The sequence below is a fragment of the Equus przewalskii genome, chromosome 16, assembly GCF_037783145.1.
Source record: "Equus przewalskii isolate Varuska chromosome 16, EquPr2, whole genome shotgun sequence".
NCBI classification, from domain to species: domain Eukaryota; kingdom Metazoa; phylum Chordata; class Mammalia; order Perissodactyla; family Equidae; genus Equus; species Equus przewalskii.
In genome coordinates, this window is record NC_091846.1 from 22,493,570 (window position 1) to 22,780,136 (window position 286,567).

The 286,567-nt window shown below is 37.5% G+C and overlaps 3 protein-coding genes and 1 long non-coding RNA gene across 58 annotated transcripts; 2 read left to right on the plus strand and 2 right to left on the minus strand.

Annotated features, from left to right (window-relative positions):
* Positions 1-14,518: 14,518 nt before the first annotated feature.
* LOC139076444 (uncharacterized) lies at positions 14,519-22,675 on the minus strand. The gene is made up of 2 exons (XR_011528063.1): positions 22,517-22,675; positions 14,519-17,631 (listed from the first exon to the last, which is right to left on the minus strand). It is a non-coding gene; the product is annotated as an uncharacterized lncRNA (long non-coding RNA).
* Positions 22,676-36,785: 14,110 nt separating this feature from the next.
* Positions 36,786-80,094, plus strand: RCBTB2 (RCC1 and BTB domain containing protein 2). 50 transcript variants are annotated; one of them, XM_070578255.1, is made up of 17 exons: positions 36,845-37,077; positions 40,786-40,875; positions 45,109-45,207; positions 47,831-47,927; positions 48,273-48,337; positions 51,176-51,243; positions 53,235-53,390; positions 53,616-53,766; positions 56,209-56,375; positions 56,929-57,087; positions 57,225-57,332; positions 58,601-58,743; positions 65,335-65,525; positions 66,054-66,180; positions 67,874-68,013; positions 72,790-72,920; positions 78,799-80,094. In XM_070578255.1, exons 7-17 carry the CDS (start codon positions 53,265-53,267, stop codon positions 78,937-78,939), a joined length of 1,584 nt encoding a protein of 527 aa, XP_070434356.1. In that variant the 5' UTR covers positions 36,845-37,077; positions 40,786-40,875; positions 45,109-45,207; positions 47,831-47,927; positions 48,273-48,337; positions 51,176-51,243; positions 53,235-53,264; the 3' UTR covers positions 78,940-80,094. The 50 variants fall into 50 exon arrangements, 43 of the variants coding, with proteins under 43 accessions (XP_070434351.1, XP_008515979.1, XP_008515985.1 ...); XM_070578254.1 differs by lacking the exon at positions 36,845-37,077 and adding an exon at positions 37,504-38,020 and having other exon boundaries at positions 40,839-40,875; XR_011527840.1 differs by lacking the exon at positions 36,845-37,077 and adding an exon at positions 37,518-38,020 and having other exon boundaries at positions 65,335-65,598.
* Positions 80,095-84,366: 4,272 nt separating this feature from the next.
* Positions 84,367-239,625, minus strand: RB1 (RB transcriptional corepressor 1). Of its 6 annotated transcripts, none has more exons than XM_070578233.1 (27): positions 239,076-239,625; positions 236,157-236,283; positions 210,179-210,294; positions 206,247-206,366; positions 197,552-197,590; positions 196,723-196,790; positions 193,110-193,220; positions 190,169-190,311; positions 187,906-187,983; positions 185,303-185,412; positions 174,005-174,082; positions 170,656-170,743; positions 167,126-167,242; positions 165,288-165,344; positions 165,175-165,206; positions 165,016-165,092; positions 163,814-164,010; positions 103,580-103,698; positions 100,708-100,853; positions 99,041-99,186; positions 95,398-95,502; positions 94,829-94,942; positions 94,569-94,732; positions 92,069-92,099; positions 89,163-89,305; positions 88,592-88,635; positions 84,367-86,276 (listed from the first exon to the last, which is right to left on the minus strand). In XM_070578233.1, the coding sequence occupies exons 1-27, from the start codon at positions 239,207-239,209 to the stop codon at positions 86,203-86,205; spliced, it is 2,778 nt and encodes a 925-aa protein (XP_070434334.1). In that variant the 5' UTR covers positions 239,210-239,625; the 3' UTR covers positions 84,367-86,202. The 6 variants fall into 6 exon arrangements, with proteins under 6 accessions (XP_070434334.1, XP_070434333.1, XP_070434336.1 ...); XM_070578232.1 differs by having other exon boundaries at positions 236,157-236,286; positions 239,076-239,536; XM_070578237.1 differs by having other exon boundaries at positions 84,374-86,295.
* On the plus strand, positions 133,303-138,082 carry LPAR6 (lysophosphatidic acid receptor 6). The gene has a single exon (XM_008517765.2). The coding sequence runs from the start codon at positions 136,781-136,783 to the stop codon at positions 137,813-137,815; it is 1,035 nt and encodes a 344-aa protein (XP_008515987.1). The 5' UTR covers positions 133,303-136,780; the 3' UTR covers positions 137,816-138,082.
* Positions 239,626-286,567: the final 46,942 nt, after the last annotated feature.

A 286,567-nucleotide genomic window follows, 5' to 3' on the forward strand; every position in this document is an offset into this window, starting at 1 on the left:
ATGGAATTATAGAGGACCCCTAAAAGAGAAAGACAAGATGGAATCGGTGTGGCTAACTGGGGCCTAAAACAAAAGAGTCAAGTGGCCAGGCCAGGGTGGAGGTGCAGTCACGTACTCTGTTCTCAGAAAAACCACAGCTCATCTCTGAAACCTAGCCTTCCTTCCTGACAGATGTCCAGACACCTAATAGAGCTGATGTGAGAACACCAGTATCCTCAGGGGGACCAACGAGTAGAGGGCTTTCAAAGCAACGCCTGTGGTCTATGGTTTTCGCCTTTATAAGCTCTGCTCTCCCACGTCTTCTCCAAGCGAACTTTCAGTTTGTTCTGTAGGCTGAGTCTCCCCGGTTTGCAAACTGTATGTGCAATAAAGTTGTCTTAACTAAATTCTTGTATTCCAGATATTTTTATTGACAACTAGTTCATACTTGCATCTAACTCCGGGTTCTCTGTTCTGTTTCATTGATCTATGTGCCTACCCCTCTGACAATATGACACTGTTTTTTTATTACTATAGCTATATAGCAAGGCTTAACTTTGAGTAGAGTGATTCCTCCCACTTTACTCTTCTTTGTCAGGATTGTTTTACTTATTCTAGGCCTTATATCTTTGCATGTAAATTTTAGAATACATTTGTTGATGTTTACAAACAACCTTGCTGGGTTTTTGATAGGAATTGCATTGTTGAGTCTTCTAATCCAGGAACACGTTATGTTTCTCCGCTTACTTAGATCTTTGATTTCTTTCATCAACATCTTGTGATTTTCAGCATACAGATCCTGTATATGTTTTGTTAGGTATATTCCTACAGGATTTCATTTTCTTTGGGGTGATTATAAATAGTATTGTGTTTTTAATTTCACTTTCTACATGTTCAGTGTCAGTATACAGAAACACAATCATGTTGTATGTTTACCTATATCCTGAGACTCACTTAACTCATTTATTAGCTCTAGGATTTTTCCTGGTGGATTCCTTGTGAGTTTTTATGAAGACGATTACGTCATCTGCAAACAGGGCCTGTTTCTATTTCTTAATTTCTTTTATTTCTTTTTCTTGCTTTATTGCAGTGGCTAGAAATACTAGTACTATATTAAATAAAGGTGATGAGAAAGACATCCTTGCCTTTTTCCCAATCTTAGGGGAAAAATATTCAGTCTTTCAACTTCAGTGTGATGTGAGCTGTAGTTTTTAATAGAAGCTCTTTAACAAGTTGGGCTTATTCCCCTTTAATCCTGACTTGCTGAGAGGTTTGTTTGTTTGTTTAGCATTAATGAGTGTTGGATTTTGTTAAATGATTTTTCCATGTGAATTAATATGATTGCACAATTTTTTTTCTTTAGTCTGTTGATATACCATTGATTGATTTTGAATATTGAAACAACCTTCCGTTCCTGGAATCAGTCCCAATTGATCATAGTGTAGAATCCTTTTATACACTATTGGATTCAGTGTGCTTATATTTTGTTGAGAATTTTTATGTCTAAATTTATGAGAGAGATTGCCCTGCAGATTTCTTTCTTTCTTTCCTTCTTCTTTTTTTTTTTTTTATTAATGTTATGATAGATTACAACCTTGTGAGATTTCAGTTGTACATTTTTGTTAGTCATGTTGTGGGTACACCACTTCCCCCTTTGTGCCCTCCCCCCACCCCCCCTTTTCCCTGGTAACCACTGATCTGATCTCCTTATCAATATACTAACTTCCACCTATGAGTGGAGTCATATAGAGTTTGTCTTTCTCTGACTGGCTTATTTCGCTTAACATAATACCCTCGAGGTCCATCCACGTTGTTGTGAATGGGCCAATTTTGTCTTTTTTTACGGCTGAGTAGTATTCCATTGTGTATATGTACCACATCTTCTTTATCCAATCATCAGTTTCTGGGCATGTAGGCTGGTTCCACGTCTTGGCTATTGTAAATAATGCAGCAATGAACATAGGGGTGCAACGGACTCTTGAGATTTCTGATATCAGGTTCTTAGGATAGATACCCAGTAATGGGATGGCTGGGTCATAGGGTATTTCTATTTTTAACTTTTTGAGAAATCTCCATACTGTTTTCCATAGTGGCTGTACCAGTTTGCATTCCCACCAACAGTGTATGAGGGTTCCTTTTTATCCACAACCTCTCCAACATTTGTCGCTCTTGGTTTTGGATGTTTTTGCCAATCTAACGGGTGTAAGGTGATATCTTAGTGTAGTTTTGATTTGCATTTCCCTGATGATTAGCGATGACGAACATCTTTTCATGTGTCTATTGGCCATATTCATATCTTCTTTTGAGAAATGTCTGTTCATGTCCTCTGCCCATTTTTTGATCGGGTTGTTTGTTTTTTTGTTGTTAAGCAGTGTGAGTTCTTTGTATATTATGGAGATTAACCCTTTGTCGGATAAGTGGCTTGTAAATATTTTTTCCCAATTTGTGAGCTGTTTTTCCTTGCCTTGAAGAAGCTCTTTAGTCTGATGAAGTCCCATTTGTTTATTCTTTCTATTGTTTCCCTCAACTGAGGAGTTACAGTGTCCGAAAAGATTCTTTTGAAACTGATGTCAAAGAGTGTACTGCCTATATTCTCTTCCAAAAGACTTATTGTCTCAGGCCTAATCTTTAGGTCTTTGATCCATTTTGAGTTTATTTTGGTGTGTGGTGAAAAAGAATGGTCAATTTTCAGTCTTTTGCATGTGGCTGTCCAGTTTTCCCGGCACCATTTGTTGAAGAGACTTTCTTTTCTCCATTGGAGGCCCTCTGCTCCTTTGTCGAAGATTAGCTGTCCATAGTCCTTCTTTTTTTTTAATTATTATCTTTATCAGGTTTCAATTTCAGAGTAATACTGGTCTCATAAAATGAGTGGGGAAGTATTTCCATTTCTCCTATTTTCTGGAAGAAATTGTATAAAATTTGCATTAATTCTCCTTTAGATGTTTGTTAGGATTCTCCTATGAAAACATCTGGGCCTGAGATTTATTTTGGAGGAGCTTTTAAATTATGAATTCAATTTCTCTAATGGCTATAGCTATTCAGATTATCTATTTCATCTTGGTTAAGATTTGATAGTTTGTAGTTTTCAAGAAATTCATCCATTTCTTTAAATTGTCAAATTTATAAGCATAGAGTTATTCATAGTATTCCTTTTTTAACTTTTTAATACCTATAAGATCTGTAGTGGTATCTCCTATTTAATTTCTAATTTTGCTAATTTGTTTCTTTTTTATTTTGGTCAGCTTGCTAGAGATTTATCAATTTTATTGATTTTTTTCAAAGAATTGGCTTTTGGTTTCATTCATTTTCTCCATTATTTTCCTATTTCATTGACTTCTGCTCTTATTTTAATTATTTCTTTCCTTCTGCCTGCTTTGGGTTTATTTTCATTTTCTTCTTCTAGTTTCTTAAGGCAAGAACCTAAATTTTTGATTTGAAATCTTTTCTCATTTCTAATGAAAGCAATTAGTGCTATAAATTTCCTTCACAGGACTGCTTTAGCTGCATCCCACATACACTGATATGTTACATTTTCATTTTACTCAGTTCTATGTATTTGTCTTCCTTTGAGAATTCCTCTTTGACCTGTGAATTACTTAGGAGTGTATTATTTAATTTCCATGTGTTTAGGGATTTTTTTGTTGTTGTTTTTCTATTACTGAATTTTAGTTTGATTCTATTACAGTCAGAAAATATAGTCTGCATGATTGCAGTTGCTTTAAATTTGTTGAGGCATTATTATTATTATTATTATTATCATTGCCTAGAATATGGTCTATCTTGGGAATGTTCCATGTTGCCTGAAAAAAAAAAATGTGTATTCTGCTGTTGTTTGGTGGAATGTTCTACATGTGTCAGTTAGATCCTGCTGTTTGGTGGAATGTTCTACATGTGTCAGTTAGATCCTGCTGTTTGGTGGAATGTTCTACATGTGTCAGTTAGATCCTTCTGTTTGGTGGAATGTTCTACATGTGTCAGTTAGATCCTGCTGTTTGGTGGAGCGTTCTACATGTGTCAGTTACATCCTGCTGTTTGGTGGAATGTTCTACATGTGTCAGTTAGATCCTGCTGTTTGGTGGAACTGTTCGTATCTTCTACATCCTTCCTGAGTTCAGTCTAGTAGCTCTACCAGATCCTGCGAGGGGGGAGTAAACCATTTTGAATCAGAAAACCTAGACTAGTGGTTAATTTGTTCACATATTAGTTATGAATTCAATCAGCATAGAAATTTGAGAAAAATATTTAGCATTTTATGAGAAACAAGCATTAACAATTACTAACATAGACTCCACTTTCTTTTCAATTTTAAAGAAATCTAAAGGTCAATGACATGAATCAAAACCTAGAAACTATTTTCCAACTTGAAAAAGATTTCTTTCTTCATTAAATCTTAAACTAAAGACATCATTCATATTTTGCTAAATACATAACAGTTTCACATCTGACAGTCAAACATTTCTCCTTACCTGGATTCACTTTTAAAAGAATTTACATTGTTATTTTCTACTATTTCTAAGATCTGTCTATGTTGTAGCAAGGATTAGTCTTGACTCATGCAAATTTTGAATAATGCAAAATCTTTGCAGTTGCATACCTCTCATAAAGTGTGGGTGCTGTGTATTAAAAGCCTCGTTAGGTGAAGAGTATCACTTTAGGATTAAAAGGAACTCAGTTGATGAAAGAATCCTCAGATTGCAAAAGTATGAGTTCTAAGGAAGAAAAAAACGTAAACCACTTGTAGATACCTCATACTGAATTTTCATAATAAGAAAAGTAGTGAGAAAAAAAACTTCTAAGCAACCTGAAAGGAAACACATATTATTAAGAAGAAATAAAATTTATACTCACAGCACATGACTCATTAGCAACAATAGAAATCAGATAGCAATAGTGTATTATTTTCAAAGTGCTAAGAGAAAAATGGTAACCTACAATTTTATATCAAGCTAAACTATCATTTAAAGGTAAGGACAAAATGAAGAACTTTTGAAAGTAATAAAAACTGAGCTTACTACTCTCAAGTTTTTACTAAGTGATCAATTAAGGTATGTAATTAAGTCAGAAGGAAATTGGACTCAAAATGGATATGAGGATGCAAGAAACAAAGAAACTGGATAACATGCTGGTATATCCAATAAATTATTAACTAAAAAAATGATTAAAATGACTAATTTTGATGGGTTTAAAGGGAATAGAGAACCACAAAAAGATCACAACATGGAAGATTAGCAAGCAGGGAGAAAATTGGAGTTAGAGCATAAGAATGGTATGTAATTCAGTATAAGGATTAAGATTTCATTAGCATTTCAGTTATCTATTGTTATGTAGCAACATACCCCAAATATCAGAGGCTTAAAACAATCATTTTATTTGCTCACAATTCTGTGGGCAAATGTTTTTTCACTCACTTGTCCAGTAGCTGTACAAGTATGATTCAAATACCTGGTGCTGGCTGAAACAGTCAGGGGTCATATGCTGGGACCTCAATTCTCATGGTCAGCTTTGTTCCTCAGTTCTCTCCCGTGTAGTCTCTAGTCTTCTCCTCTCCATGTGGCTTTCCAACAAGGCAGCAAGACTCCTTATACATAAGCTGAAGGCTCCCAAGAGTGTAAAAGCAGAAGCCAGCAGGCCTTTTAAAGTCTTAGATCAAGATCTAACATAGCATCACTTCTGCCATGTCCTATTGGTTAAAACCAAGACCAGATGCAAGGGATGGGGACTGCACAAGGGCATAAATACCAAGAGGCACAGTTCAATGTAACAGATTGTTACAGCTAACTTTAGTTTGTTAGGTCAATTGCGTGTGCTAAAAATGTGAGGTAACCAATAAAAGAACTAAAATAAAATGTTGAGGGGCCAAGAAAACTCAATGAATCCAACACAACAGAGGAAAGGGATAGTAACAGGGGAAAGCAAAAACAAAGCTGGGGAAATAGGAAACACAAAATAAGATAGCAGAAATAAAACCAATGCATACAAATGGGTTAAATTAACTGTTTTTTAAAAAAAGACTCACAGAGAAATATTTAAAATCCAATTCTATGCTTTTTATAAGAAACACTCAAGGGGCCGGCCCGGTGGCACAGCGGTTAAGTGCACACATTCCGCTTCTTGGCAGCCCGCAGTTCGCCAGTTCAGATCCCTGCTGGGGACATGGCACCACTTGGCAAAAGCCATACTGTGGTAGGTGTTCAAGGCATAAAGTAGAGGAAGATGGGCACGGATGTTAGCTAAGGGCCAGTCTTCCTCAGCAAAAAGAGGAGGATTGGCAGTAGTTAGCTCAGGGCTAATCTTCCTCAAAAAGAAAAAAAAGAGAAACACACTCAAATCATAATGACAGAGAAAGGCTGAAAGTAAAAGGAAGAAACCAAAGACATAACAGGCAAATACTAAGCAAAACAAAGGTGATGTATTTATAGCAACGGCAGACAAAAGAGACTTTAAGGCAAACTTTAGTTTTAGTGATAAAGAGGATTGGTACTCAATGACAGAAAGAAACAATTCATCAGGGAAACATAGCAATCTTGACTCTGTATACAGTGAACAACATAGGTTTAAATATCTATTTTTTCTTAATTTTTTTACAAGAATTTTAGACACTTTATTTGTATTAGCCCCAGAGTGGTTTCCTAGGACTGCTGCAACAAACGATGACGAACTTGGTGGCTTTAAACAACACAAATGCTTTCTCTAACAGCTCTGGAGGCTAGAAATCTGAAATCAAGGTGTCAGCCGGGCACACTGCCTGTACAGGCTCTAGGGGAGAATTGTTTCAGGTCTCTTCCAGCTTCTGGTGGCTCCTGGCATTCCCTGGCTTGTGGCTGCATCACTCCGTTCTCTCCTTCCATCTCCACATGCCCTTCTTCCCTGTATTCTGTAAGTGTCAAATCTCTTTTCTCTTATAAAGACACCAGTCATTGGATTTAGGATCCACTCTAAATTCAGGATGATTACATCCTGAAATCTTTAGCTTAATTACATCTGCAAAGACCTTATTTCCAAATAAGGTCATGTTCACATGTACTGGGTGTTGGCACCTGGGGGTTACAATCACATATCTTTTTGGGAGACATGATTTAATCCACCACAGCCCTAAACTAGGACCAACCCAAATTTCCATCAATAGGGAATGGAGAAACAAATAGCAGGACACCCTCGATGGAATAACACGTAGTAATAAAAAGGAATGGACTATTGATACACACCATTATATGGATGAATTTCAAAATAATTATGCTGAGTGAAAGAAGCCAAACAGAACAGAAGACCTGCTGTATGATTCAACTTATTTAAAGTTTAGAAATTGGAAACTTCTCAAAAAATACCTTGAGGGTATTATGCTAAGCAAAATAAATTGACAGAGAAGGTCAAATATCCTGTGATTTCACTCATAAGTGGAAGATAAAAACAGCAACAATAGCAAACGAACACATAGATTTAAATACCTATTTTTAAAACAGGGAAATTTGATAAAATTTCAGCATGGGTGAAAAAGAAGACAAAGAAAAGATAGAAGACAGAAAAAATGTTAGAAAATTTAAAAAATAATATTAAAAAGCTTAATATAAGGATATATGAGAAACTATGCCCAACAACTAAAGTTGTGAACACACATACAGAATTTGTAAAAACAGTGCATTCAGCTAAGCCATAAAGAAAGTCTCAAAAAGTACAAACATTCAATGGCATATAAAACACAATGACCGCAGCGCAATAAAATTAGAAAACAAAATTTACAAGTAGCCTGAAAAGAAAAAAAAAATCATAATTAAATTTAAGATGTGTTTAGACCTGAATGATGTTATATGAACATTGCATTTTGAGACCTGTGAGATATAGCTAGTGATCCTTAAGGAAACTTTATAGTCTTAAATGTCTACTTTTTTAAAAAAAGATTGAAAATAAATGAGCTAAGTGTTCAATCAAAAGTTAGGAAAAAACAACACAGTAAACCCCTCCAAATTAGAACTATGTAAAGATTAATAAAGTCTGAGTACACCTCTGGCAAGATTGATCAAGAGAAACAGAAGACACAAACAAACCATATTAGAAATTAAAGAATTTACTGTAAAGATTTTAAAAATTTAACTAAATACATTGAAGAACTTCATAATAATACATTTGAAAATTTAGATCAAATAGATATTTTTTGCTTAATAAATGTAAGTCATCTAAATTGACTCAAGAAGAAGTAAAAAATTTGAGTATATCTATATCCGGGAGTAATATTTTAAAATATTCAACAGCTGATATAGGACAGGCAATGATAGAACCAAAGGACAACTAAGAAGTCCAGACAGATAATTACTGAAAATGACTGGCATAGACTTGCTATGCATCCTAAATGACTATAAATCCCATCCATATCTGTTGGAGAAATTAAATCTGAGGCAAAAATCTGCCACTCCCAGAAGATTTTACAGACAAGTTTTACCAAAACTTTAAGGAGCAAGTAACTCTTTTCTTATACAAACAGAAATGGAAATAATACAAAATAGAAATAGAAAAAGAAATAGAAATGGATAATAGAAAAAGAAGAATCACTTCCCAAGTCAGAATTGGACAAGAAAGTATGAGAAGGAAAATTTGTATGCAAACTAGGTATGAACATGGATGAAAATATTAGCCAACTGAATTCAGCAATGTGTGTAAAAAATTATCACGACTAACTAGGATTTATTCCAGGAATATAAGGATGGCTTAAGACAGGAAATCATATTAATGTAACTTGCCACATTAATAAATTTGTAAATATATATACGATAATCTCAATACATGCTCCCCCAATTCAATAAAATTCAAGATTTATTCATGAGTTTTAAATAACCAAAAGAACACTTTAGAAATTAGGGAATGTTTTTTCAACTGATAAAGGGTATTTAGGAAAAATTTACCACAAATATCATACTTGATGGTGAAACATTAGAAGCATTCTGCTTAAAGTCAGGAACACGACAAGGATGTCACCATTACTCTTTCCATTCAACTTAGTTCTAGAGGTCTTAGCCAGACATAGAAATTAGAAAAATAAATGAAACAGAAGGGAAAAAAAATCCTTTCCAGGGAATTGGATTGTCTACACAGAACATCCAAGAGTATCTACAAACTATTCAAGTTCATGAAAGAGTTCAGCAAGGTGGTGTGTTACCAGAGCAATATTGAAAATTCAATGGCAGTCCAGTACACTAGGAACAACCAGTTAGAACATAATTTTAAAGAATTATTCCATTTACAAAAGCAACCTAGGAATACAACTAACAGGAAAGATAGGAAAGACGTTTATGGAAAACTTTATAGTGTTATTACTTGGCAATACAAAATACCTAAATAAATGAGGAGATAGACTATTCTCATGGTTGGAAAGGCTTGGTATCATAAGGATGTCAGTTCTCCACCCAAATTAATCTACAAATTCAGTGCAAATCCCAACAAATTTTCAGGAGGTTTTATCTTGAGCTTTGATAAGTTGAGCCTAAACTTCAAGCAAATAGTAAACAGCCAAGAATAACAAGGAAAATTTTGAAGGAAAAAATTTAAGAAAGGAGAAAAAATATGTATAAAGATATCACGTTTCCAGATATCAATACTTATAATAAAACTATAGAAAGTAAAACAATGCAGCATGGGCAGAGAGACAGAAAAATAGACCAATTAACTGGGGAAAAGTCCAGAAAAAGAGCTTGCAAGTGTGGAAATTTGTTTTATAACATAAGTGGTACTACAACTCAGTATAGACAAGATGACTTTTCAATAAATGACGTGAGAACAGTATGTTACCATATGGAGGGAAAAGGCTAGACTTTCATCTTGTACCATATACATGCTCAATTCTAGCTGGGTTAAAGGCTCCAATGTGAAGAGGAAAACTTCAAAACTTGTAGGAGATAATGTAAGAGAACATCTTTATGATCACAGGGTAGAATGAATTCCTATACAAGATTCAAAAAGCACAAATCGTAAAAGAATAATTAAATTATAATAATTAAATTAAAATTTCAAATTTAAAACCTCTGTAAAACAAAAGCTATTGAAAGACAGGCTGGAGATCTGGAGAAGATACTTGCAATACATACGTCTAACAATGATTCAGTAGTCTATACAAAGAGCTACAAATCAAGAGGAAAAAGTCAAATAACTATTAGATAACTAGGAGTGATATAAAGAGTAAATGCTAAGAAATGTAGCGCTGAATGACCAATTAATACAAATACGAAAAGATGTTCAAATTTTCAGTAATCAAGGAAATGCAAATTAAAACAAGGAAATGTCTTTCCAGGCCCATCAGATTGGCAGGATTTCTGATAATACCAAGCGTTGGTCAGGATGAAGAAATTCTCATATAAGCTGGCAAGTGGAAATTGATGTAAACTCTTGGAGGAATAATGTGGCATTATCTGATAAAATAGAAGTTGTGCATACCCCAAGACCCAGCAATTCTACTTTTCAGTATATACACTAGAGAAACTTCTTGCACTTGTACTTAAGGACATACATCGTTGGTTTTTCATTACATCGTTGCTTGAGATGATGAAGTACTGAAAATAACTGAAACATTCATCAATTGGAAAACAGATAATTGTGATATTTGGGTGAACCATGTAAGTTTGCTTCTATTCAACCACTTTCACACTGTTCAACCTAATAAATTTGTAAAACTGAATATAATATGGGAGTCAAAATGAATGCACTAGATCAAAATGATTTATCATGAACAAATCTCAAAAACAAAATATTGAGAGAAAAACCCACGCTGTAATATATATGGTATGATCACAAGCACACTCAGGCAAAAGTCAGCCTCTTTAAGATAGAGAATCTACACATAGCAATAGCTAGAAGGGTTTTAAAAGTTCAGAACTTTTTGAAGATAATGGAAGGATTTATTGAGAAATCATATGCTTTTTGTTACATATATACATATAAAATATTTTTAAAAACCAATTTTCTCCTGATCATTGCCAAGAGAAGATATAAATGAACTCCAATTAATGTTTCCATCATTTGGTCCCTGCTCAAGACTCAGTGTCCCAGAATGAGAAGTCTGATTGAGAGAGCTAAGGTTCAGTGTCTGCTCCTTGAGAGTAACCAGCTTGGGAGGAGGCGGGTGGGAGTCCCCAGCGATTCTTTTCCTTCAGTGAGGCAAGGCCGGAGTACCTTGATTTACTTCTCACACCAAAGGTGGTGATTCCTCAAAAGGAAACCACAGTACTATTAGGATAGGAGAATGGACCTTAGGCAGGTAAAAATTACTAATGTCCACTATACTATCCTAGTCCTTTACATTTATTTCAACCTCTTTTTTATTTACTAGATGATCCATACTAGCTATTAATCAAAAGAAGACAGTCAATAATTTATTCAGAAGACCAATAAATCTCTAGAACTAGAAAAAAATAGATGTTATTAATTGAAAAATTATTCCCTTCTCCATTGACTTCTTAGAAATTCCTATGTATTTTATATCAATACTAAACTTATTTTAAATAAAGATTAATATTGGTGAATTCACTTTATTGTTTCCTTTCTGTTCTTTGCTCATATGGTTAGTGATCTATGCATGGATTTTTAAAAATTGTGCTCTGTTGGGGGCTGGCCCCGTGGCCGAGTGGTTGAGTTCGCGCGCTCTGCTGCAGGCGGCCCAGTGTTTCGTTGGTTCGAATCCTGGGTGCGGACATGGCACTGCTCATCTGACCACGCTGAGGCAGCGTCCCACATGCCACAACTAGAAGAACCCACAACGAAGAATATACAACTATGTAGCGGGGGGCTTTGGGAAGAAAAAGGAAATAATAAAATCTTTAAAAAAAAAAAAATTCTTATATAAAAAAAAAATTGTGCTCTGTTTCTTAGTGATTTAAAGGGAAAATGCAACAGTATCACAAATGTGAATGAATTTTATTTCATTTCTCTTCATATGTAAAATCCATTATTTGTTCCCTACCATGTATTTAAAAAAAACAACCTCAGCTTCTTAGCATAGAGTTCAAGGACTTCTTGACATTACTTCAACATAGTAGATAATATCTCCACTGGTATCAGTTAAAATAGGTTTAGCTACAACATGCAGAGGACGCAAGTAATCAGAAGCTGGTATGACAACTCTACAATCATCAGAGACCCAGGTTCCTTCTAACTTGTTGTTCTACCATCCCTAACATGTAACTTCGATTTTATGGTCCAAGAGGATATTCTAGATCCTGCCATCATGTCCACATTCTGGCCAATGAGAACAAGGAAAAGTGAAGGAGAAGGCACACCCACCACCTCTAAGGACACTTTCAGGAAGATATCCACGTCATTTTATGCTTACATTCCACTGTCCAGAACTTAGCCATATGCCACATCTAGCTTGAAGGGCAGCTGATAAGTGTAGTTTTTATTCTGGCTGGCTAGTACCCATCTAAATCTGGAGGTTTCTATTACTGAGGAAAAAGAGAATTCATATTATGGGGACAACCAGTAGCTTCTGCCACACCATCTTCTTCCCTTCCATTTCTCCTCCTAATAAGGGAATACTAATTTGATTCCAGAACATTGAATGAGTCCTATTCACTCTTGGGAAGAGCCACTGCACAGTAAAAGGCCTCATGCATAGACACATGGAAGACTTTCTTGGATGCTCTGCTCCATTTTTCCTTCCATGCAGCTGAATTGGTAAACTGATAAACTGGTGAATTGGCTTGGCCTAAAGAATGACTCAAGCATCTTTGTCTCCGGTCTCTTTCTCTTCATTTACAAGTATTTGAGTACTTTCATTGCTCTCAAGGCTGGTGGCTTGCTTTGGGTACATATATGGTGTGAATCACATGCTCCATTCCCCTTTCCCAGAAAGTTATGCCTTAAGAGTTACAGGCTTGAGACCAGCTAATACTTAAAATGGATACATTGGTTTTAGTTTTAAAGAAAAAGTACTTACACTAGAAGTCAGAACCTCAAGGGGATGCTCAAGTGATAATAGACGGTAGCTAAATTGTTCCACATAATAGAAGGAATCAAAGGGTCTAGAGTCTGTGAGATGGAAGAATCAGAAGGAAACCACCTCCAGCAGGACAGAAATTGAGAGACGAGAAATCCTGACAGGGATTTGTGGGCTGTGTGCTGTGGATATACCTTGTCAATCTTCTCTTTTATTTTTTATTTGAAATGTTCAGTAAATTTTACACTGTTCAGTAAAGGTTAATACGAGTAGATTCTTGATGGGGCTCAGTGAGGGGGAGATGATAGGTGACAGCTTGTATTCCGTTACTTGCAAGTTCAGAAACCCAAGGCAAACTAACTTAAGGAAAAGAGAGACAAGAAGAGTGAAGGAGAAAGTAAATTGGCTTATACAACGTGGAAGTCTAGGGATGAATTTGGATTTAGATGTAGTAAGTAATATTGTTTTCTCTCTCACTTTCTTCTCTCTTGTCTCTCTCCTCTCCATTCCTCACCCTCATCTCTTTCTCTCTCTCTTTCTTTACATGTCTGCCTCTGCTTTCCTTAGTATGTTGGTCTCACTCTTTTGCTTTCCACTAAAGACAGGCTTCCTCCATGAAACTAAGGAAGGCACCCACTGGCAGCCTCAGATTCCTTTTCCCAGCCCAGCAACCCCAGCAGAAAAGCAACTGGCTCCTCACATTTGTATATCAATCCAGAGGAAGACTCAGTTCCTGCTGAATCATGTGCCCATTTCTAGTCAGTGTACCAAACCTATAATGAACCATGAGTGGCCCAGTCTGGTTTATAAATGTGACCATCCCATGGCCAGAGAGTGCTGGGCGGTATGATTGACAGTCCCATCCAGACTATATGGAGTTTGGAAAGAGTTCCCCAAGGGAAATGAGGGACTGCAATCAAATGTTCTAGGCAGGGGGGAAAGAAAGGCTTACTCGATCCACTACACTGTGTTGTGTGTTGCATCTTTAAATTTAGATATCTAGTTGCATTTTAGATTAAATCACCGCCACAGACCTCAACAATTCATACAATCACTGTAACCGCTGTCGAGTGTTGAATGCATGGTGTGGAGAACTAGAAATCGATCAGCAAGAAAGTGTGAGAAAGTCTCTTCTGACTCAGAGGGAAATTATGGAAAGAACTGCGTTTAGCCCGACAGCTTTTGTGGAGATGCTCAGTTCATGACAGGATAGATTTCTGGAAATAAGACTGATATGTCAAAACTTGTTCAAAATTCAAATTGCAATACAAAAAAGGTTTCAATGCATAGTCCCACCAAAAGCACATAAAAGAACCTGTTCCCCACACTCTCACCATTAGTCAGTGGGAAATGCAAATTAAAACCACAACGAGATACTAGGAAACATCTATTAGAATGTCTGAAATTAAAGAGACTGACCATATCAGGTGTTGTGAGGATGTGGGGAAACTTGAACTCTCATACACTGCTGATGGGAATGTAACTGTTTGACCACTTTGGAAGAGATTTTAGCAACTCTTAACATGTTAAACATACACCTACCGTGAGATGTGGCCATTCCACTCCTAGCAATTTACTTAAGAGAAAAAGTGCTATATGTCCATACAAAAACTTACACACAAATGTTCATAGCAGCTTTATTTGTAAGAGCCCCAAACTGGAAACAACCCAAACATCCATTAACAGGTAAATGAATAAACAAATTGTGGTGTATTCATACAGCAGAAGACTACTCAGCAATAAAAAGGAATGAACTATCGATACACACAACAACGTGGATGAATCTCATAGTGCTGAAACGAAAGAAGCCAGACAAAAAAGAGGACATACTGTATAATATCACTTATACAAAAATCTATAAAATACAAACAAACAGAAAGCAGATCAGCAGATTTTTGGAAAGGGAACAGTGGGGAGTGGGAGGGTGAGATTGCAAATAGGCAGAAGAAAACTTTTGGGAGTAACGCATATGTTCGTTATCTTGATTATGGTGATAGTTTCAAGGGTGTGTACATATTTCATAACTTATCCAATTGTACATTTTAAATACATGCAGATTATTGTTTGTCAATTATACCTCAATAAAGCTGTATATAAATATTTCCTTCTAGCAGAAAGACATTACCTCTCCCCCCAAAAGTAAATAGCTATATAAACAATATAAAAATGGACAACCAAATATTTTTCTTTATGGATTTTCTCCTGCAATAAAGAGCAACATAAGTGAAAATGGCAGAATTCAGTGTAGCTATGAGATACTCATGTTTTCCATAATATCAGAAACAGATTGCTATTTTAATTGTTAAGGTACTCGAGTAGAAACTATTAACCAAAGGTTAAGTACTCCTTTCCTCAAATAAATCTATTTATCTAAACTTATTTCTAAATATCTTCTGGGCGAAACAAATAATCAGAATTGAAATCATACACTTCAGAAATAATAAAAATGAGAACATCCTATGGCATGTAGTCAAAATCACACTCAGAAGAGAATACATAGCCTTGAATGCATGTATTAGAACAGGCACAGTAGAACATAAATGATCTAAGCCATTGACCCAATAAGCTAGAAAAAAAAAACAGTATAAATTCAAGGAAAGCTGAAGGAAAAGATCAATAAAAATAAAAGCAGAAAATAATAAAACAGTGAGAAAAGTAGAATTGATCAGCAATACCAAAAGCTGATTCTTTGAAAAGGGCAGTAAAACAAAGAAATCTATGAGAAGTCTAATAAAAAAACGTTGAGAGAGAGAGAAAACTTGTTGGATGTTAGATTCAGACAGCTCTTGACTTGAAACTCTATTCATCTTGAGCAAGTTACTTAATCTCTTTAAGCTTAAGTTTCTCATTCATAAAATGAGGACCATAATACAATGCCTATCTCACAGGGTTGTTGTGAGGATTAAATTGGGTTATGTGTAAGGGCTTAGCACAATGCCTTACACATAATATTCATACAGTAAATATTATCATTATGACTAATTGTGCCTGGTACATCGTAGGCACTCAATAAATGTTCGTTCCTTTTCACCTTGTTGCCGTGGTTCCACACATCAGACCATGTTCCCTGTTCACGTCTTATCACTAATTTGTATTCTAAAGTCAAACCAGCTCAGGGCAAAGGAGATGCACTGAGACAGTAGTTTGGGGGACAATGCTGAAAAGATCAACACTGTGTCTAAAAATAGTTTTGACCTGAGATGACATACTCTGTGTGTAAACAGAAGAGATCTGCACAACTCAGTGGTGTTGGCTTTCTGGCATTATCGCCAAAACACAATTCTCCATTCCAGGATGTGCGCAGTGAGGGATGCACAGGCCTGGATCCTCTGATGAGGGCTTGGAAGAGTATCTCTGGCATCAGAATAATCATCATCTTCAAGTCCCAAGCACGAAAAACAAAATATGGAACCAGTGGGCTTTCTGAGGATTGCCTACTTGGGGCAGGGATTTCTCTCAGCTTTTAGGGAGACATACCTGAGCCATGAGCTTGTTTGAGCAGCCCCGCTGGGGAAAGGGAAGGGAAGGAGGATTTGAGGCCACGGGAACCAGGCAGACTGGTTAAACTAAGGCCTAGACACTCTGATGGATTAAACAGGTGGAAGTGCTGGTTCACAGGGGGCGATCCGGAGAAGCGGAACTCCTGTCTGAAACAAGAGTTTGTGGAGAGACAGCTAGGACATTGAAGCCCAGAGCTGACCCAGAGAAGAACTTCTGTGAAGTCATAATTATAGAGAAGTCCAAAAGAAAGCCCTGTCAAATCCCGTGGAAAGAGCCTGGAATTAGAAGTGAATGGAGGTGAGAAGTGAGTATGAGAGAGTATGGCGCACAGCCACAGTCAGGCAGCGTTTCGTCACATCTTCCTGGTTTCTTGACGATATATGGATGGCCAATTTTGCAGCCTTGTTGTAAACCATTGACTGACATTAGATTCCTAATTTGCCTAAACTCTGATTCTTCATTTTTCCTTCCATATGCTGCTTGGGAAGTCCTCTGGGAATAGGATCGATAGCCCTTTGGGTGATGATGTTGGGATAAGAGTTCAGTACATGGTCCATACCCCAGGCAAGGTAGTTTCAGGAAACGGGGCCAAAACTTTTCTACAGACCTTTCTTTTAATTTTAATTTTGCAAATGCTAAAGCTGGCCTTACCTCAACCCATTACATGGGCAATTATTTCTATGTACAAAAAGAAATTTCATTTCACTCCTCATTTCACTGTGATATATATGAGATCATCAGTTCAGACTATACTATTGGGCTTTAGAAACATTACACCAGGCCTTGCAAAATGAGATGATGGGTTGATTTACAAGTTTCTCTAGTGACTTGGGTCTGAGGCACTGAACCCTAGCTAGGAATGAGCACACCAGATAGGATGTGGATTAAATAGAAGGAGAGAGGATTAAATAGACACCAGTGCTAAAGAATAGACTCTCAACAAAGTTTCTTCCAGGTGGGGCTCTTAAACTTCTTCTCTGACCCATGCCTTATATTTTCACCAGTTGGGATGGCATTCCTGACCCAAAGCAGACCTGAGATCTTGAATCTTGAACACCTTGGCAGGGAGACAGTCCCAGCCTTTCCTCCCGGTTGTGGATTTGCTACAGTATCTTCACCAGACGCACATTGGCTCAGGCTGGAGTGACAACGTCAGTTTTGAGTTTCTACTGTTGCAGAAGAGCTTTAGGGAGGACTTGTCTGACTTCTGAGTAGGCTTCAGGACAGTCTGTCCCCTAAAAAGCAATTTGGATAAAGAGCAAATTGTGTAGTAAGGCTGCAAATGACCAGGCCCACTCCAGAAGTTATGAGAACGTTCCCAGGTGAGGGTATGAGGAACACCGCCTCACTGAAGACTCTGAGGGCAGAGCAGAGAGAAGATATCAAAGCTGTAATATGGCCCTCGGACTGATGGCCTACTGTATTTGTACTGGGTCAGGGCCACATTCCTATCTGTATGGGGAGGTGAGTCCTACTGTCAGTCATCAGGTGAAGAGGCGGCCCTATTGGACCAAAAACAAACCTGCAGATGACCTGGCTCAGAGTTTCACCACTTCCATGCTCGCTGCCAGGAACAAGATGTTCCTCTTTCGGAGCTCTGACCCAAGGGTGCACAGAAAAAGGCTTGTTCTCAGTTTCCCTTACCCTAGCTGAGATAAGTTAAGTCCCACTGAAGACTCCCTTGATGTTAAGAGAGAACAAGAGAGAAACAACCCCAGGAGATTATATAAAGCCAATAATTCTTTAATCCCTCCTTTCTCCTCTTCATCCCCAAACCACTGCTCGACTCAAGCTTGCCTTGTCTCTCATCTGGACTCCTGCAGCCACTTCTCAATGTGTCTCCCCACATCATCTGTTCCCTTCATGCCATCCTCCAGACCGTATCTGATCTCTGCTTAAAATTCATCAAGGAATTGCCTTTCTAGACTCATTTTCAGCCTCATCTCCCTGCATGTCTTCATGGCATTTCCCCACTTTAGATCATGAGGTCCAAGAGAGCAAAGTTATCTCCTTCATTGAATTTGCCACAGCAACCATGGTAATACAAGGCACATAGCTTGTGGGCCATAATTATTTGTTGATTCTATTTCTTTTGTCCACTGTGATTGTCGGCTTAGCCCTGGCTCCCTGTGCTGACAGCTTGGCAGAACCAGCTAGCCAAAAAGTAATTAACTAAAGGAAGACAGGCCCTTTTTTAATTTTACTCTGGAGGCCTAGAATTTTTTTTTACTATCTTATTGGTTTTAAGAATACACAGTTTCTTAGCAGAATTAAATGTACCAAAGAAATTAAAATTTCTTAAATGTGAGCTAAAGGGAGACTACTTCTTATTTTTACTGCTTAGTGAAAATTGTGCCAATTTTATTTTCTTGGTGACTGGAAAATGTGTCTCTAATAAAACTCATGTTTTTCTGAAGGTTCTTTCTCCGACAGGATGATTATGTCCCACTGGGCTAGAGAGTATTGTTAATTATAACAATAAGACACACAAAGAAAAAAATCACAAAAATTTGCAGATCAGGAAATGCTTAAATGTTTCTGAAAATTGTTTATCAGGAAATGTTATTCCAGAATCAAAACATTTCCTACCTGATGATTATGCCACGGAGAAAAATCACGTGACACCAGTTCTGGGGTCTCATAAAAAGAATTTTCATGATAGGATATATTCATTTGAAGAAAATCCATTATAAGTAACATGAGGTAAATGAGAATAGCCCATAATCATACTTTTTAAAAAAGTTTTATTATTCACATAAAAATTTAAAATACAGAAAAATACAAAGAATAAAGTGGAAATTCACTAATATCTCACCACTCAGAGATGGCCACTCTTAGTGTTTAAGTGAACATAATTCCAGGCAAGTCTTGGTGTAAATATATACACTTGTGTTCAATTTTGTATAAACGGTTTTAGTGACATGTATTATATCAGTGACATATCGCAGACATCTTTCTCTGTCAATAAATCCAGAGCTGCAGTATTAGTGGTCATAATTGTGTATATGGATCACATGTATCCATTGGGATGGTCCAAGCTTCAGCAGCAGCTCTCCAAACATCAAGTCCTCATGCGACAACGTGAAAAAAGCCAGAAGGGAAGAATGGGGCAGCTGAGTGGGTGGAGGGGTCTTTTTTAGAAATAGACTTTTTCATACTTGTCTACAGCCAGAATCTCATGCCCACCCCAGACACTGCCAAATGAGAATGGATTGATACAACAGCCTCAGCCAAGCCAGGATGTCTTCTCTGTGACTGATTGCATTACTACCTAAACAACATCAGGATTCTCTGAGCAATAAATAAAAGATGAGACACATGCAACAAATTTAAATCCATGAATTCACAATGATACAAAAAAAAACAGTCATTTAGTCACCATTGGAGAATGCTAGTGAGATAACTTATTATCTTGAAAACGGGCAAATGAAGAGAAAGAATCAAATGCTTATCCTGCTCTTCCTATATCACTGGGAAACCAAATCATTGAGGAAGGTAGTTTCTCTTTATGGAAGTATTCCAGCTAATAAACGAAGAAGAAATGATAGAGATAGGATATCACCATTTATGACATCTTCCGAATTAGATTAGATTAGTATCTAATTCAGTATACCATATTCAGCATAGTACGGATATAGGCATTGAGCATCAACAACTACTAACATCACCGAAAGAAACAACCCAACATTATACTCTTCCTGATGAAAGACACAACACTGTCTAAGAAGTCATCTTGCCAGAAATCTAACCAAGTCTCTAGATTACTAATTTATGGGAAATAAGGACACAACCATCTAAAAAGTCATCTTGCCAAAAAAAAAAAAAAAAGAAACTGAATCTAACCAAGTTTCTAGGTTACCAATTTATGGGAAATATGGAGTGTGCACTCAGGAAAATCCATATTTGGGAAAATCTAGAGGACAAATAACCTTATTTCTTCAACAAATAAATTGCAAGGAAACAAAAGGAGCTGGAGAGGGAAGCTATGAATTAAAAGAGACTTAAAAGACATCTCAACCAATTGCAATGTTTAGACTTTGTGTGAATTCCATCACTCAAACTGTTAAAATATGTATATATATATATATATATATATATATATATATATAGTACTTGCGAGGTAATTAAAAATTTGTACTCTGAAAGGGTGTGTCATCATCCAGAAATTAGTGTTGGTTTTTGAAACTACAATAATAGTATTTTCATACATTTTTTAAAAAAGAGTCCATATCTCTGGGAAACGTCTACTGAAATATTTACAGATGAACTGATAAGATGCTTCAAAATAACATAGTGTTGGAGAGAAGTACTGATAAAACAAGGTCGGCTGTGAATTGCTAACTGATGAAGCTGAGTGATGAGTACATGGGGGCTTATTAATCATTCTGCCTATTTTTGCGTATGTCTGAAATTTTCCCTAAGAAAAAGTAAAAGCAAACAAAAAAAACCCGGAGAGGGTGACTTTGAGGTAGGCAACCAATAGCACTTGCCATACTTTAACTAACCGGTTTGCCATAGAATATGTAGGTTGCTTTCCATTGTTCACAATTATAAAAATGCTGCGTTATACATCCTTCCACACATGCCTTTTCATACTAGTAAATTCCTAAAGGTGGGATTGTTGAGTCAAAGGACAAATTTAATACGTAAAGTCAAACAGCCTTCCAAAGGGCTCTACCAAATTACACTTTGAAATGGATTTTAGAATTATTTGAATAAAATCATGGAGATTTGTGTTAGGGTAATGTTAGACTAATAACTTAAATTTGAGGAAAACTGACGTCTTTACGTCATTGAGTCTACGTCTAAAACCAGTATGCTTCTCTGTTTTGTCTTCCTTTGTCTCAGCAGTTTTACAGTTTCCTTCATATTGACGTTTGTATATTGATTTTGTAACTGGCCACACCACTAAACTCTATTATTTCTTAAAGTTTTTTAGTTTATTTTCTTGGGTTTTCAAGGTATATTTTGCTCATGCCGAAAGCGAGAGCAACTAAGGTGGTATTTGACAGGAAATCCAGGAAAAGCCAAATCCTGCTCTTGATCTGATTTTCTCTAACATCTCCCAAAAAAGTACACAAACACAAAAAAAAAAACAAAGCAAGGCAAATGATCACTGTTCTTATGTGATGATTTGTCGTGGAATCTAATGTTGAATTCAGGCAAATTAGGCTATGCTGCTGCACTCTGTATGCCTATATGACTTAGAAGTAAAGTAGGCCATGAAACCTGCCCTGCTTATATCTACCCTAGGATTCTATCCTCAGTCTTGGCTCTTGCCCATGCAATGCAGGGAAAGGCCAATCCAGAGTACCTCACTTGGCCAAGAGAGGCCTGTGCTAGATCAAAAGAACGTTTGCTCCAATGCCCGGGGCAATTGGACAATCACTGGACTTGTCTTGCCTTTTAAGCACAAGGAACGAAGAGCCACAAATGGAGTTAATATATCGCTGTCTCCCAGGAGGGGGCTCTGACATTTTTCCCTCATGCTTTATAAAAAAGGAGTCATAAGAGACACTCCCAGTGCCTCCCATTAGACAGTGTGCTACCACAGCACAGTCACTGGGGTAGGCAGCCATAAAATGCCTTTGAACTTGGGGGACTAATCCAAAATTGGATTGGAGCAAGGGGTAGGGAAAATGAGCTGTGTACATCCCTTAGCCAACAATCTAATTGCATAGTCTATAAATGACAAATTTCCTGCCTGCTGTTCAGTCTTCATATTCTTTACTTTATTTTCTTACCTAATGCATTAACTGGTACTTCCAGAATAGCATTAGAGCACTAAGTAATTAGAGACAAGTAGCACCATTGTTTTATTTCTATATTTAATGGATATGCTGTTAGAATTTCACCATTAAACATGAGCTAGCTTTCAGTGTGTGTATGTAGCTATTTACTAGAGATTTCTTTTGTCAAAAATGACTATTGACTATTGAATTTTATCAAACAGTTCTCAGCATTAATCAAAACATTCCCATTCCTTTGACCTATTATTATTTAGCAATATATTAATCAATATCTTCTCGAAATTAATAGAAATCTTCTCAAATCCATCTTCTCTTCTCTCTCTAAGCCCACCCACTGTCACAGCAAGTTCAAGGACACCTGGTGTCCTACCTGGGCTGATGCAATAGAGCCTTCGCACGGCCCCCTTGGCTGCAGGCTCACCATCCTCCCCACCACACAACAGTGGGCCCCTTCAACACAAAAGGTGTTACGTCATCCTCCTGCTTAAAATCCTTCATTGGATCCTGTGATGTGTCCTGCTGTTACAGTGCCAACGGCTTTTATTACTTTCCAACTCATTTGGAAAGAGGCCACATGGTCGAGTGGAAAGAACTTCAGGTTGGAATCAGAGATGGAGTCACAACTCTGCCTTTTACTAGTTATGTGACCCTAGGCAAGTTGCTTAAGACTCCATTGTCTCATCTGTAAAAACAGGGCCAAAGTTATTGAAGTTGTAGGTTATTGTAAGGATTCATTGAGACAATGTACTATACAAAAAGCCCAGTCCAAGAAAGCACTCAAGAAATTATTGCTGCTTTAATCTTCTACTAAGCCCTTCCCCTCCAGCCTTGCTGAGCAACTTGCAATTGTCAAACACATCATGCTTTTTCTTACTCTATTTAGAATGCCTCCCTTCCCTAACACCCTGATCCCTAACATTTATTCTCTTAGCTAACTCACACACATCCTTAAAACTTAACGCTACAGTTCTGTCTTTTGGGAAGCCGCCTTTGACCTCCTCCTGGTAGTTTGTTGTTCTCCCAGTGTTGCCACAGTAACATGCGCATGTATCTATTAACAACTTCATCTCTTTGTATTCTAACAGCATGATGGGATACACAATACTATATACATAGCATGGTACAGAGCAAGTGTCAGTAAAAGCACAATATGACTGACATCTCTCTAAAACACAGAGAGCTGGACAGTGCTGCTCTTGTGTCTTCTGCATCACGGCAACGTGGGCCCTCATTCTCTCCCACATATCTGAGAGAAGCTGAGACCCAGGAGAGTCACCTATACTTACTCAGGAGCTGCAAAGGAGGAGGATGCCACATGGTGTCTGCAGAATTATACTAGAACACCCCAACTGCCCAGCCCCCAGGGGATTTAAGGAGGGCTAATATTCGCACAAGTTTGTCCTTAGATGCTGAGTCTGAAAGCTGTTCTTTTTTATTGTGACCTAGCTGTATTTCCAAACTACGACCTACAGAAATGTAGGTTACAATAGCAATGACATTATCTGAAATAATGTTTGAGAAGAAATTATAAATGATGAAATAATAGACAAAAAAAGTAGAAGCATAAAAGAAAAATGCCTTTCTGGTATAGAGGCCATCACTTGTCTTCTGTCCAAGGAATGTATTCTGTTTAGTGGTCTTCCTCCTCCTCCTTCCCCTCTTCCTCTTCCCTGGAACTGCCCCCCTTAGTCAGACTTCTTGCCCCAAAACAGGCCTTTTCAATCTTGAGCTTCTGGCCAGTCAGCTTTCCCAGAGTTTGGTCAGCTGATTCAATCTAAGTCTTCGCTTTATCTTAGGATTTGCAACATATTATTATCTTAAACATAGGAGAGGAAACTTAGAAATGTGATACAAATCATCAATTTCATAAGGCCTCAAGGAATTTAAGTTCTAGAAAACTAATCTGCTTCTCAAGGTCCTTTACCCAATCAATGGTGCCCTGGGCATCAAGGTGCAGACCTCATTCATTCATTCAATCTGTAATAAAGTGAGCTATGAAGAAATTAATTTGTGTTTCATTTTTGCTGCTGGAGACTCAATAAAGAGGAAAGAAAGAAAAATTTTCCCCTCCCTGGAGGATAATTAGATTTTTCTGAATTCCCAAGAAAAAATCAAAAGAACTTTATGTGTGTGTGTGTGTGTGTGTGTGAGTGTGTGGTAACTGCGGCCTTGGTGCCTGGCTATCTGGAAAGAAAAAGGCAGGATGAACTCTCTTTGCCTTGGGGCCTTAAAAAGGGAAGACTGTCCCACATGGCTGGGTCACCACTGTGGACAAAGGACAAGGGCTCCAAGTTTCACTGGAGTGGAGTCATGAATCTGTTAGGACCAGAGAGGTGGGAGACTATTGGAGGGAAATGGCCACAGGAGTGGCTGGAGGAGCTGAACACTAAAAATTGTATCTTGAGGACAGATGAAATCACCAAGAGAATGAGAAAATACAGCAGTCCAAGGACTGAACTCTAGTCATGCCAATGACTGGAGATGTGGGGCATGAGAGGTAAGAGCCAGTGAGGTGGAAGAACCAAGAGAGAGGGGCCCCTGAAGGCCAAGTGGGGAAAGTAGAACTTCAAGATGGCAGGGGTGAGCAACTCTTTCAAGCCTTGCTGATAGTTCAAGAAAGATGACTGAGAATTAACCTCTGATTTAGCGATGCAGAGGTCATTGACGACTTTGCCAAGAGCAATTTCAGTGGAGGGGTGGGGGCAAAAGCCTGACTGGAGTGGATTCAAGAATGAATAAGTGGGGGCCGGCCTTTTGGCATTAGTGGTTAAGTTTGCACACTCCACTTGGAGGCCTGGGGTTCGTAGGTTTGGATCCCAGGTGCAGACCTACACACTACTCATCAAGCCATGCTGTGCGGCATCCTATGTATAAAAATAGCGGAAGATTGGTACCGATGTTAGTTCAGGGACAGTCTTCCTCAACCAAAAAGAGGAAGATTAGCAACAGATGTCAGCTCAGGGACTATCTTCTTCACCAAAAAAAAAAAAAAAAAGGAATGAATGAACAGGTGGAGGAGATGAGGCTATAGTTAGTATAAATGACTCTTTCAAGGAGTTTTGGGACAGATCAAAGAAATCAGATGGTAGCTTGAGAGAGATGTATTGTCAGGAAGTCTTGTAGGAGATGGGAAAATGGTGCACAATGTTAATATGCTTATGGGAATGATCCATAATGAGATAAAAATTAATAATGTAGGATTGAGAGGTGACAAGTGACAGAGTAACAACCTTAAGGATGTAAGAGAAGACAGAACTAGTCCAAAAGTGGAAGACTGGACTTAGATAGGAGCAACGCCAGTGCATTCTCCGTAACAGAAGGAATATAGGGTGCACAGGTCCGGACGTAGGTACAATACACTGAATGTTTTTCTCTCCGAAATTCATATGTTGAAATCCTAACCCCCAATGTGATGGTATTAGAGGCTGGGGCCTTTGGGAGGTGATTAGGGAACAAAGGTGGAGCCCTCTTGAATGGGATTACTGCCCTTATCAAAGGGCTCCCAGAGAGCTCTCTTGCCTTCTTTCCACTATGTGAAGACACAAGAAGATGACAGTCTGCAACCTGGAGGAAGGACCTCACCAGAACCCAACCATTCTGATACCCTGATTTCAGACTTTTGGCCTCCAGAGCTGTGAGAAATAAATTTTCATTGCTTGTAAGTCACTCAGACTATGGTACTTTGTTGATGCAGCCAGAACTGGCTAAGATAGTAGGTGAACTTGACAGATGTGGTGACAGGAATTTTAACCTCTAAAATACTGACCTATTCTGTCTCCGAGTACGACTCTTCAGTCTAATGAATTTAGCAACAGTGTGAAGTCAATAGACTAAATTATCCAAAGCTTTTGAAGGGATTTTGTAAGTGATCTAGTCATCTTTCCCGCCTGCTTTGAATTTTGAACTCCCTGGGAAAAATTGTTGGTTCCAAATGAAATAAAAGTATTTAACAAAGCACCTTCTTTTATATGTAGATTTTTTAAAAGAAATAGTTTTAACTTCTGAGAAAATATTCACAATTTTCAAAACAATGATAATAATAAGTAAAACGTTTTTATTGTTAGAGAATTGTGAGGATTCAGCTGAAACATAGTGTAAGGAAAGTATGAAATTCAGCTGTCCATAATGTGGAAAAGATGAAATGTGCAAGGCAGACAGATCTGGCCTCTGGAGCTGACAGACGTGACTTAATCTCTTGAAACCTGAGTTGCCTTAGCTGTAAACTGAGGATAACCCCTGGCCTTTCAGGATTGTTGTGAGTCCCAGATAAAATCATGTAGTTACAGCTCCTGGTATACAATAGGTGCTCAAAAATGGCAGCTATCATTATTAAATCTCTCAGTTTGAGTTTGTTCTGAGTGCAAACACAGCTTTTTTTTTTTTTCCTTCCATTTATAAAATAAAACTAGTGGAGGAAACTAGGGGCAGGTACATGGGACCTCTCTGTACTATCTTTGCAACTCCATGTGAATCTATAATTATTTTTAAGGAAATGGTTGGCACTCACAACAAGAATACACAACTATGTACTAGGGGCCTTTGGAAGAAGCAGAAGGAAAAAAAAAGATTGGCAACGGACGTTAGCTCAGGTGCCAATCTTTAAAAATAAATAAATAAGGTTAAAAGTTAAAAAGGACTTCATCCGCTTAGCGTTCTATGAGAAATACCTGTACCTTTCCATCTCGTGCAGTGGCATTGTTATCATCCATTTAATGGATAATGAAATCCTATTATTTATCCTGCGAGTGGGATGATGCGTTGGAAAAAGCATTGAAACTATGAGCCCAAAGACTTGAGACCAGTTACTTGACAATCTGGGTGTTTATAAAATGAGGATGTACATTTAATCTCTCTCAGCTCCATGATTTCCTAAATCTGATGGTACAAAGCAGCAGTTAATGCAAAGAAACATACAAATCACCAAGATTTGCTAAATGAATATCGCATGTTAAAAGTGATTGAAGAACAAACATTTACTAACTGCACAGTATAACAAAACTCATTTTAAATATTATATACATTTCAAGATTATACTTAAAATGTTATATAAGTCCAAATTATTGTATTTAAAATATTATGTAGATTTGAAATGTGGTGACGTCAGATGCCTGGCTGCAGAGCTGATGGTACTCTAAGGAAGTGGTCTCTAAACATTTTTGATCATGTACTCTGATCACAAAAAATAGACACTGTTGTCAATCTACATGTTAAAAATTAGAAAAATTTGATTTCTTAATTTAGATAAAAATAGAGATATTCTAACAGTTTCTTCCCACATTCCATCTGTTCTAGAGGTCAGATTTGTTACAGAAAGTTTCCCATTCTATATTCTGGGACTACACCTGTTGAATCCTCTGTTCTGATCGTTCTAGCTGTAATCACATCTTGACATTAAGTTCCCCACTAGGAATATGTTTCAGTGGTAGAAATCAGGGAGAATCTATGCTATAAAATGTCTTATCATTTTTCATATTTAGGAATAATCTCAGGACTAAGAACTCTAGGACTTTTAAAAAGTATCTATTTTATTTTTAAAATACGTAAATCTTAAAAAAAAAAACTAATTTGTAAACAGATTCCTGCAGGGAAAGAATTATTATATAGGTCTATTTATAAATCGTGCATTACATTCTGTATGAAAGTGGTTTTCTGCAATTTTGCTGTCTAAATGGTGACTCAAGTCCCTTAAAATTCCTTAAATACAAAGTAGTCTGAATAAAGGGAAAGGGTGGCAGGAGATCTTAAGTGTTTGAATTAGAAACAATTCCTGTTTAATAAATCAACTCTAAACTCATTTAATGATGAACTTTAGTTTTGGTGTTGATCAGAGGAAAAGATTTTTCCTGAACAGAAAAATAAGTCAGTGGGTTTTTTATACAGACTCAGTGTTATGCTGCTTTGCCACAAGGAAAGAAGGAAGGAGAAAGCTGATGAGGATATGAGAAGAAGCGGCTTAAAGCCTTTTTGGATTAGATATCAATCACTCTTAAGAGGTTGGTTTATCTAGGCAGTCAGGCCTGATTTGGCAGAAATCATCCAAAATGAGAGCAGAACATGGATCTATGTTCATATAGGTCTCAGTGCAGTATGGAAGCAAATGTGAAGAACCGAAGGCAGGTAATCAATGTAATTTGATTCTACTAACATTTGTTAAGCATTTTGTGGTACAGAAATTAATAAGGCATGGTCTGTGCCCTCAAAAGTTTCACAATCTGGTAAGATATAAACGTCATATATAAGGAAGTCATGTTTAGTGATAATCCTACCACATCTGACCACTTTCCTTAATCTGGCCACCCTCTCCCTTAGATAAATACCACTGAAGGAGTTCCTTCTGATTATCTTTTCAAATCAAAACTTCAAGCTGTCCTTTCGGTCATGGTTATGTCAAAGTTTATATTAAAAGGACAAAGAGGAACTGATTGTTTCAGAAGAAAAGTTTGTCTTAGATAATGACACGCATGTAAGAATTCTGCTCTGCTCATATTCTATAAAATAAATGCAAACCTCCTTTAAGGGATCAATGGATTATGCTCTTATAATAGACATGCTAACCTAAAATAAATAAACAGCCCGTTATTTCACCAGCAGAATAGGTTTATTCAGGAACAGGAAAGAATTGCAATTTGGGACACGTGGTCTATGGTGAATCACACACAAATCTGAAGAAATAAAGGAGAGAAATGTTCTTTTATGAAGTTGGGAGGGGCTGTGTAAATGAAGGGTCCACTGGAGGAGGCTGAGAGCTAGAAGACCGGGACTGGCTTTTCGTTGGTGAGTTATGGCAGTTTCCACCAGCTGAGCTCTTACCGGGCCAGGAGGCATTTCTTCCTTCTTTCTGCAGGGGTAGTAAATAGTGTCACTTTCTGTGGGAGATGCAAGGTGCCGTCTCTTCCTGTTGGGATCCGTAGTGTGCGTTGAGTGGCATGTGCATGAGAGTTCTCTTCTCTCTTCTGGCCTCCTGACTTTATTTTAAGTGAAGTTTCCATTTATTTACTTTCACATTTCCCCTTTAGATCAGACTCTTTCTCTGAAAGCATCCCTGATCAAGAGTCAGGTTTTTCCAGGTTTAGTGGGCTTTTGTCCCTTGCCCTAGAAGGACCTTTCCTGTTGTCATGTCCCATGTTGGAGGGAGAGTGAACAGATTGGAAACCTATTGAGGTCACGTTCAAGTAATAAGAAGGGATAGGAGCGAGATCCCTCAGCCATTTCTCATCTAAGTCTGTATCCTCCTAGTAGACCTGGTCCAGACATCCTGGGAAAGCTGTCTCATTAGATGGCATCTGCTTTAATTCCAGGAAATCTTTACCTTGAGGTTACCAAACAGTGTGCAGGTCCAGTCAGGATTTGGTGCTTTCTGTAGACGTGTCACAGGAATTCAAAAGACTATTTCATGGAGTTTGGCTGCACAAGGTTTAGTCAGCATTACCTGAAGGGGCCTTTCCAGCGAGGCTGATAAGGGTCTCTCTGGAGGTGTCTTTCGCAATAGAAGAAATCTCCAGGTTGCAAGGTGTGATGCTCAAGATCTTCGTCTCCCTGGAGCACGCTGTGATAAGATCGTTCTACCAGAACACGGTTATTTTTTTTTTCCAATTTTTTTTTATTAAGATTATGATAGATTACAACCTTGTGAGATTCCAGTTGTACATTATTGTTAGTCATGTTGTGGGTACACCACTTCACCCTTTGTGCCCTCCCCCTACCCCACCTTTTCCCTGGTAACCACCGATCAGTTCTCCTTGTCTATATGTTAACTTCCACCTATGAGTGGAGTCATATAGAGTTCGTCTTTCTCTGTCTGGCTTATTTCGCTTAACGTAACACCCTCAAGGTCCATCCACAGAACATGGTTATTTTTGATAGAAGCAATTAGTCCTTTACAGTGTTAAAGTGTATCTCCTTTTGTCAGCCGCAGATCAAAAGAGGCAGGGGCCAGGTGCTTTGGGCATCCTGTGACCATCTAAAGGATGAGAGCTTCTGATTCCAAAGGGGGTAGGTCTGAGATTTAGAAGGACCAACAGCAGTGCTTTTGGCCAAGGTATTTGGAGAGTCTCTACAAACTTTGCCCACTGGGTCTTAATGATGCCAGTGGGACATTCAGTTAAACCAGAGGACTGAGGGTGGTAGGCGCAGTGAAAGTGATGTAAAACTGGCCAAACGGCAAGGCCTCTCAGAGCACCTGACTGGTGAAATGGGTTCCTCTGTCACCGTGAAGTTCAAGAGGGGTTCCCCAGGAAGGGGTCATCTTTTCCAAAGGGACTTTAGCCGCAGATGAGGCAGCAGCCTGTCTATAAGGGAAGGCTTTAATTCAGTGAGAAAACATACAGGCCATGACTAAAACATATTTAGCATATTTGTATCCATGAGATGGAAGCAACAGTATAACATCCATTTGCCAACCTCGAATGGGCCATTAGGCAATTAAAATGTTCAGAAGCAGTGTGAACAGGCTTTGCTGGATTGTATTTTAGACAGGTGTGACAGGTGAGTTAGGCACTTTTTGTAGCCCTATTAGTATTTCCCTAATATTGATTCATGAATGCTATTATTTTGTCAGTAGCCCAGTGGTTTAATGCATGTACAGTGATCAGGAGTGGGAGTTCAAAGTCTCCAGTAGGACTGGCTTGTTATTTGGTCTGAACCAGAGCTTTCTCTTTTTATCAAACCAAGAACTGTTGGACTTCCAACCTTGTTTTTCCTTTTCTGAGGCCAATTGTTGGAGGAATATCCCTTTGGACCATGACAGAGGTTTGGCTGCCATTGGTTCCTTTAATAGCAGCATTCCTTGCATAAGTGTCTGCAAGGTGATTCATTTTAGCTTTCAGAGAGTCAAGTTTGGAATGTCCCAGGATCTGAACAATAGCTAAAGCAGCAGGTAAAACTATAGCATTCAATAATTCCTTTAATTTCATTCCCATTGGAATTAAGAAACCATGTTGCTTCCACAACATTCCAAAATCAAGAGCCACTCCAAAAGTGTGTCTACCATCAGTATAAATGTTGGCAGTTTTGCTCTTGGCTAGGGCGCAGTCCCATGTGAGTACATATAATTCGGCTTGTTGGGCTGTGGTAGCCAAGGGGCAAAGGTGCTGTTTCAGTTACATGAAAGGGTGATAATATTGCAGATCCAGCACAATATTTACCATCATCACCTTTTAAATAAGAACCACCAGTGAACCATGAGAAGTCAGCGTTACTCAAAGGAGTTTCCTGTAAATCACATGAGGGTCAGGAGGTGATCTGCCAGTGTTAAGTAGTTGGGCCGGACTTCGTCGGTAGCAGAGGGGAAGAGAGCAGGGGTCGAGGTGATCACAGCGTGAAGGAGTTACGTGAGAGGCGGTTAGCAGAAGGATACACAGGAGGTGAGGCAGCCGACTGCAGAATGCTGAGTGTGGTGAGAATTCAGGAGGGCTTCCGCTGCATGAGGCATGAAAATGGTTAAAGGGGATCCCACACTATTTCCTCGGCGGCCTTAACCAAAGGGGCAGTGGCAGTGACGGCTCTAAGGGAAGGGGGGTCTCCTCATGCCATTGGTCCAGTTGCCGGCTGTAATACCCTGTGGGTCAACGGGGGTCCCCTGTGTTTCTGGGTGAGCAGCCCCTTCCTTTTCATACACAAAAAGGAAAAAGGGAAGCTGATGGTTGGGATGCCCAAGGTCAGGTGGGCTCATTAAACTCTCCTCTAAGGCTTTACAGACTTATGTCCTCCTGTTCTTCCATGAAATTGCTTCAGGGTTGCTGTTCTTGAGTAAAACATACAGAAGTTTGGCCACAAGAGAGCAATTTGGAATCCAATTTTGACAGTAATTAATGTGAGAAAACCTCACAGTTGGTGCTTAGTTTGGGTTTGGAGAAACTTAGGACGCCATGAGGCTTCTCCAGACCTGGGTGCAGCCCTCGTTCTGATATCAGATGCCTTAAATGTTGAATCTGGGTTTGGACAAACTGCACTTTCTCCTTGGCAACTTTGTGTCCCTTTCAGGCTAAAAGCTTTAGCAAGTGGATGCTGTCATCCTGGGAGGAGGCTTGAGAGGGAGAGGAAAGAAGCAGGTCATCCACACATTGTAATAAAGTAGAGCCCCCAGGGAACTTTACATCATCCAGATCAGCACTGAGGGTTTGTGAGAAATGAGAAGGACCCAGTAAAACCCTGAGGCATTACTGTCCAGGTGAATTGCTTTCCTTCCCAAGTGAAGGCAAAAAGGTATTGGCTAACTTCATCACCTGGAATACTAAAGAACACACTGCATAAATGCATAAAGAACTTGTTTTCAGTTGGGACAGATGTTGGTAGTGTTTGAGGGTTAGGAACAACAGGGTGTTGAGGAATAACTATGTTGTTTATTGCTCAGAGTTCCTGGACAAAGCTCTACCCTCAGCCCTCGGTTTTCTCACAGGTGAAATAGGAGTATTACAGGGATTAGTACAAGGGGTAATGAGGCCCTGAGCCTTGTAATCTTCTATTACGAGCTTTATACCTTGAAGGCCTTCTTTACTTATATGGTGTTGATTAATTCTGGGGAGAGGTTTAGAGGGATCTGTTTGATTTTTTTTTTTTTTTGAGGAAGATTAGCCCTGAGCTAACAGCTGCCAATCCTCCTCTTTTTTTGCTGAGGAAGACTGGCCCTGAGCTAAAATCCGTGCCCATCTTCCTCTACTTTATATGTGGGACGCCTGCCACAGCATGGCTTGATAAACAGTGCCATGTCCGCACCCGGGATCCGAACCGGCAAACCCTGGGCCGCCAAAGCAGAATGTGCGCACTTAACCGCTGTGCCACCAGGCCGCCCCAGATCTGTTCAGTCTTGATGGGAGGTGCACTGTGAGTTTTGCCAGTATCAGTTGGAGGTTCTGCCCACAAGCAGAGTGGTAGCTGATTCAGGAGGGACAAATGACCAGTGTCTCCAGAATCAGCTTTAGTACATATGAGACAGAGCAAATAAAAGATGTCAAGGGGTCACTTCATTCACTTGGTTGGCTATTTTGATTGTTACTGCCAAATTCTAGAATTATTTCCGCATTTTGGGAGAAACAGATACCAGCATGATATTTTTCTAAGAAGTCTCCACCTAATAAATGAATAGGGGCAGAGGAGCTAAGGAGAAAAGGGTGGGGATCTCTCAAAAGGCCTAAACTAAAGAGACTAGGATCAGAGACAGAAACCTGTTGAGGTTTATTAGAGACCCCCACTATTTGAACTGCGTTAGCCCTGAGGCGGGGGCTGCTTTGTACTAGTGGGGTTGAGCACCAAGACCACGGCTCCAGGGTTAATAAAGACAAAGAGAGATTTCTTCCCAGTCCGGAGAGTTGTTGTCCGAGCCAATTAAGAGGGAGGGTTGGGAAGAGCTCCTGTGGTTCCTTGGAGCCCCATTCTCGGGAATTAGGAGGACACTGGAAAGGCTGGTTAGAAGGCTGAAGGCTGAAGCACCTGAAGTGCTCAAGTTTGTAGCAATCTCTTGTCCAATGTCCTGGCTCTTTGCAATAATAGCAGAAACTAGGTTTTTGGTTTTGTGTGGGGACCTTCATTGGCTAGAGTCGAGGATTAAGAATTTCAGCTGTCTTTCTTTTAGGTGACTCATCCAGGGTGGGAGCAAGCTGATTTGCCAAATTAACAAAGCTGGAACAGATATAGTTTCCCATTCCATCCTGGTCCTTTTAACTAAAATGGTTCAGCCCGTTAATAAACAGAGTCAAAAGCTACCCAAGTGGACACAACAGCTGAAGGAAGATCAGAATTTGCTTTGAAAACAATCTGAAGTTGATTATAATAGCTATGAACAGGTTCATCAGGTTTTTGTGTGCAATCCTGAATTTTGCTCCAATCAATAGGCTTAGGAAAGGCTACTGTAATTGCTCAGCCAAGTTTCACAGTGAGTGTTTTAGCCTCTTGCCAAAAGTTAGGGGTTTGTCTTTTGAAATCCCTTTTAGGATTTTCCCAAGGCTCAAGTTTCATCCAATGCTTGGCTTGACCCTCATCAACCAGCATGTGGACTAACTGACATAGGTCTGAAAAACCAGGTTCGTAAATTTGAATAACTACATTAAATTCTTCTGCAAACCTATGGGGCTCTGCAGTTATGTTAGGAAACTCTTTAACTGTGGCTTGTAATTCAGCCTTAGTCCAGGAAACAAGAGATTTAAAGCTTGTTTGGATGCTCAAAACACTTAGCATTAAAGGGGCAGGTTCTTATAGGTTCAGATGATGGAGCAGGGAGAGGCTTAGGGAAAAAGGGAAGTTTGGTGAACGAATCAGAATGGGGAAACTGAGGGTACAGAGGAGGTGTAGGCAGTATAGAAGGGAAGGAGGAGGATGGCACAGAGGTGGGGCCTGAGCACAAGCTGGCTGCTCAGAGCCTCTGGAGACAAAGGAGATAGGGAAGGGGAAAGATAAGCTTTGGAAGGCATTTTACCTTTCTTTAATTGTTTGTTTGCCTCCACTAATCTTAAAATTTTATTTTGCAGAGAGGAAATTTTGGACTCCTGGTAACATTTAGAAGCCTCAAAATACCAATTGAAATAGGCATTCCATTCACTTTTGGCAATTTCAGAGCTATGACTGTCCAATTTGGTGTTAAGAAAATTAAGTTTGTGGAGTTCAAAAGTTCCCCATAGTGGTCCTTGGTGTTCTAAACTAGTTTTGGTTAAGTTGGCCCACTTAGTTAGAAATGCACATGGGGAGGGACTGCAGTTTTTAAACAAAAATACTGGCTGGGATCTCTGAAGTGTGGGGGGTTCCCCTTAAAACATTTAGATGACGGAAACCTCACTTCAAGGTTTTTCTCTAGAGAAAAAGAAATTCCTAAACGGCCTACAGGCCAAATACCAGCACAGTTCCAGTAGAACAGCCTGATTCTGAGGAAGTCAGGCCAAAGGCTGAACAGCACAGTTCCAGTAGAGCAGCTCAGTTCTAAAAGGAATCAGACCAAGGGCCAAACAAGTACTCATAGAAAGGGCAAAAGCCTTTAACAGAGAGGACAGGTCCTCAATAAAGCCCGGAGAGCTTCAAAATGCAAAGAGAAAGGTGTTTGACATCCAGAAGAAAATTTAATCCTCAAACTCTGGGGCCAGCGAGAAAGCAGTGAGCTGCATGGGCTCTGTGGGCACTGCACCTGTTTGCCCTCCAGCCTTGGAGTTGTTGGGGTCTTCTCTGGATCCCTATATGGGCCACCAAATAATGTTGACCTAAAACAAATAAACAGCCAGTAATGACACCAGCAGAATCGGTTTATACTGGTACAGTAAACAATTGCAATTCAAGACATGCTGTCTAGGGATTGGCCAAGTGGTGCAGCAGTTAAGCGCACACGTTTCGATTCGGTGGCCCAGGGTTCACCGGTTTGGATCCTGGGTGTGGACATGGCACCGCTTGTCAAGCCATGCTGTAGCAGGTGTGCCACATATAAAGTGGAGGAAGATGGGCATGGATGTTAGCTCAGGGCCAGTCTTCCTCAGCAAAAAAGAGGAGGATTGGCAGCAGATGTTGGCTAAGGGCTAATCTTCCTCAAAAGAAAAAAAAAAAGACATGCTCCTCTAAGGCAATCCACAAACAGTCTGGAGAAACAAAGGAGGGAAACTGTTCTTTAATGAAGTTGGGAGGGGTTGTTGCAAATGAAGAGATCATTGGAGGAGACTGGGAGTTGGAAGTGTGGTGGCTTTTCATTGGTGAGTTATGGCGGTCTCTCACTGGCTGAGCTCTTACTGGACAAGGAGGCATTTCTTCCTTCCTTCTGCTGGGGTTAAGTAGGGTCACTTCCTGTAGGCGATGGAAGGTACCAGTCTCTTCTTCAGTAGTGTGTGTTGAGTGGCACATGCATGAGAGTTCTCTCTTCTGGCTTCTGACTCCATTTTAAATGAGGCTTCCATTTATTAATTTTCACAGACATAAATGTCTGTCAACTATACCAGCTGCAATGAAGGCAGCTAGATAGTCTGGAAAGATGCTTTTCCAACAAAATGTCAAAAGCCAGACCAAACAAAAGACTGACATGGTCACTCTGGGTTGAAATCTCAGTTATTCTATCTGGCTGATACTTTGGGCAAATCATTTAAACGTTGAACCTGTGTCCTGATTTAAAAGTCAGTATAAATGCAATCAGCTTACGTCATAGGAACAACTAATAACATTAGTTGTGGGGCATTTTACCAAAACCCACTCAGGTCAATGCAAGCTAGTAAAGTGGAAGAAAATATTGCACATTGTAAGGCTATGGTGCATTTTACTAAAATCTATGGAAGGCCGCCAGAAGTGCAGCTTAAGACAAGACATTACTGCAAATTACTAGAGTGGTTGTTCCAGAAGACCTTGGTCTCGAGGTACCTCAGGTCACCCCCTCAGCACACATCAATCATTATTTCAGCATTTACATTAGAAGCGTTCAGGACTCAGCCCCACAGCAGTGAGGTGAAACAGGGGGAGACCGTGCGAAGAAGCGATGTGAGATCCCTGAGGGAGGGATCCCCCACTGGAAAAGCTGGGACCGGCTGTGGGAGAGGGACCGTAGAAAAGGTTGCCCACAGCATCGCATGCAGGCCTTATCCTTCCGGATCAGGCAGCTGCAAATTCCCAAGACTTCGCAGACCAGAACCCTGCAGAAGGTGGAGGTGTTTCCCACTGGCATTTCCAGGAAAAGGGCGGAGATGGACCCAGCGTGGGAGGCGCTGTCCAGTCCCACGGGTCCGCTCCGAGAGGAGGGGGAGGCAGCCGGGCGGGGGCGGCCGCGGCCGCGGGAGGGGAGAGGAGTGGCGAGGCGCCGTCGCCGGCCCCCTCCCCTCGGGTGCGCTCCCCTCCTCTCCCTCCCGGCCGGGCACCCGAGCGCAGCCAGGGCCAGGCCGCTTCAGGGGGAGGTGCCAACTAGTAGCTGCGCCGGGCCCCCGACCGAACAGTAACGGCATCCCAGGAGGCGGAGCGGACGCGGCTCGGTCCTGCGCTGAGGTAATGGGCAAGGGGATGCCGGAGGAAGTCAAGAGGGGCCGCCGGGCTCGGAGCGGGCAGCTCTCAGTTCCTCCTCCCCCAGCCCCCGCTACCCAAGCTCCGGGTCTGGGCGACCGCAGAGGAGCAGCCCCTGGGGCTACAGCCCCGCCCGAGCCGAGGGCCCAGGCGTCCCCGCGCGTGCGCAAACCCGGTGGCGGGGCCTAGACTTGCGACTCTGTTGCTGCACCCCGGCCCAGGCCCAGGGCTGAGGCGTCTCCGCGCGTGCGCACAGCTGCTGGCTGGGCCTAAGCGTGCGGCTCTGTTGCTGCACCCCGCACCAGGCCCAGGACCGAGGCGTCTCTGCGCGTGCGCAAAGCCCCTGGCCGGGGTGGGCGCGCGGCTCAGGGATTGTAGCCCTACTCGGCCCGCGGGTCGAAGCGGCGGTGCGCATGCGCAGGTACGCTGGCAAAGGAGGCGCGACTCGGACAAGGTCGCGTTTGGCGTCGCCCCAGGCGTGTCGTCTGCCTGGAGGCTTCCCCACCTTGGGCCACCGAGGCTTGGAGTCTTCCCGGATCCTGGGGAGGCACCTGCCCCGGAATTTCGCCTTCCCTCCGCCCCGCTTGGGATGTGATGATTTCATTTTTGTCGCCACGACCCTCGGTTGCTGTCCCTTAAAGCTAGTCACTTATTCCTCTAGGTCCCGGGACCCGAACCGGCTCGCTAACTCGTTGTTGTGTCTTCGACGTTTGGTCCTGAGGTCGAGGGATAGCTCAGAAAGTTTGACTAAGCTAGGCGAAGCTGCTTGGGAACTGCTGTGGAGGGATGGGGAGAAATCGCCATAAATCTTTATTTTAAGCCGGAAGATACTGCTCTGCTCAGCCCCGGAAATAGAGATTTCCAGACGCTGGAAACTTTCCAAGTGCTCCACCTTAGCCGAGAAAGAACTTCCTGCTTGAGTTGGAAGGCGAGTTCAGAGTGAACATTTTTGCTTTTGTTCTTTGGGAAATTGCATAAGATGTCGGAACGGTTCGAGTCCAGCACTGTTAACAAAATGCATGTCTTAGAGCTGCCTTAATCCTTGTCAGAGCTGAATAAAAGTGGTAGAGTTCACAAACGGTGCTTGGGAATGACGATCTTTCCCCCAGACTTGGTAGTGACAGTCACTGTTTAATGTTTATTGAGCCTCCTGGCTTTGCACTCTTCTAGTACTGAGTTCTTGCTTGGCTTTACACCTTCCTGGCCAGTGGTACTTAAGTCAGTTTCGTGACTCCTGGGGCTACTTGGAACGGTTTTTAACAATGTCATTACTGTGTGCCTTGTAATTTTATATGATGTGCTGGTACAGACATCCGGGGGCTGGAGTAGAAGCAGCACTTACTATCAGAGAATCTGAGTACCTAGGTGAAACGTAATCTTTATTTCTCACGGCCCTAGGCAGTATATACATGTTACTAAGTAAAGGCAATTGGAATGATACATTCTTGCACACCCCACTCCCACCACCCAGGGCCTCATCGCTGTCGCTTGGTTTACCAAGCTGGCCTCCGCCCTGGGGCCTATGCATTTGCTGTTTCCTCCACGTTCAAAGCTCGCTTTCCCCTTCCATCCAAATCTGCTTGGCACCCAGCTTCATTCAAGTCTGAAAACAGTTGCTGTCACTTCAGAGAGGTGACTACCTCATCTGAAATAGCCACTGCTCACCCTCTTACCCTGCTGTATTTGGCTTTGTAGCACTTATCACTATCTGATATTATGTATTTGTATGTGTAGATCTGTCTCCCCCATAATCAGAGCTCAGTAGGTATTTGTTAACTGTGTGAATGAAACTGAGATCTGACTGACTCCCAGAGATATTTTGTACTGAACTTTCAAGTGGATTCATTCATTCATTCAACAAACATTTATTGAGTGACTACTTTGTATCAGGGCCTGTCTAGATGGTTAGGATGTGTTAGTGAACAAAGTAGACAAAGATCCCTTCTCTCTGAAGCTTACACTGTAGCAAAGAATGATTAACAATAAACATATTTATTAACATTTATTTATGATTGAAAATTATAAGTGCAATGAAAAAATAAAAAAGGAGAGCAGACAAAGGGGACAGGTTGTGCAGGTGTGGAGTACAGTTTTAAACAGCATGGTTATGGTGGGTCTGAAGGATAAACCAAAGGTGATATTCAAGATGGAGAACTGGTTTTGAGAGTTCAGTGTGTTTCTTGGAGAAAATGTTCCTTACCCTTCTCTACTGTATTTTTCACAGGGGTCCATAGCATGACCATGTTTTGTAGTATATAGGTGAAAAAGTTTTTTTACAAATTGAATTCAAGTTGTTCAGGATTTTACAGTTTAACTCAGTGCATCAAATGAAGAGACTGGGCCCCTGAAAGGAAGAGATTAGACAAACGAATACTACAGATGTGTTGAGAAAAATTATATACTTTCTTCACATTTTACTGCACTTTGTAATTGCTTCTTAATGTCCCTCTGACTATGGATGACTAGTGAAGTTGTTTCTAAGAGTGGTCATTGCTTGTCTGTATTTGCAACTGTGTTGAAGATTCATCTGGTATGATGTCATGCTTTAAGGTATTAAATTATTGCTCTTAGAGATTTCTGAATGAACCAGACAAGCCTAACCAAATTTCAGTCCATAAGGAAAGGATGGTTAGAGAAAGAGGCAGATGGAGAGAAATTATTTTAGAAAGTAAAGTCTGTTTCCCTTTGGGTCCTTTACTTAAGTTGATTACATACACTATGTTTAAATATCACAAACTATTTATCTAGACCTATAAATGTAGGGTACTCAGGAGATTTGCTTATGCCTTTAGGAGTTTGTTATATGTAATTTGGTTTTTATTGTTACCACATACAATCACAAGTTCTTTACCTGCCACACAAGAGGGGCCAAATAAAAACTGAAACGCCAGGAATATGGCAAGGAAAGGGTTTTATGTTGGGTAATGTCAGCCAGGAGATGAGAGAGAGCCCTCAAATTTGTCTCATCCCCCCGAAAGATGGAAGGCAAGGGGTTTTAAAGGTTGTAAGGAAAGTGGCTGTTGGGGGTGGGTGTGCGGCACCGTGACCTTGTTTGTTGGCGTTTTCCCACCAGCCTGTGTTTGGCCTTGTGAGACTCTTTGCAGGTAGGAGGATGGTGAGATAAGGGAATCCGCAGGTGGATGTCCTTGGTTGTCTGCCTCTATGGTGGATAGTGGATTCTGGTGCCTGAAGCCGAGGAGTAAGCAGGCAAAGGGGATGAGTGCTTTGATTGTAACCCCATATATGCTGGGTTTAATGTAGGGGAACTGCTATGAGGGCCAGTATCATCATCACTTGGCTGAAGTGAGATTAAAAGACCCTTAAGATACTGCCACTTTTGAGTTGAATTACTATAAATCAAAATTGACCTGTCTAGAGACATTTGAGAGCAGGAATGGAATTATCAGGGTCACAGAGTGACATCAAGGACTCTTGTTCAAGCCTGAAAGTAGGGGGCTGCATGGGGCTATTTACTTCAAGGGAACAGATAGCTTGCCTCCCTAAAATAGATGGTCATAGTGTCCTTCAGAGGAAGGCTGATATGATCCTTCTCTCCTTCATTATCCAGAAGGAACATGTGTCTAGTTCACATGGGGATCCCATCTTCACAATGTGAAATTCTCCAGGAAATTTAAGACAATTTTTTCCAGCATTAATCTGACATTGGAGTGTATGTCTTTTATGTGTCCTCAGCCTTGCTAAACTAACTTGAGCTAATATCTATTATGTATCTCTCTCCATGGAAGACGTTGCGAGCTGACAAGTGCCAGAGGATGATAGTATGTGAGTAATTCATAAATAGTGACCACATTATAATATGTCCTATATTATGCTGAGTGTATTTGATACTGAACAAAATGAATCCCAAATGGAAATGAGCCAAAGCCAAGAGGGCCTACCATGCTGAAGGAATATTTACATTGTGGGGCAAAGGTCTTTAACAATTAGGACTCTCTTTAATAGGCATGTTAGAATTTTTTTCATCGTATTAGGTCTATAAGGACCTAAATTTCAAATGAATTTACACGTGTCTGAAGTATCAATTCATTTTAGCTAGTATAACAATCTAAAAATGTTTGTAAGTTGTATTGATTATTTTTTATATTTGCAAGTGACACTTTTGCTGTATGCAGCTGAAAAGACCAGCATTGGTGAGCTCAGTAATCTCTTCAAACTAAACGCAGCTTTGCTTTGGACTGAAGAGCAGCTTAATCACTTGTGAAATTTGGAAAACTTTTTACAAAGAAATAATGAAAATAGCAGTGATGTTTCTGTGTTCTACAAGTCAGTTTGCTGTTTGTCATAAATATATGGCAATACCATTTCCTTTGAAGTTGTACTTTAGTTTCAGTTGTGCTCTTAGTTTTTAGTTTTGTCCATCCTGTTTATAACTGTCCCACATTAGTTAGTGGCTGAGTAGGTATCTTACTGTTGTCATTGACTTATGACATCTCATTCAAGTGGAGCTAACTTATAGCTATCATCCTTTTTTGCAAGTGACAATTGGGATTGTGTTTATTTTTTATTATATTTATACATATTTATATTATTTCTAACTTAACTACAGATGACATACCATTTAATGACTCAGCTAAGCATATAGTTGGGAACCATCGTTACCCCATTGACTTTTACTTGGTTTGGAGTTCATTTAACACACTGATGCTGTAAACTGTGTGCTGGTGTCCTAAAGACATTGGTTTTCTTTAATGTTCAGTTTCTTTGATTACAAAAGCATCGTCAACTGTGTTGCCCAGATGGGAGAATTTGCTAAAAGCATTGAATTCTATATTGTAAGAAAACTTTTTTATATATTATGTTTCTCAAGCATAGCTTTAGAGTTGACCTCATGTTATTAAGTTGAATAAAAAAAAAATAGCCCATAGCATTGGACTTTCTCTGCAGAAATTCCTATTTTTTTCACTTTTTCTTCTGGGATCACTTCTAGAGAACAGTTATCAGCATTTAGAAGCTCCTGATTAATTGTAAAATATTGATATCTGTGGAAAAGGCTTTGCTCTTATAAATACAGTGTTCTAGCTTATAAGTTCATAAGGCCCACAAATACCATTGGGTTGGGGTGATGTTGATACAACACCTACAAACTGGGTGTCATTTGCTCCACATTCTTTTTTTTCTTTTATGTATTTTGCTTCTTTGTCTGTGTTATTTATTATTTTCCTATGTTATTGATAGAATTTTATTTTACTGATGGCAAAAGAAACTGTAGTTCTGTTACTGCGCAAGGAGGGGTTGTCTGCCTGCCGCAGGACATGCCAATCAATAATCAAGAGGCAAGGTGGTAGGAGAGAAAGGATTTTTATTACAGATTGCTAGCAAGGGGGAAGATGGCCAACTAATGTCCAAAAAATCCATCTTACAGAACAAAGACTACAGGCCAGTTATATAGGGGGCTGGTCTCCAGGTGGAGGAGGTTTCTGGTCTTTGGCAGACATCTGATCTTAGTTGGTGTTAGTCTTTTGTTTTACTGGCTGTGCATCGGAGACGGGAGCAACGGCCAATACCCTGATCTTTCAGTTGTCATTGATAATTGCTGTCAGCATAGACTGTCTGCCTGAGGGTAATCACATTCCTAAGGAACTCAAAAAAGGACAAAGTTATCAACTTACAGCAGCTGGGAGGGGCCATAAAATCTACAGAGCCTGTCTGGGTTAGTTAATCAGAGGTCATTCAAAGTTACAATATGGTTTTCTTTCTACAATATGGCTTCCCTTATGTCAACCTTGTGTTGAGCCAGTATCGGTTCATGAGTTGTCATTATCAAACCTTTATTGAATTCCTGTATCCATGGTAAAGGCAATATTAGAAGGTGGTATTCTGATTCTAAAATTTTGTTTTCCTTAACATTGAGTAGCCTTACCTTTGTAGGGGAGGAAGACATTTCCTCTGCCCACTCTAGGTCCTTCTGGTTGGGCTATGAATTAAATTGACATGAGACAGAATAACAGGAGAAAATTAAACAAAGCTTTATAACGTGTATACATGGGAGAGACTCAGGAAAACTGAGTAACTCACCAAAATGGCACAGGTTCTCATCTTAAATACCCTCCTTAGCTAAAGGCAAAGGAGGATGTTGGGGGTGGGAGGAGTCACTTATGGGAGGTTACCAGAAAAGCACAGTAAACAAGAGTAAGGTTATTATGTAGATTTAAGTCCTTGCTTTCTGCATTGATAAGAGTTTTTAGAGATAAGATCATCTTCCCTTCTTCCTGGTATAGAGAGGGAGACACCTTTACAGATGGAGATTTCCCTTACAAATGTAAATGTCTCTTATAAAGGGTAAGTAAATTCTACTTTCCAGAGTTTCTGTCATGTCTGCAGTTTTTAAAAGTAACCAGCCCAAAATAATCCTCATGCCAAAGTGACACATTTTGGGGTGGCCAGTTCTAATCCCCCACACCTTCCATATTCAGATGATTAATTTAAGCTTAAAATCTTGACAACTGTCTTGTTAGATGAAAAAACCAAATCATACCAATTCATTGATAGAATTACATGGCAAATTTTATCTTTGGCGTTACCTCCATCAAAACTTTCCTGTGAAAAAATTCCCATCAAAGTTCAGCCATGTGTATGTTAGTATCCTAACACGTTAAAACAGTATTGTTTTCTGCATGTTTTAAAACTTTATCAAATAGTGTACCATATGTATCATTCTGTGACTTAGTGATTTTTGGTCAAAATTGTTTTGGAGATTTATCTAGGTTGATTCTAGATAATTTATTTTATTTGCTGTATGGTATGCACATGCCGCAGTTTATAAATATTGTTGATGTAGCCTGTTGATCAATTCTGTCTGCTCTTTCTAGATTCTTGCTATTGCAAACAATTGTTTATATGCTGTAGGGTTCATCGAAGCCAGTGTTTTCTGTGCTACAAGGTGTGACTTGTTAGCAATCTTAAAGTTATTTTAGTGGGCTGAGACCAGCATTTTCTTCTTAAAATGAAATAGAAAAGGATAAATAGTATAGGATAGGATAGACTAGAATGGAGTAAATAGCAAAAATAGAAAAGGAGATACCCCTAAGCATCTCATGTAGTAAGGGTAAAAATTATTTTGTGAAACTTTTGGTTCAAGTACATATGTATATCAAAAAAGATTGAAAGACACTGCTGTGGCCTAGAGGTTGTTGGGTTGCTCTCTAAAGCGATTGTACCAGTTTACATTCCTTCTAGCAATAGGAGTGTGCCTTTCGATCTGCATCCTCACCAACACTAAGTATTGCCCCCCTTTAATTTCGCAGATCTGATGGATAAGATTTATCTCATTGTGATTGCATTTCCATGATAAATTCCATGGTGAATTTGAGCACCTTTTAATATGATTATCAATTCCTTCTTCTGTCAATTGCCTGTACCCCTTGCCCATTTCTAAATTTTATTGTTTGTCTTTTTCTTGCTGATTTTTACGTATTCTTTATGTATTCTGGATAATGATCCTTTGCCAGCTAGTTATAGGTGTTGAAAATATCTTCTCCCATTCTGTGCCATGTTTCCCTTTGTTCATTTTGTCTTTTATTATGCCAAAGTTTTAAGCTTTAATGTAGTAAAATTTACCAGTCTTTTCTTTGTGCTTTATCTTGTGTCTTATTTAAGAAATCTTTCCTTGCCCTGAGGTCATAAAAGTATTTTCTATACTTTCTTCCAAAAGTTTGAAATTTTGCTTTGTTCACATTCCAGATAGTTTCCCTTGTATTTTTTATGTTGAGATACTGTAGATTAAACTTTCTTTAGTATTTTTTCATATGTTTCAGCGTCCAAATAGTTGAGGCCCTTTCCCAAAACTTATAAAGTATAATATCTGAAAGTTAGATTTTACAATATTAATATATTTTATAATTGAGCACTTCTGCTGATGTTTTAATAATAAATAGAGCTGATAAAATTTTTAAACTGCATTTTTCTCAGATAAATAATGACTTGTTAGAGTTGCAAGATGGTATATACTCCTTCTCTGTTTTTTCTCTAATAGAATTTGTGTATTTATATTTTCAGTCACATTAACCTTGGTGTAGAAGACAACTTTACCAGGATCTCGAAGGAAGAGGATTCAAGATGACTGAATACTGGGCTACAAAAAGTTAAAACAATCAGGTACAAACATTTTTTGGGGGATTGTTCCCAACCAATCAGTACAAAATAAAACTGTTTGGAATGTACACAGGAAAACTTAAAATACCCCTGTACTACGGGGTTGGTGGGTGGGGGTCCAGGAACAAAGGGCTTTGGAATTAGTCCTGGGTTCAGATGCTGGCTCTGACCTTGGTGACTGTTGGTCAAGTTATTGAAATGTGTCCATAAAAAGGAGGCACTGATTATACCTGTTTCTTTTGGCTGTTTATTATAAAGATTAAGTGAGATGATGTAAGGCACTGAGTGCCTGGTGCAGGGTAACTATTTGTTTTAACTATTATTGTTGCTGTTATTTAGAATTCATGTTTATCACATCATGATGTGGTATTCTGTATGTATATTGTGGATTTTTAAGAAGTATATATTGATATACTACTGTAACAGTGATATTAATAATAGCCAGGTGAGATCATGTAGATAACAGGATAAGAGAAGTATAATCCTCCCATATATTCCACCAACTATATTCCTCACGTAGTGCCAATTGGGGAAGCCGGTTTTGTCTGTTATGTTTATATCACATGGGAATAATGTTAAAAAAAAAACCAAAAAGCCAACCATTTTCCACAATGCTAGAGAAGTCAACATTTTTTTCATAGTACTGTATAATAGTAATTAATCTTGAGTCTTTTTTAATCTTCAAGGACATTCTGAACAACAAAAATGAAACTATGTTAATCTTATATTTAGTGTTAATTGAATCTTAATGTTATTTCTTTGATTATGGTAATTTTCATATGCCATATATGCAATTATGTCTTAACCCAATTAGTACAAATAAACAGGTCTGTTTTTCACCATTCTAATTTTTGAAGAGTTACTGTACTTGAAATTGACTGAAAACACTGAAAAGAACTATTTATTTTCCTCCTTAAAAACCCAGGATATGCAGCTGTTAAAAAAATCTCTATTAACTGATATGGAGTGATTTCCAGGACATACTGTTAAGTGAAATAAAAGCAAATTGCAAAAGGGTATATAAAGTGTGCTATTTTTTGTATCACAAGGAATTGGGAATTAAAAACACATACATCTATTTGCTTAGTTTTGCAAAAAGAAACAGAAACTAGTGAAATTGGTTACCTACAATGGTAGAGGGATAAGGTGGGGAAAAAAACCCCAAACAAACCCAGGATTACTGTTCAATGATTTTAGCATATTAGCAAGATTTCCCTTCTGCTAAGAACAAGGGTGGCCTAAACTACGGTGAGGTGCAGTCACATCTCTGCTTTGGCCCCTTTTCCTTCTCTTGTTTATTTCCCTTTTTTCTTTTTGAGGAAGATCAGCCCTAAGCTAACATCTGCCACTGATCCTCCTCTTTTTTGCTGAGGAAGACTGGCCCTGAGCTAACATCCATGCCCATCTTCCTCTACTTTATATGTGGGACTCCTGCCACAGCATGGCTTGGTAAGTGGTGTGTAGGTCCACACCAGGATCGGAACCAGCAATTCCCAGGCTGCTGAAGCAGGACGTGCAAACTTAACCACTGCACTGCCAGGCCGGCCCTGTTTTTGGCCTTTGAATTCCCTTCCTCTGTTCTTCTTTCTCTTCTCTTCCTTTTTCTTCTTTTCCCTCTCTCTTTTTATTTTTTATTCCAGTAAACTTGGGGCAGATATGGAAAAGGTATTTCCAATTAGGATGAGGCAAAAAGAGAAGAATACCCAATATAGGCAGTTTCCAATATACAAAGAGCTATGTTCAAAGGATACTTTCAGTGAGTATATTGTGTTCTGTTCTGAGCCATGGGCTGTGGTGGTTATAGCAACGAATGAGTCATGGTCCCCTCTTTTAAAGAGCTCGCAAATTAGTAGAGAAGACATACTGTAGGAAAAACTGTCACATGAAATGATCTTTCCATATTGGCAACCCGATCAAGCTTTATAAATTTGTACATGAGAAAATTCCAAGTGATCCTTTTAAAAACAAGCTTACCTTTTCCAAACATTAGAAATAATGATTTGTCTTAATTGCCATAGTTTGATGAATTATTATTGCTTATATTCTGAGAGACCTTTTTATAGCTGAGAAAAACAAAACTTTACCAGTATCCTCAAGGGCATATAAAACAGTGATAAGGAACACTGTTAAGACTTGACCTCTTTTTGATTATGGTTTTTTATCTGTCTATTATAAGGCTCTACCTGCTTGGAGTTTTAATATCAGATAAAATGTTCTGATGTTAGTACTTGAAATATGGATTATATTTGAGTAAATAGAACCCAACCTAATAAATCAGAAAAATCAACATTATTAAATATAATTTCATGAAATTGCTTTTTAGGGGAGAGAGAGTACTTATTGATATTTATTTTTAGTGGTGAATAGTTAGCTGTGTAACGATTGAACCACAGTCCAGGCATCTTGCGTATCTTCTGACAGGGCTGCTTCTGCTGTTACTTCTATGTGGTAGAAAGTAGTCTTTGTGGAGGTGGTTAATTAAAGTAAGAACGTTCAGTGCTCTTGCTACGTACTTGATGACTGTTGTTTCAGATGTTTTGTTAAAGTCTAGGATAACAAAGCCACATTCATTCATTCATTCATCCTTTCGTCCTTTTCATTCATTCTTCCTTTTTTTTTTTTCCAGCTTAGCAAATAATATACTCTTCACTGGAGCTGAGAATTGATAAGTCTGCTCTTCACAGTGATTTGGAACTTTCCAATCCCAGGGGAAATTTGATAAGGTCTAAAATTTATTTTTCCTTATCTATAGGAAGTCAACTCTGAAATGAAAAATTTCTACTTGTTTCCTTATAGATTTTAGAATCTGCGTTTATCCTGGGATTACTTTTCCAGACCTCAGCAAGAGGATTCCCATAAGAGGCCACGTAGTAGTTCCTGAACAGTTAAAACACCTTTTGGGTTTTATAGCTGTTAACTCCCATGCCTAAAACTTAATCCCCTTATCTTCCATTCACCATATTTGAGCTTGGCTTATTTTCTCTGTTAATTGGACATAAAGTAATTTTAACCTGCCTACTTTCATTCAACATATGGGATCCTGATTTTACCACATACTTTTTCCTCAGGGACTGCACAGGACTGAGTCCATATGGAAGAAGAACTTCCCCTTTTCTGTGGAGAAAGTGGCAAGGTTAGAAAAAATCATGCCCTTGGAGCATGTATTTTCTCTCGCATGAAACGTACTTGATCAAACATCTGTTGGTCATTTGATAGGGAATGAGATAGTGTCTGTCACTGAGGGGCTCACAGTGTAGTGACCAAGATGCCAACAGATAATTATTGTGGGTAAATAGAATGCTAAAAGGCAAAGGGGCCGGCAGGGAATATGGATGTCGTCTGAAGGTGGAGAGAGGGTTCTCAGAGACAGTATGTTTGACCTGGATGAGGAGGACAGGCCATCCTTTTCTTTCACAGATAACGCTGTCTTGCTCAGGGGTCTGAGTTGAACAGTGTTTGCTCCATTCCTAGAGATTTAAAACAATTATAAGATAGCTAATCTTAAATGACATATTCTTAATTCATCACAGGTATTCTTTACTTTATTTTTTTTCCATCACATCTCAATATTATGGTCAACCAGCTTCAGTCCAGTTATTGTCCAATTGATGTTAAAAGTTTCAAACTTCTAGCGTGTGCATTGATTTCCATCTTCTGTTAATTATATGAATTTATAAAATATCTACTCTTCCCTGTTAACAGCTTAATATTAACTGCCACTATTAACTTTCCTTTTTCTGTTTTCCATTCTTTTTTTAATAAAGTGTAGTCACAGTGCAGTAAAAGATGAAAATAATTTTACATCTTTAATTAAAGATGTAATGCAAAGCCAGCATGGTGTACAAAGATAGCAAAGCTTCTGAAACGGAACCACAGCATTACCACATGCCGACTTGAAGTGCTTCTTTGTGAGCCTTTGTGGGAAAGCCCAAAAGTGGTTTACAAAAGTAATGTATAGAACTTGAGAGTCTACAAAATGTTAATAGAAAAATTCCTAACATTTTTCTGGGAACAGATTTTGTAAAATAAAAAAACACACTCACAGAATTAGCAATGGAATTACTTTATTACATACAAAGTGTTACACTGCCAGGAAATCCTCAAAGGGCGAGCTGTTGGTGAATTTTTTTTTTCAGAAATGTTTTTGCTAGGCATGCCCAACATGTAATTTTAATTCTGTTTCCATATGCTGTATTTTAAGTTGAATTGTGACAACTTAATAACTATGTGTAGTTAAGTACCCACTTGGTTCTTCATACTGGTGGAGAAGCAGGGTTATACAGGTAGCACATACTCAAAGGAATAACAAAAATGCATTTTGATTTCTAAATTTGTGGAGCTGTATTTCCTTAATTATGTTTCCCTTGAGCTAGTATTAAAATTTCACTACTTTGCATTTCCCAAACAGATGCCAGCAGAAGATGGGGGAGGTAGCCTAGACGTGAGCAAAATAGTGAAGGAAAGCTGGCCTGTGATGAATTCTCACCGGTGGTAGTGTTATGTGTAGGAAGGAGGGTTACCTGGGCCACACTAGGATGTGAATTCTGGGAAGGGATCTTGATGATGTATATTACCAAGCTCTCATTCCCTTAGTACTTTCTTCCCCATGCAGATTTTTCCTATTGCCCACTCTTGGCTCTTGCTCAGCCAGTCCCTTACTTAGCAGTTGGGGACAGAGGTAGTTGGGTGCCTTCTGCAGAGACCACTGCCATCATGCAGTGAGGCTGTGGTGTGATTTAGGCTCCTAAGGGTGCTGTGTGTGAATCCTTATACTATATAGACTCATTGTATACACAATGTATATATACAAGGTATACATATATATAGATACACACACACACACACACACACACACACACACACACACACACACGTGTGTAATATATACAATGTATACAACTATATACACTCATGATTCTGCTGGATAAAAGAATGTATTTTTCTTCTGTTAACAAAGATACTTCAATTCCTTGAGACTGATGTTAAATATTTACTTCAAAAAAGTATAAACATACGCATTTCATAAATTAAGTCATTAGTTCCCTATGAGATAGTCCCCCACAGACTTAGAAAAATGGATTTTGATGACTAACCTCCAGCACCCAGCCTTCTGACAGAGGTTTTAAACAGCAATGTATTCACCCCTCTGTTGTACTTTGGTTATATTGTAATTACTCCTTTTCTATTGTGAGCTCCTTGAAGGGAGTAATTATGTCTCATTTTTGTATCTTTAGTATCTGACACTCAATAAAGTTTCAGTGATAGCGTCAGACCCAGCATTCTCTCGACCAGTAGCATCATTTAACAGATGTGCGACTGCAGGTGACCTTGCAAACGCAGACACTGGAATCCCAGTGGTCAGTGGGGTCATGGGCTGGGTACTGTAGGTTTTGTACAGGTGGGCCAGGAAGAAAGTTCAGAACTAGCGATTTGTAGACGAGTGTTTAGGAGCTGGTTGTGTTTACAACCTGATTCTAGGCTTCCAAGGGCAGGGCAGGTTGAAATCCAGAAATCTGCTTGCAAGGAAAAAATGAAGTAGCAATCAATCATTGTATTGCTGCTTGTTTTCTCATTGTATATTGCCATCTGCCCTGTTGGTGGAAGACAACCCACAGTGGGTATTACTGCCTGTTCATTAAGCACTTTCTGGGAACACAGCCCAAGCTCTGCAAATGCCAGCAAACACAAGGTCTACCAGTAGTATAACTTTATGTGAACTTTTTACTCAGCAACAGATGATGTGTGGAAAGACATCTGGGTTCATGACCTTAGAAGCTAATCATCTTGGAGGATTACTTAGTCTATCCGTGCCTCAGTTTCCTCATATGTGAAATGAGGATAGCAAAATCTATGCCCTACAATTGTGAAGATTAGAAATCATATGTAGGAACTCGTTTAACTAGCACATTAGCACATCTACATTAAATATTTGATGCCATATCCCAAACATTGTTCTTTGTGAAATTTATAGACTTAAATAGGAAAAAGGATTAAACTGAAGACCTCATGGAAAATAAGGCTCCTTTATGATATAAGCAGGTGAGTAATTTAAAGTAGAAGCATGGACTAAAAGCTAACATTGTGAGATTCTGTCCTTCGCTCTATAGTGGCTGTGGGTCCAGCCCAAAAGATAGTAGACAAGATCATTCTTGGGACAGGGTCTTAGAATTTGAGTGACATCAGGGAACCTTGCCCTGATTCAGGCTCTGCCACTAACTCAGGGTGATGCTGTTAGCAATGACAAACTGCTTACCCTCTCCAGTAGTTTTCTAGGGCTGCGCTAACAAAGTACCACAAACTGGGTGGCTTAAAACGACAGAAATTTGTCCCCTCTCAGTTCGGGAGGCCAGAAGTCTGAAACGAAGGCCTCCTCCGGGCCGTGCTCTCTGAAGGCTCTCGGAAAGAAGCCTTCCTTCCCTCTTGCCAGCTTCTGGTGGCTCCCGGCAACCCTTGGTGTTCCTGGACTCGTAGCTGGATCACTCCAGTCTCTGCTTCCACTATCACATGGCCTTCTTCACTGTGTGTCTTCACGTGGTGTGATAGTTAATTTTACGTGTCAACTTGAGTGGGCCACTGATGCCCAGATTAGACGTTGAATTTTTGAAAGTTGATAAGTACGTAAGTAAAAATGTCTCCAGTATAGCAAATAAATGAAAGCTCTCTTTAAAACAGCTTTATAATGTCCATATTGAATGCTTTTATGGGAGTGCAGATGCTTATGATCTTAATGTATGCTGTTATGGGTTTAGTTGTGTCCCCCCAAAATTCTTATGTTGAAATCCTAAACCCCAAAGGTGATGGTATTAGAAGGTGGGGCCTTTGGGAGGTGCTTAAGTCATGGAGGTGGAGCCCTCATGAATGGGATTTATAAAAGGCTTTATAAAAGGGGCTTCAGAGAGCTCCCCAGCCCCTTCCACCATGTGAAGACACAGTGAGAAGGTGCTGGCTATAAACCAGGAAGGGTTCTCTCACCAGCACATGGCCATGCTGGCACCTTCATCTTGGACTTCCAGCCTCCAGAAGTGTGAGACATAAACTTGTTTATAAGCCACCCAGTCTGTTGTATTTTGTTATAGCAGCCTGACGGACTAAGACACCCCCTTACTTCAGGTGACCTTATTTGGAAGTGGGGTCATTACAGATGTAATTAGTTTAACTAAGATTAGGTCCTTAGGGTGAGCCCTAATTTAGTATGACTAGTGTCCTTATAAAAAGGAGAAATTTGGAAGAAGACAGACAGGCATAGAGGGAAGACGATGTGAACACGCGGGGAGAAGACAGCCTTCTACAAGCTGAGGAGAGAGACCTGAAACAGATCTTTTTGTCACAACCCTCAGAAGGAACCAAACTGGCTGATACCTTGATTTTGAACTTCCAGCCTCAGAACTGTGGGAAAATAAATTTCTGTTGTTGAAGCCACTTGGTCTGTGGTACTTTGTTATTGCAGCTCCAGCAAACGAATACTTTCTGGGTGTTTCTTCCTACCGATCCCCAAACCTGAGTGGGAGGATGAGGGAACCCACCAGCTGCTCAAACTGAAGGCCAGAACTGACCCATGAGCAGAAGCTTCTGCACCATTTCCTTGATGTCACCTTCAGCAATTTTATTTTCCAGAGACTTGTTTTAAGATGTAGGCAGCAGGTGAAATAGTAGGCCTCTCTATTATTTTTCCCTACCTTTACAACCAGCCTAGTTTCCAGAGCTACATTTAAAACATAGCCCACACTTCAAGTGCTTTCTCGACCTTCAGCTCCCCAAAGTTCAGCCTTGGATGATTCCTGTGTCCTTGAGGAAAATTAATAGGCGAGCTCTGATTCCATCCGGGGCCTCTGGCTCTTAGTTGCCGTAAGAGCAGTACTGACGCAGTGGAGCCTGCAAAGGCGATTTCCACGGCTCTGAGAGGCCTCTCAGAAGTAGATAGAGCTTGTTCCTCCTTAATCCAGGGCCAACTCCTTCAGAAGTGAGAGGGGCAAAGAAAATTTAGTTTTTTAATTAACAGTCTCAATATGTATTCATTTTTTCCTTCTCAGCCGGTACAGGCTACTCTGTCATCTTTGAAGATGTTAGATGTGGGAAAGTGGCCAATTTTCTCCCTTTGTTCTGAGGAAGAGCTGCAGTTAATACGTCAGGCTTGTGTCTTTGGCAGTGCTGGCAATGAAGTTTTATACACCACAGTAAATGATGAGGTAATTTTGAAGAAAAAATTCAGCCACTCATATTTTCAGTAATGGATTTGCTATATTGAAGATTTGGGGGGAACTGAAAAATTATGTTAAAAAAAACTTGGAGAGTAGATTCTTACTTATTATGTAATGTAGCAGTTTGCTTTAGGAGGACTCTGACTGTTTGAATGTAATTATGGGTTTGTCAGAAACAGAATTTCTTGAACTAACAGTGGGTTTTTCCCACAGATTTTTGTGCTCGGCACCAACTGCTGTGGCTGTTTGGGATTAGGTGACGTCCAGAGCACCATTGAACCTCGGAGACTGGACTCTTTAACTGGCAAAAAAGTAGCCTGTCTCAGCTATGGGAGTGGTCCACATGTTGTCCTTGCCACATCAGGTAACTAGGAACACAGTGTCGAATTTTGGCCCTTGCGTCGTTATTTGTTGAGAAACGACACTAGGACCACCCCTTAAATCAAGAACATCCTCTTTGATTGGGCAAGAACTTCTGGCTCTGCCCTGTGAACTTGACTGTGCTTTGGACGACATGCAATATGAACATATCTAAATATCAGGCTAAGATAGTGTGGCAGATGGACTCTAGCAATTATTGGCACTTTAGATGTCAGAGTGACAGTGCTGTAAGCCCAGTAAACCCCTTTTGTTTATACTTTATAGGACTCATTATTTTGCATTAGAACACTGAACTTACTCTGGACTTTTTGAATTTGAGATTTCTGATCTATGAACTGAGAAACTAAAGCCAGATTCCAAGATGCCCTCCACCTCAGCAGTCTGTGATTCTTGTGTTAAACAGCGACTAATGGCTGTAGTTGGTACTAGTAATGTCAGAAGTTATTCTCATTGCTATTCATGAATTCAGACTAAGACATTATCATTAAAACATACTTCAGAGTTATTCTTCAGCTGGGTATTCATTTCATTAATAGTCTTTAAACTAAAAATAAATTTTATAAATACTCTTTTGTATATTTATTTTGCATTTAAAAAATAAGTTTTAGGGATTTTTGGTTTCCAGTAATAGGCTAGATTATTCAGACCACTTCTTTGCTGAAAACAACTAAAAATTCTGAATAAAATGTTTAAAAAATTTTTCGTAAATGCATCAAAGCACTGACAAGGCAGAAAGGAATGATCAGACCATATTTAAGAGAAAGTGAGAACTAAGAGGTTAGAGGGGAACTTGAAGCTAAAATTGCCTTTGAGGCATCTGCGTATCCACTTGAACAGAGTTGTGGTTTGATGTACTCATGACGTGAGGGCCTCACACGTTGAGCTACGACCACAGAGGGCTCCACTCTCAGGACAAGGATGAACCAGTTCTTCCATCACTAAGGGACTGAAAAGAAGAATTCCTTACCTCTGAGCAAAGCAGGGAGAAAAACAGAAAGCAAACCTCTCCCTAAGAGGTCATAACTGTAGATTTGTGTTCCAATTCACATCACACTGTGTGGTCCAAGAACCTAAAGCCTTGGATTTATTAAAGGGACACCTTTAAGTGCTTTAAGAGCATGACAGAAGTTAATACAAATCCTTTCTAGAGGAAGGGATCTTCATCCTAGGCCCGAGGGAGTATAATACTATTGAAAAATAATTTTCCAAAGGTAGTTAGCAGCACAGAATCATAGATAATCAGATACACAAGGAGACAAGACACTAGCAAAAAAACCCAAAAACTGACTAACTATCAGATATTAGAATTGTCAGACACCAGTTATAAGATGGCTGTATTTATTGTGTTTGAAGAAAAAAAATGAGCTTGAAGGTACCTGCAGAGATTGTAGAAGTCTTGAAAAAGAACCAAATAAACAATATAATTATCAAAATGGAAAACTTAATGGACAAGTTTTGCAGCAGTTTGGTTACAGCAAAAGAGAAAATTAACAAACTGGAAGATAGATCAGAAGAAATTATCGAGAATGTAGCACAAAGAGAGAAGATGGTAGCAAATACAGGTGAAAGCAGTGTTTCTGTATTAGTCCACTTATTTAAAGTTCAGAAACAGGAAAAACTAAATTGTCTAATTCAGGTTGTAAGTGTGGGGGGCTTTTGGGGTGATGATAAGATTATATTTCTTGACCTGCATGGTAGCTGTACGTGAGTGTGTGCTTTATAATTACTTATAAAACTGTGCATATATGTTTTATGAACTTTTCTGAATGTGTGTTATACTGCATGATAAATAATATGATAAAGATTTTAAAAATTAACTTGGTGATCATTTTATAGTTCAAGAAATTAAGGCCCAGAGAAGTCAAGTGACCTTACAATCTTTGACTTTCAACCTAATGTTTTTTTCTATTACTTTTAGCAGCGTTTTCTCTACTGTTTATCAAAAACCTAACTTACAGCTATTATAAGTGCATCCACTTCAATTTCATCTTGATGCCTTGAAGTAGAATGTAGTTTGTACTTTTCAAATATATTCTTTTATAGAATGAGTTTGGTGGAATAGGGAAGTTGATTTGCTTTTCTTTTTTTTTTTTAAAGATTTTATTTTTTTCCTTTTTCTCCCCAAAGCCCCCAGGTACATAGTTGCATATTCTTAGTTGTGGGTCCTTCTAGTTGTGGCATGTGGGACGCTGCCTCAGCGTGGTTTGATGAGCAGTGCCATGTCCGCGCCCAGGATTCGAACTGACGAAACACTGGGCCGCCTGCAGCGGAGCGCGCGAACTTAACCACTCGGCCACGGGGCCAGCCCCTTGATTTGCTTTTGCATGTGAATTTTTAGTTCTCGTTTGTGGGAGTGTGCAATATATATTTTTACATAATGAAGTAAATGTCTTGAAAGCTGGTTATGTTTCTTTTTATTTTTCAGAAGGAGAAGTCTTTACATGGGGTCATAATGCATATAGCCAGCTGGGCAATGGGACGACTAATCATGGTTTAGTGCCCTGTCATATCTCTACTAATTTGTCAAACAAACGAGTCATTGAAGTTGCCTGTGGGTCTTATCATTCTTTGGTGCTAACATCTGATGGAGAGGTGAGAATAGTCAGCATAAGTCTCATTGATCTTTTCAATAAGATTATGTAGATTCCTATAGCAGTCTTGGAAATATGATCATTTGGTTAAAATAGCCACCTCTCTCAGATTCAGTCTTATCCTTGTTAGCAACTCATAGTCGTGGTGTTTATATTATGAGTGTACCTTTATGTAGTAAGGATTTATATAACTGCAAATTTAAAAAGCTTTATTGTTCCTTCTATATTGCTACACTGAAGGGGGTTATTTGCAAAAAGAAAAATTCCAAAATGCTAGAAAATATGGCTGAGGCAAAGTAGATATTTTTATAAGTATTATATGATATTTGATAATAATTATTGCTGTTTGTGTAGATAACGCCAATAACAATTTTATATATTAATCATTTTGTAAGAATGAATTTTACAAAAACTTCTCTGCCTGTGTTGTGAGAATTTATGGATATCAAGCACTTTGAGGAGTAAAGAGGAGGTACCATAAGAACATGTTAGTGTCCAGTTGAGACACTTTGTAAATTAACGTGTTTCATTTATTGATCTTTTCTTTCAAAAAGGTGTTTGCCTGGGGTTATAATAACTCTGGGCAGGTAGGATCTGGATCAACAGCTAATCAGCCGATCCCTCGAAGAGTCACTGGCTGCTTACAGAATAAAGTAGTTGTGAACATAGCTTGTGGGCAGATGTGCTCAATGGCGGTAGTGGACACTGGGGAGGTAAGAAAGTTATTTCTTAAGTTGCTTTAAAAAACCTGTTTGCCTTAACCACCTTACCAACATGGCATGTTTCTCATAAAAGAGAATGTGATTGCTCTTCATCCTTCATGGGCATTGCCTCTCTCATTATCTCTCAGGTCTATGTTTGGGGTTACAGTGGAAATGGGCAGCTCGGACTTGGCGGCAGTGGCAACCAGCCAACCCCCTGTAGAGTGGCAGCTTTGCAAGGCATCCGTGTCCAGCGGGTACGTCTACTGTTGGTTTATGTGTGCCTGCAATGAAGTCTTCAGTGGCAAAGATACCAATGTATTAAAAACACAGTGTTCTTAGCAGGGTGAAAGGTTTAGCTGCTTGAATGTCGTCATTGATGTAGAGGTTAAAGCCCCCTTTCCCTGAATTAAGTTGTAGCTGATTATTAGAAAATTTCTGTTTCCAGGGCACTCTCATACAGAGCTGTTGGAATGTAAATTGTTGTAATCTTTCCCAAGGAAACTTTGGCCGTGCATCTCAAGAGCCTTAAAAATATTCATACCCTTTGATCTGCAATTCTACTCCCAGGAAATTATCCTAAGGAACCAAAGAGAAAGTTACTTACAGAATTGATGGAGGAGATATAGCAAAAAAAGAAAAGAAAAGAAAAGAAAAAATTGATGACTTTAATAAAAAGTAGATTAGCATAATTTAATCAAACAATAAATTAATGGTTAAATAAATTATACTAAATCTATATGAATGAAAATGATGTCTAGTAAGGATTTCTAATGATCTGGGGAATAGTGCTATATGTAATATTAAGTTAAAAAGAAAGATTCAGAGGGGCTTGCTGAGTGGCACAGCGGTTAAGTTCACATGTTCCACTTCGGCGGCCTGTCGTTCACTGGTTTGGATCCCGGGTGTGGCAGGCATCCCACATATAAAGTAGAGGAAGATGGGCACGGATGTTCGCTCAGGGCCAGTCTTCCTCTGCAAAAAAGAGGAGGATTGGTGGCAGATGTTAGCTCAGGGCTAATCTTCCTCCAAAAAAAAAAAAAAATTAAAAAGAAAGATTCAGAACTGCTTATGCAAAATTATCATTAAAAAAGCTATCAGTGCCTATCTCTATATTTATATATAAATGGGCAAAAAACCCCTGATCTTGACATTACTTTCATGTTTCTACTTTCTATATTTTTTCACATCGAACATGCTTTACTTTTATAATAAAAAAAGAACATTATTAAAAAATAAGTGTCTATTTCTTCTTCACTTTCTACCCCTTGATCTCCGTGAGCCTAATGAATGCCATATTAAAGCCGAATAAACTGGACTCGTGTCACTAAAGGACTCATGTTGATCTTCCTGAGGTTTTGGCCACACACAGGGCTAAGCTAGTCCTGGAGGGGTATTGGTTCCCTTAATGCTTACTTCTCTGTGCCGGCTGCCTCTTCCTTTTTTTCATTTTTGATTCTTATCTTGTGAAAGCATATTCCCTTTTATTTGCAGACCTGCGTAGATTTGGTTTTTCTCTTTCCAGGCTGCCTGTGGCTACGCACACACATTAGTATTAACAGATGAAGGCCAAGTGTATGTCTGGGGTGCAAATTCTTATGGCCAGTTGGGCACCGGCAATAAAAGTAACCAGCCCTATCCTACTCCTATCATTGTGGAAAAGGACAGGTAATATGTGTTTCTTCCAAATAACTTCAGTGTTCTCTAGTGATTGAACAAAACTTAGACATGGTATGGAATTGCGGGGAACTTATTGGTAGTGTTAGAATATTCCTTAACGAGAGCATTCATTGCTTTCTAAAACTGGCTTCTGAGTTGTTGGGGAGGTTGACGGTCTGTCTGTTAAATATTCTATTTTCACTTACCCCTGTTTGATCTGTACCTCCAGTAGCTACTCTGCACAGACTACAATGACTAAACCCCCAACAGCTACTCTACATTATTCTTCTCCCTCCCAAATGACCTTTTCTCCCCCTTCTCATTCTTTTCTGCTTTACGTTTTTAAGGGGAAGTTGATAACATTTGAGGTCTATCTTCTGTGGCTTAGAAAGATGAAAGTAACTCAAATGAGATGTAAGTCCATTCACTTGGCTACTTATAAAATTTGCCAGTTGAGAAGGATAAGATGGTTTCATTACTTCCACTCCCAAGCTATCACTGTGAAGGAGGGTAAAATGGTTGGAAAATTAAGACTCAGTTTTGTGCACTTGTTCGAAAGGTTGTTTTAAGTAATTAGCATAGCTAGAATTTTTTCTCAAGTTATCCTACTGGTTTTGAAGGCCTTTTGAATTTCTCAAACACAGCCATATCACTGCCTTTTCACTCTTCATTTCTTGACACGGTAGTATAGAACAAAAACATTTCACTATCTTTTCTTTTAAACCAGAGTTATAATCATTGTAGAAATTAATACTGCTGTTTTCATTTTTATTTTACATATTAATTTTTCTTATATCTGATTTAAAAATAAATACATGGATAAATAGGTAAAGGGAGATTCAACTCCCCTTATGTTCATTTGAGTATTGTAAACCTGGCTGATCTTATTAAGCTATGTTAAATGGGTTAAACAGATTTTGTTTTTTCCCCAAAATCTTAGAATAAGACCCTGGACCCCTTAGGAACTGGGGAAGAGGAGAGAGAATGGAGATCAGGCCCTGGGGGGCAGGCACTGGATGCTGGTAGCCATGTCATTTGCATTAAAAGGTAGTTCAGAACTACCCAGTCAAAAGAGAAGGGATGGTCTTGAGGCCTTGAATAATCACAAAAATGCCTCAGTTTAGCAAATCCAGCCAGTAGGGACATTTAGTATTTAGACAAAACAATAAAGTGTTAAAGGATCAAATAAAGGTAACATGGAAATAAAAACAACATATTTGTACAGCACTTTACCATTTTTATGTGCTGCCATACTTGACATACACTTTAACTCATCTGTTCCCGGACTCACAGAATCCGCTGCCATCTGCTCACCAGTGACTTGTGGCCCACGAGGGACCACGTTGTGCTGCTGGTCCCTGATAGTCCCAGAGTGAGGCCCAGGTCTTCTGCCTCTAGTGGTGCTGGGACAGCGGACCGCAGGGCAGCTTGTTGGGAGAAAGAAAAGGAGGCAGAGAAGCAGGGCGTGGAAGTTATGTTAGTGCCAAGTTCCTTACCTGGTACTGGAGAGTTACCTGTTGCTTTTCCATCTTTTTAAAACACTTCTAATTTTTTAAAAAAGTTTCAAAACTTTTAATTTTTTTTGAACAAATTTCTTAACTTTCTTAAATTTTTGAATTCTACATGTAAACAAAGTGGAAGTAGCCACAGTTTTGCATACTTGCTGTTGTCCACGTACACTTTATTTTGGCTACAGAAATCGTGGGTGGATGTTTTGAATGAGATATTTTTGCTTTTCTCCGTTTCCCATGCTTGAGTTTCACCTGGCACTTTCTGAAAATGCGGGCTCGCGATCACACGAGTGTGCCGAGGGAGGAATTTATAAGTCTGCTGGGGCTTGTCCAGCACCTGCCCACCCTTTTCAATGACTGAAACTTTGCAGATACGTTGTGACTTATCTCTCAGGAACTTCTGACTCTTTTGGGGCCCATTATGGGGAAGCTTGACTAATTAGAAACAACAGATTGCATTTAGGGTGGGGTGGATCATCAAGTCTTACTTCGCTGTTCACAGAAGTGGAAAGGAAAAAATCTGTCTACATTGGATCCTTTGCTCCAACAACAAACCAAGCAAAATCTTTTAAGATTTTTTCCCACAGAGGTCTATGTATGATGAAGAATGTTAACATTAATTAGCAGTTTATGTTCACATAAAAGTGATTTTAATAATTAAATGATTCTCTTTCTACTCCAGTCATTCCCACTCTTTCTGAAGTTTCAATACTTTGATAACATTTGTGTCTTTGTTCTTAAAGTTCCATGAAAGCGCATTTTAAATTAAGTTGATTTAAAACTAACTTTGCCTTGAATTTTTGTGACTTTTTGAGATAATTGGTAATATTTTGGCCTCTTACAAAACCGGGATTGGGAATCACTGCTCTTGATCTTTTTATCACTATTTCTTCATTATTCTTCTCCCTCACAAATGACCTTTTTCCTCTCCTCGTTTTCTGTTTTCTATTCTTTCTGAGTCTCTGCTTTTTCCTTTCTAGTACTTCAGTCATTAAGCTATGTGGTTGCTGTAGATCATTCGTTGAGGTGACATAAAACTTATTTATTATGAGTGTATAGTAATTGTTTTCCATTACAAATGGCTGCAAAATAAAGTGAAATATGCCAGACATCCTGACAGTAAAGGTTAGCTGTTTAAAGTCATTGTCCGTTGCATATAAGACTGAAAAATCTGAGCTTCCAACTTTGCTTCTTGGTATGAATCAGATTTAAGAACAGATGACCTTAGGCAAAGGCAGGGTGCCTTGGCAGTTGCTTGGGTCCCAAGCCCAGACCTGAAAGTTCCCTCTAAACTTTCTCCACTCTCCTTCCTGTAGCAGCTGCTGTGGTCAGCCCAGCCCGTGCCCCACCCCTGACTTCCCATGTGGCGCTGGGTGTTCCAGGCAAATGTCACAAGGCCGTGCTTAGGGAAGACCAGCGTTCCACAGCATTCTGCATCCTAACCCCTTGGCTGTATCTGTTCCACCATTCTCCAGGAAGCAATGTTTCTACCTCCTGTAATGGCAAAGCCTGCTCCCTTTTCATGGAGGCGAATAATACACATTTCAGAAGTGAATGTAGGAATTAAATTTATTTTGATTTTCTGATGGTGAGTAGTTTAACGTAGAAGGACACTGTTGTGTTCCAGTCAATTACATTTTTCATAGAACATTATCAGAGAAAAGGGAAGCTATCTTATCATTTTAAGTGGTTTCCCAAAGTGCACAGAAGTTATTAAAAAAATCTAAAAGTCTTTGCCTAGTAGATCATTGTGAAGGTGATTAAATATGATAAGAGCAAGAGCTGTTAATGTTTATCTAAACGGTGTTGAGCTGTTCTAACCTCTTCTCCCCCCAGATAATGCCAGATGTTTTATAACTGAAGTGGTTAAAATGTAGAAGGCCTTGTTCTTAACTGCTTAGATACCTGTCTGTCGAACTCCCATCCTGCAGTCAGACCAGCACTGCGTCCCCCTCCCTCTGCACTGCCAGGCTGGTGTTTGCCTCGGCTCGTAGTCCTGGGCCATTTTTGACGCCTCTCCTTCCTCTCGTTGGGGTGAAGGATTACCCTGATTCTTCCTTGGCAGTGTGGCTTGGACGTGATATCTGCACACTCCTCAGCCTTCCGCAGCCTGCCTCCTGGGCTGTTCTTTCTCTCTGTCAGTCTGTCTTGAGCGCTTTTGCCGGGTTAATCTCTCTAAGAACACCTTTTTCGTCACATCACGGCCCTGTTTACGCAGCAATTTCCCATTTGTCTGCGCATCAGATCCCATCTAAACTCTTCTGTCTTGGATTTAAGACAAACGCCTCTGTTCCTAACAAACCTCATTGCTCTCCGCTCCCCAGAGCTGCCTGTCTGTTCCAGTCAGGTCCTCTCAATAGTGGGCCCTCTCCAGTCTTGCTCTTTCCGCCCTCTGCCTACACATTGGCACATGTATTTCTCTCTGCCTCCTTTTTCTTATGCCATTTCTTTGACAAATCCAAGGCCCCTGCGGCCCAGCTGACCTCCCTTTGCTTTAAATGCTCCCTGTGGAGTCCCGGCATTTTCCCTTCTCACCGGAGCGCGTGTGGTCCATGCCGCACTACGATGTTATTTGGGAATTGTGTGCAGTTTCACAGATACACGACTTCTGTCTTTGGGTAAATTGTGAGCTCCTCGGGGGGCCCCACGGTTCCTGCAGCAGCTGTTAAACACTGCTGGTCATGGGAAGGGGCCCATTTTGAGTGTGCACTGAGCTGTGTAGCCTGTTTCATTTGTTCTTCACCACAAGCCTGTGAGGTGACTGCTCGCTTGTATTCTGCTCCCTCCACCTTTTTTCTTTTTTTTTAGATGATAAAGTGGATTATTAGAGTTTCAGTAACTCGGCCTCTACAGGCTATTCTCTGACTCCCAGCCCAAGTCCTGCCCACTGCACCAACCATCTGCACTGAATTGTCTCTCCACCTTCATGTTTGGGTGTAACATGGTAACCGTAGATGCGCTTTTCTTTGAATAAATATATTTATTCTGTTTCCTTCCCCCTTTTTCTCTGTTTGTTGAAAAGAATATGCTTGTTGAGAAGCCAAATAGTATTGGTCATTTCGCCATGTGAGTGAGGTTCTTTTGTCAAGCGCTATATTAGAGGTTTGAGCCAATTTGACTGACCTGATCACGTAAATAGGACAGGCCTTACTCACCTGACTGCATCATTAGAAATATGCAGTCTCTACATCTGAGAAGCTTTGTCACTTAAAATGCTGAGTAGTAGGAGTAATAATAAGAAACCTCTGTTGTTACAGTACTATTTGTATGCCAGACCTTGTGCTTGGTGTTTCACAGTTTATCATTTGATATTTGATTCTCACATATTAGCCTTGCAGTGTGATGAAACCGAGACTCCCAGAGGTTCCCACAATCACACAGCCTGGTGTGTAGATTCGAACTTAGCTCCATCGTCCAGGCTCTCCAGTAGGGAACATCATAGGCTTTTTTCCTCTAACTCTCTTGGATTGTTTTCAAGAGCTGAGAGCTGTCCTCTAATAAATGAGTGAAATTACTTGGACTGCACATGAAAACAGTATGTCTCAGCCTTCTCAGGCAAGCCACCATGGCAATCTCCAAGTTTTATGATGACCATCCTCCCTCCTTGATTGGGAACCAGCTAATTAATATGGCAGTGGAGGAATGTCTCTACCCTTCAGTTGCTAGCCTTGGTCAATGAGGTCTTACCCAACCCTCAGTTGCTCTTTGTTGTTCAATCTTTCCCAACTAGTCAATAAAATGATCTATAACTTTCATTTAGTAAGACACCGTATTGAGTGCTTAGGGAGAGAGAACTAAGAAATTTGGCTTGCCAGGAACTTGTAATCTAGCTGAATAGGTAAGACATGTGCACCTGAAAAGAAAACAAAGCGAGGCTGGAGTGGTATGGACAGGAATTGCTGCAAGAGCTCAGATGAGCAAGAGACCTCTTACCTTGGGACTGTTTGAACTGGGCCTTCAAAGGTGGGTAGGATTTCTAACGCAGAGAAAAAGGAAAGAACACTCCTGAACAAGGACTGTGTGACTAAATACATTGGGGGGCAGTGGGTGCTTCTTTTTGTTGGAACAAAGGGTGTGTGGGCAATAGTGATTTGAAAGATGGCCAGACATAGGTGGAGGTGAAATTATGAAAGACCTTAATGTCATGTGTCTGGATTTTATCTTGTGGGAAGTCACTGAACGTTTGAAAGTAGTGATGAGAATGGTGTTTCTAGAGGATTCTTAACCTGCCAACATTGTGCGATTTTGTTCAGCGGAGAGAGTCTAAGGCAGTGAGACCCAGGAGCCTGTTAGATTGATCCAGATATGGGGTGTGCCTGACCTAAGGTTGTGGCAGATGGGAGAAATTACAAAGAATCTATTATTTGTATGATACCATTGCTAATCCAGATGACGACCTCACTTGGGGTAAAATAGTTTACTGTCTTCTTTGAATCTGTATGGTGACTTATTGGCTTGTTCTTTGAGCAAAGTAAATATTTCCAAATCGACAAAAACAATGTTTTCCATTAGGAGGTATTCTGAGAACTATTTCTCTGGCAATCATGAACCTACTGCACTAGCGTCTAACATATGTTGATCCCAGAAAACGCGCTTGGGCTCCAGAGGACGCAGTCCAGTGAGTCAGAACTATTGAATTGACTGTTTGCGGTATGAGTTGGGGTGACCCACAGCATGCACCACTTAACCCTAAAATTGATGACGTTTTGGTGAGAATATTTATTGACCTTGGGTCAAGATGGCCCAAGTCTTTATTATTTACTCAATAAGTAGTGTTTTAAGAAAAGAATTAAGTCGCCTTTTGTTTTGTTTTGTTTTTACTCCTTTGGATTGTACTTGAATTTCAAAACGAGATGGTGTGTATTTTTGTAGGCCTGCTGGCTAGAAGTGGTAACAAGAAGATCTTCATGAGTTCTAAGTGCCATTGAAGTATAGCTTAAATGTAAATAACTGTTAGGTGCCTGGAAATTTAGGAGATTGGGTGTATAAGTCATGTTTTTTTAAATCAGTTAAATCTAAGGGAAGGAAAATATCAACTGATTTCTTCTTTCGTTTACCGTGTGTACGTGGTACTTGTTTGTGAACTTAGAATTATAGAGATCGCAGCCTGCCACTCTACGCACACGTCTGCTGCCAAGACCCAGGGAGGGCACGTGTACATGTGGGGCCAGTGCCGGGGCCAGTCGGTGGTGCTGCCGCACCTCACGCACTTCTCCTGCACGGACGACGTGTTCGCCTGCTTCGCCTCTCCCGCCGTCTCGTGGCGCCTCCTCACCGTGGGTGAGCTGACTGCTGTCCATCTGCGTGATGGACTGAAAACTAGGAAGAAAACTCTGGTGCTTTTGTTTTGATAGTAAGGACATTGTTAAGTGCAGTATCATATAATTTATTTCCATCTAATGGGCTCCCATGAAAGGGAACTAGTTGATTAATTTTTCTCGAAAGTATCAGAAACTGACACAACATACTAAAGGAAAAGTAATTTTATTTGACTGTTTTTTAATTTGACTGGGAAACTGTATCTTTTATTTTTAGCTCATATGTTTACTCAGACATTTAAAAATTTCATTTAGTGAGCTGGTTTGGGACTTTTCCTTGTTGTTTTGCCAGAGTTACGAGCAGGCGTGTATGAGACTCTCATCCTTGATGATTACAGAGGTGCGACCCTATATTTAGGGGAAAAAAGCATTGCTCAGTTATTTCAGGGGATTGGGTTTTCCTGAGTGTCAACAGAGCGATGCTGTCCTCCAGCCTGCCTTTTCGTTGTGTCTGTAGTTAACTCTAGACACATCGGTGTTTCTCTCTTAGAACCTGATGACCACCTCACAGTGGCTGAGTCACTGAAGAGGGAATTCGACAACCCCAACACCGCAGACCTGAAATTTCTGGTGGATGGAAAGTACATTTATGCACATAAAGTCCTTCTCAAAATTAGGTAAGGAATCATTTATTTTGAGACTTGAAATAAATACATTTGCTGTTTTCTTAGTGCTAGGCACTTCAGTAATTGTGAAAAACAGTAAGGCTGTTATGGCCGTCACAAGGATACTGTGCAGTGGGGGCAACACATTTGGCATGAAACAAGAATTCAGGGAGGCCGTATGCGATGGGTGCTGGGGGTGTGGTTCAGGCTGTACGTGCTCTAGGCGTCCGCAGAGACGGCACAGATGGTATGTCACCCTGGAGTTAGACAGCCGCCAGCTAACACTTGGCGAGCATGCACTGTGTGTGGAGCACCACGTGGAGTGAACTCCCTCCCTAGGAACTGAGCTCCGCCCAGGACAGTCACTCTCCTTAACCAGCTGTGGGATACTGAACTTTTAGCTGCTTGAAAAAGAGCACATAAGGCTTTTCTAGAGCAACAAGGTCTGGGGTGAAGTTAACACAGGGATTTTAAAAATCAAATTTATTGATGTATAATTTTTGAGCGATGAGCTGCATCCATTTAAAGTGTGCACTTTGAGGAGCTTTGTCCTATGCATATGCCTCTGAAACCACTGTCCAAATCAAGATAGAGAATGTTTCCATCACCCCTCACAGGTCCTTCATTCCTCAGCTCTGGGGCAACCACTAATCATCTTTCTGTCCCTACAGATTAGTTAGCATTTTCTAGAAGTTTATGTAAATGGAATTATTCAGTATGTACGCTTTCATGCCTCACTTCTTTCTCTTAGCATGATGATTTTGAAAATCATTATGTTGTTGTGTAACAGATGTTTAAATCCTACTGCATCGAAGCACAAACTCCTTATGGCATCTTAGTCTCCAGTTGACCTCTTAGTAAGGTCAGGCTATGCAGCATTTGTTCACTTTTCCGATAGCCCGTAAACCTTCATCAAAGCGGGGAGAGGTGTATTGGTTTGTGGGGCTGCTATAGCAGGGCACTACAGACTAGGTGGCCTCAACAGCAGAAACTTACTCTCTCAGTTCTGGAAGCCAGAAGTCCAAGATTAAGGTGATGGCTGGGTGGGTCCTTCTGAGGGCTGCAAGGGAGAATCTGTTCGATGCCTCTCTCTTAGCTCCTGGTGCTGTGCTGGCAGTCTTTGATGTTCCTTGGCTTGTGGCAGCGTAACTCTAATCTTCACGTGGTGTTCTGTGTGTGTGTGTGAGTCTCTCTCCAAATTCCCCTTTTTATAAGGACCCCAATCATATTGCATTAGGGCCCACCCCAATCACTTCATTTTAACTTGGTGACCTCTGTAAAGACCCTTTCTCCAAACACTGTTTTGAGGTTAGGGCTTCAGCATATGAATTTTGGGGGACACGATTCAACCCATAACAGGAGGTGAAGAAACGAAATCACTCAGAGTTTATAAAAATAAACCCACCTGCTTTCTATAAATGCTGCTTGGCCCACATGGTGTGGGGACGAGGCCCGGAGTCCGGCACTGTCTCCACCCAGCAGGTTTGCAGGCTTGTTGAATAAATGGTGATTTGAAAACGTAGAGGAAGCCAGGGGCCAGGGCGAGGGCATGAAGGTGTGCAGTTCGGAGGGAATTGTGTGGAGCTCGGTTTTTCTTCCTTCTTGCTGATTTTTTCCCCTTTGAGCCCCGTGAGGACATCTCCTCGGGAAAGTCATCTGCCCTTGCCCAGAAGCTAGGACCTGATCTGCTTCTTTCTTCCTTCAGGTGTGAGCATTTTCGTTCTTCATTGGAAGACCATGAGGATGATATTGTAGAAATGAGTGAATTTTCCTATCCTGTCTACCGGGCCTTCCTGGAATACCTGTACACAGACAGCATCAGCCTTTCCCCTGAGGAGGCAGTAGGTAATTGCCGCCAGACTTCACCCTGAGACTGGCATGTGCTGGGGAACTGCCAGGGTGGTTTCTGTAGAGCCTGAAAGGAGGTGGCTCTGAGGGTAATCACTGAAGTAGTTCTCTTTTTGTGTGTTGACCCCAAACCTTTTTCCTTATTGTTATGCAGAGGTTGACTGGATGGGTAAAATGACAGATGGATGAATTAGCAAACTGTCACCACTGTGGAGTGGGTGACATTCTTCCTTAATTGCTACATGTAGCTACTGCACGTGACTTTTTATTTGCAAGATGTTTGTGTTGTAAAAAAGATAAAATGCACATAATAATAGGCCCTGCTGGTCTCCAAAAGCATTCGTCTCCCTCCCAGTTGGCTTTGGACAGCCCACTGCGGTCTGGTGCCTTCTGTCTTGAAGCGAGTGAGGGGCGTTCCCTGCACCACAGGCTTAGTGACAGCAGAAGAGCAACCCTGGGCGTCCAATGGGCCCAGAGTCAGAAACATACTAAATTTCAGTTCACAGCTGTCAGCAATGTTGTTGGCTGATGGTACAGAAGAAGTAAGGAATTACTTCTATAAGGAACTAGAGAAAGAGTTCAACCCCCAAATTTTTAAATTAAACATTTATTTGACATGTATAAATCCAGTTACACTTTTACCAAATCAGCATTTAATTTTCCCCAGGTGAACAAAAATCTGATTTCGGAAGTTTTGTAGTTTCCTTCCACAAATGTTTTAGTGTCCTCGCCCACCGTGTGCTGCAGCTCGTCTCAGTGTCTGTGAATGAGACAGATCGAGTCCCAGGCCCTGGGGAGCTTGTGTTCAGATGAGGGAGAGCAACTTGAAATGAATAAGCACAGGGGTCATTTGGGAGGGTCACGGGAGGCCGCTGTCTGGAAGTGCATTGAGCAGAGACCCCGGGGGAGGCCCGAGGGAGCAACCAGGCCGATACCCAGGGGAAGAGCATTCTCAGAGGGGAAACAGTAAGTGCGAGGGTCTGAGAAGAGACACAATGAGCATGTGGCGGAAGAGGAAGAAGGCCAGAGCGGTTGGAATGGACTGAGCGAGACTGATAGTGGCAGGAATTGAGGTCAGACAGTTGGAGCTGGGCAAGATCATGCATAACCTTGGGGGCCGTGGGGAAGAGCTTGAGTTTTATTCTTGGTGTGATGGAAAGCCTTGGAAGGCTGTAAGCGTGGTTGTGCTATTTAGGATTTGCTTTAACTCTAATAGTAAAATGAAAACGAAAGTAGCTTAAATAAGATAGTTGCTTTCCCTCTCCCACAGAGATACAGTGCAGGGCATTCCTACATGTGGCCCCTGCACTCATGGTCCAGGAGTGGATTTGCATTACAGGCAGCAGGATGGAGGAAAGGACAATGACAAAGGGGCAAAGGGCAAATCCCAATGTCTCTTAAGGAAAAGTCCTGAAAGTTCCATTTATTTCGAACCATGGACCAGAGCTGACCAAGGCCATGACCCAGCTGCATGGGAGGCTGGGTAAAGTGCACTCATTTCCAGATGGCCAGGGCTCAGCCAAATAGTCTGCGATTTTGAAAGAAAGGGAGAATGGATGTGTGTGTATATGGGAGAGAGGGGGAGGCAACTGGCAGCTTCTACGGGAGTGATGTGATTTGTTTTTCAAAGATCAGTAATTGTAACTGTTCAGGTGTAAGGTGATGGTACCCAGGTTAGGGTGGTGTGGCAGTGGAGGTGTTGAAAAGAGACCAGGCTCTGGCTGTACTTTAAAGATGGAACTGATGGGATTGGTCCATGGATGGAATGTGGGTGTGAGAGAGCGAGAAGGACGACTTCTCTGAGGTGTTTGGCCTGAGTAGCAGGGTTAATGGAAGCACCATTCACTGAGATGAGGAGGACGGAGAGCAACAGGTTTTGCTCTTGAGTTTGAAAAGTCAGAGGCGTTTGAGCTGCTTATTAGACATGGCATAGCGGTTTTTTTATAGGCCCACCCCTAACCTTTGCAGGGCCCTGGACAAGCGTCCAACTGGAGGTCTATGTACCATATGTCTAAAATTAAAAGTTACAGCAGTCCCCCTCACTCCCAAGGGATACGTTCCAAGACCCCCTAGTGGATGCCTGAAATCGCAGATGCATCACACCCTATGTATACGATGTTTTTTCCTATATTTCCATACCTCTGATAAAGTTGAATTTATAAACTAGGCACAGTAAGAGATTAACAACAAGAACTAATAATAAAGTAGAACAATTATAATTATAATAATGTACTGTTATAAAGGTTATGTGAAGGTGGTCTCTCTCTCAAAATAGCTTGTACTGCACTCACCCTTCTTGTGCTGATGTGAGGTGATGCAATGCCTCCGTGATGAGAGGAAGTGAGAGGAGTGATGTGGGCCCCATGATGTAGCGTTATCTTTGGAACAAGGTTGACTGTGGGTAACTGAAACCCTGGATGAGGGGAGACTACTGTTTATGTCAAGCTAACAAACTTCAGATAATATATGTTCAATCCTCATACCTTGAAAAATACACCTTCATTGAGAACTGAAAGGCCAGGTTTGAGTTTTAGTGGGAATTTAGAGTTTAGGACTCCTGGGGCCAGCCCGGTGGTGCAGCGGTTCAGTTCCCACGTTCTGCTTCAGCGGCCCAGGGTTCACTGGTTTGGATCCCAGGTGTGGACATGGCACCACTTGGTAAGCCATGCTGTGGCAGGCGTCCCACATGTAAAGTAGAGGAAGATGGGCACAGATATTAGCTCAGGGCCAGCCTTCCTCAGCAAAAAAGAGGAGGATTGGCAGTAGATGTTAGCTCAGGGCTAATCTTCTTCAAAAAAATAAGAAAATAATAGAGTTTAGGACTCCTTGGAGTTCTGTGCTGGAGCAGTGGCACAGGAAGGACAGGCCCCTGGCCCCCAGCTTCCTACATGGCATCTTTCTTTACCCACCACCAGCTACATCCTGCATCACAAGGGGTGTGTGGGCCTGCCAGCCTGCATGTCCAAGCCCCACCCAGCCCAGCCATGGCCACCACTTGGGACTGGGCATCTGCACATTGGTGGTGTGGTCTGTAGGGGAGGAAATGCCCACATATGTGGCCTCAGTGTCCCAGGTACCTAAATTGTGGTCTAGGAGTGGCACATGGCTCCTTGGCCACCTTGTGGTCAGGGCTGTGCCTGGAGGAGGCTCAGAGCTGGGCTCTCTTGAGCAGGGGCTCAGGGCAGGGGCCTCTCTTAGGACAGCACGTGGGGTCTATGGAGACATGATTCTGAAGGCTGGGAGTGTGTGGGACTGTTGATGTGAATTTGGGAGTGTTGAGAACCAACCGGAAACAATCAAGCCATTCACAACTCTCAAGATTTCAGAAGATTTCAATATCTTCCGATGGGCCATAGGCCTGTCTTCTGTAATTTTGATATTTGTCACATTACAGTGAAAGCAATTTTCCAACCACATTCTACCGCATATAAAAAACTTATTAGCAGATAGGTGCAGAAACAGTTAATGTTGTCAGACTGATGAAATGCGGCCCTCTGTGAAGTTCCTTGCATCAAAGGTTGGCTTGAAGTGGATGTGACAGTTTTCTGGGGGCAGGATTCAGCTAACCTTTTGGTCAGGTGGCACCCCAGGACTGAATGTAGCCCTGGCGAATGTCCTGCTCTGACTGTGTGGTGTAGGACCGCTGGGCTCACAATGCTGGAACCCCTTCGCACAAGGGCAAGAGGGCCCTCACCGTATTTCTAGCCAAGCCATGTATCCCGAACACCACTCATATCGCAGTGACAGAGTATTTCTAGCATTCTCTATGCTAATTAGCAAATCCTCTAGTGAAAATTTAGGTAGCCATACCTAAAGCCCCTGACCAGGGCCTTTCAAATGCTGACCGACCCTTCCTGGTTAGAGCACTTCATAGTATTTCTTAGTGTTTCACAGTACTTCGTAGGGGTAGGTTAAAATTCACTTACACATGTATGTCACTCTATGTGGAATTATTTGACAGTAGATGACAGATAATATAACGGAAATCATCAGTATTTATAGATAGTATTTAAAGCCATGGGGCTGGAGATTAGTGAGGGGAATAAGTGAAATAAGAATCTGAGGATTGAACCCTGGGGCACTCAGACGTTTGGAAATCACGGAAAAGGATCCAGCCAGGGGAACTGAAGAGTAACTAATTATAAGACGAAAACACAAGCAAGGAACACAGTGTGTCAAGAAGGGCGTGTCATCAGCCACATCAGATGCTGTGTAAACGTCGGGTAAGCTGGACCCAGAGACCAGCCCCTGAGATTTGGCACCGTGGAACCATTCGTGACGATCACTTGTGATGTCAGGGAGTGGAGGGGATGGGTTTCTGCTCGGAATGGCTTGAGGTGAGAAAGTAGAGGTAGCAAATAGAGACTACTCTCCCCAGGAGGTTTGCTCTCGAGAGAAGCAGAGAAATGGGTGTCCAGGAAAGGTCTGAGTAGGTGCAATGTGTGCAAATGCTGATGGAAATGACCCAGGGGAGGATATTGATGATGCGGGGAGAGAGAGAATTCGAGGAGCGTTTCTAGGAAAAACATTAAAGCTATTTTTACCGTGCTCCTGTTTGTCCGCTGCTGCTTGTTTGTGTCTTGTATCTGCTCACTTCAGCTATGTCCTCAGGTAGAGCCACACACTCAGAGTGTAAGCAGCGTACGTCTTCGTGTGCACAGCCCTTCACTAAGGATTACCTTCAGAATAACGTCAGTCATCTCTGGAGGGTTGAGTGAGTTTAAACAAGGATGCTTCCAGTCACTCCCCCTAATAAACACCTCTTTCCACCAGGATTGCTAGATTTGGCTACATTTTATAGAGAAAATCGTTTGAAAAAGCTCTGCCAACAAACTATCAAGCAAGGAATCTGTGAGGAGAATGCCATCGCTCTGCTTTCAGCTGCTGTGAAGTATGACGCTCAGGTAAGAAAAGCACTCGCTCAACTAGCTGGCCTTCTGGGAAAAGTCAAGTTGGCTGTGTCCTGTGTATTTTAAACGAAAATAAACTCCAGGGAGATTAAAGATTTAATGCAAACAAAGTAACTAAAATACCAGAAAAAATATAAGTGAATATTTATATCATGTTAGGGTGGACCCCAAAGGCAGAAACTGTAAAGGAAAGGAGTGATAGATCTGATTTCAAAAAGATAAGAAACGTTTATACATCAAAAATAGCACAGAAAAAATTAGAAAGTAAATGATACACTGGGAAAATATTTGCAACATATAATGAAGCAAGTTTACCATTGTTAATGTATGGTTCTTAAAAAACAAAAAAATATGAGCAGTTTGGTTTTGAAGGAAGTGGACCAAAGAACAAATGGATTTATGGACAAATGAAAACAAGGTGTAATTTTCCCCCATCCATCTGAGGAATGTATTTTTAGAAATAATACAGGCTCAGAATAACGGGTGTTCTCCCGAGCTGCGGATGAGAGGGCAAATTCAAATTGGTGCAGTCATTCTGGGGAGCAATTTGGTATAATATGTATTGAAAGCTTTAAAGAGATAATTCTGTAAGGAATTCACTTACAGGAATTTATCTCAAGGAAGTAATCATGGATTTGGACGAAGATTTCACTTCAAAGACGTTTCCTGCAGCATGGTTTATCATTTTGAAAAATTAGAAAAAGTCAACGTGACAGTAGAGCATTGTTTCAACTACAAAATGTTAATACTATGAAATTATGCAGCTATTCAAGATATATCTCTAATTGAAAAACTATGGTCCTATTTTTATTTTTTAAGAACATATAAATAGCTGAATTTAAAAAGACTGAAGTTCATTATCTACATAGAGAAAAAGACAAAAATGGAGCCAGTGGTCATCTTTGAATGGTGGGATTACGGATGATTTTTATTTCCTTATCTTTGCTTGTTTTTTCTGGACTTTCTACAGCGACCATGTATTGTTTTGATAAAAAAGAAAGGAAAGAAAACCTGTCTCAGGGCTAAATCTTTAGGAAACAGGCCATACTTCTTGCAGTCGGCTTCCTTTTGGTATAAGGATATCCTCTCCTTTGGTAAAAAAACAGGGACATTTTGGTGGTGGGCGGAAAAGGGGTTATAACTTCTTTTCTGCTTATATAAATAATAATATGCTTATTAAAGAGAATGTGGAACATACAAGAAGTGAGAGGAAGGAAATGACTCACAACCAAAGAAACTGCTCCTTTTGATTTTTTCTTAGGTTACATTATGTATATTTCTCTAAATGTTAGATTTTTTTCCACTTAACATTTTCAAAAGTCTTACCCACCATGAAACATTGGCATTTAAAAGCATAGTGAATGTCTTTCATTGAGGTGATAATGACACTTATGACATGCAAAATGCTTCACGGCCAAGCAAGATCTGTGTGCTTTTCCCGGAGTTTGTTAAAGTCATGGTGATGACTCTGGACTCTGCTGGGCTCCCTCAGATGACGAGATAGGGAGCAAATGGTGTTCCCCTCTGACCTGGGCTTAATTATTTCCAAGACTTTCATATTCCTTATTATGTGAATTATTTGTATGGCTACCCTCCAGCCCTCTCTTTTCTAGATAGTAAGCTCCTTCAGGAATGGCAGGGACTTTGTTTTGCTCACAGCCATGTCCCGAGCGCCCTGGATGGTGCTGACACATAGTGGGTGCTCACAAAATATTTGTGTAATGAATGTATGACTTTGCCTGTGTAGGCACTGTGTGTTCCCACAGCCTGTCAACTGATTGTTGTTTCCCAAATTAGTATAGTAGGCTACAAGTAAAATACACCGTATGTATTCTTAATATAAAATAAACATTTTTATAAAGAAAGGACACTGAATTTGGTTTGGCCAGTATTTTTTACTTGCTGACTCTAATAATCAAACAAGAAATGGGCTTTTTCAGCAAATTATTATTCCTCATGCTAGGCTGCCACTTAACACATAATTAATAGGAACCAGGGATTATTCAAAGCACAGTTTATATCTTGTTTAATCCTCAAAAGAACCTCATAAGATACAGGCATTATTATTATTAGTCCCAATTTACTAATGAGAAAACTGAAGGTCAAAGAGACTAAGTAAATCCTTTATAAGCTAGTAAATGATAAAGCTGGAATGCAATCAAACATTGGACAGATTTCAAAACCACACATTTAACAACAATTCTCTATTGCCCCCTTCCACCCCATTTTTCAAATTGACAGTATTTGTTCCTTGATTCAGCAAATTTTCACTGAGGGCGTAGTATATGCCTGGCATGTTTCTGGGCACTGAGAGTATAGCATGTGAACAGAACAGACCAAAATCTCTGCCCCCGTGGAACTTCCTGGTGAGGGGAGATGGGCAGGAAATAGACGAACACAGTATATACTATGTAGGATGGTGATGAGTGATATCGAAAAAAGGTCGGGAAGCATGGGGAGTGCCAGGCTGAGATGAAAGTTAACGTTTGAAATACAGGGAAGGAAGGTAGCACTGCGAAGGCAACGAGCAAAAGGCCTTGAAGGGGCTGGAAGGAGCTCTGAAGCCAAGTGGGGGAGAACACTGCAGCTAAGGGAGGAGCAAGGGAAAGGCGCTGATGTGGGACAGCAAGGTGGGCATGCGTGGAGTAGAGGGCGGCAGGAGCGCAGTAGGTGAGGTCAGAGATGGTGCGTGAGGATGAGGACGGGTGTGTGTGGAGGGAGGCCGGGCCTGCAGAGCCCAAGGGGCAAGTGGAAGGCATCTGAGTTCTAAGATGAGTGAGTCATTAGAGGGTGCGGAGAGGAGCAGGCACGATGTGACTGACATTTGGAGATAATCTGCCTGCTGTGTTGAGACCAGTGTGAGGGTGAGGGGGTTGCTAGGTAGGCTGTATCATCCAGTAAGTGATCATGGTGGATTGGTCCAAGTTACTAGCTGTGGGGATAGTGAAAAGTGGCTGGATTTTGAATACATTTTGAAGGTAGAGCCAACAGGATTTGCTAATGGGTTGGATGTGGGATAAGGGAAAAAAAGATGACAATTTAGGATGACTCCACAGTTTTTGGCCTGACCAGCTGAAAGGATGAAATGATCATTCATTGAAATAGGGAAGATCGAGAGGAGCAGCAGTTTTTAGGAAACACAGAAATTTGATTTTGAATATGTTAAGTTTGTGATGTCTATGAAACATCCAAATGAAAATGCTTAATAAGCAAGTTAGATAAACAAGCCTGGAGTTCAGGGGAAGGTCACCAGTGTAGGCGAGAAGTGCATTTAAAGCTGTGAGCCTGACAGGAGACAGGCAGATGTGAGGAGTAAGTCTGCACACTCACTGTTTAGAGGTTAAGGAGATAAAGAGACACCAGCAAAGGAGCCAGCAGGGAAGGAAGAGAAAAGCCAGGAGAGTGTGTCCTAGAAGCTGGTGAGGAGAGTGTGTCAGAAGGAAGAGGTCATGCACCACGCCAGATGCTGCTGCTCGGTCAGGGTGCACACTGAGGACTAACCGTGGGATTGGCGGTGAGGACGCCATGGGTGACCCGGGCAGCAGTGTCAACAGAGTGATGGGGGTAACAGCCTGACTGGAGAATGGAAGCAGAGGGATTGGAGACAGGGAATATAGACAACAACTTCTGGTAATTTCACTGTAAAGATAGAAAGAGAAACAGAACTGGTGATGATTGAAGGGGCATATGAGGTAAAAATATATTTACTTTGTTAAGATGAAGGAGCTTGAAGCATGTTTGTAGGCTGAGCAGATGATCCAGTCACGGGGAATAAGCTGCTGATGCAGGGACAGTTGCTAGAGTGGTGTCCTTGAGGAGGTGGGAGCCACTGGGATCTAGTGAAAAAGCGGGGCCTGGCCTTAGATCAGGTCCTGGCCTGCTCATGCAGAGCTACAGGAAAGAAGATGGAGTCTCCAGGCATCTGTGTGGGCAGGCGGGGCCTATGGTGTCAGAGCTTGGGGGGGTCTCTTCTGAGTGCTCTTTTCTCAGTGAAGGGGGGGGGTAAACTTAGCGTAGCGTGAGGATGAGGGAGGAGGTGTTGGAGTTTAACGGGAGAAGGTACGAGAATCACGTGGGAGAAGAGAAGGAATCAACTAGGGAAATGTAGTTGGATTGCAGGACAGAACTAAGGGCCCAACTTTAAACAGGAAGCTCTAAAGTAGTAGCATTTAAAGGAGAAGTACAACTCTTCTGAAAAATCATGGTGGCCTTGTTTTATATGGAGAGAATTCCATTGTAACCAAATATCACTCTACGCCCAGATTTATTGAATTCTTAGAATCACAGGAACTGTTTCCAGTTCTTGTCTGTCTTTAATTATTATGGGAGTTCCCATTCTAGAAAAGTAAAGGAGGGGGGATCCAAGTGATGACTTCTCCTGGTCCTTTTGTTCTCCCACTGGTGAACAGTTTTACTGAAGCTGTCCAGATCTGTAAGGCTTCCTCCTGCCTAACCACCTAACTGCAGACATTCATGCTTTAATGTGGGTGGCGTGGGTGTGAATGTCTCCATTCCTCTGGCAAATTCAGGCAGAGAGGCTGTATCTCTGTCTTGTTTCACTTCTATGTGCTGTAGGCAAACGTGTGATTTCTGTAAATTTAAGCAAGAGCCCATACTTTTAAATGGCTGATGGTATATTCAGCATGTGTTAGTGAAACACATTTTTATGTATGTCACATGCTACGATAGCAGGTGGGGGTGTGGACTTTTGCCTGTTCTGTCACTTAGGGCTGACCTGGGACTGAGTTGTCATACTGCCCCAGCAGCCCGCCCAAGCTGTGTTCAGGGATGAAATAAATAGGTTTTCCTCATGTAGTTTGTTTCTTTACTTAAAATGTACTGTGGATTTGTGTGTACGTTGGCATAGCAATCAGTATTGCTAATTTTTCTGTCTTTTCATCTTCAGCATTTGCTATAATTTGTAAGTGTCTAAAGAAGAAAAGATTACAGTGTGCAATGGGCATATATAATTGCTTGGAGATTATTTTGGGCATCATTTTTATAAGTTACCTTCAGTGACATAGAGAGGGAGCTTTATAACCACCACCTGGCAGCACCCTGTCCTGGGTCAGGATGGCAGCGTGGCCCCGGGTCTGAGGCACAGCAGAGTCTCCCCAGGCTGGCCTCACTTTAGCTGTCATTTCCCTGGGGCCAAAAAAGCATCCGCCCACCTTCATTCTGATTCTCAGATTTACATATCGAGTCAAGAGAACCACTACAGGATTCCTCTGTGGCCCAGAGTACGTTACAGGAAGCCAGAAAATGTGGGTCTTTGCAGTTCTTAGCAGAGAGAAAGTCATGATTCCCTCAAAGCGCTTTCCCAGTTAAGGTTCTTGAAGGTGTGCGTGGGTTGTGACATCCGCCCATCCCATCCTCTGTCATCTTGTCAAGGACAAAGAGCGGCGGCCTGTGAGTGACTTCAGAGAAGCAGTTTCCCAGTGTCAGTACTGTTTATGGCTGAATCTTCTCACAAACTCTTTACAGGTAGGAAGATTCAAGCCTCCAGGGGAATATAAAAGAGGAGTATAGTACTTTTAACCAGTACTGAAAGTGGAACGAACAATACAAATCCGGTCACTAGAAAAAGATAATTCATACACATAGGTGCCTTTTGCTGGGACAAAAAAGTCAGATTCTTCGCATTGGTCGGTGTGGAGGAACTTGGATGTTTTCCTCTGAGTTAAATTTTTACCAGCATACATTCATATTAGCTGTATAGTTTTATAACTATTTAAGTATTGCCGTACCAATGTTTCTTCCTCGTGACTATCAAATCCTTTTGCCTTGCCTGCGTGTTTTAGGACTTTTCATGCTATGTTGCCTTGCATTGGGATATACAAATTTGTTAAAACATTTTTTTTGTTGTTCTTAGGATTTAGAAGAATTCTGCTTCAGGTTTTGCATAAACCATTTGACTATGGTAACACAGACTGCAGGCTTTGCGGAGATGGACCATGATCTCATGAAGAACTTCATCAGCAAAGCAAGCAGAGTGGGAGCCTTTAAAAATTGATCCTCACCTGCAGGAAAGAAGTTTTAGCCTGTATCCACTTTCTCTGCAAAAGTCAGAGAATAACTTCTCTTTAATTAGTAGTATTTACGATGAGCTTCATTTGGCTGAATACTTCCGTTCTGTCAAGAGGAGGATGGCGGTCAGTCTTCCCCATTTGCCAAAATGCAGTTTACATAGAAGGCATTCAGCACTCTGATCAGATGGGACTAAGCTTAAAGGAAAAAAATTAAAACGTCTTTATTATATTTACCTTTTCCTCTTTCAAGTCACTTAAGCTGGATACTGTTGGCACATTGGTCTAAGTATATGCTCTTCTGGCCAAGCCTTCCATTATTCAGCAGGCTGATAGCACGTGGACAGCCTGGACAGCCAGGAATGGTCACTCCCGCCTCATCAGCATCTAGCACCGTGCCTTGCATACAGTAGGCACTCAGTTAATTGATTGATTATAAATCGTAAGTACGCCCCCAGAACAGCTTTATCTGTGGGATACTGGATGAAGGAATAACTTGAACAAAAACACATTTAAAACAGCCTATAACTCTTGGGGTTTGTATTCCTCTGGTCCATCACTCTGAGAAATAGTGGCTAATTTAGAGCATTCGTTAGAATTCACAAAAGGCTTTGGCAGTTAAATTGTCAAAGGTCCAAGGGCTAATTTTAATTTTCTGTTTACTCTGAGTCATTAATTTCTCCTATGGGATTATCGACTATGAAGTACTGTCTTTGAAGGAGTGTTATTTCTGGGCTCGTCTGCCTTACATAATTGCATAATGTCCTTTGCTTTTGTGTTGAGAGATTTTGCCTATGTGAGTAAAAATGATTGTGTTTTTCTTGTAGTTGCCTTTTATGTCACTAAAAACAGGTCTGTATACCTGGCACAGTATACTTGTAAAATAGTAGCTGAAAAGGAATTAATACTTGTATTTCATGGACACCATCAACAAGAATGAGATAAATTTGTACTTTTGAAATCAAAACAAGTTACCCAACTGCAAAGGAGAAACTGGAACGGGATGTAGGATGTAGAGTCTGATGCTTCTGTGTATTTCACAATAGGGTATTATCGAAAGAAAACACTTTTGGAATTAGAAACCTTGTTCTGATGCTGAACTATTTGATAATAAAGTGCTTCTTTGTAGATAATAGAACAAATGTGTGCTTTTTTAATCCCTATGAAGCAGTAAAACTTTGTCAACCTTATGTCTCTCACATATGCATAAATCCATTTGATAGAAGCTTGTTTTTTAAAGCAGTTACTCAGATAAGGTATCACAGCAAAGCCCACCTAAAACCTAAATGGTTCATAAACAGCTTAATTCCTGTTCGCATTGCTGCTTCATTGGTGAGGTCAGCTCGAATCCTTTGTCTCTGTGTGTCTGGGTTTGCGGACCTCATCTGGCAGGCACAGGAGTCTGGATGCTCTAGGGCTAAGTCAGAAGCCTATTTTTGGAACTATGTAGTCTTTCAGTTGTTATTTTAAAAGTTAGCCTTATACCACCGTTTGTTTTCATTTTTTGGTAGATCTGCTATTTTATCCAGCAAAGAAACATTCAGGCCTGGGGATTAGCTACCGATTCTCACAGTTAGACAAGGACCGTTTTTATTTCTGACTTTTCCTCCTCACCCGCCTCTGCTGGCTGTAACCAACCAAAGCCTTTACGTCTTCACAGAGTCTTCTAAAACCTTCTCTTCCTCTTTCTTGCCTATTTCTGACCGGTCTTTTGAAGCTCCTCGATGCTTTCTTCTTATATGAACTCATTTTGTGTAAACATTGGAACATTCAAAGGGAACAGATAAGTTTATTTAGGGATGAAAATGGACTACCCTTTACCAAACTCCACAACGGATCAAGAGCCACACTGCCAGAGTCCCAGTTACGGAGAAGGCCGGGTGCATTTTCTCCAGATTTCCTCTCTAAGCTTTGTTATGTGTCGGCCTGCACTGCTATGTAGCTCAATGCTGCTTATCTCTGGGTACAACAGAATAATCTATGAAACTTTTACAAAATAGAGACTCAAAGATTCTAATTCAGCATTTGTAAAAGCTCCACAAGTAATTTTGATGTTGAGCCAAGGAGGAGAATCACTGGTTTATCAACCCTTAAAACCTGAGACTCCAAACAATGAGGAAGGGCTAATTTTAGACCCGGCGAGACGATGGACGAGCCAAGTGGAAACATCTCTGAAAAAACACGCTTTCTCTCTGGTCTTGGAGGACAGGTTTGCCATCGACACGGGTGTGAAGGAGAGCAACACTTTATTCCCTTCATTTCTTTCTAACAGATGAGTGTGTGTAGAGTCTCAGAAACCCTGCTGTTCAGTTAGGGACATGTGGGAGAAAACATATGTGTTCATAACGACACTACAGCAGAAATGAATGGATCCTTTCCTTTACGTAAGTTCATCTCAGATTTTCTATCCTTTTATTTCCTCTCTGCTCACACAGAGAACCTGTGTTTTAGTGCTTCCAATATAATTTTATCCTTACTTACACAGAGAAAGGTTAAGATTTTACAGGAATAAAGTAGCATCCTCATCTGCTGATAGAGGTTTGTGAAGATACTGCTTAAAGCTTTTTTAAAACTAAAGGTTAACGTTCTTTAGCTGAGACCTGAAGAAATTGCCAGTCATTCTGGACCATAAGTTGGTGCATTTTATTGAGAGAGAGAATTCTTGACCAGTGATAATGAAAAGGAGGCAACTACAAACTACATGCTCTTGTCTATCTTGTCAGCCCTCACCCATGCGATCATTATAACAAATGTGTTCGGAGAACTGTCAAGAGAAACGAAACATACCTTACTGTTATTTTGAATTCACTCTTTGCAAAAGCATAAAAACATAAACTATACTGATTTTTCTCTCACTAAATTCAGTTAAAATCATAACGTTTTCTATTCAGAAAGTAACTGATGCTGATCTGTGGAATAAATTTAACTTTCATATTAAATTGTCATTATCATATATGTCAATAAGTATAGTCCCAAAATAATGCACACAAAAAAGGATTTATGAAAATAAAATAGATGACTATCCCAGTTTCATATTAAAAGAGCTTGTTTTAATCCCATTCACACATTACACAGCGTTACCACAACGTATTTCCATATAAGAAGCTCTATTATATGTGGTAGAAATTTACTGTTTCTAGAGGCCAGATTTTAGGTGGTTGTGTAAAATATCTATTTAGACTGAAGGAAAATTCTACTGAATGAATCCTTCCCAACGTTGTGTACACTGGCCCAAAAATGAGGAACAAGAATATGCTTCTACAGGCAAGTTTCTATGAAATCATCCAGATGGTAATAGAACTAGTATGTAGGTCCCTGCCCACCCCCTCCGAACCACCATTTGCACCAGCAAGCTGTAATGAAAAAGAAATAAAAATATGAATTTGAACTTGTCCCTTTTATTATAAAGAACATTAAGTACTGGAATACTAAATTAATCTCCAGAAGTGAACAGTTTTCTACCATCCAAACTAAAAAACTGTAGTGTCTTAAAAGCTGCTTGATTTTGCCTTGACCCAAGAGACTACATTTCATGTAAGATCCTCATCCGACATGAACACAGTCCCCTGAGGTCTGCCTGCTGCTTTTCCTGCTCTCACCTCTTCATTTGCCTTTCTTCCTTCAGGAACAGACATGCTGCTGTTCCAGAAGAAGAGAATTTCACTGTCCACCCTGTTTTGAGAAATCATATTACTTCAACTTAATCCCCTATCTGAATCCCTTATCTGAAACCCTTAGTACCAGATGTGCCTCCACTTTTTTGGAGTTTAGTATGATAATATGGTACATATACCACATAACACATCATACTCAAGCAGGGCTAGGTTGGAGCCCCAAAACCAATGTATTAATATTTTTGTAGTGAATCCAGAATATTCCCACTGAGTGGGATAAAGGCTCTAAATAGCTCTATGCCATATGACTTTGGCACCAAACACACACAACCACTTGGTTTTTAAAGCTTTTTGGATTTCAGAATAGCAGATAAAGGATTGTGGACTTATAATATATATAAAGTCTACTGAGAGGAAAGGCCTTTAACATAAACTTTGTATTAGATGAAGAGAGAGACTTGCTCCCCAGTCCTCCTCTTACAACTCTCCATTTTACTATGACTGCTCATTGTTCCTCACACACACCAGGCATAGCCCCCCTCCGAGCATGGCTTTTCCTGATGTTTTGCCCCTGTGGATGTTTGGCTCACCCCCTCACCTCCTTCAGGGCTTTGCTCAAATAGCACCTCAGGAACTCTTTCCCTGACCACCTGTTTTAAATTCGACAACTCCTCTCCCTGCCAGCATTCCTATCCTCCCTGCTCTGTTTTTCTCCACAGTACTTCAGACAATTGGACATACTATAGATTCATTTATTTATTCGCTTGCTCTCTTTCCCCAAAACTAGAATTAGAATGTAAGTTCCACAGAGATGGGGATCTCAGTTTTATTTATTCATTGATGTATCGCTCACATTTAGAACTCTGCCTGGAATATCATAGGTACTCAGTACATCGTTTTTTAAAACAGGAAGAGAATATTACCTGTTTCCACATACTTGGAAATACATGGGTTTTAGAGCTATAGTAGTAAAGAAGACCAGTCAGGCTGATGCAGGGGTGGGTAGATAGGCAATAGACAAGTCAAATAAGGCAATTTTGTCTGGTGATAAATGCTGTTACACTTCTGAAGGAGACTGACACAGTACAGAGTAAGGATTTTAGTAAGGTGGTCAAGAAAGGCCTCTGAGCTAAGCCCTGAAAGACAGGAAGGAACCAGCCATGCAAAATTCTGGGGGAAGAGCACTGAGAGAAGGAACAGCAAATATAAAAGCCCAAGGTAGGGATAGGCTTTGTACTATAAGAGAACAGGTCACTGTGGCTAAAGCGTAGTGAGTAAGAGAAAGGAGCACGAGATGAGGATGAAGAAGTAGGTAGGGGCTGATGAACAGGCCATGAGGAGTGTAAATACTGCAAGAAGAGTCACACTGGGAATCAGGTTACATTTTAAAGGGATCACTTTTGCTCTTTATGGAATTGAAAGGTAAAGAGGAAAGAGAAGGAACATGGAGACCAGTTAGAAGACTTTAACAGTGGTCCAGACAAGAGTTAATAGACGAGGTTTTTGGCTTAAGCAACTGTTTAATAAAATGGGGAAATACTAGGGTAGAAACAAGGTATTTTTGTTTGTTGGATTCTGGTTTGTATTTTGAGAAGCTGGGAAGGGGGAGGAGTAAGAAGCAAGAGTTTTATTGGCTATGAAAGCTTTGACCTCCATGAAGAGGTCAGGGCTGGAGAAATACATTTGGGAATCATCAGCATATTAAGCCCATTAAAGACTAAGAAGGGATGAGATACTGGGAGAGAATGTAGACACAGCAGGGCACATTAGTACACTTAATACAAAGACCACATCAGACCATTAAGACTCTTAATAACTAATTTATTTTAAAATAGACAAACTATTAATTGTAAAAAATAGTAACATAGCAATTTCAAATGTACAGTTTTAACCAATATAAAAAAGCAATGAAGCAATATCTGAAGCCTTATTTGAGAAATCTCAATACACGATCTCTGAAGTTCCTAAAATTCTGGCACTAATTCTAATGTGAACTTGCTGGCAAAAGACCCAGAAATATGGCAAGCCCTTGATCTAAAAGCTAACTGATTTGTATGATATTCATGCAAAAATTAATGAGGAAATGGGGTAAAGCTTTCTAGTGCCTTTGTTATCAAGATAACTGTCAAAAAAATAAGTTTGAAACTTAATTGAGCACAATATAAACTTTCGTTTTCTAACAAATAATACCAGATTTCTTTTTAAAAAGAACTCTGAGTTTAGACAAAGTGATTTTCCTAAAAGCTGGTTGATGCTACCTTAAATACCACCTATTTTAAATTATACCATCTCTAAATAAGTTAATCACACAACACAGTTTAAATACACCTTTAGGTGCCGGGGTGGGTGGGGGGGGGGAGTGCCTGTTTTTTCTAATGTAGCTATTCTAAATTTGAAGCTTCTGCACAAAATCAGATAGAAACATTAACGCCTAACCCAAAGACCTTTGATTACTTGCAATTTTGGACTAGAAACAATGTGGCTTTGAAGGTGCCAGTGTTAGACCATACTGACTTAAAAAAAATAAAAGACAGACAATTGCCAGTTCAAAAGATACATGGAAGACATGCACCATTCCAGAGAAAACACCCCTTCCCAAATTTAGGAGGGCAGAATAATTGCTGAGATGCAATTAAACAAATCGTGAAGAAAAAAAAATTAAGGCTCCTATAGTTAACAGTCTGTTTATGGAGTAAAATTACTTTGTGTCTTGATTCTTCAGGACCCAGAAACATTAGAAAGTGCACTTGGGATATACTGTGTTAGGGTCCTCTACAGCAAAGCACTAGCCAAATACTTTTTTTTCCAAGGACTAGATGGGTACTTTATGAACTCAGTGATTTAAATGGTACAAAAACCAAGAGTACTATTAATAACCCTCATTTTAAAGCATGAGTTGGATGAAAAAAAGAATCAATAAATTCTTACAAGTCCTGAGGTATGAAATCTGTATCAGTAGTATGACAATATCATGTTTATACTTTGCTTTCTGCTTGTATTTAAAAGCTAAAGTTTATAAAACAAGCACACAGTACATCAGATTCCATTAGTAAACTAAAATCTAATATGTAAAAATTAGTAATTTTTTTCTAGTTTCTAATATCTGTTTTAGCAGAAGAGTTCAGGGTCATCTGGGTAAATAGGGGACGGTGAGCCAAATTGCCTTTGGAAGACAAGACACATTTTCTAAGGGTGTTCATGTTAAATTAAAAAAATATATAAATATAAATTAATAAAAATAATAGCAAACATCACACATATGCCACAAGAGAAGACAAAGTACTCAGACAGGCATGGGTTGTTAGGACCCCCACTCCCGGGGCATCCTCACCATTTGTAAAGCAGAGCAATTACACTTTGGAAATGGAAACATCTGTTACAATTTTTTAAATGGAAGGATTTATACAAGATTTTCAATCTCGTATAATAACAATGTATATTCTATTGACTACAACATTGCAAGTGGCTTAGGAATTGCCTGTACAAATACTCAACGTGCATCTGCACACTTCACATCCACAAAAAAGAGCTAAAGAAATGTGGCCATAAACAGAACCTGGACAAGTTCTAGAGTCAGATCTGTGAGAAATGGCGAGGCCAGAGGTGAACACAGTGCCCAGCAAGGTCATGAGATCCTCACTTTTCTTCCCTGTTTGAGGTATCCATGCTATCATTCATCTTCTGCTTTTGCATTCGTGTTCGGGTAGAAGCTGGAAGAAGGATAAAGAACTTTTAATGGCACTGATGGTACTAGGTAAGTTGGCAAAAGGCTGCCATATAGGTTATGCTCATGGCAAAACTGATAGAGCTCAGTGGTTTCCAAATTTTTTATCATATATCCCTATCACTAAATTTTTTTCCAGGCATGTACCTCCCAAATATGCACATATGTACATTTGTGTATAAATTATAAAACACACATACCTCAGACATTAAAAATAGATGAGGTAAAAATAAATAGACATTTTAATATTTTCTTCATGTACCCCAAAAGGTGGTCTTACACCCTTCCAGGTATACCCAACTTTGTAGATCCTGTTCTAGAGATGAAGAGGTTGAGTTTGGCACTTGAGCAGAGCAGAGTTCTGGGCTGGCTCAGAAGGATCTGGTGAAGTGAGTGGTACTCTTCATAAAGCTAGGGATTCCTCTGCGCTCAGAGATGCCTTGTAGGTACTGCAAAGGCATCAGCTCATAGCTCATTTAATTTGGACATGGACTTTTAAAAGTACATAATTATAACACAGACAAAAACAGAACTCTTAATTATTTAAAAATTCTTAACTTGACTTTAGTGGATGGGGCTCTTCGTAAAGAGGCACAAAGAATTTACACTTGGAAAAGAAAGAAAAGAGTAATTCTAAGTCTCCCCCTCTGGTCCTTCACTCTAAGAAAGCTAGCACCGTGTGATGATCTTTTCTGAATGCAATCCTTCGAGGAAAGCTGTTAAGAGCAGCCTGGAGAACTCCTTAGCCTTACAGGTTAAAACTTCTGCTGCTTCCCAATCTTCCAGCTGCACAAAGGCCCTGAACTTCAGTCTGGCAGAGGGAATTCACGGGCACAGGTAAGTGCTAATGGGAAATGTACCAACTACATCAATTAAACTCTTCTCCAAGAAAATATACATGATTTTACGGCTTTCTTCTCCTTTTAAAATGCATATTTGTGGGTTCCCAAATGCTTCCACGTGTTTTCAAGGTCTGATTTTCGTTACAAGCTATTTTCATGTACCGGGAGGAAAAGCCACAACTATTTGAAAGTTAAAATAGGAGTCTAAGAGGTGATGTAGCTCCAAAGGAGATTCGTTTATAACCCCAAAATTTAAACTTTTGGTATATTTAATTTTAACTGTATTCTGCAAAATAATACACATAGAAAAAATGATTTAAAAAATCAAAAGCATTCTTTTAAATACTTGATATTTCAAAGTTAGTATCTACAGAGATGAGTTGAGAGAAAGCCAGAAAGTCACATTATAATTGGTATTGTTTTAATTGATATGTCCTATGACCCAGCAATGTTAGTTTTAATACTTACAGTATGCTAAATATTTGTCTTCTTTCTAAGTACCAGCTCTTGTTCTTGTTGATGGATCTGGGACCAGATTATCAAGAAATGTCACGCTCACTGTCATGGCTCCCTCTCTAAGACAACCCAGCAGCAGTTAGTACGTTTATCTTTTTCTTACTGTGCTTTCCTCTACCATACATGGGTTAATCTTTTACAGTCTCAAGGCAGCGTAGGATAGAATTCCATTTGCTTTAACATCCCAAATTTATGTCCTCTATATAACTTGGAAAATGATCTGGTGTTCACCAAAATTCTGATTTCTAGTAACAGAAAACTTTTGTTTGAAATTAAGTTTGAAAACTTCCAAATTAGGAAAGTTCCATAATAGCAGAAGGGTGATGATGTTCATATATGCTAAGTCTATAAAACCCTTCCCTACATCCAACACTCTTTAAAGAGTTCCTCATTATAGTTCTGCTATCCTAAAATATTTTCTAACCACAGCCCATTGCTGTTGAAGATGTGGTTTCACTTCTTAGTCTTCCTGCGCAAAAGATTTTAGAAACGGTAAAGATGATCTTCACTTTGTATCATACATTTAAACCACAAATGTTGGTAGGAAAATAATACATTCTTTTTTTTGTGGTGGGGGGAGGAAGATTGGCCTTGAGCTAACATCCGTTGCCAATCTTCCTCTCTTTGCTTGAGGAAGCTAACATCTGCACCCATCCTCCTCTATTTTGTATGTGGGACGCGGCCATAGCACGGCCTGATGAACGGTGTGCAGGTCCGAACCCACACACCCCAGGCCACTGAAGCAGAGCGTGCAAACTTAACCACTACGCTACTGGGCCAACCCCAAATATATAATGCATTCTTGATTGAACTATATTTTAAATGCATAAGCAAGTCCACTAATTGAAGGAATTATATGTATTTATTCTTTGATAACATGAAAAGGCTTTTTGCAATGTAAACAACTGTTTCATTTACATAAAGTGAACTGATAAGTACTTACTCATTTCTGCCAGTTTCTGTTTAAACTCCCCTGGGAGATGTTTACTGCAGATTAAAAAAATACAAAATATTTCATACATATAGGTATAAATGGAAAACTCAAATTTCCAATAATTATGGTGCTTTCAATGACTTATTTTATGCTCTTATTTTAATAAGTAGCTTTTAATTTCAAAGGTTTATAAACAAACCATTTAAAATATAAATGTGACAAATTTATGATCCTATATATTTTTTCAGTGGTTCTTATAAAACATAGTAGTTAATATTTTTCAAGAGTAAGCATTTTAAAATCTAATGTTAATCAAAACTAGTAACTTTTGTCAATAGCTTTGTAAAAAAGTAATCAGCTTTTAAACATCTGATATTTTCAATTATTTTCAGTAGACAGTACATGAATGTATATGATGCTTTTAACTTTGGGATGCATCACATACCTTATTTTGAGCAATCCTCACAATTTCCAAATAAAATTGGCAGGAAAGGGATTGGTGGAAGTCAGGAGCAGACTGGCACCCTGGATGCTCTGATGACCAGCTAGGCTACTGAGAAACACTCTAAACTGCTCCTACCTTCCATCTGCTTCGTCAGACCCTTCGATATCAAAGCGCAGTTTCTTCAGTGGTTTAGGAGGGTTGCTTCCTTCAGCACTTCTTTTGAGCACACGTTCGCTGTTACACACCATCTGATTTATTTTCTGGAACTTCTCAGAAGTCTACAAATTACAGAATTCTTTATTTTACATCATTACATGCCAGCATTTTGTAGTTAGCATCCCTTAGCTGCAGTTTGGAGTGTGTCAAAAATCAGGCAGAGGTAATACCTGCAATTTAATTTTCTGCTTTATTGGACCAAATAAGAGATATGAAAAATCTCAAAATCATAGTGACTGTACTCTGAGTAGCTCTACCTCAATTAAATACTCACTCTTTTTAAATCATCTTGTCTCTTCCCATGAGGCTCTTCCTCCAACAACTCTGACTACTACTCTGAAAGTCCTGGTTCCTCATTTTTGGAAGTCACTCCCACACAAACCAGGGCTACTTCTCAGAAGCATGTAGAGCTCGAACAGCTTTCTGGAACCTTGTTTTTGACCTTTTCTTTTTTTTGAGGGCATTATATAACCAGCAAGAATGCCACAAGAATTTATAAAGAGGTGAAATGTCCACTGAATAATAATTTTGGACTCACTTTATGGGTATTATGTTGACAAGTCATATAGTTAATATATTTTAAACCATCATTGATATAATATTTGTCAAAATGCTAATTCATAGTTTTTTAAATAAAAAATCAAATATTGAAAAGATGTAAGAATTTGAATCCATTCAGTATTACTGGAGATGATTTGAAACATGTATCTCCTGAGGGAGAATCCTGTCGTAGCAAAGTAAAGGAAGCTTTACTTTGAGAAATACCAAAGAGGGCATGCCACCTTATTTTATCCAAGGGACACCACATGCAAAAATTCTATTTCTTATCTATTTTAGAACCAGAGTGAGGTGATTATCTTGGGGATGTACAGGAACACGTTCGTTTGAACTAAAAGATAAAGTCAGACTTTCTCATAGAAATTAAGTCTGATTTGACTGATTGATATGACAGTGAGGATTAGCTTGGCTAATTATGCTTTATTTTCCAAAAATTAAATGAGCTAGTTTTTTAAAAATAAAATGCAAAAACAGGTTTGATGGAAAATATATTTGGAGCACATATATAATATGATAGAAACTAAATCCTGTGCACCTGTTAAATGTATAAGATTATTAGTTATCAGCTTTAAAATGCAGAAGTACGTATAACATTTTGTCAATTCTTTTTAAAGTATGGCAAGCAGAAAAGTTTAAAGAGCACTACTCTATACCTATCCAGGTCCAAGCTTACTTATGTGGTCCCACATCTACTTTGGGAAGCCTGACAGCTGCAGCCTATCTTGAGCTCCACGTCACAGCATTTACTATTTAAGGTATTTTAACAGTTGGTCTTTTAGCATACAAACTATTATGTCTCTGTAGTTATTTCATTTGGGGAAGTGGTAGGCAGACTTTAGAATGGTTCTCACTAATCCCCACTTCCTACTATTTACATCCTTGTGTAATCCCCTTCTCCTTGAGTGCGGGTTGGACCTAGTGCTGTCTTGTTTCTGAGAAAAATGGTATGGCAAAAGTGATGGAACGTCACGTCTAGTATTAGTTACAAGAAGACCATGACTTTCATATTGCTCATTATCTCCCTCTTTCCCACCTCCCCTCTCTCAGAGTCCTCGTTCTGGGGGAAGCAAGCTGCTGTGTTGAGTAGTGAATAGCCAGATGAAGAGGCCCAAGTGGCAAGGAACTGACAGCCTGAGCTGCTAGCCATCAAGGATCAGGCAACAGTCACAGGAATGAGTTTGCAAGAGATCCTCCTCCAACTGAGTCTTGAGATAACTGCAGCCCCAGCTGACACGTTGATGGCAGCCTTGGGAGGGGAGGCCCTGGACCCAGCTAAGCCGTGCCTGGATTACTGACCCACAGAAACTGAGATTTTACAATGTTTGTTTTAAGTTACTAAGCTTGGGGGTGATTTGTTATGCAGCAGTAAATAACTAATGTAGGCAGGAGGGGTGGGGGTGGTGAACATGATTAACAATAATGCACACTGGTACAGGACTGTTGAATTAGTTCTGTTAGTGGAAGGCCCAGTGGAGCAGTAGGTTCCCAGCCGAGAACACCTATTTCAAAGCTGAGATTTCCCTCAGAGCCCTCTGGAACAAAGACATCCACGTGCCCTGCCACTTACCCTGGGGCAGAGTCTCATGTAACCAATTCCTAATCAATTTGCCAGAGAAAGAATGTCCAAGAAGTCTCAGAGGAAGGACAAGCAAAAGTATGTACATGTACAGAAGGAGAAGACCAGTAGGTAGGGACTGGCTGCTGACATTCAGATGGTGGTGGTTATATTTTGGAGTATCTTATTTCAAATCATATTCATAATTAGTGAATACATACATATTTTTGTATGTATATACATGAATGTATATATATACACACACATATATATGTACAGTCACATGGCTTAACGACAGGGATATGTTCTGAGAAATGCATCGTTAGGCAATTTCGTCACTGGGCGAAGATCAAAGGGTGTACTTACACAAACCTGGATAGTATGGCCTACAACACACCCAGATATGGTACTAATCTTATGGGCCCACCATCATATATGCAGTCCATATGCACTTCTCAGAACATATCCCTGTCGTTAAGGCATGCATGACTGTACAGCTTTGATATTCACCAATTATGAGTACGACCTGAAATTAAATCTGATTTGAAAATAAATCTTAATGTATATATCTGTCTTCTAAATTCTATGCAATGTACCTGGATGAGGTATTTGAATAATAATAGCATTTATAAATTCAAATTATAGAAATCTTCAATTTCTTTTATAGTTATAGTACATGCCATTGTATTTCATAGAAAGAAAATATACTCACCCCAAATGATTCACCAATTGATACTAAGATTCTGTCAAGTTAAGATAAAATACAAATTAGTAATGACTATCAAATACAACTGTGCAGAGATAAACATGCACACATCACTCTCAACTATCAGAAATACCAAATCAAAGGTCTCCTCTACCCCCAGAATCACTGACAAATTATACTCATTGGGGGCTTATTCTAACAGTGCCAGACTAATCATACACTCAGCTGGACTCTTAGATTTTTAAAGCCAAGAACTACATATCTGCAAGAACCTATTTTGCCAATGTCCACATTTAAAGAGGATAAAAGAACATTTTAAATTTACCCCTACTTAATTCTTCATAAATCAATGGGTAAATCAATTAAAATTTCTTTTACATTTTCTCTTTAAAAATTCAAGTTACATTTGGCAAAAACTTACTGTATTAAGTAACAATAAGAATATATATATATATATTTTTTGGTGAGGAAGATTAGCCCTGAGCGAACATCTGTTGCCAATCTTCCTCTTCTTTTTTTCTCCCCAAAGCCCCAGCACATAGTTGTATACCCCAACCATAGGGGGGTTCTTTTATGTGGGATGCCACCACAGCATGGTTTGATGAGCGGTGCCATGTCCGTGCCAGGATCTGAACTGGCGAACCCGAGGATGCCAAAGCGGAACATGCAAACTTAACTACTTGGCCATGGGGCCAGCTCCAATAATGAGAATTCTAATTAGGATCTATATGGATATACAGTAAAGGCTGTTTATCATATACCCTAGAATCAGACACCTCTATTGATTTGTTTGAACCATGTAACTTATGTATATGACAATCAGCTAAAGAGCAGCATTAGCCTGACATAACAAAGATTTGATCATATCTGCATGGAATTAGTAGATATATAGATTTTATTCTCCTCCAATTCCTTGATAAGTGGCCATCATCTTATAGATATCTGATTAATCAAAATACCTAAATATGCTGGGTAAGTAGTGTGTTAAGGTTCTCTTAATGCCTGATCAATGATTTATTAGGATTTTCAGAATATGAGTTTTTTGCTAAATAACCCCAACCCGGAAGTGATTTCACTAAGACCAGCAAAAGCCATCATTATGAACATAATATGGATTAATTATCATCATTAAAAATTACCTAAGTACACACTTTCATGTGGTGGTGTAGAACTGCGTAAATTAAACAGACATGGTGCGGAATCTTAGCAGCTTACAATATAAGTTGTAGATATCAGTATAGATACTCAACCATAAGAACACCAAATAAACAAAGGATGGTACAGGGGCACACAAGAGCATTTATATCATTTGACAATTATTTTCTACTTTATCTTTTCTCGTAGAGTTTGAAATTTTTATCATGAGTGTACATTACTTATATAATTAAAGACATCTCACAAACGTTTTCCAAGGGGTTAATACATCTCCTTCTCCTTGTTTTTTTGGTCCATTAAGTACAAAGGTATGGGCTGACAATTTCTAAGATGAGACTACATTAACTATAGTAGCTAATTTGCCTCCCACTTTATACAAATAAAGTCAGTTTCAAATAGCCCATGATAATATATAATAAGTCAATTGAAGTATACTTCAAAGCCAGAGAGCACTTGAGGTTCGATGTGGAAGATAATATAATGATTTGTTGCACAGAACCTTTCATCTGAGAGTTTAAAACAGGTTCACACTCATCATTTCCCTGATCCACAGCACTGTTCTAAAGTAGACATAGAGACCTGCCCAAAGTAATATGCGGAAGCCACAAGCAGAATTAGGGATGGACTTCTAAAGACTTAATTTACAATCATCAACATTTAATCAGTCATCTAGATTTTCACAACAAAGCAGGATGAACAGGTCCACAGAAAGAGTTTACAGGGCAGTCAATAAACTACAGAATAAAAATTCTTAACCAAAAAGAATCTACTTTATTTACCAGAACGGCAACTTACAAAAATATGAAAGTGACTTGAAACCTATTACCAAACTGGTTCTCTTTACAAAAGAACAGACCCCAGCAGCCAGAAAAGTTGATGACACTTTTTGTAAATCCATTTAAAGTAAACAGATTATCTTTCTTTCCTCCCAAATAAGAATTTAATATAAATTACTTATATCACTTAATATAAATAAGCAACTCAAGAGTCTAGCTTATTTTTTTTGTTTTTTTGAGGAAGATTAGCCCTGAGCTAACATCTGCTGCCAATCCTCCTCTTTTTGCTGAGGAAGACTGGCCCTGACCCAACATCCATGCCCATCTTCCTCTGCTTTATACGTGGGATGCCTACCACAGCATGGCTTTTGCCAAGCGGTGCCATGTCCACACCTGGGATCCAAACCAGCGAACCCCAGGCCGCCGAGAAGCGGAACGTGTGAATGTAACTGCTGCGCCACCAGGCCAGCCCCGAGTCTAGCTTATTTTAAAGGAAGAAGGCTTGATATTTTTATGTTTGGATCAAAATAATCCCCTCTTATTCTTTACCACTTCCCTAAAGAGAAAACACAAACCTTGATCTTGGAGTCATTTTTGTTGGAGTTGGCAGACCTTCTGAAATTTTATATGGATTCTTCAGGGGTGATATATAGATGTTCCCCCCAGGAATCCGTAAAGGAGAACTAGAAAACTTGTAAGGGCTTCGAGGAATGTGAGGTATTGGTGACAAGGCAGGGGGCTAGAGCAAAAACAAAAAAGTAGATTATTTAATGTTTTAGTAAGATTCATTGCTTTATAATTAGATTTTCCCAATCAAAGGATACTTTCAACATACTCTGGTGGAAGCATACTGCAAAATATTTGTTTTCAGTCTCTGCATGAAGACCGAGTTATAGAATACTATAATGGAATCATATTCCTCTTCTCTGATCAAAACACGTTTGAATGTCTGAGGAAGAAGAGCAAAAACAGTTGTTAAATGAATTTGGGAATTTCTCTCTTTATATTTTCTTTTTTAATAGTTCATAAAACTTTTTAACAGTAAGAAGCACATATTATATAGGGAAAAAATAATCTGAAAAAGCCTTGCTAGGCTTGGATTATAGATGCTCTACCAGAAGTGAAATGTCACAGATCATATATACATATTTTAATACACATGTAAAAGTGTATTACAGATATCCTCCTTAGTGCAGGGATATAGTATTCCTTATTAACTTATAAAGTGCGTTAACTTTCCAATTTCATTTTAGTTACAAATAATTAACCAATAATATAAAAGTAAAAAATTGATATGTGAATTTATATAGTAAGGTCAGAATATATGATCTAATTAATGACTGAAGTTATTCTATTGTAGATATGGGTATATACAAAAAAATCTTACCATGGAAGATTGCCTACCTCCTGAACAGCATGAGGAAGATCCTTGTATGCTGTTACAATGATTTTGAATTTAAGGTCTATATTCTTCACTTTGCATATGCCATACATAGAACACATCATAATCTAGTAAATAAATGTAATGTAAAAATAGTCAGAATTTTGTTACATAGTTGTGTTCTAAAAAGTACTGTTACCTTTTTTTTTAGCTTCAAAAAATGGAAATTTAATTTCCTGTAGGAAAGACTGAATGCTTTCCCCTAAGACTGTCACCAACTAAATGCCCTGAGGAACTCAGGGCAGGGTTTGGAAGCATTAACTGTTTCTCTCAATTTTTCTTTTTGTTATGTTACGAGATGCAACCACCAACCACCTGAACTAGACCAAACCCCATTACAGGAGCGAAGCATATGACCTTTGCCTCATTTTTAATGCTAAGATCTCTCCAGGAGGAGCTTAGGCCTTATTACCATACCCTGCAGTGTATGTGGAAGGACTTTTCCAGCTGAGCCTGGGCAAGCGAATACCCACCTCTCCCTTTTGACTATTCATTCCCCATCCAAAATAAAAGGCCCCCGCTGTCTCGTGCTCAGGGATAGCCATGACTTTGGAAATGATTCCTGTGGCCTCCCATTTGCTACAAACAAGCTATTTCTGGTCCAGAGTCTGATTTTAACCTGCCAGGAAGCAAACCCATTTTCGGTTCAGTAACAAGATCAGGAACAAGACAAAGAAGTGCCCTCTCACCAGTTCCATTCAACATTGTATTGGAGGTTCTAGCCAGGGCAATTAGGCAAGTAAATGAAATAAAATTCATCTAGACTGAAAAAGAAGTAAAACTATATCTATTCACAGATGACATGATCTTATATATTGAAAATCTTAAGGAATCCACTAAAAAACTATTAGAACTGATAAACAACTTCAGCAAGGTTGTCAAATACAAGATCAATACACAAAAATTAACTGTATTTCTATATACTCGTAATGAACCATCCAAAAAAGGAATTAAGAAAATAATTCCATTTATAAGAGTGTTAAAAAGAATAAAGTACTGGGGCCGGCCCCGTGGCCAAGTGATTAAGTTCGCACGCTCCGCTTCAGCAGCCCAGGGTTTCACCAGTTCAGATCCTGGGCACGGACATGGCACTGCTCATCAAGCCACGCTGAGGTGGCATCCCACATGCCACAACTAGAAGGACCCACAACTAAAAATACACAACTATGTACTGGGAGGCTTTGGGGAGAAAAAGGGAAAAAAAAAAGAATAAAGTACTTAGGAATGAATTTAACAAAACAAGTGCAAGACTTGTATGCTGAAAACTCCAAAACATTATTGAAAGAAATTTAAAAAGATCTAAATAAATGTAAAGACATCACATGTTCATGGATTGGAGGACTTAGTGTTGTTAAGATGAGAGTACTCAAATTGATGTATGATTCACTGTAATCTCTACCAAAATCCCACTTGGCTTCTTTGCAGAAATTGACAAGCTGATCCTAAAATTAATATGGAAATTCAAGTTTCAGAATAGTTAGAACAACCTTGAAAAAGAAGAGCAAGAATGGAGCACTAATGCTTCCCTATTTCAAAACTTACTACAAAGCTACAGTAATCAAGACAGTGTGGGACTGGCATAAGAAGAGACATACACATCAATGGAATAGATTTAAGAGATCAGAAGTAAACATTTGCAAATTTACAGTTAGTTGATTTTCAACAACTGTCAATAGAGAAAGAAAAGACTTTTCAAGAAATGATGCTAGAACAATAGCAGTGATATACAAAAGAATGAAGTTGGACCCCTACCTCATACCACATACAAAAACGAGCTCAAAATGGATCAAAACCTAAATGTGAGAGCTAAAACTATAAAACTCTGGGAGGAAAACAGGAATAAATCTTTACGACCTCTGATTTGGCAATTGTTTCTTAGATATGACACCAAAAGCACCAGTAATAACAGGAAAAAGATAAATTGAACATCATCAAAATTAAAACCTTTTGTGCTTCAAAGGACACCATCAAGAAAGTGAAAAGACAACTCACAAATGGGAGAAAATATCTGCAAATCATGTATCTGATAAGGGACTTGTATGTAGAATATGTAAAGAACTCTTATAACTCAATACTAAAAAAAGACAATCCAATTGAAAAATAGGCAGGACCAGCCCTGGCAGCCTAGTGGTTAAGTTCAGCACACACCACTTGGGCAGCTCAGGTTCAGTTCCCAGGCGCAGACCAACACTGCTCTTAGCAGCCATGTTGTGCTGGCAGCCCACGTACTAAAAAATAAAGGAAGACAGGTATGGATATTAGCTCAGGGTGAATCTTCCTCAGCAAAAAAAAAAAAAAAAAGGCAAAAGATCTGAATAGATATTTCTCCAAAGAAGATATACAAATGGCCAATAAGCATATGACAAGATGCTCAATCAACATCATTAGCCATCAGGGAAATGCAAATCAAAACTATAAAGAGATACTACTTCATACTCACTAGTATGGCTATAATCAAAAAGGCAAATAACAAGTTGGTGAGGATGTGCAGAAAGTGGAACCTCATACACTGCTGGTAACAACATAAAATGGTGTAGCCATGTTGGAAAATAATCTGGCCACTTCTCAAAAGGTTAAACAGAGAGTTACAATATGACCCACCAATTCCACTTGCAGGTAAATACCCAAGAAAAATGAAAAGACATGTCCACACAAAAACTTGTATATGAATGTTCATAGTAACATTATTCATAGTAGCCCAAAATTTCAAACAATTCAAATGTATATCAATTGATGAATAAACATGAAGTGGTATATCCATACAATGGAATATTATTTGGTATTAAAAAGGAATGAAGTACTTATACAAGCTATAACACAGTTGAACAATGAAAACATTTTACTAGGTGGAAGAAGCTAGACACACAAAGATAACATATTATATGATTCCATTTATATGAAATGACCAGAATAGGAAAATCCATAGAGACAGTAAGTAGATTAGTGTTTGTTGCCCGGGGCTGGAGTGGGTGGGAGAATAGGAGGGTGAGTGCTATAGAGTACAGGGTTTCTTTTTGGCATGATAAAAATGTTTTAAAATTGATTTTGGAGATGGTCGCACAACTCTGTGAATATACTACAAGCCACTGAATTATACAGTTTAAATGTGTAATTTGTATGGTATGTCAATCATATTTCAATAAAGCTGTTACCAAAAAATATTCTTATTATCCTGTTTACAGAGAAGAAAAAGGAAGATATGAGGGATCATTCTCTGTAAATCAATTAATTAATTAACTCATTCCTTAGTTTGTTCGTTCATTCATTCATTCATTTGGCACTGGTTAGATAAACTGGTTCTTAAGTCTCAAGTTTTTTTTCACACTAAAATGAAATCTAGCTTACCACAACACAGAAAAAGCCTACAGTACAGTTTCTTCAGTGATTTTGCCAATAAGATCCTTCATGTCATCGTAGAAGTCAAGTTACTGAAATACTCTCAAGCTCTAATTTTTAAGAATTACAGCAAAAATATAAAAAGTTGCCAACAAGTGAATATATATTAAGTCTACTAAATTGATCTAAGCTTCTCATTTGAATCTAACCTTTTCTTAAGAAATCAGCACATAGTTAACAAATAAGTAGGTGAATTGCATGTTTTCTTACTTGGTCCAAATGCCTGTCTCTCATGAGTTCATACTCATTTTGCAGGGTGTGCTGGAAAAGGGTCCAAATGATGTGTTCTAGCTCTCTGTGGTCAGACAGAAGGCGTGTACACAAGGTATTTAGTCGAAGATATGCTAGTCGATACACTGGAGAGAGAAGGGAATTAGTCGTGCTTACTGTTCATTTTGACTTAGAAGTGGATTTTTTCAAAAGATTAAATTGCTATAACCATAATACTATTAAGTAGCATTTTAACAGTAACCTCACCTCTACCACTATTTTCCTTATGAATAAATGATTCCTAGTTTTAGCATAGTGCTAGGTACATAAAAAGCAAAATACTACTTCCTGAATTAACTATTACAGCATGAAACTGAGGCAGAGATGGAAGGTAGAAGAAGAAAGATCATAAGATATTGTGAATTTTGACAAACCAAAAAAGGTTTGTTTCACTTCTGTTGGTAATCACTCATTACAGATGTTGGAAATTCTTATTAATATTCAGGAGGGATAATTATTTTTAAAAATAATGGAATTGTCAGTGTCTATTAATTTTTCCAATTCTAAAAACAAAAAACAGTGTTTTTGTCTATAAAATACCAATGAAGCATACTCTGTTGAAAAATGATAGACCTGTAGATTACCTAAGTGGTAAGATGACTGTGATCTGAAACTTAATTACTCTCAAAAAAATGCTATTGGAATACAGATTAGGAGAAAAGGAATCCACAAAATTGAATTTTCCTCCATCTACTTTAAATATAATGACCTTTGGTTTAAATGTACTTTTCAAAGACTTGCATAAGACAATCACAATTTTTTAGTTAATTTATCGCAGTGGTTCTCAAACTTTAGCATGCATTAGACTTGTGTGGAGGGTTTGAGATAAGTATTTTTATGCCTCATCTTAGAGTTTCTGATTGAGTACTTCTAGGGTGGGGCCCAAGCAAAGATTCTTCTTTCTCCAACGTTTCAGGTGAGGTGGACTCTGCTCACTGGGGACCACACTTTGGAGCCACTACTCACTTAAGGGCTATCTAAATATGCCTATAGAGCTTAGTATATTTCTGACTTGAATAAAATCAGAAAAAAGATTTATTGTAGAGGATCTGGCCTTTCACTTTCCTTCAAAGAGCTCCAAATGAGTGTGCACTTGTAATGTATTACACATGCACAGACACACAAACCAACCTCCCTGCCCAACCACATACACACAGAATCAGAGAATGCTATACAACCTGGTTGCCAGGAAATACGCCTGCACTAGGCCACAGCACACTGTATAATCTCAACTCTACATACAGACCTGAACAGCAAAAGTAATGTCAGAAGCAAATATTTCCAAACATTAATTTGAATGCATAACAACAGCAGCAATAGCAGAAACAATAACAACATCTAACACTTTCTCAGCGCTTACTATGTGCTAGGCACTGTTGGAAGCATTTTATGTATTAATTCATTCAATTATCTTAGAAACCTATAAGGTAGATTATTATTATTATAAAGTAGGTTATTATCATTTCCATTTGACAGATGAGGAAACTGAGGCATAGAAATATTAAGTGACTTACCTAAGGTCACACCTAGTATGCAGAAGAGCCATGATTTGAACCCAGTCAGCCTGGTTTCAGAGTCCATGCTCTTCAAAGTAATCATCTACTAACCTTTTTTGTAAAAGAGTGAAAGGGAGGTAGATTTCACTGGCTTCTGAGTCTGGAAGGCTGAGGTTGCTTGTGCTTCTGCATTTGCAGTAGAATTTACACGTGTAGTTGACCCTTTTTTCTTTGGGGATCTTACAGGAGAAAGATACCTAGATATATTCAAAGGAAAAGTCTTCATTTGAAGTTTCCTAAGAATATCTCTCTCTCTCACACACACACACACACACACACACATGCACACACGGCTGTACACATGCATCCAAACACATCTCATCTACTTAGTCTGTTATTCTAAGCCAAATTCCTTGCGCAGGCTATTTAAATAGACACTGGAAAAGATAGCTTAATAGGAAAACTAAGCTTGTCATTATCATTTCCAACTCTATTTTAATAAGTGGCTTTACCTGGGAATCACTGCCTTACTGATTAAAAAAGCTGTATATGTATAGATGTTTCATTTTAATAATTTTATAGTGGGATTGAGATTATAAGATAACTCCATCTTAAAAGAACAAGTTATTGATACCAAAACAGTGTTGTAATATTCCTCTTAAAAATGTTTTATTGATAACTATGGTTCATATATATAAGAGTTAAGTTACACACACATACACTCATCAAAATTATATAGTACAGAATTCTATGAATTAATACTTCAGATAAAGTTATCAAAGCAGATTTACACTTGTATACTAAATCTGTCAGACATAAATCAAGGCAGAGATATTAGTAAATACTTCCTCTCAATTTCTGATGTTCCACTGCTCTGTGTTGCCCTTTATTTTACAAGATAATCAAGGTCTACTTTCCAATTTTGTTTTAGTATATGAGAAATAATTCTGAGCAGGAAGTAGGATCTGTACCTTACTATGGATGTTTCTACCACATGTAGTATATTAAGTAGTACATGAGGAAAAGGAAATCGCCATCATAATGATTTTATAAGTTCCAGGGCCTAGTCTACTATCAATCTTGGATTTCTCTTCAATTCACTAACTGACAATTATGGTAGACAGACTTAACTTGGGTAGAAGTTAGTGTTTCTTGATCTACTATCAAATATTCAATTACCTACTGGGTACCACTATTTGAATCTCAAACTTAAGAAGCCCAAAGCAGAACTCTTGATTTCTTCCCCCTGTACTTCCCATCTCAATAAATGGCTCCACATTACATCCAGTCTTAAGTCAAAAACCTAGGAGTTACTTTTAATTTCCCCTTTTTCCAGATCCTCAAATTCAATGCAAAACCAAGTTCTATTAAATCTTCCTCTAAGATACATCCCAGATCTTTCCATTTCTTTCTATCTCTGCTGACATATCTTAGCCCAAGTCATCTATATTTCTCACTTGGACTACTGAATATAGCAAGCTCACGCCTCGTTAAACCCTTAATGCTTTCCCACTGCCCTTCTAAAATGCAAACTCTTTTCTATGGCCTATGGGAACCTACAAGGTCTAGCCCCAGTTTGCCTCTCCGACCTCGTCCTGTATGTCTCCTCTTGCTCACTCTTCTCCAGCCACACTGGGATTTCTTTCTGTTCCTCAGACCAGCTAAGTTTGATCTCCTCTAGGGCCACTGCACTTGCCATCTGCTCTGCCTGGAATGCACATCAAGCAGACTTTTGCCTAGCCAGCATCCACTTGTCCTTGAGGTCACAGATCAAATATCACTTCATCAGAGAAAGCTTCCCTAAACATTCTATCACTCTCTCAGTTTCTCTCTTTCACATCACTCTGTTTATTTCAATTAAAGAACTTATTATACAGTAAAATCACTTTATGCATTAGTTTATTTGTCCACTGTCTATTTCCTTCCTCCAGAATGTTAGGCTCTTATGATGGGAAGGACCTAGCCCATCTTATTCTCCTTTGTAGTCTCAGTGCCTAAAACACTTCCTGGCATTTAACAGATAACTGCTTATTGAATTAAAGAAAAAGATAAGGCTTAACTTATTTATATTAATGTATTGCCTAACAAACAAATTTATATGTGAAGGCAGAGGCTCTACATGCTAGAAATACTTTGGGTACAAGTTAGCATGAAAATGACATCTCTGGAAAATAGTCACTGCACTAACCACAGAACACTGTAACGTCAATTCCTACATAAAACATAACATTCGACACACTGCCAAGAAAGGCAGTGTAGCTAGAACGGTTAAAAGTATGGGCTTTGGGGTCAGGTTGCTTGGGTTTAGTTTCTGTTGACTTTTGGCAAGTTAGCTTCTTCCTGTAATTCCTATTTTATAGATAACTGAGGCTGATAGCAGTATCTACTACCCTACAGGGCTGTTATGAAGATTAAATTTAAAAAAAAAATCTGAAGTACTTAGGTAACTGTTCAGCACATAGTGAACCCTCAATAAATGTTAGCTATTGCTTGCTTCTTCCATTATCATCGCCATCCATTAATCAACCATTTTGGTCTCATATCCCCCACTACTCCCTATGCCTATCCTATGCTTTACTCCAAATGCACTGACCTGCACTCCCTGAAAAATGTTTCCTGCTTTCCTGGCTGTTATGCTTTGGGTTCATGCCACGTCTGACTCGTGGAACACTTTTCTGTCTCCTTCCTCCTCTCCAGTTTCCATGTTGAAATCCTATTCCACCTTCAAGGCCTATCTAAATTGCCATCTCTGCCATGAAAACTGCCCACATTACAGCAAACCCGAGTGATTTCAGTAGCACTTTGTACTACTTTATATGACCTTTACTTGGGTCATATATCTTATACTCCTGCTTCTTGAAAGCAGGAACAATGTCTTACTCAAAATTCTATTCCCTACAGCTTCTATATAGTCTCTCCCATTACACCATGCTCAAAATCCATGTGCAGGCTGAGTGGATAACATAAGATACACTCTACTTACATGTCTGCTGCAGTATGATTATTCTGGAGAGGAAGGTTGAGAGTACAAGCAGATTCAAGGTGATCAGCTGGGCCTTCTCGGTCCTTTGCTTGTTTAATAAGATCAAATAAAGGTGAATCCTGTATGGAAACAAGATAACATTAAAACAACATTGGTAAGTATGATTTTTCCATGTATATATCAAAATCATATTGTCTGACAGGGTGAGCACTATGAATTTAGTTACAATTGATAGTAGCAATTTAGACATCAGAAGGAGATACTTTTCTCCACTTTGAAAATACTGATTGCTAATTTTTCTACTATACACAAAATAAAGGACAAGAAAAATGTATAACTTTAAATGCTTATATCAGAAAAGAAATGAAAAGTTAGGGGAAAAAGACCACAGAAAAGACCCAAAGAAGGTAGAAAGAAGGAAATACTAAAGATATGAGCAGAATTTAATGAAAGTGAAAATAAAGATAAAATACAGTCTGATCAACAAAGCTAATAATTGGTTCTTTGAAATACCTAATAAAATAAACCAACTTCCAGCAGATTGAGAAAAAGAAAAGAGACAGATAAAACAGTATTAGGAACAAGAAGTGGGACCATCATCACAAAGATTAAAAAGATAACAGGCGGCTGTTAGGCATAATTTTATGTCAATAAATTGGGGAAAATTAGACTAAGTGGAAAGTTCTATAAAAATATAAATGAAAATAAGAAATAAAATAATCTCAATAGTCCTATAAATTATTAAAGAATTTGAATCAGTTATTAAAAATCTCTCCACAAAGAAAACATCAATCACCTTTGGTTTTATCAGAGAATTCTACCAAAAATTCAAGCAACAGATCATTCCACTTTTACTCAAACTTTTCCAAGAATGGAAGAAGTAGAAATATTGTCCAACTCATTTTATGAGGCAAGTAAAACACTGATACTAAAACCTGTCAAGGAGATTAGAAAAAGGTAAATTATAGCCCATTCTCACTCACGAACAGAGATATGAAAATCTTACATAAAATATATTAGCAACCCAAATCAGCAGTGTTAAAAAGAGAACATATCATTACTAAGTTGAGTTTATCCAGGTTGCAAGAGTAGTTCAACATCAGAAAATCTGTAATGCAATTCACCTTGCTAATAAATCTACGGTGAAAAATCTCAACAAAATCAAAGCAGAAAAGTTCTCATTCAAAAACCCACTTGTAGGGGCTGGCCCCGTGGCTGAGTGGTTAAGTTCAAGCACTCTGCTTCAGCCCAGGGTTTTGCCAGTTTAGATCCTGGGCGTGGACATGGCACTGCTGATCAGGCCATGCTGAGGTGGTGTCCCACATGCCACAACTAGAAGGTCCCACAACTAAAATATACAACTACGTACTGGGGGGATTGGGGGAGAAAAAGCAGGAAAAAAAAAAGGAAGATTCTCAACAGTTGTTAGCTCAGGTGTCAATCTTTAAAAAAAACAAAAAACCCACTTGTAATAAAATAAAAAAGAAACAAAACTCTTAGTAAACCAGGAACAGAAGGGTACTTCCTAATTTGATAAATGGCATATATAAACAAACAAAAAACCCACAGCAAACATTATATGTAATGGTGAAACATTAAAAGCATTCCCCTTAAAAAGTCAGAGACAAGAGAAGAATGCCCATGATTGTGCATTCTATTCAGCATTGTACTTGAGGTTCCAACCAGCTCAATAAGATAAGGAAAAGAAATAAAAGACGAAAGGATTGGAAATGAAGAAACAACAAAAATAACATTATTCACAGATAATTTGATTATCAATAAAGAAAACTCAAAAGGATCTACAGAGGAATTATTAGAATAAGAGAGATTAGCAAGGTTACCATTATGACATCAATATGAAAAATAATTACATTTCTACATTCCAAGCAAAAGTCTAAAAGTATAATTTAAAAAATATCATTTACAAAAAGTAAGACCAGCAGTAAGAACCATTAAAAACAGTGATTCAAAAATTTTAATTTTTTGGAGGTTGCAAGTTCAAAACAGGAGGGCCATATGTATTCTATTCTTTTAGTGCCTGAACTAAGAAGGATAAGACAACAGACAGACTGTCAAGATGCCGGGTTTATATCAAAAGGGGAAGTGATACATCAGTAAGTAAATATACAAAACTGTAGACTAAAGTAGACTTTGTGAAAATATGAAGAATAGTCTATCCAATAAAAAGTGTTGGAAAAATTAGTCAGCAATTTTTTAAAAAGTTAGATCATTACACCTTCACAGTATATAGAAAGTCAATTACTTATATTAAAAAACAAAATTGAAAAAGTACTAGAAGTAAATACAAGAGAATATCTTTATTACTTGATAAAAAAAGGACTTTGTACCTTTGATCAAAACCCAAAATCATAAAGAAAACAGATAAACTGATCTGACTACAGAGAAAACTGAAAACTTCTGTATGACTAAAACCATAATAAACTAAGTAAAACTAAATCTTTAAAAAATAAACAATACTGGTTTATTCTGCAACCCCCAGAAAGTAATTTTTATGTCATGTCATTCTTTGCTACATTCATTAGGGGAACTCTGAAGTGCAATCTGAGTAATGGCTTTCATCTGAGTAAAGTAATGTTAACACCACCAGCTAATGCATGTACGGCATACTTAATGTTTTACATCTTGTAGCCATTGACAAACCAAGTATCTTTATTTAACTGAAATGGAATGGGTGGAAATCCACATATATTCACCAGGAGTGGCCTAATCACATTTTTCTCTCAAAGACATTTTAGGATACCCTGAGACTAACAAAAATATGCAAATAAACTGAGCCTTTTAATAGGACTTAGGTATGCTACTAATCAGGCATTTTGCTTTCTCTTCAGATATGGTTTACCTGGTTGTGCTTCAGATTAGCACAGTGGGATTATAATAAGTGAATTCTTCCTCCAAGGGTTAGGTGGCATTTTTTTCACCAACAGTCTCCATGTTTCACTCAAGTATCCCTTTTATTATTCCATCTCCCCCAACCCAAGTGGTCACAAAGATATAGAGATATAGGTTTACAATAATGAGTATGTCATGATAATGGGAAGAAGTATAGTGCAGTGGATAGGAGCACAGACTCTGGAGCCATGCCACATGGGTTCAAATCCCGGCCACTTACTGACTGCATGACCTTGGACAAGTTGCTTAACTTTGTTATGACTCTCTTTTCTCACCTGTAGAGATACTAATGATAATAATACTAACTTAAATCACAGTATTGTGAGAATTAAGTGAGTTAATACATGTTAAGCATTCACAACAGTGCCTGGCACAGAGTAGGTGCTATGTAAGTATTTGATATTATTAGGGTTGTTATTCTGTTATAAATGCCTTTATACAAAGGACAACGTGTTTGTTCAAATGTATGAATGTATGCCTAGTTATCCTTCCATCCATCCATCCATCCAATATCCGCTGTATGTCTATTTTGTAACAGGCCCTAGGCTAAGAAGTAGGGACATAAAGGGAAACAATCGTGTAATTTTCAGATACTGATATACTTGAAGGATCATCTTAGAAGCATCTGTCCCCTTCCACCTTAACTCAACATGTTCGCTTGATGTCTATGCGTAAAATAAACTTTATTGATACTTTACCACCAAAAGTCTCCTGTTCCTCCCCAGTTTTTCCCATATCATTATCACTCCTTGTACCTAGTTGCCCAAAGCAAAAAAGGAGTCACTGTTAATTATTCTTTTCTTCGTTTTCCATTATCCAAACCAGGCAAGTCATGTTGGCTCTAACTTCAAAATATATCCCAAGTCTAACTTCTTCTGATCATCTCTAACATCACTACAGTCCAAGCCACTATTATTTCTTGACTATACCACCACAAAAGCATCCTATCAACTATTTTTCATACTTCTAGTCTTGCTGCCTCTCAGTTCTCCCCAACAGAGCTAATAAGCTATTCCCCACACCTTCCCCTATCAAAGCCCTCCAATGGCTTCCCAATAGAAATACAAACTCCTTACCTTGGCTTACAAAGCACTACATGAAGTCTGCCCCCTGCTTACCTCTCAGGCCTCACTTTCTATCAGTTTCCTCCTTACTTACTCCAACCATACTGGTCATCTTTCTATTCCTTAAATGTGGTATGATTCTTCCTGTCTCAGAATTTCTAGATTTGCTGTTTCCTTTGCCTGCAATGTTCTTTGCCAGAGCTTCCCATGACTCAACTCACTCCATTATTCATGCTGTCTCACAAACAGCACCTCCTCAGCAAAGCCTTCTTTGAACATCTCGTGTAAGACACTCCTAATTCCAACTTATCTGCTGCTCTCAATTGTGCTCTGCTTTCTTCATACTATTGATCACTACTTGAAATTATGTTAAGTATTCATTTGCTTACCTGTGCATTGACTGTCTCCCCCACTATAATGCAAGATGAAGGAAGGCCTGTGCTTTATTTATCTTGTTCACAACAGTATCCCCAATGTCTAAAATTGCCTGGCACACAGTAGGAACTCAATAAACATTTGTTGAATAAATGAATGAAGTGAGTAGGTTAAAGGTTCAAAGTTCTCTGAGTTTAAACTAGGGAGCAAAATGGCAGGGTGAGCTGACCCGGGATTCTCTCCCCTCCAAAACACAACAAAAGATTGGAAGAACTGAATTTCAGAGAATAAACATAATGCCAGCTCGTTAGAGACCTACTATACCAAGAAGGAGGAGATCATAAACCTAGCTTTACACCTTCGGAGGCGCCGGAACGTGGCGACAGGCTGTAACTGCAACTGAATTCTACCACCATGAGAAAAAACCGCTCCTCTACCATCCAGCAATTTATAAAAGCCCCAGACCAGAAGGAAAACAATAAAAACACAGAATTAAGTCCTGAGGACTTGGAATTAGGTAAACTAAGTGATAATGAATTCAGAGCAGCTATAATCAAAAAACTCAATGAGGTAGAGAGAAAGATAGAGAAACAAGCCGAGTTCTGGAGTTACTTCACAAAAGAGATTGAAATCATAAAGAAGAATCAAACAGAATTACTTGAGATGAAAAACACAATGGACCAGATAAAACAGAATACGGATTCCCTGAATGCCCGTGTAGACAACCTAGAGGAGCAAATCAGCATAATCGAGGACAGACAGGCTAAATGGCGCCAGACAGAGGAAGAAAGAGAACTAAGAATTAAAAAAAATGAGGAAAATCTCCGAGAGATAATGGATTCAATGAAGAGTAAGAACATAACGATCATAGGAATTCCCGAGAATATGGAAAAGGAAAATGGAGCAGAAAGTGTGCTTAACGAAATTATTGAAGAGAACTTCCCAAATCTAGGGATCAATGGAGAAATGTGTGTAGAGGAGGGTTTTAGATCTCCTAGATTTGTCAATGTAAAAAGACCCACTGCAAGGCACATAATAGTAAAGATGGCAAATAGGAATGATAAGGAGAGAATACTCAGGGAAGTAAGAAAAAAAAAAGAGAATAACCTATAAAGGAGCCCCTATCAGACTGTCAGCGGATTTCTCTACAGAAACCCTACAAGCTAGGAGAGAATGGAGTGATATATTCAAAGCTTTAAAGGATAAAAACCTTCAGCCAAGAATACTCTATCCAGCAAGAATTTCCTTCAGATATGAGGGAGAAATTAAATCTTTTCCAGACAAACAAAAGTTAAGGGAATTTGTAACTAAAAGCCCTCCATTATAAGAAATCCTCAAGAAGGCTCTCATACTTGAAAAAAGAAAAAAGGGAGAAAGGGGACACAATCCACAGACTAGGGAGACCGATGGATGGAACCAGAACAGGATAGCAAATATTCAACTATAGCATTAGGGTAAAAATAAGGAAACTATCAAAACAAGGACGATCTTAGCACTCTCACTACAAATTAATAAGACGAGTTGGAATCAAAAATGAAAATAATTATTTAGGAGGGGAAGAGCAAAGGGTCTAAATCAGTATTGGTCGAGTAAGTAAGAGACCACCAGAGAAAAGACTATATTATACACGAGATTCTAAATACAAACTTCAAGGTAGACACTAAAATAAAGTACAGAACACAGTCACAAATCATAGATAAGGAAAAATCTAAGAAACCCAGCATAAGAAATTGCAGTATTAAATGGGTAGTCTAAAGCACACAGGAAAAGAAACACAGGAAAACAAGATAATGAGCGACAGATTGACAGCATTAAGTCCACATGCATCAATAATCACTCTCAATGTGAACGGATTGAACTCTCCAATAAAAAGACACAGAGTGGCAAAATGGATTAAAGAACAAGATCCAACAATTTGTTGCCTCCAGGAAACACACCTCAGCCCCAAGGACAAACACAGACTCAGGGTGAAGGGGTGGAGGACAATACTTCAAGCAAATAGCAAGGAAAAAAAGGCAGGTGTTGCAATTCTCATATCAGACCAAGTGGATTTCAAAATAAGACAGGTAAAGAGAGACACAGAGGGACAATATATAATGATCAAAGGGACACTTCATCAAGAAGAAATAACGCTTATAAATATCTATGCACCCAACACAGGAGCACCAAGATTCATAAAGCAACTATTAACAGACCTAAAGGAAGATGTTAAAAACAATACAATAATAGTAGGGGACCGCAACACCCCACTCACATCAATGGACAGATCATCCAGACAGAAAATCAACAAGGAAATAGTGGAGCTGAATGAAAAACTAAAACAATTGGACTTAATAGACATATATAGATCACTCCACCCTGAAGGAGCTGAATACACATTCTTCTCAAGCGCACATGGAACATTTTCTAGGATAGACCATATGTTGGGAAACAAGGCAAGCCTCTACAAATTTAAAAAAATTGAAATAATAACAAGCATCTTCTCAGACCATAGTGCTATAAGGCTAGAAATTAATTACAAGAAAAAAGCTGAGAAAGGCACAAAGATGTGGAGACTAAACAACACACTACTGAACAAGCAATGGATCATTGAAGAAATTAAAGAAGAAATAAAAAAATACCTGGAAACAAATGAAAATGATAGCATGCCATACCAACTCATATGGGATACAGCAAAAGCTGTATTAAGAGGAAAATTCATCGCAATACAGGCACATCTTAACAAACAAGAAAAATCCCAAATAGGCAACCTTAAAGCACACCTAACTGAACTAGAGAAAAAAGAACAAATGAAGCCCAAAGTCAGCAGAAGGAGAGAAATACTAAAAATCAGAGCAGAAATAAATACTATTGAAACGAAAAAGGCAGTAGAAAGGATCAATGAGACAAAGAGCTGGTTTTTTAAGAAGATAGATAAAATCGACAAACCACTAGCCAGACTTACAAAGAAAAAAAGGGAGAAAGCTCAAATAAACAAAATCAGAAATGAGCGAGGAGAAACAACAACAGACTCTGCAGAAATACAACAGATTATAAGAGAATACTACAAAAAACTATATGCCAACAGAATGGATAACCTAGAGGAAATGGATAAATTCCTGGACTCCTACAATCTTCCAAATCTCACTCAAGAAGAGGCAGACAATTTGAACAGACCAATCACAAGGAAAGAGATTGAAACAGCAATCAAAAACATCCCAAAGAATAAAACCCCAGGACCAGATGGCTTTCCTGGGGAATTCTACCAAGCTTTCAGAGAGGATTTAATACCTATCCTTTTCAAGCTATTCCAAAAAATTAGGGAAGATGGAACACTTCCTAACACATTCTATGAGGCCAACATCACGCTGATACCAAAACCTGACAAGGACACCAAGAAAAAAGAGAACTACAGGCCAATATCACTGATGAACATAGATGCAAAAATTCTAAACAAAATTTTGGCAACCAGAATTCGGCAATTCATCAAAAGAATCATACATCAGGATCAGGTGGGATTCATACCAGGGACACAGGGATGGTTCAACATCCGCAAAGCAATCAACGTGATACACCACATCAACAAACTGAGGAATAAAAACCACATGATCATCTCAATAGATGCAGAGAAGGCATTTGACAAGATCCAACAGCCATTTATGATAAAAACTCTGAACAAAATGGGCATAGAAGGAAACTACCTCAACATAATAAAGGCCATATACGACAAACCCATAGCCAACATCATACTCAATGGGCAAAAACTGAACCCCATCCCCCTGAAAAGAGGAACGAGACAAGGATGCCCTCTATCACCACTCTTATTTAACATAGTACTGGAGGTCCTGGCCAGAGCAATCAGGCAAGAAAAAGGAATAAAAGGAATCCAAATAGAGAGGGAAGAAGTGAAACTCTCGCTGTTTGCAGATGACATGATCTTATATATAGAAAACCCCAAAGAATCCATTGGAAAACTGTTAGAAGTAATCAACAACTACAGCAACGTTGCAGGGTATAAAATCAATTTGCATAAATCAGTAGCATTTCTATACTCCAGTAACGAACCAACAGAAAAAGAACTCAAGAATACAATACCATTCACAATTGCAACAAAAACAATAAAATACCTTGGGGTAAATTTAACTAAGGAAGTGAAGGACCTATATAATGAAAATTACAAGGCCTTTCTGAGAGAGTTGGATGACGACATAAGGAGATGGAAAGACATTCCATGTACATGGATTGGAAGAATAAACATAGTTAAAATGTCCATTCTACCTAAAGCAATCTACAGATTCAACGCCATCCCAATCAGAATCCCAATGACATTCTTTACAGAATTAGAACAAAGAATCCTAAAATTCATACGGGGCAACAAAAGACCCCGAATTGCTAAAGCAATCCTGAGAAAGAACAAAACGGGAGGCATCACAATCCTTGACTTCAAAACAAACTACAAAGCTACAGTAATCAAAACAGCATGGTACTGGTACAAAAACAGGTGCACAGATCAATGGAACAGAAGTGAAAGCCCAGAAATAAAACCACACATCTATGGACAGCTTATCTTTGACAAAGGAGCTGAGGGCATACAATGGAGAAAAGAAAGTCTTTTCAACAAATGGTGCTGGGAAAACTGGAAAGCCACATGTAAAAGAATGAAAATTGACCATTCTTTTTCACCATTCACCAAAATAAACTCAAAATGGATTAAAGACCTAAAGGTGAGACCTGAAACCATAAGGCTTCTGGAAGAAAACGTAGGCAGTACACTCTTTGACATCGGTATTAAAAGGATCTTTTCGGACACCATGCCTTCTCAGAGAAGGGAAACAATAGAAAGAATAAACAAATGGGACTTCATCAGATTAAAGAGCTTCTTCAAGGCAAATGAAAACAGGATTGAAACAAAAAAACAACCCACTAACTGGGAAAAAATATTTGCAAGTCATATATCTGACAAAGGCTTAATATCCTTAATATATAAAGAACTCTCGCAACTCAACCACAAAACATCAAACAACCCAATCAAAAAATGGGCTGGAGACATGAACAGACATTTCTCCAAAGAAGATATACTGATGGCCAATAGGCACATGAAAAGATGCTCATCATCGCTGATCATCAGGGAAATGCAAATCAAAACTACACTAAGATATCACCTTACACCCGTTAGAATGACAAAAATATCTAAAACTAATAGCAACAAATGTTGGAGAGGTTGCGGAGAAAAAGGAACCCTCATACACTGCTGGTGGGGATGCAAACTGGTGCAGCCACTATGGAAAACAGTATGGAGATTCCTCAAAAAACTAAAAATAGAACTACCATACGATCCAGCCATCCCACTACTGGGTATTTATCCAAAGAGCCTGAAGTCAGCAATCCCAAAAGTCCTGTGCACCCCAATGTTTATTGCAGCACTGTTTACAATAGCCAAGATGTGGAAGCAACCTAAGTGCCCATCAACAGACGAATGGATAAAGAAGATGTGGTACATATATACAATGGAATACTACTCAGCTGCAAAACAGAACAAAATCATTCCATTTGCAATAACATGGATGGACCTTGAGAGAATTATGTTAAGTGAAATAAGCCAGCAAGAGAAAGATAATCTGTGTATGACTCCACTCATATGAGGAATTTAAAACTATGGACCAAGAACAGTTTAGTGGATACCAGGGGAAAGGTGGGGTTGGGGGTGGGCACAAAGGGTGAAGTGGTGCACCTACAACATGACTGACAAACATTAATGTACAATTGAAATTTCACAAGATTGTAACCTATCAATAACTCAATAAAAAAAAAAAACCTGAAAAAAAAAAGTTCTCTGAGTTTAATTCTGCCTTATAGTTAGAATAAGATTAAAAATAGAAGTTTCTTAGTTACATATACCCTAAATCCTTTAAAAATAAAATACTCCTTTCCTTTTTCCCCCATGTTATTTTCCTGAAGCATGAGTCAAACACAGAATGTATACTTTAGCCATAAAGAAAGTAAAAACATGCAAATTGTTTCAGAATGTCTATTATTTAGAAGACTTTCAAAGTGAAGTGCAGTGGAGTATTTAGGCAACTTGGAGTAAAACTGGAAATCATGTTTATCTGTGAAATATTATCCACTAAACATCAAACATTTATTGAATACTTACTATGGACCAGGGACTGAGTACAGTGGTGAGCAAAGAGATATGGTTCCTACCCACATGGTGCTTATAGTGTGATAGGAAGAGGCAGACAATGAACAAGCAGGGAGATAAGTAGGTAATGACAAATTCAGAAAAATGCTATGAAACGAGAGTTCTCTCATGAAGAATAAAAGGGGAGACCCAGCTAGATGGGCTGGTTCAGGGAAGACTCATCTGAGAAGAAAACATGGATGCTGAGACTTGAAGGGTGTGAAGGAGGCTGTGCTTTGAGAGAAGCAGGGGGCAGAGGTCTCCCAAAAGATGAAACATGTGCTAAGAAACTGGTGTTCTTTTAGGAAATGAAAAGAGGCCACTGATGCTAAAGTAAAGTGGTGGTGCAGTGGTGAGAGATTGTTAGAGAAAATGGTAGGCAGATGCCTGATTATGCAGAATCTTAAAGACCATGCTGAGAAGTTTGAATATTCTTAGAGAAATGGGACATCTATTACAATAGAAACTATATTTTAGGATAGAGCTTTTTCTTGTCATAAATCACTCTTGTTCTCTAGTATATTCCTAGCACAGAACTGGGGTTCTAAAAATATTTGCTGAATAACTGAATGATCTACTGTGTTGCCTCCAGGAATGTATTCCAGGTGACAGAGCTCACCATAATCCATATTGTCTTAGCTCTGTTACAAGTGACACAATTTCCAACTTCCTAGCTCCATTGAGAGTGAAGAACATGCCAGGCAGGGGTAGTAGCAGGTCCAGTGATAGCAAACAACTTTGGAGTTGCACACATAAACTCAGGAATTAACTCTATTAATCTGAAATTAAAAGAAGAAAAATCTACTACTTATTTACTTAAATCTTTAACTTCCCTGTAAGTAGAACTGAAAACATGAAACTGCCAGTATATTCTGGGTTATTTCTATTTCAGTTGTAGTATGTCATCAATAGAAATGTCTTTCATGTCTATAAGCAGTATAAAACAGGGCCAGGACTAGGACAAAGCAAGAGAGGTGTCCAGGATGCAAAATTTAAGGTGGCATTCACTCATATTTGCATGACCCTAGTAGGAAATTTACCCTTTGGGGCACTGAACACTAAACTGATGATTAAAGTTAGTTAATTTAAGATACACTTGGCAAAACAGAATGATGTGTCTCTTACTTTCATGGTTTGCTTAGACAAGAATTAAAGCACTTTCAGTTTACAAAGATTTTTTCAAATGTATCATCTCATGTACTCTTCAAAATAAATACATGAGTTAAGTGTTATCATTATTCATTTTATGCATCAGAAAAAATAGCTATTTTAGTAAATTATGACTGAATACTATATTATACACTGAAAGTATTTTCTGAGTGTGGGATAATAAGATTTGAGGTTTATAAATATAAAAACCAAAACTCTTTTAAGCTGTTTAAAAAAAATAAAGAACAAATGAACAGAATAGCTTCCTAGAACTAGTTATGTATTAGAATATTAATGACTTTTTATTAAAAATATTTTATTAATTTACCTATTATTTTCCATCTTTATCCAAAGGATTTACTGAAAAAGAAATCTATATTAACATCTATTAACGATAATAGCTACTATTTAGTAAATGCTTATTATGTGTGTGCATTTAATTTTCACAAAAACCCTATGATGTAGGTACACTATCCCCACTTAATAGATAGGGAAAATGAGGCTAAGAGATGGCAAAACACGGATTTGAACTTAGGTAGCCAGGCTCCAGAGTCTGAGCTCTTACTCTTACTAAAATTTTTCATTAATTTCTTAGTATAATAAACAGCAGCAACAAAGTGAGTACATAAATTAATTTGACCAAGGCTAATCATGGTATTATACAGTATTTAATAAATGCCAAATGTTCTTGATAATCATTATTCTAGCAGAAAACACAAAGTAATACTTATTTAATCAGACATGACTATGACTTCAACAATATGTGCCTAACATAACTACATAATTTTCCAAATAAAGAGAGTGTACATAAAATATTATTTTCCCTTCCAGGGTAACCATCTGGTATAGAAAATACCAGAAAAATATAGTGATAAACTATGAATCTTTTGACAGTGCTAGACTATTTTTATTATAACCAGACTGAACAGTATTTAAAAGTTTGAGGCACTGCTTTGAAAGTAAACTAGTTACATTTTACAAATCAAGCAAAAGAGGCCCAAAATTCTAACTAGATTTTCATTAAAAGTGATCATTTTAAAGCAATTTTTTAAGAGTCTCTCAAAACTGTGATCCTTTTGTTAAATTATAGACTAAAAGCAGATATTTTAAAGAACTTGAAAACTGTAAAGGAGCAGTAATGTTATTTTGGCAATTATATACAATTTTATACAGATAAACATTTCAAACAGCTTTGTACCTTAAAATATATTTTAAAAAGTATTTTCTAAATTTGTATCTTTGTCAAAATTTTCAAAAAGAATGAGGTACCCCAATTTAGGGAGATATTGTTTTCTTTATTTCAAATTAAGTTACTTGGTAGTATTACTGGGTTTTTAAAGTATTTTTTTAAAGATGTTAACTCACACAATACGTTATATTTTGTGTTTGTTGTGTTAATTTTAAAATATTGTTTAAAGAAAGAATTCCTAATTCAAAATTAGCCAAGATTTCTAACACTGGGTCAGGGTTTACTTAGGATGTTTGACATACTCGCTCTGGGAAGGCAGCTCCAAAGGAGATGACAAAATTCACGCACTGAATGAAGAACTACAGGAGTCAAAAGTCCACTCCCATCAGTGCGCTGTTCAGTGGCCAGAGCACGTACCTCCAGTGAGGGCTCCCTCCTTTCTAACAGTCATGATAACACCGTGTGGGAGACTCAGTATTTGCAGAACTTACCCTAAGGACTGTGGGAAGGTTACTGTTCCTAATCCAAAGAAAAGATCTTATTCTAACCAAAAGAATGAGACACGAACATCTATAATGAATATTTGCAAAATGAATAAAAATTCCTAAGTAGGAGGAATTAATACTTTACAGGGAACTAATATAGTGTGAGAAGCAGACATTAAAAGAGGAATTGAGTATGAGAGCTTGTCAAAGGAAGTTAGCATATCTGAATATGACAAAAGTCAAGGATGTCTTGCCAAATTTTGAAGGGAGAGAGGGTTATGACTGAACAGAAGGCAAGAGAAATGTAGACTGGAGTTCAAAGGTGATGAATAAACATTCCTGCCTTGCTGAAGTGAGGAATCATCAAATTGTCTACTAATAATGCTGATGACTAGGATTTGTACAGCAGTAAAAAAAAAAAATCCTATGATTAAATGATTACAATTAAAGTCATTTTCTTCAAATAATTTCCACCTCTTAACCAAGGCCGGAATCAAAATCACCAGATTTTTGCCTGTGGGACTCTAACTAGTACCCTTTACCCATATATATTATTCCATGAGAGCAAATATTATGGCATATTCATGGTGCCAAAGTTTTGTGTCAAAAATTGTTTAATGATTGAACATAATATCATTTTTAAGAAAAGAAAACAAACTCATGCCAGGTTTCTCCTCAACCTCCAAGATTCTGATACACCCTGGAAGGGAGAACATCCACATTTTAGAAAAGCTCCTCTGAAGATCCTAATGCGATCCTACCATTCTAGCTTCCTCCTACCTGATCTCTGCCACCTCTCCCTATACATCTTTCCCCTCCTCCTCCAACACCTTAAGAACTGTCAAATGCATTTTTCTAATTCTGATATAAATTTCTAAAAGTGACTCAGTATCCTTTCTTAATAGCAAAATTGTTGTAACAACTCCATGACGTGCCTTACTAGGTTTCAAGAGGCATCCTTTCAACCAGTCCTCAAATTCTATTTTGTAGACTACTAATAACCCAGGCAAATCGGAGGTCAGTCAGATGTAAAAAGTACAGTCTTTATTGTGACACTGAGAAATTCCCTAAGTCACAACATAGTCTATCATCGGCAGAAGACTTTTGGTTCTCATTTTCCAAGCATTTGGGCTAAAGTGATGATAGGGTAAAGAAGACAATATTAGAAATGTTTCATTAACTTTAGTTTACAAGAACTAATTTTTAACTTTATGTGAGACCCACAGCAAAAATTTGGTGTTGACCAGTGAGGGTTCTGTACTATAAGGAAGAATAACAACTGTGATCTATCATGCCTAATTTTGATAACTAAGATTAATGATTAAAAGTCAACGCCACATACTTCATAATCCCATTTTAATTCCTTCACTACCAAAATTCTGTCTTGACTCTCTCAATTTAATAACAGTACTAGTTAATGCTTACTGAGTATCGACTGTATGCCAGTTTCTAGGCTAAATATTTTGTATACATTATTTCATTCAATCCTCATAATAAATCTATAAAATAGATACTATTATTATCCCCATTTTAGAGATAAAGAACCCGAAGCACAGAAGTTAAGAAATTTGCCCCATATGATATGGCTAATAAATGGTGGAGCAGGGTCAAACCCAAGTCTATCTGTTTCTAGAACATGTAGCATAGCTACTATACTACAATGATTCGTTTTTCTCATTTTCTCCTTCATTCCTTTTTGTCTACTGTCATGCTTTTAACCATGTTTTCATATTGTTGTCTTCCCCTACAATTGACTCCACTCCCCACAATTCTATCTATCATTTAGTCACTCATCCATTCAACAAATACTCACATTCTGTGATGGGCACTAGAGACACCAAGGAGAATATAACATCAATGATAGTACCTACCACATCAGTTTGTTGTGAGAATTAAATAAAATAGTCTCCACAAAGGGTCTGGTACAGTACATGGCATATAACAAGCATTCAATAATTCTACCCTTGGAGAGTTTATCAATAACATTTATTGAATGCTAGGTATAGCATCAAGTACTTTGTTTATATTTTTTCATTCTCACAGCAAACTCTAGGAGGAAGATACTTTTTACACCATTTTACAAGAAAGGTAGGCTAAAAGTAAATTGCTCAAAGTCACAGTTAGTAAGTGGTGGATCCAGGATCTGGCCCTAAGTTTTCTGACGCCAGAGGACTTGTTTTTAACCCCTATGCTTCAGTTTCTAGTCTAATGAAGGAAACAGATTAGTAAATAAAAAACAGCAATAAAGGTAAGTTCCATAATAAAAGGATGCACAGGGTGCCATAGAAGTTAAGAGCGTAACTCTCTTTTCCCTAATCCAGATCAGGGAGAACTTCCTGGAAGAGGTTATGCCTGCTTGAGTCCTTAAGAAAGAACAGAAGTTATTTTAAGCAAAAAGTAGAACAGGTGCCTCAGAAGCAAGTGAAGGGAAATTACGGCCTTAGAGAAATTTCACTCAGCTCAAAATAATGAGAAATGACAATCAGAAATACTTATAAAATAAGAAAAATAATACTTCCTCATGGAGTTGTTTTGACAAATAACTAAGTGTAAAGTGCTCAGAATGGCACTTGAGACGTAAACACTTAAGTTTGAACTCTTAATTCAAGAAATGATTAGTTCCACAAAGCTACAACATAGATTGCATAGAAAGGAAATAGCAAGAGATACACTCTTCAACAGTTTGAAGCAGGTGACTAAGAGGGTCCAGATGAGACTTTTAGAGAGTTCTTAAAGTCTCAGTGCCTAGCATATAATGAACACTAAATAAATATTTCTAGAATGTTGTATGACACAGCCATACCATGAGTTGAATTAAACACAGCAAAGTACAAAGAAGAAAACATGATATGATTTGCTTTCTAATTGACACTAGATATCAACTGTGGAGCTGGCCTCTAAGATCACCCCAATAATCCCTGCCACTGGGTATTTACACCCTTGTGTAGACCCCTCCTATACTGTGCCAGGGTTAGTCTGTGTGGTCAAGGGCATACGGCAGAAGTGATAGCATGTCACTTCTGAGATTAGCTTATTAAAAACCTGCAGTTTCCATCTTAGGCTTTTTCACTTTCTGGGATCTTTTGCTCTAGGGGAAAGCAGCTGCCATGCAGTGAACAGCCTTGTGGAGAGGTTCACGGAGCAAACAAATGAAACCTCTGGCCAAGAGCCAGTGAAGAAGTGAGGGATGCCAACAACCATATGAATGAACTTGATGCAGATTCTCCAACCCCAGTAAAGCTTTAAACTGACTGCAGCCTTGGTTGACAACTTGAGGATGTCTCCTGAGAGAATCGCAGCCACAACCAAACAGCTAAGCCACTCCCAGATTCCTGACCTTCAGAAATTGTGTGTGATGATAAATATTAGTTGTTTTAAGTTGCTAAGTTTTAGGGTAATTTTCTTACACAATAATAGATAACTAATACAGTAACTAATTTTTTAAAAAACTGTGAAGAAGAGATTTAATGGAATATTTAACCTTTGAAAATTTACGTATTTATATCTTTAGCATTGTTTCCATCCAGGACCCAAACAGCAGATTCCTCTTAGACTCAGGCAAGCTGGCTCATGTCATTACTTATGTACTTAAATTAACTGTCAAGATAATCACTCTTTGGACAACACTTCACTCTGTTTTGCCACTTAATCTTGTGAAGGAAACCAGACTCTCTCTGTCAGCAAAACTAGTATAAACTCCACCGAATATGTAATATGGATAGAAAAAGTAGAAGCGATAAGTCTACTCTACATGATCTTTCATAATTAACAAACAAGAGATTCTGACTATCCAAATAAGCACAAGGTCTCCAGTGCTAGTAGAAAAATTAACAATAGGGGAAGTGGAAGACAGGAACTGTTATTGTTTTCTGGATATTTTCAGGGATATTATTGGACCTACATTACAGGAAATGTTTTTGTACTATCCTAAGCCAAATCATTATAAGACTATTTAGTCTTGCAGAAGAAAACTGGAATAGAAAATAGAAAGTTTTGGGTAGGCCTTGACCTTTCTGACAGTTCTTTTCCATTTTACTTCACTACTTTAATATCGATATTCCTCAGGATTCTCTTGCCAATATACACGCTGGTTGAGCCACTATCAAGACTTTAATTAGATCTATATTACTCTCAAATCTGCATTTCTTACTAAAATTACTCTTTCAAGTTTCAGATCCCTTATCTCCAACTAGATATCTCAGATCTCCACATGGATATGTGGTAAACATCTCAAATATTAACATATTCAAACATTAACATGAACTCATTGCTCTCATCACCAATCAGCTATGACTCCTTCAATATGCTCTTTGGTTAACTGTGTTATCAACCACCTAATCACCCACAGTACAAATCTTACAATTATCCTCAGTTCTATCCAGGCACCTAATCTTTTGATTCATGCTTTTACATTTAACATACTTATGTCTTTATATCTAAAATTGGTGTCATGTAGATAGCACAGAGTTGGGTCTTGCTTTTCTTTCCTTTTTTTTTTTTTTAAAGATTGACACCTGAGCTAACATCTGTTGCCAATCTCTTTTTTTCTTCTTCTCCTCCTCCTCCTCCCCAAAGCCCCTCTAGTACATAGTTGTATATTTTACTTGTAGGTCCTTCTAGTTCTGCTATGCGGGATGCTGCCTCAGCCTGGCCTGATGAGCAGTGCTAGGTCCACACCCAGGATCCAAACCAGCAACACCCTGGGCCACTGAAGTGGAGCATGTGAACTTAACCACTTGGCCACAGGGCCAGCTCCTGGGTCTTGCTTTTTTATCCACTCTGACACCTCTGCTTTTTAATTGGGGTGCTTAGACCATTTACATTTAATGCAGTTATTGATATGATTAGTTTAAATCCTACATTTATTTGTCCCATCTATGCTGTGTTCTCTTTTTGACAAAAGTGCAAAAGTAAATCAATGGAAAAAGGACAGGCTTTACAACAAATGGTGCTGGAACAAGTGAATATTAATAGGCCAAAAAAAAAAAAAATTACCTTGACCTAAATCTCAAACCTTGTACAAAAATAAACTAAAAACGGATCATGGACTTAAATATAAAATGGGAAGCTATAACTTAAAAAACGAAAATAGGGGAAAACCTTTAGGATCTAGAGTTGTTAGACTTGACACACAAGCATGAGCCATAAAAGGAAAAACTGATAAATTAGACTTCATCAAAATGAAAAACTTTTGCTATGAGAAGGACCATGTAAAGAGGATGACAAAAGAAGCTACAGACATGGAGAAATTATTTGCAAACCATGTACCCAACAGAAGACTAGGATATAAAATATAAAAAGAGGGGCTGGCCTGGCGGTGCAGGAGTTAAGTGTGCACATTCTGCTTCGGTGGCCTGGGGTTCTCCGGTTCTGATCCCAGGGTTTGCAGGTTTGGATCCTGGGTGCGGACATGGCACAGCTTGGCAAACCATGCTGTGGTAGGCATCCCATGTATAAAGTAGAGGAAGATGGGCACAGATGTGAGCTCAGGGCCAGTCTTCCTCAGCAAAAAGAGTAGGATTGGCAGCAGATGTTACCGCAGGGCTAATCTTCCTCAAAAAAAAAATACATATATATATAGAAAGAACACCCAAAACATAATAGTGAAAAAACAAATAATCCAATTAGAAAATGGGCAAAGACATAAAGAGACATTTCACCAGAGAGGATGTACAGATTACAAATAAGCACAGGAAAAAATATTCAATATCATTAGCCATCATCCTAATGGGAAACGTAAATTATAATCTCAATGAGCTATTCCTACACTATCAGAATGGCTAAAACAAAAAATAGTGACAATACTAAATGATGGCAGGAATGCAGAGAAACTGAATCACTCATATATTGCTGGTGGGAATTTACAATGGTACAATCACTCTGGAAAATACTTTGGCAGTCTCATAAAACAAAACACACAACAACCATCTGACTCTGCAATTGTACTCTTTGGGTATTTATCACAGAGTAATGAAAACTCATGTTCATATAAAACCTATACATAAATGTTCATAGCAGCTTTATTTGTGATAGCCAAAAACTGGAATCAGCCCAGATATTCTTCAATATGTGTATGGTTAAAGAAACTGTAGTATATTCATACTATGAAATACTAGTCAGCAATAAGAAGGTATGACTATCAATATGTACATTATCTTAAATGAATATCCAGAGAATTAAGCTGAGAAAAAAGATAATCCTAAAAAGATAATCCTAGTTGATTTCATTCATATAACATTTTGAAATAACAAAATTGTAGAAACAGAGAGCAGATTAATAGTGACAACAGGTTAGGGAGAGGCCTAGAGGGGCTGGAAGGATGTGGGTGTAGATCCTTGTATGATGGAACTGTCAGTATCTTGACTGTGGTGGTAGATACATGAAACTACACACTGTCCCCAGGTCAGGCTGCCAGGTATCTCTTAGTTGGAGGAGAATATGGTAGAATTTCCCAGTTGGCATCCCTCTACAGTCCTGCTGTCTCTGGGCAGGGAATGGGAGTATTGAGCCAGGCTGCCTATTGCTTCCGGGTTCCAAGCCTTCTGGCGGGGAAAGGAAATCTCAGGAGTCTTGGGCTTGTGGGGTAAAAACACCTAAAGTGAAACAATTCATGTTATTTCCAGACATTGCTGGCAGAGCAATAGTGAAATAAACTGTCTATAAAAAGAAAAAAACTCCCTTGTCATTATCAAGACTGAATCCCAAAACAATTTCACTGAAGTAGAGTTCTAAACTTTTAAAGTTTCAATTTATAATATGATCAAATGCAAAGCATTACTGAAGAGATTATTTCTTCTAATTATCAATATTTTAAGAACATATTTTAATGTAACCTTTAAATAAATATTAAGGTAATAAAGGCAAATGTTTTAAGATATGCTCCTCCTCAAGAAGAAACTAATTCAAAGATGATGAATGGAACAAATCTGAATAAATTAAACTATCCATTTCTCCAGTTCAGCTGAAAATTTTCCAAAAGATATTGGTTTTATGCAGAGCATATCTACTAAAGGGAAAAAGTGTATTTTTGTTAACAGTGAAACAGTTTTAACAAATAAGAATTGTGCTCTTGTCACAGGACTTGATAGTGTTTCTGACTAGTAATTTTAAATGGTTTAGTTTAAATAAAATCTATCTTCTGTAGCATACTTATTTAATGCTCATTTAGCGTCAGAAATTCTCTGAAAAATTTTTTTTGCCAGATTCATCTCCAGCAGGTATACTACTTTGGGGAAGTCCCTGAAAAACCCTTCTCTATATTACAAAGCAAGGCAGCAGAATTTCAACTCTCTTTCAGACAGTATAAATCTTAGACAAGAATTTTATTGCTTCTGGCCAAAGACTCTTTTTAAATTTACAGAATAGTAGACAAAACTACTTTTTCGATGGTTTAAAACATCAAAGTACATTTTCCTATTTTCTAATTAACCTAAGCGTACTTTTATAAACAGAAAAAAACACATGTATCTTTTCAAAAAAGATTAAAGTCTAAAAAGTTAATCTTCTCCTAACAAGTTACATTTTAGATGTCATAATAGAAGGTACTAAGGCTTTGGTAGTTTACATGTATATTCATGTCAGAAATTAACTTATTTACTGGCCGGTCCGGTGGCACAGCAGTTAAGTGCACATGTTCCACTTTGGTGGCCCAGGGTTTGCTGGTTAGGATCCCGGGTGCAGACAGGGCACCGCTAGGCAAGCCATGCTGTGGTAGGCATCCCACATATCAAGTAGAGGAAGATGGGCATGGATGTCAACTCAGGGCCAGTCTTCCTCAGCAAAAAGAGGAGGACTGTTAACTGGGATGTTAACTAGATTTCTTGTGGTGATCATTTTGCAATATACACAAATACTGAATCATTATATTACACACTTGAAACTAATATAATGTTATATGTCAATTATATCTCAATAAAAGATGTATTTTAAAAACCTGGAAAATCATAAACAGCTGATTTATTAGAGTAACAGAGTTATCTTCTTTCCCTCTTTTTCTATTTCTCTTATTATTGCTTTTTAAGAGTCTTAATAATATCCTCCCTACATTATAAATAAAAAATGTATTCCTAGGAAAAATTTTTTAAAAACAAACCTCATGGAACAATGTCATATGCACTCAGAAAGTGGTGGAGTTGAGTCAGAGAAAAGTAAAGTCACACTTTCAGGTACCAGTAGGGCTGGGTAACAGTCATATTTCCAAACATGAGAGTAAGGCCAAGAGTTGTCTCTTTGAAGGACACAGTAACAAGAATCTGATGGTAGATCCAAAATTAGGACGCTACGCGATAATGGAGAAAAGACAAGTAGGGTTTAAGTACCTTTAAGATCCTACGCTCATTCAAGCATATGTAGGATAGATAACTAACAGAAATCAAGAGAGTCAGGTAGTTGATATAGGCTGTCTGATGTCACTGTTATGAGGGGAAACTGAACTCAGGAGAAAGAAATTCAGTCCCTTGAGGTAACAGGGTGCTAGTCAAAGCATCAAAGATTAAAAAACAAACGTATAACGGCATAGGGAGACAAAAGTCAGGGTGGGATCTTAAAATGACTTGAAATGGAACTACTGACCTGGGGCTCCTTTTAACGAAAGATAGGTACAGCACACTCCTAGCAATATTTAGCTTAAAGAATACTATCAAGTAGCCAAAAACAAAACAAACATTCCCAGTTTATGAGGTGTCATGCAAAACAAAAATCAGAAGATGATGTAGAAATTTATTAATTGCAACGTTACTTAGAAATCTCCAATTGCCATAAAAATCTTGGGGATATGAACCTGGTGAGTGAAGTTATAGAAGATGAGGCTGGAAACACAGATTGGGGAGGGCCTTTTTAAGACTTTTATCAATTAAAGGTTAATTTCCTGAGATATCCACATAATTCATTCCTTCACTTCTTTCAAGTCTCTGTTCAAATGTCCCGTTATCAGCAAGCCCTTCCTAGAACTCCCTATATAGAACATCTCCCTTTTCCTCCTAAACGTATTTTTCTTCAAAGAACTTATCACCGTATGACCAACTATACAACTGCTTATTTACTGATTGCCTGTCTCCCCCAAATAAAGTATAAGCTCAGGGATTTTGTTTTCTTCGCTGTTTTCATAGCATCTAGAGAGCACTTAGCACACAGTTGTCCCTCAGTAAATATTTGCTATTGAATAAACAAAGAAATAACAGCATTCCCAGAAATAAAGATAACATAAGCAAGGAAAAAAAGTTACATGTGCCTATCTTATTTCCCTACCTATATAACCAGGACAATAATCCAGCAACCTCTTTTTTTGGTCAGGCTGACACAGTCCACTTTTGTTTAAAAACAATGACAAAAGCCTGGGCTTTAAAAGGGGTCTGTAAAGTCAGTCCTTTTGGTCTTTTGTTTCTAACCTTTCTGAAGCACTACTGGTAACATCTGGTATTGATAGGAAACCCTCAAATTTTCCAAGAATGTGAAATCCATTGAATAAAATGATCCCATTTGCAAGCCAATAAAATAAGTGATCATGGAAATTTTGTTCCGGGAATGGATTACTAGTGGCTCAGAATCTCAGTGACTGATTAATATTCCTTTGAGTATCACTATCTGTTAAAAAGCCAGTATCTTTCTTTGAATTCTAGTTGGGTTAAAAGCAAAACATCTGCATAAAAGCTTACAGTCAAATATGTTTCTGCTTTTAAGTATATTTGCAATAGTGTTCATACAACCAGATCTTAAACCTCTCATTTGTAAAAAGGGGGAGATAAATCTAATCAAATGTGTACTCGTTTTTATTTTGAAGCCCAAAACTTTAAAAAAATAAAAACATTAATTTGGGTATCTAAAACTGAGAACCAGTTTTAAGTTAAGGAAAAAAACGATATGCTTGTTAAGATCCTCTTCCTATTTTTTGGAATGTGTTAATTCTCGTTAGTTTTATTCTAAAAGATTCCTGTAAAGAAATTTGCCATTTAACTATTATAATAAAGTGTAATAATATAGACTGACATTTTCCTCCTACTTTGTTTGCGTTCCTTGCAACAAAACTAAATTATTTAGTCAAATGGATCTTTTTCTTCAAACCTGCAGACTTCATATAATACTCAGAAAACCTTTAGTACTCTACTGTTATTTTTAAGTGCACTCAATTTTTTTCCCAGAAATTTTATGCAGTCTTTTTTTTTTTAATGGAGTCATTTTTTACATTTAAATTCTTGATCTAGCTGGAATTTATTTTGTTATAAAGACTACTTTAAAGTCCACTTTTTTCCCCCAAATACTACCCCAATGACCCATTTAATTATCCACATTTTTCTCCACTGATTTGAAGTGTTAACATTATCATATATTATATTCCTGTAGGTTTGGGGTCTGTTTCTGAGCTCAACTTCACTCATAACTAAAGAAATACAAATTAAGTAAGATACCACTTTTGACCTATTAATTTAAGAAACATTTAAAAGTCTGAAAATAATCTGGTTTAGGTGACGGTGTGGGGAAATAGGTTCTACTGATAGGAATACAAATGGGAAGGGAAGACAAATTTTCTTAGAAATAAAATTGCTAGGTTATACAACATATATATATGTTGAAAATAATATATATCTACACTCCTCCAGGTGAACAAAGTTATAAGGACATCCACTGAAAATCTACTGTGATTTTTACCGGAATAGCATTAAATTTATAGATTTGCCCCAGGAAAACAGCATGGCACCTATTCAAGTGTTCTTTTACAGCCTTCATTAAAGTTTTGGGTCTTTTGTTTTCATCTAGATCCTGCACTTTTCCTATTATGTTTATTTGTAAGGTATTGTATATTATTTGCCATTTTTCTAAATTGTATCTTTTTCCATTACATTTCCAAGTTGATTATTGCTGATAACAGAAATTGTCTTATTTAATGAGGCTGGCACCAGTTAATCAAAAAAGCTAAGCAAGAAATAATTTTAAAATAATACATATATTTTTTAAAACATTTTACTTGAATTTTTAAAAATATAAAATGTAGGGGCTGGCCTGATGGCTTGGCAGTTAAGTGCACACGTTCTGCTTTGGCAGCCCGGGGTTCACTGGTTCAGATTCTGGGTGCGGACATGGCACCACTTGGCAAGCCTGAGCTTGCAAGCTTGGCAAGACTGGCCCTGAGCTAACATCTGTGCCCATCCTCCTCTATTTTATATGTGGGATGTCTGCCACAGCATGGCTTGATAAGTGGTACACAGGTCCGCACTTGGGATTTGGACTGGTAAACCCTGGGCTGCCGAAGTGGAGCAGGCAAACTTAACCACTAAGCAACCAGGCAGGCCCCCATAACATTACTTTAACATGTACAACCAGCAAATATAAATTTGGGAACAAACACGTTTAAGTTTTAATATGCATACAATTTCAATATTGGGAACAAAAGAACTCAGATGTCTCAAAGAGTAACTTTCTAGCTATAAGCATTTAGCTTTCCAGGAGCATCCTGAAAGAGCAATCCTTCCCTATCTCCACCCCACAGTAATGAGTAAAAAAGCAAGACAATAAACGCTTATTGAAATAAACTGAAGAGTACCTGGATTTCTGATAATAAAGGCTGCCGGAAAATGTTAAATTTACTATTCACGGAAAACCCTTGTTCTAATTATTTGAAAGAAGTAGAAATATTTCCTTCCTCTGTATTAAACTTGGCACAGTACTTTTCCCAATTGCAACCATTTTTTAAAAAATCAATAAAGATGAAGCATGGTTGCAGTACAATTTTAATCTATACAAGAATGGAAACTTCTAAGAGATTAAGTTATGTCACAATTTTAGAATTTAATGTTTCGAAAAAATGTCGATATAGTTTACACGTAAAAACACAAAGTTCTTCCTTGCTTAACAGTCATCTAACCTATAAAATAAAAACCAAAATTCCGATGTCAATAAGGAAAAAAAGATTAGAAGCTACTGTTACAGTGGGAAAACTTGACTAGACGTCAAGAAACTAGGATTCTAGTTCTAGCTCTCCATGCACTCATTGAGTTGTATCCTTCAATTTGAAAAATATGTACAAGGAATTAGGCTGGGTACTTAATATTGAGGACCTGGTTTCTAGTCTTGGCTTCAACATTCTCCAACATTTAATCACTCTGTAATCCTAGGTAAGTCACAACTTCTCTGAATTTCAGTTTCTTGATCTATAAAATGGAGACAATAATATATGCTCTTTCTGTCATTCAAAATTAGTGGGAAAAGTAGAGAGAAACATAAGGTCTGAAAAGGATTCTAGAGATCTAAAGTTCAATACTCTCCTTTTACAAATATATAATAGAGAAGGTAAATTATTTGCTCAAGGTCACATTAATTTTTAGTAGCACAGCTAGGATTAGAATCTAGGTCATTTAACACCTAGTCAAATTGTTTGTTTCACTACACCTTGCTGCTTCTAAACGAGGTGAAAGATTTTTGAAAACTACAACCCAGCTAGCCTTCCTAACTGGATTTTATAACCAAATTAAGCCGTTACGCTCCAAAGCATACATTGTATGTGAGGAATTGACTCTCTTCTCAGAATTTAGAGTGGAATTAGTTAAGTAGCATCCTTGAGAGAACTGAGAAAACAGTCATTAAACCATCTTCTGTGTTTTGGGTTCAGAAAGACTACATGACTACCCTAATGGTAATATATACAAAGACATTATTACTAGGCATAGCCCTAGCTTTCAAGACTCAAAATTTGAAACTTTTATTCAACTTTAAAGGCCAGCCTTCTTTAGACATTATCTCCTCTGGATGCCCTTTAACTGACTTGGGTTGACTCTCATCTCCATTCTGTGCAAATGTCTATTGTTATCCTCTGTATTGCAATTACTTCTTTGTGGTTTAATCTTAATTGAATTGAATGTCTTAAAGGGAAGACAAACTGAGTACTGTGGAAGTACAGAAGGAACTGATGAGATTGAGAAGTCTCCAGAGAAAAATGTCGTAGGATTTTAAGAGGTGGAGATGAAGGAGGAAGCAGGAAGAGACAGAAAGGAAGGAAGAGGGGACAACTAAGTGCTGGCAGTGATAAATATGTTTGTTCAAGTTTTCAGTCATATACCACAACAACATTCCTGCTCCTCTTAATCTCCTTTACCTTCTTGCTTGAACCTGCCTCAACTGTCATTCCCATCCACTTTTACTTTGTTATAAATCACAGTTCACCATCCTTTAAATCTTTCTTCTTCCACTCGCACCCAACCCTACAAGCTGGTTCAACCCTTTGAACTTGGGTAGATGACTCATGTCCCAGTAAAAAGTAAGAAAAAGTGTTAAATGTTTGCAACAGTGACAGAAAGGTAAATAACTTTTAAATGATATCGATATACTTATAGTAATACTAAATTTGTCTAGAATTTAATAAATTTTCCTGTTAGGCTAGAAGGTCTTTTTATATAAAATAAATATATTGTATCAACATAAATTACAAATGTTCATTTCTAAAAATGAAAAAGTTTTGTTCATTTCCTAAATAGAAAATTGATCATAACAGGCTTTAGAAGAATCAAAAAAGAGAAAACCGGCTTTTTTCATAAGTGTAAATTTTGGATGAAAAAGAACCTTGAAAAGTCACATATCATGGCAAACATTTGCCACATTCAAAATGAATAAAGTAAGTTTAAAATATTTTTCTTGCATTTTAAAATTTCACGGTTTCATACTTTCTTTTGAACTTGAACAAATTTATTTCAGTTTAAGTTTCACATACTCTCTTACCAGATTTTTCTGGATAGCGCATATTCTCAATATCTCATATTTCACTATCTCAGTGTTATTCTCCCATCTCATCTCATATTCTCAATGCTATTTTAGCAACAACTGGACTTATGCTCATCAAAACTTTTAATGAGAGAATACTTTAAAGTTTTGATCAATTCTTCTTTGATCAATTTTATAGTAAAAGAACACGGCATCTTATTTGTGTTTTGGAAAGGAAAGGTCTTTTAAAGAAGACTGCTACAGAAATAAAAAGGAAAGGCTTTTAAAAATGTTTAATCTTTACAATATAACAAAACATTAACAAAATTCTTCTTATGAGACTCTTGGCTTAAGCAAAGAAAATTTCTTGTACAACCTGGTTTCAAAATTAAAAATCCTTAAACATAAAGAATGAAAACTGACTCTTCATTTGTTATGCCTAAGACTGAAAAAACCCAATCTAGCAGCTTAAGTATTCAAAGTATTTAAAGAATCAGAATCAGATAGAGAAGCAGGAAGGGATCTTTGAGCAGTTCAACTCCCTCATTTTACAGCTAAGGAGCCAGAATCTTAGGTCAAGTGATTGCATATCAAGCTTCTCTGATTCTCTGCCTGTGCTCTTTACACAACACTTACACTTCCCTATTTAAAATAAAAAGTTACAGATTTACACTTTATTGCCTACACACACAATTCTTCATTCATAAAGAATCTGCACTAACACAACTAATAGTCTAGATTCCTTCTAGCCTATCCATAGAGAAAAATCTTCAAAAGATTTCAGAGATTTCCAGATATTTCAGAGAGAGAGACTGTAGGACTTGCTAATCCTTTGTTTCTTTAGATCTGTGGTTTCTTACCTGATTTTGGTCATAGCTTTGTTTGAGAACTCATCAAAGCTATGGACCCAGTCCTCAGGGGAATGTATACAACAGAGGTTTCAGAGATTTCAAGGCCCTCAGGTGGAAAGTCTTTGCACTAGACTATCAAACTTGCCCCAGCATTAAACCAAATTACCACATATAATTGAACAATACTTATCTACCAACAAATAATATGTTTTCCCAGAAACACAATTTTGATATTGAATACTTTTCTCAAATTCAGGGCCAACAAGAAATGGTATATGTTCTGTCATTAGAAAACAATAGCAGTGTGGTCATTTAATGGTTCATCTGTAAAGATGCACGATATATTTCTAAGATAAAGCAAAGCAAAGTTTTTCCCTTGACAATCTGGAATGTCTTCTTTCATTAAATGAAAACTACATAATCCACCATGTTTTCTTTTTCTGCTTTGTATCAAATGCAGCACCTTTCCTTAGGTTAGATTTTCTATCATTATTATTTCACACACTGCCCTTCTTTCTCCTCGCTAGCACTTTGCTTTTATTCTTTTACTAATGTTATGAATTTGTATTTTAAGATTTTTTCTTGCCTTTTGCAAATATTTATTACATTCAAAATGAATAAATTTTAGAATAACGAATATGACTAATGTTTAGAATAATTTCTCTCATTTCCCACATTTTAAATTTTTAACTCTTCTACACTTTTATTTAAAATTTTTAAACTTTAGGTATAATTTACATATAATAAAAAGCTAAAATCTTAAATGTTTAGTTCCATTAGTTTTGACACTTCTAAAATTATAATTTGCATTAAATTCTTTTTGGAAGCAAGAAGGGTATAAATGAATAAATAACTAGTTGATTCATTCATGAGCTGATCTGTGACAATCTGGCAGGGGGAAACTGGAAGAGGTAGGACTAGAAACGATAAGACATTATAGCACCATATAGATAAGAATGACAGGGTTAGTCCAAAATGGTGGCGGTGAGAATAAAGGGGGACAAGATAAAACTGACATTATTATCAAGGCTGGAAATATAACCAGTATGAAAAAGAAGAGAAAGGAATAATGGCTGAGGAGCCCACCTTACATATTATTTATTTATAATGGACGTTCAAGAAAGACTTATTTATTCATTCAACAAACATTATTATGAGCCTATTTTGAATCAGGCATGAAAAAGTCAGATTTCTTGCCTCCTCAAACCCACAGTTGTAGCAGAAATGTAGTCAAGAACTCAGAAGTTACCCAAATCCTTAAACTTCTAATTGTTAACTAACAGGATACTCTCTCTCAAACTGATAAAAAACATCAGTTACACAACTAAATGATTTATAATACTGTTACTGTAGTGATGAATAAAACATCTACTTTATAGGCTACCTGATTATTTACCTGGCTTCTTGATGTAATTAAAATTTGAGAAGTGATGAGTTGCATAATGAGATTCACTAAATTTCAAATTGGTTGTATCTGTTATTTCACCCCCTAAAAAATCCCTGCAAGAAACAAGCTGATTCACCGACTTAACTCTCAGAAGTGTACAAACCTCACATTAAAATAAGTTTGGTCTGAGTCTATCAAATACAAAAGCACCTATTAAACATACTTGATTTCCTGAATTCATTTAACTCCCTTTGTAAGTAGTTACACTATATTTTTCAAATCTTAACCTAAGGAATTTCCAAGGTATCTAATTTCACGTTGGTTCCTTAATTAGAAGTCAAATTAAAGATCTCATAAAATCCAGCTTTCAATGATCTTCTTCCCTGTTAAAACACACAGCCCCTATGCTATTGCTCTTCCTCAAAAGAAGCAACTTTCAATAAAATTCAAGTTTATTAATATGATTCTTTCCTCAGCAAACGTGAGTATCTATCAAGGGTCAAAGTATTGTATAAGAATTAGAAATACAAATATATACTAATATACTGATAACAACAAAAAGTTTAATTCAACAAATAGTGATCTATCCATTTTTAAGCACCAATGAGTGAAATATGAAAAAACTACAAATATACAGTTAAGTGAATAACAAGTCAAGTGAATAACAATATCAACATGTGGAAGGATATTCTGATGTAGAACTAATATATTTTAATTCTCTGTCCAAAATGAAAGTAGAAGTAAACAAGCTCAGAGCATATAACTGCTTATATTCCATTGTTTAGTGATGACTAAAGAGATTACCAATTTGAAAGTAGATTACTAAGAAACTGTAACAGAAAATTTTTCTCCAATGAGAACACAAGCTTAACGACTACTCCTTTTTTTATTACTGTTCATTCAAAGTTTCTGCCTGTCTTCTAATATGAACACAAATACTATCTGTTTTCCACACCAATGCAATACAAAGAAATTCAGCCCTTTAAAGTTTTAAGTTCACTGATTATAAGTAAGGCTCACATTTTTTGGTGTCACTTGATTCTAGATAAATTTCCTAGTCAAAACAATAAAAATAAGTTACAATTCGGGCGGACTCATCAACAAACCAACAAAAGATGCTGAGCATGAGTGTAGCTCAAATTAAAAAGGTGTAAAATCAGCATAAAACAAGCTACTGCAACGTACTACTTTTAAACTAAGTAATTTCTGAAAGAAAAATAAATTGCTCTTAAATTACCTATATTGATACCCAAAAGGAAAAGTTTCAGCCCAAACTGAATCTAACTAGAAAATAACAGCAACAGTAAAATACAAAAGGGTAATTCAGAATTAAAAAAAAAAAAATTTAGGGGCCAGCTATGGGGCCGAGTGGTTAAGTTTGCGTGCTCCACTTCAGCGGCCCAGGGTTTTGCCAGTTCAGGTCCTGGGTGCACACATGGCACTGCTCATCAAGTCATAGTGAGGCGGCATCCCACACAGCAGAACTAGAAGCACCTACAACTGGAATACAACTATGGGGCCGGCCCGGTGGCTTAGCGGTTAAGTGCAAACGTTCTGCTTCAGCGGCCCAGGGTGAGCCAGTTGGGATCTGGGGTGCAGACACAGCACTGCTTGGCAAGCCATACTGTGGTAGGCATCCCACATATAGAGTGGAGGAAGATGGGCATGTATGTTAGCTCAGCGCCAGTCTTCCTCAGCAAAAAAAGGAGGATTGGAAGATGTTAGCTCAGGGCTGACTTCCTCAAAAAAAAAAAAAAAAAAAAAAAAGATTACAACTATGTACTGGGGGGCTTTGGGGAGAAGAAGAAGAAGAAAAAAAGAAGAGTGGCAACAGATGTTAGCTCAGGTGCCAATCTTTTTAAAAAAACAACAAAACACATTTATGTGGGGCTGGCCCCGTGGCCTAGCGGTTAAGTTTGGCACATTCTGCTTCAGTGGCCTGGGTTCATGGGTTCGGATCCTGAGCACGGACCTACACCATTCACCAAGCCATGCTATAGCTGTGAACCACATACAAAATAGAGGAAGACTGGTAAAGATGTTAGCTCACAGTGAATCTTCCTCAAGCAAAAAGAGGAAGATTGGCAACAGATGTTAGCTCAGAGCCAATCTTTCTCAGCAAAAAGAAAACCCATTTAAAAAACATTTATGTGTCTAGAGGCTGTGCTATCTTCAATCCTTGAGAAGTAACCTCTACATTCAACTACCCCCATTCCACACATACTTTCTTCTTCCAATTCCTTTGGGCTTTAAAAAATGAGTAAACTTTAAATATAAATATATAAAGAAACCACTCATATGAGCTTTTAAAATGAAGACATGTCTGAACTATGTTCTAATATACAGCTAATGTCATATTAAGAGGGATAAGGGGAGGATTGGGGGAACAAAAATAAATTATGAACCTAAAATTTAGCCAAGTAATGTAACTTCTATTCTCCAAAACTTATTTTAATCAATTTAGGAAAAAAAATTAGTTTAAAAAGATGTAATTTCATTCTGTGCATAAGATTAATACCACACCAAACATAAACATTCTTAAACATTATTCTTTGGTGAAACTGGTAATTTAAAAGTCAAAAGTGCTCTAAAATATTAATTCAATTTTATAGGAAACAAGAAAGAATGTTAGAAAATTTACCCAAAACAAGAGACCCAGGATTTGGAACCACTCACAATCATACCAATTCAATTAAACTAAATCTTGAGGAGCAATCCTGGAAAACAGAAGCCAAGAACGGCAACACTACCATCTGTCTCTCAGCCAAACCCTTTTTACACTTAAAGATTAAATTCTTCTCTTTCACAGTTACTAAACAATTTTTAATGCTATATTAAGAAATCACTAACAATTTAAATGCATAAATACACACTCATATACATTTTATTTTTTTAAAAAAAGGCATATCCCAAACATGAAAGCAATCAAAGAAGAGAGAAACAGGCTTAATACTGATTTTTTTTTTCCTCTCTCAATCAGTACTACCAAAAGGAAAGAAAGAAAGGAAGGGAAAAAAACTCGAGAGGTGGCCAGCATCCCAGAAGGCGTTTCCGCATAAAAAGAGTTAATGGGCTGAGGCTCAGCTAAAGAGTCAGTGACCATTTGCAAGCCTCCTGGGTATATTCCCAGCAGACACATTATCAGATTAAAGCACTGCAAACAAACTGGGCTGAAACCTTTCTTTGTCCAAGCCCAGCCTCTTCTTCCTGTGATGTCATATTACAAACCTAGCAAGCCTTTCTTTTTCACTTCAGAGAAAGCCCATCTCACAATACAGCTGGCAAAGAGAAAAAGGCCTCGATTCAGCAAGAGCTAACACGCGTAGGAATTTATTTCGGAACCCTTAAAAGACTCTTCTGGCTACCATCATCTGGGATCCACTGCAGGAATAGCAAAAAGGAAGACTTCATTTAAAAGGAGCAAGAAGTAAATGAGACCAAATTGGGAATGTTTAAGTCTCTGAAACTCTGCATCGAAGAGCAAAATAAGATTGTTGACTGTGGCTTAAACATTCTGGAGCATAAAGAAACTCTAATTTTGGAATATTCATCTTGACTACTGAAATACACATTTAACAGATGAGTTGTTTTATTCCATCGTGGAACAGACCATTACTTTAAAAATTATAATCCAATGGGTTGGCTTCAATGACTACCGTTTCTAAAGGTTGCTCGTCAGCTAACCAAGCCTTGGATTCACGGATTTTCTGTAGACTAGCAAATGAGAATATTTTCCTGTTGAAGAAATAAGTGGAAACTTTACAGCAACAAATTTCATGTTTCTTTTGGAGATTTCAGAGAAAGAGGAAATATTTATAAAACCTCCCAAAGATCCAAAGAATTTGCAAATACGCTGGAGGTTATAAAGTAGTCACAATCTGAATAGCAAAGGAGACTGCAGCTGACCAAAGGGCTTCATCACTGTGAACTGGACGTGCCTTTATAATGGTAAGCAGTAACAGCTCCGGCTGTGTCTACGATGACTCCTTTAAATACACTTTGTACGGCTGCATGTTTAGTATGGTGTTTGTACTTGGGTTAATATCCAACTGTGTTGCCATATATATTTTCATCTGCACCCTCAAAGTCCGAAATGAAACCACAACATACATGATTAACTTGGCAATGTCAGACTTGCTTTTTGTCTTTACTTTACCCTTCAGGATTTTTTACTTTGCAACACGGAATTGGCCATTTGGAGATTTACTTTGTAAAATTTCGGTGATGCTGTTTTATACCAACATGTATGGAAGCATTCTGTTCTTAACTTGTATTAGTGTAGATCGATTTCTGGCAATCCTCTACCCATTTAAGTCAAAGACTCTAAGAACCAAACGAAATGCAAAAATCGTTTGCATTGCTGTATGGTTAACCGTGATGGGAGGAAGCGCACCAGCAGTTTTTTTTCCGTCTACACACTCTCAGGGGAACAATACCTCAGAAGCCTGCTTTGAAAATTTTCCAGAAGCCACATGGAAAACATATCTCTCAAGGATTGTAATTTTCATTGAAATAGTGGGATTTTTTATTCCTCTAATTTTAAATGTAACTTGTTCTAGTATGGTGCTAAGAACTTTAAACAAACCTGTTACATTAAGTAGAAGCAAAATAAACAAAACTAAAGTTTTAAAAATGATTTTTGTACATTTGGTCATATTCTGCTTCTGTTTCGTGCCTTACAATATCAACCTTATTTTATATTCTCTTATGAGAACACAGACATTTGTTAATTGCTCAGCAGTGACAGCCGTAAGAACCATGTACCCAATCACTCTCTGCATTGCTGTTTCAAACTGTTGCTTTGACCCTATAGTTTACTACTTCACGTCGGACACAATTCAGAATTCAATAAAAATGAAAAACTGGTCTGCTAGGAGAATTGATTCCAGATTCTCTGAAGTTCAAGGCACAGAGAACTTTATTCAACATAACTTACAGAACTTAAAAAGTAAGATATTTGACAACGAATCTACAATATAAGCTGCCTGAAATAAAACCACTGGGACTTCACTGGGACAGAATTTCCAAGTTCCTTCAACTGTGAAAAGCATTTTTTTGGACAACTATTTCTCCACCTCTGAAAGAAAATAAACACGTGGAAAATTTTAAAGTTTTTAGTAAAAAAAAAAATTGTATTCAATGTGTTAGGCATTAAAATGTACTCTATTCTTGTACAAACTCCATTTTATTTGTCTGAGCCATTTTGATTTGTACCTTCCTCTTCATTAAAAAATCCCTTAAAAAGTTGTCCAAAGTCTAAAAGTGAACATGATTTGAATCATGTGGTGACCATTTGTACTGTCTTTGAATTTCTCAGTTATTTTATACTAATGATTTACAAATGCTAAAAGTTTTAAGTATTTAATATTTTTATTCAACATACCTCTAATTTCTAGTTCAATCTGAATTGAAACTACTAATTGTGTTTCTTAAACTATAACAACATAAACGAGAAGCAGTAATTTGAAGTAATAAGCATTTTTGAAGTATTTCTCAAAAAATAGCTAGAAATGTAGTCTTCTGTAGAATAATGACATACTAACACTATTTGAGGATCTTGAGCAGTTAACACTTACAGTATTTAGGATTTTGTCTTTGTATGCAATTTACAAAAAGCAAATGCTATCTAACTATATAGTGAAGTAGGCTTTAAAATTACTATTTTGATCCGTTTTCTGGATATAACAGCACCCAATTTCAAAATGATAAACGCCACAAAAATTGAGAAGGAGGAAACTAACAAAATGTTATTTTAATAAGTAAATTTTTTAAAAATAAAATACTACTAAAGGTACATTTTAAAGGTACATTTATCACAATAAATAACTTGCATTTTAAGTATTTTAGGTCAGAGAAACACCATAGCTAGTGAGATAGTGAAATACAATACTTTGCACTTAGAAAGTGATCAGTATATATACTACCTCCCTTCCTTCTTTGGACCATCTAAAGCCAAATATTGAATAGTTGAAAATACTATTTTAAGTAGGCAAAATATTATTGTATGTCAAAATTATCTATGAAATAAGAACATAGTTCCTTACATAAAAAATAGCAAAACTACAAGGCCAAATAACTAAGTACAACTACATTTTCATTTCACTAAACATAAAAAAGGTATGGCTTTGAGCTATCAAGTACACTAAAACATTTTCATTTTTCAACAGATTTTTTTTTTAATTCAAGTAATTCTCCAAAGTTAACTGAAAAAGAATGCTTTTTATTTGAGAAAAAGGACACATAATAAAATTCAGCATTCAACTTATCTGATTTTTACATCTTAATCTTTCAAGTCCTGAATACAACTTTGGACAAATACTCTTAAGATTTAAATTTGATGTTTGCTGTTCTCTGGGTTTGGGCTTCAACGATTTCAGACAAATCACAGTCATTTGCTACATAAGTAAATGCATTTTCAATAAAATAACAACGGGGCATTTTCTTTAGGGAGTCATGTCCTCTTTACATAAACCTAAAATAAAATAAATCTTTTAAAAAAAAAAGCTAGTAAAGAAATTAAGCGTGGTACTTTATATCCCAAGAGAAGTACACATGCTGTAAACATGTTTTCTTCAACCGATCCAGAAGTTCCCTTATTTGATATCACTCTTCAGAAAACAAATACATTTAGCACTCTAAAACATATATTTTTGAGCTGAAAAGCAAGTAACAACTTACTGATGTGGAGGAAAGGGGAGTTTGTAACAGATTTCTCAGAACTTTTCTCAGCTTAAATATCTATGAGTAAGATCTCAAAGAATAGATATCAATTTAAAATACAAACAAAATAGTCATCAGATAGTTGTTATTTACTATATTTACGGGAGAAATTACTATTACCCTCTTGTCAACAGGAAGATGAATCAAAAGTTTGTAAGATTCTTCACAAAGTATACATAACAGATGACAAACATCGGTTTTCTCATCTTTAAAACTTCAAATCCCAGGTAAATCTTACCTTCACAACAGAAAGAGTATTAAAGTTCTTTTCCTTTGTTACTGTTGCACTTTAAGGTAAATTATATATTCCGAGGGCTTTCTCCTTCCCCAGAAAATCTAAATCAATAGAACTCCAAGGATTTTACTTTCTGTTACCTTAAAATGACAACAGCTAATCCTCCCTCCCAAAAAACTATGCCCACTGTTTTTAATATCTTTCCTTTCCAGATTAACTCTCTTCAAAGGAACAGAAGTAAAATGAGAATTTTTTTTTTTTTTGAGGAAGATTAGCCCTGAGCTAACATCTGCCACCAATCCTCCTCTTTTTGCTGAGGAAGACGGGTACTGAACTGACATCTGTGCCCATCTTCCTCTGCCTTATATGTGGGAGGCCTGCCACAGAATGGCTTGACAAGCAGTGCGTAGGTCCATAGCCGGGATCTGAACAGGCAAACCCCAGGCTACCAAATTTTTCGAGGTGTGGAGAAAAGCTTTACAGCATCCTAATGATTGATTATGAACTTTGAAATGATCTTTTCTGAGAAAATATCAAGCAAGTAACTAGTTTACCAAAAGAATGTATGAAAATATATGTATTATATATAATACATTCACAGAAAATTCAAAGAAACTGAAAGCATTACTTTATCCAGGAGTTTTGACTTTATATTCTACATTCAAAATACTAAAAGTAAATCTCAGATATCAATCTTAATTATATAGTATTTAAAGAAATTAGTCACTCAATTGAGGAATATAAAATAGAAAATGAAACATCAGCCAACTTCATATACCAACTGAGAAACATTTAATTACGAATTATATGTAGCAGCAAGAGTCTGAAGCAATTGCTTTTTGGTCCTGCAATTTTGGACTCCTGATGAACCAGGTATCTGGTCTTTTGTCAATATATTAAGTTACTATTACCTAGTAAAATCTTTATTACCTCCCAACTATTTTACTACCCAAACTTTTTTAGTGTCTGCATGCCAATCCAACTCCAAATGTCACAAATGAGGAAAGATGTTACCTGGTGCTCTTATTTGTGAATGAATTTTTATACAGAAAATTTTGTAAACAGTGCTCACTAGTGGATGAATCTTAAGGTAGTTCTAAGGTAAATTTTTTTTTTTGAGGAAGATTAGCCCTGAGCTAACATCTGCCACCAATCCTCCTCTTTTTGCTGAGGAAGACCGGCCATGAGCTAACATCCATGCCCATCTTCCTCTACTTTATATGTGGGATGCCTACCACAGCATGGTGTGCCAAGCAGTGCCATGTCCGCACCCGGGATCCAAACTGGCAAACCCCAGGCCGCTGAAGTGGAACGTGCGCACTTAACTGCTGTGCCACTGGGCCAGCCCTGTAAGGTAAATGTTTTCAAAAAGCTTCTTTGGGCTGGCCTAGAAACCAAATTATCCATTTAAAACATGATTTCTAAGAGGGGCTGGCCCCGTGGCCGAGTGGTTAAGTCTGCGCGCTCCGCTGCAGGCAGCCCAGTGTTTCGTTGGTTTGAATCCTGGATGCGGACATGGCACTGCTCATCAAACCACGCTTGAGGCAGCGTCCCACATGCTACAACTAGAAGGACCCACAAGGAAGAATATACAACTATGTACTGGGGGGCTTTGGGGAGAAAAGGGAAGAAACAATAAAACCTTTAAAAAAAAAACATGATTTCTAAGAAATAAATTCCTAACTAAACAGGACTAATGGACAAACTTAGGGACACAGAACATATGTAAACCAACCAGAGTATTTAATGATCAACAATATTATTTAATTAAAAAAATTTTCCAGAGATCAACATAAACATAATTCTAAAATCACTAATTCTCCAATTTCTATTTTATCTCTTTCTCCATCTTTTTTACCTAATGTCTGCTATTTTCTGACCGTCAATTTTATGAAAGTACAAAGAATATAATTAAACAGGGCAATAGACCAGCACAATAAAAGAATAAGAAACTAACTTCAGGCAAACTTCTCTACTAAGTCTTTCCCCTTCTTCCCTCTCTCAAAAAAGATTTACTCTAGTAACTCCTTAACAGAGTACAAAATTACCTCTTTCATCACTTTATGAAAGTGCTGAAAAGCAGTGGAAAAAACAGAATCCAAGAGGACCCCAGAAGTAGAGATAATCATGAATTTAATAGCTACCAAACAAAACTTGCTTTACTCATATAGATTCAATCAAGTAATTCTTGAAAATAAAGTTTAAGTAAATATTAAGAATGAGAAACAAATATATGTTACATACTTACAGCCAAGTTGTAGTTAATAGTCATAGGGTGAACGTACTGAATTCTAGTACCTTCCTATCAAAATGGCTTCTGGTAAATTCACAATTTAGAGCTGAAAGAGCCTGGAGATATCTGACACAACTACTTCACCTTAGATTGAGGAAACGGAAGAACTAAAAGGCTAAGTAAGTTGCAGAGGGTCACATAACAAATTAAGGTAGAGCCAGGATAAGTGACATGCCTATTTCTTCAAAAGCAGCAAGGGAAGGAGCACATGCAAAGGCCCTGTGGGAGAGAAGTTGGTATGCTGAAAAGATTAAAAGAAAGCCATAGTGGCTCGAGGTGTAGTGCTGAGATCTTTGATGTACTTATAGGGCATGAAAAAGCCCTGTTAAGATCTGAGGAGATGTGGAAAGCACTGAAGGACTGATTTGAAGTAGAGGGAGAGACATGATCAGAGTTGCATTTCAAAAAGATTCTTCTAATTACAGGGTAGAGATGCATTTGTCTTCAGCAAAAAGAGAAAAAGAATCATAATAAGAGCTATATTTATTCAATTTAAATTTAAAAAGCTGTTCTCATCCTTTATTTTGACTATGTCCTTTCTCTCTTATTAAAATTGCCTCTCTTTTTTGAAATGATGGTGATGATGGATGGGAAGAATACCTTAATGTTGTTACTTGGCATATTTAGTTAGCAGCCCTTGTGGAAAAAATGGTACATTCCTACACCGCTGGTGGGAACATAAAACGTTACAATCGTTACAGATGGGAATTTGGCAATATTTAACATACACACATTTATCCTTTGACCTAGCATTCTCACTTTTAGGTATTTACCTGAAGACACACTTCCAGTAATATAAAAATACATATGTACATGGCGTAGCATTATTTGAAATTGCAAAATATTGGAAACTACCTAGATGTCCAAGCACAGAAGATTGATTGAATAAACTGCAGCACATATACACAATGTAGCAGTATGTAGATATCCAGTTTTATATACATATGGATATCATTGGTATCCAGTTTTAAAAGCTGTCAGATTCTCCATTGCCTGAAAGGAAAAGTTCAGTTTCAAAGTTCTCCAAAATACGGTCCTGACCACTCGAGATTTTGGCTTCTTTTCTGTCTCCCAAACAAGATACCTCCACTCCACTTTGGTCTATTACTTGGTCCTGTGTTCACAACTCTTACTTTCTTGACTCTAGAGATTTAGGCACATGACACACTACTTGCCCCTCTCCACATCCCTGTCAATAAAGCTCACTCTGCTCCTCTTCTCCGATAAAATCCTTTCAATCCTACAAGGCCCAGGTCAACTCTAAACAAAATCTTCTTTGATGATGCTTACTGCCTGTATCACTTACTTGGTATTTATTTGTGTCTTTGTTGGTTGTCTTTTTATGTGGGCTATGTCTTATCTTCCTAACTAGACACCTCAAGCTTCTTGAGGAAAGGGATTATGTTTTGTATGTCTTTGTATTCTCTATAGTGCCTAACACAGGATTGAAATAGACCCAAAAGAGCTTGGAAGGAATGGCTTAGAGTGAAGAACAAATTAGATGTTATTTGCCTACTAGACTGAAGATTAATTTTTAATAACCATTATCTATTTACTTATACAGTATCTACTCTGGGTATTTATCAACGTAGTTCTAATAAATGTCCTATACTTGCACACAAAAATGTAAAGAGACTAAAGATTTTCTTTTGTTTCACCAAAACTATGGTTCATTTAATTCTTCAAAAACCTAAGGAAAACAATGCAAATTTTCCTTTATTGATACTACTTTGATACAAGAATTCAGCTCTTGCAGTTATCACCATAACGCTTATTATGATTTACAATAACATGGATTCATCAACCTTAAATTATGTCCATTAAAATCCTCACCCTTTAGATATGATTATAGAGTTGTTAAAATAAACCACTTTGTTCTTGAAGACATTCTTTATACAACTATCTGACTTCTCTCTTGGAACAACTATTTTCTAGGCCTGCTGTATCCTAGGATTTTTCCCATTTTTTTGCTCTCTAGACTCCTGTGACAGTTTCCTCCTTTCTTGGATTTCTTTTTCATTCTGCTAAGGCAGATTCTCTAGTAATTTTATTTCAAAAACGATAGCCAAGAGATAAACTTTCTGAATCCCTGCACGACTGAAAACTGTTTCACTTTACCCTCGTGTTTGACAGTGTAGGTCAGATAGAGAATTCTTGGTTATCAAACATCCAGTATTCCTGATAAGAACTGCGATGTTGACCTGGATCTTATTCCCTTGTAAATAACTTACTTCTCTCTGGAAGCTTTTATAATTTCCTGATTACCTTTGGAATTCTGAATTTTCACCAAGATGTATACACATTCATTCATCTTTAGTCTCTTTAGATTCTCTTTATATTCATTCAATCTTTAGTCTCTTTCCATCTGCAGCCTCCTGGCTTTCATCACCTTTGGAAATATTTCTTGTTTTTAATTATTATTTTCTGTCCTCCACTTTCTCTAGTATTTCTTTTGGGGATGGACAGATAGATATTGAACTGAAGTGCCTCCAAATACCAAAATACAGGCAATAAACCATCAGCACAGCAGTCTGTTGTATTTTCCTCTTAGGCAGAATTATCTTTCCTATTTCTTTTTTTCCTTGAAGTCTGTCATAGCATTCTGATTACCTCAATTTCTACTCTGTTCTTTTGTAGGCACCAGCAGGAAGCTGCAGCCCTGTGTGTGTACATGTACACAAAAGATGGGGTGGGGCCAGGCATGTATTTGTATAGTTTGTACACTACAAAAGCAGAGCTTCATCCTAAACTCTGCATACCAAGCCTAGGGCGGCTGTGTCCAGAGGGGCATCTTTTTCAAATTCATTAGTACAAAGGGACATACATTTTTCTGATTCTTATAGGCTGGCAAGGCCTTAGATGGAGCATTGGTTGAGGTGTTTCATGGACCGGTAGTTCTCAAAATGTGGTTGTCAAAATGTAGAGGCCAGACTAGCAACATCAGCATGATCTGGGAACATGTTAGGAACACAAATTCTCAGACCCTATTCCAGAAACGTTAGGGTTGGGCCCAAAGATCTGTAAGTTGTGCTTTAACAAGCCCTCCAGGTGATTCTGAAGCATGCTAAAGTTTGAGAGCCACTGGCAGAGAGCACATTAGAAAATTCTCCTGATTACTGCCCCACCTGCTGCTATGGGCTTCGAAACTGAGATTCCCACTTGGACCAGAGCCCTTTCTGGTGTGTATTCAGAGCTGTGGTTTTCTCTGTTTTGTTGTAGCCATCAATACACACCTCATTTACTTTTCATCCTCAAAAATGAATCAATTTCTCTCCATAGTTTTTCTACTTGATAGTCTCAGTACTGGTGAATTTCACCCCCAGGTGTTTCTTTTCTTTTCTTTTCTGTCACTTCCCTTGGATTTTGGGGGAGAAAGGAGATGTAAGTGTGTAGTCAGTGTGCTATTTTGAATGAGAAAATACTCTAATTTTAAAAGCAACTGTCCAAGTCACACAAGCAACAGGCTAAATTACACAAGAAAAAGTTATACTACTTAAACTCTTTTGCTATTGCTAAAAAATAATATGCAAAGGCTTTTTCATCAAAACAAAGCAAATCCGTATGCTATGAACACCACAACCTTCAATTTAATTTTCTTTAAAAAAGGATAATTTTTCAACTATTTAACCAATTACTGTTGGCTCATATTTTATTTTATTTTTCTGGTGAGGAAGATTGGATCTGAGCTAACATCTGTTGCCAATCTTCCTCTTTTTGCTTGAGGAAGAGTGCCCCTGACCTAAGATCTGTGCCAATCTTCCTCTATTTTGTATATGGGTTGCCACCACAGCATGGCTTGATGAGGGGTGTAGGTCATGCCTGGGATCCAAACATGTGAACCTGGGCTATTAAAGCAGAGCACACCAAACTTAACCACTATGCCAGGGGGCTGGCCTCAGTTCATATTTTAATAGGACATAAAAACCTACAAATCATTTTATTACAATGCTTTATTTTAAAATAAAGAACTTTAATTACATGAGTGTAAAATATTCACATTGGACTAAAATTTAGGCTTTTCAGGGAAAAACATTTTATGTATAGTACTTGATGAACAGAAGAAGCAGTTTATTTAAATAAAAATGAATATTACTTACAACAGAGCACTAACAAATTACACCACTTGGCTTATATGTCACACATGTAACTTTTGCTCATGTCCAAAATAACTGGTTTCAAAACTGTTGGGCAAAAATTGCTATACTTTGTGTCGTGGTCTCCTAAGATTTCTTTACATCAAAACACATGTAATTCAACATAATCTTAGCTATTTAAGAGAAGGAAAAAAATATGGACACGTATTAAAAACCAGAATAGGACATGTATAAATAGTATGTCCACAAGAGATTATAGAGTTGTTCCTAGAGAAATAATCACAAAGGTCAGGGATATCATTTCTGTATCATCATAGCAACTTTTACCCAAATCCATTCACCCAGGCCATTTATTCATTTCAAATTGTACTGTGGAAAAGTTTATTTTCAGAAGACCTGTTGAAATATGCAAGTTACGGGGCGAGCCCCGTGGCTGAGTGGTTAAGTTCGCGCGTTCTGCTTTGGCGGCCCAGGATTTCACCAGTTCGAATCCTAGGCACAGACATGACACCACTCATCAAGCGATGCTGAAGGAGCATCCCACATGCCACAACTAGAAGGACCCACAACTGAGAAAATACACAACTATGTACTGGGTGGCTTTGGGGAGAAAAAGGAAAAATAAAATATGCAAGTTAGATCCTGTTCTAAAAGCACATAATATTAAAAGTGTCTAGTATGCCTAATTGCAAAGATGATGTAAAGTTTCTATTTTCAAGAGTTCAGTATCAGATTAGTGAATCCCATGTTCATTTTTGTTTATGACGCATGTATGAGTAAAAGATAAGTCATTTTACTTCTCTACTTTTCTCATTTTAATGTTTAAAAGAAAAAAATCAAAATGACAAAAATAAGTTATAAAAACCAGCATTACTTAATACTATAAATGAAAAAACTTTTAGACAAATTACCTTAAAACATGGAAAGGGTAAGTATAATGACCAGCTATTAATAAAAATAATAATTTTATTAATCTATTAATAAAGATAAAAATGACCAGATATTAAACTCCAAAAAGGAAATGAACTTAAACAAAAGATAGCAAGAGAGATTTGTTAGTCTTTGAAGAATTCTTAAAGAGTATAATGAAAATTTTAAAGGGAAATCATGTGTTTTATTTTAATGGTAGCGAGAAACACTGAAACTTAGCAAGAATAAAAAAAAGGTTTTCTGAAAGAGTGAGAAACAAATCCAGCTATTTCATAGTCTATATTTCCTTATCATGTTCTAAATCTAGCATTTAAGGAAGACACCAAAAATGCTTTTGATACTTGGCCATTTCTGACAATAGTGGAAAATATTAAGAACCAATAAGTAAATTAATAAAACCACATACGCAAGGGCTACTAACGTGTGTTTTGAAACAAACTAGGTTGTGACAGTTCGGAGTTTTGAAAACATGCCATAAATATCTGGAAAAGATAAATGTCAAAAAGTTGGTTCTATTTTTTTAATTAAAGGTAACTGAACTTCAACAATTTAAGAACAATTGCCCTACACTGGTTCTAAAATTTTACTAAACTCATTAATTAATAATAGCCTCTTACTTAGCTGGAGAAATTCAGAAACTCCATTAATTAGAACAGCTATCTCATAAGATACTTCTACTCTTGTTTCTTGCATATCTAGGTTCGAGGGCCCTTCCTCACTATTACAGCTAGGCTATGATTATGCATGTAGAGACTGAAACTTTTAAGACTATATTCAAGGAATTTTCTCACATCATGACCTTGTAGAAGATCCTCTGAACAAGAATACAAGTGCTGCAATTTCCACAGGTTAAGTACAAAGGATATTTCCAAGCTATTCTTCTACATTTGCTATCTCCCTTCTTGTTTGTACTTGAATAATGAACTAACACTGCCCTCAGGGTAAGTACTGATATGATTCATAACTAAAGCAATATAACAAATTCCAACTGTAGTCTAACAGCAAACCCTGCCCACATTTAACAATGCTGGAGTTCAGTTTTTCCCTGAACTTTTTCCATTTTGAGAAGGCAATGGGGTGGGGGTGCCTCGGGAGAAGAGAAAAGTTCCACATACTTATAGTAAGCCAGGATAAACAGATCCACTACTGTTTAATTGTGTTCTCAGTTCTTAAGAAATCATTGTACAGTAGAGGAAAGGGGGTGAAGTGAAGGGAACTAACAATTGTGATGTTTCTAAAATATACCATTCTGATAAATGTTCACTTATTCCTCACGATAACTCTTAAAGTATTATTATCCCCATTTTACAGACAAGGAAACCTGAGATAGAGACATAACTTGCTCAGAATCACACCAAAACAAGTTACATCTCTGAACCTCACCTTTCCTTATCTGTAAAATAGGAATAGCAATGTTTACCTTCTGTGAAGATTAAACGAGATCAGGTGACTCCAAATCCCAGGCTCCTGCTCCAGCACAGTGACACTCACAAAGAGAAAGATACAAACAGAGATAAAACACGAATAAAGAAACTAATCACAACAATGCACATACCCAACAGTAAACTAATAAACATGGAGAGGCAGCACAGAGGTTAAGAGTGCACTCTGTAACTTGATAGCCGGAGTTAAAATTCTGCCTCTGCCATACACTTAGCTTTGTGGACAAGAGAAACTCTCTCAATTCCTGGGTGCCTCAGCTTCTTGATCTGGGAAATGGTGATAAGGATAGAATCTATGTCACAGAGTTGTGCAAAGTAAATGAGTTAATACATTTCAGCTCTTTTAACAGTGCCTGTAATAGCACATGTGCAAAAATATTACTTATTATGATTTCCACACTGAAATGTCAAATGCATAAATGAGGGTCATTTTGATGCAGGTCTGTATAATGATCTGGAAAGATTGCAAATAAGTAAGCCAGTGATGAACTTTTTACAAGCTCTGATTCCTATAGGAAGTTTCTATGAGCCAAGGGACATTTCTGAATGGTTGGATTTTTTTTTTTTTAACATCTCTGAATTTCTTTAGTCTCTGTGCCAATTCATGAACAAGGAGAATGCATAGCATGGACAATGAGGGAGGGGCAAGGGAGACACGAATGGGCAAGTCACAAATACTTCTTCACAGGGAACTCCGGCAATTTCTCATGTGTGTCAGTGTTCTATGGACTAAAGAAGGAAGCAAATGCATAGAGAAAAGAATAGATTGAGGGCTCAAACACAGGGTTCAAGAGGAGAAGGCACCTGAGCAAAGGTTTAGACACAGAAAAGATTTTATGTTTAAAACCATAAACGGATCTGGATCCAGAACTCAGCCTCACATAAGCATTTAAAACAAAAGAAGACTTGCATTAATTTATAACACTTATCTCAGTGTCTCTGAATTTTCTGTTTTTTTTAACCTATGAGGAACCACATACAAAGCCACTTAAGGCTTCACTGATCCTTAACAATTATGAAGAAATAGTTATTAAATTGAGCTTATATTCTTACATCTTTCTTAAGCACTCATCTATTCACATTTCAGTGGATAAATATTCACGTGCACTAAGTTACTATCCTTATTTTAATTGTTTGTCTGCTTACCTATATTTTTAAATTCTCTCTAGGTTAGTTCACAGTAGAAAACAAGGTCACTCAAAAATTTTATTTCTAAGATATTGCCTTCCTTTATTTTCCCTTCTCAGGCTTTACATTTTTTCATTCAGAATTATAGAAGACTTTAAACATACCTGGAATCTTTCATTGAAAACTCAAGTTTTAACATTTCAGAAAATGTTATGAAAACAGACCTAACTTTCTATTTCACCTCATTCCCATCCTTCCCCTCCAATCTCCTTGAAGGATAATCCAAATATCTAATTTCATCAACCCTAAATTATGATGAATTCTAAAAACTTATTATATTAAAATCTCATTTCTGAGAGTTGCATGAATGAAACATATATGCACATGAGTACTTCCTTTTAAAATACTGTTTGCTCTTTTTTGTAATGTCATCTTTTAATCTCTTCTTCCCGAGGAATACATTAAACCAATAGTGACAGTGTACTTGACAAAGGAGCTGGCGAACAAATGGCACTTTCTTCCCTTCCTATTACTAAATAGCTCTTAGACAAAACACTTACCTTGTTACTCAAGATAAGAAAATATATTTTTTCACTTAGAATAAAATTAACTTGCTATTTATATTGCTGCCTTTTATACCATCCCATATGCTTGACTACATGGTGCAGTGTTTAATAGAAATAATGCAGTACAATGAAAGAGCACTTTACCAGATCAACACAGAATTTGGAATCAAACCAATATGGGTTCAAATGCCAGCTGGGTGACCTTAGATAAATTACTTAACCTTCCTGAGCCTGCTTCCACTTATGTAAAATGAAAATAATATTAACAACCTCACAGGATTATGAAAATCAAATTAGACAAATATTTTTGGGGCACAGCACATTGCAACTGGTCACTCACTGAATGTTAGCTTTCCCTTTTCATCCATTGCTGATTAGCTCCTAGGTGGGACACAGATATTCGGCGTTTCTCTTTCCTCATGCAAAACTAGAGCCATGCCTACACCTCCTACTTTGCAGAGTTAGTATAAAGTACCAAGATTATTTCATATGAAAGCCCTATAATGTAAGGTCATCTAGAATCTGGCTATTCTAACGAGTGACCCACAGGCTAGCAACATCAGAACCATCCGGGAGCTTGTTGGAAATGCTGAATCCCAAGCCCCACCTTGGACCTACTTGATAAGAATCTGTATTTTGACAAGATCTCCAGGTGATTTCCTATGGACATTAAAGTTTAAAAAGCACTGGTAAAAAATAACCCTCAACCTGGAAGAAAAGAACTTTGTCAATATTGTGCGGAAACCCCAAAAGGACAAAGGGCATTTACAATAATGCATATTGACTTAATTAGCTTAGGACAGCAAGTTAGAGGAGGTGGTGTGGACTGGTAGAACTTAAAGCAGTGAGAAATAACTGAAGAGGAAAGGCAGAAAAAACCAAAATACCGGGTAAAGAGCACAATATTCTGCAGAGGCAAATGAGGATTTCAGCCCATAAAAAATATACATAATGATGTTTATAATGATATCTCTGGCTCAAAAAGAAAAAGTAGGGGCTGGCCGGGTGGTGCAGCGGTTAAGTTCGCACATTCCACTTTGGCGGCCCAGGGTTCGCTGGTTTGGATCCTGGGTGCGGACATGGCACCGCTTGGCAAGCCATGCTGTGGTAGGCATCCACATATAAAGTAGAGGAGGATGGGCATGGATGTTAGCTCAGGGCCAGTCTTCCTTAGCAAAAAGAGGAGGATTGGCAGCAGGTGTTAGCTCAGGGCTAATCTTCCTCAAAAAAAAAAAAGAAAAGTAAAAGTAAATCAGCTCTGTTGAAGAAGACAAGAAAGTATGTATTCTATTTCAAGATTTCCCTCAAGAAAACAAATTTTTTAAAAAATTAGTACATAAAAAAAATCATCTGGTACATTCACTTTTGTGCAATGTGTTATTTACCCACGCAGCTAGCTTTCCATTTTTAACAAGATTAAAAACTCAATAACTTTTAAGACTAAATTAGTCTTAAATTAGTACACATCTACCATTGCCAATGCTGGGCCATACATAATTGTCCCTTATCATGCCTCATTCCAGGCTTTCCTAATTCTGTGGCTTTCCACATTTCCAGACCTGTTGCAAGTCTTTCGCCATCCACACGTGATCACTCCCTCCTTTGACCTTCATGGCTTATGTTATTTCACAGCATATTACAGTGATTTACTTTTCTTTCTTTCTTTTTTTTTTTTTGAGGAAGATTAGCCCTGAGCTAACTACTGCCAGTCCTCCTCTTTTTGCTGAGGAAGACCGGCCCTGAGCTAACATCCGTGCCCATCTTCCTCTACTTTATATGTGGGACACCTACCACAGCATGGCGTGCCAAGCGGTGCCATGTCTGCAGCCAGGATCGGAACTGGGGAACCCCAGGCCACCGAGAAGCAGAACGTGGGAACTTAACCATTGTGCCACCGGGCCAGCCCCTGATTTAATTTTCTACTAGGTTCCAAGATCCTCTGAAACTTGAGGCTATTTCCCACGTCATTATATACCTCAAGGGGCAAGTACAAGTCCTTTAAAGTATTTGATATACAGAATATCAGGTATGGCCGAAAGAGAACTGGGAAGAACTGAGCTAAAGGATAACAGGGAAATAAGACCTCTGTGTTATCTTTTTTTGAAAGAATTCTTCTTCAATATTTTATAAATCAGGAAGCAATTCAAAGGAATATGGACCCACATTTAGTAGTGGCAAATAGTTCTTAACATTAAAATAGTTTTGTAAAAACATAAAATATTTGACCTAAAAGGATTAAAATCTTTTGGTCTGTCTCAATTTACAAAGCAAGAAACTAAGGCATAAAGACATTAACTTGTACATGGAAGAGCCAGGACGTCAAGCCAGGTCTTCTGATTCTATGTCCCACATTAGGCCATGCTATCTCTCACTGGATAAATGTGGTTTGCTCAGAGATGGAAGAACTCCATGGCTACAGCAAGTGTTTGAGAAATAGTGGAAGTAAGACTGGAAAGTAAGGCAGGGCCAGATTATTACAACCACAGTTAAGAGGCTAAATTTTTCTGAATGACAATAGGGAGCTATTGTGGGTTCTTGAACAGGAGCAGAACATGAAAAAGCATTCAGGAAGATTAATTTGGCACCAAAGTATAAAACAGAGGGTGGTGCCAAATTTGGGAGACCAAACAGGAGCCTACAATGGTAGGTTAAATGTAAGAAAGTGATGACTTGATCTATGGAAATGGAAATGAAAATAGATTTTTAAAATAATAATGAAATAAATCTAAGAGACATGGTAAAGTTTTGCTTTGTTTAAATTGCAAGACTCTGTATCTAACTATAGAGAAAAACAAGAAAAAAATGCTTGGTATTCAAGCCTGGACAATTTGAAAAGCATGGTAAAAATATAAATACTGGGAAGCAAAGTCGTAGTTAGAGAAAATGAAGTAATTTCAGTTGTGAATGGTGAAGTCAAGTCTCCTAAATCACTTGAGAAGCTATTAGTCAGCAGTGGGAGTTAAGGGCAGGAAATTAGGAACACATTGGTCAGAGTGAGAAAGACTAAAACCTTACTTATATTTTCAGAAAGAATCATTTTTATTTATTTATTTTTCTTTGAGGAAGACTAGCCCTGAGCTAACTGCTGCCAATCCTCCTCTTTTTGCTGAGGAAGACTGGCCCTGACTAACATCCATGTCCGTCTTCCTCTACTTTATATTTGGGAGGCCTACCACAGCATGGCGTGCCAAGTGGCGTCATGTCCACACCTGGTATCCAAGCCGTTGAACCTCGGGCCGCCACAGTGGAACGTGCACACTTAACCGCTGCGCCACCGGGCCGGCCCCAGATTTTTAAAAATTAAAATAAAATGCTTCCTCTTGCTGGCAAAAAAGTAAATATATGGTTGCTTTAAATAACTCATAAGGCGCTTTTAAAAACCTAACATAAAACGTTTTTCATTATAATAGCATGGCTGTTGTGTAAATATAATATATGGCATCATATTATTTCATTGTACTTACCCATATTTTTAAAAAGTCTTAAATATGGCTTAATCATTATCTTACAATTCACTCACCTTCTTGAGACATAGCTCTCAGTAAAATGTAATTATTTTAAAAACAGTATCTAATGGTAAATACTAAAACCTCTGTGCAAAGTGCACCAGAGGTTAATGATCCACCATACAAATATACAACAGATATCCTTTTTGGCTTTTTCAGAGCCACAGGCTCTTCTCCCTTTTGTGTTCACTTCCCGTCAAGTTTGACATTTCAAAAGAACACCAAAGCAGCTTAAACACTTGTTTATAAGTTTGTCATAAAATAAGGACTCTAAAAATATAAGCTATTCATTACAGTTGTACTGATGTATAAAATAGGCCTTCATTTAAAATTTGGAAAAATGAAAAAGAAATATACTCTTTTTTCATGTAAAAGTGCTTTGGCCAAATATTTGTATAACTGAATGAATCAACTTGATAATATTTGGTGAGTACAGAAAAATAGTATGACAGAATCCAACTTAATGAGTCAGCTATATTTGACAACATTTAAAGGACATTTGACTTCATGATTTATTAAAATTTAATATACGGAAATAGTTAATAAGTAGCACTTCTATGCTCTCCAAATAGTAATTACCCCTCTGAAACAATATTATTCAGGAAAACAGAAATAATACCCTAAATATTCTTTAAGTATACATATTTATAAATACTGTACCAAACACTAAATCCATGATGAAGGAATAGAGACCGAATTTGTCTTAAACTACAAAATTGACCAACATAAATAAAACAATAGTTTTCGGACACTGAACAACAGGCAGCATAGGACAATAATCCCTGAGAGAAAGAAAACAAATGGTAAGCCCCACCATTGCCTCAGCTTACCGCCTGGAGAGAGTTCCCAGGCTACAAGGCAGGGAGGAGAAACGGAAATAGAGCCCAGCGGTCTCCCATTGAAGAAATAGAGTTAAGACTTCAAGGAAGCCAAGGCAGCTAAAATAAGCTGGATAGGATACCCAAGAGGAGAGAGCTACACAGAAAGGAGAGAGCTGCAAAGAGAGAGATCCAGGGTCTGTGGAGGGTTACTCTCAAGTCTTCAGCTAAGTATGATCAGTGCATGCATGTGACGAAACTACCCAAAGCTAGGGAGAGAACCATTAGAAGCAGCAGAATCATTCCCGGAGCTGACACAGGGCCAGGAAGAGTTCTGATTTTCACCAGCAAGAGTGGAAAAACCTTGTAATATATGGGACATCAGCCAGAATGCTCAGAAGGGCACTACTGCCTCAGTAGTGGGGAAAAATCAGTCAAAGATTAAAGACTGCTCTGGCTCTGTCTAAGAACAGTAACTAAAGTCTCGAAAGAATCAAACTGTTTCCAAGTAACTAAACTGTGCCCCAAAAGATAGCTCAAGAATAGGGAAAGGAATATGAAAATACCCATGACCCAGCAAGGTAAAATTCACAATGCTGGCATCCAATAAAAAATTACCAAAGAGGCAAAAATGCAGAAAATAAATGACCCTTAAAAAGGAGAAATATCAGGGGCCGGCCCTGTGGCCGAGTGGTTAAGGTCACGCGCTCTGTTTTGGTGGCCCAGGGTTTCACGGGTTCAAATCCTGGGCGCAGACATGGCACTGCTCATCAAGCCATGCTGAGGCAACGTCTCACATTCCACAACTAGAAGGAGCCACAACTAAAATATACAACTATGTACTGGGGGGATTTGGGAGAAAAAGGAAAAAATAAAATCTAGGAAAAAAAAAAAAGGAGAAATATCAGTCAATAGAAACAGACTTAAAAAGACACAGACTTTAGAATTAGTAGACAGAAACTTTAAAACAGTTATTATAACTACATTCTATATGTTCAAGAAGGTAAAAGAAAGCATAAACATGTTAAAGAGAGATATGGAAGAAATAAAGAATGACTCAAATCAAACTTCCAGAGATGAAAAATATAGTGTCTAGGATTAAAAATATGGTAGATGGGATTAATAGCAGATTAGACATTTCTTTATAAGCTCTGCCCTCCTAGACCGTACTTTCGATTTGTTCTGGAGGCTGCATCTCCCCGGTTTGCAAACTGTATAAACAATAAAGCTTTTCTAACTAAAGTCTTGTATTCCAGATACTTCTGTGGACAAAACAAGTAAAAGGCAGACTTCTTCAGAAACAATGCAAGCCAGAAAACAGTGGAGCAATATTTTTTAAGTACTGAAAGAAAAAAACTGTCAATGTAAAATTCTACATCCAGCAAAATATCTTTCAAAAACAAAGGTGAAATAAAGATTTTTTCAGACATAAAAAAGCTGAAAGAATTTATCACAATAGATCTATAAAACAATACACACCAGATGGAAATCTGTATTTATACAAGGAATGAAGAGCACTGGAATAGTAAATGTGGTTTAACTAAAAATACCTTTTTTTTTAACTCTCTTTGAAAGATAATTTGGTTTATAATTTAATGTAGAAGTAAAATGTATGTCAGCAATAGCATAAAGGTTGGGAAAGGGGAAATGGAGGTCCACTGTATTAAGGCTCTTATGCTATACGTGAAGTGGTATAATACTATTTAAAGGCAGACTATGAGAAGTTAAAGATATATATGATAAATCATACAGCAACTAGTTATAAAATAAAACAAAACAAAGAAGTATAGATAGAAAGCCTACAAAGAAGATAAAATGGAATAAAAAAATATTCAATCCAAAAAGCAGAAAAAAGGAAAAGGGGAACAAAGAGGACATGGAACAAGTGGAAAACAAGTAGTAATATGGAGAATTTAAACCCAACCATATTAATAACCACATTAAATTTAAATGTTTTACACATCTCAATTAAAAGGCAGAGACTATCAGGATTAACAAGGCAAGACCCAATTATACACTACCTATAAGACATAAATATGTTAAAAGTAAAAGAATGGGAAAAGATATGCCATGCTAATATTAATGAAAAGACAGCTGGAGTAGTTTTACTAACGTCAGACAAAGCAGTCTTCAGAGCAAACACCATTACCAGGGACTAAAGACGGTCATTTCATAATGATTAAGGGGCAAATTCAAGAAGACATCATAATTCTAATTGTTTATGCACCTAAATTCTATATGTAAGACACTGAACTAGGTATTGTGAGAGAGATTTTTTAAAAAGTAGGACAAGAGTTTTGCTTTTCAGGGCTTCTCTAAACCCTCTGTTCCTCCTAGTCCCTCTTATCTCCTGGTCACTTCCTTTATGCGTTGAAGACTTTGGTCCCTAGTCCACATTCCTCCTCTCTATCACATGTCATGGGTGACTTCGTCACTCACTCAGCCTCCTGGTTCCTTGACATCCTTATTTCCAATGGTCTTCATCTCCATTTCAATTCAGTCATGCAATCCCAGGATTATTTCTTAGAATACATAAATTACCCAGAAATGTTCTATCTCTGAAATATTAAGTTGAAACATTTCACTTTCTGACTACAAACTCTTCCTTTCACCCTCACTGTCACTCCCACTACACCTATTAAATTTCACTAAAAGCTCCTGCTTCTTAAAATCGCTACTTTATCCATCAATCTCCTCCTATTTCCCCTACGCAGCTGAAACTCCAAACCTTAACACTTCACTCACTCTCTGACCAACTTCCTCACCTTACTTGCCCCATTATCATTATATTGATCTGCTTTGCCAAATGTGAAAATCCTGGCTCACTCTAGCTGTCCATCTTTTCTCGTCCTATACCTGGATGCAAGGTGATGCTGGAAAAAATACCACCACACAGAGCTGGGGTGGTACTACAAATTGAGGGTTTCTATTCTCAAAATTGCCAACAATGCTGCCAGGCAAGCCTCTTGTCTTTCACCAGTCAGCTTTCTCTATTATTCTCCTCAGCAACTATTTCAAATTGTGTCCACTCTCCTCAAACTTCTGACTGCTCCACTTTGCACTTCCTATTCTACCCCAATCTCCCCACCCTCAGCAAAGTACCTCAGCTCTATTTTATAAAAAAAATAAAAGCCATTAAATGGAAACTTCCTCAATTTCCTGCCATGGCACCCACATACGACCTTACCTGCAACTGCTTCCATTCTTTCCATTTTGCCATGTGCTATTTCCCAGCTCACCCTGCCTCTCCCTCAAACAAGAGATGCATCTATTCCAGGGGACCCCTTGAATCTGGGGAAGCCTCATGACCACTTTGACCAACAGAATATAGATTCCAGCTGTGGTCCTTTTAGAAGCCTTTTGGAAGCCAGTTTCTATGTAAGAAGTGTGAGTAGTCTAAAACCAAAGCGCTATGAGAAGGCCAAGAGGATGAAACGCCACATAGAGGAGGGAAAAAGGAAGTGGGGAGGGGAGTTAGGGAGAGGTGTGCACATACCAAGGAGCAGCAAGGTGCCAGACCTGTGAGTTAAGAAGCATCTTGGAAGTGGATCCTGCCCCAAACACTTGCTGACACCACATGGTCAGAGATGAACTGCCCAGTCAAGCTCTTCTCAAATCCCTGACCCACAGAATCGGGGGTAAAATAAAACGGTTGTTTTAAGCCACTAATGTGTCATCCAGCAATAGAGAACACTCCTAATGGCTCTTTTCCATCAACATTTAACCCTATTTTTCCCATTTAAAAAAATAAGCTTCCCCCTACTCATGTACCTCCAGCTATACCTTTACTTCCCTTCCCAGACAGGACTTCGGTAAAAGCTATCTACAATTATTGTCTCTACTACTTTATCTCTGATTCACATCTCAGCCAAATCCCAGTGCAGTCTACTCCTATCCCCAGTACCTGTAACAGTCCTTGCTCCTGTCACCAGTAGCTTCCCTGTTGCTGAAACCAAGGACCACTTTCCAGTTCTGACTGACTTCCCCTACAGTATCTGAAACAGCAAGCACTCACTCAGACCTTGTAATGCTCTCATGCTCTCTCTCCCTCTTTACAACACCACTTCTCATTTCCTCCTACCTATCTGGCTGTTCTATTTCAATCTCTTATAGGCTTTTCTTTTCTGTTTATCCCATATGTGTTGAAGCTCCTCAATGTATAACTACATTCTCCCCTTAGGAAATCTTATTCATTCCCCAAACTTTAGTTACTTGGGAAAACGTAGGGATTAACAGTTTTGGAGCCAGAGAGACCTGGGTTCAGACCACAGCTCAGCCATTTAGCTTGCGTGGTGTAGGGAAAGTTACTAAGCTTCTCTAAGCAAGCATTAATTTCTTCATCTAGAATAATAGTATCTTGTGGATTATTATGAAAAGTAAATGATACTATGAGAAGTACTCACCACAGTGCCTGGCACACAATAAACTGCCAATAAAGCATTGCATTTTTGTTATTATATATGTGGTAGCAGCTCTCAGGTTCATACTCCTAGCCTAGATTTCTTTCCTAAGCTCCAGAGACACATATCCAACTGCTGCTTGACACCTCTACTTGAATGACCTACAGTCACTTCAAACTCAACATAATCAAACAGAATTCATCTTCCCAAGCAAATCTCATCTAATCCTGGTATCTTATTTTAATCAGTGACACTTCCTGGATGTCATCATCAGTTGACCCCTTCACTCTTACTTATGTAATTAATTGTCCCATCTTATAAGACAATGCCACATACTGTTCTAAGTGCTTTACATACATTAATTCATTTAACATGAGACACGCACATGTAATAAGATATAAAGCTTATAAATGACTAGTAAGTAGTACAGATGAACACTGTACGACTATAAAGAATGACTATAGACCAGGATGGTCAAGGTTGTGTGAACTCTGAATAATTTCTTACTCATGCATGATTTTATAACATGTTGCAATGATCACTTGGAAATACTGGTTCACTGGATGATGTAGATCTTATAAAGGTTGATGACTCTCCATACAATATCAAAAAATCACATTTATGGGGCTGGCCCAGTGGCACGCAGCAGTTAAGTTCACACGTTCCACTTCTCGGTGGCCTGGGGTTTGCTGGTTCGGGTCCCGGGTGCGGACATGGCACCGCTTGGCAAAAGCCATGCTATGGTAGGTGTCCCACATATAAAGTAGAGGAAGATGGGCATGGATGTTAGCTCAGGGCTGGTCTTCCTCAGCAAAAGGAGGAGGATTGGCCGTAGTTAGCTCAGGGCTAATCTTCCTCACCAAAAAAAAAAAAAATCACATTCATTAGTATCACACTGATTTCATCAGAAAAGTCTTTGAAGTATTGGAACAGCTGTCATGCTTATGGTGGAAACAAGCTTAACAAAATTCTAATTTTCACTTGAAAACTCAAATTTATCATGGGCAACAATTATTGTCAGTTGTTTTAAATAACATACTTGAGAATGGAGACAATAAAATTAATACTTTTTACTGGTTCATCAATGACATTCTTAAATGAAACTGACATGTTCCGTTTTTGTTTTATTTTGTTTTGTTTTCTTTTTTGGTGAGGAAGATTCGCCCCGAGCTAACATCTGTTGCCAATCTTCCTCCTTTTGCTTGAGGAAGAGTGTCACTGAGCTAATATCTGTGCCAATCCTCCTGCACTTTCTATGTGGGATGCTGCCACAGCATGGCTGGATGAGTGGTGTGCAGGTCTGTGCTAGGAATCCAAACTGGTGAACCTGGGGCCACTGAAGTAGAGTGTGCAAACTGAACTACTATGCCACCAGGCCAGTCCCTCCATTTTGTTTTTTAACAGAGTTTGTGGTGGTGAAGAATACAATGATTACTAGCCAGTTTGGTGGTACTGCTTTGATATGTGCAAAGGTTCCAACAGTTTTACATCACCAGCATAAAATGTCAACAGAGTGAAAAAGATAAATAACATCTTAATAATAATATGAAAACAAGTTTTACCCTGTAGATTCCCTAGAATGGTTTCAGGGATCATCAGGGAATTATAGACCTCATTTTGAACTGCTGACATAAGAAAAGGAGGAGACAAAGGTTTTAAAAGAGAGCCAGCAGACTTAAAGCTCCCATTCTAAAAACATGCACTTGGCTCCTCTGACCCTCTTTGTATACTGGGTAATTTTACAACTGTATCCTCATGAATGTTAAGTTATAAAGATTCTGGATTCTGCTATTTTTCTCAAAAAAGCATTGTTTTATTTTGTTTTTAAGCAGGCAATTATCTTTGTTGAACTTGAACTGTAAACTGTTGAGTGGGCAGGAGCCCTGTCTCAGTTCAGATCTTTTGCCTTTCATTAAGCTGCTTTGAGTCTGTTACACAGCAATGATTCAGGTTTCGGAGATGTGGGTAGACAGAATTTGGACGCTCCTTCCTTTGCAGGATTCTTCTACTGTCTTCAGTGGTCAAGGTTTCCCCCAACCTTTTTTCTAGTTTCCCTGGTCATAAAGCCCACAGTTTGCCCACTGACAGCCCCCTCCCCACACTACTATACTTCACCACCTCCTGCACATAGCCCCAGGCTCACAGCTCTCTTTCTCTCCTTCACTAAAGTCTGTCTACTCTTCCTGTCCAGTGATTTCAGGCAGTTGCTTTCTGCATCATGTACAGGTTTTTAGCTGTCTTTTTCGCCGGGAGTCATATGGTAGAGTCTTCTTCCATCAATATCAAATGTATAGGTCCCCCACAAAAGGTTTTTATTTGAGGAATTCATAAGGAGATTTGCATTACAAAAAGATTTCTCTGGCTGCTGTGAGTGAAATAGTCTTAAGGTAGCTAGAGATGTGGGGAGATGAATAGGAAGAGTCCACAAATAGCCCAGGAAAGAGAGGTCATTTAGAGAATAAAGCCCCTGGTATACCTTGGTTTATAAAGCCTTTATTGAAAAAATTTGATAAATTTTGAATACACTGAACTAAGATATCCTAAATCTCATTTCATCATCTGCTGGCAATATAAACTGCTTAACAGATTTAAGAGGCCTAAACATCTGGAAGTCATTTAATCTAACCCTTAGGTATGATTCATTCTAAATCACCTCTCTCCTCCAAATTTCCAGAGAACAAGATTTTACTGGGATTTTCAATGGATTGTTTAGCATTTTACACTCATATATTGCCTGTTAATCCCCCTGAAGTCAAAAGAAACAGAGGTGTACTTATTCCTTCTTAAAAGTTATACTGTTCTTGATTTCTTATTTCTCAAGATTGTTAAGCAAAAATGCTGAATCCTTTCCCCATGCAACCATGAAAAATACAATGATGTTCTTTCTTTCATTCAATTATTGGGGAGAAAAAGTAAGTAGTAACTCACTTGATGTTTCTCTGGGTAACTGTTTGAATATGTTCTTACCAATCTACAGTTTAATGAGAAATTCTTAGTGTGATACAAAATCAAAAGACTGAAAGTTTGCTCTGATTCTTCATCTGGGTGTTGGTAACATAGATGTGTTCAATTTATAAGAAATTCATCCAACTATCACTTGTAATATATACTTTTCTGCATGTGTTATACTTCAATAAAAATAAAAACAACAAAGTCCATGAAAACTCAAATATATCTACGCTATGTTCCTTCTCTAAAATGTCAATTATTCTCACAGGAAAAATCCACAGTATTCTATGTGTGGCATGACTTATCTTCACAGTTACCTACTACAACTCTATTCTTTTTATGATTAAAAAAGTAACATGCATTGATTTTTCTTAAATTCAAACATTAAAGATATGACTAAATAAAAATCTTCTATTATTTCATCCCCTAGAGATACCATACTTAGAATTTAAATTCAGAGGTTTATGACTTTCACATAATCCTATTACTAATAAATTGTACCCTTTTCCAGTCTTTGGGCATGTCACTTTTCCTCCAAAAATTCTCAAAAGTAAAGGAATATTGTTCAGACTCCTAGAACGCCAGTAATTAAACTAAATAGGCTTGGGCACAAGCAATTTTTAAGCAGCAAATTTATACTATTTCCTCCACAATTTTCAGAGCCCATATCACTTCTGTATCCTCACAATGTCTACCCCAGTGCAAGGCATAGAGTAGATGTGTGCTGATGGAAATAAAATTAATTCTCTAAATGAAATGAGAATAGTCACTTTCAGATGATACAGCAATGTCTTGATTTCAATTTCTAGGAGGAAAGAGTGCATCAGCCTCTGAAAAGCACTCTCTACTTATTTTTTAATTTATTTTTGCTACTTTCATTTAATCCCCCCATTTCTGAGAGTTTTCTCTTAACCGCTCCTTTCTTATAAAGTGGAAGGTCCTGTATAAAAGAGTTACCAAATTCAATAATAGCAATGCAACGTCATTCTATCAATTTGCCCTACTTCTCTACTTTTCTATCCACTCTGTCTACACGGAAATACAAGAAAACATAAGAAATAAGTTATCCCTTAGACATAAAGCTTTTAAAACATCAAAAAATTAAAACTAGGGTTACATGTACAGATTAGGATTCTAATGTAACTAAAGTCTTAATTTTTTGTTGTCATTTCTACATACTGGTATACAAAACGGTTTCCAAAGAAGTCAACTCTACATTAATCTACAAATCTGATGATTCACTAAGTACTACCCAACTATGCAGATTTAAAGAGCACAACGTAAGAACTTCAAATAAATATTTTACTATTACTACACAGACAATGCCACCGTTACTAAAACAAAAGCCTTATCAATAGCTTGTATGCCATAAATACAATACCTAGGGAATATAATTTGTGCTCCTATAATGCTATAAACACTAACTGTAACTGAACAGTAGTGCAGATTTTGGGATTATCTTTAACAATAGGACAAAAAAAATCTGGCTAAATTGAACTAAAAAGCTGTACTTTTGAATCATCTAAGTAGCATAATCTCAATTTTTTTTATCATTTTCTTAAAATTTAAGAGAAGACATTTAAATTTTCAAACCTGACGCCTCTATTTTAAATAAACTACTCAAACACTTTAAAGAATTCCACTGTGTTTTCAAGTGCCATGCTTTAAGAAAAGCTATTCCTAAATAAATCACTTTATCAGATGGTCTGGCAAGCTCAAACAGAAGGAAACTCCATTCTAATATTCCACTTGATTCTTGGCCTATACACTGAAATCGCATTACTCAATAAAATGCATATTTGCTCTTGAGATAAATTTTATCAAACACCTCTCACTGAAAGATCATTGTTATCCATACGCATATGAATGTCTTTAATTACTTTAGCTAGTTACTTACTGAAAGCCATGCAAGGGATTCCATGATTCGATGTTCACATCTTTCTAAATGTTTTATCATTTCTCTGGTCAAGTTGGCTTCTGCTTTGATAAAACTTTCAATCACTTTGTAAAAATCAAAGGCTTTTAAATTAAGTACATTCAGAATCCATGGGAAGGACAAATCTGTTCCAGTATCAAGATTCTGAGATGTACTTCCTAAAAACGAAAGAAAAAATGTAACTTAGGTATGAAATGTTAAGCCTTGAACTATGTATTTTTAGGTTGGAAGGTTTTATCAAACAAAAAATCTTAAAACATAATAGAAAGCCTAAACAAAAATTCTTATTTAGAGCAGAATATTTTATTCTGGAGTCCATAAACTCCTAGGAAATAGGCTTCCAAATTTTGGGTCTATGTGCACATACGTATTTCCTAGATAGAGGGCTCATAGCTTTTATCAAATTTTCAAAGGTTTAAATACCCTAAACTTACATAAAGAACAGGTTTAATATCCAACCAGCAATGCATTAGCATATCCATCTTAAGTGTCTCGTTAATCGTTGGTTGGGGGAGTAATCTTCAAGATTTTGCTAATTTGATTGCTTAGAAAATGGTACCTCTTTTAAAAGCACATTTCTTGGTTATTAATGAGGATTCCCAGTTTTCCATATTTGCTTACTAATTTAAGTTTCTCTTTTATTGTGTATTTGTATCCTTAGATAAATTTTCTTTTGTTTTTGCAAACACTTATTCTAACATTTGCAACATTATCTACAAAATAATACATGTTCAAAATTATATTAAAAAAACACTATCAGTGGCCTCTGTTCTGTTTATCTGGTGGATTCTAGCTCCAACCCTTGGTCACATGACCATAGCACTGTTTCCATATCAGTGAATACTGCTCATTAGTATTCTTTAGGCATTCTACAATCACACAGGTCTTTGAAGGGATTTCAATAGGTACACTTCCTAGATTCAGTACAGCCTAGAATAGGAGGTTAGTGAAATACTATTCCCAAGATGACATGAAATAATTCAGATAATAAGCCACTTAAATGGCTTTACAGTGACCAATTACATTCTTCAGTATAAAATGATCTATAATATGCATTTCTTCTCCTTAACTCCACCTCTCCACAAAAAACACACCACACCTTAGATAATTTTATTTTACCTTTAAAGTTAACTAAAATGTTTATTTACTAAAATTTAACTTACTGCTATACGTAGCCATTACAACCTCAAGAGCGCATGCCAACAAAGACATATGAAAGACGTTGTCATTCAGGAGTTTGCTAAAGGAAAAAAAAAGAATGATTTTGAAACATTTACTTTTATAAAAAGTAGAAATCGTTTTACTAAAACTAAAAAATTTACCTAAAATTTTGAATGGATAATCGTTCTTCTTCCTAAAACAGATTAAAAAATTATTTAATTGAAACCTTTTTTGTGTCCGCATTGAATATTCTATTATGTTCTTTTTAACTTACTGATTTAAGCATGGATTCCATCACTCGGTAATACAATCGGACTCCAAGTTTGTATCGCTATAAACAAAGAAAAGAAAATTAGATCCCACTATTTTCAAAACTCACAACAATTATTAATTTTTAAAAAGTTTTCTCTTGAAACACATTTCTGGTCCTTCTTAGGAATACAGCTACCAAGAGATGACAAAAGCTAGCCTGTCTAAAACTGAAGACTTCAGTGTAAAACGATGGTTAACATTACCAATAAATGATGAAGAGGGGAGGTCCAGTACTTGGTTTTCCTTCATTCCACCTCAGTGTATATCATTCAACAGATATTTATATACTAAGGATACATTATGTACCTGGTACTACTTTAACCATTTTACATACTAATGTAATACTTCTTGTGACCTAGGACATGTATAGTCAACGTAGCTGTCCAGGATTAAGAGAATAGTCTCTGTCCATAAAACTACCAAAGGCAAAAATCAGACTTAACTGGTCTTACCAGCAAAAAGTTTTAACCAAATAACTAGTTCCCATTAGTTCAGAGAATAACGAAACTTTAGAGATACACATACACACACACACACACACACACAAGCCATATTCCTTTGTTCCAAATCATGTGCACAATTTTCATATACAACCAAAAAGAATTTTTTTTTTTTTTTTTTTTTTTGAGGAAGATTAGCCCTGAGCTAACTACCGCCAATCCTCCTCTTTGTGCTGGGGAGACTGGCCCTGAGCCAACATTCGTGCCCATCTTCCTCTACTTTATATATGGGACGCCTACCACAGCATGGCATGCCAAGCAGTGCCATGCCCGTACCCAGGATCTGAACCAGCGAACCCCGGGCTGCTGAAGCAGAACGTGTGCACTTAACTGCTGCACCATCGGGCCGGTCCAGAACTTTTTTTTTTTTGTTAAAGATTTTATTTTTCCCTTTTTCTCCCCAAAGCCCCCCAGTACATAGTTGTATATTCTTCGTTGTGGGTCCTTCTAGTTGTGGCATGTGGGACGCTGCCTCAGCGTGGTTTGATGAGCAGTGCCATGTCCGCGCCCAGGATTCGAACCAATGAAACACTGGGCCGCCTGCAGCGGAGCGAGCGAACTTAACCACTCAGCCACGGGGCCAGCCCCCGGCCCAGAACTTTTAAATATAATTGTTTAAAACACTAATGGCATCAAAATATAACCTCACTATACTGAAATAAACGTGATTACAGTTGATTACAGTTTTCAAACATATTTTTATGTACTACCTCATTATTGCCACACAACAAAGCAGAGCAAATATGGAAACCTGAATCTCAAGAGAAGTTCAATGACAGCTCATAAATGGTAGAACCAGATATAAACCCAGGGCTTTGATCCAGAGCCCATGCTCTTACCTAATATATTGATTTGAGATTTTCCGAAATAATAATAGCAAAAGTAAAAATAATATCACTGAAAATGGTATGTATGATATCTCATTTATACAAGTATATATGAACATGAACATTCATATGTGTAGAAATCAAAGTATACACACCAAAAATTTAATAGTATTGAAGATTTACATTTTATTACTTTTTTTTTCTAAAATTTCTACAATTTGCAAAATTTTCTAATGTTTACTTTTGGTTTTTAATAATGGGTGAGGGAGATTTTCCCATAAAATTTTCCATAAGTAGCAGCATACATAGTCAACCAGGTATAGATAGAAAGTCGGACATACATAGTATAATATGTCTGCTAGTATTTTATACTATTAGACAAATACTGTAACAGTATTTATATAATTTGGACAGAGTTTGCATTTGAAATTATTTACCATATAGTGGCACTAATCAAAATGAACTCAAGTTACCTGTGATCCAATTTCCATACATCCCTGTCCAACGGCTTTAGCAAATTTTTCTTTAAAGATATATCCAATATCAGTCACTCTTTTCAGGATGCTTTCCTTTGGATTCACTGTGCAGTACTTTAAGAAATAAAAACAGAAATCAATGTTGAGGATACTGTTCAGTCAAAATTAACATTTTCTGTTCTATAATATGTGACTTTTCACTTTCAACTGTTTATACTGTGGAAACACTTCCACACTAACAAGGTAAATACAACTACTGAAAATAAGAAGAACATAAAGAATTCCACTTGGGGATGTTAATAACAAAAAATACTAGAGCAGAACTAAAAAACCCTATTATCTAAATTTTCTGCTGCTAGTTAGAGAAAAACAGATTAGTTAGGCCTTCCATCCATCAAAAAGAGCCTCACAGATGTTGCAGTTGATACTGCAGAGAGACAAAGGACCATAAAAGACAACTATGAACAATTATATGACAAAAAATTGGAAAACCTAAAAGAAATGGATGAACTCTTAGAAACATATAACCTTCAGAGACAGAATCATGAAGAAACAGAAAATCTGAATAGACAGATTAGTAGTAAGGAGATTGAATCAGTAATCAAAAACCTCCCAACAAACAAAATTTCAGGACCAGACAGCTTTGCAGGTGAATTATGCCAAACATTCAAACAAAAATTAATACCAATCCTTCTCAAACTCTTCCAAAAAACAGAAGAGGAGGGAGCACTTTCAAATTCATTTTACAAGGCCAGCACTACTGTTGTACCAAAACAAGACAAGGGCACCACTAGAAAAGAAAATTACAGGCCAATATCCCTGATGGACAGGGATGAAAAAATCCTCAACAAAATATCAGCAAACCAATTGAACAATACATTAAAAGGATCATATACCATGATCAAGTGGGACTTTTTCCAAGGATGCAAGGACGGTAAAATATCCCCACATCAATCAATGTGATAATACCACATTAAAAAAGTGAAAGAAAAATCACATGATCATCTCAAAAAGCATCTGACAAAACTCAACATCCATTTATGAGAAAAACTCTCAACACAGCAGGTATAGAGGGAACATACCTCAACATAATAAAGGCCATATATGACAAGCCCACAGCGTAACATCATACTCGACAGTAAAAAGCTGAAAGGTTTTCCTCTAAGCTCAGGAATAAGACAAGGACGCCCACTCCAGCTACTTTTCGTCAATACAGTATTAGAAGTTCTAGCCAGAACAATTAGGCCAAAAAATAAATAAAAGACATCCAAACTGGGAAGGAAGAAGTAAAACTGTCACTATTTGCAGATTACATGTTATTATATATATAGAAAACCCTAAAGACTCCATCAAAAAACCAAGAGGACTAATAAACAAATTTAGTAAAGTTTCAGGATACAAAATCAAGACACGAAAATCAGTTACATTTCTATAAATCAGAAAGAGAGATTAAGAAAACAATCCCATTTACAACAGCACCAAAAAAAATAAAATACCTAGGAAAAATCTAACCAAGGAAGTGAAAGACCTATATTTAGAAAACTATAAGACATTGATGAAAGAAATTCATCACACACATCAAACACACAAATAAATGGAAAGATACTGCTTGCTCATAGATTGGAATAATACTGTTAAAATGTCCATTCTACCCAAAGCAATCTATGGATTCAATGCAATCTCTAGCAAAACTCCAATGGTGAGGGCCGGCCCATTGGCATAGCAGTTAAGTTTGCACTCTCTGCTTTGGTGGCCTGAAGGTTTGGATCCCAGGCGCAGACCTACATACAACTCATCAAGCCATACTGTGGGGGCATCCCACAACAAAATAGAGGAAGATTTCCTTGAAATGTGAACTATCATTCAAAAACTTCATATTCTATAAAATCAGTAATTTTATCTTCCTGAAAGAAAACAGCACATAAGTGTTAGAAACACAGTTAACAAAGATGCATTTTCTGTCATAAAATCATTGTTGCCCAAAACATCCATTCAAATATCTATAGCTTCCAAGACTTTATTTATATACAGAAGGAAAGATGAGACTGATTTTAAAAATGAAGAAATCTGAACTAATGAAGAAGAAAAATGAAAGAAAAATTTAATAATCTTCAAGATACACCCACTGTGAGATAGGCAATTTGTAGTCTACATAAAACTCTGAAGTTAAGCTATTAAGCTTCATTTAACGTTAAACTTTCACCTGAGCTCCAGAGAATGTGAGGCAGAATTTTCTGCCCAACTACAGTAGTTCAAAATAAAAAAGAGCTCCTACATACTCCAAATGTTGGAGGAAATATTCGAAACTATATTTAAGAGAGAAATTATCGTTCTTTTAACTTCTATCATTATCCTTTCTAAAAGTTCTAAGTAACTGGGTAGCTATGCTTCAGAAATATTCTTGTGCTGCAGATAGCCCTTAAAGAAAAGCAACTTTATGCAAGTTGAATCAACAGAATCAGTTCTGAGTCAACACAAGTATGAATATGATGATAGAAATTACTTCACAAACTCCTGACGAGAATATAATCAAGATGATGATGATACAATATGACAAAACTACAAGCAGGCTATGATATTATACAAAATGTTAACTACACAAAGCACATAATTACTGCAATAAGGCAAATTTTAGTGTCTCCTGGCCTTATCCAATTTCCATGGATGACCATTTCAGTGAGTCCTAACCCTCATTTGAATTTAAATAAGGAGTGAAGAAGCAAGTAAGCAATATAGATGTTAGTTTTCATTCTTTCTTCCTCTCTCCTTTTTTTGAGAGGAGGGAGTATAGCAGGGGCCCTACAGATATCAAATCAAAGTTTATCAGGAGTTGCAAGCTGCAGTGTGCACAGGACCAAGCAAGAAATGTAAATGAAAATGGGCTGAACATAGGCTAAAAAAGACAGAACAAACACGGCAAATGTTAAATCCTGTCGAATATAATATTCAAAGAAAAGATCTTAAAAGCAGCCAGAGAGAAAAGATAGGTTAACTATAAAGGAACAACAGTTAGATTGACAGAAGACTTCTTAACAGCAATAATGGGAGCTGGCAAATAGTAAAGTAATATCTTCAAACTTCTAAGAGAAAATAAACATCAACCTAGAATTGAAGATCCAGCTAAAGTATCTTACAAAAAATAAGAGTAAAGATAGTTTAAGACAAAAAAACTAAACAAAACAAAAATCTTGTAAGTTCATCCCAAACTAACCCTCACTAAACGAATTATTAAAAGATGTATCTTAAGAAGAAAAAAATGACCTCAGAAGTGAGGTCTGAGTTGCAAGAAAGAATGGTGAACAAGGCAAATAGTAAACATGAGAAAATCTAAAATTAACAGTGTCTAAATAAAAACAATACTACTAATAATATCTAATTTGGAGGGTTTAAAAAAGCAAGAAATAAGATAACAGACAACTACATGTTGGTTGGGAGATGGGTGTTAAAAAAATACTTAGTATTTGACTCCTAATTTCAAATTTCCTCACCAAGATATCATATTAAATAACATTTCATATATGGCTTACATTAAAATAGGAAATCAGATTTTCTGATGGTTGATCACTTGCTGAATTTAAGATCATCATTAATTGTTGGATAGTATTCATAACAGTCCTAGAGAAAAAAAATAGAAAGAAGCGTTAAGCAACAAAGGAAAAAAAGAAAAAATGAAATGTATGTATCTCACAAGTTAAACATATCCTCAAACTCACTGTCTCTCATTTATCTTTAAGAAGTTCCCTAAAATAAGATTTTACAGAACCTCTAATGTACCGTTGTTTACAAGGAATTACATTTGACTTAAACCTTTAAGAAAGGATATGCTCATAATCAGTAAGTTTATCATTAAAGAACTGATATGCTTATTTACTAACAAAACTTTATATCAATAAAACATTAATTGTTCAAACTAATGACATTATTTTAAGGAGAAAACATCTAAACTGGTATCAAAATGGTAATCTTTTAAGAAAACATTACTAAAATTAAATATTAAAAATTTTCAAACAAAGACAGTAAGCTATTAAGTAACTCAAGTAAAGAATCAAGTGACTCCTTTACAGAGATCTTTGTTAAAATATAAAATTAGGCCAATCTCTTAAGATCTCTTCAATTCTATAATTTTATATGTGTGTGCATGTGTGGTATATAGCAAATATTGATGTTCCAATTTTGGAATAGTAGTACATTGCTACTGTAGGCACTATTTAATGATGCAAAGAATTGTAGAATACTTATAGCTAAAAGGATCCTTATCCTTAAATATTATTTAGTAAAACGTATTTAGTGTTCTCAGTCAAGCCTCTCTAAACTGATATCTCCACTTCCTTACCTTCCAAAGATATTGTTTCTATGACTTGTACGTCCACTGACCTACTTAAGCCACAAGGACTAAAGCCACAAATGACCAGCTGATAAAACCAAAGATCTTTCTCATCTGTTCTTATACTTGACTACTTTGACGCATTTGACTCTCTTAAACACTGTTCTTTCCTGAAACTCCCTCCCTCCCTTGGCTTTTCTGGCTTCACTCTCTGGCCTCCCCAATCACACCTTTCATTCTCTTTAATCTAACTTCTATCTTGTCCTTAAATGATAGCATCCTTTAGTGTTCAGTCCTTAGCCATCCATTCTTGCCACTATACACCCTCCTACTGGCAAGCTCATCTATTTTTACGGTTTGAACTCTCGCTGATGATTCCCAAATCTATAATATCCTACTACTTACTACATATCTTCTTGGTATCCCATAAATGCCTCAAGAATAACACTGTAAATATGAATTCATCAAATATTTGTCAAACCTTTCTTCTTCCTTCATTCCCACTGCCTATCTCTTGGTTCAGACCTTCAGCAGCTCTTAACTGAATTACTGCAATAGAGCAGACCAGAGATTTTGACTCACTATGTCTATGGTAGTGGGGTCTAGGCGTATGTACTTTGAAAAGAATTCCTCAGGTTATTCTAATTTGCAAACTTGGTTAAGAATCATTATGACAGATTGATATATCTTTTTATTTCTTACCATGTCCTCCCCCGTCCATCCCCTCAGAAACTATTACCATGTAACCTTTCAAAAATCAAGTCTGATTTTTATCCTTATGCCTGCTTAACAGTCATTTATAGCAATAAGCTATACCATGCACAAGCTAAAGTCCAAACTTGTGATTATGGCATATAAAGCCCTTCTTGATCTAGTACCTACCCTCCTCTCTCCTGCCATTTCATTTTCCCTTTTATAGTCAATCAATACAGAGCTGCTAATCATTCCTCAGACACATCATGTTGTTTCTTACTTCCATGCCTTTGTATATGCTGTTCCTACTGCCTAAAATGCCAGTCTCCTGTGACACAAACTCTTACATATTTCAAAATTCAGTTCTAACGTCACTTTGTAAAGTCCCTTCTGTGCCATTTAACTAACTTGTCTAACTTGTCATAAGTCTATTACTATACTTATGCGAAAATGTATTTTTTAATATGTCTATATAGTCATTTGAAAAATATTACTGATTGCCTACTATGTACCAAGGATTAGGTCCTAACTTATTAAATGGTGAATGACAAAAAAGTCACGGTCCATGTGATATGGAACTTAAAGACAGTGGGTATTGGCAAAAACAAGCAAACACACAAATGAATTTATAATTACAAAAATTGGTGACTGATAATGACAAAAATTGTGATACATACTATGAAGGAATAGAATAAGATGTTATGAGAAAGGAGAATAAAAGAAAATACTTCACAGAGAAATAAATCTTTAAAAAAGTACTATTTGTGGAGCCAGCCCAGCGGCATGGTGGTTAAGTTCATGTGCTCTGCTTCAGCGGCCTGGGATCCACAGGTTCAGATCCCAGGCACAGACCTATACATTGCTCATCAAGCCATGCTGTGGTGGCATCCCACATACAAAACAGAGGAAGACTGGCACAGATGTCAGCTCAGGGACAGTCTTCCTCAAGCAAAAAGAGGAATATTGGCAACAGATGTTAGTTCAGGGCCAATCTTCTTTACCAAAAAAAAATAATATTTGTGCTGAACCTAAGGGAAGAGCAGCAGTTGGTAATTCATGGAAAGAAAAGAAGGAAGAGTTTCAAGAAGGAAAAACACGTGTGAAGGTCCTCAGCACAAAAAAAGAGCTTGGAAAACTGGCTAATACAGAATGAGCAGAAAAATAAGATGAGGTTGGAAAGGCAAGAGAAGCTAGATCATATAAGGTCTTGTAGGCACTGTTAAGGAATTTGCAATGTATTTCAATCGCAATAGGAAGCAATCAGAAGGTTTAACAGCAGGGTGAACATGATCTGATTTACATTTCTAGATTATTATTCTGGTGGTTCTCTGGAGAATAGATTTGGTGGTGGGGAGAGAGGAATAGTGATGAGAACAGAAGCAGCAAGATCAGTTAGTAGGCTATTGCAAACAATCCAAGAGAAAGAAAAAGATATCTTGGACAAGGGTGGTGAGGGTAAAAATGGAGAAGAGCAGATGGACTTCAGAAATATTTTGGAGGCAGATTCAACAAGACTTGAAAACAGATCAGATGTGGAAAGTACACGAGGAAAAGGACATAAAAAATGGTTGTAATCCTTCTAGGCTGTATGCAGAGCAGATGGTGATACCTTTATTTTTCCCTTTTTATTTACTGAGATGAAACACATTCCCATTCCAGGTTATTTTCCTTAAGGATAGACAGAACTAGGTTTAATAATCGTATCTTCATCAGTTAGCAAAACATCTAGCAGAGAGTATTCAATGTATATTTGTTGAATGTACATGCAAATATATAACGAAACAAATGAACAAACGTTAAGCACTATAACACACTGAATAAACAATTATAATGAAAATTAAAAGTAAAAAAATTCATACCTAACTGGAGTCTGTGGAAGAATCACATTCACCTCTTCGTCGGAGTTACTTTTTCGTGGTGTTCTCTGCATTTCAAAACTAAATAATGATAAGCAAAGTCATTCAGACTGCAAATTTACAATACGTGCTTTATGAATAAAAAACACACTATAATACCTTCTGTTGCCTCATAACATCATACAAAATGGTAAGTCAATATTAGAAGTAATTTAGAAGTAAAAAGTAATTCTAAAGTAATATTAGAAGTAACAGATGATCCAAAAGCTTCTTAAATAAAATTTTATTTTTGTCACCACTGTTATTAAGTCGGGTTTCTGTCCATTAGGTTTATGACAAACAGGTGCACTAGTCATTAAGAATTTTTTTGAAAGTTATATGTTTTCTCTAGAAAGTTAGACGGTAGAAGGGATTACTAACCAAATTGTTCAGCATTAAAAAATATCAAAGCTCAAGTTTTTCAATCATTATGCTTTCCAAAAACTTTACTTCAACTTAAATAAAATTAGAAATATTTCACTTGTGTTTAATTTCCAAATTATATATATATTTTCAGTTACATACTAAAAGATTTCATGCTAAAGACATAAAATTAACCATACTTATGATCATTCAAAATTTTTTCATTACTCTCAACCATTCATACTTTAGGATTCTACATGACAATTCAAAACAATATACTTTCATATTAACTTAAAAAAAATGAACTAGGCAAGTAATAGCAGGTGAAAGGGTGGAAAAAAGAGACCACTACTTGAGTAAATTAATTACTTCAACAATTTTCTTTTGGTGCATTTTAAAAATTACATTCAGCTAAATGAGGAAAAAATGGCTGCTATAGAGAACAAGTCATATTTAACCTCTATTTGAGAGACAAACAAGGATGTTATATATGATAAAGGGGTCAATCCAACAAGAAGATATAACATTTGTAAATACTTATGCAACCAACATAGGAGCACCTAAACATATAAGGCAAATATTAACAGACCTAAAGGGAGAAATTGACAGAAATACAATAATAATAGGGGACTTTAATACGGCACTTACATCAATAGATAGATATCTAGACAGAAAATCAATAAGGAAATATCAGCTTTAAATGACATGTTACACCAGATAGACTTAGATATTGACAGAACATTTCATCCAAAAGGAACAGGATACACATTCTTATCAAGTGCACATGGCATATTTTCCAAGATAGATCGTATGTTAGGCCACAAAACAAGTCTTAGTAAATTTAAGAGGACTGAAATCATACCAAGCATCTTTTCCAACCACAATGGCATAAAACTAGAAATTAATTACACAAAGAAAACTGGAAAATTCAGAAATATGTGGAAATTTAAACAACATGCTACTGAACAACCAATGGGTCAAAGAAGAAATCAAAAGAAAAATTTAAAAAACCTTGAGACAAATGAAAATGGAAATGTAACATACCAAAATTTACAGGGTGCAGCAAAAGCAGTTCTAAGACAGACATTCATACAGGTAAATGCCTACCTCAAGAAACAAGAAAAGTTTCAAATAAACAACTTAACATTACACTTCAAGGAACTGGAAAAAGAAGAATAAGGCCAAAGTTAGTAGAAAGAAGGAAATAACAAAGATTAGAGTAGAAATAAATGAAATAAAGACTGAAAAGACAATAGAAAAGATCTATGAAACTATGAGCTGGTTCTTTGAAAAATAAAACTGACACAGCTTTAGCTAGACTCACCAAGAAAAAGAGAGGACACAAATAAAATTAGAAATGAAGAAGGAGATGTTACAACTAACACCAATGAAAGACAAAGGATCATCAGAGAGTATTATGAACAAATATACACTAACAAATTGGACAAGCTATAAGAAACTGATAAATTCCTAGAAACATACAACCTACCAAGACTGAATCATGATGAAACAGAAAATCTGAACAGACCACTTACTAGTAAGGAGATTGAATCAGTAATCAAAAACATCTTGACAAACACAAGTCCAGCATCAGACAGTTTCACTGGTGAATTGCACCAAACATTCAAAGAAGAATTAATACCAATCCTTCTCAAAAACTTTGAAAAAATAGAAGAGGAGAGAACTTGTCCAAATTTATTTTATGAGGCCAGCATTATCCTGATACCAAAATGAGAAAAGACTACTACAAGAAAAAAAAATTTAATGTCAACATGCCTTATGAACATACATGCAAAAGCACTCAACAAAATATCAGCAAACTGAATTCAACAATACATTAAAAGGATCATATACCATGATCAAGTGGGACTTTTTCCAGGGATGCAAGGATGGTCCAACATCCACATATCAATCAATGTGATACACCACATTAACAAAATGAAGAATAAAAATCACATGATCATCTCAACAGATGCAAACAAAGCATCTGACAACTCAAAAACTCTCAACAAAGAAGGTATAGAGGGAACATACCTCAACATAACAAAGGCCATATGTGACAAGCCCACAGCTAACATCATACTTAGTAAAAAGCTGAAAGATTTTCCTCTAAGATCAGGAACAAGACAAGTATGCCCACTTAGCTACTTTTAGTCAACATAGTACTGGAGGCCCCAGCCAGAACAATTAGGCAAGAAAAAGAAATAGAAGGCATCCAAATTGGAAAGAGGTAAACTTATCACTATTTGCAGATGACATGTTATTATATAAAGAGAAAACCCTAAAGACTTCATCAAAAAACTGTTAGAACTAACAAACAAATCCAGTAAAGTTGCAGGATACAAAGTCAATACACAAAAACCACTTGTATTTCTACATACTAATAATGAACTGTCAGAAAGTGAAATTAAGAAAATAATCACATTTACAACTGCATCAAAAAAAAAAAATACCTAGGAATAAATCTAACCAAGGAGGTCAAAGACCTGTTTATTGAAAACTATAAGGCATTGATGAAAGAAACTGAAGAAAACACAAATAAATGGAAAGATACCGCATGCTCATAGATTGGAAAAATTAATAGTGTTAAAATGTCCAACTACCCAAAGCAATCTACAGATTCAATGCAATCTTTATCAAAATTCCAATGGCATTTTCCACAGAAACAGGACAAACAATCCTAAAATTTATATGGAATCACAAAAGACCCTGAATAGCCAAAGCAAACTTGACAAAGAACAACGAAGCTGGAGACATCATGCTCCCTGATTTCAAACTATTACAAAGGTACAGTAATCAAAACAGTATGGTACTGGTATAAAAACAGGCACACAGCTCAGTGGAACAGAATAGAGGACCCCAGAAATAAATCCACAAGTATGGCCAATTAATTTACGACAAAGGAGCCAAGAACATACAACATGGAAAGACAGTCTCTTCAATAAACGGTGGTGGGAAAACTGGACAATCACATGTAAAAGAATGAAACTAGGGCCAGGCCGGGCTGGTATGGCAGCGGTTAAGTGCGCACATTCCACTTTGGCCGCCAGTTCGGATCCCGGGTACAGACATGGGATCACTTGGCAAGCCATGCTGTGGTGTGGTAGGCGTTCCACATATAAAGTAGAGGAAGACGGGCACGGATATTAGCTCAGGGCCAGTCTTCCTCGGAAAAAAGAGGATTGGCAGCAGTTAGCTCAGAGCTAATCTTCCTCAAAAAAAAAGAATGAAACTGGACCACTATCTTACACCATACAGGGAAATCAACTCAAAGCAGACTAAAGACTTGAATCTAAGAACTGAAACCATAAAACTCCTGGAAGAAAACATAGGTGGTAAGCTCCTTGACATTGGTCTCGGAGATGACTTTTTTACATTTGATTCCAAAAGCAAAGGCAACAAAAGCAAAAATAAACAAGTGAGACCACATGAAACTAAAAAGTTTCCGAGGCCAGCCCCATGGCCAAGTGGTTAAGTTCACATGCTCCACTTCGGCAGCCCAGGGTTTCACTGGTTCAGATCCTGGGCACGGACATGGCACCACTTGTCAGGCCATGCTAAGGCAGCATCCCACATGCCACAACTACAATATACAACTATGTACTGGGGGGATTTGGGGAGAAAAAGTAAGGAGAAAAAACCCCAGAAGATTGGCAACAGCTGTTAGCTCAGGTGCCAATCTCTAAAGAAAATAAATAAGTAAAAATAAAAAGCTTCTACACAGCAAGGGAAATCATCAAAAAAACAATAAGGCAACCTACTGAATGGGAGAAAATATCTGCAAATCTTATATCTGATAAGGGGCTAATATCCAAAATATATAAAGAATTCATACAACTCAACAGCGAAAAAACAAAAATTCTGATTAAAAATGGACCAAGGAACTAACTAGACATTTTCCCAAAGAAGATATACAGATGGCCAACAGGTACATGAAAAGATGCTCAACATCACTAATCATCAGGGAAATGAAAATCAAAACCACAATGAGACATGACCTCACAACTGTTAGGATGGCTATTATCAAAAAGACAAGAAATAAGTATTGGTGAGGATGTGGACAACAGGGAACCCTTGTGCACTGTTGGTGGGAATGTAAACGGTACAGCCACTATGGAAAACAGTATGGAGGTTCTTCAAAAAATTAAAAATGGAGCCACCCTCCAGGATGCTCACAGGTATGCAGGATGCTCACAGATATGCAGAGAAGAATGGATGAACACAGTGAGCACATCAGCAAAGAACTGGAAGATATAAAAAAGAACCAATCAGAAATGAAGAATACAATACTCAAAATGAGAAATTCACTAGAGGGACTCAGTAGCAGAGTAGAGGAAGCAGAAGAACGGATCAGCGAGCTAGACGAAAGATTAGAGGAAATTACCCAAGTAGAACAGAAAAGAGAAAAAAGAATTAGACAGAATGAGAACAGTGTAAGGGAACTCTGGGACAATATCAAGCATGCTAACATTCGGATTATAGGGGTCCCAGAAGGAGAAGAGAGAGACAAAGGGGCAGAAAATTTATTTGTCGAAATAATAGAGGAAAATTTTCCTCACCTGAGGAAGGAAACAGACATCCAAGTTCAGGAAGCACAGAGAGCTCCAAACAAGAGAAGCCCAAAGAGGCCCACACCAAGACATATTATAATCCAAATGTCTAAAATTAAAGACAAAGAGAGAATCCTAAAAGCAGCAAGAGAAAGGCCACAAGTGACATACAAAGGGAAGCCATCAGGTTGTCAGTGGACTTCTCAGTCGAGACCCTACAGGCGAGAAGAGAATGGCACGAAATATTTGAAGTGCTAAAAGGAAAAAACCTACAACCAAGAATACTCTATCCATCAAGGCTGTCATTCAGAATGGAAGGAGAGATAAAGAGCTTCCCAGACAAGCAAAAATTAAAGGAGTTTATCACCAAGAAACCAGTTCTACAAGAAATGCTGAAGGGACTTATTTAAATGGGAAAGCAATGACCACAAATAGAGATAAAAGAAAAAAATTACCAAAAAACCCCAAAACAACAACAAGAAAAAACAGGCAATAAAATCACTTGTAAGGTAAAAGTATAGTAAAGGCAGCAGATCAACTACCTGTGAAGGTAATATGAAGGTTAAAAGACAAATGTACTAAAATTACCTATTTCAATAAGAGGGTAATGGATATACACACACTAAACAAAAGACTATATATGATGTGAAAAACATAATGTGGGAGGAGGGGAGTGAAAAAGTAGAGCTTTTAGAAAGAGGTCAATAGACTGTTATATGCATAGTATATTAAATAGGATCATCATGGTAACCACAAACCAGAAACCTATAACAAGCAGGAAAAAAAAGTAAGACAAAAGAAATCAAACATATTACTAAAGATAGCCATCAAACCACAAGGGAAGAGAGCAAGAGAAAAAGAAAGGAACTGAGAAGAACTACTAAAACACCCCAAAAAAAGAAAAAGTGACAAAATGGCAATAAATACATATTTATCAATAGCTACTTTAAATGTCAATGGACTAAATGCTCCAATCAAATGCCACAGGGTGGCCAATTGGATAAAAAAACAAGATCCATGTATATGCTGCATACAAGAGACACACTTCAGACCTACAGACACTCACAAACTGAAAGTGAAAGGATGGAAAAAGATATTCCATGCAAATGGCAAAGAAAAGAAAGCGGGGGTAGCAATACTTATATCAGACAAAATAGACTTTAAATCAAAAACTGTAGTAAGAGACAAAGACAGGCACTACATAATGATGAAGGGAACAATCCAACAAGAAAATATAACACTTGTAAATATCTACGCACCCAACATAGGAGCACCTAAATATATAAAGCAATTATTAACAGACATAAGAGGAGAAATAGACAGTAACACAATAACAGTAGGAGACTTTAACACTCCACTTACACCAATGGATAGATCATCCAAATAGAAGATCAATAAAGAAACACTCGCCTTAAAGGACACATTAGACCAGATGGACTTAGTAGATATATACAGAACATTCCATCCAAAAACCACAGAATACACATTCTTTTCAAATGCCCATGGAACATTCTCCAGGATTGATCACATATTAGGCCACAAAACAAGTCTCAATAAATTTAAGAAGATCGAAATAATACCATGCATCTTTTCTGACCACAAAGGTATGAAACTGGAAATCAACTACAGAAAGAACACCAGAAAAGCCATAAAGACGTGGAGATTGAACAAAATGCTACTGAACAAGGATTGGGTCAATGAAGAAATCAAAGAAGAAATTAAAAAATTCCTGGAGACAAATGAAAACGAAAACACGACATGCCAAAATCTGTGGGATACAGCAAAAGCGGTTCTACGAGGGAAGTTTATAGCAATTCAGGCCTACCTCAACAAAGAAGAAAAATCCCAAATAGACAATCTAAAAGTGCACCTAAAGGTACTGGAAAAAGAACAACAAACAAAGCCCAAAATCAGCAGAAGGAAGGAAATAATAAAAATCAGAGCAGAAATAAATGAAATAGAGACTAAAAAAACAATAGAAAAAATTAATGAAACCAAGAGCTGGTTCTTCAAAAAGATAAACAAAATTGACAAACCCTTAGCTAGACTCACCAAGGAAAAAAGAGAGAAGGCTCAAAATCAGAAATGAAAGAGGAGAGATTACAACGGACACCTCAGAAACACAAAAGACAATAAGAGAATACTATGAAAAGCTATACGCCAACAAAATGGATAATCTAAAGGAAATGGATAAATTCTTAGAAACATACAACCTTCCAAAACTGGACCAAGAAGATGTAGAAAATTTGAATAGACCAATTACCAGTAAGGAGATCGAAACAGCAATTAAAAACCTCCCAAAAAATAAAAGTCCAGGACCAGATGGCTTCCCTGGTGACTTCTACCAAACATTCAAAGAAGACCTAATACCCATCCTTCTCAAACTCTTCCAAAAAATTGAAGAGGCGGGGAGGCTTCCTAAATCCTTCTACGAAGCAAACATTATCCTGATACCAAAACCAGACAAGGACAACACAAAAAAAGGAAATTACAGGCCAATATCACTGATGAACATCGATGCAAAAATCCTCAACAAAATACTAGCAAATCGAATACAACAATACATTAAAAAGATCATACATCATGATCAAGTAGGTTTCATTCTGGGGATGCAGGGATGGTTCAACATCCGCAAATCTATCAACGTGATACACCACATTAACAAAATGAAGAATAAAAATCACACGATCATCTCAATAGATGCAGAGAAAGCATTTGACAAGATACAGCATCCATTTATGATAAAAACTCTAAATAAAATGGGTATAGAAGGAAAATACCTCAATATAGTAAAGGCCATATATGACAAACCCACAGCAAATATCATTCTCAATGGAGAAAAACTGAAAGCTATCCCTCTAAGAACAGGAACCAGACAAGGATGCCCACTGCCACCACTCTTATTTAACATAGTATTGGAAGTCCCAGCCAGAGCAATCAGGCAAGAAAAAGAAACAAAAGGGATCCACATTGGAAAAGAAGAAGTGAAACTATCACTCTTTGCAGACGACATGATTTTATATCTAGAAAACCCTAAAGAGTCCACTAAAAAACTTTTAGAAATAATAAAGGATTACAGTCAAGTTGCGGGATACAAAATCAATGTACAAAAATTGGTTGTGTTTCTATACACTAACAATGAAGTAGCAGAAAGAGAAATTAAGAATACAATTGCAACAAAAAGAATAAAATACCTAGGAATATACTTAACAAAAGAGGTGAAAGACCTGTACACTGAAAACTATAAGACATTGTTGAAAGAAATCGAAGACGACACAAAGAAATGGAAAGATACTCCGTGCTCTTGGATTGGAAGAATTAACATTGTTAAAATGTCCATACTTCCTAAAGCAATCTACAGATTCAATGCAATCCCTATCAAAGTTCCAAGAACATTTTTTACAGAAATAGAACAAAGAATCCTAAAATTTATACGGAACAACAAAAGACCCCAAATAGCCAAAGGATTCCTGAGAAAAAAGAACAAAGCTGGAGGTATCACACTCCCCGATTTCAAATTATACTACAAAGCCATAATAACCAAAACAGCATGGTACTGGCACAAAAACAGACACACAGATCAATGGAACAAAATTGAGAGCCCAGAAGTAAACCCACACGTGTATGGACAGCTAATATTCGACAAGGGAGCCAAGAGCATACGATGGAGAAAGGAGAGTCTCTTCAATAAATGGTGTTGGGAGAACTGGACAGCCACATGCAAAAGAATGAAAGTAGACCATTCCCTTACACCATGCACAAAAATCAACTCAAAATGGATTAAAGACTTGAATGTAAGACCCGAAACCATGAAACTTCTAGAAGAAAACATAGGCAGTACGCTCTATGACATTGGTCTGAGCAGCATATTTTCAAGTCCCATGTCTGACCGGGCAAGGGAAACAAAAGAAAAAATGAACAAATGGGACTAGATCAAACTAAAAAGCTTCTGCACAGCACAGGAAACCATCAACAAAACGAAAAGACAACCTAACAATTGGGAGAAGATATTTGCACACCACGTATCAGATAAGGGGTTAATATCCAAAATATACAAAGAACTCATACAGCTGAACAACAAAAAAACCAACAATCCAATTAGAAAATGGGCAAAAGATCTGAACAGAGATTTCTCCAAAGAAGATATACAGATGGCCAACAGGCATATGAAAAGATGCTCAAGATCATTAGCTATCAGGGAAATGCAAATCAAAACTACAATGAGGTATCACCTCACTCCGTTCAGAATGGCTATAATTAACAAGACAGGAAACAACAAATGTTGGAGAGGGTGTGGAGAGAAGGGAACCCTTGTTCACTGCTGGTGGCAGTGCAAACTGGTGCAGCCACTATGGAAAGCAGTTTGGAGTATCCTCAGAAAATTAAGGATAGATCTACCATATGATCCAGCTATTCCACTGCTGGGTATTTATCCAAAGAACTTGAAAACACAAAGGCATAAAGATACTTGCACCCCTATGTTCACTGCGGCATTATACACAATTAGCCAAGACTTGGAAGCAACCTAGGTGCCCATCAAGGGACGAATGGATACAGAAGATGTGGTATTTATACACGATGGACTACTACTCAGCCATAAGAAATGATGAAATCCGGCCATTTGTGACAACATGGATGGACCTTGAGGGTATAATGCTGAGTGAAATAAGTCAGAGGGAGAAAGTCAAATACCATATGATCTCACTCATAAGTAGAAGATGAAAACGACAAAAAAAAAAAATCACATAGCATTGGAGATTGGACTGGTGGTTACCATTGGGGAAGGGGGGAGGGCAAAAGGGGTGATTAGGGTCACATGTGAGGGGATGCACTATAATTAGTGTTCGGGTGGTGAACATGATGTAATGTATACAGAATTTGAAAAATGATGTACATCCGAAAAAAATAAAAATTAAAAAAAAAAAAATGGAGCCACCCTATGATCCTGCAATTTCACTTCTGAGTATTTATCAGAAGAAAATGAAAACACTAACTTGAAAAGATATATGCACCCACCATGTTCACTGCAGCATTATTTACAACAGCCAAGACAGGAAAACAACCTAAGCGTCTATTGATGGGTGAATGGATTCAAAACATTGTAGTATGTATACAATATTATTCAGCCACAAAAAAAAGAATGAAATCTTGCCATTTGCAACACCATGTATGGACCCCAAGTGAAAAAAGTCAGACACAGAAAGACTTCTCTTATGATTTCTCTTATACAGGGAAGGTAAAAAACAAAAAAACAAAAAAAACAAACCACCAAACTACTCATAGATACAGAGAACAGACTGGTGCTTGCCAGGGGCAGGGGGTGGAAGAAATGGGTGAACAGTTTTTTGTTTCAGTTAAAAAGAAAAAAAAGAGACATATATTCAAATGACTCTTCAACATCTTTACTTTCCACTTTCCTGACTCAGGTGATATGCTTTCTTATATGTAGAAACTCATCCTATCCTAGATGTATGAAAATATAGTGAAACCCATAAATTGAATTAGGGACTAAGGAGCTAGCATTTTTCTATGACTCTACTATTTACAAACTGCTTTCGTCTATCTACATGTGTTTATAGTACAAAGTATACTGAGTATACATGTGACTCTTAGCGTAAATGCTTGTATTTTACAGATGAGGAAACAGATTTAGTGAGATAAAGTGAAAACTCAACTACATTCCAAAAAACATGAAAGAAATAAAAGATTTATTCTCGTTTTAACTTGGCTGGAAAGAAATTACTTAAATAAAAATAAAAATCAACACAAGCCTGTGCATACTAGGAGCCAAACTAATATTCAGGTAGTTGATACAAAGGATTTTTTTTTTTAAGATAGGCACCTGAGCTAACAACTGTTGGCAATCTTTTTTTTTCCTGCTTTTTCTCCCCAAATCCCCCTAGCACATAGTTGTATATTTTAGTTGTGAGTCCTTCTAGTTGTGGCATGTGGGATGCCGCCTCAACGTGACCTGATGAGTGGTGTCACGTCCGCGCCCAGGATCTGAACACGTGAAACCCTGGCCCCCGAAGTGGAGTACATGAACTTAACCACTCGGCCACGGAGCCAGCCCCCAAAGGATATTTTTCCACTAATTTTAATGAAAAGTAGAAGAGATTTACAATCCATGTAAAGGCATTGTAGCTTATTTTAAAAAAAGCTCTGTTAATAAATTATATGCTTAGAATTTTATCTTATTATTAACTTTATGTATAGGCATTTGAAATAATTTATTATAAATGGTATTCAAAGGTCACTAAGTTAAATAAAAACCTATTTAACCTATCTATATCAAAATCGATCTATAGCAAAAGCATATTAAGAAATAAAAATATACCCTGTTTAATACCTGTCTGCAGGATCAGCCTGAAGAGTTTCATCATGATCCAGAAATAATCTTGCATCTAGATCTTTGTTTTTAAGGTAAATTTCTTCATATTGTTTAGAGAGACTTTCCACCTCAAAAAAAAATACTGATAATTATCCTTTTCATGTCATTGTATCTCTCAGTACAGAGAAATACAGATTTAAAGAATTTTTGTACAATATACGCTTAATATTACAATATACATGAGTTTACATGCAATGTAAGCAAGGTGTATCTAAAAGTGAAGTAAAGAAAATTTGCAAATTTCAAGTCTATTTTATGCATGCACCCCATTCATTAGAACGTTATTTAGAGAAGGATCACCAATGCCACAAAACAGTACTGAGATGGAACTACAGATAAAAGTAGGTAGTATAAGCATTTGATTTCCACAATCCTCCAAATTTCCCATCACTTTTAATCTTTTACTACACTTAACATAAAAGTATTTTTCAAACATTGAACAAATCCTCTTGGATTATATATTCTGCCTACCTTTTCTAAATCCTTTGCTTCAGTCCAACTCCCTTCAGTTAAGTATCTTGGGCAAGAGTCTTAGCTCAATTAATTATCCCAATTAACACACCTGCATGATTTATTCCAAATCTTAGACACTTTTTTATTTTTTTTATTTCTATTTATCTTTTTTTTTTTTTGAGGAAGATTAGCCCTGAGCTAACATCTGCTGCCAATCCTCTTCTTTTTGCTGAGGAAGACTGGCCCTGAGCTAACATCCGTGCCCATCTTCCTCTACTTTCTATGTGGGATGCCTACCACAGCCTGGCTTGACAAGCTGTGCCATGTCCGAAACCAGGATCTGAACTGGCGAACCCTGGGCCACTGAAGTGGAATGAGCGAACGTTTAACCGCTGCGCAACCAGGCCAGCCCCTACACTTTTTAATTGCTAAAATCTGCAATTCTTTTATCAGTTCTGATTCATAATTTTATAATCATAATTTAAAAACCAATGCCCAAAAGACAACTATTTGGCATAGCTTCTACTGTGACTTTTAAAGCTGAAGTGTTTCCAATCAGAGAACTAAAATTGCTTTCTAACAGGAGTGGTAGGAAGAAACCAGTTAAATGTAAACTTTGTGTTTGTTTGCATAAATTTTTTAGGCAGAACAGTCATTCATGTTTGTTCTTGCCTTCTCTTAGTGAACCACTAATTACCAATCATTTATTGATTGGCAGCCATTAACGCTATATGCAAAATACTGGGGAAAACATAAAGTTTCTCTTAAGATTTCTATTAAAACTGTAATCCTTTCTAAGCGAAGAAAAACTAGTATGAGTGTCTAAGATTCTTTAGAGTTGTGAACAGCATATTTTTTGGTACATACGTTGGTAGCAAGACTCAGTAAGACACCATTCGGTCCCTTCTTGCCTCTGTATACCATATCCTACCACTCTCCTCCCTACATCCCAATCTTAAAGATTAGTTGGAGTTCACTGAACAAACCACATTATCACATATCACTGTGCCTTTGAATCTATAATTTCCAAGTCCTGGAAATGCCACCTCTCATAAAGCCTACTCAGCTCAGAATTCACATCACCTCTGGATAATTTGCCACAAAAGCGATCTACCCAGTTTGGATTAGGCGACCCCCTGAGATATCACAACACCCTGTGCACACTTCTGTCAGACTCTTGTAGACTCCCGTAATGTTCTATTTCTTTGTCTGTCTCTTTCACTAGCACCTTAATGACAGTGACTGTGAGTTAAATTTCTGTATTGATGATATCTAGTGCAAGGCCTGGCACATATTAGGCACTCAATAAATAACTGTCAAATGAGTAAGTTAATTAATTCAAGGACTAGCTACCAATTCAGGTCAGAGAATCAGCAGTCTAGCTATCTTATTTCACGTCTTTTGGTCTTGGTGACTAATACCAGGTGCTTCTAAAACATTGATTTATCACTGAGTACTTTTTCTTCATTTATCTAAGCATCCTTTTCTCCACAAATTTCACTTACTACATAAAGTTCTCACTTGTTCTGTTCTCAATGAAGAGCAAGATATTTGAGGCAAAATGTGAAAAGAAACAGATAGATGGATGGCACACCATTAAGATAAAACATTTCTGCAATATAATCACAGTCATTTCAACTGAATTTATTTTCAATAAATAGTTTTTAAAACTACTCAAAGAGATGCTCCACAATACAGTAATGCCAATAATGTTGATGGCATTAATCAGGGATCTTATGCTTAAGGAAGCATAGCAAAGCAAATTAAATCAAATCTGATTGTGCATCTTTAGTTACATTTAAATATTTAACGGCATTTAGAATTAAAAAGCCTACACTTTGATTTTTGAAAAATTTCAGCATAAATCAATTTCTAGTGCAAATTACAAAATGTTGCTTATTTATACATTTGAGTATATATTCAAAAGGTTCTTTTGTTACTACATAAAATTGGTTCACCACAATTCTACTTAGATTCCTTTCCTTCAGCAAAAAATATTTAAAATACAGTAGAATGATCTTAAGAAATTTAGACAACTATTTTCTCTCCCGAAAGTCCCAAAACACATTAACTTTTTATTAAGTTTACTCTCTTAAATTTCAGATTACCTCTGGAAGTCCATTAGAAGCTACAATTCCAAGAGAATTCATAAAAGGTATAAAATTTTTGAAATAAACATTTTTCACCTGAAAGAGATAAAGTTATAATGTGATCATTACAATTAAAAAAAAACTAATCTCTGTCACTATTAACACTAGAATGAAAGTGTTAACTGACAGTTTGATCAATGACTTACATTCAACCAAGTGTGATATTTATTTATAATTAATTAAATCATTTACTTTTTAATTTATGGAGGCAGACTTCAGGTCCTAAAATAGAGGTGGAATGGGGAATTATTAAAGAAATGGGACTTATAAGGAGAAAACCCATTGAAATAAACTTTAATAGTTTACACTTAACAAATGATGAAAAGATGGGAGGCTCAAAAAATTAAGTAAATTGACCAAAGTTACACAGCTAGGAAGTGGCAAAGTGTAATTAAAACCAAATCTGTCTCTTATCAAAGCCACAACTCCTTTCACTTCTCCACACTGTCTCTGATTTCTCCCCAAAGCATATTTTTGGGCCACTTCACACACATCATCTGTACCTAGCCTAAGGAATATCAAGTCAATTATTTTAGCATACATTTAGGAAAATAATCTGTTTTTATAAGAAAATTTCACACACAAAAACAATACCCAATAATTCAAATAAAAACCAAATGAAAATGTTTTGTGGAATTACCCAGTTTCATGCAAGAGCACCTCACATTTAACATGGATGATAAAGATCATACTCAGAAAACTTGAAGTTATATTTCTGGCTATTCTATACAGGCAATGTGTTATGAAATTTTAAACAACTTACTTTTCTTCAGTTAACTTCCTTTTCCGAACTTGGAGTCTACATTTATTAAGGCGGAAATCATTTGAGTTCCTATCTTCAAACTTCATAAATAAGTTGTAAGAATTAACCCCCTGTAATACTTATTAGTTTTGTTTTCTAATTAACTTGCACTTAACTAGAATATTTATAAGGTAGGTAATTCTAATTAATCAGTTAGTATGACTAACCAATAATTATATAACCATATGTATAACTAACCGAAGTTATACAATCATTAATGCTATAGGTAAATAATCAAGTGTCACTTAACTAATTAACGTCAATTACTACCAAAGCTTTTAATCATCTATACTTTAAAAATCACTACCATAAAAATTCTAAATTATAAAAAAGTTATTTAAAATGAAAAGTAAAAAGATGATTTATTCTTGATTTTATAAATGAAATTTTGTAAGTAGTTCTGAAATCCAGAGAATTAACAACCAGGAATTAGAAAACTGCATTTATTCCCATTCGTTATCTTGAGGGACTAAGCAACAGACTAGAGTAACAAAAAGTATTTCAACTACATTTGTCAGCCTATTAGCAAAGACAATTTGTGATTCTAGAAAAGTGAAAAAGTAAATACATATGTATAAAGTTAATACACCTGTACCTATATGTCTGTAACTATATTTTGTTGAAATTAACAAAAGCCACAGTGCTAAAACCCAGATATCTTGATAAATCATTTCAAAACTTCTTAAACTAGATTTTGAGATCTAGACCCCCATTCCTTCTCAGAGCTGACAGAGAACTTTCAAAGATGTGACATTTCACACAGTTGTTTGGTGGTAGTGAATTATGGACATTACAACAACGTATGAGAGAAACAGCATGGTACCAGTAGCAGATGTCTCAAAGTCTAGACTCTGTTAGTAATTAGCTATCAGTCTCTAGAAGCTTGTTTACTCATGACTAAAAGGAAACTGAGTAGATTATTTGTAAGATTCCTTCCAATTCCAACATTCCAGATTCTATGAACAAGATAAGCAACTCCTGGGTAGTTCATGTGTATTCTCTACCAGCCATTAACATCTGGTGTAGTATTTAGAAAGAGAGTAATTACAGAAGGCTGAACAGAAATTTAATGTTGGTATCATTTATTGCTAAACCAAAACACTAGCGTTTTCTTAGAAGGATATTTTAAAACATTAGGGGTATCATAATCACAGAGGAATCAAAGAACAAATACATTTGAAAACTACTTACTGCCTTAATAATGTACATTTCAGTGATTCCAAAGTGAGGGAGCTACTCTCTTTAAAATCAAAGTAACTGAATATGAAAATTAAGTTTTTTCTAAATATTTTGCTACTATAAAAGAGTTGGCACTAATTACAAAAAGCAAGCTCATCACAAAAAAAGTATATACTGTTAGGAAGAACTTACATCTAAATCTACTTTAACTATTTTAAAGAAATTATGAAGTTAAATTACCTCATCTATATTACATTCATGTTCTTTACAGAGAACTTCAATAATTCTTGTATCATTTTCTAGTTGTTTTGCTATCCGTGCACTCCTGTTCTGACCTCGCCTTGGTGTTCGAGGTGAACCATTAATAGGTATTACAGCTGTTTCTGTAAAAATGGTAAATTAGATAAGAACAATTGCACATTCCACTGTATAAAATAATGAAGTATTCTAATTATAACTCAGAAGGTCAGAAATAATCTTGGTAACATTCTGCTACCTTTATTTATTAGGCTTCATTAAAAGGCTAACAGTTTCATTTATTTATTAAATATCTATTATAAGTTATGTACTGATAAATAGTTTTTGCCATCTCTATTCTCTTCTGCCCCCAACTAGCCCAAAAAGAAACTAAAATATTTAAAGCCCCAGAGACAAATAAGAGGAAGGCAAGGAAAAAGCCAACTTATAAACTAATTCTAAGTGTATCCTACTTAGTCTGCAAGGGGAAAAAATGTTTTCTATTTTATTTTATTTTTTAATTTTTTTTGAGGAAGATTAGCCCTGAGGTAACTGCTGCCAATCCTCCTCTTTTTGCTGAGGAAGACTGGCCCTGAGCTAACATCCATGCCCATCTTGCTCTACTTTATATGTGGGACGCCTACCACAGCATGGCGTGACAAGCAGTGCCATGTCCGCACCCAGGATCCGAACTGGCAAACCCCGGGCCGCCGAAGCAGAACATGCGCACTTAACCACCGCGCCACCAGGCCAGCCCCTGTTTTCTATTTTAAAGAATCTTAAAAATAATAAGTATTTACAGATTCAATTTCTAGATACAATAAAAATAAATAAGTAAATTTTAAAAGTCTTACCAAATATCATAGTAAATTATGATGCTTTTAAAAGATAAGTATACAAACAACATGATAATAAACCGCAATTAAAAAAAAATCACCTGGATTATTTTGAGCATTCCCAATTCAAACTGAACATGGATTGAGCTACTATAAAGAGATTACAGATGATCAAGTATAAAAAGTATTAACTGCCTCTAGGCCCAACCAACAACTTACAAGAAATTGAGAGGAAAGAGAAACATGTTGAACTGTACCACAGGATGCAATCAGTAAAAATTAAACCATGGGAAACTCAATAGGACAAACCACCTTGTTATTTAATAAATAAATTACAAGAAAAAAAAAAGAGAAAAAGAGGAGGAACTTTTTAAAAAGTCTTTTTAAAAGCATATTAACCAATTACAAAGTGTACATCTTATTTAGATTCTGATTTAGTCAACCTGTAAAAAACTTTAAAAATTACCTTTATAAGACAACTGAAAATCTGAACACTTACTAGATATTTGGTGGCATTAAGGAATCACTCTTAATTGATTTTTAGGTGTGGTAATGGTACTGTCATTATGGTTTTTAAAAAGACTTTATCTTGGGCTGGCCCTATGGCCTAATGGTTAAGTTAAGCAAGCTCCACTTCAGCAGCCCGGGTTCAGTTCCTGGGAGCGGACCTACACCACTCATCGGCCACCATGCTGTTAGCTCAAGGTGAATCTTTCTCAGTTAAAAAAAAAAAAAGAGACTTTATCTTTTTGAGATATACACTGAAATGTGTAAGGATGAACTGGTATGCTTCACAATAATGTAGCTGGTGGAATTGGGCAATAGATGGGGCTATAGGATGACCATAAGTTACATGCTGAAGGTAGGTGATAAGTACATAGAGGCTTACTATCTACTTCTGTATTCACGTGAAATTCTCCACAATAAAAAGTTAATTAAAGATTTACCATACTCAGTCAATTCAACTCCTCCTACTGGTTTCTTTTCAACACAGCACTTAGAGAATTAAATGTACATTTGAACTATCCAAAAGAACAAAGACTCTCCACCTAAAGTAACATCCTACATCAACTCATTAAAATTACAACATCAAGAAAAAGTGAGGAAAAGGCATAAAAAGGCAATTTTTTAAAATTCAGAAAATTTTGAAATATATTATTTTCTATTTTTCTCTCCCTCTGTTTTGCATGTGGTTTCTGCTAAACGACCTGCTTTTTTTGTCAAAGCATGCTCAACTTATTTTCAAAATTCTGCTCTAGACTTCATTTTTCCTTGAAGTTATTGTATAGTTAGGCTTCAGCTTTTCAGCTACTTCAACAACACTTTGAGACATCCATGTTTTGATCTGTCCTCTATTACTTTTAGTATTATTAATAATTTCACCATTTTAGAGCAAGGAATGAGTTCAGCCTTAGTTAAGTTCACATTTTTCTGTAGTATAATAAATGATTTTGAAATCCTACTCTTGATGCCATGTAAGGAAGCAATTCCATTCTGAGAGGAATATACCTTATCTTTGCTTAATGCTAATTATTTTAGTAAGTTATTTTTATTTAAATATAAAATATACTTCTCACTACCCACTGAAGCAGATCAATTACAATTCATATGCAAAGAAAAAAGTAGTCACATAATCATTATAGCATCCAATAATAAAAATTTAGTTAATCTGTTCCTGTAGAACGGGCCACTCTTTCCCAAGCAATTTCATTTCTATCTGTGCCTTGCCTCTTGGTTTTCTCTTTACTGGGAATGCCCTCTCCCGACTTCCTACAACACTCTAATCCTAACTATTCTTCAACACTCAATTCAATGCTACCTCTTTTCTATGGTCTTCCTTGGGCTTCCCTAGCTGGGAAAACTTTCTCATCTCCTGAACTTCCATAGCATTTGCTGTATTTTGGCCCAGACCACTTTCTACCATATGCTGTCATTACTTATTTGTCTCATCTCTCCTTCAATATCTTACACTACCTGAGGGCAGAGGCCATGTCTGATTTATTTTTTATCATCCCCTTGGCTCTAGAACCATATTTTGGATCTAGTAAACATTCAATAAACAAATGAATGTTGAAGTAGGAGGGGCATAAATTATTTAAAATACTTACTATATGGTTCTTTGAGCAATGCAGGAGGTGAGAGTTTGATAAAATAGTCAAGGACACACAGCATTAACTGAAATGAGATCACCAGATCATCTTCCATTTGTAATACTTCCCCTGAAAATAAAAAACGTTCACATTTAAAGTAAAGTTAGAGAGTGAGATCTTTAAGTCACGGAAAACTGTAGGTATGAGTATATCCATATACTCATTTATTCAACAATCACTAGAGGCAGAGGCATGTTAAAGATGTTTTTCTTTTTTTTTTTGGCAAAAACTCAGATTTGAAATGTACAAAAACATAAATAAAAAAACATAGTTACAAAATTACAAATGAAGTATAAGTCTACCAGGAGAATTTTAGATTGAGGTATTACTATAATTCAGTTCCTATATCTAAATTCATTTTGTTTTTTGCTTTTTTAAAACTACTTTCAGTTTTGGTAAGAGCTATAGAATTTAATACTTTTGAAAATAATTTTGAAATATATGTTAATCTTTAATTCTACTTATTTATGAAGCCTCATATATTTTCAATTTTAACCTCCCTCCAAAATATTACAACCAAAGCCATTAAGAAATAACAAAATTAGTATAAAACTGTAAAGTCATCTACAAGTAATTATTTAGCACAAAATTCTAAAAGTTAATATAATAAATATACAACTAGTGAGCTGTGAGGAAATAAATGCATATAATAAATACCTGAGGAAAAAATTAGTGTAGCTACACAAAATGTACAGATCATGATCAAATATAGCTATGACATATTTGCTTATGGCTCTATGTTGTGCATTATGTTTAAAAGACTCATTTTCTGTCTTCTTGGTATCTGACCGCTAAATCACTAATATCCCAACAAATACTGACGTATACAAACCACGTGTGAAAACAGGTAACTGTGCATCAGGTAGCTTTTCTATATCTATAGGTATGGTGTAAAAATATGTTGGTAATATACTTAGAAGTTGTGAGGAAATACCATAGAGGTAAGAATTATATCAAAGACTTGTACGGGCCGGCCCCGTGGCCGAGTGGTAAAGTTCGTGCACTCCCTTTCGGCGGCCCAGGATTTCGCCGGTTCAGATCCTGAGCGCGGACGTGGCACCGTTCATGAGGCCATGTTGAGTTGACGTCCCACATGCCACAGCTAGAAGGACGCACAACTAGAATATACAACTATGTACTGGGGAGATTTGGGGAGAAAAAAAGCAAAAAAAAAAAAGGACTTGTAGTTAAAAGTAGTACAGGGAAATCAGATCAAAGAATCTCTCTCCTCCAATATCTAATAAAATGAAAGGAAAAAATGTACTGGCTAAGTGCTAATACCAATACCAAATTTGAGAGAGACTGACTCAGAGAGTTTTCCTCTTTTTACTTGGAGGGAATAGAAATTGCAGATTAGAGAAGAGTAAAATGGAGGAAGTAAAGAACTATAGCTAACTTTCTAACAAACACAGAGACTCCAGTACATGCTCAATTGGGGAACAATCTAAATTCCAACACAATCCTATTATGGAAAGAGAGTATAAGTGCCATTAGAAGTATTCTGTTTTAGACTTCATTCTAACAGAAATCTCAGAACAAAGACATACTCCAGATGAATTCTCCACTTTCTCCCTCACCCTCTGATTAAGTATAATAAGAAAGTCTTCTCTCATATTACAGCTCTTTAAGGAACACAGTAAGTCACAGATCAAGTGAAAAGTGAGTGGAGGTTTACTCACACACTACATCAGAGAAAACATAACATCACATCCCACACCAGAACAAAATAGAACATCACACCCCACATCAGAGAAAACAGACCATCAGGTCAGGGTTGCCCACATAAAGTCCCAGCAACATGGGAGGAAAGCACAGTAATTACACAAACATATTACAGAAAAGAAAAAAGAAAAAAAACAAATCACAACATAAGAAGGGGAAAAAATCAGATAGAGAACCCAATCTGGAAGATAATCTATTAGAAGAAAATGCTCTGTGAGCCCCTGCACTAGGAACTTAAAAATCACAAATTATATAAAAATAAGGAGGTAGACAAGCTAAGAAAACACTGAGGACCAAATAACACCATTACAAACGTAGTTTAGCTCAAAACAGAAGAAAGGCTTGAGATAAAAACAGTCAATGCATAAGAAAAGGACCAAAGACTAGAATGATATAAGATAGTAAATATGGAGGACAAAAACAATCCAACATAAGATGGTTAATATTCCTGAAACTTAACAGAATAGAATAGTACCTAATTGAATAGAATGATATTCAAAAATGTAGTAAGTTAAGTTTTTTCTGAAATGAAGTGCAGAACCTTCAGTTTAAAAAGGGATATAGCGTTCCAAGAAAAGCTAACACAGAATAATAAAAATCAAGAGATATCCTGGTTAAGGTACTGAACTTCAAATTATTTAAAAAAAAAAAAAAGAATTCTTCAAGTATTCAGAAAGTAAACTAGGGGGGAAAATTAGGTTAGCTTCAGATTTCTCAACAGCAATGTTCGATGCCAGAAAACAGTATCTTGAGGAAAACAAACATAACACAAGAATAGGATATACAGCCAAGTTGTCCTTCAAGTATAAAGACTACGGACATGATTCATAAACATGCCAAACATAGGAAATATGGCACCAAAAGACTTTTTTGAAAAACTCCTTCATGGTAAAATCCAGCCAGCTATGGATGAATCAAAATAAAGAACTCAGAAATGGAGAAGTTATGATACAGGAGTGATGATAAGCTTAGAATCCATTTAAATACAGAAGTGAGACTAAACAAGTGTGATAATTATAATTACAGAAGAGAATGTAGATGTTATAATCTTTGATAATGTAATGATAACAATAAAATGAGCAAATTTGAAAGTGGGGAATGGGGAGGTGACAGGAAGAGTGAGAATACTAACATTCTTTTTCTTCAATGCAGATTAATAATATATTGCTTTAAAATGAAACACAAAGTTAAAAAAAAAATTCTAACCTCTTAATTTTTTCATAATCTTAGAGAAATATTTTAGGAAATAATACTGCTTAAATGAAAAAACATCTAAATTTAAGCAATTCCTTCCGTTTCTCTTATTTTCTTCTACAAAATTCAAGTAAAATTAATTTTTATATTTTAAACACAGCACTATAATATGATCTTATTTTTAGAAAATTATATCTATTTGTGAATTCACTCCTCCATCCACCTTTTTTTTTATCAAAATGTATGCACAAAAATATATCTGGAATGACAATCACATAATTTTAATGATGATTATTTCTGGGTGAGTTTTGCGCAATTTTTCTACATAGTTCTTGGTATTTTGCTGTATTATTTGAATTCTTTATGATGAGTATATATTATTTTTATAAAAACAGTAACATTATTCTTAAAAAAAGAAAGGAAGGAAGAGAGGATGAAAGAATACTAGAAACAGGAATGAAATGAGACATTCCCAAGGTTGCTTCCAGTACCAGAAATACAGGAACTTGCTAACAGTTCACAAGCCACAAGAGAGAACTGAGTCGGGGGAGGGAGGAGTTAATATTAAACTAAATAAAAAGTTTTGAGCTTAGTCCAAAAGAAGTATCAATTATTACATTTGAAGTACTAGCACATAACAAACATCATGACTTACCTTTAGCTAGTAAAAATGTGATCCAAGAAACTTTTAGCACCAACAGAGAATTTATTTCAGTAGATATCCTAAGAAACAAACAGAAAGCAGAAAAAAAATTTTATACTGACAGTTTTCCAACTGTAGCTTTCTTAATTAGACTTGAGTTGACTACACAATAGGATATAGTCCATTTTAAATGCACAATCTATCCATGAACTCAATTTGTCTCAGTTCAGTTGGTGTTTTTACCAAGATATTTACATTCAGCCCCAAAGAGTAGTATACATTCTGTAAAGAAAATATTGACTATCTCAATTCTAACCGAAAAATATGCACAAGTAGTATACAAATATACTTGGTTTACAATTACTTAATACTTTTCTGCTCTTTGTTTTCTAATTAAAATCAACACAGTCAGCAGAACAGAGGTTTGGGTGACCCTAGTTTACCAATTTAACACTATGCCTTGATAATTTTTCCATATTCACTCGCTTGCTGGAATTAACACAAAAATTATGCTCTGCGTCTTAGTTAATAAAGTGCCTATAATGGACCCTCAATAAAGATTTAGACAATGAATTTGCATTTTTCCCAGAGATGGTGTTGCACTGAATCAACTTCCACCTTATTAGTTCTCCCTTATAGTAAAAGGCACATATTTCATACCATTTTCTTTGTGATAAGATGAATAATAAGCATGAAGGTTAAATCTATGACCTTAATGTATGAAGTAGCACACTATAAACAATCAAACTAATCCTGATATTATCAACATTCTTGGGATTATTCCAGAAAAAATCTTTTAAGAAAACCAAAAGTGAAAAATAACATGCTCTGAACTACTTACGAACTGCTGGGTTGTGTCAAATATATACGTTCACATGTCCTGAAAGAAAGAATGAATTATATTAACATTATGGTTTTTTTTAAGTTACTTTTTAATTTTTTTCATAATTCTGAAAACAATTTTATCATGTTTTGTTCATCTCATTTTAAGAAGTATACATTTTAAAACAAAAAAGTATAGCATTATTAAACAAAGTTAAAGATTTTTCCAACTTACGACATTTCACTCATCACTGTAATATCTAATTACAAAAGGACTGGATTCCATATTGTGCATTTATGACTCAGAATACATTTTGTAATTGAATCTTGATCTCATTAGAATCCCAGATCAAGTCATAAAAGCCTATTTAATACTTTCACTAAAACAATACAATTGAAAAGTACTACAAAACCTACTTGTTTAGAACAATGAGTTCTGGAATTGCATAGTAAGGATCTCCACAGACCTGCTTGCCAGTGTAATAACTATAACTGGTGAAAATTATTTTTGAAAAAACCATTTAAACTCTATGGAAATTTTCTTAAGGGCATGCAGCAAAAAAGAAAACATTTCTTCAAGAAAATCTACTACATCTTGGTAAGAACAATAACAGGCTGTGGAATTCAAGGCAAAACTCACTTAGTCTTCCTCTCCAGCTCAGGATAACAAAGGTCTACCCCAGGCATGTACAGCCAAGACACAGGGCTGCTGTTTCCCCAGCTCCCAGCCTAAGACTATCTCTCTGGGAAGAGTAGGCTATCAGCATTTCTCATCACCTCCAGCTCTGTGTTGCAGAAGGTCTATCCCAGGCAGGAGGAGCTGAGAGGTCTGGGACTACCTTCTTCCACTTAGACCCACTCATAGGGCAAGAGTTCTACTCCAGGCACAGCAGATCAAGAACACTGAGGCCCTGACTTCCCTTGCCACATTTAGCTCACAGGACAGAGGTTTTGGACAAGAAATGCAATCAGAGAAGACCAGGGGCTATCACCTCTTCTCAGTGCCCCCATTCTTAGAGGTGTCATTCCAAGAAAAGGAGGACATGTCCCCACCCTGACCTCCTGAGCAGTGGCACAGTAGTGTCACCCAGGGGAGAAGCAGTCCTTAAGAATAGAGAGCTCTAAAGATCTCCCCAAGGGAATTAAGTTCATTTGGAATGGAGTATGGGGATGTTCAAGGTTAAGAGCACCAGTGACAACCAAAAGATTTCAGTGGTAAGCAAGTAAGAGGAGGCTGGTAGCTCAATGAGAGCAACAAGCTAAATCCGAGAGCATCTAGGAGAGAACCAGAGAAAGAAACAGCTAGGAAGAGCTCTCCTGGGGTCAGAACAAGCCTCAAGGCTGGCCTCAAAGACCATTCCCGCAAAGAGAGCCAAATTGAATGGATCTGAATGTGGAGCAATTTGTGACCCAGGGCATTGTCAAAAACAACAAGCAATCAGTCAGCAATTAGTGGAAGTAACAGTTAGGTATGAATATCAATAGAAACAGCTTAACAAGAGAGATGTGGGAAAAAGTCAAAGAAAACCCTGCTAAAGCCACTGTCACCTCAGAGTAACTGTGCACATGCCCAAGGCTACAATGAGGAGCAATACCAGAGGCTACACACTGTGTAAGAAATAGACTTCACTGAAACAATATGCTAAGCCACTAAACAAATAAGCAAGAAAATAAGAGCAAATCCCAGAAGGGAGGAGAATCTAGTACCTAGGGTTACTACAATGTTATCAAAAATGTCCAGTTTTCAAAAATTAATATGAAATATGCAAAGAAGCAGGAAAAGTGTGACCCCTTTATAGGAGAAAAAAAAGCAGACAACAGAAACTGCATTAAACAAAGCCCAGTTTTCAGGCTTAACAAAGACTTCAAAGCAGCCTAATATAAATATGTGCAAAGAACCAAACAAAATCACACCTAAGAAGAAAGAAGCTATGCTGACAATGGCTCATCCAACAGAGAATATCACTAAAAAGAGAGAAATTATTTTAAAAGAACCAAAGAGAAATTTGAGTTGAAAAGTATAATAACCAAAATTAAAAAGTCACTAGAGGGGCTCAACAGTAGATCTGAGCTGGCAGAGAAAAGAACAACTAAACTTGAAGATAGATCAAAAGAGATTATGTACAAATAATCTGAAGAACAAAGAGAAAAAGAGAAGAAAAACAAAGAGGCTCACAAAAATATAGGACACCAAAAAATAGACTAATATATGTGTGATGGGAGTACCAGAAAGACAGGGAAGAGGGATAAAGGGAGGAAGAGAAGGGAGCAGAAAAAAATATTTAAAGAAATAACAGCTGAAAACTTCCCAAATCTGACGAAAAACATTAATCTACACATCCAAGCAACACAAAAAACTCCAAGTAGGATGAATATAAAGAGATCCACACACAGACATATCATAGCAAAAATGTTGAAAGACAGAAAAAATCTTGAAAGCAGCAAGAGAAAAATGATCACATACAAAGGAACCCAATAACGTTAACAGCTGACTCTTCATTACAAACAATGGAGATCATAAAGCAGTGGGATTACACATTCAAACTGCTGAAAGAAAAAAATGTCAACCAAGAATCATATACCTAGGAAAACTATCTTTCAAAAGTGAAGGTAAAATAAAGACATTCCCAAACAAAAACAGAGAACGTGTTGATAGCAGACTCACTTTACAAGAAATACTAAAAGAAGTTCTTGGGGCCAGCCCCGTGGCTGAGCAGTTAAGATCGTGCACTCTACTTTGGTGGCCCAGGATTTTGCTGGTTCGGATCCTGGGCACGGACATGGCACTGCTCATCAGGCCACGTTGAGGCGGCGTCCCACATGCCACAACTAGAAGGACCCACAACTAAAAATATACAACTATGTGCTGGGGGGATTTGGGGATTAAAAAAGGAGAAAAAAAAAAAAAGAAGATTGGCAATAGTTGTTAGCTCAGGTGCCAATCTTAAAAAAAAAAAAAAAAAAGGAAGTTCCTCAGGCTGAAAACAAGTGATCCACATGAAAAAACAAAGTGCACTGGGAAAGGTAATTATGTTATTATAAAAGAAGGTATATTTGCATATTTCTACACCTTTGTCCTAATTGATGTAAAAAGCAACTATGTAACACAATATGTATGTAATTGTATTTTGGGGCCTATAACATATAGAAATGTAATGTATTTGACAAGAGTAGCACAAAGGAGATGGGTGGGATCAAAGCTGTATTGGAGTAAACAAGTAACACTAGATGGTAAATCAAATCTGTGGGAAGAAAGGAAGAGAACAAGAAATAGTAAACAAGAAGGTTAATATGACAAACTCTATAAACATACACTTGCTCTCCTTTATACTCTCAACTACTTTAAAAGACATACAACCCAAATGTCTATAATCTGATGAATGGATAAATATAATGTGGTTTAGCCATACAATAAAATACTATTCCCTAATAAATATTAATGAACTATTGAAACATGCTATAACATGGATGAATCATGAAAACATTCTAAGTGAGAGAAGCCAGTGACAAAAAACATGTAAATCAAAAATTTATATAGAGAAAACTACTATCTTATAGTAAAAGGCAGACAGTGAAGCCTGATACCTTAGGGTTACTGTATATATTCAATAAGAACATGATTATTCTTCAACCTTGTTCTCAACACAAACACAGATGAAAAGAAGTTAATCTTGTTAATTTGCTATTTTTCTTCTTTAATCTGAGAGGTGACTCAATGATCACGAGGATTTACAGAGCTTGTTTTGCAGAAGAAAGAGAATGCCTTTAAGGAAGTTATGATCACCAGATAACCAGCCCCCAGCTGCCACTGACACCCAGAAGTATGATTGCCCAAGGGCTTAGCCGGAGTGAAAAGCAATTTCCCCATTTGTTTCTCCAAAACTCCTCCTCTTAAGCCCCTTAGCTTTATAAAGACCCCTGATTTCTTCTTTCCTTAAGGTGGATTTGAGAGAACCTATCCTCTCACCTTCTCATTTTGGCCAATTCATAAACTTTTCTCCATCTCCAAGCCCTGATGTCTCAGTGATTGGTTCATATTGCAGACAAACTTGAGATTAAGAGGTTCAGTATCAATAGTAATCAAGAAGGAATTTGTGTAATTATAGAAGAGATGTTTAACATCAGATGCATTGCTTTATATAATTTTGTAATTTAATGGAACCCAGAATACAATGCCTTCATAGAATAAAGATAATTATTCAGTATAAATACGTGCTGTCTTTTATGTTAGCCACAAGCATCTGTGGCTACTAAACACCTGAAATGTAGCTAGTCCAAGTGAAGTTGTGCTATAAACGTAAAGTACACACTGAAGTATTCCAAAATACTTAGTATGAAAAAAAAGAATGGAAAATATCTCATTAATAACATTCATACTGGTTTCATGTTTTCTTATTGAAATATAATTCACATAACACAAAATTCACCATTTTGAAGTGTATACATTCAGTAGATTTTATTATATTCACTTTGTTATGCAACCATCATGACTATCTAATTCCAGAATACTTTATCACCCCAAAAAGAGACCCCATACCTATTAGCAATTACTCCCCATCCCTTCACTTCCCATTCCCTGGCAATTACTAATCTACTTTCTGTCTCTATGGATATGCCTATTCTGGACATTTCACATAATGGAATACAGGGCCTTTTTTGTCTGGCTTCTTTTACTTAGGTTAATGTTTTCAAAGTTCATCCATGTTGTTGCACATACTATATTTATAGTCCCTTTTATGGCTGAACAATATTTCATGATTGGATATACCACATTTTGTTTATCCATTCATCAGTTGACAGACATTTGGTTGTTTTCACTATCAGCTATTATAAATAATGCTGCTACGAACATTTGTGTAAAAATTTTTGTGTGAACGATACATGTTGAAATGAGATATTCTAGGATATATGGGTTTAATAAAATGTTACAATTAATTTCACTTGTTTCTTTTTACTTTTTGTCATGTAGCTACTAGAATATTTAAAATACATGGCTTGCATTATTATATTTCTATGGGACAGCACTAATGCAGCAGCTAATAACAGCTTTAAAAGCTACCATTTATTATCACTTAGTGTGTGCCAGGAGACAAGCCAACCAGTAACACTATCTTACTTAATTCTTATAATTATCCTGCAAGGAAAGTATTATTAGCTATATTTTACAGATTGAAATTAGAGTTTAGAAAAGTATCTTTCCCTAGCTCGCACAGTCAATAAATGACAAAATTAATATTCATATCTAGATCTGTTTAGCTTTTCTAAAGTTATCATAATCACTAAAGCACATTTATATATATATATATACACACACACACACACACTTATATCTATACATACATACAATCTACCTTGAAATAACAGGCTTTGCTACCACAGTTAATCTTCCCAATCGCTCTTCAGAAAAATGTACAAATAAGATAGAAAAAACCCTGTGGATCCACTTCAAGGCCAGTGAACACTAAATTATTTCATACACTTAGTCAATAAAAATTCTAAATCCCTTTTACAAAGGCCTGAGGAACCTTTTAAGGCCAAACCTGACTATGTAACTCCCCAACTTAAAATCATTCAATAACTCTCCATCACCTTCAGGGCAAAATCTAAGCTCACTATCAATCTGATCCCTTCCTATATTTCAGCCATTAGCAATAGCAAAGTACATCACGCTACTGCTTTGGCTTTGTACACAGCGTAATCACTCTGCATAGGATGCTGAGTCCCAGTTCCTACACATTTTGCTTAGTGAGTTTCTATTTATCCTTTAAACTCTATTCAGACACTGCCTCCTTCCATAGTTTTTTTCTTGATCAAAAACACCCCATAATCCCCCTTCTTGCCCTTAAACATACATAATATTTTGCCTACTATATAATTTCTACTTCTTACATATAATCCTCTACAACAGTGTATCACATGCATCGTTGCACTTATTTTTATTAAAAAATAATTTATTTACTATAAGATTCTAGATGATCATAGTGTCTTATGATTTTGTATCCCCAAAATCTAACAAGTAGCCAGGTACTAAGTCACTTACTTACTTAATGCTTACTGTAGTTTTTTAATTTATCTGCAATAAAACAGCTGATAGCCTCGAGTTTCTTAAAGTATATTCCACAAAACACTGCTTCCAGAAGATTTTAATTAATGTTATATACATATAAACATATATTATTAGACGATTAAATTTAGGAAATGCTGAACTCAACAGATTCAACAGATTTTATTATACAGGACTTCTAAGAACCTTGGGTTGCCAACGTACATTGTGACTCTTTAAGGGGGATATACAGTATGCAAGTTTTCCCAAATCTGGCCAGAAATTTTTTGTTTTAAAAACTAACATTCATGGAAAATTTACTACGTTTATGCCAGGCACTGGACTCAGCACCATCCATGCATTATCTCATTTAATACATTAAAAAATCTAACAGGATGGCACTATTATCAACTCAATTTACACATTAGAAAACTAACCACTAAAGTTAGGTAATTTAAGTTGTCCAACATCACACAGTACATGTTGGAGCCCAGACTAGAATCCAAATCTGTCTGACTCAAATTAAGCTCTCCTAGAGCCTCCCTTTTTTGATAGGGCATCATACTACTGTTTTGAAGAAAATTCTTTGAGAACTCTGATCTTGTGTCCTATTTACTAACCTGAAATAACCAGTGTTTACAGTGGCCTAAAGGAAAAACAGAGGGAATGGGAGGTAGGAAGAACCTAAGCACCTTAGAATTGTCCACACAACAGCACACTTTCTAACTTTCTTTTCTAATTCTCCCTTAGTTGCCAGGAGAATCGTAAATACAATGCAACACTAGAAGGTTTGATGGGTAAAGAAAAGAGGTAAAACAGAAACAAATATCCAAGCAGATTTCTGATCTCAAATAGCAGAGCAAAAAACCTAGAAGTATCCAGTTAAAATTATTACTGTAGGAAAAAAAAATCAAGACTTCACTCCAAACTAAAATTCTATATTTAGAAAAAACCTGATAACTATAGAGTTTGAGGCACCAGTTTTTACAGACTAGATTTTTCTTAAATGCTGGCTTAGAGAAGTTTTTTCTTATTTTATTATACAGGTAAAACATCCTCCTTAGAAATGTAAGCTACTCATATAAAACCTCAGTTAACATTTTGGTATTCTTCTTTCTAGTCATTTTATTCAATGAGTCAGTGTCTAGGTTTATTCTGCAGTTATAATCACAGTATATCCTGCTTTATTTATTTAAATTAGAAGCATTTTCCCCATGTTGTTATTATTCCTCATCAAATTTTATTTTATACTTATAATATTTAATGTTTAAATTATATTTTGTTTACTTCAGTCATGCATAAATAGGCTGTTTCCAATTTTTCAGTGATCTTAATAATATTGCAATAAAAATCTCTAAAGCTCTCTTGTATTTAGGTTAGTATTTTTAGGATAAGCTCTTAAGATATGAGTTAAAAGGTTGTAAACAAATTTAAGGGACAAAAAGCACTTAGAAAGTCCCTGTTAGATTAAAACAATAAAAAGTAAGACAAAAAATTATATATACAAGATTACATAGAGTAGATTACTCTATGTAATACAATATCCAAAGGAAAGAAACATTCTAAAATGTGAAACTGATTATCTCCAGTGTTAAAATTTGGGGTGATTCATATTTTCTTATTTATGCCCGTCTGTACTTTTTTCCAAGTACTGTACAATTAATTCACATGCTTTATGCAAATTACTTATTTTTTTTAATAAAAAAAAATTCCCTTTTTTCCTCTGCAAAGAGTTTCTACTCTATTCAAGAAAGGACCAAAGAAAATAATGATGGTCAATGCTACCATATCACAATTAAAAACCAGGAGCAAGAAAAATTCCTTCAAAAGCCCTAAGCCAATCTTTGAGTTTTCTCATTCTCATTTTTCTCATTCTTCATCAGACCCGTGAATTTTTAGTGACATATCAACCAAAAAGGAAAGGAAAAGAAAAATAGAAGCATCCTCCTGGGAAGATGCTTCCTTCCAGCTCTATCTGCATACTCATTCCCCCTAGAATATTTTAAAACAAGTCTCTTTTCCCATTCTCCCTTTTCAACTGCTTATTTAAGTAAAACATTAACTTTCACATTCTCTTACCTAAATGAGATGAGCCCCAAAATGAACATCGTAACAGGCACATGCCAAATTACGGACTGTACCACTGGGAGTGAGGACTTGAATAAAAAGCACATTAAAAACCTAACCCAAGTTTATCTGCATTTCATCATTTCCCCAGCTGAACAGTAATGAAATGTCTTCTAAACCACCACTGGGAATACAAATCATAACTCGGTAGTATAGGTCACATACACCTTCCATTGCCTGTATGTTTTCTTTCTAAACTAAGTAACACCATCAGGAAGAAGTTTAATTTAGGTTACTCTTCCATTTAAACTAGAAGTCTTCTGACAGAGAAGGGTAAAGTGGGAACTAAGCTTAAAGTTTGTTAAAACAAATCAGAACCATGGAAGGATAGTAAAATAGTCAATTTTGGAGGAAATATTCAGAATGCACATGATTAGGTAAATAAGAAAGCTAAGAATTAATAAGAAACTAATAGCAAAGTGAATAAATCTAAGGGGTAATACTTAATAACTTTACTAAATATGTCAATGTTCCTAGATGGACTCTAATCACGAACAATGACGTGAAAAACCAGGGTATAATCCTAATAAAACTTTTACTTTACCTTTCTAATTTGCTGTAGAGTGCACATAATACATTATACTTCTTCAACAGTCTTGACATAGCATTATCAACTTTGGTACTGGTATCAATTTCTTTTAGTAAGTCAAAGAATTTATAGACACTGCAAAGGAAAAAAATAGAAAAAAGTGAATCAGTAACTTAAAGAATTCATTTTATTTCATTTTCAAAGCACAGACATTTCAATTCAAAATATTATTAACTCTACACCCAATCACTATTATATCCTTTGGAAGAAATTACTTTTTGCATTTTACTAGAATTTGAAGAGGAAAACATCATCTAGTCCTCAACCTACACCCCTATATCTATATGCCTACGTCCACTTCTATTTATTGTCAAGAATATGGAAAAAAAGAAGAGTTATGAAAGACGCATACATATGTATTTATTTCTACATCTATCTGTAAGTTTTTATAACCATAAGTTCCTATCCATTTATCCAATTCCAACACAAAACCACATGGTTCATTCTGGTGTTTCCCTTTCCATATTTACAACTCTTCTTTGACAGTGAGAAACCTGGAATCTGTTTATCTTTAATCTGTTTACTCATTTAATCAATCCCCTTGTATGTAACAACCTTCCATCTCCAAAGCTACTCATTCCCCAACATGGGCACTCTCCTCTCCTGCTTGCACTGACTCTCCAAACTAGCCTGCCCTCACCCTTCCAAATGGACACCTTCCTCACACTAGTAGGACTCCAACTTCCCACCCTAGACTGCCCTCACCTCACATGTGCCATGACTCCCTACACCAGCTACCTGCACATCCTGCTTGGTCTCTGACACTGCACACCAAGCAGCCCACATCAGCTTCCCCCCACCCCACCCCTATGTGGATGCCCTCCGCACTCCACTTTGGCTCTAACATCCCTCTCTGGTCCCGTGGCTTTCCCCCACCAGACATACATATATCTACTTCACCCCATCAACGGCTTAAGGACTGAATTGTAGAAGGGAAAAGGAAAACTGATTAAAAATTTTAAGTTGTTTAAATAATGACTAAATCATTCTTTACTGTTTTTTATAAAAATTAACCTATTTGAAATATCAATATATACATTTTTCACTACTGAAAAATAGGTGATTAAAGATAGCAATCATCAACTGCACCTCACACACTCATTTCTAATCAAGTTTGTCTAATGAATTTTTCCAAAGGAGCTAAGTGAACTAAAGGGTAGTCACTGGACCCACATATAGGCTGTCTAGGAACCAAAGAGTTATAGGTTTCCTTCCAAAAAATGGGCTGAACCACTCAAGACATTTGTCTCAAGAACTAGAAATATAAAAGCTTCAGATAATCAGTAGAGTGCACAGAACCAAAACAAAGGTTATTAAAAGTTCCTGAGATATAAAAGGGACTCGGGTAGCCACGACAAGCTATCTGGAAAAGCAAATAAATAAGGAATAGAAATGATATGGAGTAGATGATCAGGATGCTGACTATAAAAGAGAATCAGGCAAATGCACAGATACATCCAGAGAAAAAGAATCAATCTTACAATAGCATTTACTCAAGAACTACTCTCAGTTCCAGTTTTTATGAGATATATGGCAATACCTATCCATGGAGCATCATGAAAACTGCGAATTGTTACCACAAAGCCTTCTTTCTCTAGGGGTAACTTAAGCTTCTATAGAAAGAAAAAGAGAAAGAAGGAAGGTGAGAGGGAGAGAAGGGAGGGAAGAAAGGGAGGCAGGCAGGCAGATAGGCATAAAAAGCCATAATTAAGACACATAGATCTGTAGATAACTACATAGTCTAGAGCAGTGGTCCATGGATTGAAACTGGTCTGTGAACTGTTTGTGACCAGACCATAATTAAATAAATGCAAAAATTAAGAGAAAGCAGTTAAAAAGTTCTACGGTAATTTGACACAATTTTATGCCTGCTGAAAATAATAAAAACTTTGGTCTTGTGTTTAGTATGATTGTTTCATTTTTCTATTAATGAATTTATATTATAGTTTTTAAAAATATCAGTTTATGACACTCTGGAAATAAAAGAAACCAGTCCTTCACCAAAGCATGTTTAAGCAGCACTGGTCTGGATAACATTCCTGGATAGATATCAGAACACTGAGATGCTCTAAGAAAAAGTTTTACCAAATACATTATTATACTTATTGTAGGGAGACTATTTATGACATGCCCAACTTATAAATCAGCGTTGCTCTATGAATACTCAGGAAAGGAGTTTAGGAAAAGCTTTGCTGGGAAAATTCTTTCATCTTACAGATAAATGACATAATAGCCTTTCTCTATCAAATTTATTTAGCACTGCATGAAGAGCTATATAACTGTATTGCAGTCATCTATTTAATTTTTATCTTCCCTACTGGATTGAGTTTTTTGGGGTTATTTTTTTTTAATTTTATTTTTTTCCTTTTTCTCCCAAAGCCCCCTGGTACACAGTTGCATACTTTTTTTTTCAGTTGTGGGTCCTTCTAGTTGTGGCATGTGGGACGCCGCCTCAGCATGGCCTGATGAGCGGTGCCATGTCTGTGCCCAGGATCCGAACTGGCGAAACCCTGGGCCGCCGAAGCAGAGTGCACAAACTTAACCACTCGGCCACGGGGCTGGCCCCAAGGATTGAGTTTCTTGAGGTCAGAGACTATTTCTCACCTCTGCACCATTAGAACCTAACACAGTATCATGGTGCCTAACAGTTTTTTGTTTTTTTCCTTCCTTCTTTTGTGAGCGGAGATCATGTGGTGGGTAAGAGATCAAGATCTCATCAATACCTACAGTGTTTCAGGCCTTGATGCTATGAACTATATACCTCTCTATTATAATTTATTTAACTCTCATAATTCTATGTAGCTAATATCTTCATTTCACAGATGAGGAACCTAAGCTATCTACTCCAAGTCCTACAGCTTATAAAACAACAGAGCCCAGATTTAAACTCAGTCTAGCTTAACCCAAACATCCATATTCTTTCCAATCCTCTGAGGCCGCTAAAACATTTTCTGAATGAACAAATAAATTAATGTAGAAATTTACTTATATGTTTATATTACTTTTCAGCTTATAAAAACTATTTTGATTTGGTGATTTTATTTAATAAAGTTAAACTGTGAAATCTCTGAAGAGCAAACCAATTCTAATTCAATAGGTAAATATGAACATACAAGGCCCTTGTTTCCACATTTTACTTAGAGGTAGTAAGAAAAAGCGTTACCAAAAAATGCAACAATTTAATTTATCTTGTTTAAATAAAACACCAATTACGTTCAATTCCAGATGAGTTTATCCAAGAAGAAACATATACTACTATCTTTCTGGTAAAATTATTTACTGTTACAGTTCATAAATATGCTGCAAACGAAATGACTAAGTTCCAGAAGGCTTCTCAAGATAAAGTTCATGAGTTATTGGAAATAAATTACTAAACTCTTGTTATAAGGCATATGAGCTCAAAAACAAATATTAACTAAATAACTATTGGGGCCAAGTATTGTAATGAATACTTAACTGAATATATAATCTCATAAAGTATATAATGCACATATTTAAAAATCTTAAAATTTAATAAATTTTAACTAAATTCCTTTAAGATAGACTCACACTACCTTTATAAAGATTTTAATATATAATAAGTCTACTTTATAAGTCCTTGCCTTTTTTGTCCACTTTATCAACAGCTACAATTAAGAAGGTTACAGATAGTGAGAGACATGATGAAAATTTTTCCCAGGACACAACTATTACATTTTTAAGAAAGTACAGCATAAATACACTTTCATTAAGGTCTCCATGAGAAAACGACAGTTCAGTAGTTGACCTAAATCCTTTATGTTTTATATAATTTTAGCATTTCTCACTAATTCTCTGAAGTCTAGTGAGAATGTTCACAAGCAGTTTTCTTTAATGGCAGAGGTCCATACTGATGTAAGAAATTTTACCTGGTTTCTATGTTTTTCTGTAGCTCAGTAAAAGTGAAGGGCATCTCATCTAGGTCAACTGCTGCAATAAAGATACAGATTCCCCAAAGTTCCTTTTTCTTTTGCATATAACCTTCCTGGGAACAAAAAAAAAAAAATGGTTTAAATATTTCATTAAATCATTCACACACTGGGTACTGTGTTAAAATTGTATGTGATTTTTTTTCTTATTCAGCATAACAAAATAAATGTGCTTTTAAATCCTTATGATGACATACACTTGAGAGCATTTAATTCTACATTAATAACAAACACTTAAATTTTATATTGTAAGGCAAAAAAATTTCTAGGAAGATCAAAAAGTTAAATTACAACTTACTGTGGAAAACTTAGGGGTCAGTTCTTTGAAGTAAATATTTTCATTTTTCAATAATCCAATGTCATCAAAGTCAAGTTAAAAGATTTTATAGTCCGTAACATAAATTGTTTTTAAAAAAAAGCCCACTTTTTAAATTTATTATCCTCCTTCAGTCCTAATTCATTCATTCTTTTATGAGTCTATTGTTTCAAGCATTTTTTAACCTTGTGAAATTCATATCTTTCAGTGCCATATTTGCCTTCTTTGTGAAACGGAAATAATAATACACACCTTACTTTGTAAGAATTAAATGAGATTATATACAGAAAGACCTTAGCATAATGCCTGGCATATAATTAGTACTCAATGAGTGATGGCTTTCATTATCATTGGAATATTTTTTCATTATCATTAGAATACTTATTTTCCCTAAAAATATATATCACTGTCTAAAAATGTAAGTTTTGTATGTAAAATTTGGATTACATTAAATTGAAAACAAAAGAAATACCAAATTATCTGATATTCTGTTAAACAACTGGAACTACTTGCTTACTCTTCATTGGAGATTACGACAGAGCTGAAAAGTATGTGATGCAATTTTACATTGTTTTAAAATCTCAATTATATAAAAGCTTTCAGAAAAGAACTGTTCTGGGTTATCAAATTTTACAGATAATAAAAAGCTTATCACTGTCCAACTCTAAACTTTTCCTTACTTTTAGCTACTTGAGAAACAAATACTTTAAAACTTATATTACAGCTATATACCCACCAAAATGGCTAAAATTAAAAAGACTGACAATATCAAGGGTTGATGAGGATGTAAAGCAATGCAACACTCAAACATTGCTGGTGAAAATGTAAAATGGTACAACCATTTTGGAAGACTAGTTTGGCAAGTTTTGTTTTGCTTTGTATTTTGGTGAGGAAGATTTTCCCTGAGCTAACATCTGCGCCAGTCGTCCTCTATTTTGTATGTAGGACGCCACCACCACAGCATGGCTTGATGAGCTGTGTACAGGTCCACACCCAGGATCTGAACCAGTGAACCCCAGGCCGCCAAAGTAGGGTATGCAAACTTAACCACTACACCACCAGGCTGGCTCCTGGCAAGTTCTTACGAAGTTAAATATATACCTTCCATAACAGTTAGCAATTCCACTTCCAGATATTTACACCGAAGAGAAATGGAAACTTTGTACATGAATGTTAATAGCAGCTTCATTCCTAAAAACCAAAAACTAGAAACAATCCAATATCTACTAACAGATGAATAGATAAATTGTTGTGGTATAGCCATACAATGGAATGTTATTCAAAAATAAAAAGGAAAAGTATTAATAAATACAACATAGATAAATCTCAAAATTATTACACTGAGAAAAATATGCCAGTTACAAAAAGGTACATATTATGTGATTCCTTTCATATGAAATTCTAGAAAAGGCAAAACTAATCTTTAATGTCAGAAAAGTCAGTGGCTGCCTGGGGACAGGAGGGAGGTGTTGGGGAATGACTACAAATGAGGAGAGAATTTTCTGGAGTAATCAAAAATTTCTATATATTAATGGTGGTATTTACATGGTTGAACATGTTTGCCTAAACTTACTGAATTATTCACTTAAAACTGGTGATTTTAACATATGTAAACTATACCTCAACAAATTTGATTTCGAAACTGTATTACATACTTACTATTTCTGAAACTGAACATACAAAGTATACATTGCTTGAGTGTTATAATGACTAAGTATTAAGTACATTCTATTCTAATAAAACGAATGAACATCAACTTTTGTATATGTGTTTATACTAATATGGTCAATTTCTCAGGAACTACTAAGATGTAAAAAAAGGTGGTTTGTCTCTATAATAAATAACCCCAACTACCATGCTTTGTGAATTCTTATGCTTACTTACTTCTCATCATGTTTTTGGTTTGCTTCTTTGCTCTCAGGCTATCCCTGTCGAACCTAATTGCTCTCAATGTGTCTGCTTTCAGCAACTCAAGTCTTTTTTTTTTTTTTCCTACTCTTTTAAAGGTTGGGAAATGAAGTAACTAAAGTTGTTAAAACTGAGTACATTGTTTACTCATTTTTTAAAACAGCAAACTTTATTAGGACATAGCCAACATAATTCAACACAAGTTCATTTGAAATGATAAAATTCCTAAATGAAACATTACATAAATAGTTTCTGATTTTTAAGGACCTGAGAAACTTTCCTAAGAGCAAAATGTGTTCTTTATTTCAGATGATTTATAAAGCCTGTTGTTATTGTTGTTGTTCTAGCTGCATTCCAATTAACTCTATATTTAGATAAAGTGGTGGTTCTTCTTCCTACATGTTTATCTATGGAAGAAAAATAAACGTTTCTTCTAAATTTGACTATTAAATATTAAATATTTTAGTCATCTATATTTGATTTTGTTCTTCAGGGGAAACTAGATTACAGATGAGACCAATGTTACAAAACTGGATGATTCATTCACATGCAAATATTTTTGTGTATCTATGCAAAGGAAATGATGAATTCCAACTAGAAGAGTCCTAGCAGTAGAATTTCTAATTAAAGTATTTAAGATTATATATATATATATTTATATGAAAAGGGCTTGCATTTTAGTTGTAATGAATAATATCCCATTTGGTCTCATCTTATACCTGGATGCCACCAAGATTTGCTAGAGGGAAAAAATTTACAAAGCCATGAAGGTTACAATCAACTACAAAATTCTACTCTATAAGCATTTTGCTCGCTTTTTAAAACAGCAGATTTTATTAGGACACAGACAAGACAATTTAACACAAAGTCATTTGATATGATAAACGCCTAAATGAAAAAAATCAGTCTAACCACCAAATTTAATATTATTTAAAAACCATACCTTTATTTTCATATACGTTTCTTTGTATCTTCCAGTTTGTTTTTATCTTCCAAAATTTGAGATCTCTAGTAATTTTTCAAGAAATATTCACTATGCAACTGCCATGGTTATGACTTCAGGGATACGGCAGTAAAAAGAGAAACAAAAACAAATTCCCTGTCTTCCTGGGACTTACACTCTTATTATTTATGTTAAGAACATGGATTTTGGTGTCAAACATTCAAGAGTTTGAATATATATTCTAGTTGTGTATCTGTGGGCAACTTGCTTAAGTCTAATTAAACCTCAGTTTCTACTAAAATAGGATGACAACAATGTCCAAGCACAGAGTCATCATGAAAATTAACAGTGAGAATGCTCTTAAGTAATCAGCATGGTGCCTGGCATTGTACGCAATGAATCAGAGTTAACTAGCAGCAGCAGCATTACTATTATCAGGGAATGTAGCACTCATTCCACTACACCACATCAGTCTCAACACTATCCATCATCTGACCTTTTCCATACCATAAATATCTATCCTGGGGAATAATGGAATTTTGTGTTTTTGTTTTCGTTTTTTAAGAAATAGGGTTTACTGACCCCCCGACCCGCGCCCCCGGGAAGTTGACATATTTTCAGTTCTTCTTCCCGAATGTCATACAAATGAAATCATACAGTCTGTAGCCTTTTTCATCTGGCTTCTTCCACTTAGCATAATACTTCTGAGGGCTCATCCATATTGTTGTAACTATTAGTATTTATTCTTTTTAATTGTTGAGTAACATTTCACTGTATGAATATGCCACAATTTGTTTATCCATGCCAAGAGTTGAATACAATGTTATGAATAAGGCTACTAACCCCAGCCCTAACTATCCAACTACATGTCTTTAAGCGGATGTAAGTTTTCATTTTTCTTAGACAAATACCAAGTTGGGGAATGGCTAACTTCTATGTTAAATGTAAATGTAAATTTACAAGAAACTAACAAACTGTTTTCCAATATAGCTGTACCATTTTGCATTCCTACAAGCAATGAATAAGAGTTCCAGTTGCTTCAGATCCTCACCAGCACTTAGTTTTTGTTTGTTTTTTGCCATTCTAGCAGGTGTGTGGTGGTGCATTTTCCCAAGGACTAATGACACTGAGTATTTTTTCAAATCTTACTTAACATCCACATTTCTTATTTAGTGAAGAGTCTTTTCAAATCTTTTTGCCAATTTTCTATTCAGTTATTTGTCTTATTGAACAGTAAGTTATTTACACATTCTGGATTCAAATCTTTAACAGATACGTGTTTTGTAAAAATTTTCACCCAGGCTGGGGCTTATTATTTTCTTGAATGGTATATTTCAAAGAGTATAAGTTTTTAATTTTGATGAAGCTGAATTTATTAATTTTTTCTTTTAGTTCTTTTCAATAGTATTCTCTTCAATACTATTCTTTTATAGATAGAAGAATACTATTCTTCTATTCTTTTCGATAGTATTACCTATGAAATCTTTGCCTAACCCAAGATCACAAAGATTTTCTCCTATATCATCTTCTACAAGTTTACGTCCATGATTCATTTGAGGTAATTTTTATAAATGGTGCAAGGTAAAGACTGAAGTTTATTTTTTGTATGTGGATGTCCAATTGCTCCAGCATCATTTATTGAGAGAAATATCCTTCCTCCACTGAATTACCTTTGCACTTCTGTGTGTATAAACTAACTATATATGTGTGGACTCTATTTCTGGATTCTCTGTTCTGTTCCATTGACTTACTTGTCTTTCTTTTCACCAATACTACAACATCTTGATTCCTGTAGCTTTACGTGTTTTATTCTTTTTTAGTCCAGTTTGATTCAAGATTTTTCGATCTGAAAAGGTCATCTGATTTACCTCTCACTGTGCAGATTAAGAAATTAAAAACTAGAGTTGAGACTTGTTCAACACAGCCAGTCAACACCACAGACCTAAAACCCAAGTTTCCTAACACTCAATTTAGTATTGTTACATTTCTTTAAGAATATTTCCTTATTAAATTTCTGCATTGATGTTCCTAACATTTTCACTACTATAATCCTTACTCTCATCACCCCACCAAGAGTTCTGTACTCTTAACTATTTTACTATTATGTACTCTTTATTTTCTATTTTATTGAGAAGATTAAAGAATCACAATACCTAAAGCCTCAACATTCTTCTCCACATCAAATAATTTCTAATTCCCGTATCTTCCAGTCTTCCTTAAAATGTCTCTGCATCTTCATTTATAAGTTGTTCTTCTCTTCTGATTTTGACAAATGGACATTTTCCTCCACTCTCAAATTAACAACTCTAATCTGCCCCCTACCTCCCACTTCAGATCACATTGCCTCTCATCTCCTTCAAGACCTAGTTTATTAATTCCTCCCCCTGTCTTTTATAATTTCTCTAACAGTTTTCTAAGAGCTCCTTCCCCTTTGCTCACAAATAAGTGTCTATCACCTTAAGAAAATAATAATAACCTATCCCTCTATCCTTGGACCTTATCAAGCTACTGTCCTCACCACACATACAAACCTCTCACTGTTCTCACTATTCACACACACACTCCCCATACACACTCTCACATTATACACATACTGCATCCACTGGACACATACGCTCACTATACAAGCACTATTCTACTGAGGCTCTTCTCTAAGTCTTCAAAGATCCCTCTTTTTCTAAATTGAATGGCCGTTTTTTGGTTTCATTCACAAAGATCTCTATGCAGTATCTGAAGCTGTGGTAACGGAACTTTTTTCCTTACCTTTTAAAATACTCTAACATCCTCACTCTCTTTTCTTTCTCTCTCACGACTTTTTCATTTTTTCCTAACTCCAAGGACTTTTTCCACCACCCTCTGTTTTCCTCAGCAATCTCATCCACTTCTATAACACCCTCATCACTACCGTACAGAGGATTCACATAGCTCATCCTGCTTTCCAGCCCCGACTGCTCTCTTGAGATTCAGGCCTTATTTTCCAAAGGCAATGTACAATGTAACATCTGTAACTGATGTGTTTTCTTGAAAATTCAGACAAGTCTTATGAAAAGGGCTCAGAACAGCAGCTTAAAAATTAATACAGAAGAAAAGTATTATCCAGCCAATCACCAAAAAGAAATAAAACATAAAGAAAAAAAAATGGGCATAAGACAAGAATAAGCATTTTGCAAAAGTAGTACTTTCCAACAAACATATTTTGAAAATACTGAAACTCAGAACAGTGTCAACTGAAGGACATTTTATTAATACGCATCAAGATCCTCAAGAGTTTGATTTTATATCTAATAGTTATCCAATAAAAATAACTGGAGAGCTGAGTCAAGATTTAGTGTAATACATGTTCAAACAATTATTTATAATAGCAAAAATAGTGGGAAAAGCCTAAATATCTTAAAATGGAATGGTTAAATAAATTATGATAGAGTTATATCATGGAATAATACAAAACCTTTAAAGCATTTCAAAGATTATAAGGAAATGGGAAAATAACAAAGATACCTTAAGAGAAAAAACTACCAGAATGCAAAATTCTGTGTATATTTTGATTCTAATTTTGTGAAAAATTTTTAAAAAGGAAAGGCAAAAATATACAAAAATGTTAATTATTATCTCTAGGTGGTAGGATTACAAATGGTTTTCATTTTCTTCATTAATCCCAGATTTTCTAATTACCTACAGTTATAAAATAGGGGGAAAGGTAACTCAATAAAAAGTACTAAATTTATATAAAGCAGGAGAGAGAAAAATTATGAATACTATTTATAAAAATCTTTAAAATATTAAAAATAAAACTTTAATTACATATACTACCATTTAAATCAAAATCTACAATCAAAACTTGAAAAGGCTACCTATTAAGCTATATTTAGTTTAGTTCACTTGAACCACCTTAATGATAATCCCTAATTAGTAATGACCTGTACTTGCTTTTTTACAACACACTAACTTATAAAAGAGCTCCACCAAGTGGTGACATAAATCATCTTGAAAACATCAGAAAAGTAGGTTATCTTACTATTCATGGTATCATAACTAATATAAATTTAAATTACGATTTTAAAATACTATTTTCTCAAATCTTCCATTTTAAAATATTAGCCACGACCAAGATGAAAATAAGCCATAAGAAATATGCTCTGCATCTCAGGGTGAAAAGGATACACATCCTTATACTTGATTCATGAGACTAATGACTGATCAGCTATAATAAGGTTACAAGTTACATGGATTACAGGAATGTATTAGAGAAATAGAGGGGATAACAGCTGCATTTATCTTCTTTATGTATACTCTTGGATTTCCTCCTCACTGAGGTTGTACGTAGGAACAAAAGGAATAACATGCTAATATGCCAGAAAATCCCCTGTCACTTGTATAATACTAGCTGACAGCAGTTAGTATTAAGGACATACTCTCATGTGCTCAGAAGAAGTAAAAGGCAAGAGTGGCACAGCCAAGAAGTGGATTGCTCCATAAAAACCGAAGAGTAGGGAACATTTGCCAACCCATTCTGTGAAAAGCCAGTACTACCCAAATACTAAAATTAGACAGATATTACAAGGAAAGAAAACTAGATACTAAAATCTCTTATGAATATATGCATAAAAATCTTCAACAAAGTACTAGCATACCAAATCCACCAACATATAAAAAGGATTATACACCATGACCAAGTGAGACTTATCCTAGAAATGCAATGTTGGTTTAAGATCTGAAAATCAATTAATGTAATACACAGTATTAGTAAGGGGGAAAAACTTGATTTTATCAATAGAAGCCAAAAAAATTTGACAAAATCCAAAACCATTTAACAAAGCACAATATAAAATAGGAATAAAAGGAAACTTCCTCAACCTGATAAAAGGGATCTATAAACAGTCCACATTTAACATCACATCTAATGGTAAAAGACAGAATGTTCTCCCCCTAAGATCAAGAAAAAGACAACAACGTCACCTCCTGCTATCCTGTTCACCAATGTTTTGGAGGTTCTAGCCAGGGCAGTAGGGAGAAATAAATAAATAAAAGGCAACAAGACTATAAAGGAAGAAGCAAAACTCTCTCTTTGCAGACAAGATGATCTGTATACAGAAAATCATAAGGAACAGACTAAAAAACTATTTGAATAAATGAATTTAGCAAGGTTGCAGGGTACAAAATCAACATACAAAAGTCAATTGCATTTCTGTGCACCAGCAATGAATAAACCAACAATGAAATTAAGAAAATTCCGTTTATAATAGCATCAACAAAAACAAAAAACTTAGGAATAGTTTATTTTTAAGTGTAAGACTTGTACTCTAAAAACTAAAAATACTATTGAAAGAAATTAAAGAAGATCAAACACATGGAAGGACATTTTGTGCTCATGCATCTGAAGACTTAATATTGTTAAGATGGCAATACTCCCCAAATTAATCTACAGATTCAACATAATCCCAATTGAAATCCCAACTGCCTTTCTAACAGAAATTGACAAATTGATCCTAAATTTCATATGAAGAGAGGATTCTTGGAAGATGGTGGAGTAGGAAGCACCAGAAATCTGTCTCCCCACCTAGACAACACTGAACTGGCAGAATCTGTCTGATGTAACTATTGTGGAACTATGGAGTCCATTAAAGACCTACAACTTCCAGGGGAAGGCATGGTCAGCAAATTATAGTTAATTCCCATTAATTTCAGCTGTTAGCAGAGTAGCAGCGACCCATGCCAACCCTTAGCCCTGTGGCAGGCAGTTGTGCACATGATCCTGGAACAGCTGGCACACAGTCTACAGGAGCCAGGTTGAGAAAAAAGGACCCTGTCTTCCAAATTTCAGAGATCTGTGCTGATTGCTGCTTCCAATCATAGAAGTGCAAACAAAGAGGTGGGGATTATTATTGTTGCACCTCCCCCTCACTGTTGCAAGCCCCATCCCCTCTGGCTGAAGTGACTTGCAAGAGATTTAAAGAGTCTGCACCTTTCCCCCACTCTTCATTTTTCTCTTTTTCTCCTTTTGGGAGCCAGACATGGACAACTGGGACATTCAAAAGCAACCGCATATATGAAGGAAATAAAGTCACAGTGCACGCCCAAGGGAAGGCACAGGCTCAAAAAAGACCTGAAAATACCTTAAGTTTATACCTCAGGCTAATCCCCAACAGAGACGTAGTCTACAACAACAAACACACACACACACACAAATAAATAAAAAACAAAAAACAAACAGCAGCAAACCCTAGGGAAGGGGGAGAATTTGATTTCCAGACTTACCAGATTATCAGATTCAAATGTCCAGTTTTCAACCAAAAAAAACCCACAAAACATACAAAAAAACAGGAAAGTATGGCTCATTCAAAGGGAAAAAATAGACCAATAGAAACTGTCCCTGAAAAAGAATTGATGGCAGATGTACTAAATGAAGACTTTAAAACAACTGTTTTACAGATTTTCAAAGAACTAAAGGAAGACATGGAGAAAATCAAGAAAATGATGTATAGACAAAATGGAAATATCAATAAAAACCTAAAAAAGAAACCAAAAGACATTCTGGAGCTGAAAAGTATAATAACTAAAACAAAAAATTCACTAGAGAGATTCAAAGGCAGATTTGAACAGGCAAAAGAAACAAACAGCAAACTTGATAATATGACTATGGAAAGAATAAAGTCTAAAAAACAGAAAGAAAAAATTGAAGAAAAGGGAACAGAGAATAAGGGACCTGTAGGACATCATCAAGTGGAACAACATATGCATTACACAAGTTCCAGAAGAAGAAAGAGACAAAAGGGCAGAGAGAATATTTTAAAAAATAATGGCCAAAAGTTTTCCAAAATGTAATGAAAGACATGAATATAAACATCCAAGAAGCTCAACACACTCCAAGTAGGATGAACTCAAAGAGACCCATACCAAGACATATTACAATCAAGCTGTCAAAAGCCAAAGCCAGGGCAGGCTCGGTGGCACCGCAATTAAGCGCACACATTCCGCTTCAGCGGCCTGGGGTTCATCGGTTTGAATCCCAGGTGCGGGCAAGGCATCGCTTGGCAAGCTATGCTGTGGAAGGCGTCCCATATAAAAAGTAGAGGAAGATGGGCATGGATGTTAGCTCAGGGCCAGTCTTCCTCAGCAAAAAGAGGATTGGCAGCACATGTTAGCTCAGGGCTAATCTTCCTCCAATAAATAAATAAAAATAATCAGCTTAAAAAAAAAAAAAAAAAGCCAAAGCCAAAGGGAGAATTTTGAAATCAGCAAGAAAGAAGCAACTCATCACATACAAGGGATCTTCAATAAGATTATCAGCAGATTTTTCATCAGAAACTCTGAAGGCCAGAAGGCAGCAGACTGATATTTCAAAGTGCTAAAAGAAAAAAACTGTTAGCCAAGACTGCTATATCTAGCAGAACTGTTCTTCAGAAGTAAAGGAGAAATGAAGACATTCCCAAACAAACAAAGCTTAGGGAGTTCATTACCACTAGACATACCCCATAAGCAATGCTAAAGGGAGTACTGCAAGTTGAAATGAAAGGACAAAAGTCAGTAACTCAAAGCCATATGAAAAAATTAATATCTCAATAAAGGTAAATACATGGGCAATTATAAAAGTTATTATTGTTAATGGTGTGTAGCCCCACTTTCTGTTTCCTACATAATTTAAAAGATTAATGCATTAAAAAAATTATTGTTTTGGACTCACACTGTATAAAAATGTAATTTTTGTGAAATTAACAACTGAAAAGGGTAGAGATGGAGCTATTGCCCCATGGTGACTACAAAGAAAACAGTTAAAGAAAATACACAAAAGGAAACGAAAAAGGAATCTAAACATTTCACTATAAAAAGCCAATTAAACACAAAAGAAATGGTGAAAAGAGAAAATCAACAGAGAAAACCCAATGAAACCCAAAGTTGCTTCTTCAAAAAGATCAAGAAGATAGAAAACTCTCTAATCACATTAACAAAAAAAAAGAAAGAGGGGCCAGCCCAGTGAGGCAGCGGTTAAGTGCACACGTTCCACTTCTCGGCGGCCCGGGGTTCACCAGTTTGGATCCTGGTGCAGACATGGCACCGCTTGGCACACCATGCTGTGGTAGGCATCCCACATATAAAGTAGAGGAAGATGGGCATGATGTTAGCTCAGGGCCAGTCTTCCTCAGCAAAAAGAGGACTGGCAGTAGTTAGCTCAGGGCTAATCTTCCTCAAAAAAATAAAAGAAAGAAAAGGACAAATTATTCACATCAGAAACAAAAGAGAGGAATCACTACAGAGCTCACAGAAATAAAAAGGATAATAAAAGAATATTATCAGCAATTCTGTGTCCACAAATTTGAAAACTTACATGAAAAGGGCCAATTGCTTGAATCGCGCAATCTGCCAAAACTCACACAAGAAATAGACAATCTGAATAGACCTATGATCTATTAAAGAAATTGAATCAATAATTAATAACCTTCCAAAATAAAAGTACCAGGCACAGATGGGTTTACTGTGAATTCTAACCAACATTTAAGAAAGAAATTATACCAATTCTCTACAATCTCTTCCAGAGACAAATACTTTCTAACTCATTCTACTAGGCAAGCATTACCAAAATACCAAATCCAGACAAAGACATTACAAGAAAAAAAAAAACTACAAACCGGTAGCTATCCTAAACATAGTTATAAAAATCTTTAACAGGGGCTGGCCCAGTGGCACAGTGGTTAAGTGTGCGTGCTCCGCTTCAGCAGCCTGGGGTTCACGAGTTCAGATCCCAGGCATGGACCTACACACTGCTCGTTAAGCCATGCTGTGGTAGTGTCCCACATACAAAAAAAGAGGAAGATGGGCACAGGTGTTAGCTCAGCAACAATCCTCCTCAAGCAAAAAGAGAAAGATTGGCAGAAGACATTAGCTCAGGGTCAATCTTCCTCACTAAAAAAAGACAAAATAATTAACAAAATATTAGCAAATTGAATGCAACAACATATTAAAAACTTATATACCAAGACCAAGTGTGATTTATCCCATGTATGCAACATTCAAAAACCAACTAACATAATCTATCACATCAATAGGCTGAAGAAGAAAAATATGATCATATTAATAGATGCAGAAAAAGCATTTCACAAAATCCAACACCATTCACCATAAAAACTCTTAGTAAACTATGAAGAGGGGAAATTCCTCAATTTGACAAAGAATATCTACAAACAACCTACAGCTAACATTATACTTAACGATGAGAAACTAGAAGCTTTTCCATTAAAGATGAGGAGTAAGGCAAGCATGTTGCCTCTTACCACTCCTTTCAACATTATACTGGAAGTCTTAGACAATGCAATAAGGAAAAGAAATAAAAGGTACACAGATTGGGAAGGAAAAAATAAAAGTCTTTGTTTGCAAATTATATGATTGTCTACTTAGAAAATCTGAAAGAACTGACAGAAAACTTACGGAAGCCATAAGTGATTACAATAAGGTTGCAGGATACAAGGTTAGTATACATAAGTCCAACACTTTCCTATACACCAACAGTGAACAAGTGGAATTTGAAATAAAAAAATACAATGCCATTCAAATTAGCACACAAAAAGTGAGATACTTAGACATGAATCTAACAAAATATATAAAAGATCTATATGAGGAAAACTACAAAACTCTGATGAATGAAATCAAAGAAGAACTAAATAAATGGAGAGAGATTCCATGTTCACGAATAGGAAGACTCAGTATTGTCAAGATGTCAGTTCCTCCCAACTCGATCTACAAATTTGACACAATTTCAATCAAAATCCCAGCAAGTTGTTCCATGAATATCAACACACTGATTCTAAAGTTTATATAGAGAAGCAAAAGATCCCAAATAGCCAATACAATATTGAAGGAGAAGGACAAAGTCAGAAGATTTACAATAAAGCTACAGTAATCAAGACAGTGTGATAGCAGTAAAAGAATAAACAGATCAGTGGAACATATGAAGAGCCCAGAAATAGGCCTACACAAATACAGTCAACTGATCTTTGACAAAAGAGCAAAGGTAATACAAATTTAAAAAGACGTATTTTTCAACAAATAGTACTAGAACTGGATATCCACATACTAAAAAAAAAAAAAAAATGAATCTAGACACAGACCTTACACCCTTCACAAAAATTACCTCAAAATAGATCACAGCCCTAAACGTGAATATATATACACACACACAATATATATACAATTATTCATTTATAGTTTATATGTGAACCTAAAACTGCTCAAAAAAACAAAGTCTATTAAAAAATAACTTTTTTCTCTTTTTTTTTGAGGAAGATTAGCCCTGAGCTAACATCTGCCGCCAATCCTCCACTTTTTGCTGAGGAAGGCTAGCCCTGAGCTAATATTTGTGCCCATCTTCCTCTGTTTTATATGTGGTACGCCTACCACAGCATGGCTTGTCAAGTGATGCCATGTGCACATCTGGGATCCGAACTGACGAACCCCGGGCCGCCGAAGCAGAACGTGCGTACTTAACTGCTGCACCACCAGGCTGGCCCCCAAAAATAACTTTTTAAAAAGGGAAAAAAGGTCCTTCCCACAAATTTAACACCTTAGATGAAATAAAGAAACTCTATGTAAGACACAAGCTACTAATGTACACTCAAGAAGAAAGAGATAACCTACATAATCCTATATGTATTATAAAAATTGAATATAAAGTTTAAATTTTCCCAAAAGAAGAAAACTCCAGGCACAGATAACTTCACTAGTGAATTCTATCAAAGGAACATTTTATGTTAACAAAGACAGAACACAGGATAAGGCATAAAACAAATCTCAGTAAATTTAAAAGGACTGAAAAAAAATCTAATACAAAGTCTTTACCTACATCTTTTTTGAGTAATGTATGTCTATCTGCATTGGCAGTAATTATTCTAAAAACAAATCTAAGAGTTAATTGAAGTCTCCTTAATATTTAACTGAGAGAATACTAATCCACAACATCCAAGACCATCAACAAATCCAAGTAGGCAGGACTCAAAGTGATCTACACCCAGACACACCACAGTAAAAATGTTGAAAAACAAAGATAAAGAGAAAATCTTGAAAGTATCAAGAGAAAAAAGACTTATCAATACAAGAGAGGTCACAATAAGATTAACAGCTGATGTTTCATTAGAAAACACTGACTCCAGAAGGCACTGGAATGACACATTCAGAGTGCTAAAAGAATAAAACTAAGAATCCCATATCCAGTAAAGCTAGCTTTCAAAAATAAAGGCAAAATAAAGTTATTCCCAGATCAACAAAAACTGAGCGAACTGCTACCAAACCTGCCTTCTAAGAAATACAAGGAGAACAGAAGTTCTACAGGCTAAAAGGAAGTGACTACAGACAGTAATTCAAATCCACACAGAAAAAAAAATAATGTTGGGGCCGGCCTGGTGGTATAGTGGTTCAGTTAGTATGCTCCAATTCAGTGGCCTGGAGCTCATGGGTCCAGATACCAGGCACAGATCTACACACTGCTCATCAAGCCAAGCTGTGGCAGTGTCCCACACAACAAACAGAGGAGGACTGGCACAGATGCTAGCTCAGCAACAATCTTCCTCAAGCAAAAAGAGGAAGATTGGCAAAAGTTAGCTGAGGGCCAATCTTCCTCACAAAAAATAATAATAATAATAATAATAATGTTGGTAAAGGTAATTATGTAGGTAATGATAAAAAACAGTATAGCTGCATAGTTCTTTCTCTTTCCTTTCTTAACTGATTTAAAAAGCAACTGCATTTTTTAAAAATTATATAATTGTATTGGTGGGCCTATAACAGATTTATGTAGTCAAGTTGACAATAACAACATGAAGGCGATAAGAATGAAGCTACACTGCAGTAAGCAAATCATACTGGATGGTACCTGGAATCCACAGGAAAAAAAAAAAAGAAGAGAATCAGAAATGGTAAATTTTTTTTAAAAGTTAACATATAAATTTTGAAAAAATCTCTATAAATATACCTAGGCTCTCCTTACTTCTCTTATATTCTTGGGTTTGTAAAATATATAAACATAACATGTAAAAAAAAATAGCACAAAAAAGGAAGAAGGGAATGGAGTCATACAGCAGTAAAAGTTTCTATATCTTATTAGAATTAAATCAGTATAAATATGAAAAGTTAAGATGTATATTGTAAGCCCTAGAGCAACTACTAAGAAAATATCTCCAAAAATATTAAAAGTATTTAACTGAGGATTTCTGCTTCAACTTATGATGGAGTAACAGGGGCCAGATTTACTGTTCTATCTGAAACAAACGAATAAAAAACAAAAAAAATGTATGAGATGACAACTCAAGACATTAGAGATTAGGCAAGAAAGGAGAGATCCCTAAATGTCATGGAACATACAAAGTGAGCCCTATGAATGTTCAACTAACTTCCTGGAGAAAATTCCAGGCAGCAGCGCAAGGAGGGGAAAACCAGGGAGAGCTCAACCGCCTCCCTAAATTGGCTAGACAGAACTAAGAGCCCAGGGAAGTCAAAGCAGCTAGAATCTGCAGGGCACAGTACCAAAGAGAAGAGAGCTACACAGAGAAAGAATTCCAGAAATCTGCAGAGGACTCTCCTCAATTAGCACATGCAGGCGAGGAACAATTATTTATGGCTCATACAGGCTGGGAATAGTGCCTATTCCCAACAGTCAAAGGAGAAAAACTCATGACAATACAGAGGGTATACATTAAAGGGAAGGGTCTTACCTCAATAGTGAAGATTTAACGCTAGACAAGTGGTCACCAACCAGGGATGATTTTGCATCCCAGTGGACATATGGCAATGAGTAGGGACAATCTTGGTTTTCAAAACTGAGCAGGGTGTACTATTGGCATCTAGTAGGTTCAGGACAGGGATGATGCCTCTAAACATTCTGTAACGCACAAGATAGCACCTACAACGAAGAATTATTCAGCTCAAAATGTCAATACTGGCAAAGCTGAGAGTCCCTGGCCCAGATTAAACCCATCTCTAGTGCCATCTAATAAACCTTAAAAGTAAAACCTGAAAGGATCAATCTGTTTCCAACAAACTTGGTCCAATCCCAAAACAAAACTCAAGAATATTTATGGGAATACAAAAATATCCAATATACAACAAGGTAAAATTTACAATGTCTGGCAGCTAAAAAAAAAAAAAGAAAAGAAAATTACCAGATACACAAAGAAGAAGGAAAATAACCATAATAAGGAGAATAATCAGTCAACCAAAAATTTACAACTCAGATATAGAATTATTAGATAAGGACATTAAAATAGTTATTATAACTGCACCCCCATGTTCAAGAAGCTAGTGCAAGGGTCAGCAAACTAAGTCAAATCCAGCCTGCCCCTGTTTTTGTAAACAAAGTTTTACTTGAACACAGCCACACTTATTCATTTACATTTTGCTGACGACTGTTTTCAGGCTACAATGGCAGAGCTGCAAAGCCTAAAATATTTATTATCTGACCCTTTATAGAAAAAATTTCCAACCCCTGAGCTAGAACAAAGATTGAACATGTTAAGCAGAGATATGGAATGTATTTTAAAAACCCCTAAATTGAACTTCTAGAGATGAAAACTCAAAAAAGCTGAGATGCACAGTACACTGAATGAGATTAAGGGCAAATTAGGTTATTGCAAAAGAAAAGAGAGGTGAATTTAAAGAAAAACCCAAAGGAATTATCCAGAATGAAATGCACAGCAAAGGAAACTGGGGGCAAAAAAAACTGAACAGAGGACCAATGAGCTGCAGGAAAACATCAAGTAGCTAAATATATGTATAACTGGAGATCCTGAAGGACAGAAGAGAAAGGAAAGGGGCCAAAAAAGCATTTTTTGAAGAGATAATGGCTGAAATTTTTCCAAATTTGATGAAACCTGAAAACTCACAGATTCAAGAAGTACAATGAACTCCAAGCATGAAAATCTTAAAAACTACACCAAGAAACATCATGATCAAATTGATTAAACTCACTAGTGAGAAAAAGATCATAAAATATGACATATTATATACAGAGGAACAAAGAAAAAGATGGCAGTAAATTTCTCTTAGGAAATAATGCAAGCTAGAACATGGCAGAAAACATCTTTAAAACACCGGGGGGAAAAAAGTCAAGCTAGAATTCTTTAACCAGTGAAAATACCTTTCAAAAACTAAGGCAAAATTAAGAACTTTTTCAGACATACAAATGCTGACAGAAATCGTCAGACCTGCACTGTTAAAAATGTTAAGGAAAATCCTTTACACAGAAGGAAAATGATCCAGATAGAAATATGGATCTACATAAAAGAATTAGGAGCAGTGGAAATGGTAGCTACATGGCTAAATGTAAAGACTTTTTTTCTTATTATTTAAATTTCTTTTTAAAATAATTGACTGCTTAAAGCAAAAATAATAACAATGTATTATGGGGTTTATATCACATGTAAAACTAAAATGTACAGCAAGAGAACAAAGGCTAAGAGGGAAGAAGTGGAAGTATACTGACATAAGGTTTTTATACCATACATGAAGCAGTATAACATCATTTGAAAGTTAACTGTGAAAGTTTAAAATGTGTAGCATAAATCCTGAAACAATGACTAAAATAACACAATGAAGGGTTATAACTAATAAGCCAACAAATGAGAAAAATAAATCATAAAAAAATAGTCAATCCAAACAAAGGCAGAAAAAGAGGGAAAAGGAACAAAGAAAAGATGAGACAAATAGAAACAAATAGCAAGATGGTAGATTTAAACCCAGCTATTTCAATAATCACATTAAATGTCAACAGTCTAAAAATTTCTATTAAAAGGCAAAGACTGACCCAATTATATGCTACCTAAAAGAAACTATTTTAAATATAAGACATATGAGAAAAAGTAAATTTAAGAGCAAAGAACATTATGAGGGATAAAGAGGATCATTTCATCATACATTACATTAATAATGTATGATACACAAAATATATGTTAATAACAAAGTATATTAAAACTATAGTAAGGTATAAGATACAATAAAGGAACATTATGAACAATTTTATGTCAATAAATTCAATAAATTAGATGAAATGGACAAATTCCTTGAAAAACATAAACTATCAAAGTTCACTAAAAAAGAAATAGACAAACCAGAATTGCCCATATCTATTAAACAAATTGCATTTGTACTTAAAAACTCTCCCACAAAGAAAATTCCAGGTCCGTATGGCTTTGCCAAATATTTAAGGAAGAAATAATACCAGTTTTACACAAACTCTAGCAAAAAATTGAAGAGAACAAAATATTTCTCAATTCATTCTACGAGGCCAGCACTATTCTGTCACAAAACCAGACAAATCCATTATGGAAAAAAGAAAACTGTAGACCCATAAACCTCATGAATATATAAACTAAGAATAAAACATGCTATAAAAGAATTTTTGTTAAAAATTCTTAACAAAGGTTTAGCAAATCAAATCTAACAATATATGAAAGGGATAATATATCACAATCAACTGGAGTTTACCCCAGGAATGCAAGGTTGCTTTAACATTTGAAAATCAGTCAATGCTATGTAATCATATTAACACTCTAAAACAGGAAAAGTGTGTGACCATCTCAATAGATGCATAAAAAGTATTTAACAAAACCCAACATTTATTTCTGATACAACAAAAAAAACTCTGCAAATTCAGAACACAGTCATGCGTCACTTAATATCAGGGACATATTCTGAGAAATGCGTCATGAGGCAATTTTGTCTTTGTGTGAACATCACAGAGTGTACACACATGAACCTAGATGGTACAGCCTACTATACACCTAGGCTATAAGGTACTAATCTTATGGAACCACCATCATATATGTGGTCTGTTGTTGACCAAAACATCATTATGCAGTGTATGACTATAGAAAGGAACAGAAAGAAAATACCTTAATTTGATAAAGGATATCTAAGAAAAGCCTACTCCTAACATTACACTTAATGGTGAAAGACATAATGATTTCTCCTTAACAGCAGGAATTCTCACCATTTCTATCCTACATTGTATTGAAGTGTTAGCCAGTGTAACAGACAGGAAAAAAAGCACAAAGATTAGAAAAGAATAAATAAAACTGTGATTATTTACAAATGACATAATTGTGTATGCAGAAAACCCTATGGAAATTCAAAATGGGCAAATGACATAAAGAGACATTTCACCAATGATGACAAATGGCAAATAAGCACATTTAGAGGACTTTCAACAACTATGCACTTTGGGTGACAATGATGTGTCGGTGTGGGTTCATAAATTGTAACAAATGTAGCACATGTGGGGAATGCTGACAATGGGAAAGGCTATGCATGTGCGGGCATGGCATGTACAGGTAATCTCTGTACTTTCTGTACTCTCTACTTTCTGCTCAATTTTGTTGTGAACCTAAAACTGTTTCCCAAAAAAGTCTATTAAAAAATGTTTAATATCCAGCCAGCCCCATGGCCGAGTGGTTAAAGTTCTGCGTGCTCCGCTTCAGCGGCTCAGGGTTCATGGGTTCAGACCCTGGGTGTGGACCTACTCTGCTCATCTGCCATGCTCTGGAAGCATCCTGCATGCAAAGCAGGTGAGGACTGGTGCAGATGTTGGCTCAGGGCTAATCTTCCTCAAGCAAAAAAGGAGGAGGATTGGCAACGGATGTTAGCTCAGGGTGAATCTTCCTCACAATGAAAAATTTAAAAATTAAAAACAAGATGTTTAATAGCAATATCACACCATCAGAAAAAAAGTAAATTAAAACCATGAGATATCACTACACACCTATAAAAACGGCTAAAATAAAAAATAGTAACACCACCAAATGTTGGGAAAGACGCCAAGAAACTGGATCACCCATACACTGATGGTAGGAATACAAAATGGTACAGCTACTCTGGAAAAGTCTGGCAGTTTCTTATACAATTAAACATATGGCCATACCACACAACCAGCAATTGCACTCATGGGCATTTATTTCCCAGAAGAATGAAAGCTGATGTCCACAGAAAAACCTATATGTGAATGTTTATAGCAGCTTTATTCATAATAGATAAAAGTACAAGCAACCCAGATATCTTTCAACAGGTGAATGGTTAAACAAACTGTGGTCCAGCCATACTATGGAATACTATTATTTGTCAGGGCTGAATTGTTCCCCGCCCCCATTCATATGTTGAAGCCCTAACCAAGTACCTAAGAATGTGACTGTATTTGGAGACAGGGCCTCAAAGAAGCAATTGGATTAAAATGCGGACAGTAGGGTGGGCCCTAATCTAATCCGACTATTGTCCATATAAGAACAGGAAATTTGGACAAACAAAAGACAACCAGGATGTGCACCCAGGAAAACTATACGAGAACACGAGGAGAAGGCAGCCACCTGCAAGCAAGAAGGGAGGCCTCAGAAGAAACCAAACCTGCCGCCAACTTATCTTAGACTTCTAGCTTCCAGAATTGTGAGAAAATAAATTTCTGTTCCTTAAGCCACTCAGTCTGTAGTATTTTATGATGGCAACTCTATGAAACTAATACATTGTTGATACACAACTTCAATCACTCTCCAGAGAATAATGCTGTGTGAAAAAAGCCAATCCCAAAAGGTTAAATACTGTATGGTCCCATTTATACAGGATTATCAAAATTACAAAATATGTCACATTGAGTAAAGATCTTATTAAATGTTTATGTATAGCCAAACTGATCTACTGGTACTGTCAAAATAATGCTTGCAAAGATGATTATAGTCATTGTTCACCTTTGGAGGATGTTACAGAACACTCATTAGTTTGAAAACTAGTCAATAAAAGCAAAGAATAAAGCACTTATCCTACCTTCCCTGAATGAACTATACTTCAGAATATGTACAGCTGATGGAGAAAGTTTCTCTTTACAGAGGAACTAATAATTGAAAAAGGAATGATAAAGTTAGCAGATCACCACTGAGTAACCCCTAATGGATCCAGTCAATGGTCATCAATGATTGCTTACACCAAAAAAAGAGAGATAACATGACATTATGTACCTCCTGATAGGCATAGACAACACTTCTAAAGTATTTCTTCCAGAAAATATGAAATCAGGATCTGATCAAGCCTTAGACCCATTTTCAGGAAATACAGAATCAGACAAATATATTAAACAATGAAGAAGATACAATCTGTAAAATACATAATATAGGAAACTTCACAGGATAAACAATCTAGTTTCTTCAACAAATAAATTGTAAGAAAAGAGAGGGAAAGGGGGAGAGAAGGAGGAGGTGAAACCTACAGATTAAAAGAGATTTAAGAGGCAGCCCTGATGGCCTAGTGGTTTAAGTTTGGTGCTCTCACCGATTCGGTGGCCAGGGTTCACTTCCCTGTCATGGAACCACACTACCGTGTCTGTCAGTTGCCATGCTGTGGCGGCATCCCACATAGAAGAACTAGAAGGACTTACAACTAGGATATACAACCATGCACTGGGGCTTGGGGGAGGAAGAGGGAAAAAAAGAGAGACTCAAGACACAAATCAACCAATCACAAAGTATGACCTTATTTGAATCATGATTAGAACATAGTGGAAAAAAAAATGTATGAAACAATCACGAAATTTTGAACACTGAATATTTGATATTTAAGGAATTTTCATTAATTTTGTTAGGTGTGATGAACTGCAGTTATTTTTTTAGAGTTCTTATCTTCTCCACATACATACTGAAATATTTATGGATGAAACATCTTATCTGGGATTTACTTTTTCAAAAATCTGGGGTCAGAGAGAAATACCGTCTGGCCATGGTTGATAACTGCTGAAGCTGATTAGGAGGTATATGAGAGTTCATACTATTTTCTCTACTTTTATAAATGTCTGAAATTCTCCATAATAAAATGTTTTTAAAAATTAATTAATCTTAGAAGTGGAATCAGAAATAAAAGAAGCTATAAACAACCCACATCTATAAGACAAAATACAACATTCATGCACATGTTTTAAAGGAATGTTTCTCAGTAACATCCACATGCAATGAGAATACCAGCACCATCTTCAAACAGAAAGGTTACATATATTACTAAGGACTGGAAAATAACAGCTCAAGACCTTTCATTACACATAATTTAAAAACATGTAGTCTGCTTTAAGCTTATTAAGAAACCTCTTCATATTTCTGTAGTATAACTTAAATGAAACATCTAGCATTATTCCAATTCCAAACTATTCTTTTCAATTATCTTTCTAACTATAATAACCATATCACAAAAAGAAATGGCTCTATTCAAAGAGCAATAAATTTCAAAGCTCTTTGAAATAAACATAGATATATACACCTATACACATACAAAACTCTATGAGGTTGACATTCAGACATTATTTCTGCTTTACAGATGAGCAACTGAGACCTAGAGAATTAACCAATTTGCCTGAAATCTTATAGCTAAAATACAACTATAATCAAAGTTTTCTGCCTTGAAGTCCAAGGCCTTTTCCATTCTACCATGCTGCCATTCAAGACACAGAAAGAAAATCAAAATTCTAACAACTGATTCACTGTAAGTCACCATACGAACAGCACTCCTGGCCAATTTCTTAATGGAAAGGCCTTTATTCATATGCTATAAGCAGCATGAACAATATCCAATCTTATGACAGCAACCACATATTACACATTTATTAAATGTTTATATGAAAAGGAGAAAACACTTTTCTAGACAAGAAACCACAAAACTTTCCATAAAAAGGATTAATATATGCTTTCATGTATGCATAAACAACTTTTCTGACTCTCAAGAACTTAAAAATCTGAATTTTAGCAAAACAAAACCACAGCAGAATCACTACATATGCATTTAAAATTCAACCATTTTAACTTATACTTAAGTTCTCCTAAAAACATTACATTAGTATAAAATTTTCTGGAGTAGTTCTTAAGTCATGTTATTCTGCTTGCACGACCCAAATTAGCCACTCATTTATACCAATAAATGCTTTACACGCATGAATTTATTTAATCCACACAATAACTCCAAGATCCAGAAATTATTGTTAGTCCCTTTTACAGATTAGAAAACTGAGGCTTGGAGATTTTAGGTAACTTGTTCAAGATCACAGAGCTAATTGGTAGATATGAGATTTGAGTCAGTCCAATCTGATGACAAATCCTTACTCTTAACTCATCCTCTATTCCAATAAACATCATACAAAAACATCAACCAAAAACATCATGCCAAAAAGAACTCCCCAAGGTACCATATTCCTCTTCTTGTTTCAAACACAGCCAATGGCAACTAGAATAGCTGCATCAGAGCAGGTTCATTTTGTCATTACATTTGCTTCCCAGCACATACTCTGTTACATTCTACCTTAGAAATTATTGTATAAACAGAGGTTAAATTCTCAGGCCAACCCTCAAAAACTTGACTATCACTTAAAATAACATTTCTAGGAAAGTCCGTTGAATTATATCAGGACAATACAACATCATCCTCTGTCATACCCCTCAAAAAGGTACCCAAAATTCCAAAGGTAACAGAATTCCTTTCTTGCCTTCCTCCAGCACACAACCAGGAATTTCACATCGCCTACTCCCCATCAAGAGCTCCATTAGGAAATAAGATTTAAACTGTGTCAGTTCCCATAGAAGGTAGGGACAAAGCCAGGAGCAGAAAAGGGTGGGATAAGAAAGTAGTAACATTTATTTGAATATGTATTCAAGTATGAAGCCCAAAAGGGCCTCTACAATTAAAACTACTACTGCTATAGTTTAGTAAAAAAAAAAAAGTTTTGTGCGAACTAGCCTGAAAACCTAACTACCATATTGTACTTGCAAAGAGATTTGGTACACAACCCACTTATAAATTATAAATCCTTTAACTCCATATGCACAAAAACAGCTTTGTACACAAAGTACTCAAATCAACGAAAATATACATTAAATGCTTTGGGATGATAATACCAAAGTCATTCATCCAAGATACTTCAGTATTCTTCCTCTTTTTTTAGTGAGGAGTTCTAGAATATGTTCAGATCTTTGGAATTGTGGGATTCATTTTCTCTTTTTTATTACCAGATGCTATGGACTGAATGCTTGTGTCCTTCCAAAATTCATATCCTGAAAACCTAATGCCCACTGTGATGGTATTAGGAGGTGGGGCCTTTGGGAGGTGATTAAGTCATGACGGTAGAACTCTCATGAATGGGATAAGTGCCCTTATAAAAAAAGGCCTGAGAAAGTTTCCGCCCATTGCCCCATGTGAGGATAGCAACAAGGTGCTATCTATGAATCAGGAAGTGGGCCCTCACCAGACACAGAATCTGCTGGCACCATGATCTTGGACTTCCCAGCCTCCAGAACTGTGAGGAATAAATTTCTGTTGTTCATAAGTCACTCAGTCTATGGTATTTTGTTATAGTAGCCTAAAAGGACTAAGACATCAGAGACTTAAGTTTTTAAATTTTAAATTTTTTTAAGGTTTTTGAGATTTTAAATATTTTTATGGAATGTACATAAACATATTTTTTTCCCCTCCCCAAAGCCCCAGTGCTAGTTATAAGTCCTTCTAGTTCTTTGTGAGCCACTGTCACAACATGGCAACTGACAGACGAGTGGTGTGATTCCACGACCAGGAAATGAACCCGGATGGCCTAAGTGGTGAAAGCACCGAACTTTAACCAATAGACCATCAGGGCTGGCACCAGAAACATATTTTGCTGTGTTGATCTGATCAGTAAAAACAGATAGACACATATTCTAATACAATGCTGATGAGACAGTAAATTCATTAGAAGTGTCTGTCTGGAGTGGAATTTAGCAATAATTACCCAAAGTTTTACAAATGTTCATAGCTTTTGACTCAGTAATTGTAAGAATTTATCCTAATAATCAGAGATTCACTTACCAAATTATTTAACAAATTATGGAGGATTTACTTTGTGTGAGGCATTTTTCTTATGAATAAGACCATTTATCGCATTATTTTACAGTGCCAAAAGCTGGCGGAAAAATGTCCAATAACAGTAAGAGTTAACAAATTAAAATACACCTAATGGATAAAATATACTACCACTGGAAACTACAGTGTCAAATATCAAAAAATATTTAAAACATAAGAAAATGTTCATACGTTAAGAAAGTTTTTTAAAAGAAAGATAAAAAACTATTATGTAACTACATGTAACTCTACATAACTACATGTATGATCCCAAATCTGTGTTTCAGATCTTATTAGCCAGGGACCTCAGTCAAGTTACTTAACCGCGACTTCAATGTCTCCATCTGTAAAATGAAGATTTTGTATTTCACATCTCAATGGATTGTTAAATGAGTTATTTGCAAAGTGCTTATAATATTCCCCCAGTATATATAAAGCACTAAAAATTATTTGCTGTTGTTATTATTTTTATACATACACACATATACATGCACAAAGAAATGGAAAAAATTTATCAAAATGTGGAAGTCTAACAAAATTAATTCTGAGACAATGAGGAAATTTGAACACTGACGACATAGTATAAGATATTAAAAATTATTTTATAAGGTGTGACTTTGTTTTTTTAAAAAGCCTTTATATCATCGTGAAGTATTCATAAACAAAATATGGTATCTGAGATTTGCTTTAAAATACTTTGGTAGGAGGCTTACGCAGAAAGATTTTTTTTTAATATTTAATGTTATCAGAAGTAAATTACCTCAGGTAATAGAATTATCACTAGCTTTTCTTTTCTTTCTACTTTTCTATTTTCCAAATTTTCTACAGTGATTCAAAATTACTGTTAAAATGAGAAAAACGTTTTCAAAAAATTTTAAGAAAATCCTTACCAATACTCCATCCACAGATGAAATTTTCTCCCAAGTTAACCAAGCTCTTTCTCTGACATGATCTGGTATCTTTAATTTCTGGCATAATGCAGTAAAATCAGGTTCTTCAGTTTCTTCAAACTCAAGCCTACTAAATGAAAATACACATATAATAGGTATATACTTATAAATCAAACTAATTAAGTAAACATTTGTTTCAATGCTTTGCGTATAATAACAGCATTCTGAAGGATAGCATCACTAAATACTTTAAGATCTTATTTATCTTTGAAAAAAATTATACTTAGAATTTAAACATGTTTCTCTTTTTCATAATCTTCCCAAAATAAGGATACCACATAGTGAAAGATGTTTGCTGGTCTGATGAATCACATATACTTCAAAGCAGCAATAGTAGCTAAAGCTGTTTGGGAAAACTGGGACAACGATTACAGCAAGAAGAGGAAAGCCCACAGATAATATTACAGAATCAACTCAGTATCAGTGACTTTGCTGAAATGCACTTATCAGCGTTTCACACAATCTCTCTACCTACTATCATTTCTCACACAATTAACCTGACATAAATTACTGCTATGCTTATTTCAGTCTTTTCTCCTCGATCTTCCTTAACCAAGACAGGCAGTCAAGACAGGCAAATTCCTTTTCATTCATTTAATGTCTGGCTGACTTCTAATAATTATGATAATAATAAGAGGAATAGCTAATAATTTTTGAGTATTTACTATGACCCTGTACAAAGCACCTTAGATGTATGGTTTCAGTGAATAGGACATCAGTCCTATTAGGTAAGTAGTCTTATTAACATTGTTTTATAGATAAGTACCAAATCAGAGAAGTTAAAGCACTCACCTGAAGTAATGGCCCGCATATGGGAAACCATGATATAAACTCAACAGTCTATCTGCATAACCCAGGCCCTTGACCACTATTCCACACTGCCAACCCTCCTTCAAAATATAATTGACTTTTGATTATCTCAACAATGAAGGTCGGGTGCTGTTCCTAGCGATGGTTTCCCCTCCAACTACATCACTGAGGCCAGAGATAATGCAACAGAAGTAAGATCTCAACTCTCAAGGTAGAAATGAACTGTTACTGGAAGTGCGATTAAACTAGGTCCAGAATCCATCCCTAAGCAAGTTTCTCCACATCAGATTGCCAGGCAGTGGTTCTACCCTTGCTAAGTAGTTAACACAGAGTTTGACTGCCCATGCTAATGAAACCTTTTGTGGGTATGGATAATCAAGAGCAGACTGTATCTTGTATGGTTATGACTTACAGGACAATTTTTGATAGTTCCATCATTCAAAGATATATAAAACTACATGTTGGCAAAAAATAAAATAAACAAAGTCCTTCTATTCTCAGATGATGTCCAGAACTTCAAGAACATCTAGTTACCCTACAATAATCGAGAATCCTTCCAAAGCTATGTGGAATTCTTTAGAGTAGACATTACAGCTCTTTCTAAAGGAAATCTTTCTCAAGTATTGGATACATCAGAGTTTAATCAGAAACTAATGTCTTCTCCCAGAACATCCCTAGACTTTTTTTTTTTAACTAGTGAGTTTGATTTTTAATTGACCCATAAGACAGCTCATTTAAATAAATTAATTTTTAATAGCCTTTCACAGGCCAACTCCAAAAGCCCATTCCAACCTTTTACAATTTGCCTCAACTCTGTCTGCGTCTAGAGAGATGAAAGAAACAGGACTTGGTGACGGACTAGAACGAGGGAGGGAGTGCTGAGGGACAGAAAGGCGTCTCATTCCTCTGCAACGGTTGTATAGTCTCAAAGTAGGACCAATGCTGACAATAATGACAATTATACTCTTTCAATCTTAGCTTCTTAGCCATAAAGCATCACAATCAAGAAAAATAAGATGCTGCAATACAATAAATATCTCCGTGTCGTGTTCTACCGCATGATCACGGACTTGCTTAAATTTAGAGCCCACTTAGGAAAAAAAGAAGTGCCATGGGAGCACACGGAAAACCACTAATTTTGTGCCCAAAGAAACAAACAGAAGAGGGGACACCAAGATCTTTGCCGACTCAAAGCCAAAAGGCAAAATGGAAGAAATAATGAGACAGGCTGGAGCAGATTAACACGCAAGAAGAATTTTATATAACAGGAAAAAAAAGAAAAAGCTTAGAAACTGTTAAGCACTTAGACTCATGTCTCAGAAAACTTCCCCTCATACACGAGTTCCTCTACAGAATTATGTTCCACCAGTCACTACCGATGGCTCTGAATCCCCAAGGCCTCAAGAACTGTTATAAGGGAATCCCACAAAGCACCTCCGAGTCCCCTGGGGGCAACTGACACCCAGGACCCCACCGGGCACATCCCAGGCCGTCTCCGCAGCAGCGCCCAGGGCTTTCGGGCTGGCCTCTCCCAGCACCGGGCTTCAGATGCACTGCGCGCCCGGAGGAAAACACTCCCAACTGCTGCATCGCGGGAGACCGAAACAGAAAGTCAAACGACCACCAGCCAACTACAAACCTCCACGGGAGAAAAACTCTCCACCACACACCAGTTCGTCTCTTTTTTTTTTTTTTTTTTTTTGCGTTTGACGGGGCCTCGAAGCTCCCCGCCGCCCGCGAGCCTCCCGACCCGCGGAGAAAAGGCGGCACCTGTCACTTCGCTCAGACACCCGAGCCCCACCCGCCCGACACCTGTCAAGCTCGCGCCGAGACCCCTCCCGGCTGCCCTCCCCTCGCTCCCGCACCCACACGCCTGTCACCGTCCTCCAGGCGCTCCGCGGGGGCGGGGGACCTGGGGGGACCCTCCCGCCGCCGGGCCCCGGACCCGGCGAAGACGCGCCCCCGCCTAGACGCCGCCGCACCCGCCCCGGCGCACCCTCGGGGCGCCCATCCCGCGCGCCGGCCGCCGCCGCGGCTCTGCCCGCTCACCTGGCCAGAGGCAGGTCCTCGGAGCCGCTGTCCTGCTCGGGGTCCTCCTCAGGCGGCGGCGGCGGCGGCGGCGGCGCCGGGGGTTCGGCGGCGGCGGCGGCGGCGGCTGCTCTCCGGGGGCTTTTGGGCGGCATGACGCCTTGCCCGGGCAGGAGTCGGCCGGCGGCGGAGGAGGGCCGGGCAGGGAGGACGCGCGCGCGCCGGGCACGCCCCGTCCGCTCCGACTCCCGTTACAAAAATTTGAACGTCCCCTGAGAAAAACCGGACGAGCCCTCCCCCGCCCGGCAACGAGCGCCGCGTCCAACCGCGGGAAAACGTCACTTCCGCCCGCGGCGTCACGTCCGCGAGGCTCACGGGCCCGGCGGCGTCGGGACGGAACCGGGGCACCGGGCGGGGCGCGGCTGGGGGCGCGAGGTCGCGCGGGCTGGCAGGGAGCCCCGGCCGAGACTGAGCCGCCTTCCCTGAGCCGCCGCCGCCGCCGCCTGAGCCTGGTCTACCCGAAACTCTCCCTTCCAGGCCGGGGTGCCGGTCCCGGAGCGTGACACAGTCTGGTGGGCGAGCCCGGGCCCCCTCCTTTTGAGGGGCCCGGCACGGGCTGCCGCTCCGCCCCGCCGTGAACCTCGGGCGGTGCACCCTGGCGGGCACGCCCCTCTCCGCCGTGGGCGGCGCCCTCCCGCCCCGCCACGCTCCTCCCGCCCAATCGGTTCAGCAAGTCGGCCAAAACAAAAACAAACATTTGTGGAACGCCTAATGGGAGCTGAGCTCTGCCGATCACGAGAAGATAGAGAGTGTGGGGCAGTTGCTGGCCTTTGAGAGCTCACTGGGGAGGGGAGGAGGGGGGGCCTGTGGGTAAAGAACAGATTATAGTGTGATAAGTGTTTTAATAGTGCGAAAACAGGAGGCAGCCTCCAGTTGTCTTAAGGCACATCTTCACAAGAGCGGCGGCCGTTGAATAGAAGTTTGCCTGGCGCACCGAACGTTTCAGGAGGGCTTACTATGTTCCAGGGATGGTGCTGGCCATTTTACATGATTATATTGCTGAAGCCCAGAGACAACCCTTTAAACTGACTAGTCGTAGTATACCATCTTCCAGATGGGGAAAACAGGCTCGGAGGAGTTAATTAATTTGCCCCATATTACAGAGCTGATGGGTGGCAGCGGATTTGAACCCAGGTTCTTATTCATTACATTACGTTGATAAAGAAAACACCAACAATTATCATTCCCTATGTATACCATGACACATACAAGGATGTAAAAAGGGTTGGCAATCATTGGCCTACTCAACAGCCAGTCCTGCCAAAGTTCAGAAACCCTCTCTTGAGGGCCAAAAGTTTGTCAGAAGGTAGAGTGCATGCCCAGCCCCAGCCACAGAGAGCAAATAGCATCGAAGTGGTAATCCTATTTACCTTGCCTGGCTGGGATTAGTGTAGGCAGGAGCTCACCATGCAGTTTTGATCTTTGCAAAATCGAAAATAGTCTGCTGGGAGCCTGCTAAAATGAGATACAGGGATGACACAGTTCTTCTACCCCTTAGCTGTTATCATGAGGATGTGACACTTGGAATTGCTGCAGCCATTGTGACCTGAGGATAAGGCAGAAATGCTAAAGATGGTACAACAGAAATATCAAAAAATTCTGGATGCTCGGTAACATAACTGAGCCCTTGACTTGACCAACCCTGGAGCTGACCTCAGCTGTGCGAGTTTTCAGTTGTTTGCCCCAGAAAGCATCATGACGGATAGTATTTCTCCTATGAGCCTCTTCAGGATAGAGACTAAATCTTAGGCATCGTTGTGGCCTTAGTGCCTAGCACAGTGTTGAGTGCACAGTAAATGCTTGTTTGCCAAAGTTGAGGAGGCCAAGAGATGGGAGGAAAGTTCTGGGAACCTAAGTAAACTCTCTTCATATGTAGATATGATTTGCTCTATTTAAAGTAAGTTTATCAATATCTGGACTTGGCTCAATTATGATAAATCAAAGAAAGATTTCTCACTTGACAAAAGGATGTGTATCTTTACCATGGATCAATTTAACTATGTTCCAAAATACATTTAAAATCCTTACACGAGCAATAGAGTCAATCAAAATCCTTACGCCCCTTCACAGCTTTCTGTTGCACTACCAAAGAAGTATTAGAAATTCTGCAGATTCTTAACAGAACTTTCCCCTGGTCTTCCTCCACCTCCATAGTAGATTTAAGAAGATTGCCATGAGACAAAAAAAATCTTCTTAGATTTTCTGTCTGAAGATAGAACTCTCTCTTTTTTTTGTTTTTTAAGATTTTATTTTTCCTTTTTCTCCCAAAGCCCCCCGGTACATAGTTGTGTATTTTTAGTTGTGGGTCCTTCTAGTTGTGGCATGTGGGATGCTGCCTCAGCATGGCTTGATAAGTGGTGCTATGTCTGCACCCAGGATTCGAACTGGTGAAACCCTGGGCGGCCGAAGCAGAGTGCACAAACTTAACCACTCAGCCATGGGGCAGGTCCCAAGATAGAACTCTCTTCAGCTTGAGGCCCCTTCAGTGATATCAGATTTTTTTTGAGTGTCCCCTAGTCTAAAAAGCCTTCTTGTTTTGCACTCCAAGCTACCACACACTATTTCCATTTCTTTACCATCCAGCTTCTTGAAAGGGTAGCCCCACTTGTTCCCTCTGCTTCCCCAATCCCTCAGCCTACTTGTGCTTGGCTCTCTTCTCCTATCACAAGCACTCCACTGAAATCACCCTTTCAAAGGTCAACCAATATCCTAATTGTCAATTCAGTGGCTTCTTTCTGGTCCTCAATCTACTTGACCTTTCTTGCAGTTAACACAGTTAACTACTTCCTCTTTCTTAAACGCGTCCTAGTCTTCCACAAATCCATGGTCTTGTTTTCCTGCTCCCTTCTGTTACTTCATAGACCCCCCCCCCCCACTGGTTCTTCTTCTTCTCCCAGTCTGTTCAATGCAGCTTCCCTAGGGCAGCACTACTGAAAGTGTGGTCCTTGGTGGACTGGCCCCATGGCACAGCGGTTAAGTGCACACGTTCTGCTTCGGCGGCCCAGGGTTCACTGGTTTGGATCCCAGGTGTGGACATGGCACTGCTTGGCATGCCATGCTGTGGTAGGCGTCCCACATATAAAGTAGAGGAAGATGGGCATAGATATTAGCTCAGGGCCAGTCTTCCTCAGCAAAAAGAGGAGGATTGGCAGCAGATGTTAGCTCAGGGCTAATCTTCCTAAAAAAAAAAAAAGTGTGGTCCTTGGACCAGTGCCAGCCTGCAAACTGCCTGTGTGTAGTCCACAAGGAACTGAGTACGAAAATTAAAAGTAAGTGTTTAGCAGCATTTATAGCAATTTGACATTTCATCAGTATCCATTGGACACCTCTGATTAACAGAGTATAGAACAGTTCAGGTGTTCTCCAACTTGTATGGTGAGTTGCAAGTACCATGTCTGTGTCTTTGTCATGTGCAGTAGGACCAGATTATAAGGAGTGAAATTTAAAGGCAGTTTTTCAACTGTAACCCAAAAGTGAATAAAAGTCTGTGAAAATGTAAATATTTATTCACTTTTATAACTTGTTATTTTTACAGTCATCTTAACTTTTAATCAAGCCTGTTTTTTGGAATTTGTAGCTAAATTAGGGAAGGAAAATTTGTGTCATTTGCTTTTAACCCTAAATTATAAATGGCAAGACAAACCTCACTGTCCTGTTCTGTCAAGAAAAGACACACATCAGTAGTGTGTTAGTAATGACAAAGTAGTAAAAAAAAAAAAACAATCAGAACTTACAACTATGATATACAACCATGCACTGGGGCTTTCGGAAGGGAAAAAAAGAAAAGGAAGATTGTCAACAGATGTTAGCTCAGGGAGAATCTTTCCCTGCAAAACAAAAAGAAATTTCTATTCTCTTAGAGAAAATCAGGGTTGGCCCCTTGGCTGAGTGGTTAAGTTTGTATGCTCTGCTTCAGCAGCCCAGGATTCACCAGTTTGGATCCTGGGCGCAGACCTACACATCACTCATCAAGCCATGCTGTGGCAGCATCCCACATAGAAGAACTAGAATGCCTTACAACTAGGATATACAGCTATGTACTGGGGCTCTGGGGAGGAAGAAAAAAAGAGGAAGGTTGGCAACAGATGTTAGCTTAGGGCCAATCTTCCTCACCAAAAAAGAAGAAAAAAAGAAATCAGAGAAGTGATTCCAAAGAATTAAAGATCTAAGGGTTTGTACTGATTTTGCTCAGGAGTGTAATACCCCATCTGTTGAGTTCATAGTCATAACTCATAGTGAAGTGCTAAAACCAAGTACTGACTAATGAAGCAATAAAGACATCAAACTTCAGTGGCATTTACATATAAAATATAAAGAAACTCATTATAAATTTGATAAAACACTTTGAATTTTTTATTTTTCATGAAAATAAACTCCACACATAGGGAATTCATGGACTCAGAATCCATTCCTTTCATTGAAAGAGAATTTAAATGTAACTAACTTTATAGGACTAACTTTTGGAACTGGCTACTGATGAAGAATTGGGGATGAATTTTGAAAATAAAACATCACTTGCTTCATTTTGGATAGAATTTAAAAATGAATATCCTGAGCTTGCCGAAATTGCTTTGAAATCTCTCCTTCCATTCCCTTACACATACCTTTGGAGACTGGTTTCTCTACTATGAATGTTATTAGAATAAAACATAGAAACAGTTTAGATATACATTATTTCCTGCTGGTGGCATTGTCACCAACCCAACCTAGATTAGATAATTTATCAAGAAAGAGGCACACTCATTTGTCAATGTTAAAAGCTTTAAATACTGACAAACTTAAAATATTAAATATTGTTTATTATAGCATTTAATATAGGAAATTGCTACTTCACTACCAACTTTTTGTTTAGTTGTTATGACTGTGGAAGTGACAAAAAAATTAGGGGTGTAGTAACAGTATCGTCTATTTTCTATATTAATCACCTATATGTGCCCAGAGCCCCTGCTGCTACCCTCATGTTTACTGTCATCCTTCCAACAGCAGGCTCCTCGCCTTCCCCCCACTGTGGATGTTGTGTCTTTATCTCTTTATACTGTTCTGCCCTACTGGCCTTCTCTCCATGCCACCAATTCACACTCTTCAGGAGAGAGAATATGACTGATTCCCCGACTAAACTGTAATTTATTTTAGCAGGACCAAATACCATAATTTGCAGGGCCCAGGGCAAAATGATAATTCAGGACCATTTGTTCAAAAATTATTGAGACTTTCAAAGTAGACCATTATCTTACACCATACACAAAAAATTAACTCAAAAAGGATTAAACACTTGAATGTAAGACCTGAAACCATGAAACTCCTAGGAGAAAGTATAGGCGGTATCTTCTTTGACATCAGTCTTAGCAGCATCTTTTCGAACACCATGGCTACTCAGGCAAGGGAAACAAAAGGAAAAATAAATAATTGGGACTACATCAGACTAAAAAGCTTCTGCAAGGCAAAAGAAACCATGAACAAAATGAAAAGATAACCCACCAACTGGGAGAAAATATTTGCAAATCATATATCTGACAAGGGGTTAATTTCCAAAATATGGAAAGAACTCATACAACTCAACAAGAAAAAAACAACCTGATGAAAAAATGGGCAGAGGATATGAACAGCCATTTTTCCAAAAAAGATATACAGATGGCCAACAGGCACATGAAAAGATGTTCAGCATCACTAATTCTTAGGGAAATGCAAATCAAAACTACAATGAGATATCACCTTACGCCCATCAGAATGGCTATAATTAATAAGAGAAGAAGTAACAAATGTTAGAGAAGATGTGGAGAAAAAGGAACCTTCATACACTACTGGTAGGAATGCAAACTGCTGCACTCACTGTGGAAAACAGTATGAAGAGTTCTCAAAAAATTAAAAATAGAAATACCTTATGATCCAGTTATCCCACTACTGGATATATATCCAAAGAACTTGAAATCAACAATTCAAAGAGATTTATGCACCCCTATTTTCACTGCAGCATTATTTACAATAGCCAAGACATGGAAGCAACCCAGGTGCCCATTAACTAATGAATGGATAGAGAAGATGTAGTACACACACACACACACACACACACACACACACCATGGAATACTACTCAGCCATAAAAAAGACAAAATCATCCCATTTGCAACAATGTGGATAGACCTTGAGGGTATGATGTTAAGCAAAATAAGCCAGCCAGAGAAAGACAAACACTGCATTATTTCACTCATATGTGGAAGATAAACAAACACATGGATAAAGAGAACAGATCAATGGTTACCAGAGGGGAAAGGGGTTGAGGAATGGGCAAAAGGGTTAAAGGGGCACATACGTATGGTGATGGATAAAAATTAGACTATTGGTAGTGAGCACAATGCAGTCTATACAGAAACTGATAAATAATAATGTACACCTGGAATTACACAATGTTATAAACCATTATGATCTCAATAAAATAATTGAAAAACAAATTATTGAGACTTTCAAGATGGTGACAGCAGAACACTAAACCAAGTGCAAGGCCCTTCTGACATGGAGTGTCATAGACCTGCAAAGCTCACATGGCCCATAAAGCCAGCCCTGTCCATGAAGGTAGATCTATATCAGTTCTGCTAACTAGGGTGTCCCCATGCCTAGCATATATCCATGACACTGAGCAATCAGTTGGGTTTGATACCAAGGAGAAACTGGTTTGGTACTTCACAATTAGATTAGTTCCCCTCCTTCCCTACCCAGTCCCCTTTGTCTTCACCTCTGTTTGTCTCAAATTGCACCCAGGGTCTATTTTCTAGAGAACCCAAGCTAAAAGACTTGGCAACCCGAGTGTCCTGCAGACTCTCAGGATGGGATACTGGAGTTGGGTTACTCACTGATCTTATGGCGATAAAGACCCATGCCATGGGAAGTAGGGGGTAAGTAGATCCATACAGTGGTATCATAATTACTAAAGCTTCCCACCTGTGGCCAATTCAGATACACTGCAAATAGAAGATGGGGCATTGGAAAGTGTGGTGGCTTTGGTGCTTGAACAGTATGGGGACTATAATTGTAAGGATTGTGGATGGGATGGATTCTGTTGATGGAATTGTATACCTTCCAAAAGAAAATGATACCTTGGGGCAGCAAGCTGTCACCTTAAGGCTCACTGAGGGCCAGCCCTGGTGGCCTAGTGATTAAGGTTGGCACGCTCTGCTTCAGTGGCCTGGGTTTGGTTCCCGGGCACAGACCCTACACCACTTGTCTCTCAGTGGCCATGCTGTGGCAGGGGCTCGCATACAAAAAGAGGAAGGTTGGCAGCGGATGTTAGCTCAGGGCGAACCTTCCTCAGCAAAACAAATTTTTTTTAATGGTTCACGGAGAAAGCCAGAAGTCCTCTATTGGCAGTTCTTTAAAAGACGATTTCCTGTAGCCTACAGCAAACTATACTAAAAGTCAGGCCCAGGATCTGATTGTAAGGGCAGCAGAGCTGAAAAAGCAACTAAATACATAGGCTTTCAGGGTCTCATATGTCCTTGTCTGGTCCCTGAAAGGGAAAAGATACTTAAGACCTAGGAATGAACATCTGAGTGGATGAGCCTGAAAATATTGAATCCCCCAATTCTCACCTGAACCTGTAGGGTGCTGGAAAAAATTTAGCAACCAGCTCTTGGGAAGAGGATGCAGGGAAAGGACCATGACTTGTAGCATTTGCCAATTTCTGTCGTATAAACACTCCCACTTTAGTCAATTTCAAGCTACCAACATAATGTCACTAAAGACAGAGTTGAGAAGAGGTGCACGCAATTGGCTCCTGCAAGCTGATATGAGCTGGCTCCAACCTACCAGTCCACTGAACCCTCTGGCTGGCAAGAGCGGCACCTCCAGCTTGCCAGAGAATTGTTTTCTCTTCCTGTAAATCATGCATTGTCTCCTTCTGAAGAAAGTGGCTCTGCAAAAGGACTTGTGCCAATGTAACTGAGCACTGGAAAAAGGGAAATACCCAGAGTTTTCAAGAACTGTTAGACACAGGGTCTGAGCTGATACTGATACCATCATGATTCTCCAGTTAGAATGGGAACTAATGGGGTTTTGGCTCAACTCCAACTTACAGTGGTCCAATAGGTTCATGAACACCTTCTATGGTTAAGTCACTGAATGCATAATTAGGATAGATAATTTTAACAGGTGGCAAAACCCTCACATTGGTTCCCTGTTCTGTGGAGTAATAGCCAGTATATAGGATGGACCACAGAGAGGTCCCAAAACTGCCATGAATTCCCCCAGGCAGCAGAGTAATTCAGAAGCAAGACAGTATCTTAGAAAGAATTGCAAAGACATACCACTATCAAAGACTAAAAGGATGCAGAAGTTGTAGGTTCCATTATATCCCTATTCAATCAATTTTCCTGTCTGACCCCTGCAAAAATGGGATCATGGCAAATGACAGTAGACCACCATAAACTTAACCTGGTGACAGCCCCAATGGAAGCTGCCCTCCTGCATGTGGCATTTGGCATACAGTTACTAATTGGTAAATGTGCTTTTCTTGATTCGCATCAGTAGGAAGGATCAAAAGCAGTTTGCCTTTGTACAGTCAGGATTGGAGTACATATTTAGTTTCTAGCCTCAGGGCTATTTTAACTCTTCTGTCCTCTGTCCTAGTGAGCATGAAGGGGTAATTACTCTAGACCAATCTTCTCAAGCTATCTGTGGTGAAGGACCAGTTCTTTTTTTTGTTTGTTTTATCTGTCTTAGAGCAATGCTTTTGGAAACTACTGAACTTGACCATTGCATACCTTGCTGCACATGCAAATAACCACATGAGTTTGACAATAACCAAAATGATCTACACCCTGCTCAATGAGATGAGTCTCCTGATTATGTGCTTGGATGTCACAGCAATGTCAAGTTACCATAGATTTTCAATTTCTGAATTTATCTCACCATGGACCAAGAGTTCATCAACCAGCACCAGCCGGTAGACTACACTTTAAATAGCACAGTCTAAATGGCCTAGTAAAACACATTAATGCTGAAGAATAGAAGACAGACCCTAAAATAATCCAAGGGCTTGCTACATCAATGAAGTTTTTAGGATTCCAATATTCTGAGAATGCTGCGAATATCACCTTTAATGTAAAGAACAAGTTGTTGGACATGTCACCTCTTGCCACTGAGAGAGAGACCTCATTTATTGGGGCTTTTTGAATTTTGAGGGTAGTGTATACTGCTTTGGGGAATACCACTTCAACCCATTTATCAGGTGACTTAGAAAGCTTCCATTTGCAAATGGGTGCCAAAATAAAAGACATCTCTGGATCAGGTCCAGGCTGCAGTGCAAGCTGCCTCGCTCCTTGAGCTGTATAATCCAGCAGATCCAATGGGGCGAGAGATAGTTGTGGTAGATAAATGACGTATGGAGTCTCTGGCAAGTCCCAATAGGAGGTACACCCCTGAGGTTCTCGAGCAAAGCAATGCCTTCTGTAACAGAGAATTACTCTCTACTCGAAAAATCAGCTCTGGATGTACAGCTGGGCCCAAAAGGAGACTGAGTGCCTAATTATGGGAGGTCAAGAGAAGATTTTTCCATCATCACTGTCCTTTGGGCATGAGCAGCCCATTTTCGATAGCATCTACATCTTGTACCAACCCATATGTAAACTGGGCCCAAAGTCTTTCCACCTCCATCAGCTGGTCTTGGAGAAGCCCCTTAGGCCAAAGAACTGAACTGAGGGAGAGATGTCAGGGCAAGAGTGGTTGGTGATGTAAGAGTTTGGATCATTTGTTTACATAACTTACTCATGCCTTCTTGGCCCCTGCTTGAGCCTGATCCTGACTGTACCGTACTCATTGTACAATAGATTGAGGCTGTGCCTGCCAGACCTTGTGACTCCCTGGATAACAATCAGCTCATGATGAGCTACTTCGGTTGCTTAGGCATTTGGTCTCCAACACCGCATTTTGTTTATCCATTCATCAATTGATGGACATTTAGTTGTTTCCACTTTGGAGCTACTATGAATAATACTGCCATGAACATTCATGTACAAGGTTTTGTGTGGATATGGTAGTCCCACCTTATCTGTGGGGGATACGTTCCAAGACCCCCCACCAGATGCCTGAAACACAAATAGTACTGAACCCTATATAAACTATCTTTTTTCCTATACAAACATAACTATGATAAAGTTTGATTTATAAATTAGGCACAGAAAGAGATTAAGAATGATTTAATAATAAAATTTACTATAAAAATAATATATATCATAAATAAATTTTTAAAATTACCATAAATACCATACCAAATTACCATAAATATAATAAATTACCATAAATAAATAATAAAAAGTTACCATAGATGTTAGCAACCTTAGCTTTTTTTCTTTTCTTATTAAGTTGAGAATTTTCACCTTTTCACTTTAAGAAAGCACTTTATGACTTTCTCTTTGCCATATACGAATTGCCAGAATCACTACTCTTGCGCTTTTGGGCCATTATTAAGTAAAACAAGAGTAATTTGAACACAAGCACTGCAATACTGTGACAGTCAATCCGATAACCAACGTGACTACTATGTGACTAGAAGCGATTAGCTATACAGTGTGGAAACGCTGGACAAAGGGATGATTCACATCCTGGGTGGAGTTGAACGGGGCAGGATTTCATCACACAAGATTTCATCACACTACTCAGAACGGCACTCAATTTAAAACTATGAATTGTTTACTTCTGGAATTTTCTATTTAATATTTTAGGACCACAGGTAAATGAAACCGAAGAGAGAGAAACTGCAGATAAGGAGGGACTACTGTATATGTTTCCAATTATTTGGGGTATTTACGTAGGAGTGGAATTGTTACATTTAACTTTTTGAAGAAATGCCAAACAGTTTTCCAAAGTGGCTGCACCATTTTACATTGTCACCAGTGATATGTGAGGGTTCCAATTTCTCCACATCCTCATTAACACTTGCCTTTGACTGTCTTTTTTATTTTAGCCGTCTTAGTGGTTGTGAAGTGGTATTTCATTGTGGTTTTGATTTGTGTTTCCCTAAGGACTGATGATGTTGAGAATCGTTTCATGAGTTTATTGGCCATTTGCATATCTTCTGTGGAGAAATGTCTATTGAAATTTTTTGCTCCTTTTAAAATTGGATTGTCTTTTTATTGCAGTCATGCATCACGTAACGATGGGGATACATTCTGAGAAATGCACTGTTAGCCAATTTCACCATTGTGTGAACATCACAGAGTGTATTTACACAAACCTACATGGTATAGCCTACTTCATACCTAGGCTGTGTGGTACTAATCTTACGGGACCACTGTCATGTATGCAGTCTGTCATTGACCGAAACATCATTATGCAGCACATGACTGTGTTAAGTTGTAAGTGTTTCTTACGTATTCTAGATACAAGTCCATTATAGATATATGGTTTGCAAATTTTTTTCCCATTCTGTGAATTGTCTTTCCACTTTCTTGATCATATCCCTTAAAGCACAGAAGTTTAATTTTGATCAAGCCAAACTTATCTATTTTTTTGTCTTGTTGCCCATGTTTGTGGTGTCATACTAACAAACCAATGCCTAATCCAAGGTCACAAAGATTTATCCTTATGTTTTCCTCTCGAGTTTTGTAGTTTTAGCTATTACACGTAAGTCTTTGATCCATATTGAGCTAATTTTTATATCTGATATGAGGCAGGAGTCCAACGTAATTCTTTTGTATGTGGATACAAGTTGCCACAGCACCATTTGTGGAAAAAACTATTTTTCCTCCATTGGATTGTCTTGGCACACTTCTTGAAACCAATTGACCAGAGATGTGAGGGTTTATTTCTGGACTCTCAGTTCTATTCCATTGATCTCTATATGTCTATCTTTATGTTAGTACCACACTGTCCTGATTACTCTTGCTTTATAGTAAGTTTTGAAGTAGGTAAGTGTGAGTGCTCCAACTTTGTTCTTTTTCAAGATTATTTTGATGATTCTGAAATTTGTATTTACATTTGAATTTTAGAATCAGCTTGTCAATTTCTGCAAAGAAGCTAGCTGAGATATTGATAGGAATTGCTTTGAATCGTAATCAATTTAGGGAATATCACCATCTTAACTTTGTCATATTAAGTCTTATGATGCACGAACACGGAATGTCTTTCCATTGATTTAGAACTTTTTAAATTTTCTTTAAGCAATGTTTTATAGTTTTCAAACCGTAAGTTTTGTGCTTATTTAGTTAAATTTATTTATAAATATTTTATTCCTTTTTGATACTATTGTAAATGGATTTATTTTATTTTTAGATTGTTCATTGCAAGTATATAGAAATACAATTGATTTCTGTATATGGATCTTGAGTCTTGTGACTGTGCTGAACTCATTTATTACTTCAAACAGTTTTTAATGAATTCCTTAGGACTTTTTTTATAAGACCATGTATCTGAAAATAGAGATCATTTTACTTCTTCCTTTCCAATCTGGATGCCTTTTACTGTATTTTCTTGTCTAATTCCCCGGATTAGAACCTCCAGTACAACGTCGAATAGAAGTGGTGAGAACAAACACCATTGTCTTGTTCCTTGTCTTAGGGGGAACATTCGGTCTTTCACTATTAAGTATCATGTTCTCTGGGGGAATTTTCATAGATGCCCTTTATCAGGTTGGGGAAGTTCCCTTCTATTTGTAGTTCATTGAGTGTTTTATCATGAAAGAGTGTTGGGTTTTGTCAAATACTTTTTCTGCATCAGAGATGATCACATGGTTTTTGTCCTTTATGCTTATATAATAAAGTATATTATGTTAATTCATTTTCAGATGTTAAATCAACCCTGCACTCCTGGGATAAATCCCCCTTGGTTATGGTGTATAACCCTTTGTATTTGTTGCTGTATCCCGTTTGCTAGTATTTTGTTAAGAATTTGTGTATCCATATTCATAAGAAATACTGGTCTGTAGTTTTCTCTTGTGACATCTCTGGTTGTGGTATAAGAGTAATGCTTACCTCTTAAAATGAGTTGGGAAGTATAGCTTCCTGCTCTGTTTTCTGAAAGAGCTTTTGCAAGATCCATATCCATATTATTTCCTTCTTAAATGTTAGATGGAATTCATCAGTGAAGCTAACTGAGCCTACAGTTTTCTTTGTGGAAGGTTTTTAATTACAAAATCAATTTCTTTACTAAATATTAGACTATATTTTCCATTTTTTCTTATGTCATTTTTTGGTAATTTGTGTCTTTCAGAATGTGTCCATTTCATCTTTTATAAAATTTCTTGGCATAAGATTGTTCATAATTTTCCCTTATTATTATTTTAAGATCTATGCGATATGTAAAGATTTTCCTACTTTCATTCTTGATATTGTTAAGTTTTTCATTCTTCCTTTCTTTCTTTTTCTTTCTTTTCTTTTTTCTTGAGCAGTCTAAGTAGAGTTTTATTGCTTTCATTGTTCTTTTATGAGAACCAAATTTTGGTTTCATTGATTTTCCCTGTCGTTGGTTCATTTTCTATTTTATTGATTTTCTCTCTTAATTTTATTGTTTCCTTTTTTCTACTTTCTTTGGGTCAATTTGCTCTTCTTTCTGTCCTCTTGCTTCTTAAGGTGGAAGCTTCAATGATTTATTTCAAACTCAAAGCATTTTAGAGCTATAAATTTCCATCTAAGCACTAATTTGGCTGCATCGCATCAATTTTCATATGTTGTATTTTTATTAACATTCAGTTCAAAATGTTTTATTTCCCTTGTGATTTCTCCTTTGTGTCATGAGTTATTTAGGAATGTACCACCCACTTGTTCTACCAATTACTGTGAGAGGAATGTTCTGACCAGGACAGCACTAAACATCATAGAAAAATTGGTGAATTAAACTTCATCAAAGTTAAAAATATCTGCTCATCAAACGACACTGCTAAGAAGAAACCTAAGCAAGTCCTAGAAGGAGAGAAAATATTTGTAATACATATATCTATCAAAAGACTTTTATCCAGAATATATAAAGAACTCTTCCAACTTAATAAAAAGACAAACCACCTAATATTTTAAATGGTCAAAATACTTGTAATGAAATTTCCCAAACAAGACACATGAATGACCAATAAGCAGTTGAAGAAATGTTCAGTATTATTAGACATCAGGGAAGTGCAAATTAAAACCATGCTTGCATACTATACAACCACCAGAATGACAAAGATGGCAACACCAAATGTTAGCAAGATGTGAAGCAACCAGAACTCTTACTTATTTATGGTGGGAGTAGGTGGTAAACACACTCTTAAAGTGATCCCCTGTGACCCCTGCCTCCTAGTTTCATGCCCAATGTGATCCCTTCCCCTTGAGTACGAGTGGGCTGTGCAATAGAATACGACAATAGAATGTGGCAAAGGTGATGAGAAGTATAGAAATACATGTATATGACGACATGATTACATTTTATAAGATTGTAGCACTCATTTTGCTAGAGTCTCCTGCTCTTTTTCTGGCTTTGAGGAAGCAACTGGCCGTGTTTAGGAACCTCATGTGGTAAGGAACTGCAGGCAACCTCTAGAAGCTGAGGGCAACCTCCAGCCGACAGCCAGCCAGAAATTGAAGCCCTCAGTCATAGAACAGCAAGGACGTGAATTCTGACAACAACTGCATGAGTTCAGAAGTGAATCCTGGGGCCTGCCCGGTGGCCCAATAGTTAAGTTCACACATTCCGCTTCTCGGCGGCCCAGGGGTCACCAGCCCGGATCCCGGGTGCAGACATGGCACCGCTTGGTACGCCATGCTGTGGTAAGCATCCCACATATAAAGTAGAGGAAGATGGGCACGCATGTTAGCTCAGGGCCAGGCTTCCTCAAGAAAAAAGAGGAGGATTGGCAGCAGTTAGCTCAGGGCTAATCTTCCTTTAAAAAAAATAAATAAAGTGAACCCTCCCCCAGCTGAGCCTCCATACGAGAACCCAGTCTTGGTCAACATTTTGGTTGCAGTCTTGCAAAGGATCAGCTAAGCTGTACTCAGACTCCCGACCCACAAAGACTGAGAGATAATAAATGTGCGATAGTTTAAGCTGTTAAGTGGTAATATTGTTACACAGCAATAGACAACTAATACAGCCTATAAAATAGTACGACCACTCTGGGAAATGGTTTGACATTTTCTTATAACATTAAATATACACCAACCATATGACCCAGAAATTCCATATTCAAGACAAACACAGGTCCATAAAAAAGACATATACAAGAATATATATAACAACTTCATTCACAGTAGCCAAAAATCAGAAAAAACAAATTTCCGTCAATGTAAGAGTAGATACAGAAATTGTGGTAAATTAATGCAATACACAGGATACTAGTCAGCAATAAAGTGTAATAAATTTTTGTTACATACAATGCACGAATGAAACATTATGCTAAGCTAAAGAAGCCAGACACAAAAGAGTGATTCCATTTATATGAAGTCCTAGAACAGGCATACCTAATCTATGAGGAAAGAAATTGGACCAGGGGTTGCCTCTGGGGACTGAGGGCAGGCATTGACTTGGAAAGGGCAAGAGATAACTTTCTGCAGTGATGGACATGTTCCCTATCTTGATGAGGTGTGGATTACACAGGTGTATGCATTTGTCAAAACACTTTGAACTGTACACATAAGATCTGTGCTTATCACTATGTGGAAATTATACTCCAATTTAAAAAATAAAGGACAAGCAAAATACCTGTTTGGTAAAGGATAGTAGCATATGTCTCAAGCCTAAGACGCTTGCAAAGATAAAGAGAAAAGCATAGAAGATCTGCTGCCATGTGGAGTCTGTAAGATCATAAGCTTCCAGAAGAAAAGGCACCTTCAAATTGGTTCTGCCCCACTCAGTTGATCTTAGTGCCTGGAGCTTCATTGACTCAATCCACTCAAATAAGATCATCCTACCCAATGAATGCTATCTACTCTATATCCCATATTTAATCAATAAGTGGTCATGGCCTATACATAACCAAGGCCGCTAAAGTAACTTTAGCCACGTGGTAACTTTAGCTACCTTATCACACAGCTACTTCAAACAAGATTTTATTTTCACCAATTACTAGAGACATTACTTAATTCAAAATAATATTTCTTGTGGTGCTCAGCCAAGCAATGTAGAGATTAAATTATCAAAAGACCTGTGAACTCAAAACTGTCAAGGACATCAAAAACAAGAAATCTGAGAAACTGTCACAGTCTAAGGAACCTAAGCAGGAATAACAACTAAATGTAATTTGGTATCCTGGAATGGGATCTTGGAACAGAGAAAGGTCATTAGGTTAAAAAAGGAAAGAAATCTGAATGAAGTATAGACTTTAACAATACTTTGTCAATATTCATTAATTGTAACAAATGTAAGATGTTAATAATAGCGGAAACTGTGTGCTGTGGGTGAGGGTTATACAGGAACTCTCTGTACTATTTTCTTAATTTTTCTGTAAATATAAAACTGCTATAAAAATAAAATCTATTTTTTAAAAAAAGACCTGTGAGGGGCCAGCCCCGTGGTGGAGTGGTTAAGTTCGTGCGCTCCACTTCGGTGGCCCAGGGTTTCACTGGTTTGGATCCTGGGCGTGGACATGGCACCACTTATCGGGCCATGCTGAGGTGGCGTCCCACATGCCACAACTACAAGGACCATAGCTGAAATATACAACTATGTATTGGGGGGATTTGGAGAGAAAAAGCAGAAAAAAAAGACCTGTGAGAGCAAGCTGTTTATATCATAGTAGGATCTGGGAAACGAGCACTGTAAGACATTTTTCACATACCAAAGACAAAGAGACAACAGGTTCAAAACATGGGGTTGGGAGAAAAGCGGCAGCACCCCACGAGCAGAATGGGTAGTTTTAAATCCGTCTCTGATACTGTCTCTACAAAGCTCCTTGCCTCCAAATGGCCGCTTCAAATGCAATCAGCATCAACCAACCTCTCCTCTGGCAGCTGCTATTGTTTCTAGTTTCACCCCTTGCAAATCTGGATGTGGGACACCTACAAGGTCCCCAAAGTAACTATTGGTATAAAAACATTAACGAGAAATGTAGTTGATTTTGATGACTTTGGAGGGAAAATGGAGAAGGCATTTAAGTTGAACCTGGCAAACAAGTTTAAAATCCTCTTTAAATTAGAGATTTATAAGGCTATGATTGGGACAATGGGGAAATTTGACCACGTATTGAATCTTAGATATTGTGTTGTATCAATTTGAAGTTCCTGGGTGGGATCGTTGCACTGCGGTCATGTAGGAGAATTGTCTCGTTCTCAAGACTGAAAGTATTTAGTGGTAAAGTTTCATGATGTCTCCAAACAGCTTTCAAATTGTTCAGAAAAAAATGTACATATACATATGTCTCTCTATATCTACTTTTTTTAATCTGCCCAGCTATATACAAAATGTGAATACACATATTTATAAAAATATACTCTCGGCTGGCCTGTGGCAGAGTGGTTAAGTTCGCCACTCCGCTTTGGCAGCCCAGGGTTTACCCAGTTGGGATCCTGGACGCGGACGTGGCACCACTCATCGGGCCATGCTGAGGCGGCATCCCACATGCCACAACTAGAAGGACCCACAACTAAAAATACACAACTATGTGCTGGGGCACTTGGGGAGAAAAAAGCAGAAAAGAAAAAAAAAAACAAGAAGACTGGCAACAATTGTTAGCTCAGGTGACAATCTTTAAAAATATATATATATATTCTCTCTGTCTCTCTCTATACACGTAAGAGGTGTACCAATGTTTATTGTACTCTTCTGGCAACTTTTCTAAATGTTTGATTTTCTCAAAATAAAACATTTGTGAGAATCTCCCTTGATATATCTATTCTTCAAAACCCACATTTGAGGGGCCGCCCAGTGGTGCGGCGGTTAAGTGTGCATGTTCCACTTCTGCGGCCTGGGGTTCGCAGGTTCAGATCCCGGGTGCGGAGGTGGCACCTCTTGGCAAGCCATGCCGTGGTAGGCATCCCACATATAAAGTAGGGGAAGATGGGCATGGATGTGAGCTCAGGGCCAGTCTTCCTCAGCAAAAAGAGGAGGATTGGCAGCAGATGTTAGCTCAGGGCTACCCTTCCTCAAAAAACAAAAAATACACACCTGACTCCTCAAGCCCAGGGATGTCTCTTTAATATTCCTTCCCCAACACTGCCCAGCTTTGATGGCTTTGTTTTCCACTAGATTTCTTTTCTTTTTTTTAAAGATTGGCACCTGAGCTAACAACTGTTGCCAATCTTCTTCTTTTTTTTTTTTTCTGTTTTTTCTCCCCAAGTCCCCCCAGTACATAGCTGTATATTTTAGTTGTGGGTCCTTCTAGTTGTGGCATGTGGGACGTTGCCACAGCATGGCCTGACGAGTGGTGCCATGTCCACGCTCAGGATCCGAACCAGCGAAACCTTGGGCTGCCAAAGCGGAGCGCACGATCTTAACCACTCAGCCACGGGGCCAGCCCCCACCACGAGATTTCTTTCTCTCTCCCACTTCAAATACATTTCCTCTCTAATGTACAAAGCCTTTCCCTCTGCTTGGCTTCTATCCCAAAACTCCAATCCTAAACCCATCGAAATTTTCAGTTAAACCTATGGAGCTCTAGTTAATAAGGCCTACCCTCCTGAGAAGAGTCTAGTGACCACGATGCCAAGCAAGCGTTTCTGAGGTATCATCACTACCCCAGGTAGCATAACGAAATAGTCCCACCAAACAGTACTTCACAAGAATTCTGAGAAATGGAACTTTCTTCATCTCATTTCACAGCTAGAGGACTCCAACACTGTACTAAATTAGAAAGACTGCAGCTATTTCTAACTTTACTGCATGTCATCTGAAGCTAGATTGAAGGCTACTTCCTAGTTCCCAGCTTTCAAAGAGTACTGACAAAGATGTTCACACAGAAGTGCCAAACTTCCAGAGATATCACAAAGGAAGAGTGACTAGTTGAACTAACAGTGAAGGGCTTTCACAATAAGGACTATAACTAAAAAGAATTTCTAGTAGTTGAGAGATTAACTATTGGTTTCTAAAGCCCCAATTACTGTTAATTTCTTATATTAAAGGCATGAGAAGTGATTGTGTTATTCTGGAGCTCTAAGCACAGAGCAATGTACCTTATACTAATTGTAAATAGATCTCTAAGGTAAATGAGCAAGAGATTGAAGGATAAGCATGAGTAAACAGAGCTTGATGTTGTGATGACTAGACTTTGAGTCAGGATACCAGGATTTCTCTCTGATGCCCACGTAACTGCTTTCCTCCTTTTTCTCCTCTTCTGGACCACTTTTTTCCAGTAAGCCTAATGTCCTTCTGTCAAATTCTCTGTAGAAAGACCTCAGAATGGCACCCTTCACCCCCAAGTGCCTCCTACACCTGTATTATCTCTTTCTCCACTTCTTTTCCACCACAAAATGATACCACACATGATGCAGTTTTTTACTATTTACAAAGCTCTTTCACGTATATTGACTCAATTCTCTCAATAATTCAATGGGAGGCATGTTATCAAAAGCTTTTCACAGTTGAAGAAACTGAAATTCAAAGAGGTTAAGAGATTATCCCGGGTCACAAATCTATTAAATGGCAAAGCCAGAAATTCAACCTCGATTGTGAGTTTAAAGCTAGCATTCTTTTTTCTACACCTCAGATAAAATTCCAATTTCAGTGGTCTAGGTTAAAATATCCTTTGTGAATATGCTAGAAAAACGGGAAACCTCATGAATTTAGCATGAATATCATAATGAAAACAAAGGAGATATTGTATCTTCATAGAAATGTGAAAGAAATATTCATAAGAAACAGAAAGAGGATCCTTTCTCAGCCCCCTCCTGTCTCCTTCCTTCTTCCCCTAAAACATCCTCCATTCTCCTGCCACTTTAGCAGGAACCTACAGCCAACTCGGACCCTGCTTCTCAACAGCAAAACTAGGTCAAGGGATGTTATTAACAAATACTTTGTTCACACAATAATAAATGAATAAGGAACACTAGCATTTTTAAAGAAAGGTTTGTATAATGGTTTCACAAATCTAGCTGTGTAACAAACAGCAACTTTATTTTCCTCCAACTTATTTTCTGGTTAGAGCCCCTACCCTCTATGTGGTAAAAGTTCAAATTTAGTCAATATGTACCTGAAGGATATATCTAATTTCTAGGGTGCTTGCGGAGTATCAAAACATTGGGAGATGGGGCGGCTAGTCCTTGACTGTCTGTTATCACCTTGGCTTCCCTGTAGTCATCCATCATCCTGTTTCATATTTGTCTACTGGACATGCAAGTGATTGCTGCATCACCCCCATGATCCCATTAGAAGGGCGACTGCAGTTTTGACAACGATCCTTTCAACTTCTATACAGACTCCAGAATACACAAAAACTCATCCTGCTGCCAGGCAGAGTCACGGAAACTGTGGGATGCTACCTAAAACCCCATCAACTCCTGTGGCACTCTCAGGCCACAGAACTGTCCATCTGCTTCCAGGCCATACTGTAACACATGGGACTCTCTAAGCTGTCGCGGACTCAGACCTGCCACACAGCCCTTTAATCCTGGAGATCTTGGGTCTTCTTTGGCCTCTATCTAAGAACACATCTAGATTGCCTCTCCTCTGGGTTCCCACAACCTTACCTGATGTTTCTGTCATTTCACTCCTCCCCACTAGGGCCACATCAGTCTCCTTTTCAGTGACCCACCAAGGTAAGTTCTTCTCTCTTTCCATTTGCGATGTGGACCTCTCCCTTTTCTCTCAACCCAGAGAATCTTTAGTCTGAAGTCAGGAAGCTTTTCTCTGATTCATATTACATTCTTCTATATGATTGCTTATGCTCTGAGTCCTTCTCATGGGGTTTATGAAGATTCAATGAGATAATATGAAAAATGTTAGTCACTTTTTTTATGAGTTAAATTTGGCAATGATAGGATGTTTAAGTCACAAGGACCTTTTAATCCAGAGCAGTTTGTGAAAATTATTTTCCATTAAAAAGATAATTTCTGAATCTGTCATCTTTCTGATTAGGAATGGTAATTTTTATTTTAACAGTTAACATGGCTTTAATTTCAACTAGCTACAGGGCAGGATTACCTACTAGTTTATAGCCTTCATTTTCCTGTCAGAGGATCTGAAATATAATTATAGAATGTACAATTTTGTAATAACTTCTTCTAAGCATTAGTTCATTTTCTTTTTCTTTTTAATTTAATTTCTCTTTATGAAAACAATTGGGAAAAATTTGTTAAGCACTTTTTATGCACAGGTATGGGGAGAATATAAGCAGAACACCCATAAACTCTCTCTTCAAGCAGCTATAATCTTTTTAGAAAACAAAATCTAGACAAAAGTGAGAAGTTAAATGGGAAGATAAGGGTGCGAGTGAAAAATGTACTGTAGAAAATTATTCCTAGTGGTCTGAAGTTTTTATTAAGATCTCTGGGAAACTAGGCTTTTGAGAAATTTGTGAATTTTAAAGAAGTGTTATGTTATTTTCCAATTGATACTAATTTTTTTGAACAGAATGAGGCCAATTAACAGATCTCAGTAAATAGAGAAAGAGGGTAGAGAAAACATTTTTGTAAAATTCAAGAAGCCAGAGTTATAAACCTACCTTTGCCACTTATATGCTGGGTAAAAGCTGTGTGTGTGTGCATGTGTGTGTGTGTGCGTCCACACTTGCCTTTGTGAGTATTTTGGGCTGGAATGGGGAAGAGAGAGACTGAGGAGAAGGGACTGGAGGAGAAGCCAGTCACCCCCTCCCACAGCTGTCTAATATCTGCACGTCACATAGAAGGAAAAAATTCATAGCTGTCACAACTGCGATAGCACGATCGAAGGTGCGTGAGGTTGTAGAACTACATCTGTACTCACCAGCTAGCAAAGCCTATGCTAATAACTTTTCCATATTTATTTTTGTCAATTTATTCATCTAGTAAATATTTATCAAGCCCTACCACGTGAGTACTCAGGATCCAGGGGGAACCTTTATAGACAGATTCTGCCTTCATGAAGTTTACAAGCTGAGTGGGGAGGCAGACATTAAAAGTTACTCAGATTCATAATTACAGACTAGGAAGGAATGGGATGGAGAGCTACAAAAGTGTATAATGGAGTGCATCTGCTCCGGGCACGCAAGGGCTGCTTCCCCAAGAAGTGACCTTTGAACTGAGCTCTGAAAGATGAGTGGGAATTAAGAAGTTGAAGAGTCCGTGGAAAGGCCTCAAAGCAGGAGAGAGCATGGCATTTCAGGAACTAAAAGAAAACTGGAGCACAGCACAGGAGGACAGGATTACCTACTAGTCTATAGCCTTCATTTTCCTGTCAGAGGATGTGAAATATAATTATAGAATGTACAATTTTGTACAGGAGATGGGACTGGAGTGGTTGGCAAGGGCAAGGGCCTTGCAGCCACAGTGTGGGAGACAGGAAAGAGCTTTAAAGAAAGGAAGGGCACAATCAGATTTCCTGATTGCTGTGTGGAGAATTGAGAAGAGGAAAAGAATGGACCCGAGGAAGCCATGGCATTACTGCCTGATACAGTAAAAACATCCTTATGTTCTCTCATCTGGACCTCCAAGCCCGAGGTATGGATGGTGGACCTCACCAGGAGAAAATGACCATCAGGAGATCCCTCTGTCACCAGGAAGTGCTTGTGCTTGTTGGCAGTCAGTCTTTCCAGACAACAAAGTCCCTCTGATGAACTATGTGGGACGTCAGAGTCCTGCATATGGATGGCAGGAAACACATTGCCTAAGACCAGCCAGCTAGAAGTAAGAGAGACAGGGCCCCCTGCTGGTGGAGCTGAGGCCATTCCATAGAGCTAGGGCTGGGCCTCCTGTGGGCGATGGTGCTGGGCTGCACCGACTCACTCCTGGGGGTCAGGTTTGGAGGACGGAATTCTTGGAGGTGGAGGGGTAGAGATGTCAGTCTTGAGTACTCAAGGTCCTGGATAAAGTAAACGTGAACTGATGTCAAACTTCCACCACCGTGGGTTTCATTGCCTGGTTAAGTTGAAGGAATTGCTGCCACTGCTGAATTACTCCTGACGTTAGTCACATAGTAAAGTTTGTGCCAACTTCCGTTTGGTTTCAGGAGATGAAGGTTAAGGAATGCTGGTGAATGGGATCATTTATCAGTTCTGGTGGATCACTGAACTCCTGCAGAAACCTATATAACGGGCTCCGTCAGAGGCTCGAGTTATATTCATAGGAAGCCAGCAATCTTCCTCTCACTCCAACAGAAGATTGATTGTATTTGAGACTTTGGCCACAGCTGTGGGATACAGGGCCACCTGTTAGCTAAATAAGGGAATCTGGGAGTATCAAACTGCTCAGTACTCTACATAGGGCTTGGCTGCTGGCGGATCAGCCAGGAAGCCTTGTGTCAGAACCATAGGGCTTGCAGACAAACTTTTCTTTGTGCCAGCATGGGACTTTTTCCAAATATAGGGTAGTTAGATATATGATTAGATCCTCCACAATTTTACCCAGGAGAAACCTAGGAGTTGGAAAATAGCGTAAGTCTTGGCAAGAAGCAGGAGCTGGCAGCATAGAAGGCAGGTATCATAGACGGAAACAAGCGGCTAGTGCAATCAGTTGTTCCACAAGCAGAGGAGACAGGTACTACAGAATGCTCTAGCAAAGGTCAATAATTGACACAAAACTATTCCAATTTTCCATAGCCCACCTGCTAGGTTCAACCAAATTAAGCACTTTAACACCAGTCATTTTGAAAAATAAAAGATATCTATTTAGTTGGTATTTAGACAAAACACAAAATTTAGAAAAGAGATCAACATCTTTCTGTCATCCTACTTGTTATTGGGAGTTCAATCAGATTTGAAATTAAGAAGGGGGCGTGGAATAGATGAGACAATGAACGCTTCTTTCCTAACTCCTTCCCCAGGCTCCTTCAGGGCTGTTTAGTATGCCCTGATATGCACCACATTTGAATCAGCTTTTACATTTATGTATATAACGTAATTCAGCTTTCTATCCAACGAGTCGATGCTAAAATGTAAGAATCTCTCTAATTGCTTTTTTTGGTAAATGTCCAGCCTGCAACATTTTAATTAGAGGCTAGAGGGAGATAAAGGACCTTTAAATTTTCCCTTCCACAAAGACCATAAATTGATTTGCAGCTATGTGCCTTCCGATTTCAATGACTGTTTGACAAATAGTATAAATAAGTACATGTACTATAGTAGGAAACATCTGTCGAGTCCATGTTTCTACGTTTGACTTTTAGATTACACATTTGTTATTTAAAATACATCTTAGTAGACAGAATTTAAATAGTAGCATATGCTCTATTGCTTTTTTTGTGTTTCGTTTTTGCCCTGAGCTAACACCTGTGCCAATCTTCCTCTATTTTTTATGTCTGTTGTCACCACAGTACGGCCACTGATGAGTGGTGTAGGTCTGCACCTGGCAACCAAACCTGGGCCACTGAAGCAGAGTGTGCCAAACTTAACCACTAGGCATGGGGCCGGCCCCTATGGTCTATTGTTTTTTATAAAATAGTCAATATATCAGGAAGATATAATAATTATAAATATGTATGCTTCTAACACAGAGACCCAAAATGCATGAGGCAAAAACTGCCAGAATTGAAGGGAGAAATAGTCAATTCAACAATAATAGTTGGAGACTTCAATACCCGACTTTCAATATAGAGAGAACAACTAGATAGAAGATCAGCATGAAAATAGAAGACTTGAAGAACTCTGTAAACCAACTAGTCCTAACAGACATCTATAGAACTCTCCACTCAACAACAACAGAATACTCATTCTTCTCAAGTACACATGGAATGTTCTCCAGAACAGACCATATGCTAGGCTATAATACAAAGTCAATACACTTAGGATGAGATCACATAAAGTATGTTCTCCAACTAGAATGGAAGGAAAGTAGAAATCAATACAGAAAGAAATTTGGGGTTTTAAAAAATGTGTGAAGGGCCAGCCCCAGTGGCCTAGTGGTTAAGTCAGGCACGCTCTGCTTTGGTGGCCCAGGTTCAGTTCCCGGGCATGGACCTACACCACTCATCTGTCAGTGGCCATACTGTGGTAGCAGCTCATATACAAAAAGAGGAAGATTGGCAGCAGATGTTAGCTCAGGGCAAGTCATCCTCAGCAAAAAAAAAAAAAAAAAGTGAAAATTAAACAACACACTCCTATAACCAGTCAAAGAAAAAGATCACAAGAAAAGATAGAAAATATTTTGACATTAATGAATATGAAAACACAAAATACCAAAATTTATGGGGTGCAGCAAAAGCTGTGACTAGATGGAAGTTTGTAGCTATAAATGCCTATATTAAAAAAGAAGAAAGATCTCAAATCAAAAACTAAACTTCCACATTAAGACATTGGGAAAAGAGAGCAAACTAAACCCAAGGCAAGCATTAGTCATGAAGGAAATACAAATCAAAACCACATGAGATATCACTGGGATGGTTGTAATCAATCAGATAATAACAAGTGTTGGGGAGGAATTGGAACCCCCATACAATGGTAGTGGGAATGTAAAATGGCCCAGTCACTTTAGAAAAGTCTGGCAGTTCCTCAAAAGTTAAACATAGAGGGGCCGGCCCAGTAGCATAGGGGTTAAGTTTGTATGCTCCACTTTGGTGCCCCAGGGTTCGCCAGTTTGGATCCTGGGCATGGACTTACTCACCACTTATCAAGCCATGCTGTGACAGGTGTCCCACATAAAAATAGAGGAAGATGGGCACAGATGTTAGCTCAGGGCTAAGCTTCCTCAGCAAAAAGAAGAGAATTGGCAGCAGATGCTAGCTCAGGGCTAATCTTCTTCTTCAAAAAAAAGTTAACTGTAGAGTCACCCTATGGCCCAGCAATTCCACTTTCAGGCATATATCCAAGAGAAATGAAAACATGTTCATGCAAAAACTTGTACACAAATGTTCATAGAAGCATTATTCATAATAGGCAAAAGTGGAAACAATCTAAATGTCCATCAACTGATGAATGGATAAATAAAATCTGGTATAAGCATACAATGGAATATTATTTGTTAAAGGAAATGAAGTATTAATACATGCTTCAACACGGATGAACTTTGAAAACATTATGCTAAGTGAAAGAAGCCAGACACAACATCATATAGTATATAATTCCACTTATGTAAAATATCCAGATTAGGCAAACCCACTGAGATGGAAAGTAGATTAGTTTCTGCTGAGGGATAGGAGAGCAGTTGGGGGAAAATGGGGACCACTGCTAATGTGTACATGGTTTCTTTTTGGGGTGATGAAAATGTTCTAAAATTGTGCAATGGTTGCACAATTCAATAAATATGCTAAAAACCACTGTTAATTTTACACTTGAAAGGTGTGAATTGTATGATATATGAATTATATCTCCATAAAGCTGTTACTTATATAAGTATTGCTACCCCTGCTTTTTTCGTCTTTTTTGGTTACCATTTGCTTGAAATGACTTTCCATCCCTTCACTCTCAGTATATGTAGTCTTTAAGGCTAAAGTGAGTTTCTTGTAGGCAGTGTATTGTTGGATATTGTTTTTTCATTCATTCAGTCAGTCTATGTCTTTTTTTTTAGAAAGATGATCCCTGAGCTAACATCCTCCGCCAATCCTTCTCTTTTTGCTGAGGAAGACTGGCCCTGATCTAACATCTGTGCCCATCTTCCTCTACTTTATATGTGTGATGCCTGCTGCAGCACGACTTGACAAGTGGTGCATCAGTATGCACCCGGGATCCGAAGTGGTGAACCCCAGGCCGCCGAAGTAGAGTGTGCAAACTTAACCATTGAGGCCCCAGTCTATGTCTTTTGATTGGAGAATTTAATTAATTTACATTTCAAGTAATTATTGATAGGTAAGGACTGGCTATTGCCACTTTGTTAATTGTTTTCTGGTTGTTTTGTAGATCCATTGTTCTTTGTTTCTTATCCTGCTGTCTTTTTCATGTTTTGACGTCTTTCCCTATCAGTATGCTTTGACTTCTTTATCATGGTTTTTTTTAATGTGTGTAATTGCTACAGGTTTTTCCCTTGTGGTTACCATGAGGCTTACATAACATATGTTAAAATTATAATACTCTATTTTAAGCTGATAACTTAACTTCAATAGAATTTCAAAACTTTACACTTTTGCTTCTCCTCCTCCTCACATTTTATGTTACTGCTGTTACAATTTACATATTTTTTTATATTATGTAACTAATAACAGGTTATTGTAATTATGGTTATTTTTACTTTGTCCCTTTTTTTTACCTTTTAAAGTAGAGTTTTTTAAACGAGGTGAATTATGCACCACCATTACCAAATTACAGAATCTAACTCTGACTATATGTTTACCATTACCAGTGAGTTTTACACTACCTTTTTATGTTTTTATGATGCTAATTAGCATCCTTTTATTTCCCCGCAAAGAACTCCCTTCAGCATTTCTTGTTATGCGAGTCTAGTGGTAATGAACTCCCTCAGCATTTGTTTGTTTGGGAAAGTCTTTATCCCTCCTTCATTTCTAAAGGACAGCTTTGCCAGGTATAGAATTCTTGGTTGGCAGTTTTTTTCTTTCAATGTTTTGAATACGTCATCTTATTCTCTCCTAGGTGAAATGCTTCTCTTGAGAAATCTGCCAATAATCATGGAGGGGTTCCCTTATATGTAACTTCTCTCTTTTCTCTTGCTGGTTTCAAAATTCTTTCTTTGTCTTTGACTTTTGGTGATTTAATTATAATGTGTCTTGGTTTAGTCCTATTCAGGTTCAACTTATTTGGAGGCCTTCAGGCCTCATGGATCTGGATGTCCATTTCTCTCCCCAGGTTTGGGAAGCATTCAGTCATTATTGCTTTAAATATACTTTCTGTCCCTTTCTTTTTCTCTTCTCCTTCTGGAATTCCCATAGTGTGAATATTGTTTCTTTTCTTTGTGATCCATAAGTCTCATAGGCTTTCTTCACCTTTTTTCATTCTCTTTTCTTTTTGCTCCTCTGACTGCATAATTTCTAACATCCTATCTTCCACATCACAGATTCTTCTGCATGGTCAAGCCTGCTTTCGAAACTCTAGTGAATTCTTCAGTTCAGTTATTGTATTTTTCACCTCTATGCTTTCTGTTTGGGTTTTTTTTTTTTTTTAATGATTTCTATTGCTTTGTCGATCTTCTCATTTTGTTCATGCATTGTTTTCCTAAGTTTGTTTAGCTGTCTGTGTTTGTGTTCTTGTAGTTCATTAAACTTCTTCATGAGAATTATTCTGAATTTTTTTCTGACAGTTTATAGATCTTCATTTCTTTAAGATCAGTTATTAGAGTTTTATGGGTTGCCTTTGCTGGTGTCATATTTACCTGGTTTTTCATGATCCTTGATTCCTTCCTTTGATATCTGCTCATTTGAGTCATTAGGCTCCTTTTCGAGACTTTACAAGTCTGCTTTGGCAGAAACAGATCTTCACCAGTCAGTTCAGTTTGGGTTTGGGGTGTGACTGCTGGTAATGTCCTTGGGTAGGTGGAGCCTGCTATTACGGTCTATTTTTAGGTGGGGCAACTGTTCAAGGTCTGAAGTTGGGAATGGGGGAGGGACATGGCTGAGAAGAGTTGGATAGGACTGCTGGCTTTGTTCCCTACCCAAGTGAGGCTTTAGGATGGGTTGCACAGTTGCCTGGATTCTCTGGTCAGGTTTAATAGATGGTTGGGACTGGGTACTATATTCAGTTAAAGATGGGGCTATGAACTAGCTTCCCTGCCCTGGCAGCAGGACAGGACCCAGGTCCTGAATGGCTCATTGTTTGGGGACTTGAATCAGGCAAGAGCATGCGCTGAATTCCCTGGTCAGCTGAGGCCACCAGTTTTGCTCTGTATATGGGGAAAGCCACAGGCTGTGCTCTCGTTCAAGCGCCATGGTAAGCAGGGCTGTTGGATGATGGGCTGCACAGCTTCCCATGTGGTCTGGTTAGGTTCCCTGGTTGGGCACACTGGAGGCTGTATTCAGGAATGAGTGGGGCTACGAATTAGTTCCCCTGTCTGGGTGCAGTGGGAGCAGCAGCTCTAAGTCAGTAAAGTTCTTTGTTGTCTTAACTCAAGCTGACCCACACCCCAAGTTCCTTGTCTGAATGGGTCCACTGGCTTTGTTCAGCAAACTATCTGCTTTGCATGCCCTTGTCTGGGCTAGAGCACTAGTGAGCCACACAGTTTCCAGGAGTTCTCATCAAACCTCTGGTCAGACAGACCGGAGCCACAGTGGGTGGGCGGAGCCATGTCTCAGCAATCTTGCCTGGCAGGAAGGGGCGGGGTTGCTCCAGGAAACTCTCAATTTCCCAAACAGGCTCTCTGGTGGAAGGCGCCAGAAGCTACCCTCAGCCTTGGCTTTGAATTAATCCCCCTGCCTGTGCATAGCAACGGGATCCTCCACACCAGGAACTGGCTTTGCTCTGGCGGCAATCTGCTCCGCCAGCCCACCTCTTGGCTGGAGCACTGCTGGGCTACACAGCCTCCAGGTGTTCCTGCCAGACCCTCTGGTCAGATGTGGCCGGGAGACATTCTCCACTGCGGGTAGGACTGTGACTCAGCTCCTTGTCTGGGCGTGTGCAAACCAGGCCCTAGGGCTGGCAAAACTTCTCAGCTGAGGATCTGAATAAAGCAGATCTACATCCAGCTGAGTCCCCTGATCAGAGTGGGTCGCTGACTTGGTTCTGCTGATAAGCAAAGTCACTGGTTGGGATTACCACTTGGGCACTGCAGGCATGAACTCTGCCAAGATCCGTGTGCAAGTTGTTGCAAGCCCCGTCCCCCTTCTCATCACAGTCAGACTCCCAGTGGTTGAGCCCCAGAGAGTCCCTTGCAATCCCCATGGGGGCAACATCAAAGTAGTGGCGCCCACAATGCTAAGGGGGGTGCTGGTTGTCCCCCAGAGTTCTCTTTTCCCGCTAGATGAGCCAGAGGCTCAGGGGGACACTTTGCGCGTGGTCCTGTGCTGGCCCGGGGGGAGGGGCGCTGCAGTCAATCTGTAATCGCTTCTCTTACCTTTCTAATGCAGTCTGTCTTGGTCGCTGTGGGGCAGGGGGTGCTTCAGCCTCACCCCAGTGCTCTAGGAGTCTCTCAGTGGTGTGTTGTTCTGGAACAGTCGCTAGTTGTTCTTCTTGTGCCGGGGAGCGAAGTCAGAAACGACCTATGTCGCCATGTTGGTGACGTCACGCTCCAAAGCTGTTATTTAAAAGTTAGATAAGCATAGCAGTTTAACTGTACATTCCTAGTTAGATATACTTTAAGGACAAGGGAACTAAGAAAATATTTTGTAAACTGTTTTCAATAATCATATGGTTGATGGTAGTGTTGCTGTTTTTATGTTGAGGCTTGTGTATGCGCTATGAGGATAAAATAAAGTATGGGAAAAAGGGCTACAGATGTAAGATCAATTAAGTAAGATTTATGTATTGCCAATATCAAGATGAATTAATAATGTTTTGTCTTTTATATTATAGATAGATAGATATATGATCAGTCCATTGAAAAAAATCTAGAAATAATGGCCAACACAGTAGCAATGAGCACCTCTTATACCCCAAGTTGTCATTTCTAAATATCATTCCTCAGTAAAAAGAATCAGGGCTCCTCAGAAATTGGCAGATTCCTGATATGCAGAATAAAATATTAAAAACAAGCCTGGAACAGCTAGTCATTCCAGAAAGCAAGAAGGCTATCAAAAATCCATATGATTATTTCGAAAGGAGTCAAGAGTCAAATTGAAGAAGCTCCCACTGAAAAAGATGGGACAACTTGAGCAAAAATAAGATTAATAACTGAAATGAATTCAAATACAGCAAACTTTTTTTTATAATGAATTCATGATGTATTTATAATAAAGCTGAAAAATAAAATGCATTTGTCACTATTGGAAGCTACTAGGGAAGTGAATCATTATTTTGAAAATCGTTAAATTAAAGGAAAGAATCAAGGATTTATCCTATTTTTCTTATCTGAACTGTAAATTAAGATAATTAACTAATTGATGATGGAAAAGCTTTTTTATACAGAATTTTTCCAATAAATAAGTGAAAATGGAATGAGAGAATTAGACTATCACTTTTCTTGTAACCATTATGAATGAATAGATCCAAGTAATTATTGTTCATTGGTGGTAAACATCACAACAAAAAAGATAACCAGGTACTATGTGCCTCCTGATGTGTCTATATTACCAATGAAGTATTCTTGCTAAAAATAACTGAGCCAGAATCTAATCAATCGTGCCTTTAGAGCCAGCTACCAGTTGACAGGAAATGCGGGAAAGAGAAACAAGGGAACCTATTAAATGAAACCACAAGGATGCAACAACAAAACCCAGTCTGTAAGACAAATAACCCAGTTACTTCAACAAGTAAATTGCAAAGAAAAAATGTGAGGAGGAGAGAGAGAAAAAGAAGAGAGGGAGGGACCTATTCATTAAAAGAGATTTTAGACTTTTACTTTACACCACATACAAAACTAAAAAAGGATCAAAGACCTAAACATGAGAGCTAAAACTATAAAACTCTCACGAGAAAACATAGAGGAAAAACTTCATGTCATTGGATTTGGCAAGGATTTCTTGAACATGATACCTTTAAAAAGCACAAGCAACAAAAGTAGAAATTGGACTACATCTAAATTTAAAACTTCTGTGCATCAAAAGATGAAAAGGTAACCCATGGAATAGGAGAAAATATTTGCAGATCATGTATCTGATAAGGGGTTAATATTCAGAATATATAAAGAACTCCTACAACTTAACAATAAAGAACAAACAACCTGCTTAGAAAATGGGCAAAAGACTGGAATAGACATTTCTCCAAAGAAGGTATACAAATGGCCAACAAACACATGAAAAGATGCTCATCATTAGGGAAATGCAAATCAAAACCACAATGAAATACCACCTTACACCCATGAGGTGGCTACTATTTAAAAAAAAAAAAAAAAGGCATAAAAACAAGAAAATAACAAGTGTTGACAAAGGTGTGGAGAAATTGAAACCCTTGTGAACTGTTGACGAGAATATAAACTGGTGCCAACCCTATGGAAAATGGTATGGTGTTTCCTCTGGAAAAAAAAAAAAAGTAGAATTACCATATGATCCATTAATTCCATTTCTGGGTATATATCGAAAAGAAAATTGAAAGCAGAGTCTCAAAAAGGTATTTGTAGGGGCTGGCCCTATGGCCTAGTGGTTAAGTTCAGTGCACTCCACTTCGGCAGCCTGGGTTTTCTTCCTAGGTGCTGATCTACACCATTTGTCAGTGGCCATGTTGAGGTGGCAGCTCACATACAAAATGCAGACAGACGGTAACAGATGTTAGCTCAGGGCGAATCTTCCTCAGCCAAAAAAAAAAAAAGATATTTGTACACCCATGTTCAAACAGAGGCATTATTCACCAGAGCCAAGAGGTGGAAGCAACCCAAGTATCCATCAACAGATGGATAGATAAACAAAACAAAATTCAGGATATACATACAATGGAATATTATTCACTCTTAAAAAGGAGTGAAACTCTGACACATACTACAACATGGATGAACCTTGAGAACATTATGCTAAGTGCAATAAGCCAGTCACAAAAAGACAAATACTATATGATTACACTTATATGAGGTACCTAGAGTAGTCAAATTCACAGAGACAGAAAATAGAGTGGTGGTTGTCAAGGGGCTGGGGGAGGGGGAAATGGGGTGTTGTTCAATGGGTATAGGTTTTCAGTTTTGCAAGATGAAAAGAGTTCTGGAAATGGATGGTGGTGATGGTGGCGCAACACTGTGAATGTACTTGACACTACTGAACTGTACACTTAAAAATGGTTAAGATGGTAAATCTAAAGTTATGCATATTCTACCAAAATTTTTTAAAATTTTAATTAAAAAAATTTAAGAAACAGCCAATTGCAAGGTATGGATTTTATCTGGATACTGATTCAAATGTACAAACTTAGAAATAAAAAAACATTTATTTGTAAGACAGTTCAGGAAATTTCAATAGTAACTGTATGTTTAATAATTAAGTTATTATTGTCCATTTTTTCGGTGTGATATGGTATTGTGGTTGTCGTTTTTAAAAAGAGTCCCTGTCTTTTAGAGATAAATACTAAAATATTTCTGGATAGAATAATTTGATGTTTGGAATTTGCTTTAATATAGTCAGGGTAGGGAAGCAGACCGGGCCAAACTAGATTGTCTGTGGTTGACAATTGTTAAGTTAATTGTTAAAGTTAGTTGGAGTTAATTGTTGAAGTTAGTTGATGGGTACCTCAGAGTTCCTTCTTCTCCCATTATGTATTTTTGAAAATACCTCTTTGGTTTGAACATAGATGGTATGTGATATGATTCTTTACTACTAGATATGCATATAGGAAGGCTACTACATTTATGCCAATTTCTTCTCAGCCCACGATGACATGCTTGTTTTCAACCTCATCTAGCAAATCTGTTCCCTTCTGTCAAGTACCATAGTACTAAATAGTTCCTGCATTCCAAGTGCTTAGAAGCCAGAATAAATAGCCATAGGCCACATGGCACCATCAGTCGTTGTACAAAGTCCAGAAATATCATGAGAAAGTGGATAACTAATGTACATGTCTGTTTGCTGAAGGATATCCTGTAAGCCACAACGTGTCAAAAGCCTGTGGACTGATTATTGCCCTACAAACAGGACAGCACTGGAGACACTGAGACTGATTTTTAGGTTAAATTTATCCATGAAGGAAACAGAGAGGCCATGTTTACACAAAATGGTAGGAAGCTGGATACTAAACACAGCATCTAGCCACTTCAAACCATTGTCCCAAGAGTTGTTACTGATTGAACAATTCACTGTTTCCTGCCATTATTTCTAAGTTTTATGTTTGCATTTTAAAGTAAACATGATGAAAGATTTTTGCTTCAGTTTTCCCTGATGAGTTTTATATATTTGTATTTTTCTCTGTTCAAGTATTTCTATTTTAAAAAATGTGATCAGTAATATTACGAACAAGCTTATTGTGCTTCTATCTTTATTTCGGAATTAAAATGTTGAATGGTTCTAAAAGGCACATTTATTTAAACTTCTCCTGCAGAGGATTAAAGAAACTCTAGAAAAAATATAATCATAGGCTTATTAAAATGTGTTTTCTCTCCCTGTCTGGAGTCCCTCTTTGCATCCTGGCCCTCAGCTTTTACAATAGTAGGAAGTGATTCTTGGCACATGTTTTACTACTGTAGGACATGCTTCTGAATCTGGGAAAACTAGTACCCACCCTAAGTGTAATGAGAAGATTATTTAAGCATTTCCTTCTGTTCTGGGAAGGAAGAATTCTCAAAATGGGTTAAACTCACACAATGGTGATATACAACTGAAGGTCAAAGATGCTGAGTTCAAGTCCTGCCTTGATATCAAAGTAGTTGAGTGACCTGAGAAAAGTCACTGAATCCATTGGGACTTTGGGCTGTTCATTATACGTTCCAGAAGAGATCTATAGGACGCCTTCCAGTTCTAAAATTCTGTGCTTCTTTGACTTAACTCATGCAGTCAAGAATTGGTATGGCACAGAATTTATAGATAACCAAAACCCAATCTCCTCCATCACAGAATTTTGTCCACTTTTCCATTCTTTTATCTACTTTAAGTTAAAGATGAATTGCCAGTACCACAAGAAAAGATAAACAGTCAAGATGAAGTAGAACTTGGAAAACATACAAAACTTTTTTTTAATCTCTGAAAAAATTTTCTGTACTTTGTTTTTATACATCTAAATGAGTTTACCTTACTAAGTATCAAATAAAATCTCTCAAGCATTTTAAGCAACTATTAAGTTTTTTCATGCCCAGCAAGTGCATTTTTAACTGAGTAGGCAGAATGGTCCTGTTTGATATCAATACCACAAAGTTCAGGAAGGAAATGAATGTTAGGATTTGGGGTTTGGAATCAGAAGACTTCAAGACTCTTTGGACTCAGAGTTAAAGGCTCCAAGAGGTCTGAGTCTCAATTTCCTCTTAATAAGATGGGAATATAATACCTCTCTGACAAGGTCATTGTGAGGATAAGTAAAAGATAATGTAAAGACAGCTGCTATACAGCAGGTCTCAGACTGCACGCTCTTTCCCTTCCTTCTATCTTCCTGGTATCACAGAAAATAAAAGCCACCCTAAAATATTCATTAAGCAAAGGACTTCTTGGATGATATTTAAAGGGAGATGGAGAGAAATTTTCAAGATTAATCAACCGAAATAGAAAAACCTGGAAATGCATATACCAAATGTAAACAGTAATCTTTTGGGATTGAGGGAATACATTTGCTTTTTATTTTGTTTTTTATTGCTATCTATAGTTTCTAATTTTTCCACAATGAATGACTTATGTTTATAATTAAGAATTTTAAGTAGATTATATAAACCCACCTGAACCCATTCATCAAACTGAACGTCGTTCTGGTTATGTGATGCAGCAGGAAGATCACACCACAGCCAATGAAGTTTTCTTGCCAAAATAAATAAATAAGCTGAATTGTATCACTCCTCCAGATCTAATTAGCAGTTTATTATGCATGAGTTTACAAATGTACAATTAGCAAAAATTAAGAAGATTCAGAAAAATTTTAAATGACACCGTGGAAACCCAATCAGAAAAATTCAAAATTTGGGAAATTCTACAGGACACATGACCCAACTTTTCAATCAACAAATGACAGGGGGTGGAGAAGGGGAGATGAACTCACAGATTTAAATAGACTTAAGGGATATAGCAACTAAATGCAAAGAATAGACCTTGCTTGAATCCCAGTTCAAACAGACCAACTATAAAAAGCCATTTTTGAGCCGAGGAAATCTGAACACAGATTTAGATGTGTATTAGATGATAAAAAGAATTAATTTTGGGGTCGGCCCCATGGTGTAGTGGCTAAGTTCAGTGCACGCCACTTTGGCAGCCCAGGTTCACGGGTTCGGATCCTGGGTGCAGACACACACTCACCAGCCATGCTGTGGTGGCAATGCACATATAAAGTGGAGGAAGACTGGCACAGTTGTTAGCTCAGGGCTAATCTTCCTCAGGAAAAAAAAGAGAATTAATGTTAATTTTGTTGAGGATGAGATAACAGTATTGTGATTTTGTTTAAAAAAGAAATATGTACTGCAGTATTTATGGGGGAAATCATATAACATCTGAGAATTGCTTTAAAATACTCCAGCAGAAATAAAAATAAGATAAAATAAGCAAGGGATAGATGAAATGAGAAAGACAAATTTTGCTAACAGGTAAAGCTGACTGATGGGCTCATGAGAAGTTATTACACTATTATGTCTACTTTCGTGTCTTTGTTCAAAAATTTCCATAATAAAACGTGAAAGATGTATGTAATCTTTAAAAAACAAAAAGGTAGTGGTCAATGGGCAAGGTTCTCTTCTGTTCCTGCTCTCTCCTTGCTGTGCTCTCTACCTGGTCCTCTGTTTTGGTCACACACCATGTGTGGGTCAAGTAATATTGAAAGTTATGTTTCAAAGTCATTGCCAGGAGATGTGGGATTTTTAACAGTCATTCCAGGAAGCCCACAGCTTCTGGGTAAGGTAGGACTCACAGGAGAAGGGACCTTCCATTTTCTGGATAAGGATCCACTCTGTGACATAACAGATTAACGACAGGTCACACCTTGTCTTAAGCTCATTGTTTTAAGGGAACTGTATTGACAGAGTCAACAACACTGAAATAAGGAAGTTTCTGCCAATTACCTTAGGTTTCTTGTGGAGTTTTTTTTTGTTTGTGTGCTTTGTTTTGTTGTTTAGGGATTTTTTTGATCTGAACTCTTTCTCTCTGTGACTTTTCTGCTCTGGTTTAAATTCTCCTTACCGCCAATGCCTTGTGTGTGTGGCTCTGTGACCAGCCAGAACTGGCCCTCTTCCTCTTTAGCCAAACCCCTCTGCCTAGAGTTGATCTATACCAGACTTGTTAATTTAGCAGTCCTTCACAGGAGCCACATGAATTTTTGACTTTGCAGATTCAGTTTTTATGTATACGTGGCCTCTTAAAAAGCTGATTACTCTTTTCCATATTTATTAAATCTGACCAGAGTTTGGCGGGTGGAATGCCCTTGTTCTTGCATGAGCCATAGTAACCATCTTCCTGACCACGGTCTTTGAGCGTTTGGGGAGGATGAGTCAGATATACAAGATTCACAACCCTCCCAGGCATGAGTCCCACCCTTGGCTCCAGAATGAGCTGACATAATATCAAGTGATATTATGTCAATATCAAATATCCTATCAAAACCTGCCAAAAAATTTTAGTTGTTTCCATATTATAAAAAGGGATAATCTATAAAACAGTTTTAAGAGTCAACGTATTTTCTTTTACTGGAAGCAATGAGACTTAGAAAGAAAGAGAGTCAAGCTTATTATTCTCCTTTCAACGGCTACGCCCAGGCAAATAGAAATCGCACGCTGCTTCAGGGCAGAGTTTAGCTGTAATTGGCACACATGCATGCTCATCGAATGTTACTTATTGACCCCCAGAGAGTTGGATTTTCTGGATCATCTAGTAGAAAATATTTTACTAAAGAGACAATGTTCACTTTGAAAAAAAATAGATCACAATTAGGATTACATATTTGAAGTGAGTATCTGATATACTACGTACTTTATAAAATTATTTGTTGGAATGAATCAATGAGAAGAAGCTACAATTTCTATTTTGAGTCTCTGTACCATTCATACCCATCCAGACCGCAAAACATGCAGATTTTTGACAAGCAGGACCTTTCTCAGAATGTTGTTTCCAAGAGGCCTTTTCCTTGTGAATCAGTCTAAATTTCAGCACGCTTTTTGCCATCTTTTATTCTCCAATGCGATTCATCATTATCAGATTCAGGGGATCCCTATATTAGAGGTAATTTGAACTTTAGATATTAAAATAAGAAAACAGGTTTTCTTACACGCTGGCTACTAAAGATGCAAAGCCCAGCTCACTTTCTTAACATGGCAACAAAATTAGTACCAAATCTGAGATGTATGCAACTTGCATTCCCATGACCATTCTAACCCCTAAATAAAATTCTAAAACTAAAAGGAAAGAGAAAAACAAAAAGGGAGGTTTGCTTTGATTTGACATCAGCAGTCACTGACATCTACACAATAATGCCAATTTTTTAGAAGGAGACTACATAGAAACATGTTAAATACATTGAACAAAATTAATTCAGCAAATATTTATTGAATATCTACTATGTGTCAGGTGCTATTCTAGGTACTGGGGATACGACATGAACAAAAAAAGTAAAGTCTTGGGACCGGCCCTTGGCCAAGTGGTTAAGTTTGCGTGCTCCTCTTCCACGGCTCAGGGTTTCACTGGTTTGGTTCCTGGGCGTGCACATGGCACCGCTCGTCAGGCCATGCTGAGGTGGCGTCCCCCATGTCACAGCTAGAAAGACTCACAACTGAAATATACAACTATGCATTGGGGGGATTTGGGGAGAAAAAGCAAAAAAAAAAAAAAGTAAATTGTTCTCAGGAAACTTACATTTTACTTGGGGTGACAGACAATAAACAAGTACGAAAATAAATACATAATAGTTCAGGTGATGAAAAGAACCATGGAGAAAATAAGGCATTGTGGTTGGTCATGGCCAGGAAAGCACCTAAGGGGGCTAAGGGGGCAGAGTAGAAACCTCACAGGCCCTACTGGAGTGGAGGCGTAGATACGGGGATATTGTCAAAGCCACAAGAACACCCAGGCACAAGGCCTCCTTGACCTGTCTCGCTCCGCAGCAGAATGAGAAGACAGTACAGGTTGTTTCTAGTTGTCGAATGGCTGGGGGCTGGAGGGGGTGAGGCAGAGCCCACAGTTTTATGCTCCTCTATCCTGGTGGACATCTCACTCCAGGTGGGCTGTGGAGACACCAAATCCCAGAGGAGCCTCCATGAGAAGACAAGGGAGCCTGTGGGAAAGTGCCCCCAGTCACTTTCTTATTTGTTTATTCTTTGCACTGCTTACCAGGAATCTTGAGCCAAATTCTAGTCATTATTTTTGCCCATCCTCAAACTTGAAGCAGTCTTCATGGTCTGGCCTGCGTCGGGCTAAGTAAGAATATGACACTTCCAGCATTGGGGTGTGGAGGTGGCACTCACTTCAGAAAAGAGGATCGGGCAAGACCTATCTAATGAAGTGACAATGAGTAGAAAAAAGAGTTGAGGTAAGGAAACCATGGGAAGGCCAGGTTTGGAGACTGGAAATCAAGTTTGGCTTTGAATGTGTTAAGTCTGGTATGACTGTTGGACAAGGAAAATGGAGATTTGAAAAGCTAGCAGCCTATACCCTAGGGGGAATTTAAAGAAGAAGGTATCCAAATTGCAGACGTTTATTTGGCTTGGGCTTCAATTCTAATACAATGGGAAACCAAAGTTTGTAAGTTGTTTTTAGTGTTTGTTATGACTATATATCTAGTTACACAGGGACTGCTATATTTTCATGTGTTCATTATTTATATTTTATTCACTCCTCACCTCATAAAAATAGGAGATTTTCAATAAAGATGCTTTCACAATGAAATCGTTAAACAAAGATTTCAAAAAATGAGCTGTTCACAAAGAATTGTACACAAATGTTCTTAGCAACTTTATTCATAATAGCCAAATACTGAAAACAACCAAAATGTACATATGCACGAAAAATGATAAACAAATTGTGGCATATTAAAAAAGTGAAATACTACTCAGCAATTGAAAAGAAAGAACTACTGATTCATGCAACAACATGGAAGAATGTCAGAAATGTTATCTTCAGAGAAAAAAGCCAGACCAAAAGATTACATACTGTATGATTCCATTCAAATAAAATTCAAGAACAGCCAAAAACTAATCTATAGCCATAGAAACCAGAACGCAGTTGCAGCAGAGGGAGGGGATGTCGACTGGAAAGGGGCACAAGGGAACTTTGTGGGGTGATGAAAATGTTCTGATGATTCTTAACATGGACATATAAAATTGTCAAAATGCATTGAACGCTTGTGTGCATTTTATCGCATGTAAATTCTATCTAAAATACACAACAAAATGTGAGTCAACTAGTTAAAGGGCTATATACAAAAAAATCTAGACTAAAAGTAATTAATCTAATTGAACAAAAGTTTAACTCCGAGCTTCCCAGCAACCAAGGCACAAAGGAAACAAATAAGTTATTTTGCCCTATTGTCTAATGTCAGCATGTATCAGAAGAGAGAGAATTTTCCTAACACTAAATTTCAGAATATGTAGATAAGAAACACTAGATATTATGTAATATTTCCACTAGCACTTTTCTAAAAATTGAAGGTTCATTTTCATTTCAATCAATCCTCAACAAAAGTCAAGAGAGTAATATTAAGTCCTGGTTCCGTGAAGGCATTTCTATGGGGAGCTAAAGGAAGGCATTCAAGGTGGAGGAGTTTTCAAGAGTCCCAACTGGCTATGGGGATAGAATCCAGAGTCTCATTCCAGATTTTACAGGCTCATTTTCCTTGGACGCCTCTGCTGGGTTTGTGACATGAGTTGGATATCAGATAATTAGGGGTTGACAAAAGTGTTCTCTAGAATTGATTAAAACTAGACATGCTACTAAATTTGTATTTGGCTAACTACATATTTTGTTATAAGAAATGTTCCAAGAAACTGTCATATTGATGCCCGAATGGAAAACCACGCCTGTGCCTGGCTCTACTTAGTCGGGAGTTTCATGGATGCCTTTATCCCTGGCGTTCAGGAAACTCACTTCTGAGTCTCTGTCCATGCTTCCCAGCAGGAGTTTAATCGACAAATTAGGCAGGGCAATACTTTGTTGTGCAGTCATCTGTACTTTCAAGACATTTAGAATTCTTGGCCCTACTCATTAAATACAAATAGCATCTCCAGTTCTTGTGACAACCAATTATTCCCCCTGCATTTTAAAACTTACCGCCACCCTCTTTGATAATCACTGAGCCTTAAAAGAATGTTGGTATCCTTTTGAATGCGGAAGAGCATCTGGCCCCAAATCCACTCTGTAGAGTGTGCAAAAAGACGTCATCTTGGTTTGAAACATTTGGGAATATGTATTATCAATCACCTCTTTCATATAAAAATCTTAATATGGCCCCCACAGAACATTTTATTTAGAACAAGGGTATGTCTTTGAACAGTGAGCCTCCCAGGATAAAGCAGCCTCCAAGTAAAACCCTCAGCAGCTGAATGAGTTGATTCACAAAAATGTAGTTCATTCATTTCACAAATATTAATTGAATTGTCCATTTGAAGGCTGGAGATTGTCTGCCAAAAAATACTTTGGTTGTAATGAAGTTGATATTGAACTCTTTTGTTTTTCTAGCTACAGTTGACCAAGAAGTTAGTTTATTCCTTTATCCAGTGTTAAGACATACTACGCACCAAGTAGAGAGGACAGAGTGGTGAGTACGCTTTGTTGATAGCCTAGCGGAAGGTTTCGGGGAGACAGATAAAGTAACATGGAAGTTAAAAGAAATAAAGAGAGCTATGGTGGCCTCTGTGAGGAAACTTTTAATCTGAGATTTGAAGGTTTAGTAGGAGTTAACTGAATATTTAGGTTGAGGGAATGGGGGTTGGGGGAGCAGGGAGAGAGAGAACTGTTTCCGGCCGGGCGACCCGCTTATAGGAAGGCCAGAACAGAAAGAGGATGGATAAAAACAGAGAAGTGGTGAGAGAAGTCTAGTGAGGGCACAATTTTAGGGCTTGGAAAGAGTTTGGCTTTTTTGCCTAAGTGCAGCAGAACTCCATTACAGAATTTTATAAAAGAAAGACACGATGAAATTTATATTTAAAGCAACTCAGATCCAGAGTGAATCGATTTGAGGAGAAAGCTGGCATAGGTTTTGAAAGAGACATCTAGACAACTGGTTGGGAAATGTGATATTATCCAGAATAGAGTGACAAGGGTGGTACAGAGGGGTGATTCATTCACTAAGTAAATAATTAAGAGCTCCAACTATGTGCCAGGCACCCTATTAAGACACTGAGGAATCCAGCAGGGGAAATATATCAAACGATGGCAAAATATAAAATTTTAATCATATTTAATGCCACAAAGAAGAAATATATGATGCTATGAAATCGTGAAACAAGAGAACCTTTCCTAATGCTTCAGGAAAGGTTTCGCTTGAGGGAGGGACTTGGAACTGAATTCTGAAGGTTGACTAGAAACTAACTAAAGGGCATGGTGGGACACAGATGGGAATAATTTTTAAGGGAGGGAGAATAGGACTTACCGTGTAGCTATAAGGTAGCCAGTGTGGCAGGATGCAAAGAGCAAAGGGGAGTGTGATTCAGATGAGGCTGGAGAGGTGGGTTGGAACTGGACCATGCAGCATTAAGTATTTTGGTGTTTATCCTAAGAGCCAGGGGAGGCCCTGAAAGTGTTTTAAGCAGGGGATGTGATAAAGAAAACATCAGATTCATGTTTTGCAAAGATCACTGTGGCCACAGTGTGTAGAATGGATGGTAGGGGTGCAGAAGCGGATGTGGTGAGAGGGGTTAAACCATGACTGCAGAAGACCAGGAAGATGTTGGGACTGTGCAGAGTATTTAGGGTTTCTGGCTTGGGCTTCTTAAACACACTGTCAGTTCATGACAGGTAAGACCAAGCCCTCTGACCAGAGGAAGGCGTTTTCATCTTACTAGGGGAAAAACCAGGTCATCTAAAAATTACGTTATACATTAAATTGTAAACAGTGGTCTCCCATGGAGAATAGGACTGGAGAGGAGGATGGTAGAAAGAGAGGGCATTCACTTTTTACTGTCAACATTTCTATACTATGTGATTTTTACAATGAAAATGTGAATACAAATATAAGTTTAAAGTGAATATAAAAGTCCCATCAAATTATTTACAAATATAAGCAGGCGAGAGCTAGGACTGTCTTGTTTTATGCCACTTAGGCATTGATTTTGAGCCTCAAGAGCCCATTCCCACCGCTTCTGCTTCTCAGGACTAATCTACGGTAGAAGGCTGGCAGAATTAAGAGTGTGGGATCGACAGGAAATAGTTCCAAAAAATCTTAAATTGTGATTATTTTCCCAGTAAGATAAAAGCCTAACAATGATCAATATTAAGAGAGCTGAGACTAAACCATGCTTCTTCCTCATGTAATACATTAATGAGAAAGACCCAGGGAGAAGAAAGCCAGCATCGACTTTGGAAGAAACAATCAACAGGCTGATAGCTCTGTAGTTTTGTGGAGATGAAGGGTTGTACTTTTTATAAACAGATACACATTAAGTACTTATCTAGAAAGCTAGGTCTTAAAGAATTAAACATGCAAGGGTTGGTGTCCAACACTTGGAGTAGGACTTATATAATTCTGGGCAAAAAACTCTTCACTGGGTGGAAGAGGGGCTGTCTAGTAAACTATTAAATGTGCACTTAGCAGAATCTTATAGATTCAGCCAACTCATAACCACATTCAAATATGGAATCCGGACCTTTTCACTCCAACAATCCATTTGCTTTTCGTTTACATTATTAAACTGCCTTTGAGTTTCTTTACATTCTACACTTCTACTTCTGCTATTTCAGATAAATATCATTTAGAACACTGTGTATTATTATTACCATTATTTTGCATTCCACTTATTAACAGAGGTGTGGAGAATCTAAAAGGGATACAGGAAAAGCAGAAATGAAAGAACATACATTAAGAAATAATATGAGTTGTTTACTTGCTAACATATAGCAGCGACAGGGTCCGCAGAAAGCATTGATTGCCAACTGTACAAAGCTGTACAAAGCATTTTCACATCTACTATTTTGTCTCCTTTTGAGACAGAGATTCTCACTGCTGTGTCACAAATCAATGGTCTTGATCAGAGTCCTAACAATTTGCCAAGATTTTAATCTTCTGATTTCTGTGCTCTTCTCTCAACCAGCACAAGAGGGACAGATGTTGCTGGAAAGAGCCAGATTAGAGCTCTCTTAGGTAAGGTACAGACACACACAAGATGGAGTGCCTTATGGAATTCAGGGACAGGGAATAGAGCTGAGTCTCCTGCAACCCACCAGGAAACTGGGCAGTCCTCTCTGCCACCTTTTCACTCACACCCTTCGCCCTCTGGTTTCTCCAAGTCCATGCCACATCAAAACTGCAGTCACAGGCACGGCACATGAATTCAGAGGGTACAACCCAGAACTGGAGTTCTGAAATTCCTGGGAGACACCTGACTCACCAAGTGTGGGTGAACAGGTCATCTCTATTCAACTGACTCTGAATTAAGACTCTTCCTTTCATAGTGATGGGAATGAAGTAAAATCATGGGTAACACGGTGAACCAAATGGTCAAACCAATGATTGTAAATGTTTTGAAATGTCAAGTGTTTTATTAAGATGATTATACCAAAACCTTTAAAAATGCTATGGAAACCACTATGTTATAGAAAAGTATAAGCCTTTTCCATTTAAGTAGTTAATTCAGTTATTGGCAATGATGACCTTAAAGCTTAGTAATTCAGGGGTGTAAGGGAAGGATGTCCACGCTGGCCAGGTAGTTAGAAAAGTGATCCACGTGGCTGGCAGCCTAAATCCACATGGGCAGGTAGTTGGGGTAGGAGGATAAAATTCCAGTTGCAGGTGGCAAAAGGCAGAATGAAAAACTTGCATCTGGTAATCTAAGGACTCCAGAAAATAAGACCTGTGGATACTAATAGGGGTTTCAACAACAATACGTGCACTAATATTTAGAGACAGAGGCCAGAACAGAGGATAAAGAGCTCTGAGGAATGAAATCTCTTGGAAAGAACAGTAAAGCAGATATGAAAACAGGCAAGCAAAGATGCATAGAGAATCAATCTACGAGGTCCAACAGACTAACAGAAATTCCAGCAAGAATGAAGAGTGGAAGAAATTATTGAAGAAATAAGAATAATTTATAAACTGAAAGATGAAGGAAGACCTATGAGGTAGATCATTGTGAAGGATCAGAACACAAGGCGTAAAGATCCCAAAAAGTTCTAGAATGAAAAAATAGGTTCCATTCATTAGACTGAAAACCTGAGTAACATCAGCGATGTGTTTCTCATCCACACTTTCTTACAAGGTAATTGAAAATACATACCAGACCAAAAACAAGAGAAAATATTGGATCTAGTAAAGGGAAAGTGAAAAACAAACACATGGGGGAAGCCATAAAGTGCCAGAATGACACGTGGGACAAGTTACAACAGCTCTCAGTTCAGAGCGAAGCAAGACTGAGAGTTCTGAGGGAGGTCTCCAAAAAAGGGGATCATTGATATTTCAGTATTTTGAAAAATAAAAACTAGTGATTACTGGGTAGCCAATCTGATAGAGAAGATTGGAATTCTTATCCTTAGATTTATTAGAAATTATGAGTGGAAAAGGCAATTAATCAAAAAAAAAAAAAAAGGAAGTGTAACCATAGTACCCCTTCTGAGCTTTGAGCTGAATATTAAGTCATAGTAATGTAAATTGTGATTACTGATTGAACTAAAATTTGTCCTGCAACTGCACTGCAAAAATGAGAAGATGAAGGCCTGTATATAGATGTACATATACATGCGTGTAAGGACGAGTAGATGTATAAATAAAACCTTGTTGTAACAGAAGATGATGTTGTTAAAAATATATCAGTCTTTCGAATATAAATAGAGCTTGGAAGTAGCCACTCTGAAGTAACAAGTAAAATGCCAAACAGAATGAAAAATCAACAGCTCTTCCCAGATCCATAAGAGAAGGGAGGATGCAGGACAAACTGCTGCCCCCAAGGTCAGAGTCAGACAGGTGAATGCAGAGAGTCACCACTTCCTGGAGCACAGACTCACCGGTGGAAACCAGTGCCAGGGGGACAAACCTGCACTGTAATTGATGACGTGCTGGAGGCTCCGTGTGGACAACTCTTGAGAGTTAGAAACTCCAGGGGGACCCAGTTATGGGTGAGCCCCTATAATCTGTGAATTTTACCTCCCGGAGTTCAACCAGGTTCCCACAGTAAACATCAGAGAAAAATCCCCTTGTGTTTCAGTAGAGGGAGGGAGAAAAAAATCTGAGGAACACTTGTGAAGTTCACAGACCAGAGGCACAGCCTAAGACTGAGACCTAACCACAGGACTATAGAACACTTCCCCTCCCCACACCTCACTGCCACATCACTAAAGGCCTATTTACAGCAGTTCCTTTTACCTTTTTAGCATACATCACATCTGGCTATGAAGAAAAAATTGCAAAGCATACTAAAAGGCAAAAAACACAATTTGAAGAGACAGAGTCAGCATTAAAACCAGACATGGCAGGGATGTTGGAATTATCAGCCTGAGAATCTTTTTAAAACCTATGATTAATATGCTAAGGGCTCTAATGGATAAAGTACACAGCATGCAAGAACAGATGGGAAATGTAAGCAGAGAGATGGAAATCCTAACAAAGAACTGAAAAGAAATGCCAGAGATAAAAAACACTGTAACAGTAATGAAGAATGCCTTTGATGGGCTTATTAGTAGACTGGAAAATGGCTGAGGAAAAAAATCTATGAGGTAGAGGATATACCAAGAGAATCCTCAACAACTGAAAAGCAAAAAGAACAAAGACTGGGGAAAAAAAGACAAAACAGAATATCCAAGGACTGTGGATATCTGCACTTACATATATACCATGGTAACAGTCATCACAAGAGAGCAGGAGTAGCTCTATTAATTTCAAACAGAGTCAACCTTAAATTAAGGAAAGTTATCACGGATAAAGGAGAGCATTACAAAATGAAAAAGAGGTCAATTTTCCAAGACATAACAATTCTTAACATATATGCACCAAACAACAGAACATCAAACTTACATGAGGCAAAAACTGATAGAACTGCAAGGAGAAACAGATTACTCCACTATCATAGTTGGAGACTTCAATACCCCTCTCTCAAAAATGGATAGAACTAGGAGGCAGAAATCAGTAAAGACATAAACACAACACCACCATCAATCGATTGGATATAATGGACAGCTATGGACTACTTCATCCAACAACAGCAGAATACACATTTTTCTCAGGCTCACATGGAACACTCACCAAGACAGACCACATTCTGAGCCATAAAACACACCTTGACAAATTTAAAGGAATAGAAATCAATGTGTTCTCTCAGACCACAAGGAATTCAACTAGAAATCAATGATAGAAAGGTAACTGGAGAAACCCAAAATATGTGGAGATTAAACAACACACTTCTAAATAATATAGGGATCAAAGAAGAAATCTTAAGAAAATTTAAAAAATAGTTTGCACTAAATGTAAATACAACTTGTGAAAATGTGCATGATGCAGCAAAAGCAGTGTCTAGAGGGAAATGTATACACTGAACGCGTACATTAGAAAAGCAGAAAGACCTAAAAGCAATAATCTAAGTTTCTACCTTAGGAACCAGAAAAAGAGCAGATTAAATCCAAAGTAAGCAGAACAAAAGAAATAGTAAGAATGAGAGCAGAAATCAATGAAATTTAAAACAGGAAATTGATAGAGAAAAAACAACTAAATGAAAAGCTAGTGCTTTGAAAAGATTAAT

Excerpts from the sequence above, each read along its gene's own strand:
- RCBTB2 (XM_008517757.2), top strand. The coding sequence starts at position 48,296 with ATGGAAGAAGAACTTCCCCTTTTCTGTGGAGAAAGTGGCAAG. Across the intron at positions 53,391-53,615 it reads ACACCACAGTAAATGATGAG|ATTTTTGTGCTCGGCACCAA; the intron begins GTAATTTTGAAG and ends TTTTTCCCACAG. Across the intron at positions 53,767-56,208 it reads TGTTGTCCTTGCCACATCAG|AAGGAGAAGTCTTTACATGG; the intron begins GTAACTAGGAAC and ends TTTATTTTTCAG.
- LPAR6 (XM_008517765.2), top strand. The coding sequence starts at position 136,781 with ATGGTAAGCAGTAACAGCTCCGGCTGTGTCTACGATGACTCCTTTAAA.
- RB1 (XM_070578232.1), bottom strand. The coding sequence starts at position 239,209 with ATGCCGCCCAAAAGCCCCCGGAGAGCAGCCGCCGCCGCCGCCGCCGCC. Across the intron at positions 193,221-196,722 it reads CACATTTTTACTAGCTAAAG|GGGAAGTATTACAAATGGAA; the intron begins GTAAGTCATGAT and ends TTTTATTTTCAG. Across the intron at positions 190,312-193,109 it reads ATTGCTCAAAGAACCATATA|AAACAGCTGTAATACCTATT; the intron begins GTAAGTATTTTA and ends CCATTTTTACAG.